This window comes from Corvus moneduloides, chromosome 5 (assembly GCF_009650955.1).
Source record: "Corvus moneduloides isolate bCorMon1 chromosome 5, bCorMon1.pri, whole genome shotgun sequence".
NCBI lineage: Eukaryota > Metazoa > Chordata > Aves > Passeriformes > Corvidae > Corvus > Corvus moneduloides.
Genome location: NC_045480.1, coordinates 71,124,175 through 71,404,686, shown reverse-complemented (window position 1 = coordinate 71,404,686; position 280,512 = coordinate 71,124,175). Strand labels below are relative to the sequence as shown.

The following is a 280,512-nucleotide window of genomic DNA, read 5'->3' as shown; positions in this document are numbered from 1 at the left end:
CACATCCCCAGATGTGGAAAACCCAATTCTGCAGTTCTGTGGTTGGAAACAGAGACTCCTAGAACCATTTAGGTTGGAAAAGACCTTTAAGATTATGAAGTCCGACTATTAACCCAGCACTGCCAAACCTACCACTTAACCATGTTCCTAAATATGATGCAGAGCAAGCAAATCCCTTCAGAAATTAGTGTGTAAATACGCGGTATCCCCCTGGTTCACTCTTCTAGGCTATCTGAAACTTTTCACTGGAATATCTGGATTGGTGTTCTGTTGCTCTTATGTTGAGCTTCTGTTGTGTCTGGCTGCCCCCAGTCTCCCCCCTGTTATTTCCGTGCTCTGATGACACTGGAATAGGCACTCCCTACTTCTCTCAAAAACCCTCTCGCAGCACCAAGGCCATGCTTCAAAATCGACTGCAATGCATAGAACCATTTCTTTCAGCTAAAGACACATTTATGGTCTTTACTGAAAGAAAGATGGCTTTTGACACTGAAGTTCATAATGAGCTTAAAAGAACAAAAAATGACTATTCCTTGAAGAACCAGCTTTTTCTTGAGCTGTGGAGACTCCTTATGAACCTCCCTGTAATTAAACAGCAGTGTCTTATTAGATACACAGAGCAGTTCCTCACATGGTGTAAATTGTCAAAACATCCACTGATTTCAGAGGAACTATGACAACTTATAAGAGTTACAGATTAGTCTTAATTCTCCAGCAGCAAATTGAGATATGCAGAACTTAATTATATTCACATCAAAAGTGCAAGAAACATAAAGGCATACCACAATGTGGTTTGGGTTTCTTTGAGTATTCATATATTTCATTAAGAAAAGTATTTTGTTTTCTTGATATCTCAACAAGTTGTTAGCGTTTCTCATCTGAATATTTTGGCTCTGGCTCAAAACGTGTTAGAGGTTTTACAGAATCAGAAACGTAGGGATGAAATATGAATACACTTGAAGCTGAGTTTCATGCATCAGAACTCAGTTAAGGCATTCATGTCTTCCACTGGCAGTGCCTGCCTTGTCATGGGTTATTCTTATTTCCCAGATGTCAGGGGAGAACATGCTGCTAGTGGTTCACTTAAGCATGAAGTGCTGATTTGCAACAATATCAACAGAAAAAATGCTTCTCAGTCCTAAGTAAAATTAAATTTAAAAATGTAAAAATTAGCTGCATTCCCTGACTGCTGGCTTTCTCCAGGTATACAGTCTCTTTTTCAGCTTCTATTATCCCTTCTTTATGTCTGGACACACTCGTATGGATGATAAAGGCAAATCAGCGCATACCAGTTCTGTAATGACCTTTATCTTATACTTTTATTCCTTTGTAAGATAACTTTGATATCCTAGTGTGGCTTTGTTCCTGTAAAGCTTTGGATGTATTAGTTTCAGAGAGTGTGCTGATACAAACTAATGGGGAAATATCTGTTAAACCGACATACATTCATTTACATCACGCATTAGAGCTGCTCCATGTATCTGTAATTACATTACCGTTTTATGTCTTAAGTGCTTACTCAACTATAAAAATATAAACTGCAGTCTTTTAAGTACTCTTATTGAGATACCATCACAGCAAAAAATGAGTTTGTGCTTAATCCACAGCTGATCTTTGTCACCACTTCCCATGTGACGCTGAGACAAGGGTTCAGGATGCGTGAGAGAGGGAAGGATGTCTTTGTGTACCCATAAAGCCTTTCAGGCTCTGGCCCAGAGTTTTCCTTATGGAAAACTTCCCAGGTTCTGCTTTGGCCTGAAGTAGCAGAAAGCTCCTGGGGAGAAAAAGGGGCTAGGACTGGAGCTTAGAGAGAGAAGAGCTTTATCCCAGTCCACACTTCAATGTAGCAGGAGAGACTGAAGCAGCAGAGCAGATTTAATCTCGGCTCGGCCCCCCTATTATTTGTTGTTTGCACCTGTAACATGGTTCACTGTATACGAGCTGCGTCCCCTTTGGTCTGTTTCATGATGACTCTTGTGACCTTCCTGCTGATAAGCAAGTCACTCTAGTTCTGTAAATCCTTGCAAAAACAAGACTAAAAAGCAGTTGCAGGTCCCATTCATTTGACTGCCTCACCCAGAAAAACTGGCTCCTGCCCCCACTGCACTGCACATTGTCATAAATCCAGATCCAGGGACTTTGGCTGTGCCCCCATTTCCTCTTTCTGTGAAAGCACAGAGAATCACTTGCTGTAGCTCTTTCTCCTGTGTGACTCACAAAGGTTGTGCTTCATCAGAGACCATCAGAGGGTTTCTCTGGTCCCCAGTACTGCAGACACAAGTGCGGTCACCCTGTTGTGTGTCTGCTCCCAGCCTAAGTTCAGACTGGGCAAGGGACTGACTTAAATGGTAACACATTTTGTACAGCACTGCTTTACAGCACCTGCAGGGACTCCTTACAGGACTGGCTCTGCTATTCCCTGCATGAACTTTAGCAGACCCATTTACAAGCTCCTGATGATCTCCAGCCAACCCACCACCAAAATGCTGACTGATGATTTCCATAAATTGGAACAATTATCTGTGCGTAACAGCAGCATTCTGCTGTCATGTCAGCTGCATGTCTGAGCTGTAGCAGGGCTGCTAAGATGTGCAGAGGAAAGGGGCTTCTAATAAAGAGCAATGCCGACCAGCTGCTGGCAAAGCAATTATCATAAAGGGTATCATCCATAAAAAGAAGTGATAGCTTACAAATCTCCAACCCAAGCATTTCTTCTTTGATTATTAAAAACAAAGAAGCTTGAACTTTGCTTCTCAAAGAAGCTTGGTTTAATGTATTAAGTGATTTTTTTAAAAAGAAATTTTGAGTTAGTCAAACTGGAATGATTCATAAAGTAGCTTAATTAGACCAGAGCTCCAGTGGGAGTCCCCTTTAACATGTCTACAGAGGCTCTTTTAATACTCTAATCCACTTCTGAATAAAAGGTGAAACCAGAAATGGTAGTTTCAAAGCAGGAACTATAAAGAACATTTATCTTTCTTTTACTCTTCTGTCCTTGCAATCTAGATATCAAGCTTCCATTGCATTCTAAGGATGACCTTTTTCTAGGTTAGCTCTCACAAGCAGAGCTTTTTATATACCGTAATTTAAAACTTAAAAAATCCTGAAAGTGAAAAATCTGTTACTGAAGCACTCCCAAACTGGTATTCTAGAATTACTGTAATAAATGGATCCTGTTGTACAGTGTTTTGTTTCACCTCCTAGCAGTTTTTAAAAATTTTAGGTCATCCTGTTATCATTTGTTTTCTGCTTCATCTGGTGCTACAGGAGGAGGCCTCATGCTAATGCTCCAGTAGGATGGGAAATCCTGAAATGGGAAATGGAAGTATGCCCTAAGGTCTATTTTTAGACTGATGTGACTAGGCTGTGCTTCAAAATAAAGTTAAAAAAAACCCACACAGACCTGGGTTCAGCAAAAGGGAGGCCAAAGACTTGAAAATGCTGTAGTCTGACAGAGGAAATCAAGATCATGATGTTGTATTTTCTTTGAACTGGCCTTCTTTAGAGATGTGAAATCTCTCTGCAACATCTGCTAGAACAGAGTTAATAAGCTGAAGAAATGCTTTTAATGTCTAACTGCTATTGATTCCCTTTTCTTGAGGTAGGAATTGTTTACAGGGTTTCAGCACTAACCTTAAAATATCAGGATGGCAGCAGAAAGAATGGTTGGTTTTTTGTTTTGAATACGTAATACAGTTCAATGTGAACAATGCCGGTGATCATTGTTCTCCAATCATGTTTGGACTGAGGTTTCTTTTTGAAATACATTTTTCTCATGGGAAGAAAACAAAGGTGACTTAATAAAAATGATCAAAGAAAAACATGGATGGAGTAATCAAGAGAGCACTCCAAGCGAGTAAGATCTTGATACTTATCCATTGTACTTGTTTATCGTGCTCACTCCTACTTAACTCATGGCACTAACGTTCAGCTGGTTACATTTGAAAATATCTGCAATAATCTTTTAGAATTGTATCTTTGCTCTTTAAAGACTTTGGGGCACTTTAGAAATAATATTCCAAATGTTGTTTGCCTATTCATACCAGTGATGCGGCTACTGTGTTGTGTGCACTTTGGTTTGAGTTTTGTTTATTCGTTGTTTTTAAGCATGACAGAAATGCTGACACACTTGGAGCAGGGGCTCTGTGAACTGAAATTATCACATAAAAGCTAAACACCAGTAATAGATATATTGGTTACAGTTTAAAGTGTAGGCTTGAAAGAAATAGATGAAACGATGAGAGGATAGTAGGTTGATTTTTCCTGGTGGTATAAAGCTTTTATGTTAAAGAGAAGTGTTTTAAGAAAGTAGATACTACACTAAAAAATATTAATAGGACCAAAGAGCGGCAGCATGTGTATTTCAAATCTGTTACATCTTGGGCTCCCATAGAGGGCAATATTGTATAAAAGATAGTTTTAAGCCACGTATTAGGGGTCTGCCAATTCATCTGTGTTGATATACCTTACGGAAAATTGCTGTTACAGTAAATTTGATGGTGCATTTCCCTTCCGTCAGGCTGTGACTAATACACATAATAATGCACGCCAAACCACATAACAGAGCCTCGTTAAATGTGAAGGAAATTAATTTTGTAGATTACCTAATTGTAGGTTGTAGGGGGAAAAAGTCACATTTTAGCTTACGATGTTCTGTTCAGTAACCGAGTCCCAGCAAGTGCCCTCCTTTAGTACAGCTGCTTGAACAAACCCATAAGAAAAAGGACCCAAGTTTGTGTTGTCTGTCATGGAAACAGGGTTTGTAGAGAGATATGTCCGGGGCACATGAAATCCTCCGCATTTCTGATTGTATCCCATGTTTCTTTCCTGTGGGACACATGGGCAAAGTTATCATAATGTGTTCCTTTACTTTTGTAAAGGCTTTTCTGGTTTTGTTGTGTTAGCACAAGGCTCTGACTTCCACCTCTCTCAACCCCCTGGGTAGTTGGAACACTGAAAGATCCATGCTCCTTTAAAATAAGTGCATATCCTAAATTTCTCTCTTATTTACTGCCTGAAATCTCTCCCATATTATCTTGCCTAAGTTGTGGAAGTACAGAGATGGTTAAATTATTTTTTTAAAAATCTCTATTCCAGTAGTGACACTAATGACAAGCCCCACTGTAAATGTTGTACTCAACCTTGGAGCTCAGTCAGTGAGGCTTAAATCCATGGCACTCCTTGTTTCACTGACTGTTTCACAACAGAAGTGATCCAGGGAGGCTTACAGCAGTTTCTTTTTGCTGGCATCTTGGAATTCTTCATGGATTAGGAAAGAAAAGTAACCAACAGGAGCAGAAACCAGAGATACAATAAGGAGTAGGGAAAGAACCCCTTTGTCCAGGACTTGAATATGGGCTGTCAAATATTTTGGTGTATGAGTAGATTTGGTTGGTTTTTGTTTTTTTTTTTTTTACTCTGAATTAAATTTTCCATCCAGGTCTCGTACCTGAAGCCAGGTCCCCTCCTGGGAGTCCAGATGCATCCCTAGGGGTTCTCCTGTTGCTGATGTGGAAGTATGTGCTGGAAGCCAGCGCCTGCTCTCTGGAGCCATATGTCTCATTTTCTGCCTCCACTACTTCAGGAATTTGCAAAGAGTGGGAAAGAGCAGGTTGTGGCGAGCTGTACTAGGCAGGGTCCCAAAACAGGTAGCTTCAATGAAAGAGAAGAATTACAGGAAACTCGCAGTTAATGTTAGGGTCTGTGCTCTGTAAATGACAATTTTCAGCTCTTAACTAATGTGATATTTGGCAGAGTGGGTTTTTCTGCACTTCTGCGGAGTTCGCGTCTCATTAATTTGCACATTCAGTGGTTATTTAAAAGTGAGTTAATGACACCTCATTGCATTTATATCTATCAATCTGTATGATCCTTATTTAACGTGGAGCACACAGTGGAGTGTTTCTCCACAACCATTTCTTGGATTTGAATATTTGTATGTTCTCAACGGACATATTGTTTAACACTGGTTAAATAATTAAACATTTCCAGCTTCTATAAACACAGTAGGGAAAATAAACACTTCCCAACACCCCTCTACATTGGTAAATACAAGAATACATACATTAGATCCAAAAGAACAGTTAGGAAGGAACTCCGATAAATTTATTTGAGGCTTTCTAGAATGACATGAACACTTGACATTTTCAATAACACGTTTTCCAATAATCAATAATTATCCAACACAGCTGTTCTTTGTATTGCTGCTATTTTGCTGCTAATAAGTCATTGGCAATGACATTCCAATGCAAAACGTTTATGGAAAATGAAGATGTGTCAGTAGCATGTACTGACAAATGATGTGAGTCATAAATAAGAGTACCTATTATGGCAGCGGATCTATCTTCCATCAAACAGGAACGAAGTGTGGAGTAAGGACATTAGCATGTTCTTCAGAGTTCTGCTCTGCATAACTACAGCCAATTTGCATAACCTCTGGGGTTTGGACAATCCCCCTGTAACCTGGATGTAAGAATTTTAGGTTCACTGTAAAGCTCCATAATTTGAGAGGCTTTGCACAGGTTGGTGAGAAGAATTACAACACTACTTCTAGAGCTACTGAAATGCTGTCAACACAATTATTGTTGGAAGAGGAAAACTTAAAGTTTTGGTTAGAAGTGGAAAGCTACATAGTAAAGTGTGAGCTAGGAGTTTAGTCATTGAAAAGATTGACTGAAGTTTTGAGGTTTTATCTCTAAGTAGTAGCAGCTTGCTGCTGCTCAGTGGTGGGGTAAAAATTTCTTCAAGAACTTCTCATTTTGACTTTTTGTGGAAAACTGGGTATGGTACAAGTGGAGAGGATGTTAATCTTTGCAGGTATGGTGTAAGAGTATGGAATTATTTTCATTCTGCACAAGCCTGGTGGTGCAAGCTCGTTTGAGGGCACTCCAGATGCTCTCCATCCTGCCTCGTGGCCCTGCCACAAGAAAGCCACCTGTCCTGGTGCTCTGCTGGCACAGGGGCTGTGGGTGTGTGAGAACCCCAGGGGGCCCTGGGCACCCTTGGCCCCAGCTGGGGCCCTGCAGGTGGTGGGGAAATTGCAGGGGTGAGTGCAGCAAGCTGTCAGCTCTTCAGCCTCTCACACAGCACCAGGGCTGGAAGCCCTCCAGGTCATTCTCAAGCAAAGCCATCACATTAACAACCAGGTCTCCTCAGTCATTTCCTGCCTTTTCATCCCAACCTTTACCTTTCATAGGCTCCAAAACAGGACTAACAGGGATCCAGATTCCCTGGACACGTCTCTTCCGCCTCTTGCGTTCCCACATTAACAAGGATCACACTGCAAAATCTGCAGGGGCGTATTTGGAACTAATTTTGTCTATTAGAGGTTTAGAGGTCTTCTAGTGTATGTCTGTGAGGCTGACTGCTCAGGAGGGAGAACGGGTGAAAATACACCGACCAAAGATCCCTTGCCATTAACTGCACTGGGGGGATAGGGAGATCCCAGTGGGGTAGAAACCTTTTCATTTCAGGATGAATCAAAGCTGGAGGGTGTGCCTGGTGTTATATACATTTATGAGATCTTCTGTATCTGTTGCAGTTAATATATCATCAGGAAAAATTACCCTTGTTAAGAATACAATGGAGAAGGCAAAAGGCTTCAAGACTAACAAAGATTCAAAATAAGAGTTTAAAAGTATTCACTGATTATTATCCACTGTTTTTCCTGCTATGTGGCTACATGTGCATGCAGATATTACCAGCTGGAGATGCTATTTAAATCAGCATTTCACATCTCCTTCTCCAGGCACCAAGAAAACAAAGATGCAAATCCAAGACAAGTCACAGCCTCAAACTCAGTTCAGGTAAACAGGAAAAGTCACCAAAATGCCAAAACACTGAACTCTTGGTCCCTCAGCTGTTCTGACAGAGCTCCTATTATTGTGCAGACAGGGCATATATAACCTCAAAACTGATTTAAAAATCACAGTGGTGAATGTTTGGATTTATTTGATTTTCCTGAGTCAGCAGGAAAATGTAGATTTATTCTCGTGCCCATTGTGGGAATCAATTCTGCTTCATACAAAAAACCACCCTTCTTCTGTTTCAAGGAAATGCTACTTTAATTTAAAAACTAAATTAATTCATCACCATTCACAAATCAATTTTCTGTTTGTCCGTGACCAAAGAATATTCACATAAAACAGGTTCATTTAATTGTGGTTCAGTAATGCCATGCAGCTTTCTGTACTGATAGAATGAAGCCAAGTCAGCTGAAATAGAAACAGGTGTTTCAAACCCAGCAAGAAGATACCAATATGAAAGCTCTGCTATTAGAAAGCTAAAAGCTCATTTTCTCAGTGTTTAAACTTACTTTCTTGTTGTTGCTATGCTACCGTCTCTGCACCTACTTTATGGAGCTTTGAACAATAACAAAAGAGGTCTTTTGAAAATGATAGGCCTGAACTAAACTGAAATCCAATGTGAGACTGTCCTGTAAAGTTTTTATAGTGGATGAAACTTTATATTTAGCAATATTTAAATTGGTTCCTCTGAGGATTCAGCTAGCCTTTTCTTCCCAACCTACTAGACTTCTTTTGTTTTTCCAACAATTTTTACTAAATTTTATCTTTTACTAAGCTTATACTACCAGCATTAACAGTATTTGTTTCAGGACATATGCAAGTTGTGGCTACTGATAACAGCAATAGCTGTTATACTCTTTAATATACATGGAAATGGATCAAACTCTCAGTAAAAAAAAAAAAAAGAAAAAATTGCATAATGGGAAAAACTAGCCTGCATTCAGATGATCCATCACAGGAGTGCTAGTCGAGTACTCTGGTGCTCAGGAGGCAGAAAGGTAATACCAGGCAAATGGTCTAAAGATATTAAAAGACTGTAATATGCGTATTGGTGAGAGAAGAAATATGGCAAAGAGACAGAACCCTTTGGAAAACCAGAAAATGCAGTCAGCTGTGAGCGTCAAATTGTCATGATAGATTTCTTTCAAGATCACATATGCAATAGCCCTTTTAGGGAAAATACAGGTACCATTAAACCAGAAGGAAGGAGAGTCATGTGTGGATGATGAATTCCACGTAAGGGAAATGGTGGTAGATAACTTGGGTGCTGGAGAAGACTTAGAGGGAAAGGGGTTGAAGCTCCCGCTGACCACTAGCAGGTCTCTGGTCCTGGTTCAGCCAGGTAAGGAAGCATGGCATAGCTAAACCTCAGGTCCTAATGCAGGCAAGCAAGGAGAGCCTATTGTTTAAGGTATGAGCAGCCAAATGCAGAAAACATGAGGCATTATTACACAGTGCCTAATGGCAAAGAGGTAGATGGGATCACCTCATACGATTTACTTCACCTCCAGAGTGAGTGTTTCTATGAAGTGGGAATATATAAAATTGCCTACCAAGAGATCTGTCTCACTGCTCTGAAAGCACCTTAGAAGAATCATTCCTCGAGGAGGAATATTAGTCATGCAGCAAATCCCTCTTCTCACTCCTTCCACCTTTGCACACCTGTGTGTGTACACACCTGCTTGCACTTGGGATTGATAATTCCTCTTTATGGCTCTGAAAGGCTCCTGCGTGGTTCCTCAGCTTGGCTGTTTATCATAAGGCTGTCACTTCTGTGCTTCCATCCTGAAGCAGTAAGGGAGGGATGTACTTGTCTATAAATATCTTAACTGTAGTGACAATAAAGATGGTAAGGAATTATTGAGTATTTAAAAGATGTAATGGACTGAAACCAGAAAAAAGAAAATTCTTTTTATGCTTTAGGAGAAAAAGGCATTTTAGAGGGAAGGTCAGTCTTACAGTAACTTAGGTAGAGAAAGTTCGCCATCTCTGTATAGGTGATGATGTGAATATTTGATAAGGTACATGAGAAAAGAGAGAGGTATAGAAAAATAAAGCTGTAGTAAATATGTTGTAGAAAATGTTAATGCACTAATGAGCAGCCAGAGGGGAGAGCCTGGCATTCCTTCCCCATCCTTGGTCTGTTTAAGATTCTGCTCCTGTGACAGCAGCAGCTGTTAATCGCCAGGGGAAGGGAGGCACAACAAGATGATCTAGGAGGCCCCTCTCAGCTTTAACATCCAGGATTCATTCAGCTCCCTCTTGGCACAGGAGTGAACTCACCCTACTCTGATTTATATATCCAAAGTTTTTATTTTAATACCCTTGCACGGAGGGGAAAAATATTACAGCCTGACAGGAACTTTAAAAAGTTACTTGCCATGTGAAGAAGTGCATTCTTGCTGTTGTCACCAGGGATTGCTCATTTTCTGCCCACTGGCCACAAGTGCATTAAAGGCTCAGTAATGGTAACACCAGTAATAAATAATTATCGTAAGCTGCAATATGTGCTGTGCAAAGACTTTTAGCCATCATAAAGATTACTTTCTGTACTGTCAGATTTCTGTACTGTGGAATTACAAGGATTTATTTTGCTTAAAAGAAAAAGCTGTCTGCTGATAAGATCACATATCAAAAATATGCAAAAATGTTCCCTTTACATTTGGCTAAGGCAGAGACTGCATTCTTCTTTTGCATCCTAATTTGGAGACCCAAAAAGTGTAGTGCTAATATAGAGTGTCTCACCAGTCTGTTTTCCCTCTGTTCCACCACACAGGGCCAACATCTAACTCTTCCGTTCATAAGTACAAGGAGAAGGGGGTAGTTGTTATATAGGACCAGAGTGCAATCTCTGTAAGACTGGTGTGCAATCTTGGGTACTTGCTCCTCTCTGGAGCACTGGAACATCAGGCAGGAACTGAACTCTGCCTCTCTTTTCCTGCTAATATGCACAGTGAGCCCAATGCAGCAGAGAGGGAGGTGGCAAACAGGCAGTGCATCCCTCTGCCTTTTCTTGAACAGCTTGAAGTACCTGTTCTAACTCAGATTTCATCAATATAAATGGAGTGGACAATTTCCTTGCCCATCTCTTTCTAAGACTGCCACATCTGGGAAAAGCTGAGCTTTGGTCACCAGGGGAGGCATCTCATCAGATGTTCTAAGTGATCACAGCTTTGTTGAGTACACTTTATGCAAAAGAGGAGTATGCTCTGAGGATTATGATCTCCCCATGCTTTCCTGGCTTTCCCCTAGGATGGTAAACGTCAATTATTTGTCCAGTGCAGACAGATGCATCCAAGATGTTCAATTTCCACCAACTGCAAGGCAGCAGGTGGGGATAAATGTTGTGGTGGTTTTTTTTGGGGGGGTGGTGGTTTTTTGTTTGTTTGGGGTTTTTTGTTGTTTTTTTTTTGTTTCGTTTGGTTTTGGTTTTTTTTTTTTTTTTTTTGTTTGTTTGTTTTATTGCTTGTTTGGGTTTTTAAAAAAGTTTCTTTATTTCAATCTTTATTTTTCCCAGAAGAACCTTCTTTTGTGCTTTGATTTCCTCAGTGATACACAACATTTTGGAAGCTTTATCTGTACAAAACAGAACAGACTCTATCCCACGTGGCAACTTCAGTGTGCTTTTCTTCCCTTTTAAAACTCAGATAGTCAAGAACGCACACAATACAGAGTTTGCGAGGTCCTTGCATAGTGACTTTTGTATCTTATCTCTTCATCCACCCCTCTCTAGTTCTTAAACTCTCTGCTGTTGACTTACTTTACTCCAAGTTCCTCTCAAGTTTATGCAAGTTTCTCAGACTTCTTCCCAAGCATTCTATAGGAAAGCACTACAGCTGAGGCAATTAAATCTCAGCCTTAATTTCTTGCATCACTGACTAAACATTCATACTTGGGACTCTTTTTAAATTTTTGCCTTTTCCCCTGTTTTTGACCCCAGGTTTGAGGGCTGCTGCATTTCAGGTGACCCAGCTGCTTTCTAAACTCCCAGCCCCCACTTTTCAACCTCCTCTTCCAAAGCCCTTAATATTGGTGAATGCAGGTGATCTCATGACATCTGTATATCATTTACCCTGAGGTTTCTCTGGAAACAGGACTACTATTTGTTTGGTGCTCTTGATGACAGCACCTTCCTGCCTAGAGCCATGTACAGGCAATTAATTAGCAGCAGTCTGCTGCCACAGGGAGGGATGCTGCTGTGCTGTGCTGAGGAGGCCACATACAAGCAAGCTCCTTCTCTCTGTCAGCCCTGCTCCTCTCACTTGGTGTTGAAGATTAGAGAAATTTAAGAGCTAGTCAGGAGAAATTGTGAAACACAAATCCCCACACAAATGAGGGATGAATAATGCAAAGGCCAGGTCTGCATTGCAAGAGCAAAAGTAGAGACGCTGTCAGCCTTTTCAGTGAAATACATATTCAAAGGCATGGCAGGTTCAGTGAACTGCTTTTGCAATCTGCTAATTTTACAAGGTTTCAAAAGTCTCGTTTTCTGAACTAATAAAGTTTCAAATGGAGTATCAACACTCCCATTTCACTGCTTTTCCTGTGAATTTGGTTTTGAGACCATCAGCTTTTCTCTCTCCATTGACTATTGTGAGGTACTTCTGCAGAGCTGTGAACGCAACATCTCTGACAAAGCAGCCACGCCACTGAGTAAAACATTGAGTAGAGTCAGCTGCGTTTTACATGATGCTACCACACTCCATTAAGTGGCAGCTGCCGCTTCCAAGCCCATGGGAGAGCAGAGCTAAGGACTGCCATGCTCCCTGTGCAGAGCAGCAGCCCAAGCGCAGCAGCACGGGCAGCAAATTTCCCCCTTGGAAATGCCATCATGCTCCAGAGCCTGTTGAGTGTGTCTTCGGTGTCTGTGTCAGAGAGAGGGCTGAGCTTAGACACAGACTGGATCCAAGTTTTGCAGCTACTTCCTCTCTTAATTCTGAGATTTAGTCAAAATCAAAGGGAGATGGGAACACAAAGATAGGGTGGGAATAACCAGCATTGTAGTTTTCCCAGAAATGAGGAGCAGCCTGGGAACACCCTGTTGCTCCCTTCTTTGCAGAGGGACTGAGCGCTGCTAAGACCTTGCTGCTCTTCCCCGTGTGCTCTGCTGCTGGGCTGCTCTTCCTGGGGCTGGCAAAGTTGGCTCCGATGCCAGCACACATGACAGCTGAAGGCAGCCCACTCCCTCAGACTGAGTGCAGGTCAGGAATCTTGCCAAAATGTCCGCAGCAACATGACGAGGGAGTTGAAGGGAGCAGATATGACAGCTTATACGTACGTGTTCCTTAACTACAGTCACTCTAAGTAGGTGTAAATTGCCTACATTTTAAGAACAACTTTCTTGTGTTCACTGACATGCCAGTGAAGTTCTGGCAGTTTTCTTAAACATGATAATTTTGCATAACAGCCAAAAAGGGCCTTCAAGGGAGCTTGTACAACAAATGCAGCCTACTTTAAAAATCCAGTTGGCCTTTATCACTTTTTGTCCTGTGCCACAATGTGTGGCCTGAGAGCAGTGGCTAAATTAACTGAGCTGCATCCTAGTAAAGGTAACCAATGCCTGATTTAATCCATCCCATACATTGTAATGCTCCTTAATTTTATACCAAGTCCCTCTAGCCTAGCATCTTGTTTGCAAGTTCAAATTCAGATCTGAAATGAGCTTATGCTTCTTTTAAGATCTTTCTTCTGCTCTCTCCTCAAAGCCCTTGTCAGCCTGCCTTCAGCAGTAACACGTATGACAAGGTTTTGATTTTTTATTCTTAGGGCCTACTTTACTTATTCCACATTGCATGAAAGAATCCTAGGCCAGGCCCATAGAGTCAGTAAAATCCTTCTGAATCCTTCTGAATGGGTTTTGTTCCCATTTTCCTTTGTAATATCTTTCAGTCAATTAGATCAAAATTGTCAAATGAAATAAAAATCTTGTCTTCATTATAATGATCTCAGCAAGGAACAGCAAACAAAGAATGAAAAATCTCCAGCACTGTAGGAGCATCCTGCACAACCTGTAGTCTACCCTTTCACAAATACAGAGAGAATGTGAAGTGCTAATGATACATTGGACACAGAAAACATGCCAGCAGGAGAATTTTTTACCTGCATTATTCCAAGTGAGCTTTTGAAAATAATTATGCCTTTTTTATACTATTTCAATAGGTCCTCACACCTACTGTATTACAATTGCACAATTCCAAGTATGAAATCACTAATTAAAATGTATTCACAGCAAGGTTATTTGTTGAAATGAAATAGTTGGGGTGGACACAGAACACTCTTGAGACTAAATTAGCCTTTCACCTATCAATAAAGCACAATGGAGAGAGAGGGGGGAAAAGAATATAAAAATAAAGGATCTTGATTCCAAATTATTACTTCACTTGCATGTTTCAAGAGTGATAGGTGAGAGAAATGTGGTAAATAATTTTGCCATCCAGCAAAATTATTTAATGATATTTCACTTTTCCAGTAGCTAACAGGTGTCCTGTTCATACTGGAAAGGAAATGTCAAAATGAAGGGAAAGGTAGATGGAAAAATGGTGGAAAGAGTGTTGAAAAACTGTGAAGCAGAGAAGCTGCTGCTGCCCCAGACATGAGGCAGAGAAGCTTCCTGTGAAAAAGGACACATCAGTTGGGTACCTTCCGTGACGGAGCAAAACGTGCTCACAAGCGGGAAACAGAGTAACCAGGAAGGTGCAGGAAGCACACTGCAAGTGAGATGAGTCTGTCCTTGGAGCTGTGGGATGTGATTTCCTGTGCCAGCCCTGGTGAATAGGACCCTTGGACTTCTATTGCAGAAACCTGTCATGAAAACTGATGGAGAGACTTTTATGTCCCTCATCCTCCATCAGCAAGTTCTTTTGTATTTGAACCACCTGTGTTAGTTCATCTTCTGGGATTATGAGCATTAGTCAAACCAGAGCCTTTAAAGCAACAATTGCAGAACAGTTACAGCAATTAAATTTGGAATTGTGAATGCAAGCATCAGGGCTCTGATTTTCTAAGAACTTGCATACAATCAAGAAGCAACCTATATTGAGAGCACCAAATGTTCCACCAAAATGTTCTTTGTGTTGAATGCTGGCTGCTCATGAATAATCTGAAGCCAAGAAATTAAACGTTTTATCCAACAAATAAGACAGAATATTAAATATCTAACTTAAAATTGAGCTCCTTGGTATGTCCTGCAAAGAGCCTGGAAATATCAGAGAGCCATGCTGTGTTTTCTCAGTGTGTGACTTAGCACAGCTTACACATGGAGTAAATCAGGGTTTGGTTTTTAGCTAGTTCCTATGTTCTACAGGCTCTCCAAAGCCAGGCTTAGCATACAATATAAGGGGAAAAAACCCAACCTTGTAAAGATTGGAAAAGCTTTTTGTTTGGCATTCCCCGTGACAAACCTGAAGTTTTAAGACAGTTGTGGTTTTGGCTCCTCAGTTTGGAGCATTTTCAAGGTAGCTGGTTTTCGAGAAACGAACGCTCAGCACTTTGGAAAGCCCTCCACAACATCAAAACTTCTGGGACTCAAAGCCATCACTTGCTGCAGACAGTCTCAGTTCCTGCAAAATGAGCTAGGACGTATCACAGCAGTGGGGCAGATGCCGAGTGTCAGTAAGGAGGGTTGCATTTTCATTGTCAGGGTCTCTTTTGTTTGGCTTGGCATTCCTTAGGGAGCTTATTCCTGGATCAGTTAGCTGCAATAGGATGCAGTAAGGTCTGTTACTCTACTCAGCCTATAGGTGTCCTTGCCCTAAAGGCAATTTACTCATCCATTTTTCCCGGAGAAACTGGGGCTGAAGTAAAACTCCTCCGGTGTAGGAGGACCTCCAGCTTTAATTCCAGCTGAGGACACAGCTCCAACTCAGCCAATGCTGTTATTTCACCAGTGTTTTAAAGCAACTTTAGACACAGAGAGCCAGGTGGGAAGGGTTCTTGACGGCTCACAGCTCTAGCAATTAGGCAGATGCTAATCCAAACCTTCAGTGTTTTCTTGGACACATTTTAACACCTTTTACAGCATGCTGTTCTTTTGCTCATGTGTTTTCTGGTGGCAGTCCCTCTCATAATTAGTCTCTTCTGAATAGGACCCTAAAAGTGCATAAAAATTACCTTGGTCATGCTCATAATCTACTATAGGTGATCCACTAATTTTTGACCTTCCATTTCATCTTGTTATAGCTAATAAATTTTTGATGGTCACTATAAAATTGTTTTGGAGACTACAAAAGCATTTCAAGTAACAATAATGTTTTCACAACAGCTGTTACTGACTTTTTTGAGTATGAAAAAGGAGTCACTCTTTCTATGTTACATTCTTTGCTTGTAGGTATTTTGCCAGGCACTTACAACAAAATACCACTTTCCACCTCCAAATCTCATGTGAAACAGAGTGAGATGAAATCTCTCAGATTACATGGGCATCTAAGATACAGCATGTCACACTTCTGGGGAGGCTTGTCCAAAAAAGACTTGAAATCAAATGAGATCAAATGGGGTTGTGCTTTCTTCACATTTTTGTATTTCCATTAACCAAACGTTAATAACCACATGATCCAGCAGTCTCATCCCATGGTAGCAAATCCACATACCCGAATACAAATATTTTGTACATGAGTAAAATTTCACAGCAAGTGTTTTTCAAGACAATTGGGCGACTGTCTTTCTTCATCAGAATTTCTGAGCAGTAACTGTGCTGTTTACGATTAAGGTGTTTTGGCTACCTACAATAATTATTTTTACACTAGAAATTCTGGTCCTTGACCTTAACAAAAGGAAAACTGTAGCCAGTGTCCCACATCTGTTCAGCCTTCTCAAGGCAATTGTGCTTCTGCCCAGCTACACTGTGCTGTTATCAAACATCACCTGAAATGACAGCTGAAAAGCTGCTCCTGGAGAATTTGTATCCACACTTAGGGCTGCACACATCCATTTAGCAGGTAAATGGGCATTTCCACGGATGCCTTAATACCCTATTATTCTGCAAAACTAGATACAACAGCACTTTTATGGGTGAAGCTTGGAGCGGCTGCTTAATTATTTTGCTAGATGCTTACATAAAGTCTTCTAAACTTCAAGAAATATATATAATGTTCAATCATGTGACAGTAATAATGGTGCAGTGCTGACAGAAAAGGCTATTGGTATCCATCTGGGAATGTAATTTTCAGCTTATTTACTGGCACATAGCAAACTATCTTCTTTTCTCTCCTTTTCATTTTCTCTCTCCTGTTTTTGTTTCTTTTTTATGGGCATTAATTTGCTCTCTGGTGCTTGAACCCTTTTTCTGTGCCCACCCTTCTACTGTTTTTGCTGTGAATATGTTCTTAATTAGTGCTCTTAAATGTGCATTTATAAGTATGCCCTAGTAGGTGAGGAGGACTGAGGAAAAAACCAGCACTAAAAGGGCATAATTCTATTCAAAGGAAACAAAAGAAAAAGTGAAACTTCAAATCTTCTCACTTTCCATTAGGTTTTACCATTGATTTCTGCATTAGCTCATTCATAGTGATCCTGAGTTTAAAGTTAAATTATGTTGTCCATTATAAGTAGGGAGCTTTAGATCTCAGTTCAGCAAAACAAGCCTACTTAAATGTTTAAAGCTAAGCATGAGTTAAATTCTGCATTCAGCTAGGATTTTATAGGCTTATAGAATTTACACCTTAGTTTCAGTCCTGTCATGGCTTTCCCTGGCCTGAATCAAAGAGTGTCTTGTCTTGCAAAAAACTAGAAGGAATCAGCAAACAAAACTAAATGCAGCAGTATTTTCCTTTTGGAGCTGGTTCTGGAGTCTTTATACAATTGTGGCTCTATCAGATGAATGAGATAACTCGGTTTGAGTTGGAGAAAAAACGGCATCTGCAATGAAATGGAACAGAAGTAGCAATGGCCTATTGCGAAATGCAAAGAATAGACCCCAGATGGCTGTAGGGGGTGTGTGGTACCTATTTGCTTCCTGAAGTCCAAAGAGCACGGTCTGAACATAACTGGTTACCTGTAGAAAAAGATGAAATCTGATCCCACAGTGTTCTTTGAAAAAGGACACAAAGCCAAAGCAAGAACTAACTATGGCTAAAATCTGGAGGTCACAAACTCAAATGCAAATACTCTTTTGAGACTCCAAGTTATTTATTTTTTTTACTCACTTGGAGAATGATAAAGTAACTCCCTCATTGCTTCATGTCTCTGATTACTTTTGCCAAGGTGCATTTCACTGAAGCTATTGATCTTACTTGCCAAATTAACATGTTATGCAGGGGTTAATGCAATTTTGTTATAATGATTCCTGTTGCTTGTAAATCCATAAACATGGCTGTACTCTAAAGGAAAGCACAGAGTGTTTTTCAGGGATTAGATAAGGTTGCTTCAGTAGAAACTGTGACTATTTGCCAGAAGAAAGGACCCTACCCATATGAAAATGCCCCTTGAACTACGTGTTGTGATGTTTGTGTTCTAGTTGAAATAATGGAAGATTAGAAAAATGCCATCTGTGAGACCTTCTGAGTAAAATTAGAAACAAGAATCACTCTGAAGCATGTGAATAACTTGGAGAGAAAAAAAAATCTGCATTTCTGGAAGTGTGGTTATTGAGTTCAGTCTTACCCAGAAGCTCATAAAACCAGTGTATTTTCCCCTACAAAAAGGCTGTAAGACAGACCAGAGACTGCACGGACATCAGGGAATTTAGCCCTCAGCTGAAACAGTTGTCCTAAGCTCTCCAGTCAATACAACAGGAAAGTCCCAGAGAAAATCCTGTTGAAATTCACATATCCATTTCTAAATTTCACAGGACATGGAAAAGAGTGCAAAAGAGTGCAGTGCTACCAAGGCATTCTAAACTTGTGAAATAAGGGAAAATAAATGCAGCTTAAAGTAATAGCAAAAAAGCACAGCATGTACCAAATTCTGATCTGGATTATGGGAATTTGCTCTGACACAACAAAAAACCAGAAAGATAGAAGCAAAAGAGAAAGTGTCTGTGGTTTACTGGCTGTTCTGCCTAAATATAAAGTTCAGTTAATTTTTAATTTGGTATTTGGAACAGAAATATTCTGAACATTTCACTAAGTAAACCCTACAGGAATCCAGGTGGTAGCTGGATTTCAATATGGATGTGATGAAAGATATAAATTTAGATGTCCAGAGTAGGCTGGAATGGGATGTCTCTCATAAAGAAACATATTGAGTGTGGGTGTTGACAGAAACACTAATACAATTGATGCTGCTAACTTACCTTCCAACAAAAGCAGAAAAATCACAAGGAACAAGCCTGCTGCTTTGACTCAGTCAAAAGAATGAATCTTATTATTACCCGGATAATAAGGCTGAGAGGAAAAAAATAACGTGTGTCTTATTTTAGCTGTCTGGGTCTAAAACTGTTTTTTAAACAATATAACCTTCTACATCGGATGTTTGAGAAAGAAATCCTTGGTTATTTAGTCTCTGGCACAGAAACAAGGCACAGTGTAGAAACTTTCTTCTGTTGTTGAGATGCAAGAGTCAAGTTTCATTCACTTTAGAATCCCAGATGAGTCTTGGCTTTAAAATCGTAAGCAAGGCATAATAACAGTTGTGCTGAACTGGAAAGTATTATCACGTAGTACTTTTCATAACAATTAGTCTATACTAAGTTCTCACCTAACAGGTTCCATAATTTATAGATCTGCAGCATTTAAGGTTATTGACATTGCCAGAAAGAAGGCTTTGACTGGACAATATGGACTATTTAAACTCAAAACCTTGGTCTTTTCAACTCTGGAACTTTGTAGAGCAGCACTGTCCTTGTTCATTAAGAGATAGGGCAATACAATACAATTCTCTGGTGATTTTCTTTTCAGTCGAAGAAACGATTCACTACCACTAAAATTAGATCAGGGCCTCGACTTTAAAAGTTGAATGCAGTCAGAAGTGAGAAATAATATATCAAGTTCTGTAGTTCATGGACTCTTTATGAGAGCAAATCTAAAGACAAAAGAGCACAAAGGAAGATCTACTGCGAACCCACAGACTTTAACTTTTCAGAAGGATTTAGAGCTCATCTTTCTAGTCATGTACATGCTGACAGTGCTGTGTGGATGTAATGGAAGGCAGATCTGATTTCAGGTGACAAAAATTGCAGTGTTTAGAGAAGGTCACATTTTTTTTTCTCCCCTCTCGTAATTTTATTTTGGTGTTCTTGACCAGGAAAACAAAATACATCTTGTTGCAAATACCCAAATGCTTGTAAGTCCTGAAGAGTACTGAACCAGCTCCACCTCCCCTGAAATCTTTGACTCCCTATAAATAGCATGCATCAAATTTTAAGGAAGTCTGATCTTTCCTAACATCTTAAAGGCATATTTAAGGTTTAACTGCAGGAACACAGAGAAATCACAGTGTGAGTTTACCTTGCATTAGGTACTGCCTGTGTGAACGCTCTTGCTCAGGGGTACATTTGAGGTTGTATAGATCATTTTGGAGAACCTTATTGCCTGTGAGATTAAAAGTCTTATATGAAAGCAGAATCATAAAGTATTTATAAAATTTCAGTTAAAAGCAGAACTTAAACCAACAGATTTCCAAAAGCTGTAATTTCTTAATAATGGGAATTCATGAGAAAAAGGTCAAGAATAGTTTCTGTTTATCCATGTAAGTCCCTTGGGAAGGCCACAGAAACACAGAACGGTTTGGGTTGGAAGGCACCATCAAAGGCCACCTAGTGCAGCTCCCCTGCACTGAACAGGGACATCTTCAGCTAGATCAGGGTGCTCAGAACTCTGTCCAACCTTGAATGTCTCCAGGGCTGGGATATCTGCCATCTGCTAGGCAGCCTCTCAGGCAGGCAGGACAAGAGGAGAACACATCTACTTGTTTTAACAATTAGTAGATCCAAAACTGACCTAAATAGAATTTGTAGCTATTTTATTGGGAACTCTTGCCTGAGCTTTGGCTGACAAATGGCTCATTTACACATTCCTGTTGGGAAAAAAACATTGGACTTGTTGATTTTCTGCAGACATTTCTTTTCAGGAACACCTCACATGTACTTTATGACCCTTAATGATTATCTGCGAGAAGTGCATGGACATGGGACAAGTTTGAACAAAGCACAATATTTGTTGTCTTTGGCTTGAAAGTTTGGCTTGTTATTTGCTGGATAAATCTGTGAGGTCATGCAATGCTCAAAATAAACTCTCCCAACAGCATTAAATATAATTGTTATGTGGCTGATATAATATCCTAATCAACATCTTATCTTGGGTTTATGGAAGTGTTGTTATAAACAGGCAGCTTTAACCTTCATTGATTTCAAGGACTCTGTCATTACCCATTTTTCAGGGTGAGGTCTCTAATTACTGAGCATTCTGGTGCTTAATTTCATGTGATAAGCCTGAAACTCATAGATAAAGGGTCTTGCATCATTCTGAGCACAAAATCACTTGTAGAGAAAACACTTTTGAAAGAAATATCTACAAATAATACCTAGAAACATAGATTTTGCATAGCAAAATATGATTTAAGCAAGGCTTGCCTTCTATTAGGCCACCAAGAAGTTTCTTCTGTCTGACTTTTTTGGCACTGTGCTAAAAAAGCTCCACCAAAGGAGGTGATTTTTTCATCCTTTTAGCCAAACATCTAAACACAAGGCACGCTGCACTAACAGGAGGTTCATTATTCATTGAGGTGTTTCCTTTGTGCCCTTGGCTATTTGCTTTGAAGAAAGCACATGGGTTGTAATTTCAAAATGCCATTTCTTTGCAAGAGTACTGTACCTTTGTACTAATGTTAAGCTTTTCTCCTAGTCACACAACGAATACTTCAGGTTTTGCAACTGACATCAAACTTATTTAATACCTCTTTTTTTTTTTTTTTCCAATATTTTTCTGTGGTGTTTTAAGTATATGCTAAGTGGCTTTCTCACCCTGGAAAGATCAGGCAGGGGCAGACATCCCTACAAGTGGGCTCTCAGTGGGGAGATGGGCAAGAAATAAGCCTTCATCTTACTGAAGACACACGCAAACTCTTATTTTTTCCATAACCAAGAAGTTCTTCCAAACATTTATTTATTCCAAGTTCCATTTTGGAGCACATGCACAGCCAGAAAAGCACTCTTGTCCAAATGGGGTTTATGCAACCCCAGTCTGGGTAATTCCCCTCCATCAGTGCCATTACACAGGCAGCCAAGTGTCATGTACTTAGCTCAGGCACTACTTGTTACTCCCAAGTACAGATTTCCAGCAGTGAAAAATAAAGCCAAATGAACAACAATCAAGGCTTTTTTGTGGCACTTATAAAATTCTCCTTTTTTTTTCATTACCCTCTGCCTGTGAGCAGCTATGTTGGAAACAGCTGGTCAGCCTCAGCCCTAAGAGCCTTGGGGGCTGTTTATGCCATTGCTTTTCATTTTTACCACTCAGCAATAGGACTCAATTGCAAACTTGGGGATGCCAAATTAGAAGTAAGTTTCTGTTTTGACCTTTCTCCAAATGTCAGCCCTTAAAAAGTTGCACTTATACCTGATCCACTCCTCAGGTACCTTGTAATCAAGAGTGTGTCACTGATCTCTGTCCCACCCCAGCACATACTGTGTGACATTTCAGAATGCAGAATCTGTAGTGCTATGGAGTAATGGGGGACAAAAGGACACAGGAACACGTCAGAAAATATGAAACAAATAGTTTTGACCTATGAATTATTCACTCAGTTGCGCATGAAGTTAACATAAAAATTATGCAGTCTTACAGGAAAATGCTCTGACACTGCATCAGGCTGAGTAATCTCTTTGCCTAGGAGAAATATCTCCTTAAATGGATTTTGGTTTTGGAAGTGAGGCTTTGTCTATGTATTCACCTGATGTCTTTCCTAAGTCTATCTTTATGAAGATGGTTTCATGGTATATTGCAATGGAATTGTGTAGGTACCTCGGAACTAGTGGAAACCCAGCCTCTTTTAATATCCATAAAAGAATCTCTGATTCTAGAAACAGCAGTCTTGTGTATAGGAACCCCTGGATGGTATACCAACATTTAACCTGCTGATAAAAAATGTATCAGCTGGAAAAAGTCCATAGATATGACAGATATAGATATCATTGAACTGTCTAGATGAATCAAAACCACTTTGAATTCCTTTAGTAAGGACAATAATACACCCTTTCTGACAAGAAAAATCCTGTGATACCAGTGGTTTTTATCCTTCCCTTCTTGTTCTTGCATGCTAGAGAAAACAGAAACTGAAGCCACTATTCTTAAATGCCACAGAGAGTTGTGGTTCTGTTCCTTCCCAGCTATCAAGTGTTTCCTGGATTTTCTGTTTCTTTTCTATTAATGGAGTAGGGCACAGACTTTATGATCAAGATCAGATGTTTTGCTTCAATGAGAGGGGTGGCTGTTATTTCCTGAAAGCTAGCAGAGTTACTGCTGTAGCTTGAGGGGCTCAAAGAGTGACAGATTCTTTCTTCCGTGTGTGTCCCATGACATTCCAGGCATCTATCCAGGGTCCTGCCATTCCTTACAGAAAAAAGCCTACTGTGGAACTGGAAGTGTTGAGTCCCAAAAGCTCAAAAATAACTTGTCTAGGAAATTACGTAATGCTAAGTGTGTTGGTAACAGTCTCCCACTGATGTTCAACCTGTGCCCACAAAGAACAGGAATGCTAACAATGGATCAGTGTGTGAGCTGTTCCTTTAGTGCAGATGTTGGTGGCCAAATGGGTCTTTTTGTTGCTGAAAGTCACACAGGTGATTCCTGCTGAGCCTGGAGCAGGTGTGCGTGCATGCAGCAGCTGCTCACTTTCCTGGACTTACACACATTTTTTTCCACATGCAACTGAAATATGTCTTTGCAGAGGTGCAGTTGATGTTACAGAAATGCAGGACCCTTTCCTCCGTCAGTATGGGAGAGTGGGAGGGGTGTGCCTCAGCAGAATCTCGAGCATGACTTGGATTTGCTATTAATCATTCATCTTTGCATAGAATCTTAAAAAGGCCTTAGGCTCCAGCGTGCCTTGTGTTTGGGTAGCGGGCCCTGGCATTAGCATTCAGAGCCCATGCAGGTTGTCTCGGGTTTCTAGACAGTGCAAGGTTACAGCAAAGCTGTGCCCGTGCTGTGTCTCACAGCGATGTGAGCAGGAGCCAAGCGCTGCATTTGGCTGGCTGCTGGAGGAATTCAGCACAGCCAACACACGAGAGAAGCCCCCTGAAATCAGGCTGGCCAGCGCACGCCCACTGGGAGCTGTCACAAGTACAGGAGATGGTGAGTTTTGTTGTGTTGAAGCTACTCCGCAGTGGAAGTGCCCCCTTCGTTGGTGAGCCTGGAGGTCATCTCCAGAGGGCTGTGAGATGGTTTCACCCAGTTCTTTGTAAAGCACCTCAGCCAAAAGAAGAGGACACATCACAGAACTCTCCCTCTCCTACTCATCTCTTTGCAGTATCTCAGTAACTAAATCACTCAGGCACAGAAAACGTTGAATTATTTTCATTCTCTGCTTGAGGCTTTTAAAACCCTTCCTTGTTCCCCACACTCTGAACTCAAGGGGCTATGGTCAGTGTGGGAAAAATGACCAAATACCTCGTCCCAACTAGTTTTACTTCAAAATTATGATGCAAATAACTGGGACAGAGGCACTCTATGGGCAATGTAGTGTTTAGTGGTTCTGGCAGAATTATCGATGGACTGCAGAGCATTTGGATGAGAGCTCTTTTTATTGACTCTGTGTTGTAATAGGGAGCCATAGATTCAGTAGTACATCCATCCTTTTAAATTAAAAGACACATTACTTCTGAAAATGTGTTATTCTGCTTCCATACATATAGGAAGCAAGTCCTGGATCTGCATTACAAGTCTGACTGAAGTAATTCCTGTGTATAATATTTTTAAGATACACATCCCAGCGTGCACAAAACAGATATCAAAGTACTGGGGGATATTTTAAGAGGAGAGGCACATAATTAATGTATTGCTAGTAAACACTTTGTCTCCTAATGTCATTTGTTCCATGCTCATATTCAAGCCGTGCCTTTCATTTCCCATTGTGATTAAAGCTAGGTGGGTGTTTAGCTACAAAAAGGCACAGTGCTAATGCTCAGCACTGTTTATCAAAACATGCATATGCATTTCATTCCTGCAACGTGCGAGCCAGAGAGTGATCAGAGCTTAAATCCTGAACGCAGGCTCTGGTTTTGATTAGTGGCACTTACACGCTGAGGCACAGACATTTTGTATTACATGATCTACATTTCAACTCCATTTGGCATAAAGGTAAAATCATTTTTCCATGCATAAAAACTGTAAATCAGATAAGAATTGATTGTATTTGTTGGTTTAATGAAGTAAGATAGTGGATTTCTGACTAATGCATTGGAAAGTATTTATATAATAGAGAGTTCTGCCATCATAAATCACTTTGTGGTGAATGCAACAATTTTTTATTGGAGGTCACCAGAGTTAGCAGCAAAATCAATTCAAATCACAGAGCTGCTGTATACATCAGGAGACTGCAAAAGAATTAATACACTTATGTATTTGCTCACCAGGCATGCCTACATTAACTATTAACAGTTTGCATGAGGATGAAGATGCCTTGCATTACAACCAGTTCATGTGCTTTCATCCCATGCAGCCCAGGGACCTGCTCAATAGAGACTGGAGGACTCTACATTTAGAAAATAAGACTACATCCTTTTGGCCAAAGAACACATTGATGGTGTTTTTGCACTGTGCCGACCAGGAGCCAGTTTTGAAAATGTGATGAATTGCTCTCACAGTTAAATTACTTCTTTTGGCAAGGAAAGTTCAGCTCTGAACTTTTAAGCATTTTTTTCCTGTTGTCTAAGTTAATACAGAGCAAAATTGCTGCAGTGGGTGTTGTCAAAGCCATTTCTGCTTCCTCTATAGCTCAAGTTCAGGGTCTGCTATCTCATAATTCTGGTTAATGAGCAAATTCTAAAATACAGGAATATTTTCCTTCTTTAGTGGAACCAGAACCTGGCACAAGCATAAGCTGCATGGAGGCGTAGAATGATTGCTCTTAAACTTCCCCTTCTCAGTAAAAACAGGATCAGTTCTCTGAAACTGAAAAGTCAAACATAGTTGTGAGGCAAAACCTAAAAAAGCCTGTTTCTCCTGATACCCTTTTTTCCATCTGGGAAAAATAAACAGACATTTGCTACTCTGCCCATCCATGAAAAAGGATCATCATGTGTGTTTAGCACAGACTTACACCTAGGTATAGTTGTGCTGCTGAAGATAAGTCCATGGCTGCCAGTACATCCCTTGTCAGACCTTAATTGCTAGTGCATATATCAGCAATACTGCAGACCTGCTAAACCATAGCCTTGTTTAGCAGAAAGGTCTCTGAGCAGGGATCGTTCTGAAGTGCCCTGATCAAAGGAGAAGCTGTAAACTCAATGACAGGAATAATTTTAATGTCAAACAGATTCACAGTAAGTCAGTTCCTGTCCATACAACTGCAGGACATATTTAACAAGTCGGTGATCTAAATTTAAAAGTGCAAACTCCAGTCACACGGCCTAAATTGAAGTCTTTTCCTGGGTGGTGCAATTACATAAATGTAATTAAACAACAGAGTAGTTATTAGGGGAATTAAATAAGGCAGGAATTCAGTCCACTTTTTTCTTTCCCTTACGAGTTAAGCTTCGAGTCATGCACAAGGGGCGTTGGGAACCAAATCTGCTCTTTATTTACACCTGTGTAGCTCCATTTGGCCTTAAGCCTGAAATGCCATGAACAGAACAGAACCACTTTTCCCTGGGCTGTGGCCCCTTGAGCACAGTAACACAATAAAACGGGAAGAAGCTACATAAAATTAGCTGAAGAAAACCTTAAACCAATTCCTGAGACCTATGGACTTGCATGAATTAAACAAAATCACTTTGAGGCATGCTAGATCCTTCCTTGCACTTCACATCACAGGGGATACATGCTGCCATCTACTCATTCCGTAAATAATCTGAGTCAAAGTGGATCAGGCTAATCTATACCCTGAATTTCCAAATTCGTTAGGTACGTGGTAAAAATGTAAATGAACTGTTCGTTTCAGAAGCTAAAACTTCATTATATCATTATATGTTATGAATTATAAATGCATAGACTTTATACACTTTTAAATATAGGCATTAAGTATAGAGCTATATATTATAAATTATAGAGAGGCACACAAATAAGGTTTCAACACTAATGGGTGATTAAAGTGAAACAAATCCACATTTAACAACTACAATGGGTGAACGCTTCCTTCCAATTATTGTTAACCCCTAAACTCCTGCTTTGCTTGCAAATTGTGATGCTCTGAAGGCTGGGAGAAAGCTGTGCTGTTAAAAATTCTGTAACGCAGGGAAAAGGCAGAAGCCTACTGGGAGCTGACTAATGGAGTGTTTCCTTCCACGTCTGAACACCCAGGGCAGCGCAGGCTGAAATCCGACGGTGTTACATTGTACCAACAAAAAGCTGATTCTTAATGCTACAATTAACTTGACTTCTGTGAAACATTCATAACCTGCAATCTCCTGTACTGTGTTTTGCTGGAAAAGCTATGCCTGATGTCTTCTGCTGTAACACATTAAGCTTAATGTGACTGAACTGGATTCTGCAAAGTGGGTAGGCAGTATTTCCTGCGCTAAATTTACCTCTGGCAGAGAGGTTACTCAGACTCAACCAATATAACTCATCATATGATGCATTATTCACAGTAATGGATTTATTCTTAATCCCATCAGCTTTATCACCAAAGAAATGGGATGGGCCTTTTGAGGGAAGCTAATCTTCAAGATGTTCACAAAAACTATGCTGGTAATTGCCATGAAAAGCATCGATTGAAGGTTTGGTAAAGCCTTCCTTCCAAACTGGGCCTAATTTTTCTAATCTTCACATAACGCGTTTCTCTCAGGTTTATTTTGGCCTATTTAATCCTGTTTAGCCTTTCCACTATTGATTTCCAAGATGGAACTTTTGGAAAACTGGTAATAATTTTCCTCTTCGTCAATGTGCAAAGTGCTGCAAGATACTGAGTACAAAACATACCAAGTTTAGCACTGGTGCAAAACCCTTCTAAATTCCCCAAAGTTTCTCTGCTAAAGCTATGAGCCCTTTTGCTGCATAGAGACTTTTTGGATTTTGGAGTGGGTTATCAATTATTTTGCAATTAGTTGCCACTTACCGGACTTTAATTACTCATATTTCCAGGTTATACAGGTGAGGTTACAGGGAGTAAGATTGAGAATATTGTTATTACTAATAACCACATGGTACAATAGTCTAGGAAATACGATTTTAAATATATAGCTGGGATTTAATATAACAGTTTGGTGATATTGCCTGGGATCTACAATTAAGATCTCAAAGACCTAGTGGCAGACTGCCCCCCAAACCAGGTAAGTCACAGAGACAGCACTCTTGGAAAAAAAAAAAACCTGAACGAGCAGCTGGCCAGGGCTGTGCAGCTCCACACCAGGTACGGGCTGTGCAGGTACAGTTCGGCTACGGCCGAAAGCGAGGGGTCAGGGACGCAGCTTCCCCGCCTCCATCGCCGGTCACCGCTGTTGCTTCTGGTCTTTAATCGCTCTCCTTCCCACAACCTCTCTCACTGATTTGCCTACCTGTGCGCTTGAGGGGAGGAGAGCCGGGACCGCCGGGACCGAGGGCGCCTGAGGGGGAGCGGCGGTTCCCGCGCGCGGGCCCCTGAGGGCGGGCAATGGCGGGTCCCGCGCGAGGGGGCCTGAGGGCTGTGGCGAGGGGCGAGCGGGGAGAGCTCTGTTCGTACTATTTACTTGTAAGAGCCTCCAAGGTAAGAAATGGACACAAGGCAGCTTGGGGCAGACAAATATTACAACACCCCAATTAGCTTCGCCAGATCTCAGCGAGCGCCGGCCTTTCGATCAGGAGGCATGAGCGAGGCTGAGGGCGGGGCGAGGTGCGAAGGCGGCGGGACCGAGCGCTGAGGCGGAGCCCCTCGGTGCCGGCACCGTCGAGGGACGGGGGTCTCCCGGACCGGGGAAGGGGAACTGATCAGAGGAGAGACAAGGATGGTTGGAATTTTTTGCAGTGCTGAAGGTACGTGTGTGTGATTAGCGTGGTAGGTGAGTTTTGTCAGTGTTCAGGGAAGGAGGGCGGCCGTGGAGCGGCCATGGTGGCTCCGTGCTGAGGGCGCTGGAGCCTCTCCGGTGGGCTCTGGTGGGTACAGCCTTGCGGTACCGCAGTGCGGGGGCTCTCAGGGCTGCCAGGGCGGCGGGGACAGGACCTCAGGGTCTCTTGGGGCTGTCTGTGCTGGTGTGGTGCTGTCTTCTTCCCTGGGGGCTGAAGTGTTTTTTTTTTGGTTTCGTGCTGAAACTTTGGTCCCCCCTTTCCCACTTGAACATATCTTAACAGCAGAATAACTATGTCAGAAATGTTGCTATGTGTGTATGAGATGTAAAATCTATTGAGGGGATGCCATTAATTCGCATGTTTGAACAGCCTGATTGGTTCTCCTTCCACTGCCCAGTTAACACTGGCTTCTGGTGTGTCTTCCAGCCATGGGGTAGCCTGACATCTCTCCTCCAAAATATCTGTGCTCCCTGGAGTATATGTGTTATGTGTCACTGTATGTGTTAAGTATATTTGAAAACAGTGACAGAAAGCATTATCTATGTTTTGATTTATTTGAAGTCTGCAGTACTATGTAAATTCTGGTATATATGTCCAAGTTTGCCATCTTCAGCTTCAACACTGAAATTCTTGGGCTGCTGTGAAGGCAAGATATGAAATGCCTTTGAGTGCCAACCAGGTGTTTCAGGTGAACCTAAAATAAAAGCACACCGATGTATTCGCTCAGGCTGCCCTTTCCCGCTGGCAGGGCACAGGGCTAATTAAGAATTCCCTTATCCTGGTTTCTTTATTACTGTTGTCTCGGTTCTTATCAGGTAAACTTACACAGTTGTATTGACATCTTTTCTTAGAGAGCCTTTAGTTCCGAAGCTAAAAACCAAAATGTTCTTGAGAGTGGCTTACTATGTAGAATAAATATTGACATTTTAGCTGTATCGCTTTTAAGCTCTTACCTCTCTTTTAGATAATTCTGAAGCAGCATTTTGGGCTTAGTTACTTTTTCAGCTGACTTCAACGTTACTCTGTATAAAACCCATGTTTGTTTTTTCGGCATAAACCTACCAAATTGCATCTATCTTAACTGAGTTATATTTTTGCCTAGTCCTTACTCGTAGGTACAGAACGATCTCTAATTGAGGCACATACTTGTAAGTTCTTTGGGAGGTTCTGTGCCTTCTGTAAAGTGGCAAACATCTGCTTAGAAATACCTTAATTTTGGTGTTGCCTCAAGTAAAGGGATAAGGATTAGGTCCGATGCTTTAACTGCAAAAAATGAGGAGAAAAGGAAATGAAAGGTATAAGTATAGACGAAACTTTGGTGTTGGTAGCAGGAAGACATAGTATTTTGTGTGATGGCTGTGAAACTGTTTTTCTTTCTGAAACAAGTTGTTGATACAGCAGTTAAAGTACAAGGTAACTGCAGGGGGCTGAGTGGCTGGAGTGTGGGGGAAAGGAATGAATGCAAAAATTTACAGCAAGCTTTGAAAGCTTTTGAAGCTTTTCGTACAAGAAATTATTTTCTATGTCGACCAGCCTCTATCTTGGGGCCTTGAAATGTCTGGGCCCCGGGTTTTGTAATGCCATTTCACGTCACATAAAGGGTTACTACTGGCTTTGTAAATACATGTCGGGGACTTTTCAAGTCAGACTTGTAAATCAGTTCAAAAGATGTTGGGGAGGACCTTTTAAGATTTTGGCTGCTCGGGCTCACAGCCTCCCACATGTGAGGGTCTCTCTGAAAGCAGCTTGGCTTCCCCGTGGTCAGATCGTGTTGCAGACCCCACTTTGTGTTCAGTCTCAGATCTGTGCACAGTGGGGACAAGGCCTCGCGTTTGACATAGCAAAATGAATCTTTATCTAGAGAAAGCACATTTCTCCCTTTTGGATACAGTTTTGAGAACCAGAGTACAAAGTATTGACTGAACCCAACCAATCATGGGTGGTGATAAAATGCTCCAAATCCCTGCCTGGGAAAGCTGCTAGAAGAAACTTCTGTCTGCTTCTGACCCTTTCCTTTCTCTCTCATGGTGAAAGGAGATGCTCCAAGCAGACTGCAGCAGAAATATTCCACTGATGGGAACTGACACACTCCCTAAACAATACCCATGGCAGGGAAAGGCATGTCACATAATTTTGAGTATTTCCCATCTTAAACAAGGCTGAAGCTAAGGACTTTTCTTATTTGCCAAAATGACAATGGTTTCTATTGTGCAGGAACATCCACTTCAGAAACTCCTGCACTGGTGTTTGTCAGTGGCTGAATGTGAAAAACTAAATGCATGCAATGCCACACAGAATGTCTGTCATGAGAGCTCTTTCCTGTGACAAGGAGTCTAAAAGCTACAGTAGCTGAAAATTTAATGTCCATTATAGTGTGGAAGACTCACTTTAAATTAAACTAGGTGTAGCACTTAATGGAAAGTTTAAAGGGGGGGGAGAGTTTTCTTCATGACTTTTCTGCCAATGTGTGTGGACTACTTTGCAGTTCTATCAGTGTTCCCAGTTTTTTGCTCTGAGAAGCTGTGGCCGCCCCCATCCCTGGAAATGTTTGAGGCCAAGCTGGATGGAGCTTGAAGCAGTCTGGTCTAGTGGAAGGTGTCCCTGCCCATGGCAGAGGGGTAGACTAGATGGCCTTTAAGGTCCCTTCCAACCCAAACCATTCTGTGATTTCTCTTTTTATGCCACAAAAGAGAAATCTGGCACATTTTTTGGTTGAATATGAAATGTTGGTTGTTCTTTTCCCTTGTGTCAATGTTTTAATGAAATTCTTCAGGTACTCTTAATTCAGTTGCTCTGAGAAAACATAATGAAAATCAGAAATCTTTCTCTTAATTAATGCATGTGTGGACTGCAGAAAAGCCTTCTTTCACAAACCCAGTGTCTGCTTCAGACAGTAGATGTGGAAGAATCAAAAAGCCAGTGCAGTGAGGGAACTTCTACACAGGCTGAACAGAGGTCCAGGAAGAAAACAGTGTTGCTGGCTGTTCGATTTCTAACTTGGATTTCAACTTCTTTACTTTCAGGGACCCTGAAGTTCCTCTATCTTGCGAAAATGGGCAGAGAGACACTAAGGCTGTATGGAGTCACCATGTTCTTAATTATCAGGTGTGGCTGTTCGTGTACTTGGATACAGTGTGGGAGGGTGAAATGAGTGGAGGTGTGAGGGCAGGGAAAGGGAGAGAGAAGAAAGAAATGAGAGGAAAGAGAAACAGAGGTGTGGGCACCCATTGCTCTGCAGCATTACACAGGCTGCAGCCACAGCTGAATTTTTCGTGGACTCCTCAAGTCACACGGATGTTCATCTGGAACACTGATGCATATCTAGGTGGGAGCTATCAGTCTGTGTGTTACCAGTGCAATGTAAATGCAGCTCTGCTTGATTCTGCTGATCATGTGGAAGTTTTTTCTGTAAGACCCTCCCTTATTTCCTGGAAGAATCAATTGCAAATAATGTTGATTAACCTCAAGATGTTGTATGTTGAGTGCACGTGAATTTTTTCAAAAAGCTTAGTGCTTTGGGAAGTCAGTGACGGTAGACTTAAAACTTCTGATCAAACAAACGAAAAAATCACTTGGCTTTGCTGTATATAGGTGAATGCTTATAGACATAAAAACTAGTTGAATGCGTAGCCGCATGACCTTTAGCATACACCATCAGCCTTCAGTGCCTTGAGCTTGTGTATGGAAATCTGTTGATAGCTGAATAAAAATAGCTGTATTTCAGTATGGATGAAACAAAGTCTTCCAGGGTGGGGAGAAAGGCAGAGAAGGTGAAGAGAAAAATATAATGTTTCTTGAAAATGACAGGCTGTTCTAGCAGGAACTTCCAGCTGAAATACTGGCCTGAGGCACTTGTCGAGCATGGACTATTACACTCCAACCAGTTTAGCTTTTGCAAAACTATCATCGACAGCAAGCACTGAGAAGTGTCAGTCAGTATTAGCCACAGGGAGCAGTGAGTGCTCCAGCTGAAACCCTTGCCCTCCCATCCTTGTGTACAGGGATGGTACACCAAACATTCCCCTTCAACAACTCCTTCAGGTGCAGGGCAGAGGTGGAATGGGACAAATTGCTTGGCAGTCCCAAAGGCTGGGGTCATTAAATAAAAACATTTTTTTGTTATTATTATTTTTTATTGCCTATTTTGCTGTCTTTCCTGTGAGGTTTCTTCAGGTTTTCCTATTGATGTCCACAGTTACACATCAGCATAGAGTTTGGAATGAGATTAAATGAGGAACATAGGATTAACCTTATCCCTTGTGCATGGCTGAGAAGCTACTCTTGGTTCAGTGTACAGTGTCTGGTTGATGACATGTATGCAAATTTGCGTGCATATCATGTTTTCCTATGTCATTTTTAGAAGAACAGAAAAGCTGTGTTCTGTGTTTCTGCTTTCGAAGTAAGGTTTTTTGTTTTGTTTCTCGTTTTTCCTGTTTTTGAAGTGAGGTTAAAGGGGTAGGTATCCTGTAGAGCTTTTTTCAATGTGAGGTTCTGAAAGGTGAGTCTTGCTTGTTGAAGACTATCAGTTTTCTCAATAATCTGAAAAGCATTTCAATGTTTTTGCGCTTGGCTTAGCAGAAAAAAAAAAATTGAACATCACATCAGCTTTGAGCACATTCTAACCTTCAGAATTTTTAACAAAGTATTCTTCAGGGCAAACAAAATTCGCTACAGTTGTACAAAAGCTTCCACAGGAGTCACCCATGATTTCAGAGCTTCTATTGTGGCATTTGGAAAATATGAAGACAGTCTGGTTCCATGGATAGAAAAAAAAGGGAAAACGTGAGAAAAGAGAAACTAGATAATTTGGAATAAATAATCCAAATATGGCATAGTAGAAGGAAAACCAAATAAACAAAGAAAAACACACCAAAAAAACCCCAAACCACTAAACAAATTTTCTAAAAAAATACAACAAACTGATCAAAGAAAGAAACAAAGAAACCCCTAAACTTCCTCCAAATCAACTTGTTCAAATGCTTGAACAAGATTAGAGAGCAGCATAAAAGCAGGTACTTTATAGAGACAGTATGTGAAAGAAAGAACAAGAATCAAGAAGAAAATGCTTTAAGCTTTAAGGAGAGACATTTTTTTCAGAAACCTGAGCATGTTTCTCCACCAGTGCAGAACTAGTGAGCATCTTCAGGCAGAAAACTTTGGGCAAATATGCATGCAACATTCTTCAGTGTAGTGAAAATGGAGTATAGAGAGTATTAAAATGTTTAACACAATCATTTCCAGGGATTTATATAGCACTTAGTCTTTTATGAAATGACATACTGATAAAACTACTTCTAACAAGAGTGCTTAATGTGCATTGGTAACTCTTGGGAATGTGATTGCAAGGGTGCAATCCTGCTTATTCTTGGGAAAAAAATCTGTTTTACTTGGTGGGAATAGGATTACATTTCCACAGAGCAACGAGTAGCTGGTATGTACTGAATGAATCTGCAGTACAGTGTAATTATGAAAGAAAATAGTTGATAGAACATCAAAGTTATTCTTCAAGGTTTTTTTTGTTCCTACATCATTTTTCAGTAGAAAAATTTTCACTTCTTTCTGCTCTGAATATACTGTTAACTTTCTGCAAGTCCTGTAAGTTATATAAAGCTTGTTTGCCTCGGAAGTTCTTAGCAAAGAAAATTCTCATCCTGGCTTAAGGCCTAATGTTATCAGGTGAGGAACAGCCTCCAATTTGTTAAAGGTAAGAGTGTGCCTACTCAGACATACAGAAGCCTTCAAGTTAAAACCCATAATGCTTGATATCTCACTGCTATTAATGCTGAAGAAAAACTGAAGGGACCTGTAAATATATTTGAAAATATGGGACTGTTTTTATGTATGTGTATCAATAAGGGTTTTTGACTGGAGGGTGCTTACAGCAGTATTTGGCTGCAGTGGAATTACGAGCTCACCCAGGGAAGAATGAGAAGTTCAGGGGGTTATGTGGGTAGGGCTTTATTCTGTAGTAGTTTGAAAAAGCTCATTTTCTTTAACTGGAGAGAAGCTTTGCTCACAGCAGAAATCAAAAGCAACAGGAAAGCTTTACCTGCAGTGCTGCTCAGCCACTTCCTTCCCCTCCCTCCAACCTGCTCGCTCTCCCTTCCTCTCACCTCGCTTAGGTCTTTCGAGCAGTTCTGTTGTCCCCCTTGGCCTCATACACCTGTTCCTGTATTTTCATTATTTTTTTCTGTTTATTCATTTGCCTCTCTCACTGAGATGATCAAAAGCAGAACAAGAGTTACTGCAACATTCAGCTTCCCTAGAAAATCAGCTGCAGGGGATGGAAAGGGGGTTAGGTGGTGTTCCAGCAGGAGCTCTGCTGTGGTACTTGTAGAAGAGGCAGAGTGTGAAGATTTATGGAGAGAGAGCTCAGGTGAAGAGAAAGGTCTTTGTGCCCTGTAGGGAAGGATTGTTCCTGAATCACTTCTCAGTTTGCAGCTTTGATATTATAGAGACAGGCTTCTAGTTTTTATAGGCAAAGCATTGAGAAACTGTTGTGGAGCCTGCCTGATGTTTCCCTGCCCAGCTCAGAAAATGGTTCAGCAGCCAGAATAGCGCTGGTGGTGATGTAGTGTGTAATTGGGTTCCAGAGCACTGGTAACCTTGGAGCTTTATGACAAAGCTGAAGGAGCTGCTGTAATAAAAGTGACATTCAAGGTCAATATTTTTGCCTTTGTTTCATTTAAAAGAGAAAAGTGTGAGCAGTTCTTTCCCTCAAGTTATTCTAGTGGAAAAACATTGCTTGCTTTAAAGATAGAGTTCATCAGAGTAGATATCCATGGATATTTTGCTACAGAATCATTTTCCTTTGTAATGAAAGAAAGTTATTTAGCCATTATCAGTAAATAGTGCATCTTAGAAAACTTGATGCTTTTCCTGACATTTTAATCTCTTTTTATATCCCAGAAAGCAAATAGCATCATGATTTTTCCCAAAGTATTAGTGAGATTTATTTTAAACCCACACAACCAAGCCATGTAAACAGGTGCTAAGTCCTTCAGTGATGGCTCTAAAGTAATGTTAATTTTTTTTTCTGTCAAAGTGCTTTTCATCTTACACTAGGATTATATGAGTTTGTATGCCTCATATAGGATTAAATTTTTAACTGTCAGAAAGTTTTTTGGAAATTATTTGCACTTTTTGTAGTCAGAGTCCATATGCAACTTGTTCATTAGGTAAAGACCATCTCCCTAACAACTGGCTGGTGCAGGACACATCTTTAATTGTGGACTTTGAAGTGTACTAATTGTAGTACTAATTGTAGGCTGCTTGAGACAGTCTCTTAAAGCATGAAAATATTTAATAGCATTGGACTGCTGTCTTCATTTTAGAGTCTGTTCTATAAGATTGCTGTGCATGACTTAAAATATTAAGGAAATGACAGGAAAATTAACAGTTCTAGGAGTTAGTCAAATGATAGAAAAGTAGCAGTTCCAGTGAAAATGTTAAATATTTTTTTTCATATCATAGCTTGGAAAGACTGATGCCTTTTTTCTGCCCTGTGTAATAGCAAGAGGCATCTGCGTGCTGCTGCTGAGATTGAGACCCTCTGCAGTCTCTTTGCTGGCTGTATTTCATTAACTTTTATAAACCTCTTGCCTTCAATAACAGCAAATGAAACTCCGGCACAATGTCTCCCTCTAGGCCACAGACAACTCCAACTTCCAATAATTCAGCACTGGAGTTGAATAGAAGACAAATTATTCTGTCATCCGTCAGTAGCTGCCATACATCAAGCAGTAATGCAGGGTACTTACTGTGGGAGAAGCAGGGCTATTTTCAATTACTGCCAGCTCCTTAATTACCCGCGGCGCAGGGGCTCTGTGGAGCTGCGCGGCTCCGTTCGTGCTACGAGGCACCGCTTCCTGTTTGGCCTTGAGCCCTGGGCTTCCTGTGCTCGGGCACATGGCACCAGAAACAAAACTTGTGGTGTCAGTGGTTTTTCTGGGGTAGTTCAAGGAGATACAACATGTGATAAACTCAGTTTTACCTTCTGCACAGCGTGTGTTTCTGTACGGCAGAACTGAACCTTAGCGGAGCACAGCAACCACGAGCACTCTTAAACTTTTACTTTCTTAAGAGCAGACTTTATATGAACTTGCTCAAAGCAAAACAACATGTGACCCTTCCAGGCAGCTTGACACAGGAGCTCTGTGATATTCTCCAGCATTTGTGTATGCTCCTCGTAATGGTCTGTTTTGCACGTAGCACATTAGTACTGATTGAGAAGTGAATTCTGGTGGCAAGTCCTGATTAACCCTGCTCTGAGGAGTGACAGAAACAGTGTTCTCACAGCATCCACCCCAGACAGATTTACCTTATTTTACCCTCTTGAAATGATACAGTTTGTTTTGTTTTCTGGCAAATGCTTTGGTTTACTTTGTTGGTTTTATTTTTTTAAAAACTTCCTAAGACTCTGGCACCTCACTACTTTTTCAGTCTGACAAAGAAGGCAGCCTACTGAAAGTCATGTGCAAATTCCAAAAAGAAGCAATGTGTTCATGTACTTGTTTTCATGTTCTCTTTTTCAGACTGCAGAGCATTATTTCTCCCCCACAAAAAAAAAAAAAAATCCCTCAAAATCTGTCATTTTAGGCAGGTGTGAGAGGATTAGTGTAGAAGAATTCAGCAAAAATTCTTGAGTAAAGGAGAGGTTGATTTTCTTTAAACTCTCTCTCTTGTTCTGGGAGGTCTTTGCTATCTATTCCGGTTTCAGAACTGAAACCACCTTGTTTGATAGGTATTGCCGTCATGTGTGTATGGGGTTGTACTGGTTTGGGCTGGATAGAGGGAATTTTCTTTGTGGTAACCTGTATGGTGCCATGTTTTGCTGTGTTTCGGCCTAGGCGCCTACCGTGGTGAAATTCCAGTAGGGGCCATGGCCAGTTCAGAAAAATTGCATGGATCCTGGGAGCTAGAAATTACCTGATTTAATGCTGTCCGTCCTTAAGTTCCAGTTTGCAGAATTGTACAAAAATGCTTCTGTGATTTATTGCACAGCTGGTTATCGGGAAAGGACAAATATATTTCAGGCTTGCCAAGTAATGTATGCATACATGCATACAGCAAGCTGCTTTGTCAATGTCACATTAATTATCCGATAATATTGGACTTAATTCTTGTTGTAAACTTAGATGTGCATTCCCTTGCATCATAATAAATTATGTACTAAGCCATACCTGTTACTGCGAAAATGTTTCTAGTAGAGCTTATCCCCTCCAATTAGGTGAAAAATTAATAGGAAGATATTTCCCCTGTCCTCTTTTTATTTCTTCAGGTATTAGAAATTTATTTCATTCAATTGGTGTGGACAGACTTCGCTGTTTAATAAGCACCAACATAGGATGGTTTTGTTGCAAAAATAACAGTCTGATTAGAAGATTTTTCTCTTTCTGGCCTTAGATTTCAGTAAAGAGGTGAGCTATAATCATTGCATCCAGTTTTCCTGATCTTTATCAGGATTCTCTGCAGCTAACCTTTCAATAATTGTTTCTGTTTTGAAGACCTCTTTGTTCAAATGAATCCTTCAGATTTTAATTCTTATTTGAAAAACACCCTAAACAACAACAACAAATCATAAAAACCAAATCCTGTCTTCTAGGTATTTAGGAACTCAGAGAAAGCATCATGACTTGGTGTTGCTCTGACGGAATAAACTGTGAAAATTATCTTAATCTAGTTTTGGTCTTCGTTTTATGCTTGGTAAATAAAAGAAATAGAACAAAAAGAGATAAGTTACAAGAAATGCTGGCTGTTTTGGGATTTATTTTCTTTTGCAATTGAAAACTAGTAAACCTAGTTACCATCTGACTATTGAAAACCTTTAGTCTGTCAAAATACTGTAGTACAAAATAAGATGGACAAGCCATTGCATCTGATGAATAGGAACAGAGAAAGGAAAATTAGGTTAGCGAAACATAAGAGAAAAAAGGAGGAATACTTTGTTTCCTGGCAACTTTCTCACAGTACTCTGCAATCCGGAGATGCTTCTCCCTAAATTCATTCGATATGACAGTGATGTGAAATTTTACAGCTTGTATTGCAAGCTATCCTTTTTGTTCAGAGAGTCTAAAGCTCTGCTCGTGACAGCACAGAAAAGAAACCCAGGAGGTGATAGGGCTTCACTTCTAATTGGTAATTTTGCATTTGTTGCTGGTGTTAGTGATGAACAACCCAGAGCTATTATTATAGATGCTGGGGTGGCTTCTCTGCTGCACTGTTTCTGCTTCAGTTAGTAGATACAGAGGGACCATCAGGGTACAATTTTTAGCTCTCAGTGTGTCTAGCTCCACCCTTGTTTAAAGTCATCCAAATAATTTCCTAATATCAGCAGGTGCATTTCAGGAATTTGCCAAATAACTTAGGATAGGAAAGACTAGTGCGCAGTGCCTTCTGTCCCTGTGGCTTTAGATGCAATATCTCAGAGTCAGGGAAGTCATAATTCAGATTATTTTTTTGAGGAAAGACAAACAGAAAAAAATCAGCCAGAACACTACACCACCACCCACAAATTAGGCAAAGAGGCTTTAAAAGTACGCTGTGTTCACTATAGAATACCTCTCTTTTAAAAATACTTTCTAGTGACCTCTTGACTTTCTGTCTCTACAGAAAAACCTGCCAAGAGTAACCAGCTGACCACCTGATCCTGCTTTACAGAGGAAAACTTACTCCTCAGAACAATTCCTTTTCCAGGAAGTCCTTGAGCGGTGATCGCACAATGTCCTCTGCAAGTACTCTTTCTGAGGTAAGCCCACATGAAAGGACAATGATTGGAGGCCTATGTTGTGTCCTGACAGAAGTCCTACTCCCAGAGATCCTGGAAAATGATTCATCAGATTAAGGCAAGTATTGTTTGCTTTCTCTGACTTTATCTGTGGTGTGATGGTCATTGCACACTGTGCCCTGTGGACCAGTTCTCTCAGAGCTGACAACGTCTTGTGTACACCTTTCCTTCTCCTGGGGAAGCCCACACAACTGAAGAATCCAGATTGTTTGACCCTGTGTGTGCATTATTGTCATGTGCTTCTCTTCTTCGTCATGGCACTCACACAGCGTGAGACAGGATTTGATTAATGAGCAGACAGATTATGTTTTAGGAATAGCTGAGATACTTCATGTCCCCCGGTTATCGTACAAGGAAATCATCCCAGCAGATCTGGCAGGACATGCTTCATTCATCTCTTAAGGCTTATTATCTGAACAAGCTTACAGAAACATGCCAGGGAATGCCTTAAGACTATGACAGCTCATTAATCACGTAGTCCTACAATAAAAATAGACATCAAGTGCATTAATTACTCCTCAAACAGTTCCATTTGTTGGGACTTTCTCTTAGCTAGTGTTGAAAGATGGCTAACTTCCCAGAAATAACACTCACTTTGCTTCATTATTTCTAAATAATCATTAAAGTTTTAACAGAAAAATATCTTGAAAAACAGTGTGTGTAAACATAGATTCATGTGCTTGAAATTCTAAGTCAAATTCTGTGCTAAAGTAATTATTCCTTTAAAACTGAGGTAGTTAAAGGTGGTTTGCCTCCAGTTTTATTACATAATATTGCTCTTAGCTAAAGGAAAGTCAGAGGGAATAAAAGATACATAATGCAGATCATGAGGTGGAAAATGAGGAATACATGCTGGGCCACTGGCTCTTCTTTTGAGGTACCTTTATGAAAAAAAAAATCTTTCAAGCTTTTCCTTGGATGCTAATTTACCTCTAATAACTCACACAGGAAGAGTAAACAAGGTTTGGGAAAGGTAGTGATGGGGGCTTGTGCCCTTAAAGCACTGTGTGATTTTTTTCCCCCCTTGTCAATCTACAAGCCTTATGGCCAAGCAAAAGTTAGTCTCCTTTGGAAATGCAGTCTGTAAGGTAATAACTCAATAGACCACACTGGTGTGCACCAGAGAAAGTTTAAAAGCCCATATGTCAAGGAAAGAACATGCTGTGGACTGATAAGCTTTTGAGTACTTTTTCTTAAATGGTTGAGGGATTTTGGTGAGTCGCTGGGGGCAAAGCTTGGTGTAATTTCTGCATAGGTTTTATTTTTTAGCTAGACTTTAAAAAATTGAAGAAAAATAAAATCAAATGTATATAGATAAATTATGGAATCAATATAGAGAAAAGTAAAATTAATATTAAATGCAGAAGTCTATTAAGAATGTAGGCTTGAAGACATTAGACAGTCATCACTGTGCCCGTCACATATAAATCCCTCGCCCAGGTCTTAATTGTCATTGCTGCTCTGTGCAGACATCATTTCACATCATGAAGTTTGTAATCCTTTTGCCTGTGGCTTGAATGAAATGCAGGATTCATTCTTTTGGCTCTTACTGTCTTTATGGGATTTCTTTCAGTAGCATATTCTATGTTTAATGAGGCTCTGAGGTGCAAAATTTAAAGTGACACCCTGTCTTCATGCAAATTACTAGCAAATGGCCAAAAGTACCAGGAATTTACCTAAACTTCTGAGAACCAGCCTGGAACTGGAGAACAGGAGAGTGATTCAGGCAGAGGTTTGGTTTTTTGGAACTTGTAGATGACACTGTTGGCACCTCACCCTGAAAATCATGGAGTCATCAGTGCCATTGGAGCCTGAAGTCTGGCTTGGCAGTCAAGTTGGCATTGCTTGCAAAGGAAGATATCATTCAGTGTGAAGAAGCGAACTGTATAATAGCACTAAAATGAGCAGGAGTGAGATGCACTGTCATCATAATGAAATCAGGACTAATAAATTATTGGCAAAATGCTGCAACTCATTTATAATGGAGTTGATACAAACTTTCCCATTTATATTTTTTCTCACGAACCTAGAGAAACATTTCTCTTCATTTGCTGCTTTTGATGATTTATCACTTGTGTTTTTGAATCCAGGTGTTTTGATAATACTGGAAAACTCTGAAATAGGTGATCCTGGCTCCTGCCTGATAAGAGAAGCTGTTTGCTGGACTGCAGTACAAATATGTATGAGTTTAGGGAAGAAAAACAAAGGGAAATGTGGGTGCATTGATGTTTCCCTCTGGCTTTTTCTCCCATATTCTTTGAAAATAATATCTTTCATTGCCAGAACTGTGGAGGGGTCAAAAGGACCGGGGCAGTATCAACTATGAGAGCAAAGGATAAAGAAATAAAAATGAAGTGATTGAAAGATTAATCGGATTTATTTTATTTTAAATCACTCTGCCTTGATGGTGTAACATGAAAGGCCCAACAGAAAAACAGAAGCAAGAGCAATGGGCAGAGCATAGCACCAGGAATTAGCCAGCATTACGCCCCGTTAGTGGGGGTGTGTGTAAATCTAGATCTGGTGTTCCTGCCTAGGCTGTGGTCCCTTGTATTCACCACTGGTTCCTGCTGGGAAGGAAGGAGACTTGTGCTCTATCCCTCTGAATACCTGTCATGAGCCATTTGGATATCTCATAGTTACAGGACAATGTACTATGCACATTAAAGTTTATTTTATGAACTCATTAAGAAATCTGACAAGACAAGGGTTCAAAATTCAAGTCTTGCATAAATGTGTCTAGCAGTGACTGCACAGAACTGTTGCTGTGATGGTCCCTGTTTGCTTTAAGCAGCAGGACATAATGAATTCAGACATAGAAAAAATGTATTAATCCACTAGGAACAAAATTAGATACTTCATGGAACTTCAGGGAAATCAGTGGGAGCTGGAGATGTATTCCCATCATACTGCCTTTATCAAGTTCCTGTGTAAATAACCTGTATTTTTTTTAGATTCAGATGGTGTTGAACATGACCCAGTTTTGCTACATAGTTTTTACTGTTTCACGATAGAAGCCTGGATATTTGATAGTATTTTCCTCTACACTCTGAAATAGTATCCTAATTTTTTATGATAGTATACTGTAAATTGGTGTATATTCCTCAGGCAGAAATGGCTGCAGATACTCAGCACTTGGTTAGTCTTATCAATAGGATATGAAAGCACTGTATGATTGCTGGAGGTGAGGAATGTGTTTGTTTTATGAGGCAGTAATGCCTGTCAGTTCCAGCCTATTGAAAGATTCTAACTCTGTGCTGCTACTTTCAAGCTTAGGTGAAAGTTTTCTGTGCTTTGAAGTTGATTAATACCTAATTTTCATAGACTCTGAATTCATAGTAATTTCATTTTGTAATAGGCATCATGCAAGTTGAAGGAGACTGATTTATTTCTTTTATTATTTGTTTTCCTTGTGCAAAATGCAAAGAATTCTGAAAAGCAGAGATAATCACTGTACATTTGTATGTTAATGTTACCAGGTAATCATCTTGAAAGACTGAATATGATTAACACCTTGAATCATAAACTAGGGAAAATGTACAACTCTTGACAGGGAGTGAAACATCTAATACAATGTGAAAACATCTGGCCCGGAAATTGTTTTCCAAACACTGAAAATTATAAGCAATTATCGAGTATTTTACCTGACTGTACTCATAACTCTGTTTTAGTGACACTTTAACTGATATTGTGCTTCATTTCTCAGCAGTCTGATTTTTGGATAATCACTCTAGATCTGTGTTTTGCACTCTTCCATCTTCCTGCTTGATGTGCATAGCAAGTACTTCCCTGGTGTACTTTAAGGGGGCAATCAAGGCTGCAGATGAAATAAGGCACTCGTGACAATTGAAGGGAAGAGCTTAATTTGGCCATTCTCATCAGCAAGGGAGCTGACAGGGATATCCAGGTGGCCCTAAATCAGCTTGAGCTAAACTCCTAGAGAAGTGAGACTGCATATGCCAATTTTCTTAGTATAAGCTGGGTGTTTGGGTCAAGAACTTTGCTTGGGGTGAATGGATGGACTTTGGGGTGTGAGAAATTGCCAGATCATGGTGGTAGCTGTACTGGCTGATAATAATTAACGACGACACTTTTCTGTGATGTAGATGCCCATCCGCAAACCCTACATGAAAAGGAAGGGCAACTCCAGCCTTTCCATACCCATTTATGCATTTTATTTCTGTTACGTATTTTCCCAGAAGAAAAAGTAGTGTGATAGGGACAGAGTCAAAGGGTGCTGGATTTCCTTTGACTCCAAGAACATTTATAGCTCATAAATCTGGATGCTGTTTCTGACTTTGGAATATGGTGGTGAACCATTCATGATTTTTATTGTGCTAATAACCCTTTTCCTTTAGCTGGCCTTGGACACTCAGTAGAAAACTGCCTTTTCATCTCAGAAAAGGTGCTTCCTGTCTCAAATCATTCCAGGACATGCCATAAAACTGACATCCCTAGTGGTTGTTTCCTCATCTCAGAGATGAAAGTTGCAGTAAGAAAAAATGGCGCTCTGTCCCTCAGCGAGCTGGTTCAGAGTAGGTCAGATCTTGACATCTTACACAGCTCCAGGAAAAAAAAAAGATGTAGATCAGGTTGGTTTGTTAAGGAAATGAGGTGAATTTTCACCTCAGCTGGTGACAGTGCTTCACTGGCATCTGCCCTTAAGCTATGTGAGGTCAAACCCTATAGTAGAGCTCCTCACATCATTTTATCCAGCAGTGCTTTTTGGGTGAACCTCCTAACCTGACACGACATGAGGGGCCATTCGATATTGAAGATCACACATGAACACAAAATGTTATTGGCTTCTACTTTAACTTCATGACCTCATGGGAGGGCTGTACCTTCCTAATCTGGTGTTTTCATCATGCTGGAAAACCACGTAGGTTTTATTTTGAAATGGTTTGTTTCTACACTGTTTCTTTGATTTTTTGCAGGTTGAGGGAATATCCTTGCTTTTTCCCCAGTGATAATTTTCTTATTTCATGGGCTGGAAAAATAACAGGGAAATTTTCAAGCAATTTAGTGTTTTCAGTCTGAAGCATAGTGAAAAATCAAAGTTTCAAAATATTTCAAGGAAAGGCTCAAATAATCAAATGAACTTTGGAAAACATTATTTTTCACTGCAATTGAATAATTCATATCAACGCATACAAGAGGATTAAAGATAAATGGAACAAGGGAATTTGAAATGAGGAAAAGGAAAGCTTAAAATGAGATAGTAAAAGTCTGAGTTCTGCATTTTGATTTTTCCTTTTTGTAAAAAAAGAATTCGTTTCAATCAGCATATTCTGGTATTCTGGTACTACTATAACAACATTTTCTGCAGATGACCTGCTGGAAAATTATTTTTTGCAACTTTATGACATATTTGAAATACAGAAATTTCTGCTGGAATTCTGTCATATTTTTTGACAGCTGATTTCAGACCTTATTTTCCTTAGATGATCCATATTTGCCCTGGAGCTTGCTTCTTTTAAATTGTCTCAGGAGTTCAAAGATCTCCAAGCCATAGCTAAATGTGTTTTAGAAAGTACAATGCGATAGTCATGACAGAAGTGGACTTGATGAGTATTGGAGCCTTAAAGATCATCCAGTTCCAGCCACCGATGTAATTGTTAAATTTATAGAGGAAGCTGTAACCAAGCTAATTCATGAAGAGTTCTGTGTCCAAAGGAAAAAAAAACCTGTTAATCTAATTAAAAATTTGCAAATGAGAAGGCTGGTTTTAAATTCAAGCAGTGAGTGAAAAATGAATGCTCTGAGGGCCTGGCCTGCTTATGCTTTAAGTGACATTTCCAGTCAGATTTGAGAGGGTCAGGGTAAGTGCAGGGAACTGGAAAGGTGGTGTGCTTCTGAATATTCAAAACAAGCAAAAACCAAGAGGAATAAAGAGTGTTGCTTTAAATGAAATCAGGTGTTTTCAAGAGATGATTAAGAGTATGCATCATTGTGTTCAATATGCATTCAGTTACAAACTCAATTTCTTCAGCTAGGTCTCTGCCTAACTGTGAGCACAAAAATTCACCTGCCATTTTTTCCATCTCTCAAGAGTTTAAAATCACTGCTTCATATTACATGTTCAAAATGTTTTAGTTATTCCATTTAATTCACATGCTCCATTTAATCTGAAAGTTACATGAGTCAAAGCTGACTCCTTTAATCTCTCTGAAACCACAAACATACCTGAGGTACATCCAGTGTATGAAGAAGGTGGCAAGTAGAGCACTCCATTGGACCTCTGGAGACCTGATTTTGTTTTTGTCTGTCACTGACGGGGTGGATCTGGAGAGGCCACATTGCTCTGCTACAGCCTTGGTTTATCTCTCAGGAGGGAAAAGATAGTATCACTGACCTTTAGAAAGCACTTGAGATCTAATTATTTATAGATTAGGGAGCATTACAGGATAGGTTTGCATTTTTTCAGTGTAAAAACTTGCTTGTTTTTTGACTGGGAACAGAGCTTTTTTTCCTCTCAACTATTTATAGATTAAATCACAACTTAATGGTCAGTCCAAAGCAAGTGGTGTTTTGAAGAGGAGGTTGAAGGCAAAAGATGACTCAGGCCATTGGAAAAGTACATTTCTTTTACAATAGTGTTAAACAGTATTACATTTATTAAATGTAATGATCTAGTAATCATGGAAAGATAAAAATCTCTCTTAGCTTTTCATTGAATGACATTGTAAAAAGTAGCTCCAAAGGCTCTTCATTGTAATTTGATCCAAGTGAATGTCTTCTACTCACATTCTACCTTCTCAAATACTTTAATATGGAGATTTCAGGGGGGTTGACATATTTATAGTACTGAGCACTCTGAAGAGATTAGCAGGTTATGCGAGTTCTCTTTTTCAGTAAGTCAAAGTAAGCGGTATCTGTATTTTTGTACAGCACAGCCCTATTGCTCTTTTAAACAATGTGCTGACAAAACAATTTCACTATAATTGAAACAGCTCACTGCCACTGCTCTAGAGAAAATAAAACTGAATTTGATGCCCTGGTTGTTACTGACAAGACATTTGATCATGAATACAGTTAAAGTTCCATTTAAGTAATTAGACTAGGTTATAAACAGCAAAGTATGTAATATCTGAGTTTTCTTAGTTGGTCTTAGTGTGAACTTCGTGTTGCCCAGTGAATATTGATGCAAACAACAGCAATCTGCAGAACTCTGAAGCATTGGCTTTATTGATAATCTTTGACCATAACATTTGTACTAATTGAGCCTTTCTAGTCAGCTGCCTGCTATGTTGGTTGTAAACTGGAAACATTGCTGCCTAAAACCAGAAACACAAATATTTGGGTATATCCAGCCAAGCAAGGTATTTCTCTAGGTTAGCAGTCTAGCTGGTTCAACAGTGGAAATTATGAAAAGCAAATATGCAGCAAAATAGAATAAATCTTGGTATTATCTTGTACTCTTGAAGGTTCCACCTTCAGTCATGCAGTGTGGATAAAGCCTGGCAGAGAAACCAACTTGGTCTGTGTGGGCTTCCTTATGTTAAGTATTTGCACAGGAAACACACTTAGGAAATCTTGTCTGTGTGTTCAGCTAAAGCATTTACCTTGCTGAAACCTGTGTTTGACTGCTTACTTACCTAACTAAATAACTTTGGAAAAATTCAAACAAACTCACTGAAATTTCCTAAAAATCACTACCACAAACATGTGAATGTGAAGAACTGGATTTTTAAAAAAAGGCAAAAATGAAACAAAAAAACCCACCCCAGAAAAAACCCAGCAACGCCCAAAGGAAAAAAACCAGCCATCAACCCAACCCCAAGCACTGTAAGAATTATGTTTCACCTGTACACTTTGAGTACTTGTCTGCCTGATACTTTAGCAGAGATCAGAGCCTTCTTCCTGTTGTCATCCAGTGATAAAGCTGGAGGAAAATAAAAAGCGAAAGGGATGCTTCCAGCTGAGATGGGAACAAAATCCGGTGAGAAAGAATTTATGGGTGTTCTTAGGGACAAACAGGCTACATATTGTGATTTGCTTTGTGTTTTTTTTTAAGCTTTGACGCTGGGAAATACTAGAAGGGAATATTATTCCTGTGACTTAGGGTAGTTTCTGCATGTGTGGTGTCATGCCTTCGTACAAGGAGAGTGTGTGGTTTTCTGGTGCTTCTGTTGAGCAATGATATAAACGTTATATATTTGGAAATAGACTTGAGGAGAACATTCTATTGGCTGTAAGCTTTGCCTAAAATCATCACAGATCTTCAAGGTTAAAACCCAAACATGTTCAAACATACAGGCGAGGTTTGTGCAACGGTTTCAGAGTACAGGAAATTAAACAAGAAAACAGATCACCATAATCAACACTGTGGTTATCAGGATGGCTTGAGTTCTTGAAAATATATCCTTGAGAATCTTGAACTTTCTGAGTGAAGGGTATTTGTGCTGGTTTGACATCCATGTGAAAACACAGCTTCTGAGCTCAGTAGAAAGCTTTCAAGGCTTGTGCAGAATGTTGTATTTTAGGCGAAACTACCACAGTCTGCAGAGTGTGTTTGGTGTTTACCAAATCTGAACAATAAAGAAGACCTGGTGCCATTGTGGGCTGTAGCTCTGGGAGCGTATTTTATGTAGAGGGCCTAGAAATTAGATGTCCATGTCCTTCCTTCCTTGGTGCTGTCATAGCCAGAGACGTATATGAGGAGTATGAGCCATCTGAAAAGGAAATGCAGTGCTCAGATCATTTCAGTCTCTCAAAATGTCATGTTTTGTAGGCAGGTGTTGGTGCCTGTGAACGGAGTTAGAATCGTAGCTCTGGGAAAACCTTAAAGAATTGCTGTGAATATGTGGACATAATTCCCTTTGTGTGAACACCCCTTGGATACAGCTCTCTTTCAGAATTGTTTTCTCTCTGATCTAACATCTCGATCTGTCCACCCCACTGCCCATCCCTTTGCCATTAAATCCAGAATGACTAGGATTTCTGCCCTTTTCTCTGAGGGATACTGTCACTGCCTGCCTTCTCTCATGCTCTGTCTGTGATTCCATTATCAGGTTTTCTTGAGTTGCTTTGACTTAGTCTTTTCAGGTGCCTCTAACCATTACAGATTCTTTCTCCAAAGCATCTTTAAGATGTTGTTCTGCTCTATTGCTCCCTGAACAGACTTTCAAAGCTTAATGTCCCAATTTTTGTAGGAAATTCATGTTTGATTTGAGAATACTGCCAAAAGATTGTGTACTGCTGGTGGTTCTGATAATTTTTAACTTTGCTTTTTATTCCTCTGCAGGCTTGCAATTTTCTTTCCTATCTAACATTTGAACTTGACCTTCAGAGGACCTTGCTTCCCTTTCCGCTTTTCATATTGTCCTTTACCCAGAGGTTGGATTCTGCCTAGGTCCATTTTCGTTAAATACACTTCTGTATACTTTTTCACCATCTTGGCCCCACATTGTATGTGACAAAAATTTCTAGAAACGAGTACATCGTCCTTTCAAACACCTTTTTAAGCTGTACTAATCCTGGCAGTGACTCTCCTGCGTACATGTCAGCTGTCCATCACGATGATCTGTGTCCCTCTTTATTTCCCAGTGCCACTCCAGTTCGTCCCTATTAATCAGCCCTGTCTGGTTCTGCCTTTCACTAATGGCTGTTCTGCAGTGAGCCTGTAACCTGTGCTTTGCTGGCAAGGGGCTGCTGCAGCGAAATTCTGGACAACGCTGTTTGCTGTGTGGAAAGGGGTTTGACAGGAGGGGGTTTCTGTTCCCGTTGGTAGCCCTTCACTGTAAAGGCTGACTGCTCAAAGTGAGAAATCTATTCTCTACCTTTGTCCAAGGCAACACAGGGCAATTCACAAAAAATTCCCTGTGCAGAAACGGATTGAGCTAATAGTTCCTGATGGTTCATTCTCCATTAGCATTTGTTCAGAATTATTTGGTACTTTGAGAACAGAATTTCACCCATATAGTTGAACTTGGCTGAGGTTCATAATATTTATGGTTTATATTGAATTTTTTTGTACTTCACTCTCATTTTATGCCATAAAAACTTAGACAAGGATATGATGTTTCCTTGACACTTCTAGCACTGATATTAAAAAAAAATTGTTAACACGGCATTAGACAAATTGATCACACCCTGCACACTCTGAGGGGTCAAACTACTGTATCAAGTAGATGTTTTTCAGTTTTGGTCGAAGAGAGATGGAAAAAGAATTTCCTGGAAATTTAAATGTTAAAAAGTACATTTTTGCTCTGCTCTGTTTACGTGCATTGTTAGCAAAATGTCTCACTGGATTGCCAAAAATTAAACATAATCCACAGAAGTTGTTAAGCACTGATTCACTTCCAATGCTTTGAGGCTGAAGTCCAGAGCATATTGCTTCAGTTTCATATCTAATTTTTAGTGCTTATTTTCCTCTTTGTTTTTTTTTAAGTGCTCTTCCATAGTTAATTTTTGTGTCCTTTAACAAATGTTGTAGACTCTAAACAATGACAATGTTCTCTCAAATTTTTATCCCTCTTCTTCAATTCTAGCTCTGATTAATTTAGCTGCTGTATTTCAGTGGATTAAGTGATTGTTATGCATGAAGTCAGACAAACGTTTTAAGCTCTTTTGGGATAAAAATTACAGGTGATATATATTGCAGTCGGACTAGATGATTCTTGTGGGTCTCTTCCAACTGAAATATTTTGTTCTCTGAAATATTCTGTTATTGCCAAGTCTTGTGGAAAAGTTCTACCTGTCTTGACATGCTTCAGATTATCAAACAGTTTACATTTGGTCAGTGCCATTAATATCTTTTTTATGAGTTTATTAACCTGTTTGGAGGCATATGTTACTTTCCTTGCACCATAAACTTTAATGAAGCCTAACCTGATCAATTTTTTTTTTTTTTCAAATCCATGTTTAACACGGTCTTAAATTTCTTCTGATATTTTATGGTAGAAGGATAAATTTAACTGTTCTGATAACCTGCGAAAAGACAAGCCAGAAAAGAGTTAACATTATGTATCAAGAATGTTAATTCAAATAAGTAACTTATTTTTCTACCACAGAGAAGTTGAAGGCAAACTAAAACTAGAGCTTTCCAAAATGTTTTAATGACACTGATAGTATGCTGGTGGGGTATAAGAAATGCTGCTTTTTAATTTAAAATAAATCCAACTTCTGCCTAATGTGTGTGGTGGGCAATTTGCAGTTATGATCTTCATGATGAGATTCCTCCATGAAATGAGAGGTGTATTATAATTTAAATAGAGTTGTAGATCTGGTTGATTTTAATTTGTGACCCCGGGGTCAGTAGTTACTGGGTGTAATAACCCTGCATTAATGTGACTCTTCAAGGCACATTTGTATAATGAGAAATCATAACTAGTTATAGGAAGCATGATGATTTTTTTGCCTTTCCCATTCAGGTATGTTGCTCTCTCAGTCTCCATTTTATATGCTTAAAACTCCTGTTAGCATGGTTTTTTTGCTATAAAAACCTCTGAAGCTGTTGGCAGCATCTGATTTACTACAGGGGTTTACACATTTCTATTGTTTCAGCATGCAGCCATAGCTCATTGTTTGCTCTTTCCTGGAAATTCAGCCTCTCTTGTCAGTGGTGTTGCCAGTAGCTGGGATTTTGGTGCACTTCAGCTTTTTGCCACTGTTCCACATTCCTGTGATTTGGCTGATTAGTTGATGGCGGTTTTATTACCTGAAATGAAATGACAGAATTCATGTATGTGTTTTTAACTACCAGGAGACAGTTTGGACATGCAAGAGATAAAGAGCTATTTGGTGTCTTCTCCTAAGCATTTAAGTATGTCTTGTGCTAAGACATCAGAAGTGACTTAATGTTTTCTGTTGAGTACTCATGCATCTGTCAGGGGTAAGAGGAATAACAGCACTACCTTCATGTCCTTGCACGTGTCAGAGGAAGTGCAGTTGTCTTCAGTTCCAGCAGTAATGACTCTGCAAGGCTTTACAAAGTCTGACAGTGTTCTTGGACTCTGGACTGAATCCAGTGTGTGCACATTGCCTTTCAGAGCAAACTTCTTCAGACCTGGGGAAGGAGGGAAGGCCCTCCTTACATTGCTATGCTTTGACATATCAGCTTGATAAAATAAGCAGTACCTGTTGGAAAATTAACGAGCCTGCTTCATTAGAGTTAATAGAGGAAACAGAAATGATTATCAAATTAAATTTTAGAATTACAAGATGCTTCACAGATGACATGCAGCTGGTGTCTTGAGAATGCTAAGTGCAAAGTAGGCAAAGGATGCATTTAGCCAGGCTTTCTGCAATATGTCTTTATGAAGAAATATTCATGGAGTAAGCCCTGATAGTGGTGTTGGTTCTCATTTTACCTCAGTTTGTCACTTAGACACTTCACTCAGGCACACTAAGAATTTGTCTGTACCTCCTTCCCGCTGAGCATCCTACCTTCTATTTGGGCAGTCTTGAGTGCTTTACTCTGCTGTCTGACAGTCAATATTGAACTGGTTCCAGTTTAAAAGGGTAGCCCGAGTGCAGAAGCAAGCCCAACCTCCCTTTCATGCTGTGTCTGCAGGGAGTGAGCAGGGAACTGAAATTCCCTCAAGGAGGAACAATACAAATGTACACTTTGATATGATGGATGGTTTTGCCTGTGTGCTGTTGGACAGGGTGCAGAGAGGAATGGGGGATGATGGCAGAGGAAAAAGAAAACCTCCTTCACTTTTGATTTATAATGGCTTAATACAACGTGTCTGGATGCCATGGACAGGCAGAGAGGGACTGTGAAAGGAGAATAATCCTGGATTGAGAGCATGACTGCAGAAATCAGAGAGGTCTCAGTAAACTGTGGGAGCTTACTGAAAAACCCTTATGTGCTGAAGAACTTTGAGGAAGTGGCTGGGGAGAGACAGGCTTTGAAGGTCTAATTTTTGAACTTGGGCACCTATGGGAAGAGCTAAATGGCAATAAAATAGTTCTGCTTGTACCTCTTTTCTCTCATTCTAAATCTGGAGTGTTCTCTGCACTGAGACAAGAGCATTTGTATTCTTAGAAATGTAATATAGTGTTGCAAGTGTCCATTCCAGGATGTGCAGTCCAGAAATGTTATGTCTGAGCTCGTGAGGCCAGGTTTTTTATCTGGCTTCTTTGTCTGCGTTTCCCTCTCAATAACAGGCGCCTTGTTTTTGAGTTTAAGAGGACTTTTAAAGGAGTTCTTGAGTTGTCCGTAAGTAAAAAGCAACAGTACAAGCAGTGTGCATTTCCTGGGATTACTATGTTTGTATTAGAAAGGTATATCAATAGTCATTTATATTTGAAAAAGTGTTGCCAACCTGCTGTGTATCGACACTTGAAACCTTTTTCTTAACCAATCTTTACTTCAGAAATTTCTGGATAATTCTAGGTAATGCAGTAAAAGCACATTTTTTTTTATATGGGAAAGTCTTCACAGCGAAGTTTCTGGATTAATTTACTTCTTATGTGTTAGAAGTTATTTATATGCATTTCATGTATTTCAAGTTGTGAGATAAATCTCTTGCTTTAATATAGATAGCACTGAGGTGGAGCTTTTTCAGACCCAAGGCAGTGGTAGAAAGGGCTTGGGAATTCCTCAGGAGAATGATTGATAATGCAGACTCATCACCTCAGAGTAGCAAAGGGAGTCATTTGAAGGGGCTGCTTTAAATAATATGTATTTGAAATGTATATTGCATTGCGTACCTGTAAAAGGTGTATGGTTGAAGAGTCTTGAGGAATCACTCTGGGACCAGCTACTTGATCTGCTTCATTCAGTGTTTGTTCCAGGTGTCTCTGGATCGTATAATGTTAGTCTCAAGTGCACAGTTTTCCAGTCAAACTTTGACATGATAACAGTGGCTAAATGACATTATGGAACCCCATATAGAATATTTATAACCACTGCCTCAACTCAGTGACTGCTTTCAGTCCCCGAAACAGCTCAGCCTCCCTCTCCTTAGCAGCGGTTCCTTGGAGGAACTGCTTGTCTCTCTGCTCAGAGGGGTTGCTCTGGGATTCCTGTTTTATCCAGCTCTGGCTGTGCAGTGCTTGTCTGAGAGACCTCCTTAGCACACCCTCAAGCCTCCCACCTAGAAACAGCAGCAGCTCTGTACTGCTCCTCCTCATGTGTCCAGCTCACTGAGTGTGATCTATCCCCTGCTGGGCACCACGGGGTTTGTAACGAGGGACTCACACCAGAGACCCATGATACTGTCACTGAGGAAAGGACAGTGTCCTAAAACACCTTGGATTTGTCTTATCCTTAATAAAGTTCATACCTTCACGCCTGTGAGCAGGTTTGCTCTGATTTTTCTGGTAAATGCAGAATCAGCAGCTTGAAAAAGCTGTTCTTTGCTAATGCTACTCACAGATTTCGGTGCTAAATGCAAATCTTATTATGCCATTATTTGTTTAGCATTTTGAAACCTCATTGCCAACCATTTAGTCTGTTTGGTTACTCTCTCTGTTAATACAAGCATCTTTTCAGTTAAATGTAGCAAAGGTCACTATTTCTTTCTTCACGACTCATTTCTTTTAAAAGTCCTACAATAACCTGAAAGGTTTTTCTATGTTGCTCGTGACAAACTTCTCCAGCACTCAACAGCAAATATATATTTATTGTCCTTGAAAATGTGAGCTCTGAATTATATTGAAGTAGCTATATTTTTCTGGGATGCATTCAGTATCCTGATGCATTTTGGGGCTGAGAGTTCTCCTTTGCGTTGATTCAGGATTGAAATGCTACAAAATTTGTTTGCCTTAGGCTTCCTTGAGGAAGAAAAAAACCACATGCTTCCTTGGACAAGAAAAACAATGAAATGATCCAAATTGATTTTCCCCCACAATTTATTTAATTGTAAACATGCAAACTCTGCATTCTGCAGTCCCTCAAGAGCCCTTCTGGGGGAACAAGGCTCCAGATATGGACACGTTCCTGCAGCTGAGCTGGTCAGGAGAGTCTCCTTTACCAATTACACATTGGAATGTGTCCTAAGATAAATGGACCTTTTGCTTCCATGGAATTAAAGCTGAGGAAGTTACTTAAAACTTTCTTAAAACGCAATGATGGGGAAATTATGCCTCTAAAAAAAGTACTTTTTAAAAAATGATATATTATTCCTTGATTAAGAGAAGAAAGCCTGAGCAAAGAATCTTAAATTAGATATCTATTATGCTCCAGGCAAGCAGACTTTCCAAGCAGAAGGAAGTATTGATCCCATGTCTGGCTTTATAGCATACGAGTAAGGAGTGCAATCCATTATCAAGTGAAGGCAAAGCCATTAGCCTCCTCAAGCATTCAATTAGACTATTACTTTATCTGCCTTAATTGATGCTGCTAATAGTATCATATTTAATTATTTCATAGAGGTGGAAAACGGGCTTGTTGGTGAGTCTCAGCTCATTCACAGAGCGACATTTAAGCAATAGCAGCAGAGCTGGGGGTGGGTTCCTGATCAGCTGTGACCTCTCTCCTTAGACTTTCCCTGGGATGCTCTGAACTGGTTTGTGTTCACTTCAGCGGGGCTCTCAGAGTTTGCTTTCAAAGAGATGGTGCTTTATCGAAGAATGTCCCTTGAATTGTGGGAATTATTCAGGAAGTGGCTGCTAATGCTGTTTTCTCATGTCCCACTCTCTCTTCTCAACTCTTTTGATAATAATCTATTTTAGCTATTGATCCAGTGAAATTTTTCTGCTTAGAACTTCATTATAAAGATGCATGTGTGTATGTGTAACAACATATTAAAAATATATATTTTTATATATACATATGCAAATAAATGTATGCATTTGTGCATGTGTAATATACATATATACACATGTATCTATATATTTGTATCATGGCTAGGAGGAGATCTGTGGCTTGGATCCCGAAATACTGCATTGGCAATAAAATATCTTCTTTCAAAACTGTCTCATCTTACACTTCTGCAAGGATGTATCTAACAAATTGAAACCGAGTCCAAGTGTGGTAACAGAAGCCTACTGAAATTTGATTGACCTAAAAGGAGACAATGGAGCACATGACAAAAAAAAGAAAATGTGACATGACAGTAATTGCAAACTCTTTTAGCCATTCTGTATAAATGTTTGGTTCATCTCTACTAGCAGCCTGCTCTTCTTCTCCACAAATATTTGTATACATCTTTCTTGCCTGAATCCTGTGTTCTGAGATTTTGCTTAGAGACTCTACATTTTCCTTTCAGCTGAAGAAAAGAAGCTGTACTAGAATTTCTAGATTGCCTATGATGATATACAATGTGGGCCTCATCTTTCTAGTATTTAAAAACTGTATTGATTTTTTTCTTCTTCCTGGAAGCTCCTTTGAAAACTGGTGAAGGCTTTGCCAGCTTCAAAGTTCAGGTTCATCTTTCTTGAGTAGCTATTCTATGGAAGCGTCGCAGAACAGCTCAGGTCTGGATTACTTTATAGGCCCTTACTGTTCCAGGAACTTCTTACTGATGTTGGAAATAGGTTTTTATTTTTCTGACATGAAAGACTGGCTTGTGCTGCGCTTTGGTTGTGGGTATGAGGGCTTTGCCTTTTTTGGCTGCAGTAATGGAAATCCCATGGAGAATATCTGCCAGCTGCTCCCTGCTTGTAGAGGAGTGCAGCATCCCCCTGATCACATTGGTCTAACTGGGTGTGCATAGGCTCAAGAATGGACATCAAAATGTATTGCATCAGCTTAATATACAATACACATGTCAGCTTGAAATGGCTGAAGAATTGGGTGGCTAATGAAAGGCCCAGAATACTTTAAATAGTGTTTTCCTAATGCCAGGGTGCCACTGGTGTAATGAATTCTCCTGTTCTGACAACCTTCATTTGAGTCTCTCAGAAGGTGATGTGATTAGGTTAAACTCTTACTCAAAATGAGAACAATAGCTAAAATTTTAAATTTTATTTATGTTTTTCCACCTTTTTAATTGCCTGGATAGCTGGTGAGAGATGATATTTCTTCTGCTTATGGGACTGTATGTCTCTACAATGTAAAGGACAGTAATTATTTAAAATGAACTTGATAAAATAACAGTGTAGAATTTTACAGCTGGTTTAATTAAAACGAAGAAGCAAACAAAAAAAAAAAAAGCCACACCAACAACCTGCCTCCCAAAGAAAAAAAAAAACCCAAACCACTAAATAACATCATCCTACTATTTGTTAGCTTTTTTGGAAAGTTAAAAGTAAAGGCTAGGACATGATCCTCGTTAAAATGACTTGCTGCTGATGTTTAGAGAGCGGAGCTGTCTTCGGCGAGTATTCTTTGTGAGAATGAAACAAAATAATTTATATATTTTTGTGAAGTGGAACTGTTGAAATGTCTATTACCAGTCTGAAAGGTTAAGTTTTCAATGTGAGTCTCTCAGTCAGGAGTAACCAGGGAATGTTCACCTTGGACCTCGGACAGCTTCATGTTCAAAGCTTTGTCAAAATTGATGTATTTCTGAGGAGTTCTGCTTTTGAAACAAAACATTTCAGCAAAGATGGATCTTGCACTGCTTGGAGATGTATTTTTCTGTGTCTGTTTATCCATAATGTTTACAAAGGATAAAATTTAAAACTCTTTATGATATATTAATCATTTTGTAGCAGATGACACTGACTACATGAGCCATATACAGTATAGGTTTTGTGCTTATTTACAATTAAGTAAATGAAAATTAGGTCACAAATTTCCTTTTTCTTTATGTGTATATTTATTTTAACGTGTGGACTTTTTTTATTTTTGTGTGCATGCTATTTCTTTCTCCACTTAAACCAGTGCCATTTTTTCTAGTACACAAACACATGTAAATATATAAACATATTGGTTTGTTTATATATTTATAAAAAGGCAGTTACAGGAAAATACTACAATAAAATGCATGAAGTTACATAATTTGCATTTTAAAAATTGTCAAAACTTTCTCTCAGAGGTCCACGTATTTTGTCCAATATTACTGTCAATTTGTACTGCTGAAAACTTGTGAACAGTCAACTGCTTTTTACTGACTATAAGTTTTAAAGTAGGATTATGTTACTTGACTGGAAAATAACCGAAGAACAAATTGGAAAAGAAAAGTCTCTTTATTTTCCAGCTCAATAAGATCTTTAACTGTAACATAAATTCTAAACTATACAGCATGTAATATTTGAAAAGCACTTTTGACTTGCGCACAAGATAAGTGTTTTTGTTCTCATATTGCATCAGTTTTGAAAGTCTAAAGGACATTTCAAATAATCAAATGGCAGCACTAAACCATGAGAATGTAATTATCTTTCTACAGCTATTCTTAGCTTCACTTTGAACAGTTTGATAATTGAATAAGTCTTCTAACAATTTAAAGTCAGATTCACAGTCTACATCACTGTGTAATGGCCTTTATAATTTCTTTCTCTGAGTTATTTTGTTTAGCATCTGGGCTTTTTTCTTCCCCATATTCTTTCAAACCAATTAAAAAAACCCAAAGCAATCCTCCAGTGATTGATTTAATTCAATTGCATTGCTTATTTTTTTACGAAGTTATTATTATTGCTAGGTGAACTAGCATTGCAACAACTTGTAACAACATAACATTTGAATAACAGAACAGAAATTCTGTGGTTGGATAAGTGGCTTCTATTGCACCATTATAAAACCCTTGCAGAAGGGAAGTGCTGTCATCAAATGTCACAATAGTGATAAAGTCTGGTTTAGAGCTGAATAATGGCATAGTGGTTTCTGTTAATACTACAGGCAGTTCAAAACAAATGTACCAAGCTTTTAATTGTCACAAACACTTTTTGTTAGCAGGCTGTCCTTGTCCCTAATTGCTGTTATGAGAGGAAGTTGGGTAATGAGGCCTCTCTAGCAGTGGTGTGAGTGCCCATCCTCACTGGTGGCTGTGCCTGGTGGATCTGTTCACTGGCTGCCTCTGTAAGCAGGCAGAGGTGCTTGTGTATTACAGTGTGGTTCACCAGGCAGCTCGACCAACCTTTTATGACCTCAGCTTTCCTCAGGGGCATCTTTTGTTGTTTCAGCTGTCTGAGTGAAGGTCTTGATGTTTCCTGCAATGAGGTCTTTGCTCCTATGTGTGCCACTTGTAACAGGCTAGTATTTTATTTATGACGTGTCTTTGTCAGGTAGGAACATTGCTTGTATTTCACACAGAAGTTAAAATGATATTTGGGTTTTTGGGCTTCTCTGATAACAAACATACATCATAAAAAGCTGTGAATGCCCTGACCTATTGTGCTGGTGAATGTGTAACATTTGACATATGCCAGTTATAGCAATATACTGCTCATGCTGTGGCTTGTGCCTGGTTTAGGTGTGTTAAAACGCGTTTTCAGTTACTAATTGTGTTCATATCTGAAGAATCCTCGACTGAAGTCAGAAGTCACTTTGCCAATGGGATTGCTAGCTCATGGAGCCCACACTGCACTCAGTAATAGTTTTACTCTTTGTAGCACCATGTTCTGGTTGACAGGGAAACTGTGCCCATGTGTAGCTCCTTGGGTCGCTTCTCTCCGGTGTATTTTCGAGTCTGTCACTTTGACTGAGGTCTTTGCTTTCAATTACTGTTGCTCTCTTATACTGAGCGTGATTATGCCAGTTTGTGCATTTGCTGAGTATTGTCTCAAGTGTTGCTAAAAGTATTCCTTTAATTTCCTTTGTTAGCACATCCATACCTGAAAATCTGTTACTTGCAGAACATCTTTCAGTTGTGTGGAAGGAATTGATCTTTAACCTAGAAATGGCCATCGTAGATAAAACATCCAGAACAGCAAAGTCCCACAGAAATCTAATCCCCATCCTGTCAACTCCCCTGAAGACACAGGATTTATCTCCTCTTTCCAAGTGCTACCATGTGTGTACCTAGGGAGAAACTATTTACTCCGAGAAATAAAAAAGAGTGGAAAAGGTGTATTCAACCTGCCTTCTACCTTAAATCTCTTATGTAAGGAGAGGTTATGCTTTGAGTTTTTAGTCATATCTGTAGCTTTTTTTGATGCCTTTATTACTGTTGTGCAACTCTTGCACTTGTTCTCAAAGTGAGGTTGAGATTAATCAGGGCTTTCTTCAGGCTGGGCTCTGGAGATGTGACAATAATTTTGCAAGTAGTGCTCTGCACATTCTGTGTTCTAACAGAAGCGAGCACTGGTGGTAATTAGGCACTACCTAGTTTATACCAGTGTGAAGGGCATAATACCACCTAACAAATGGTAAAACTATTGCTGCAGGTGTGGAGAACTCTTTTAATTATTGTCAATGATCCCATTTTAATACATGCTCCATCTTGCATAACTTGTGTTTGTAGTTGTTAGTTTTTACATATGTAGTTACAGATACTTACTTTTTAAAGTAACTGACACTGTTATCATCTTAGAATTTATTGACAATGGCTTTGCTTGTCTAGAACAGTATCAAAAAGTGAATAATGACTGATGTAGTAAAAATAAAGTTGACTGGGAATCTTTCAGCTCTATGTATTAGATACTGTTTTCCAAGATATTTAATGTAAGGTTTCCACATAAAAATATTTAGAGTTTTCACCTGTAGTGACATGTAATGGCTGTTTCCTCTTGAAATTCCAGCATTTTTTTCTATTCACTCTGCCTACTTGTCCCGTATGTACCTTTCAAGCTTTCTTGAAAAAGAAAGCTCCTGTCTGAAACACTTTTATAGATTAACTGTTTCTAAGCTTTTCTAAATCTCCTTTTCAAAATCACCTCTCCTGACTCTCTTGGGAAGAAAAGGCGTGATGTTGGCCACCTAAGCAGCCCTATACATACCTTGTTAAATCATATTGAAGTTGATCTGTGTAGCATTTGGATGGAAGTGTTTCACCACCCTCTTCTTTCTCTGCCTTTCCCTGCCACCATTCCCAGCTGCTTTCATTAACTACATCATAATTTACATCACCAACTGTTATTTGTCAGGAACAAATATTTAATCCCTGTACATATCAGCCATAATAAAGTACATGCCACTCTCTTACATATGAAGTAGCAATGTAGGATGGATTTTATGAAAAATGTGATTAAAAAAAAAATCGTTTTGTTCCCTTCCTTGGATTTCTGACAGATTACAGTAAGAGAGAACTTACCGGAAACAAACGAAATTCTACCTTTCTCTTCATTGGTTAAACTGCGCTCTACTTAACTGCCACATGTGTAGTGATTTACACCAAAACCTAATGAACACACTGCTAAATATTTTGAAAACCTCATGCTCTGTGTATCTGGTTTGTAACACGGTTCTCGGTTTGGTTTAACACTATTGAAACATTTGAGACAGTTTGTCTCTTCTGCTGGCCAGTTGCGGCCATGGGATACAGCCTGGGAAAAAGGAAATCTAAATCCCTGTTTTCCAAAACATTTAATGAAATGTTTTTCTGGTTGTGTGTTTTCATGAGATGTGTGTTTAGCAGTAAGAAGTTTTATGAGTAAATGCCATCTTTCCTTGTTACAGTATCGGATTCCCTGTAGTCACCTTTCCTAAAAGCACTTTCCTAAAAAGCACTCCCTTGCCCCATCCTACTGAACACAGAAAGTCTGGTAAGAGTGGGTCCTGGTGTGGCTTATGTGTGTTCTTGTTCTTGCACACCCTGCAGTGCAGCCCTCCTTGGAAATGAAGAACAATTCTCTTATCAGTATCATAACAAAGCATGAAATCCTCCAGAACAGACTGGAGTCAGATACTTGATTAGTTTAGTCCAGAATGTGACTGATTGCCTTGTTCTTGAAAGAGAGGGGGAAAAAGCAACTTCAGCCTGCACAAGGAAGCCTTTGGCTTTCAGGTACTTACTTCACCATAATTTTTGACAGATGGGTAAACGACTGCTGGGGAGGGATGTGAGTATAGGTACTAAATAAAATGACAGGTCACCAGCTCGTTATTTTTGGTTACGACTATTTTATGTTATTTTCACATCCAAGAAAAGCATAGAGGAAATGTTTTCTGCGTCAGAGACGCGTATTGCTACGCCATAACAAAAGGTGATGCGAAGGTCAAGCTCGGGGTCTCCTGGGAGAGCGGAGGCCAGTGGGTGATGTGGGGGTGCTGGAGTTCCAAAGGGAGAGGGATTCTGGCTTCTCCTCTTCCCTGGCTGAGGAGATGCTGATTAGACAAGGGAGTCATTTTTAATGTCAGCAGCAGCACTAACTGAAGAAAGGGTGTCAAGGTAAAGGGAGGAAGAAAGGAGAGCATGGCTGTAAAATTATTCCCAGTTTGTTGTAAGGAAAGATTTGAATCTGCTATACCTGTCAGCAAAGCCGTAAAAGAAAAGATGAACCACCTTATTGTAGATTATATAGCTCTCCGAGTTTTTATGATTTCACTGACAGCCAAACACCAAATGAAGATTTTTTTTTCCACTCCTCCAATGTACATGAGATGGTTTATAGTCTAGCCCTCTTTCCCTCCCTTGTGCTTTTATCCCTCCATACTCATTATGTCCTCCCCAAAGCTCTCCCTTTTCCCTCTCTGCTTCCATGTAAATGAGTCAGCAACATTTTCTGCTAAATATCCTAATAATTTGCCTACTCTGTCTCTCTTTTTTACAAAAAAAAAAAAAAAGGAAAAATGGTGCTCTTTTGAAGTAGGTGTATGTAGGCTGGTGAGAGGTTTGAGCTGGGGAACAGCTCTACCTGCCACCACAGCTTGTAGAAAAACAGAAAGAAATTATTATTTCTTTGCTGCCACTAGTCATGGGGCCTCATCTGTGTACTCTTCTTATGGATGAACTCTTTGGTAGTAAATACATCACTTTGACAAGGTCATCTCACCCTAACAGGAACATTTTGCAGTTCACCAGCAAAGGGACAAAAAAGGAAGAGACTGTGCCTGTCAGAGCTTTTGCATCCTGCTGCTTTTCTGTACAGAGACTTCCCAGCTTTAATTGACAATTTCCACGTGCATCTACAGCTTCCATCAGCCTTTCTTCCCTGCAGATCTTAATGGTGATTAGGGGTAAATCACTTTATGCAAGACAACATCTGTCCTCTCTGGCAGGAAAAACGCACCCTCAGAGTTGGAAAGATGATTCTAGGGCACTTCCAGGTGTATGGTGGCAGCCCTACTGCTTCCATCCATGCTTCACCTTCTTAGAAGGGAATGCTGATTGTCCCATAGCATAAGTGGGAGCAGAGGATCCTCAGCTGTGCTGTGCCATTGGCAACTGGCCACTTGGAGACATATGTCCTGGAACAGTGACAGGAATTGCCTGTGATTCCACCCCCCGACATCTGTGCCACTGATTGTGAGCTCCACAAATGCCACTTGAAATTCAGGGACAGCTGTTGAGCTCTGCTGCTGACCCTTGCCGAGGGTGTTCTGCTGCGATAGGCAGGAGCACTTCCCTTTTGATGACAGATAGGAATCGTGGTGCTAGCTAAATTAAAAATAACTGTATTTTTTTTTAAAGTGCCAAGTAGTAGAATATTAGGAAGTTATTATATCAGAACTACCTGTAAAGTCACTTAATACAAGTAAATTTGAAATACAAATACTAACGTATTGGAAGTTGGGGCCTGTGTGTCTGAAGTCTGCGATTCTTTACTCAGAGGAACTTACTTGGAGCTGGAGAGTTAGTACTTTTTAAAAAGTGTACCTGGGTGCTTTTATCATATGGGGGCTAAGCGTGGGAACCTAATTTCTACATTCTTAAAATCAAAATATTAATATGTAATAAACTCAAAGGACTTGGAGGTATTTAAGTAATTAAAAAAATAATAAAAAGCTGTAGAATATATATTGAGAAATAGCACTGAAACTGCTTCCAGCCTGCTGTATGAGGTACCCAGATATAGATGTGCTTCAGGAACATAGGTGAACATTACACTTTGATTTATGGCAGCAGATAGGATTATCTTTATGAAAATTTTAATACCAATCGCTTTCAGAAATGTACATTGAAAGTTTTTTCATTAGTGTTCACATCTTAGAGATTTTAATTTTGCTTCTTGTTTTCCTCTGGTTGCTACTCCTACTCTCTTCTCTCCTTTAATACATCAGTACCAGCCAGGCTGCTGAGATCACAATTAATATAAAGAATTCCAGCATCTTTCTTTTCTTTTGCTCCAGCATGGAGGATGACTCTGTGACAAACTCACCAGCTGGTAGAGGTGATAAAATAGCAGGTTACAATTTTATAAATAATGTTAAAATATACGTATATGTATATATGTTGTGTTCTGACAGATAAATTGAACCCATTTGAAGTAGCAGTCCATCAGCTTTCCAAGGTGGAAAAGCTGATGCATCCATTCTCAAGTCTCTGTTTCAATGACAGCTGTCACTACAAAGCAAATGCAGCTGCTTGTTTTTGAGGGGAGAGAATAAGGTGTGCTGCAATGTGTGGACTGGAAAATACCTCTGGGTTTGTTCAAGGGGGTCATGGTTAAAGAATACTTCCCAAAACTGGATTCCTTGCCAATTAGCTCCTTAGCAGGCAGTGCTATCACTCCTTCATTGCCCACAGCGCTCCTCCAGGGCCCCTCTGCAAAGCCAGGGATGCACTTCAGGGTTCAGACATTATCAAAAGCAGCTCTTAGCCATGACACCTGGGCACTTCCTTTTGGATTGTCATTGATAATGGTGCTGTCCCTGGCTGAAAGTGCAGCCTGCCTGGAAAAGCAGGGAAGAACACATCCAATTAAAACTTGTGGGGTTTGTGCATTTGTTCTTATTTTTCTTGTATGAACTGCTCAAATAACCACTCTGCTGCTTAATTAAGCTTTCAATTGGGACAGAGCGACCAAGATCAAGCATCAATTTATCTTTTTTCTGGCCTTTTAATTTTCTTCTCTTTCCATCTTTGTTGTTGTGCTCTGGGTACCCTGTCATTAGACTGGAAGGAACTTCTTTTCATCACCACAGCAGGACTGTTGAGTACCGGTGTAGCAAAGAGTACTTAGTGGCAAAGTAATGCATCAGTTGCATCTTATTTTCACTCCATCTGTATCTAGGATTATGTGCTGTTCAAGAGAGTTGTTTGCAAATTAGAATTGTTTGTTCATTTTACTAATGAAATGCTAATTAAAAGACAGAAATATAGTTACCACTGGCAGAAGGGCCTTGGTACCAAACAGCCTTTTGATCATGGAAAGGACCAGGGCTATTAAGGGTAACCTTAATTTTTTTTTCTTTAGATACATGTATTAACCATTCAAATGAATATGTCTTAACTGCTAAGTAATTATGATAGGTAGCTGCAATGTTCTCTCTGCACCTGCAATGATTAGAATTAATACCTGTTCTGTATCAAACTGCAAACCTTTCTGTTGTACTTATCAAAACATCTGTCTCACTTCTCAATTTCCAAAACTCCCTGTACAGTAGCTACAGCAGCACCAGGTCCACAAAGTCATCTCATGCACAGCGGTCAGTCGTTTCATTTGCCTTTTTCTACTTTTTCTTTCATCATTCTCTTTGTAGTTGAATCAGCCTCTGCTCCTGGAACCTGGGGTCAGAGGGATTTTGTAATACCGTGTGTTAAACCATTCCAGCTCTGATTCTGAACTCTGGGTTAGATGTGCCTTCTTATCCTCACTTCCCTCTCTTATGATTTCCCTGTTCCTGAGCACCGAGCTCCTTGGGAGGTTTCACACTGATGTTCGTTGTAGCCTCGTATGTTTTAGAAACCAGCTCTGGCAGGACTGCTTTGCTGGGGAATCCTGAAAATCCAGCATGAGCTTTATGGGAAGGGAAGTACCTGCAACGCGCAGCACTGAAAACCAAAGGGGAAATCAAGTTTGGAACCATAAAAATAAAAACCTCATGGATCTATTTGAATAATTAAATGGTGCATTCAGCAGCAAGGAGCATGTTATCCTGACTGCCTGAGATCTGCCATAGCCTCCTTAGGCTAAGGGATTGCAGCCTCCTTGGCCTTTGCCCCTTGGTGAGAGCTACTTAGTGCTTGTTGTGGTCATGGCTTTTTACAGCTTGGGTTCTGGCCGGCTGGAAATTTCCTGAGACCACAAATCCATTTCGCTTAGGCCAGTGGACATCCATCAAATGCTAACAATGTATGCTGCATGCTCTCATTTGTTCCATCCAGTTGCTGTTTGTGGAGACATTTGGATAGGGAAGGGCAAGGGCCTGGGCAGGCTCTACGTAACATAAACGATCTAATGTGTTTATATATATATATATATATATATATATATATATATGACACCTATAACCTCTCCCTCAGGCTGAGTGTTTGTCAGACAGGACAGTTGAATTGCCGTGAGTATTCATGCATATCAGAATCCTCAGTAAATGCTTAACATGTGGTTTATTGAAAGCGCTGTTAACTTAAGGGCGGGGCCTTATTTCTGAGTTGTCAGGAGGTACAGATACCTGCTGGTGGGAAAGTAATTATTGGCTCGTCCCTCTATTTATCTGGTCCCCATTACTGCTTCATGAACATGACAAGAAAAATACAGATTTCCCACTCTGCCATGAGCGGAGGTGGGAGAAAGCCAACATAAGGTGAGACAGATCATCATTTTAAACATGCCTTAAGAGGCAAACGAATATCAGAGGATGTGTTACCAAAAATCCCTATGTGAAGCCATTGCCGATTTTCACTGAAGTTCAGTGATGTATCTGCTCTGAATAATTAATCTCTGAATGCTTCCTTTTATTGATGGCACGAAAGTACAGGGGTTCGTAGGTGTGGGGTTTTTTTGGGAGACGATTGTGAACTCCTGTCCTTGTCCTTAGAGTGGTACAGCCTACTTTTATCACTAATCAAAAGGTCTAAATCCCCGAAAAAGATCATTATTTGTTGTGCTGATCCGCAGAGGATCTGTGCAGTAGGGAGAAAATTGTTTGTGAGTTTCCTTCCATTTTAAAAAATGTGGCTAAAGAGGCTGACTGGTGCTCCCTTTGTCATGCAAAAGCAGTCACTGACTTCACCAGTACAGCTTGTGTGAAAAACCAGGGATTTGCATAAACAACTTCAGGGCAATTGACAGATTTCTACCTGCAAACTGAAATCCCACTGACTAATCTGAATTTCCGATTACTGGGAATGTGAAACACCCTTTGCTCAGGGGTGGCCTGTGGAAAACTCAGCTGTGAAGCTCAGTGTGAAGTCTTTCCTGGGAAAGCTGAAAAGGACAAAAAGCAAATGCAGACTGTCTGGGTGCTTGGTATGTTTTGATTTAATTCGAAGTTTTATGGTTTCCTGCCTGTAGCCAGGGGAGATTAAGCTGCAGGTCGTTTCCCAGATGAACAGGTGAGGGCTGCTCCAAGTTCCATCACCTGCAATCCTCAGGAAGTGTCTGCTGAAAGACACCAGTGCAGATCTCGAGTGGGGACATTGTTCCTTATTCAAGCAAACCACATTGAAATAACTCGGTTTAAAACTCCTAATTTTACTATTTCATAATATGCTTCTACATGTAGACAACATTAGTCATAAACTTGCGTTATAAATAAAGGAATGCTGCTTTTTAGACCTCTCTAAGAGCCTGAGCTGGGCCCAAGTGAGGCCCGCAAACTGCTGGCTGAATAGTACAGGTTCTGTAACATTAATAATATCTCATACTTGTGCCTCATTCACATCTTCTGGGCTGCATATTTTAAGGAAATTCTAGCTGCACGGTTTTGTACAAGGATAGTTCCTCCACGTGAAATTACAGAATTCTTATGGGGTTGCACTGAATCATAGATCAAGTGCAGGGGATTGTGGGAAGTGAAAAAATAATAGTAAACAAATTTTTAAATGAATGAAATTGCCGTTCTTTGATTTGTTCTTCTCTAACAACATCTTTTAATCTCTGTAAATAATGCAAGAAGACAGGGCGTTTTCTGCAGGAAAGATGGACTTTTGAAAAGATTTTTCAGTGCTACATTTCTGACAAGGTGTTAATGCAAATTTTTAGGGAGACCGGTAGGACTTGTAAATACGGCTGACAAGGATATTTTCCAGTTTGTTGCCACCTTTGTCTTTTTCTGTATGACACAGTTCTGTGTATCTCTGCAGGTCCTTACAAATGTGGATTAAGTGGCAGAAAATCCCAGGGAACAAGGTGTGATGTCCCTGTCCCTCTTTTTAAAAACAAGTCAAAAGCAATGGGAAACTTCACTTTTATACTGACTCTTTTAAAAATTTAGAAAAGATAAGTTTTTCCTATTGGGAATAAGTTGCTTAAATTATTTCAAAATATTTAAGCTGAGACTGAAGAACAATAGGGAAAAATGTGATGGAGTGGGAGATTCAGGGAGTTTTAATCAACCAAATAAAGATACTTTATAATGACAGTCAATCCCAACAAAAACTGTCACTGTAATTCACCTATAATGACTCTCCACAGAGAGAGCTGTCAATACCAATCTAGTTTAATAACAGCCTCCTACCAAACAAGAAATGTTTGTACTGAGTATGTTTTATAGAGCAGGTGAATGGTTTTTGTAATGTTCTGTGTAAATCAGTGTATTTCCATTATTATCTTGGAGTTTTCTTCAGGCCAGTGCCTCTACCCATCTCTGGATTTTAAAGTTAGAAATTAATTGGCATTTAAATTATTTCAGATAAGGGTTTTGTTTGTCTTTGTGGTACCATGTATTTGTACAAAAGGTGGGAGGCCACTCATTATTTGAGTAGCAGAAATTTTACTGCGACACGGGTATTTCTTATTAAATTACTTCTTGAAGATAAACTCTATTCCATTTCTTTTAAGCCTGAGTAAAATATATCCAAGGGGAGCTGGAACTGATATAATTCAATCCAAATAGGAACTGTTGTTTTGCAGTAAACTTTCTAAGTGACATCTCATTGTTTTGATTTATTACAAGATACATATATTAAATAATAAACATAGGTATTATAGACACACAAAATTTTAGTTATCATTTTTCATTTTCCTTGTAAATGTATTTGGGGCTCAAATGATGTGCCCAAGCACTCTCATAATCACTGTAGCTGACAAATCCCTTTTAGATAAGTCTTCTCTTCCTCATCCTCCTCTTTCAGAAGTTTATCTACTGTTGAAGAAAAGGGAAAAATCAAAAGTATTTCCAACAATCCTCTGGTAATCTGCCATAGGGAATATTTATTTTGTAAGTGGTGAATGGAAGACTTAGGACTTTGTCAGGGTTAAAATTGCACCCAGTGTACAAAAAAAAAAAGGTTAGGGCTGCATTATCCAGTGCTAGCAGGAAATGAAATGGAATTTTGCATTTTAGGGTAATAAATGGTATTTAATGGTACCCATTTTTATTACCGTTAGTAATAAGTCCCATGTTTACCCTAAGATCTTGTGGAATTTTGCTCACTTAAGGATCCTAAAAACACTCCTTCACAAACCCAGTGGTTTGCAATTTAAAGAACCCCACAATGTTTCACTGCAATTCTGAGTTTAAGAGTTATTTGCTATTTTGCATGTAGAAAATCAAATCTGGCAGCAGCAAACTGTCCTAACTCCTGTTAAATATTGGCCTTTGCTTGGAGTAATCGCTGGAATATTTCCAGAAAATGGTTTTAGGTTGCCAAATAATCACAGTGAAATTTTAGGTAGAAGTAGCTAGGTTGTGATTCTCAGTTGACTTTGCCCAAAAGTTTCTATTTATAAACCCCAAGTTACTAATTAAACACCACAAGCCCTGGTATGACTTGAAGGAGAGGACCATGTGGTGTTTCTGTAGTAAGTCTTTATCAGGATTTTGGAGAGAGCTAAAGGACTTTCTACCCATTTATCATTACTAATAACAGCCATGCCCTTGTCCCATGCTGTTGACAAATGATTTTGTTTCAACACCTGTATTGGCATTTTGGCAACCTTTCAAATGCACTGAAGCACTGCCTTCATTAGTGTAATGAGAAATACATTTACATTTCATGCTGAAGAAGACAACTAGCTGAGAGCTATATTTATGTAACATAAGGTTGCTCAAGTATTTTAAAAATATGAGCATATGCAATAAGTTATTTGTTCAAGCTGAAAATACCGTTCAGTGTGTGTCCTAATGAATTTCAGGTGTTGTAGCTAAATGTACCTTTGGTACTAATAATCTGAAAATGTGTCCTTGCTGCATTATGGCAGAAACACATTTTCAGTTTTTCTTTTTAGGTAAAATGACCCTTTGAATAACTTCTCAAGAGTATTTTAATAGGACTGGCAATTCTTGTTACTAAAAGTAAATATTTAACCTGTTCTCAAGCACCTTGAGTAGTAAAAATTGGAGAAGGTGCATTTCAGACAAATAATCTTTATTTTAAAGAACTGGGGCCAGCTGGATTTGGCAGCACATGTAAAGTGAATGGAGCCTTTTAAGTAAAATGATGCAACTGAACCAAAGGCTTCTGGTAATTAGGGAACAAATCCAGGGCTTGTAGTTAAGTGAGTCTTATACTGACATCAGTGAAGATGACTTAAGGCTGAAGATAATAAGAAAAGCTTAACCAGATAGAAAGTGTCTCTCCCAGCTGTACTTCAAACTGCATGAAAACCTGTGTAATAAATAAGAACAATTAATAAAGAAAGAAACAAGGTCTAAGCCTTTCACTACTTTATGTATCGGAGTAATGAGTTTAGTGAGTGTCAGGAATTAACACAACATCCTCTTTACATTGGGTTTAGAAGGTTTAGAGAAACTCTGCCAGTTTAGGAACAAAGATCAGTATTTTCTGTTTCAGGACTGAGGCAGTAATCTCAGAAATCTAAAGCAAAATGCTTTAGGTACTAAGAAAAAGAGAGAAAATCTTGCAAGGAACCTAAGAGATAGGTCATAGTTCAGAAACAATATGCAGTGCCTCATAGATCACATTATATTTCCAAGCAGTGATTCTAACTGATGAGGCAGCCCAAAGAGCTTTTCGATGGAAGTGAATTCAGCAGCTTGAATTGTAAGTGGTAAAGTAATAAAATCTAGGTTTGTGCTGCAGGACTTAAAAGTAGACTAATATAAAGTGGCCAATACTAGGACCACACCATTAGAAAGACAAATATACCATACATTTGTATTTATTGTCCAGATAAATATCTCATCAAATTTGTCAAACGGTTTATTTTTCACCAAGAACTGTATCGATAGATCTCTGTTCTTCCACTTCATTTGTAAGTAGTCACTTAACAATGCAACATTTCAAAACTGAAAATCCCATCACAATCAGTGAAACAGTTGTGAAATTTTTCAAGACTAAGCTCCACTTTTGCTCCTCCTCATCACATCAATACTTGTGAAAAGATAAGAGCCATCAGTCCTCAAGGCCCTATAAATTTGACAGGCACTTCTCAGGCTTGAAATAATAAGTGATACTGAAAGTTGTAATAACTTGGAAACTAGAACAAAATTTGGGCAGAAGTATCTCCGTGGTCCTGTTTCCTAATTCTCCTCTGAGCAGTTTGGAAACTCAGAGGGAACATGCCTTTTGTTCGCTTTATTTTTGCACTTTTTTCTCATTTTTACATGTTTTTTTCTTACCCTTTGTCTCCTGGTCGTGTAGATCACCCTGATGGATCACAGCTGGTGCCCTGCTGGTGTTCAAGCCCCACAGAAATGTGCAAATAATTCACTGGCAGAGAAAATAATTCTCCATGGTGGGGTTTTTCCTTCTGAACTCCCAGTTCTCAGAATTTATTGTAAGGTTTTGCACATTCAAATACCTTTTTCCTAGCTAGAAAATTAAATTACAGAAATGGAACTATTATTATAGTTCTGTACAGGAGTGTTAATAATATCAAATATATAGTTCTTAGGGGGAAAATTAAAATATAGTAGGTGATTAGAGTGGTATTACTGGTTGGCAATCGAAAAGTCACTGTAAGCTGAACAGCAGGATGTAAGGATATTGTGGTGAATTATAAAAACATTTGGCACATTGCTAGAGTTCCTCTCTATGGTGTTGTGTTATCTCATTTCAAATGTTGTAATTAAAACTGAACAAACTTTGAATTAATGTAGCTGAGACTTACCTTCCCAAATGCACTCTTAAAATTTTCCTCTGTCCTTATTTTGCATAAAAGAGATTGGGAATAGAGAATTGTCCTAAGGTCCTGGAATCTCTGCAAGCTGAGTTCAGAATCAGTGTTGTTGCTCAGGCCTTTATCAAATGTTTACCACGCATAATGAGGCTGGGAAAGAGATTGTGGATTTGTTAATTTTGAATATTTCAAAGTGGATGAGAAATACACTTGATGTCAAAGCCTAAGGAGGAGAACTGTAAAGGAACTGCATATCTACTTCATACTTTTTCGATAAAAGAAACAAAACAATGTTTGTAATACAGTTTGAGCAGTAGGTGCAGCCATTTGAAACCTTGGAAGAGGTGAAATAAGAGGGAATTCCTGGAACCTGCTTGTTCAGTTTGTTATTGCTATGGAAGGCTTAGCTGAGGAAACTCAGTTTGTCACTCCTGGAAGATGGTAAAGGAATGCTGTTCATATAATGAGTCTCCAAAGTAAGCACCTGGAAATCAAAACCAGCAGGACATTTCTTTGAAAGCTTCTCTTCTACTAAAGTTTTTTCTTCCTATGCAAGATCTGCAAAGTCAGGCATGAGTCTGGTTCTTTCTGCAGTGCCTTCCATCCAGCTATAATCTATTTTTTTTTAAAAATACACATCTTGAGTAAGTGCTGGTGAAGGCCTGGGTCCTTGGTAGCAGTCAGCAGGTGATTAACTGAGTCTCCCTGACACTTTAAAGGGTAGATGATTATTTCAGCTTCTCCAGCTGCACCATGATCAAATGGAGTTCCCAAACTGTCCAGTATTGACTGACAAAAAGTTGATTTCCCCAAGGCTGCTCTGACTAAATTGATGGCACAGCTCTGACAGAAAGGAGTTTGTATTTGTATTTAATTTATGTTTGTGTTAGCTTCCTTTCTTCTGTTGCCTTGGGACGAACCAAAACAGTCAGTTTCGTTAACAGGGCCAGTGGAGGTTTTTCCCCATCTGCTGCTTTTTTTTAATGTCTGTTGATCCTCTTGAGGAAGGACAAAATCTGAGTAAACTTAGGCACATGGTGACACTGCCAAGTGTTCCATTTTTCTGATCCTTCCTTAATACTGAATGTTATTTCCTATATTTGGATTATTCAGTTGTATCCTTAAGCATATGAGTTCATCGGGAAAAATGAGTATCCTTCAGATGAGCTAAAGATAATTACAGGACCTCTACAAATTCAGTAATGCATACAAGTAGTCTGGTACTAATATAGTGCTATTTGAATTTTTAAACACTTAGAAGCATATTCATACGCTAGACAGCAAAAAAGGAGAACAAAGACATCTCTTATTCAGTTCTGCCTCAAAGAATTTTGTATCAAAGCTTTGTGCCTATTCCAGGTTGTATCTTTATAACTTGAGATCAGTTTTTCCCACAGAATATTGGTTTCTTCATTCCTGGTGAATAATTTTGGCTAGCCGAAGTTGGTTCGTGTCTTTCCTGGGTTTCATGTAAAATTTTAGAAAGGAATTGGTACTGTTTTATACTGAAATTCAAACTGTGAAGTACTTTCAGAAGACATTGACATTTGAGTGGAGTACACAGTACAAATGCACATTGTATTGTTACCTGTTTCTCCCAGCTTTTCCTGTGGTACTTCCCTTTTTTTTTTTTTTTTTTTTTTTTTTTAGATGAAATATCACTACCCTGGATAACTTAATCTACAGTCAATAGCAGTAGGGCAAACGTTCCTATGTTCTCTGTTGATGATATTTTAACAGCCCCCTGTGTTTCCTGTTTATTCAGGTTAGAATTGCAATTGTGCCCTGTCCTGGCCATATAGCTCTTAGCTTATTGTGTCGTTGTGTGGAAACTGGGGCTGTCTCATGTCATGTGTAAGCTTGTGTTGAAAGTCATGGAAGAAACAAGAATTTTTGGGTTTAAGGCATGAACTAATACAACAAACTCATAGGGAGCCCTCAGTGACTCTTTAGTGGAATGCCAGTGCCTTCCTGATTCCTGCTTGTTGCTCCTTTCCCTCCTGAGCCCTCAGGTTTCATTTCCCCACATAATCCCGAAGCTCGGAGGGGTCCACCCGCTGTTCCCTTGGCTCCTGCTGGGGACCTGAGCCCTCAGTGTGCCATTGCAGCTCCTGACTTATAGTTCAGCCCTGATTTACGGTTCAGCTGCCTTCAGTGTCTGCACTCTGCCATCAATTCACATTGTAATTGCTCCCAACTCCAGCTGCATTGTGATGCAAATGAAGGCATTTGTTTACTGTTTCCAAAATAGCCAACATCATTAGAGATTTTTCTAGAGGACACGAGAAGAGATGAAGGAACAACCTCACTTAATCAGCTTACACCAAGATTAGACTGGAGGGGCTGCTGACCCTGTAACTTGCTGCCATGTGCCTCCTGAGACGCTGGATCTCTCCGCAGCCGTGTGCCAGCAGTGGCACACACCAGAGACCAGCCCTTCCACAGCTAATCTTCTAGGAGGCCTTCTGAAGGCAGGAGCAGACTTCCTGTTTTTAATGGATCTGGATCTTTCAGGAGCAGGGTTTCCTCCACTGGACTTCGTGGTGATTCACCTTCTGTGTTTGTGAACATGTCTGATATGTACCAATAAATAGGAGTTCATTAATAGCTTGTAAGATCAAGCACAACAACCATAAAAACTCCAAACCTCTGGGTGGATAGCATGTCTGAGTTGGTTAGTTCCCATGTCCTTTATCCTGAAGATACTGGCAGTAGATATAATTAGGAAATCTGAACCTCTATCCCATTATCTACCATTGGTGTTTCCAATTAATCATTTAGCCTTTTCATCCAGCTAGAACATCTTTGCGACTGCTGTGATAATAATATTCAACACTGGAATCTGTATTAGTGTTTTGAGTTAGGAGTGAGTTGAAAATGTGGATAATGCAGACCTACCAGCACTTGAAAAAATAACACCTAATTTCATCATTTGGAACAGAGCTGCAACTATTTTGTAACATCTGATCTCACAGAAAGGGCTTTTTTTTCAGAGAAGATCATCACTAAAGTGCATGGAATTGATTCCCCTTTCAGCAGTTCAGTGGTGGGCAGAGTGCCCAGGCTAAATGAGCTTTTAAGGCCCCGCACTTAGTGATGCATTTTGTCTTTTTTTCTTTTTTTCTTTTTTTAATGCTTGATTTATTTGATTATATTTATCAAATTAACAGAAATTGATTAGAAGTCCTCCATTTCAGGGACCTGACAGAAAATAGCTGTATTAGTGGGAAGGGAAAATTCTTAGTTGTCCAGTCAGAAAGGAATAAATGACTTTGTGATTACCAAGAGAGACAGGGGGAAGTCTCAACTTGTGTTCCTACTCAGATTGGTTTAAGTACGTGCTGAACTTGCTGAACTACTAAACTGCTTTATTAGCCAAATTTACCTAGGGACAAATTGGTTCAGCCACTGCAGGTACTCAGAACTATTAAAGAAAACTCATTTTACACTGGTGCAGAGAGGGGACTGTTGCCCCTGAAAACAGGCAGCCAGTTTAGGGAGGGAAGCTGAGGAGCCTGATGAATGCCAGGCATCCACCTTCAGAGGGAACAGAGGAACAGGGTTGTCTGAAGGTAAAAGGCTGTCTTTTCTGCAGCTTGCCCAGAGCACCTTTCTGTTTAGGCAGAACTCCTTGGTTTCCAGGAGCTTGGTGCAGTCTGCAGTGCTGGGACCCCTGTCCTACTCATGGGGTTAGTGAATAATGAGGGCATGAAAAACAGCAAGGTGGCTAAAATCCTGTGTAAAGAGTGTAATGGAAATAGGTATCCATTTTCAGATATCCTCCAGAGAGTACTGCAGCCCAAAAACCTGGAGGATGTAATTTTCCTGTCCTTGCTGGGAAAGGACATGGTAATAGGAAGAAGAAAATTGTATGGTTGTCTGCAGGACAAGCTAGGAGTTTTCACTCTTGAAACAGATTTTTCTCCCCATATTTCTTAAATAGACCTTGGGTGTCTGCATTCAAAGACAGAAGCATAAAAACAATCAAGTAATTATTTTAATAACTGGCAGTGTACTTAGAATATCAGGTCATGTAGTAGTAATCTGGTCATGTTGTTATTCAGGAACTCTCTCTGGACTGAGTTTCTTATGAAAACAATTTCTAATTTAGATAATTGTAAACATCTCTCATCTTTTATCTCCTAAAAGGACTGTAGATTCTCTAGGCCTCTTCCACAGATGAGCTGTTTTGCTGCTGCACTTCGTAACTCACTCTCTCACTTTGTAACTCTCACCTGGTTTTCTCTTCAGGCTCCTTTTGATAATTCTGCACTGTTCCATGTCTGTGATGTGTTAGCATTAATTTTCTTCATTGGGTTAAAATACTAAATTAAACCAAGCCTATCAAAATTGGCACAGTACTCCTAATGTGTTTTATTCTTACTTGGAGACATATGTGATAAAGAATATTTAAACTGCTGGATTTAGCAGAAAATTAGCAAATATGGATAAAATAGAAGAGGAAAAAAGTCATAAGAAGGTATGTATCACGCAAAGATAGCCATCATAGTTCACTGCAAATCATTTCCTTTATTTCATGTCCAATCTTTTCTTACTAGTTTTTTCCAGTTACAGAGGAAAAGGCAAAAAGGTTGATTTTAAATGATGCCTGACATAGCCACCTAACAACAGAGACTAGACAAGAGTAAGGGAATAAAGATAGGTATTTATTTGAGGGGCCTTCAAAGGTACACCCTGGGCAGTCAAAAAGGCTACACGCAAGATGGACCCTGGGTCATGAGTTCTTCACACTTTTATAAGTTTGGTTCATTTACATATCAGGGTTAATTGTCCAGTTATAATCTCAGTTCATGATGTAATTACCCCAGGTGTGCCCCCTTCAGAGGATTTTAGTTTACACATTTTGGGGCCTGGTGTCCTTGATATGGAAACCTAGAGAGGTTTGTTATGTCTAACCAGCATGAGAGAGCAGCAGCTAACAGGCCACAAGAAACTTCCGAGTTACATGCTAGGCAGTACAGGATTTGAAAAATAGAAAAGTTAAAACCTAAGGTATCGTAAACTTTCAGAAAACCTATAACACAATCTATTGGGATATTGGAGCTTTTTCGCACAGCTGCTTTTGGTTTTTTAACCTTAGTCATTTCTTTGCTACCAACAGAAATGATGCCTTTAAACTCCAGATAAACCCACAAATGGGTCATATTTTTGCTGTAATTCTGTAAAAATAGCTGACAATTCAGATAAATGACATTGGAGGAGCATAGCAGCAAGCACTTTAATTAAAAAGAGTGATGCACTAAGAGTTTCTTGCATTTGATTTTTTAAAATTGTATTTCCAGGTCAATAATGTGATTATTGATTGTTATTGTCAAAATGAACATTTGACCCTCATTTTTATTGATCTGTCTTTTCTAAATATTGACGGCTGGTATGGGAAAAGAGCACCAAGAGTTGGAGTCAGGCGAGACAGGGCAATTGCAAAGTTCTTTTTCTATACTTCTCCCATTCCACAGAATTAGCGTTTTCCCTTCGGTACTCAGGAGTGGCCACTTGCTGGCATAAATGGACGTTTTTGTGTGTGGTTCTGAAAGTAGGATCTAGTTTTTTGTATGTAAAGGTTGTATAGCTTTGGGGAATAAAAGGATTTTTGTCTCTCTCGTAGTGCACAAATGGCTGCCTCCCTCCCTAAGGTGTCTGGGATGCAGGAGAGAAGGCCGAGGGGAGGATTGCAGGGCAGGTACATTCCCTGTGAAGTAGTGGAGGGGCAGTGCTCTGTGCACACCACGTGGGGATCCCTCAGACACGAGACCTTCCTGTTCTGTTTCTGTGCTCAGGACACAACACCTGGGATTTCACCCGCTCCTTGCTGCATGTAAGCAGAGCCTAACAGGTTCCGTGATCTCGGAAGGTCTTCTGGGCTACTTGTGGCTAAACTTCATTTTAAACATTTTGAAAAGCAGAAGAACATTCGGGTCTTACCTACAGTAAAAAGGCAGGAAATATGATAATATTTCATCCATGTAGTTGAAATCCTAAGGGCATCTTTTTAATGAAATGTTTTACAAAACTTAGAGAGGTCTGGAAAATACATCTTTTTTTTTTTTTTTTGTAAATGTGCTGTAGCTGAAGATCTGGAATGTGATTTCCCCTCCTCCTTTACAATAGACTTGTAATTCAAATGCTTTAGAGTGGAATTACTGTCAATATAATGAATTTTTTCTTCATACACCTAACATGATCTTGAATTAATTTTGATGTAAATGACAGCCTAAGTCCAGGTGCTGCCACTAAGCTGCAGTTATGGATCCCTGGAATGGTTACTGTGTGAGTCAAACTGTCTGAGACAGTGCAGTTAACATCAGGAGAGGGGCTGTGTGAAGCAACCAAAATTAGCATAGACAAATTGAAACGTATGAGGTTGCAATTACCGTAACATCATAACTGGGAGACACTGCAATTGATATTGTAATGGCTTAGATGGCAATGGAATAAGTCAGTGAAACAACTTCAAATAAATGAATAAAGAATTTTAATGGCATCATATTGCTTGGCTCCAGAATGATAATATTTTAGGGGTGCTGAATCCACAGTTAGCTATTAAAGATGCTATAAAGTATGGCTGCAGTGCATAGCTGCTGTTTCTCAGTGTGTTGGATGTTGTCAGCTTTTTCTTTTTAGAATGTTAACAAAGGAAAATTATTTTAAGGATTGGCACACAGTAAGCTTTCTATTTCTGATTCAAGTTCTTAACTCTGAAATGTTTTGACCCAGTGAAACTAAAAGTATAATGAAATATATTATCAGAATAATCTCATCCACCAGCTTAGATCTCCCCAAAAGTTGCTAAGTCAGAGAAAGTCACACCTGTCCAGAAGAACAACCCCACCAACCCTGTGTTTGACAGTGAGAGTGCCAGGAGGAGGACCTTGGGAGACAGATGGAAAGTTCTGATGTGACACCAGTGTACTCAGTATTTTTCAATAGTTGCCAGCACAGTGGTTTCAGAAAGGGTTGTCTTTCCTGACCTGCCCAGGCCTGCTGCAGGGGGAGAAAAAAAGCTAAAAAATGGAAGATAGAGGCTTCGTAGGGTTGTATGCAAATGCATTCAAAAGGTAGCAGCATGTACTTGCATTTCATCAAGGTGCTGCTAAACTTTCCACCCCAAAGGAGCTGTGTTTCGCATTTTTAAATTTAATAGAATTCATCTCGGATTTCTAAGAAGCTCAGGGAAGTCTCCATCAGCTGACATTAAATTTTAATGTGAGTTGTAACAAAGCAAAAGCTTAGAAACTCTAGAAACAAGACAGCAAGTAGAACAAAACCGGCTACTTATAGATTGGTTATGTTGCATTTATTCTTAACAGAAGAGTAAAAGCCTCATGAGGAAATGAATATTGAAAGACCTAAGGATAGCAGTGTAATCAATAACAGGAAATCTCGGAAATGATTCTGTGCTTGCTTAGTAAAGTTACCTCCACGAAATAATAGAATTAGATTTCATAAAGGTATTGTCAGTATCAGATGGCATTTCACTAATAAAAAAGTACAAAACAGTATAATTAAAGCTTATGTTAAATGAATTAAGAATAAGCTGTTTGTCAGACTTCATGAAGTGCAAGTCAATGGCAAAACATTACTGAGTTCCAAAGGGAGAGAGATTATGCCTGGTGCTCAACATTCCCATCATCCATCTCCAAGTACATTGTATCATCTCTGATAACATAAAAGGGGTGAAGGCCAGACCTGTAGAACAAAGGGAAATGTCTGGAAAAGCAGACTAGCTCTGGAAGAGATCTGAAACACCGACTGGGAATGGGCACCCCCAGGTCAGACCTAGGGAGCAGCTGGAGAAACGGGTCCTTTCATCACTGCCTCTGAGTGTGACTCTGCTGATACTCATGTGGCAGTGCTGTATTCCGGCCTTTCAGGAGGCCACTGTTTAAAAGTGACTCATAAAAACCCAGAGACAGTGCAAAAAGAAAGGCCTCAGACTAAGCAGCCTAATCTCTTTAACTGCCAAATTAGTAAATGAGAGTTGGCTGCCTTGGAGTGTAAAAGAGAAATAATGGCAGATAGTAGAAAACTCTTTAGTTGTTATTACTTAAGAATCAATATTTAAGAGTTAGAGCACACCTGTTCCAGATGGAGAAAGACAGCTTGTTAAGACTGGCGGTTAATGCCTGAAACTGGGAGGGGGAAGAAAAACTACCTGATAAAGCAGAAGTGTTCTGCCTTTGCTGTCTTGACAAGTCTTGGCTTCCTTTCTGAGGCATTAATTATTTTAATAGAAGGTATTTGATTTCATTAAATTTTCTTGTGATATTTAAGATGCTGTGGTCTGTAGGAGACCAGACAGCAAATAATCCAAAAATGCTGCCAGCTCTGGAAGTCTCTGAAGCTGTGAAAGTTCTAGTGGTTATTGCACTCTCTCAGTCACCTGCTGATGAATTTCAGGTGTATGTAGGTATGGACACCACCTGATCTACTGGAAAGAGTGACAAAATACTGGCAGTATCTTCTTCTGTAGTGATACTTACCTCCTTTTTTGTTTTCCCCAAACCTGAACTAAGGAGTTGGAATATGCTTATTCTTTCTTTTCCTCTGTTCCCTTTGTCCAGGATGTAGAAGTGTCATGTGAGGGGAATACTCTTCTGTCAGAAAGCTGAGCACAGCACCTACTGCTTGTTTGGGTCAAGGCATGAATTTTGTCCAAAAGAGAACAATTTGTGTTTATTTCTAAGTCTTCGTGTGCCAGATTCTTAGACATTTGCAGTTTGGTTTGTTGGAAATCCAGACAAGCTGAGTGCCTAAGTGAGCCTAACACACGTGCTTTATTCAGATATTTCCAGCAGCCGTCCTTATCCTTACCTGCTGCAGACCTTCCCCAATTCACAGCAAAACAAAGGCGATACCTTAATGGCAGAGTAATTCTGTCCATGCTGTTGTGCTTTGATCTGGTTCAGCACTGCACAGTGCTGGGTGATTCCCAGCCAAACAGCTGAGCCATCCTTTCACAAAACACATCAGCAGCACAGGATCAGAAGTCTTAAAATTTCTCATAACTCCAGGCTTCTGCCTAAATCTCAAGCCAAAATTTTTGTTATAACACATATATCGTACAAACGTGGGAACGCTTTGACTTTCTAAAAATAAAAATCCTGATTGTTCAGGTTAATGTAAGGGACAAATAATGCATGGAAAGTGGAGGGAAGAAATTTTACTTTTGGAAACTGAACAGAATTTTCTAAAGGATTTATTTGAATAGCACTGAGTGGATCAACATCATTATAATTTCAACCATTCTATTTTGAAACTCTTTGCTCATTTGCAATTCTGTACTTGCTTTGCAATTATCATGGTTTGCAATTCTGAGCTTTTAGTGACAGGCCTGAAACTGTGCATATAACATAGCCATAAAATTATGACCCAGTGATGTTTTAATACTCTAATATCAAATGGATGGATTTTTAAAAAAAATTTTTCCGTGCGAACACATTATTCAGAGCAAACGGAGAAAAACCAAATGAAGTTGAAATTTATTGTAATAAGAGCAGAGTGTTCATACTTTAGTAATGAAGAAATACACAAAGCCAAGTGGTTAACACTGAGCTAAGCCATGCCCATCTTTAATTTTTCTCAGCACTGTTAATCCCATTTTCACATGGAGCCACTTCCATTGCATTTTTCTTGCATAGAACAAGTATTGAGACAGACTTTAGGAAGTCACCTCTGTCTTTTCTGGTCTTCTTTTTCTTTAGGAGACAAGGGCCAGAGGCAAAGAGATGGAAAGTGCTCACCAGGTGTTAGTTTGGCCAATACTTTGAGAAAGGATCTGTGACTTTACATATTACCCATAAATCCCACCCCTATGAGCATTGCAGAAGCCCTGGAATCCTTGCTCCTCTTCCCCTGTCTGCTGTAGCTCATTGATTGGCAAATGGGGCAGGAGAGGCTTTAATAAAACTCATATGCGATGCCTGTGCTTTAAATTAGTGCCAAATGGCTGGGCTCAAGGTGTTGTGTAAATTTCTTAAGCATGTCGAAATCTGTTCCTCAAGCTAAACCAAGGGCAGAGAAGCATCAATCTCAATAAATACTGTACACACCTTTTTACAAATGGACACTGATAAGGAAGTTAGAAATTCTCAGGCTTTCCCTCATTGTCTGACAAAGTGAGAATGTCTCATTCTGCAGGAAGTGAGTGTGTGCCAGGTTTACTTCTGCTTGGAAAATTACCAAGTCTGGGAATATATTCTGATCTTTCTTTCTCTTATGGGAATGATCAGACAGCAATTTCACCCCTCCAAAGTTATATTAAATTGGATGTGAATCTAAGGTCAGATTTTGAACCCACTGCTGCAAATGTCTCTGCCAGCCTAAGTAAATTCTGCTTGATCTGACCTTCTTTTCCTTTCTAATTTGTTTTGCACTAAACATAAGAATACAGTTTTCATTTGCTGCAAATTGAAGCAGAGTCAAGTGCAAGAGCAAAAATAATTTGTCCAACATAGAAACTATAGCTCAAATGGGATTAAACTATTCTAGTTATTAGCCTGTATTACTGTCGTAAGAGTGCTCTCTATACTCCTTAAAAAAAAAAAAAATCAAACAAACTCCCCTCACTATGGATCCTCAACTAGTGAAGTTTTCCAAGAATAGGAAGAAACCCAGCTAAACTCTTGGGAGCCACATATAGAAGAACATTTTTTTAAAATAGCAAAATTTGAAATTGGAAAACAGGAATTTTACAGCTGAAAAAAGCCTCTGCCATTAGAATTTGAAAATACAAATTTAAGTTGCATTCTGCAATAGCTAGCAGAAGGGAACCATACATCTTAATCTCCCTGCTGTTGGTCATAATAAATTGTGCAATGTTGAATAGTTTTCTTTACGTAGTATTTAAAATAACAAACTGCCATTTCAGTGCAGAATTTGTATTCTGAAAATATGTTAAGATTTCTTTTCCATAATATTTGTGAGTATTTTCATAAGTTTTTTCAGTATTTAATTAATCTGGAAACAACGTTTTTCCTTTGTAAGTAAGTTCTTCCCACCATATGTCTAATACTTTTTCTGTTGAAAGGCTTTGATTCTTCCCCTGCAGCTTCACCCTAAAAGCAAAAGGAGAACTGGGATAGTTGGAACTACGCAGTGATATTGCTCATTGCTGCAGTCAGGTTCAGAGATCTTTTCCTATCCCTGTAGGGCCTTTTGTATTGGTTGCGCCACTGCGGAGTAAAAGCAGCGCAGGCTACGGGGCAGCTGAACATCCACCCAGGAGAGTGATCAAGGGCTCAGTTCAGGATTACCTGAGAAAAGGAGGGAGTAGAGGTTGTCAACGAACAGTGAAAATACAAGGAAAGAGATGAAATGGAGGAATCCTACAGTGGACGTGTTTCATTTTTTGATATGACAGGGTGCCAGCATCAGGGGAAAGATGAATTCCAAGTCAGCGTGGTTTAAGTATTACTTCTATTATGAGTTGTTTGGTATCATTGGTAGGGGAAGATGGAAAACAGGGATAAAAATGTATTTAAGTAGTTTTATATAGCGAATTAACTTATCTGTCACTTCCCCCCCTCTTCCTGAAAGCTGAGCATAAAATTTTTGTTGTGTGTGTTTCCTAGAACAGAATTATCATTTTAAATTGTGGCGTGGAATGTGGACAGAGCTAAGGCTTCGGGTTTTTTTCTTAATTTTAAAATGTACTCGTTTTCTATTTATCTGTCTGTCTAGTCTGGGTCTTGAGCAAATTTTTTTTGGAGGACCACAAAAAGAATGCAAATTCCCCCCCATCAGAAACAGGTGTCTCCAAGAAGCCTTATTTCTGTTGTGGTTGTTTTCTTTACATTGTTTACTCCTTTGGGTGTCACTTTAAGGTCTGACCTTCACAGAGATCAGCATCGAACTCCTCCTTTTCTAGATTAACAATAATAACCCAAGTTTTACAGAACCTCCTCCTCCTTTCTGCACTGGCCTGCGTCTCTCTATATAGACATCTCGTTACAGAGCATGTGCCACAGAGATCAGGTTGGTTTTCAGCTGATTGCATTATACTAATTTCTAACAATGTTGTTGTGTTTTGATTCTGCCTCTCTAATCAAGGAAGGAGGTTTTCAGGGAAAAAAACTGCTGATCTATACATAGAATTTACCAAAAATTACAAAGTAGAGGGGATTAGAAAACTTTGACAGGCATTTTCTTTTGGGAAATGCAAATGTTGTCAAAACAGGAACATTTTAATGAAGATTCTCTTGGAAATATCCACTTCGAAATGAAAAAGAAATACATATAAATACATTAATTCTATTCAAGCTGTTTTAATTCAGCAATTCAGAGGACTTATAGCATTTTTTTGTTAGGAATAACATCAGAATCAAGTTTTTTCAACATCCCTTGAAATGAGAGTACAATTCAGCAGGGCTCAAATGAGCCTCTTCTGTCCATGCATTGCATTTACTGGGGTGTTGGTTTATAGTAAATTTGGGATTTATTCTAGAATCAGAAACAATTAACATATGATGAATTATCCTGGTTGATTCAGGTGTTAATACATTGGAAGGAGCTGACCTTAACTCCTGCATGAGCTTCACCATCAGAACCAAGGATGGAAGCTGATTTAAAGATGCTGGTCTTGAAAATGTCCCAAGTCAAAAATTACATGATTTAGCTTTTGGCCATTGGGTGTAGTTTGCCATTGTTCCCACCATGCAGTTCCCTGATATTCCCCTCCCCAAAGAAATAAAGTCTTTTTGCTAACACTCTGGATATGTACTTTCACATCCAGAAAAACAGTTTTGGCCACAGCACCATGGTTAACTTCTAACTTAGAACATTTCTAGAGGTGACAAAATCCTGGTAGCTTTATTTCCTTGGTGTAGTCACCAATCTTTACCAAGAGAATGGTGCTTGAGCTGCAATTAAAAGCTTGAGTGTTTTTAGTTATTATTTCCAGACTCTCTGTAGGACATTTCTTCTTAAATACAGTAGTTTTTTCCTGCAGCAGTTGTATTTTCTGTTAACCCCAGGTGAGGAAAGGATTTTTTTTGGTGCTAAGCACTGCATCAGCACAGTATGAAAGATGTGACTCTGCTGGAGTCCATGTAAGATATTTTCCTTGAAATTCAATGGAGTTTAGACTGTATCAATAGTGAGAGACAGTGATGCAAAGCACTTTGAATCTGAAAGGACAGGGGTTGAGGAGAAAGAGGATTAACTGATGTGCACAGAACAGGAACACACCAGTGACAGCCAGGGTTTGTGACCCAGTTCTTTCAGATTTGGAGCCAGAGCCCCTCACAGCTAGAGCCTGATGCCTTCCAAAGTTGCCAAAATGGGCACAACAGAGGGGACGCTGAATGGTTTGGACAACTGCATTTGACTGATGGCACAGTTCTGCTCTGTCAGCCTTCAGAGTCATTCCTTACAACAAGTAAACAGGGCTGTAATTCCTAACTCCAGCAGAAAGGATGCAGGAAAAGCTGCTGCTGGAAGTGACAACACATAGTAAGGGATTCTGCTGATGAGGACATCAAAGGGCCAGCTTTTTGTTGTCAGTACAAAAAGACAGAGAAAATGGAAAAAAATGGATGATAATAATGGGTAGTGCACAATGAGTCCATTTATTTTGTATTACATAATATGTCAATATGAAAAAGCCCTTGGGAATCATTCTTACCCAACTTTCCAGTTCAATTTTGTGCCTGGTTAATTACAGTTAGTCAAAATAGACAAACCCTTTCACAATTCATAAATTTATCACCATGCATCTGATACTACTGTTGATAAAATTTGATACTATGCTCGGAGCATAGTTCTACTGCAGCTGCTGGAATTTTGGGGGGATGTGGTGGGGTGAAGCTGGAGAGAATGCTCTGTACACCCACAGTTGAACAGCTCCAACTTTCAACAGCCTTTCATTTCAGTGTGGTTCACATCCAAATTTGGGTTATGGCATCTTTGTAGTCACTGCTTTGGCATGGCTGAGACACTGAAAATCTGTTTTCACTTGTGACCTCTCCAATTTTCTATAAAATTTCACATCATGTTGTGGAGAATCTTGTTGTGAGGGTATCTGAGTACCTTTGTGAATGCCGTTTTTGTTATTTCTTCCTCAGCATGACAGTTATTTATATTACAGTGATAAAAGACTAAACTTGGTTCCCTGACAGGAGAGGGCATCTTGATTGATGGATTTTGCAGCATAAGTCAATCAGTCAGTTCATTTTGGAATTTTTTTTTTCTTGCAAGAGAGAACAAAGTTCTACAAAGAAATCCACTGTACGAAAAGGTGATTTGAAAAATCAGTTGAAAATGGAATTATTTTTTGATTGAACCAAAATATGCAAATTCTAGCAAAGCATACATTTTTTCACAGTTGTTTTGGGAATTTTTTTGTCTCTGAATGCTTTTGCGCTGGAAGAAATTAAAATTGGCAGCTATAATTATCTGGTAAACCAGAAGCATCTTTGAATTAAGATTTGTACTTTCTTCCTGGGTGTGATAAGTTTTTAATGACTTTCTGAACTAGCTCTTGATGGCAGTATCCTTTTTTCTGCTGTTGTAACTCAAAAGCAATTTGCTAAAATATTTGAATGACTATAAAAAGCATTATTTTTAATGATAGAAAGGAAGAAGAATAGCCTATGAATCTTATTAGTCTTTTTCATGATAGTTGTGGACAGTTAGCGTAAAAATTTGGTGTAGATGATGGCCAGAAAGAGAATTGCCACCCAGGTGGGTGAATGCCAAATTTGCTAATGCTGGTGTTCAGAAACACTGAAAGCAGCAAACTCCATTTAATTAAGATTTACTACAGCACAAACAAGAAAAAATTTGGAAAATTCCAAGTGAAATCAGGGTGTGTGGGATCTTCAGTAACATTATTCCTATAGCTGTTTTTAACTAATAGCAGCATATTCATACATTACTGTATGTACTTGTAGTGGTAAATATTGTAGGAATTCTCTGGTGCTTGAAATGGAGTGAGTGGTTCTACAGTACCAAAGAATGTCATCTGCTTTTCTGTAAGCCACTGTTTGGCACTTGTTATAAAGAAAACTTTATAAATTGGATTGATTTCTCAGAGTCCTTAATAGAGCTGTCGTATTTTAGCTTTTTACCCTAAGTAATAAGGTTCCATGGGTATGTAAATAATATTTTTTAAATAATGTGATCTAGTCAGACCTCATTTTTACTGGGTTTGGGAGGGAAAAAATGGAGAGGTCTTCCTATTTTGCTGCCTTCTATCTGCTAAAGTGCTCTGTAAACTCGAAATTATTGAACTGCATTTGCTGACACTGAAGTAGATCCTATGAATTGTAAATGGTCAACATATTTCAGGACTGGGCTCCCATTCCTTAACAACCTCTAGTTTATTTCTGTTCTTTCCTTAAATTCTTTTTGTACAGAAATCTATCATCTAAAACAGTTCCATAAGTCTTCTATATTCTTATTGAACAAAACCTCCTGATTTCCAGTAATTTAAATTGATTTTTTTTAACTTTAAATGCTTTAGTTTTCATCTACCTTCTTAAACTTACTTAAACCATTATTCATGAGACAGCTTTAGTGTAACCATAAATACAATTGTAGATGGCCAGATTTTGATTTCCGTAGCCAGAACCACTCAAGCTTTTAGGGAGTACCTTAGGAATGGAAAAGCAGGGGTCACAGTTTTGTTTTTATTGACTAAAATGAGAGGTGAAAATGTGTACGAGATGAGGATCCTCTCGGCATCGCTCAGCCGAGTCCTTGCTGCCACCTTCTGGTGTTCGTTCCTTGCTCGGCACAGGCTGGAGGGAAGGGAGATGCCAATGGATGTGTAGCTGACCTGTGTGCTTGCAGGATTCCCAGTTTTCAGCAGGTCCGAGGTGAAGGGGGGGAATAAGCTCCCCACTCATAGTAAATGGTTGCCAAAATGATACTAACCCAACAGTCTTTCTTACTTCATAGAGTGGAAAGGGTCCTCTTGGAGCTGCAGCCAAAATCAAATGGACATGTAATAAAATTTTACCAGATATTATTATTGATTGTGATTTTCCAATAGCTTTTTATATCTTCTCTGTATCTTGCATGTAAGTACGTAATGCAAAAGCTCCTTTTTTTATTTCAGCAGTTTGTCTGCTTGATCGATAACCACCAGTATAACAATCCTGCCCATTCAAATAGCCAGTTTGTTCCTCAGTAGGTTTGAGGGGTATTTTTGTGGATTTATTTGGGGTTTTTGTTGTTGTTGTTGGGTTGGTTTTTTAATCTTTCCAAACACAAAAAAAAAAAAAAGTTCTAAGATGTAATCTGCATCCCACTGAAGTAGTCAGCAAGTTGCCATTGCCTTGAGTAGGGTGGTGTTTGTTGCTTTGCCTGCAGCTTTTGCACGGACAGAAATTATCTTACTATATTTCTTTTGTGATGAAACTATGAAGTGGGAAGTTCCTGGGCAGCAGATATCCTGGGAGATGATCCATGCCCTTGGTACTGAGTGGTGATGAAAGACTTGGCTGTCCCAGCTTGGGCCGCAGGATCCAAGCTCTCTGCTGGGAAAAAGCAGGTGCGGCACTGAGCATCAGTCCCAGCTCCTTCCCAGAGAACAGATGGGCCATCACCTTGCCTTGTTTACCCTCTCCATCATTTTCTGAATCACCAGGCTGCAATTTCTGGACCTGCTTTAGTTGTACAGGGAATCTTGAATTCCCTCCAAAGGTACAACACACGTTTTGAGGTAAGGGAGGCGGCAGGAGGGCTCAGAGGTTGATGTAACATGAGAAACTCACTGAAACCTGCATTCATTTATACCCACAGAAAATACTACCTATGATTAGGCCAGACTTTGAGTCAGGATTTGACTCCTTGCTGGTATTAGGGCGATTCTTTTCAGGGATTAAAGTTTTCATACATCTCACTCGTGTCAAGCCAGAGGATCAGGGTGCAGGGATCTCTGAGGGCATCAGTTCTTACCAGCAGGACTTTAAATACGAACTTCAGCCAATACCTGTGCAGCAAGCTTTTTGGGGAAAAAAGAAATGGAGTAAAAATTTAAGGTATGTGTCTGTCATCCTGCCTTACTCCTTTATAGCCAATAATTTGCTGATTTGTCAGTGGTTGGCACACGCTTAGAAGCATAAATGGATGTTCTGGTGGTCAGGTAGTTCAGTAACTGAATCTGAGTTTTCCATTAGAAGTGGAAATCAAATGTTCCAGTATTATTATGTTGGAAACATCCAGTACTGGGTCAAAGATTAGTCTTACAGGGCATATAAAATGAGTTAGTAGCATCTGCTCCTTATATCTCAACCTCTTAGGTGGGCAAGGGGAGGATTGTGCAGAGATGGAGACTCTGCACTTGGCTTTTAGAACTCTCTGGGAGAAGGACAGGGTGGATCAATGTATTAAAACAGTTTGCAAAGGCATACTCTGTCATGGAACCAAATGGTTTCTCTGCTCTTCCTCAGGACCTCTCAACAACAAGAAAGATGGTTAGGAGGTAATTCCAAATTTCTTTGGCTCCTGCTTCCCAAAATGAAGCTTCTGATGCTTTGCAGAGGAGCGTGGTTTCCTCAGACATAGCCAGAAGTTCCCTGTGTGCTTTTGTCTTGTGGAGCACTTGCAGTGTGGTTTGGATTTCTTGGGAATGACCTTGTCTGACTGAAGAAATAAACGTTCTGATGTCATGTCTCCGTTTTTCTTTGTCCTTTGTCGCCCATTATGTGACAAATAGGAAAAATAAGATTTATCTTGTTTCTACATCATGATTCCTGAATTAATCTTTATATTTCAACTGTGTTTATATGACTCTTAATGAAACAGGATCTCTTCTTGCATTATCTCGATGATTAATGGTTGTTGTTGAAAAAAGCAGATGTGACTTAATGTTAGAAGTGCAAATGATTTCCAGATTGCAATTATAGTGAATTAGTTTAACCATTAATATCTTCCAAATTGAATTATGCTATATATGAGGTCACTCATGGTAGTGGCTGCAACTAATACCTGACCATATGTGTCTGTCTATTATTTTAACCTGCTCATTGTTGTGTCCAAAGACATAATTGATGTCACAAAACGGGGTTTTTTACGCTTTATTAACTCCTATTAATTATTGGGATCATTGGACACCTGACTGCTCCACCCCTGTGTGTGCAGCTGCTTGGGAAACATCCTCTAAGGCTGGGAGCAACCGAGCAGTTCAGACCCAGGGTTTTGCTCTTTCTGGCATGGTAATGAATATTGTGGTTTCTTTCCTAAAATTCAGTCATTCCTTTGAATACACCTTAAAATCTTATTATATGTTGCAAGCAAATACAAAGAAAACCACAGCAGAGAAGTAAATTCCCTGGATTCGCTTTATCTCCGTTTTTATTATTGCTGCTAATTATGGAGCACTTCAGGCAGGAAATTCCATGTAGTTGAACTTAATGGCTTATTTGAACCGGGTAGGCATATTCTACTGAAAATATTCTGCTCACTAAATGAAATTTGTTCATTAAAAGAAATATGCCATTTGTTACAATTGGTAGCATTTCATACTCAGAAATTTAAGCAATTTTGTAATGGTGACGATAATGGTATTAGCTTATAAATTTCTGGTTTGTAGAAGAGCTTAAGGTAATTTTAGAAAGTAAAGACTCCATCTTAACCATCACATTGAAAAATGCAGTAGGAATACATTTAAACTTTGTGGATTTTATTATTTTAGTGTTTAGTATGTGACTATATTGGTGTGAACAGAGCTGCATCATAGAGCTCTACACCCCACAGGAGCAATTTATGAATTTGTGCCTCTAGGCCTGGTTTTTGTCCTTCTTTAAGATGAAAAGTAATAAGTAGCTTTGCCCTCCACATAACGTTTTGTATTTTTAAAGAGAAACAGTTACACTGTTTTCATTAACATTCCTGTTAATGAAAACAATTGGGAAAAGCAACATCTGCTTTACTTAGAACAGCTCCAAGTTCTGTAAAGTGTACAAAGGGTTGTGAGTAAATACAAACAAGTGAAGGCCTTGCCAGGGTGATGCATTAATGTGTTCGGAAGAAAGACAGCAGCTAAAAATTTGCTTAAATACTTGAATAAGCATAATCAGAAAGGTGATATTTGCACAAGCAATTCCACCTTCCAAAATATCCCCACCGATTTCATGAATCTGTTTTGGGCCAACAAGGTTTGTCTGATCAACTCTTAAGGGAAACTTTCACCAACAGATAGTAAAAAATAAAAGAAGAAATATGGTTCAATTTAAACAAAGAACTGACTGGTTTAGAGACATTCTCTTTTTAATTTCCACTGTGTGCCTCTTCTTTTTTGCTCTATTGCTTTGAAAGGCAAGGTCTCATGACTTTTATCCTTCCTAAAATACCTCAGGGCAGCAAGCCAGCATAAAATATATCTTCCTGCTTGTGTGTGCACTCAGTCTTCAGGTCCATTTCGGCACAGTTACTAAAGGAATAATAAATAATTTAATTATCTGATAGTAATTAGTGTTGCTCACAGAGAACCCTGTGAATAGCAGTCTGTGGACTAGAATGGTTTCTTTACGGATAGTGTGGTGTATTTTCCTTAGGATATTTCCAGATTTTGGCTGCCTGTCGCAGTATAACTGAAACATCAATGAAATGAAGAATTGCCTGCAGTGTCTAGAAGCCAGTTGTCTAAGATCCATGGGGTTTTGAGAATTAGTTATAACTTAGCTTTGAGATAGCAGGTTCCTAGCCTGCAAATTTAATGAATAATCAAGAGGTATTATTATTTCATGCCAAATGTCCCTGCTAGGAAGGGATTTACAGTTCAATTTTTATTTTGAATGGCTATGCATGTCAAGAGAAAACAATTACTTCATTGTTACGTAGAGGCATCATTCACTCACATTTTAAAAGAAAAACCACCCAGGAATAGGTATAAGTAGAAACTGACATCTGGCTCTCTTGTTTTTATTCTGGGGCTCCAAAAATATGATGTCTGGCCTCCAAAGTGTTTGTATGCAGACTTCAAAGGCCTTTTGTAGCTGTCACCATGGAAAGGAGCTGGAAGGGAACTTGCCTAATTCAGAGCATGGCAGTGCCAGTAGAAATGAGAGAGCAAAGGACCGCCCAGAGGATGGTGATAAAGAGCATCCAAGGCCTGCTGGATATGCGGGTACTGATGACTAGGCAGGACCTGGGAATTTCAGGAGCCAGGTCCTTTGATCTGTAGATGTACTCTGTTGAAGTGATGGGAGCCTGAGTGTGTGGGTTATCCTTCAAATAGATGACCTATTCATGGATAGGAAAATAGAGCTGAGCCTGGCTGGGAAGGCAAAATATGATTCTAATAGAAGCTCACACCGCAATGGGAGACAGGAGATCTATTTCCTTCTCAGTTGCATGTCTGCTATAGCCCTGGGTAAACCACTTAATGGAATTGATGATGTACTGATCCAGCCAGGAAACAGATGTTTCACTTCCCCACTTCACAGAGCATTATGAAGATGGAACCATCTGATCAGTCAGGGATGGTGCGGTGACAAGGGTGACATCAATTCTGGAGATGAAGATGTGTGGGGTGAGAATCCAACTCTGCAGAATCCAAAATACTGGAACCAGAGAAGATTCATCAGTGGTTTCACATGATGGTTGTGGCATGCAGACGTGTGCAGACTATTTGAACATGAAATAGTAAATTAATGGATATAAGGAAATAAACTATTTTATGTTCTCAGATATTATAAGTCTTAAGGGAGTTACTCATTAGAACTACAGAGGGCATGTGGTGCATGAATGCCCTGCAGAGTCAGTGCCTAAGGGATTAAGCTCTTCTAGGTTTGCTAAACCACCACTCACGAAGTAAGAGCCAGAACTGCTTCCAGGTCTGCTGATGGAATGAAAACCCCCATCATCTCCCAGTCCTCCAAGACGGATTCTCTGAGTGCGGGATATATTTGCTATTGCAACACAACATATGGCTGTACCTGGCACCATTTCTTCCAAGACATCCCATATGCTTGCAGTCTGGAAGTTGTTTGCAAAGAGCTTTACTGACTCATCCCAAGTATGTAATCAGCTGGGAATAATAATAAAGAAGTGATCTAAATTTATTACAGGTTAGGTTTTTATTTCTGTGGACTGAATTTCATCAGAACAAAGTATCATTTTTCTAACAGATGAGGAAGCAAGTATGCTGAGTACCTGGGTGTCACAGCCAGGCAAGTCACAAAATTAATTATCTGTCAAATTTTACTTCAGAAATGGTGGTATTTGTTGGGGAAAGTATTAAGCAGATGCAGACTTTTTTCTGCATGTTGAAAGGCATTTTGCAGACATTATTCAGTTTTTTGAACCTCCCCAATGGATGTTTGTTGGTGTTTTCCATTCCTAAGGAAGCGGGATACAGGAGGAATGAGTTCATATTTTAGCAATCAGTGCTAGATCTGTTGATAGTAACCTCAGCTTTCTCCCATGATATGGGAGAAGGGGGAAAACTGTTTTTTCTACACTCTGGAAATTAATTGAAAAAAAAAAAAATTACTGGGCCTTATGAAACTTTTAGAAGTCCAGAGGTAAGACCTTGACGCAAATGCTCTCATCTTTTCACAGACACACCAAATTATTTTGCTCTCTTGAGATTCCAGTGGAATTCTAGTCAAGATCTATGGTGGAATTTTGTAATGGAATGCTCTCAGAAGTTCTGTGTTGGGGGGGTGAATAGATCTAATATTCAGATCAGCTGCAGGCAATCTGTAGGGTTTTACTGTGTGTCTGTGAGCACACCATGCACTACGGTGACAAATGATGGAGATAATTATGAAAAAGAGGATTTGGAAATCCTGGCTCAGGCTGGAGTATTTTAATATAGCTTAAAAACACCAGCTTTTATAAAGCAAGCTTGCTCCTAAAACTTCTCTTCCTTCCTCATAATTTGTGATCCTGGGGATGAGAAAGCCTTTTCCAGCACAAGACCTGACTCTGGCAGGATCGGGAATGCCTTTGGCCCCCGGGAGCGGGATTGGGGTGGCTGTGAGCTCCTCTGGCACTTGATCCCATCCCGACACCACCACAGAATTTGGCTCCCACTCACTGTAGCTCATGCATTGCTGCAGCTGAAGGACAGATATTAATTCAATTGCATGAGCAACTTGGGAGGCCATTAGAGGCTGCTGCTCTTCTGCTGTCAGAATGAGGAAGGTTTTTGCTGGGAATTTAGCATTTTCCAGGTTGCGTATATGAGAACAGCTAAATCACAGCAAAGACTCTGCAGGAAATGTGCATCTACGTAATGCTGAAGGTTGCAAGGATAAGCAGCAAAGGTTTTCATCAAAAGCAAACCAACAACCTGAGGAGTCAAGGATTTTCTCTCTTCCATGAATTTAGTGAAGCACGGACTGAACCCAAGCTCACCTGGGGTGTTTCAAGTGGCCCTTCAAAAGGGACCATATTCAATGCCCAGCCGTGTAAAGATTCTAACAAAATGTTAATTGCAGAAAAAGATGAGCACACGAGAAGGAAATCTTTGCATGCCTCAGCTTTGGGGCAGAAATGTGGATTGCTGCTTGGCATTGGACAAAGTGCTTATGTTTTTCAGAACTCAAGTTGATATCAGTGTATTAGATGCTGGCTCCTATCTCAACATGCATGGCTTTATATGCAGAAAAACACATGTTCTTGTTCTTTTCGGTGGCTTCCACCTACAGTTTTTCTTGCAGTGGAACCTGACCATCTGTCTGCTTCTATTGTGTGTAAGATGCAGTAGTGTGGTGGTGGATTCTGGCTCTGAAGTGAAAAGAATAAACAAGTCCTGGCTAAGGAAGTGCAAAGTGCTCATAGAGGCACTTTAAGTTGGAAAAGCAGATTATGTGATTCAGAGCAAGTTATTAGAAACGTGCAAATATGTGACTGTGGGTAATGTGGATGTGTTTGAATAAAAATCTTCTTTTTGGAATAATAACCTCCTTTGTGGAAGAGAGCAAGTAGTCACAGCTGTCCTCGTGGTGTTCTTGCACTGAACTTCTTTTGGAGACCAAGAAAATTATGTATCTGCATGACATGATTAGAATTGTGTTCACAAAGCATGGCATCTGACCTTACAAAAAGGAAAATCAATGCAGAACAAGTTCTGATTAGATTTTTTTGCCAACATTGCACTTTTTAAACTCAAATGGATGTGCAAGGTGAAGCACAGTGTGTAAGCTACAGGCTTATGGTTTCGCTCTGAGAGGATGAATAAACAAAGAATTTGCAATTCATTTTATCTTGCAAAGTCACATTTTACCTCCTCTCATGTAAATAGATTGTAATCATTTTGTTAGTGCTTGGAAGGGAATTTTGGCAAGTTAAATGTCTGGAAGAAAGGTTTAGATCCACATTTGGAAAAGTTCATGGATGAGGCAGTAAGTTTTTGTTCCAAGGAAGAGCAGAGTTTGCCCTTTCCTGTTTACATACAGGGGTGCTGCTTTGCCTTTTGGAAGCAGAATGTGAATGACTTGTTAGTGAACCACATTTAGTTTGCTTGTTTTCCTGTCCAAAACAACAAGTAAATAATTTATATGCAAATGTTCATTCAGTTTGTTTTAAAGAATTTGGTTTTTTCCAAAGAGGATATAAGTGATGCACATAATAAAAATTCAGAACTTCTCAAAGTTTGTTGCTGATATCTCAGACCTGCTTAATGCACTTAAACACTTAAGTTTTTTCGCTAATTAAGCTGTAGATAACTAATTATGCCTCTGGGTGCTGCTCGGTGCCATTTTGATTTTAAGTGGCTTCTTTAACTAGCTTTTTTGAGATGCAAAACTACATGGTTCATATTTACCTGATCCATGAGCTGTTCTTGTGGCACATCCCAACCCTCCAGGTATCACATGGAGCACATTAAGTTGTGCTCAGTGAACCAACAGGAAAGAGGCAGTGAAGAAATGACATTAAAGTAATGACATTATTGCAGAGTGAGGAAATGTTGGAGTTGACCAGTTTAGCCAGTCAGTGTCTACAACTAGGATTGTTTCCTACACCATGATGTATAATTTCCTGTTTGACAAATGTGCAGCCTTTCTGAGTTCATGGGGTAGTTATAATTAGGATAGCAGTTATAGCCTGGTGCATTTAACTCTTCTGACAGCTTCACATGCCTGTGAAGATGTGTAAGACTGACAAAAAAGAAAAGTGAAATGCAGCTATTTGGTGGAAGCAGTGAAGTTTCACGAACTGTTCCTTTCAGCTTTTCAGGATGCTAGCGGTGAGTGATGTGGCTTCACTCCTTCATCTAGAATTGAGCAAGAAAATGTGTGAAACCACCCATTCCCTGCCTGTAATTGATATTCTATAACCATGTAGTGTAGAATAAGACTTATCTTTCCAGGAGTACTAATCGTTGTCAATCAGTAATACTAATCAGTAATGACTTTCCATAAATCTCCTCAAGAGCAATCGGACCACTCCAGCTTGGGACCTGCTATAAAAAATTGCCTGGGCTATCTAATCTCTGTGCTAGACAGAGCTGAAAATTCTAGCTCAAATTAGTTTGTGATAGAGGCAGATAGTTCCATTTTGACATGCCTGAGCTTGAAAAGATCTCCTTTAGCAGAAAATTGGGGAAAAGCTTAGTATGTCTTAATCCCAAATTTGAGATTTCATTTAAAAGTTTATAAGGACGATTTCTATATTTACATTTAATTTTATCTAAAGCTGCAGGAGCTCTATGATTGTGGAGCTGAGCTTTACTCTTCTCTCTCCCTATTGTTCTGCTAAGGAGCATCTCAAACTTGACCGAAAAAGAAAGTCCAGGCTGGGCCATTCCCATTGATCTGCTGTGCTGGTTTTTGTGTTGGCTGAGGACCCTGAATGGACAGGACTCCATCAAATCATGTGCTCTGTGTCCATCTGTGCCACTGGCGTTCTTCCAGCTGGATAAGCTTTCTTCAGACCATTTAAAAGTGATGGAAGTGACAAAACTTTCGCATTTTCCTCTGTGAAACTCTTTTATGCAGTTTTCCTGATGTTGGGCTTACATTTTTCTTTAGCCTGCTGTCAGGCCATTGCTGTGGTGTACAGCCCTTGTTTCCCTTGGCACTTTGTCTTGTTTGTCTCTTTATATGGCTCAACTCCACCTGAGCAGCAGCATTATTCTCACTCTTCATTGCCTTTAATAATCTTCTGTAAAAGTCATTAGCTCCAAAGTGGTATTTGGTTTTTGTCTTGTTTGAATCCTTCTAAACCAGCTGATATCTTTCTAGAACTGAGATGTTGAGAGCAGTATGCTCATGTAGCATTTTGACTATTAATTTTGGTTCTTCAAACTGCTTTAAAACACCTCCCTTTAAACACAGGCATGGTTGGCTTTCCCTATAACGTTTGACTGTATGGCTTCTCAGGGATGATCCTGATACTAAATTATCTCCAGCTAGTGTAGGATGACTATCACTGTGTGTATAACATCTGTTTTACAGTTCCTGTGTAAAATAGCCAACTGCTCCTTGGCTTCTCTCTGTAAGGATCAAACTCTTGGAGACTGCCTAATGCTGCATTGGTACTTGATCTGTCCTTTCTAGAACTGATTCTTCTCCCTGAGCTGTTTCAAGGAGGTGTTTATTCCCTGTAATCAAATCTTCTGGATTTTAACTTTACTGGGACGTTTTGTTCATTACTCACTTATGTTAATTTTGTTTTGTAACTCCTTCCCTATCACCCTCATAGTTACATCAAGAGCATCTCTGAATATTCATTTGTATTTTTAGCACAGGATTTTTAAATCCCTTCCTCTGGAGAGGAGCTTTAATCTGTATTGTTTTAACTAGAGCAGTAAGGAAAATTTAGAAGTCACTTTGTTGTCTTGTGATTTAGGTATCCAAAAGGACTTTTCTGTATTCCTTGCCTGCTTCTCCCTAAATTTTCTACCAAAATAAGCTTCATCTACTGTCACCTATATAATACAGCACTTGCATTACTATTTCATTTGTCTGAATCAAGGCTGTTTACTGGGCTTAAATGTCAGTGGTTTCTAGTCTCAGAGAAGTAATGTTTCCCTATAAATGAAAGTAATGGACATTTTCTCTCTGCTGCCATTATGACAGCAAGAGTGATTCAAGTGACAGCAAGAAGGAAACCCTAAACATGAGCAATGAACAATGGATCTCAGGGCCCTGCTCTGCGAGCAGTGTTAAAAGTACAAATGAGCAATTGCAGAAGGGAAACCTAATCTAATACACGGAGTGGATTAGTGCCTCGGGCCCGTGGTGCATTTTCACAGCAACACAATCATAGGTTTTATGACACTATGCTTCATAACAAGATTAGAAAAAAACCCTATTTGTTACCGTCCAGAAATTGAGAAAGGCTGGCAAGATGAGTGTGCAGTTAACCTCCTGTATTTAAGAACCCAACCTATGGAAAACATCGTGGTTTTGGCAGAAGAATTCTGAATACCCAAATGTGATTTATATGTAGCTGGTTTATGGGGAAAGTACAGTTACTAGGAGAGAATTGTTGTGAACATGTGTAGTGATACAACAGTGGTGTTGCTGTAGGCAGTGTCTTCTGAACCTGTAATGGGGAAATCTACGGGTGCAGTTAAAGTCAAAGGGAAGCTGACAAGGCAGGAGACCAGCTTTGGTGTTTGGAGCCCTTCATCTGGTTTAACAGTGAGCAACTAAACAGTACAGGCTAGAATTAGATAGTATATTTTAAATGATTTATGCTAAACAGACCACCTAAAAGGTAAGGGTGTCTGGACTCTCTGGATCTGAGTTAGCAAATAGCTCTGAGTTCAGCAAAAGGGAGAGATGAGGTCTGGTGCAGACATTGGAATAGATACACAAGCGTGTGGTTATCAAGGGCCAGCAATTGTGAAAAAAGATTGCGTGCTTTGTCGAGGATAAGATGTGAAAATGGCTGATGGTCAACCATTATATAACCTAACAATGCCTTTTAAAGCTATGCAGTATTTTCTTTTTATAGTTTTCTTCCTCCTGGTAGGTGAAAAGGAATTATCTAAATTTATTTCATGTCTCCTAGCAGCTTCCTTATCTGTCCTACGGACTTGCTTTTGAGTTCTGCTAAATCTCTTAAACTCTGAAATCTTTTACCTCTGATGAAATCTGTTCTGCTGGCTGTTTAGGGAAATGGCTTTAGCTGTCGTCCTGCCATAACTCCTGACTTCAAATACCATCTGCCTCTCTGCTTCCTGAGCGCGGTAGCTGCCCTGGAGCTGTCATCCAGGACCTGATACTGAGAGAATGAGGGGTAATACTGAAGGCTTCACAAAGCCAGGGAGCACACAATGCCTGCCTCACACCAGGAGGAGATGATCCCTTGGAAAAACGGGAGGAGGGAAGAGCAGGGCAGTGTCTGGTGGGCAGGAGTTGAAGGCACCCCACTGTGGGACGTGCTCTGGGCACAGAGCTGGCTTCCAGCCCTCAGCAGCTGACACTGCCCAGCACAGGTGCCTCACCTGTGCCTTACCTGCACAGCTCCACAGCTCAGTGCCAAGAACATGCTGCTCATGTCGGCCAGAGCAGCAGGGAAGAGGCATCTGATTCACAGTTGTAAACTTTGCTTCCCTTCTATAGTTTTTGGTGGTTTTTTTTTTTTCCCTCCACCTCCTGCTATGTGTAGTTTAAATGTGGCAAATGCTGTTAGGCAGGAAAGGACTAAACTCCTGTGCCTCCTCAAAAAGCTGAAAATACTGCCAACTGTGCATAAGCACAAGTTACCCCAAATAAAGATGAAGGTGTCCTGCATTGTTGAGATTTGTGCAGAAAGAAACAAGGAGTTCCTGGCTGCTGAGAAGCAAATAGGGAAAAATCAGACATCAGCCCTGTTAGTTTTATTGCAGGAGAGAGAAATAACCTTTTGGGACTACATACCATCTATGCAGGGTATCTAGCTGAAATTCAGTTAGTATTTGTGTGGTTCTCTGCTTGATGTTAACAGGACTTTTGTGTGTGTGTGTGTGAGAGACGCAGCTCAAACAGAACATATTCATGCTGTTCGCAAGGCGGACACTCCTCTCCCTCTCCCTGAGAATGCAAGAGGGAACAGTCATATCAGGAAAAAGTCAGGAGCTGGGACACGTAAAAATTGGTGTGTGCTGCGAAGTGGAGCATCCTGAAATCTGCAAATCATGTTATGACTAAGACGTACAAGAAAAGACTTACGTGTGAACAGGGGAACAAGCATGGATATTGTGACAGTTCGTTCACCACAGTGCTCACAACAAACATTTTTCTTGATAGCTGTGAAACGTTATCCTCATGGAAAAATAGAATATTCAGCTCCATGGGAAATATGCCTCAATAAAACTAAAACATCGATGTGTCTTGTTACACATTTTACTGGGGGATGTAATTTTAACTCTAGTTCTGAAGGCACAAGATTACCAGATAAAACAGTGTGTTAAAGTATCTTGACTGCTGTGCCAGTGTGGAGTGGTAGAAATACTGTGAGTTCTTAATAGCCAATATGAACATTGAAGTGTTCAAAATGCATCTGTTGGGGTTAAGTAATGTGAATTGACTTTGTGCTGTTCTTCTAAGGGTTCACACATAAATAATTGATTTCTACTTAAGAATAAGCATCCTTTAAAATAAAAAAAGTCCAAACTAATGGAGAGTTCTTAGTTGAACTAGAATAGTTGTGAAAGAGTTTGCCAGCAAAGACGACGCAAAATGGTCTTTTCACACATCTACCCTCACTTCTCTTAACAGCTATGGATTGTAGCAGGAAAGGGAATTTTACTCAGTAAATTAAAAAAGAAAATCAACTAGGTTTATAAATATGGAGCTTCAGAGAAAGATACTGCAATAGTGGTTTCCAAAAGCAGGTAGAAGTTGCAGTGATGAAACTATGTATTTTTAACCTTCTGTCAACAGGGTATAAAATAAGTGAAAGGGCGAGAGAGAAGGGTGCTGGTGGTTAAGGTTCTTGCCAGGATGCCCCGTTGTGGTTCAGGAGAAAGAAGCAGCTGAAATACCTCTCCCATATCTCAAAGGGTTACTTAAATCGCCAGACTGTGTTGCTCTCTGATGCCATCTCTTGTTTCTCTGTGTCCTTTTCCACAGAAAGGGCTTCCTGGACATGTCAAGGTTTCCTTTTTTTTTTTTTAAGGATTTCATTGAGACTGGAGTGTTTCTTGTGAAGATGAGCTGTTCTCAGTGAAGCAGGACCTCATTCATCAGTTGTTAGATTATGCATGTGTTGCCAGATAACAGGGTACTCTCCAAATCTGAAGCTGTGCATTTTACAATTTCCTTTTTATTTTGAGTGTTCAGAGAGGCTCAGAGAAGTTCACCAGGGCAGGGAATTGCTGGCTGTGAGCACTGCTGAACTTCTGAGCATTTGTACACCAGTCAGCAGGGATTGTTCCCTTCAAGTCTCTCTGTGTACATCAAGTTTATAAGCTTAAGATGTTCGGGCAGCTCTGTCTCCCAGGAACTAGTGAAGGATGTGAGTAATAGCAGAATTTTTGCTGTTGTTGCTGCATTTACTTAGGTCTTATTTCACTTCTGGAGGCATCCTCAACCATGGCAAGTAAACCTTAACCAGCAGGCTTTTTGTCTTTGTTTTTTAACTTCTTATTTTAAGGGAAAGGGTGACACTGCACAATTAAGAGATTATACAGGGGAGAGTTTTAAGCTACGTTTCAAAAGCAGTAGTGAAATAGGAGTAATCTCCCCCGTTTGCCCGTTCCCTCAACAGCCTCTTACAAATGGGGTCTAACTGCAGGGTTAAACGGGATCTGTTTTGTCTCTAGCCAGTGCTGCTGTACTCGCTACTCTATTCTCTTCCATGTCATGCAAGTCTGAATCCCTTTTGGGAATTTGAGTGTGTTTCTGTGGTGCATCAGAGACAGGCCCAGATTTTTGAGGCATTTGGGTGAAAAGCTGGCTGAAGAAGCCATGACAAGACATGCTGGTTTTAGGCTTTAATATCTGTATCTCTGGCTGGCTATGAAAAATGGAGTGCATGCCCTGCAAGAATTCTGAGTTTGGCTTTCAGATTCACACAGTTCTTTAAAAAAATACGGTGTCTGAATCTCAGGCTGTATCCCTGTAGTTCTCTTGCTTTTTCTCCCCACCATGATTTGTCAAAAAATAAATTCAGTCCTTTTGCTAATAATAAACCTCACTAGGATTTGCAGTTTGACTTCATATACAGCACACACTCATCTGTTCTTTACAGGTTGGGAAAAGCTCTCGCCCACCTTCCCACACCTCCCCAAAATCTGGTTACATCCCACTTTATGCTCTATCTGTATATAAATTACTTATATTTTGTCACAATGGATGTTTACAGCTTGTTAATGAGCTATTAATGTTCTGCACATAAGAATAAAGCAGAAACAAAAAAGGGGTTGATGTAACAACTAAGTCCTTAAATCCGAGCAAACTGAGGAAGGAATTACTGATGCCCTCAGTCAGTAAAAGCACAGCATGTTTTATATGGACAAACTACGATTTTGGATGGTTTGAAGTCACCCAGCAAATAAGTTTGTACTCTGAGCATTTTAAAGTGGGGCTGTTTTCAGTCTTCTCCCCATCCTTGCTTCCTCAGGAGTAAACACATGATTTTGTAAGCACATGTTAATTTATGGTGGCAATCGGGATATGGGGATGGTGTCAGGATGGGAGTGAATCACACAGGAAAACTGCATCTAGTAGCTCAGCATTGCTCACCCTTTAGTTCTATGACTCAATAGAAAAACTCTCTGAACGTAAAGAATAGCCAGACACTGCATCACTGATGAAAATTAAAATGTGAAATGATTGGACTGAGTCACTTAACAAGTAAATAAATGGTAAATGAACTGTGTAATTTACTTTAGCTCAGATGTATTGCCTCAAAAGAGATAAGTCCTCCTCAGCTGCACGGGGTGTGTGGTTCCAGCAGCGGTGGGTAATGCTTTATTGAGAGGCAGGAGATTGGGAAAGGAGTAGGGCAGGAATGTAATGATCTAAGACAGAAGCCAGATCTGACAATAGTTGGGATTCCTGATTAATGATTTCCCTGGTATTTAGCTGTCTTATTGCCATGTCGATGCTTCCCTAATCAGAAAATCAAAGTACCAAGTGATGAACATTGATGATGCCTGGAGCATTGCTGGTGGTAACCTTGAAAGTATAATATATGAAAAGTTCTACTTCAGGCTCTGGTAGTTTTAAATGTAGGGGCTGAAAAAGACAGTATGCCCACAAAACCATAATTCCTTGGCAAGGGAAATCATGTTTGTTAGATTTTTCTGTCCTTAAGGTGAAAAACTGGTAACACTCAGAACTGCTACCAGCAGATTCTGGTAATCATCAGAGTCATGTCACCCTTACAGGTGGCAAGAGTTTGGGAAGACCAGGGGAGAAGTCCAAAATACAGTGCTGGAAGCTTCCTGCTAGGCTAAGCTCAAATATAATCTTCTTTTCCTAAGTCTCCTACTGAAGTGCTGAGAGTGGAATTGGCTATCCAGAGAGCATTCACATTCTGAAAACGAGTATCAGCGTACGTCCTGCTGTCAAATTGAGATCCTTTCCAAATGCCTGGGGATTGATTGTCCACTGCACCAACCTGGAATAGAAATGCAGTTTTAAATGGAAATATATACATAGAAGTAATGTGACAGAGGAGGGAGCTAATAGCATACTGCTGGGGTTTGCCCTCACCTCAAGCATGTGTTTAACATCATCCTCTGCAATCAGCTCTGTTGGAAGGACAGCTCGTAATTACAGCAGCTCTCACAAGGGAAATTCCACCTTAGTATGGTACCCACTTACAATTTATTATTTTTAAAGTTATAATCTTTACAGAGCAAATGGTACCCCAAAATAAAATCATTGTGAATTGGTAATTCTCCTCCTTGAAATTCTTCTTAAAAGGATATGCAGCTTTTAAATTGAGGCCTTACAGAATAGTCCTGATTCAGGATGGGAATCTATGTGAAAAGGAAAACAGCTGCACATCTTGTGGATGGAGAATGTATAGCTAGGACTAGGGTGAGTTGTCTGGTCTTTCATGGCTTTATTTCCTTTGATGTTTATCAAAACCAAAACCCTGTAAGTTTTTCCTTCTTGCAGGGCAGATTTTTCTATGCCTTCCATCCAGTCTCTCTGTTCACTGCTGATTTTTGTCCAACATATGTGTCTACAGCTGAGAAACTCTGATGTAGGCAGTTGCTTGTCCAGGTTTGTTTTAGAAGAACCACCTTTCCCAAGCCCACTTTCCCTCCCCAATCTGTGTTTTCCACCGTGTCACATTAGAAGGACATGGCTTTTTGAGGAGATCTGTATTTTGCATTACAACTGGCAAATCCACCCTCGCAGGAAACAAATCTCATCTGTGTTTGGTTGTACCAAGTAAAGCAGCACAAATTTGTGCTAGGAAACAGCCTAATCTGACTGGAGCATATGTATTGAAACTGTGCTCAAAAGAGCATTGATAATTGTGAATTCCTTTATTTTGCTTCTGAAGAAGAAACAGACTGTTTATTTTCTTCATACACTTTGCTCTTCTGCAGCCTTTCAGGTTCTCTCCTTTCCCCCTGGGCAGAAAGATTAATGTGAACCCATGTCTGGGGAAAGCTCAGGTTTTCCTGCTTGCACTTAGTTTCTCGGCACCTGCCCTCTCTCTCTTTCCCTTTGTACATCTGATCAAAATAAATAACGCTTTATGGTGGGAAGAGTTCACGAGGAAAGCTTGTCCAGCCAAAGGGGTAGTAAGACTTGTCCTGGAAGGGGAAAAAACTGTGGACCAGCCTCAGAAGTGTGATACAAGAGAGAGGACATTTTTCAAGCATCTGGCCAGTTGATTTTCTTCGGCTTAATTAAGGGATTTACTCTAAGAGACCAAACCTCAAACTCACTAAATTTTTTCATTATATTTCCAAAGATCTGCTTGGAACTGACAAAACATGTTACGCTCTATACCAATTTTGTATGTTGGTGTTAAAAAATCTACTTAATTCTTATGTGTTTTTTTAAACATCTTCCCATAGGATATGGATACTTCTGCTTGACTAACAGAATATCACACAAGGTTATCATTGCCTATATATCATTAAGTTAGCTGAGTGGACCAGCTCTGTGGGCTCTTAATAAATAGGTACTGCAGTAACAGGAGATCAAAAGTGAGACTAATGTGCTATTTTTATAACATTTTGTTTTCTTAAGCTTAGAAACTGTTGTGCTGTCCTATGATCTGTTCAGTTTCTTCTCAGGGAAGAAAACCACACCATTATTTTTCTCCCAAGTACGTCAGCGTGCTCTCTGTAAGAGCATTCCTCACTGCAGGACAGTGTCTGGCATGGAGGGCAGGGAAGGTGTGTTTCGGCGGAAAGGAATACTTAATAACAGAAAAGTTGTAGTCCGGCAAACCCAGCCTCTGACCTGAGGGTGAAGGGCGCAGCTGAGGAAATGGAACATGTGGCATTATCACCACAAAAGGTGATGCCAGCACAGATCAGTAAATATATATATATATATATCTGCACACACACATATAAGCTAACAGTTGTGTGAAAATGCAGCTTTCTCAAACACAATCCCATTGCCTGCCAATCCTTGCAAATCTGTCATCATGCATGGGTTGGCATGCTTTGCCCTTTTGGGGCTGTGGTACAAAAAGTCAGTGCTGATGAGACATATTTATGCCAGGAAATACAAGAAATTAATTTCCTGCATTGATCAGTGGAAGGTGTCCAGGCTGATTTCAATAGTGAAAAATAACCCCCAAGCACTGCAGCGCTAAAGCTTGCAGTTCACTTTCTGACAACGCTACCTGCAGCAATCCAAGCTTCTGGAACAATTTCATGGAAAATTAGGGGAATAGGTTCTAAAAGTTCAGCTGCAAATCATCATTTCACTAGATAAGACTAGTGGTGCAGGGGAGAAGCATTGTACTGCACTAGTCTCTGTGAAAATAATGTTCTATTTCATCTCTGCAGCAGCAACCTGGGTGATAGAAAATATATCCCAGGAATCTGAGACCAGTTTTTTGTCCCTCTTTGGAAAGGCACTTCATCAGGCTCGGCAGCAAACCACTGTGTGAGATCTGACTGGATCCTGCCTACTGAAGCAGTCCTGAATTATTTTTCTGTTACTTAAACTGACAGCAAATCAAAAGGAAATGGGGTCTTTTGGAAATTCTGAGCAGAGTTGATGAGGAAATTTTTAAAATTTTGACTGGAAAGGAATTAGGTATTAGGGAAATGTTTAATGGTAGAGGTTCTTTTTAGAAGCTTGTTGTAACACAAATACACACGTTCTCCTCTCCCTCTCCTGTGAATTGATGCTATGCTGTTGTCTACCATTGCTACTGAGGCGTGCAAACAAAACACCATTTCCCCACAAACACCTTAGATGACATTTTTCTCTGCACTCGATATGATTTTGGTCACACCATGTGCCTGAAGATTTGCTAATTAACTTTGGGTTGTCTGGGCTATGCGTATCTCTCCAAACCCTAAAAATACCTTGCAATTTGCAAGGAGAAAGAGTTTCCATCACATCAGTGTTATCAGTGGAGGTAAAAGCAGTCGCAAGCTGAGGAATGTAAAAGCTTGTCCATTTTTAATCAGCTCCCCTGGAGCGTTGGAAGTGCTCTCTGAGTCTGGACTAATGAGGAGCAAAAGTGAATATGTCATCTGAGCATTCAGGTGAGGAGGAATAAAGTTTCTCCTGACCCTGATAGCACTGTGTTGTCACTTCCACGGGAGGCAAAATGCACTCGGCTCCTCGGTGGAGTGGGGCATAAAATCCTAAGTGGCATTTAAAGAAATAGCAACAAAGCCTCAACCTGTGCATCTTGTGTTTCAAACCCAGTGATTGAATACAAAATGCCTCTTTAGGAACAAACAAGCATCCAGAAAGCAGAAGATTTGATGGGTATTTTATTTTGAGACCCTTTTTTATGATTATGTATCTTACAATTATACTGCTGACTGTTTGTATCTGTCAGCAAGATGGCAAAGCAGCCCAGGTGTCAGCAGGCTGTGCCATCTGCCATATTAGATTGTGCACAGTGCTAGTTAGAACAATGCTATCATCTTAATATTCCAGATACCTTAATGAGTTTCTCAGACTAATTAAATGTGCAGCTTGCAGAGATCATTGGATGCCAGATTGTGGTGGCTGGGAAAAAGCTCCTCATTGTTCACAAGCTGCTTTATGATGGTACATCATACCATCATATGATGTATTTCAGATACACAATCGAAAAAACAAGGTGATACTTGATTTTAGATTAAAGAAATTAATAAGCATGTGGAAATATGTTTTTCTGAGGCTGGCTTCATATGCCTTCGCAGTTTACTCTGCACTCACTGAATGCAGAGTATCTATCTAGGAAGTAGCAAGCTTTAAGAACTCTTACTTGATTTAATGTTTGCAAAGAATAAGAAAATGGAACAAGTTTCTAACTGCGATTGCCAAACAGGCATTTAAACTGGATGTTTTCTTTCTTAAATTTTTGACTGGTATTTTGGCTTTGGATTTCTCATTTTGCTTCATCAGTCACACGAGAAGAAGGGGAAAGGGAAATAAGGTAAAAGTTGTCTTTTGACAATAAGATCTGTAATGAAGTCCAACTGTCACCGTATGAACTGTAGCAAATCAGAGGAAAACTGATCTGATTTTGTGCTCTGAGGGGTCATGGGTACAGGACTCAAATGTTTCCCCAAGAAATGAGAATCCTGGCTGTAGGATTCAATGTGTTTGAAGGCAATTAATCAGGACAAATGTCAACACATAATGGATTTCAGCTTAGTAGGACTTCTGTTCTCAATATTTGATTCAGAAATTCATTTTGGTGTGCGGTTTGCATTTTGCTTAAATATTTATTCCTAGATGGTACACGTGCACTGTTTAGTTAGGTAGGCTAAGTTCTCACAATAGTAATTGGAAAAATCAACTTCCGACGGGAATTTTAGTGTAACTTTCTGAGTAAGACATTTGGTCCAGATTCGTAGAAGAGAGGCACAGCTGGCATTTTCCACCCTGGCTTTTGCCCTTCACTTTTCTCTCTCTAAGCCTGAGTTTACCTGGAAAGTTTTGACTTTCCTTTACTTTCAGGTAAAGGAGCCATTTCCTTTGTTCCCTTATGTCAGAGATGTCACTCATCTGTTTTTGCTGCCTCTTTCCCAGAGTCCCATGACATTTCCACTGTACTTTGGGAGCATACTAATGGCACAGCACTAATGTGTGCCTCCTTTCACTCGCTGGCAAGGCCTGGCCTAATAGCTTGCTATTGATAGAAATGAACTCTTGGGAAAGATCAATTAATTTGTGGCCTCTCTCTGCAGTGAATGGAACTATTTTGTTTGCAAGAGTGGGGAGAGGGAAAAATATAAACAATTTGCTTGTAAGATGAAGCCAGTCTGGAGCCTCAGTTTCAGTTGAGGGTTTTGTGTGGATCTTGGGTGCCTTCCTCCAAGCACTGAGCACCTGGCAGTGACCCATCCCACAGTGCAGTACTGGGAACAGCTGGGTTAGTAGGAAGGGAAGCAGCACCAGCCTTCTCACTGGTTTGCTTTCAATGAACAGCTCATACTTTCTAGTTTAACTGCTCTACTGAAATGGAGAAAGGAGAGAAGTGAATTATTCCCGCAGCAGCTGGAGTCAATATAGCATAATAGATGGCCACATTACACAGAGAGTGATGCTGACCTTTAGGAAATTCTTTGAGTTCATGGAAATAAAGGTTGGCTTGCTTTGAGTGGAAGAAATAAACACTGCCTGTTGATCTGTGTTGTTATGCAGAGGGGCTGTCCTTGTAATCCCTGGCAGTTTTTAAAACTTAAGTGTCAAAACTGTTGCTGGGAAGGCAGGAAGAAACCTCATAGCTCTTAAAAGCAAATTTCTGATCCAATTAGAAACTTTCAGATGTCCCAGCTTTTCCTTATGAGAAAAGCACGAACAATAAAAATGGCACGTATGGGGAAATTAGGAGGGCAGGTTTTTTCTGAAAGCAGATGGCAGATACCAAGAGCCAGTCTCGCTATCAGGAAAGCAAACTGGTGAGAATTGCATTTGGGATTACAGAGGAGCTTTTGGCTGATCAGTTTTGTTTGCTTTTAATCAAGTGTCATTACATTACCATTATAAAAAAAACCAACCAAAAACCCCAAAGTACATATTGCGGAAAAGTAAAGTGAAATGCTCTAACCTGAAAAAAGCCACAAGTAGCTTAACTGTTGATTCTTGTACATGCAGACAAAGAAGACATTCCCTTTATACGTGTTTGATACATGACTCTTAATTGTGCAGCCTGCAGAATATATGGAAGAAAGGGTAGAATGAATATTTACATATCCACCATTCACTGTCCATTAAAATGGTAGATCACACTGTAGCTCCTGCAAATGTTTTATAACTGTGAAAAGCATTGTCTTTTGTACATAGAACGGAGGCTTTCATTTTATTCAGGGGGAGACAGCGCTAAATTTACAAAGTGAAATGAATTACCTGTAGCTTAGCAGGCAAAAAAAATTCAGAGAACTGTGGAGAGGTCAGTAGGTTGTCAGAGTGAAATGGTAATTAAAAAAAGGAGACATTCAACTGAAAATTTTCCAAAGGCATTTGGAGCGTGAAACAATAACTGCATCACTGTTGAGTTCATTGTTGTCATTCTAATTTTTCTGAATCACCTCTAATTTTCTTTCAGGTTAATTTCCTTGCTGTTTTTTTTCCCCTGGTAAGGATTATTCTTTTGGGTGTACAAACTTTTTTTCAAACCTGGTTTTAAACAAAAGAGTGTTGATTATATCTTGCCTTCCCTGAGAAGGTCCTCCATCATCTGCCAGATACTAAGTTCACTTAGTAAAAGGAAATCTCTCCTTAGGTCTAATTTGCACTGAGTAAAGCCCAAGTGTTTAAAAATATAGGTAAACTAATATGTTGTTTTCCTTGCATGCTATGGCAGAGCTAAATACACACATTTAGGTTTCTGCATAGTTCCTGTGAAGTCATTAGAGTCAGCCCGTGCCTACTTCTAAATCACATTTGTTTTATACGTAAATTACAATAAATCTCTCCTCTCCTAGCTTTGTTGTCCTGGGAAAAATGTCTCAAGTAACTTTTAGTTCTCAATGGTTTCCCAACATTTGTTTAAGGGTTAAGAGAAAAAAACCTTTGTGTGATGGTCAATGCCTTAAACAATGAGGCAACAATCAACCTGCCACACTTGCTTTGATTTTGTTACAGGATCTGGCAGACAGACCTTAGGATATTTATGTATCCTTAAAAGAAAACTCCCAAAAAGCTTAGGTAATAAATATCAGCATCTTCTGTGCTGTAGTTCGTTCGTAAGTTAGGCCCGGTGCCAACATCTTGTTTTTCTTTGCCCCAAATAAATCCTTCCAGGTGTGTGAGAGGGAGCCCCTTCCACAGCCTACAGCTGCTTCTCAGCCCATTTATTGATTTCCAGAGTTGAGTGAGATGAAAAATAACGTGCCAGAAGCAGAATATTTATATGCAAGGTGGCTTTAATAATTAAGATAACATTTTCTGTGTTGATTTATACTGAAATTTCTTTATTAAATTCCATGGGAAGGAGCATTGACATGCCATCTTGTATTGATAAATCTGACATTTCATATCTGAAGCCCCTACAAAGCCAGGAAGTTAGAGAAGCTTGTAAATGAGAAACAATTGCTTCTCTTATCCAAAGTGGCTTATTCTGATTATTTCTTGACAGATCTTTATGTTCTTCCATGTTACCACAAGAAACAGTAAACAATCACTCTTTTATTACCTGTACTAACTCTCACATTATACAGTTGTACAGCCACGTGCTAAATTCACGTTTCAGATATTCTCTGTCTGGTTAATCAATGATATTTACTGCTGGTGTACATATTGGAAGGACGTAGAGAAAATACCTCTCTCAATACAACAAAACAACCCTCTTGATAAGGGTTGACTGAGATCTCTTACTGAATACATTTTTAGGGGCATTGCTTAGTAAATGTGCTCTTAATTATCAACAAATTAGAGTAAATATAAAGTCAACTATTCTGGAAAACTAGATCCATCAAAAATCTAGTATTTTGTGACAAAACATCCAAGCTAGTGTCTTCTAATTCAAAATTAACATTTCTTATTTCAGCAAGAAAAACCCCAGTCCATATCATGCTTGACTTTAGTGCTTTCCACATTCAAGCCCCAGGACTGATTTCCCAGCTTGGGGAGGCAGACACAGAAAACGGCAATTTTGTAATAACAGTATTTACCTGCTGCTGAAAAGTCTGTGGAATTAGGATGCTATTATTCCTTCTGTACACACAACACAGGGAGCTTCAGGCCTTCTGTAAATATTTGCTCTTTACTGCAAATTTGCTAAGTTATTTTAATTACAGCAAAGCAAACAGGGAGAGCAGAGCTTTTGACATAATCTGCTTTATGTGCCTGTTGTATGTGCCCCGTAGTAAAAGCTGGGGAGTGACACCACTGCTCCGAAATAAATGGTTGAGATGAGTTATTGAGTCTTCAGCTGGTTATGAGAACTATAAATGAGGCATTATTACAAGGAAATGTTAATTCTAAGAGGGGCAAACTGTTGACACACACACGCACATATATATATATGTATATGTGAAAGAAAATTTTATATTAACTTCTGAATACAGCTGAAATGGGTATTTAAAGTTTTCAAAATGTTGAGACTTTTTCCAAGGATGTTTTAAACCTAATTTTATGTCATTGGAATTGTAATTGTAAGGTACAAGTTTAGCTTTTAATGAATGGAAAGGCTTTTATTGTCTTAACGGAAATTATTTTGGAATTTTAGCTTTCACTTATTTATTTTTTTTTTAACTTCTTTTGTGCTATTATGCATTGAAGGGGAGCAGAATATCTATAAAAATTTTTCTCCAATAGAAACAAAAATTGACTCTTCTTCTGTGAAAAGTTAGTGATCCTGAGTAGGCAAAGACTTTCCAGAAAACATGAATGTTTGATTTGGAAAAATAAATTAGTGCTCCATTTTAGAAGGTCCTTGTGGGCAGAGATATTAGCACACAGCAGTGCCACATCACCTATGGCCTTTGGTATTAGATGTTCACTTTCATGAACTTTTTAAAAAAAGACCACCGCAGCTGCCTTGTTTTAAAAACCAAAATCTCACTCTTGACAGTTAATCAATAAGCAACAAATGAAAAGTAATAATGCACGACTTGAGAATATTGCTGTGATTTGCAGCCTGAGAATGGGGCTTGCCAATCTGTTCAGATCAATCCATCTTCCCCTGGATTGAACTGGCATCCACATGCCCGTGGTGCACAGGGGCAGTGGGGGAGGATGCCATTTTCCTGGATCTCCCTAGGTGTGGAGAAAGGCAGAAGGAGAGAGAAAACCTGGAGTAGAGGTCGGAAATATCTGAGGGAGGCAATAGTTTTCCTGGTAAGGAAAGTGCAAGTGCTCTGAATGTGCTCTTGCTTCAGCCCAGTGCTAAATCTTCCCATGCAGAGGCAGAATGATGAACAAATGAGCAAACACCCTAAATCCTGCTCAGAGGGATTCTGCTACATGGGAAAAATGGATGGGCTTGGCGTTGGGAAGAGGCATCTTTGGTACAGCGTCATTGACTTGTCACAGGGAATAAGGAAAAAGAAACATGCTTTTGTGAGGGTCATTTTTCCTTTGTCACAGGACAGGGAGAAGGAGCAACAGAACTTTTAAAGTGACATTTAAGAAATGATGAAGTTAGCAGGCAAACAAGTTGTGCAGGCACTATATTGCAAATACCTTCGAGCACCTTTCCCCAGGTATATAACTAAATTGCTTTTCATGGCCCTGCCCTTTATCAGCTCTTCCTGAGCTTTCTGTGTGTAGTCTCACTCCTGCAACTAATCTCAGTAGCTAAAATTAATTAGGATATAAACACACCTAGAAAGCCTGTAAAACTTCATTTATGCCTGCAGTATAAGGCAGAACATTTGGCAATGTTAATTGAAATGATAAAAAGCTTTGTAAGGCATCAAGAACTCTTCAAGTCAGTCCTCCCTACCTTGGTTTAATGACATAGTAAATGCTTGCTTTTCTGGATATGATTATAGTTTTAAACACTAAAGAGTGAGAAAATTCCATTATCTTGTGTCAGGGAACCCTCCAGAGAAGATAAAAAGGCAGTTAATAAACAAGATTACTTTCCAATGGCAATTGCTCCATAATAGAAAATTCTCTTTCTAACCTTCTACTTTAGGATGCTAATCAGTTAATCAGCTCAGTCCCATCGGAGTTGCTGGCAGCAGTTTTTCCTCCCATTGGGAAAAAGTAAATGCAAGGTTTCTGCTGAGGTAAAAGAAGGAAGGAAGCAAATAGTAAAACTGCCTGGTTTCGTTTGGAAGTGATGGCTTTAGGCAATTATGCACCTGCAGCACGGACCCTGGTAACAAGCAGCATAGACTACAGTAGGTCTGTTGAGCCTTTTTTTTTTTTTTTTTTCTTTAAATGAAGTTGAAATACTGTATTTGTATGTATACACCAAAGCAGGGAATAATATCCATGTTCAGTGGCTGGCACGATTCCCATGCACCTCTGCCTTTGGCAAGGTATTAATCTGTGACAGGCTCTGGTGTTGTCTGGCATCAATCACCCCTGAAGCAATACACATTTAGGACAACATTCAAAGGTCTTATTTTACTATTTAATAATAAATGAAATACAGCTGTAGTATTTTCCCATAATTTCCTATTATGCACGGTCAATATTATTTTTCCTCAGAACTGGCGTTTTCTGGATGCACTCTCCTCAAAGTCAATATTCAGTGTATATGGCTTTTTTCCCAAAGCATAAGAATATTCTATTAACGGTGATTTTTCTGTTGGTAATTACTTTGTTTATTATTTATAATTGTTACTGTGATATTTGCGTACTTTGCTGCTATATAAAAGTGGATATCGAAAGTAATTGTTTCCCCTCGTGATCTCCAGAAATACACACTTTTGCCCTGTATTTATCTTCCCTTCTTCTTAGCTGTGTAATATTCCTAGATGCCTTGAAAGCAGGCTTGATCTGACATTCAAGCCTGGCTGTATTAGCACATCCCAGCTTTTTCTTTCACCCCTTTTGCCCAAGATTAAATGCCTTTAAGAAAGGAGATTATTTATAGTAGCCCAGAGCAAGTTATTTGGGAAAAAACCCACCATGCTTCCACTGTGCCTGTGAGAGAAATCTAAGAGCATGATCATCAATGAAATTTAATTCAGTATAAAGAACAAAACTTACAGGTTGTCAAAGGAACTTTGTGTTTTTGGACATCACGGTTGTAGCTGGAAACTGTGGCAATATGTTTAGGTGTCTGTCAAGTCTTTGAACTTGTATTACCCTGTATTCTTTGTAAATAGCATGAAGCCAAGTTGTATATTGAGTTGATTAAAAGCAAGTCTAACAGATACCCCGTCACTAATTACAGTGGCATTTCATCAACAATGGGGAATTGTCTGCAGTTTGGAAGAGATCTATCCAGGATGTCCTGGCAGAGTTTATTGTATTTGTGCCTGGCTTGGAAGGCACCTGATTGGCTGACACCTTTGTTTCTATTGCTTTTGAGAATTCTTTTCAAAGACTGAGTTTTAAGGCTTAATTTGCATATCTACTTAGAATGCACTAATACACAAAAGACCGATCTCTAAAAGTGCAGTTGCAAAATACTCAGATTTATTACTTTGCCTATGTGCTAAAAGTTGTATTAGACCACAGATCAGATGGCCAATTTTGAAACTTTGTCTTAAGCTACACAATCAGAAGACACATCATCTTGACATTTTGGATCTACTAACTCTGCTCCTTTGCTTGTGCTTCTGACTTCACAACTGCACTTCGCTGCACAGGTGGTGTTAAACACTGCTGTTGGGAATGTTGTGCTTCTGTTTTATTTCCATCAGATTTAAAGCTTGCACCTTAATTTATTAATCCTCGTATGTTGAGGAAACCAACACTGTTCTTTTGTGTTTCCATCACATGCTTTCCTCTTCTTTCTACAAAACTATTTAGCTGGCATTAGACAAGCTCCTTTCAGTATTTGAAATAAAAGCTGACCTGCTGACAGGCATGTAAGAGACTTTGCAGAAAAAAAACCCGTGGAAGACTGAGTGCTAGCAATTATGTGGAGCTGCTTGTCATACAGCAGATAGTACAATCCATTCTGATGTTCTCATACAGAGCATTTGCTGTCGTGTTCTAAGGTTCTTAATACAAAAATCATCCTAATCCAGAGGTAGAAACTCCAGCTTCAGGGAAGCACCGCACACAGCCTTGCTGTACTGCTTAAGGCTCAGTCTCTCCTGCAGAGGCAGGGATCTGGGAACAGGCCGGAGAGATTTTCACAACTAGCTCCCAAGGTATTAAGGCAAGTCTGAGCCTGGAGGGCAAATCTTTCTGTAATAGGGACATCAGCTGATGCCTGGGAGTTTCTCTATCCATTTTCCTGTTCGACTGGCCCTTTCCATTGGACACTGGAGGGCTTGCTTCAAACTACAGGCTGGATTTTTTTCATTACAAGGTCTGGAGGACAGTAGTGTCTCTGTACTTCACACAGGGTCCTGTCCCTCTGTGTTGTGGTGATAGAAAGGATAAAAGCTAATGTGCATTATTATTTTTAGTTTCATCAGCCTTTCCTAGAAGGCACATTCTTGCTCAGGTGGTTTGGTTTGTCATCCTACTGTACCTAATGCTTTAGTTCCCTGGAATGAAGTAATTTCTGCTGTGTAGAGCAGAAACTGAAAATGCCCCCAAAATAGACGTTATTTCCAGCCAGGAATTCAGTACTGGACTTGATAAACCTTTTTGAGGACCTCTACCAGCTGTGTATGTTCTGGAGGCCAAAATGGCACCTCAGCAAGTGCTTGCAGTTCTTTCTGTGTTCTCAGCAACACCTGGTCACATCTGTAGTGCACTGGAGGCTGTGGATAAAGCAGAAGGTGCACTTATACAGAATCATTCACAGTGGTGCTGCTTCTGCAGGACTAGGAGTGCAGAAATCAGTAAAAAACCTCTTCTGAGTGAGCAGACGCCTCTTTGTAGTCAACAACAGAGTGTGGCTATATTTAGAGTGTTCTTTCAAGTTACAACCCACTGTATTGATATATTTTAAACAAATGCTTTCAATTAAGCCAATGCATTTTGCCTTCACCTCCCACTTTCCCCAGAGTTAGACTGATTTGTATGACACACCGTTACTTTTATTAGCAGATCATAAAACAAGCACTCTCTCCAAGGAAAAGCTTTGCCTCTTCTCCACAGGTACTTAAGTGCCCTATAAACAAAACAGAGACGGGGTCTTGGTCATCACTAAAATTACGCTGCCTGAGGAATGTTAAACATTCCCATGTAAGGTGCATGATTAACTACCCCAAAATGAGGAATTCTTGTGAAGATCTGAGCTCCTCTGAAGCTGCAGCCATGTAAGGATTATGCTGCAGTTTGCTTTCTATTCCAACTTATATCAGCTTTTGTGAGCTAATTCCCAGATCACTTAGGCACTCAGGCTTAGAGAATAAAATGTAACTACTGTTGTATGTGAGATCCAGCCAATTACACAAAAATGTGAACAAAAGCAGCACAAGAACACAAAAGTGTTCAAGCATCCATTATAAAGAGTTCCAATATCCTTTCTAAATGTCAAGTACAAAATCTATATTTCACATGCAAATAACAGTGGAGTGTTGTTGCTAATATACTCCTGAAATTACATTTTCTTAGCATGACCTTTCTTGCTAACAATAACTTACATTTTAATTAAATCTCTGGCCATTTTCATTTCATGCCAAATATCCCCATGCTGTGTATTACTGAATTTTCATGTCAGAGAAGGAAGTTTAAAGGTCACAGACCTAAATTCTTCCTCGAGTTAAACTTTTTAAATAATACATGAAAGAAAGGACATGTGTGTACTATCCCTACAGGTTTGTAGATACACAGAAACACTCTTGCTTTCGCTAAACTCTTCATGTCAGGATGGGAGGGAAGGATTTGACAGGGTTTTAACTTCAGTGAAATACCCATGGAGCATAAAGAACAAAGATGTAGTTTAGAATTAGGTCTTGGCAGCTCAGCCTCCCTGCTGGAGCTGCAGCATTGCTTAAAGGCTTTCTAATCCTTCAGGTTAGCTCCTGCCTGGAAAACAGGGGGCTTGAACCTTGCCTTTGGAGTGGACATGGTCCCAGAGCCAGAAACTCTGCTTCAGGCATTCTGTCACTTGTCTTCTGGCACCAAGACCTTTGCAAGCTGTGAAATTCTGTGTTGGTGTTTGCAGAGACTTGGGAAGAAAATACATGTAGTTCTGGCTCTAAAGAGCCACAAAATCACACAGATCTAGACTTTTGCTAGGCTGATTATTGTATGCTTGGGAAACTCTTCGGAAAGGATTTCTTGACACTGACTTCTGAGATCAGAGATTGGAGGGGAGAATGGAACTAATTCCCACAGGCAGAGGATCTTTGCCGTAATTACTTCATTGTTTATTGGCCTTTTAACAGTACATTGACAGTGATGGTTGTCTTGTACCAAGTCGAAATGCTGCCTGCTGGTAGCAGAGTGACAAATCAAGAAAGAAGTAGAAATAATTGATCACTTCTTGCAAGAATAAAAGTCATCCTCGAGGTTTTAAAGAGCTGTGAAGCTTAGATGGAGAGTTCTTTTACATATTGAGTGAGTTTATTATATAGCTGAATTTCACACCTCCTTACAGGGTCTTGGCTATTAAAAGTGTAGTTTTATAAATATTTTATATCAATGACTTCGGTGACGGGTGGCCTGAGGGCAGGTAACTTCCAATGCAATCTCCTGCTGTGTCTTCAATAGGAAGAGAAGCTGCATTTACAACTCATGTTCTGGAGCAAATCCTTTTTGTGAAGGAAATGTCTTCCTTAAACACTAGCAATAGAAGGTGCTGTAGTTTCCTGTTACGATAGGATGTCCAGAACTTTTTTTGAGGACTCACAAGGAATTCACTTGAGGAATTAATTACTTTAAATATTATCTAAAAAAAAACCCACCTTACCAAGTTTTTCTTACTTGTCAGACACCAGGCACTAGAATGTGTGTGTGTTTGTTCCTGAATTTTCAGGGTCTGAGGGGCTTTTGTTGTTGTGGATGTCCTCTTTTATCATAAATTATATAATGACGACAAGAGATAGACAAAAATAAATAACAACAAGAAAAAAGCAGTGACATAACCACAGCTATTCCTCTGCTTATCATAGGGGAATCATCAGCCAGGGGAAGAAGGCAAGCAATGAAGTGTGTACCACTGAGCTCTGGATAACTAGAAGCAATTTCTGATCAGACTAAGCCCTTGCTTCACATCAGTGCATCTCTAAATAAAAAAGAAACAACCCCATGGCACTGTGTTTATAAAAAGAAAAATATGGAGGGGGAAAAAAATAAGCAACCCAAGAGCGTTATCCTGCAGTTGCACCCAGTGATGTGAATAGAAGCTTAACGGTTTAATTAAGCTTGTTTAGGCTCTCTTGGTTTTCAGGAGCTTTGAAGAAGGGCTCCCATAACTTGCTGTTGGGGCCAACTGGAAAATGTTCAGGAGAAGTTTGGCTTCTGGCTCAGGACTCTGATGAATCTCTTCAAACGTCTGCAACAGTGCACCAGGAGCAATGCCTGCACAAGAGGAAATTGAAAATTCCTCTAGTCACTGAAAGCTGGCAGTGAGTGGAGAGTTGCCAGGGAAGTAACACTTCCCTCAGAGTTGGCAGGATCGGGACACAGGGAGGGGACACAGCACTGTCTTGGGCAGCTCCCGTGTTCCCAGGTGAGGCAGCTATGTCCCATTTTTGGAGGAGAAATGAAGGAGCAGGAGGAGGTTTAACTTGATTCTCCTCTATTGAAGTGGCAGCTGGAGAATAAATCAAGTGGAGCATCCTGCATAAGCACTCATTCTAAAGAATAGCACAAGTTTATTAAGGAATAATGTATGTGAAATGCCTCCACTCATCTAAAACCTCAGAGCGGCCGACAGCCAGAACCCCATAAAACATTCACTTGTGCAAGTGAGAATTTGCCTGGCAAGAAATGGCTGTACTAATTAGGTTTTGAAAGGGGCTGTCAGCCTTTTCACCTGATTAGAAAATAGTGAGGATCTGAATCCCCAGCTTCACGCTGTTGTAAACTCCACCACTTCTGTTTAGATGAAGTGATGTGGCAGAATAGGGAAATGAGGGAGAAAATGTTGCCAAGGTATTTGGCAAAAAAAATTTGTATTCTTGAAACTAGCAGGAGAATTTCTCAGTGTAGACACTTCATTCTCAACAACACCATCTTGTGTGCTGTCCTTCCTCTTGGTGTGATGCTCAAGAAAGAAGAGTAGTGAATAGATCAAGGCTCCAGTTAACAGCTACAATATGACACAGAAAAGGTGAATTTTGTGTCTTGTTAAGTGAGGGGAGGATTGTGGAGGTCACACTCCATAAAGATTGCTAGAAATTAAGCAGCTCTGACAGGAGCAGGGGGGAAAAGAGTGTAATTGCCTGTTTGTGTTATTCCTCTCCAGTGTCTGTGTGGTGATGCTGGACTCTGCTGGCTCCTTTCACCTTGGGTTGAGAAGACAGGTCACCCAAAGCAGCTGTTCCTGGCAATCCTTGTTGTCTTCCTGAAAGAGACAGCAAGAAAGGTGTGGCTCTAAGAAGTGCCCAGTGCCACCTGGCTGGAAAAGGTAACTAACAAGTTTTACAAACTCTGAGATGTTGAGCAATTAAGCAGGATCCTTAGAAATTACTATAAGCTTTGTAATTTTACACAAGTGAATGTTTCAGTGATTTTTGTGTGGTTGTGGTCTTGGGTTTTTTGTTCTTCATTATTCTCTAGGGTTAGAACTGACTCTGAATAACCTAAAAGATTGGGCACTCTATTTTCTTAAGATGAAAAAGCTTTTTGTAAGGATTGGGTGGAAAATCTTTGGGGCATCTAGCATATAAACTACACATTTCCCAGGACTCTGTGTGGGAACTGAAGGACCTTAATTTTAAGTGCATTTCTCACAAAACCAAAGTTTATATTAGTTCTGGCCAGGCTACAAGGCACCATTTTTCCATGTTTCCTCAAAACTGTAATTATTTTAGTTATTTTTAAAAAAATAAATATATTGCCAAAACAGTTGATTATGTCCTTCAGTCTAAAAATCCACAATGGAGCCAGACCCAGAAATCAGTTTAATTACCAGCTATCACTAATGCCTTAGAGTCACGGGGTCAGAACATTACATCCTAGTGTTTCCAAGTGTATGAGTTCAGATTCTCCTAGCAATTCCAACCTCCTTGCTGGAGAGCAAACCTGGAATTCAGCCAGCTTTAACTCACCCCAGGCTAAGTTTGGAACTTCCAAAATTTTGGGTCTTAGTCCAATGGACTAAGTCCAGTCCTCCTGGACTTGTGAGGTTTAGAAAGCTCATAAAGCCAGGCCTGCTGTGTGGTGCTGGAGTCCTGGTTTGATGTGAGGGATTTCTGGTGTGACTCAATAGACTGAAATAAAACAAAACAAACACCCAATCAAAAGCTGTGCATTACTTTCCCTTCTCCCCACTGGTTTTTCCCATTTTATAAATGTAATTCCCATTTATAAATGCAACTATTACAATTCCAATAAAAAACAACAGGCCGTCTGACATTGTATCCTTACTCCAACAGGAATTAAAGCCCAGTGTTCCCTAGGAAGGTGAAGGAAGCTGGTGTGGCATGTGGGAAATCTGTCCTGTCTTTAATGGTGATGGCTCCTTTAGCCTCTGACCTTTTTCAGGCAAGAATATCTGCACGTGCCCTGAAGCAGAGAGAACATTTCTGGATCTGCATAAACGCACAGTAACAACAGCCAGTGCCTGTAGCCATGAGATTTGACAGACTTTATAATTTAATCTGAACTAGTGCACTGTGTCTGGAGATAATACTCCTTTTGCATATGCACAATCCTACTACTTGCCACAAAATATCATGCTGTAGTGGTTTTAGTATCCTTCAAATGTAGAAACAGGGCAAGAGTCACCTTTCCATGCAAATAACTATTCTGGTTGCTATAAAGCCAAGAGTAGGGAGAAATAAGGACAACTGCAGTTTTATATCATTAGGGAAAAACCCAGCTCCAGGATATTTAATCTCTTGGAAAGTGGACACGTCTGGTCTGCTAGAAAAAGTTAAACATGTAAAATTCTTTTAATGTGGTACTTGTGATGTTTCTGAGTGGTTTTCAGACCCATCATCATGGTACTTCAGCATATGCTTAATTTTAAATGTGAGAGTATCATTGGCTTCAATAGCATTACTGAAGTGCTTCAAGTTATGGAAATGCTGAAGCACCTCAGCAAATTGGAGTGGGAAATACTGATAAGATAGGTATGATATTGTCTGAGGAGACATATCTTAGATTGACAGCAACTGTATTTTAATTGTCCCCAATTTCCATGGCGTATTTCTGTGGCAAGGTCATGTTACAATACCCTGCTAATGAGTTGTAGCCTAACAATTATCCACTGCCCCAACAGCAAAAATGATCCAAATGTATTGCTATTTGAATGTAATCCTAAACCACGATCAGCAGAGTCACTCATGACTGTCCTCTAACCAGGACTGAAGATAAGCCAGAACCCGAGCCTTCATTGGCATCCTTCTGTAGATCTGCCATGCCAGTAATTCAATTAGGGGAACATAGATGTGCTGCAGTGATTAGCACTGCTCCTGTTACAGCTAGGAGTAAGGAATGTTTACAAATGTCCTTGAGGTAAAAGGACCCCTAAGTAATTACTGTAATTGCACAAGAATTGCTTATAATTGCTGGACTTGCCAGAAAGGCCTTTCAGAGGAAATCTGTAGAGCCAGTTGCATTGCTGCCTCCTCAGATCAATGTGAGATTAGTCCCAATGCACGGGGCAAAGGAGCAGACAATTAGCATTTCATTAGCAACAGCCCAGCTGCAGGACTCAAATCAAATCAGGGCAGGACACACCTTCAGATGTTTATGAATAACTAATAATCACCTCCTCTGCTTATTTTTTTTCCCTTCATTTTCTTCACTGTCTTTCAAACAAAATCTTGCCATAATAGTCAGATTTCCATGCATTAAACCCTCCCATTAATAATAGAGTATGTGCATCAGCAGCATAATTGTTTTCAGTGTATTTTTCTAATCAGTTTTAATATAAATAGGTAAAAAAATCAAACCCAACACCTGCATCTTACATCCAGACTGTCTTTTTTTCCTCTTTCTGCCAAAACAGGCAGAATTCCTGCTAGTTAGTGGCAGCTTATATGTGAAACATTTCTTCGGCACTGTTGAGCTGCAGTTTGTTTGCCTGGGTTTTCCATAAGCTCTGCTATCTGTCAGAGGCAGACTTAAGGTCTTCCCAACTAATTGAAAATGTAGCATCTTTTCAACAATCCGTGAATTCCTATGTCTGTAACAGAGAGGGAAAGAGGAAGCCAGAACATCAGTAACATGATCTTGCTGAAGAACCAGAAGTAATAAGGAGCCACTGGTTTAAAAAACGTATGTATGTATGTTTATATGTATTACCATCTAATTATTTAATAAATCTAGCAGATGCCCTGAAGATCCATCAGTCTTTTAAAGCAAAATGAAAATAAGCCAAAAATTTAAAAATTAGACTCAACTGCCAGAATTAGAACTCCAAATTTTGCTCTTTTGCCTGTGTTTAAGCATTTAAGTGTTCAGTTTTAGCTTGGACAGAGCCATGTACATCCAGCACTTTCTATTGACTTGAGGTTATTATTTACTCAAGAAATTATCTAGGACTTGAGGTTTTAAATTTTAGGCTTCTCTCCTTCTAAAGGCTAAGACACTTGAGAAATTCTGATAGAATGAGTACTTTTTAAGGTTTTTTGCAGAAGAAATAATTTATTTAAACCAAAATCAGAATTTAAATGAATATTCCCTTTTGAAGAATTAATTAAAATTAATTCTTTTTTTTTCTGCAAAGCAGCATGTGCATAAAATCTTTTTAATTTTTACCATCTTTGCTCATCCTGAATAATTCTTAGTGCCCTTGTGGCATCAAGATGGAAAGGCTAATGATCCTGCTGAGGCTACAACTTTGGGCTTCTCTCTCTTTTTATCTTGATCTGGAAAGAACTATTCAGTGCATTCAGCATTCTGTCATTTTGTCTGATCTGTCACCCTGTGAGATTCATTCAAATATATCACATTTATCACTGGTCACCACAGGCATCAGCCTCTCTCTGTTGTACTGCCACTGCGGGGGATAGGATCAGAAGCCAGCAATTAGGGAAGGGTTAAAGAGACCTAAGGATACTGGTGAAGGTGACAGGAAAATTAATTTTGTACTTGAGTTCTGGTTTTGTCTGCTGAGATCTTCCGGAAATGTTCAACATGTCATCTCAGCAATTTACAAGTTTTTTTGATGTGATTTATCATTACCCATTTACAGCAGAGTTCCTGCTGTTCACTTTATAGTTTTGTTTTTCGTTGTTTTGGTGAGATATGACATTAATTTGCCTTCACATCTTTTATTCATTTCAACTATGCAAAAATTCCCTAATATGTATTACCACATGGACTCTGGAAAATACAACATATGATTGTAGTCAAGATTGGAGAAATACATGCACATATATTACGAAGAAACACAAAATTCTCTCTTGCAAGAGGTTGTGACAATGTTTGTGTATTTGGAAGAGAACTATAAACCCTCTTACTGAAGGCACCCAGTCCATTTCTGTAATTATCCTTGTGGTATTAAACAAGCCCAGAGCAACAGACAGGAGTGGAGTTTATTTACTGTTTCTTGCACTAAGCTTGTATACGAGTGATAATTTTGTTTTACACTTTCCCAAGCCAATAGAAAACAGTTGAGCACAACCTTTTTTAAGTGGTTTTCTGTCATTCTATTTTCATTAACTTCAGAAGAAAGATGGGATTGCGCTGGCTCACAAATACTTGCTTGTTAGGGAAAACAGTTCAGGTGTCAAGGTTTGTGGCAGGTGTAAATTGAGTGATTCCATATGGTCTTAAAAATTATTCAACCTCAGCATCAAATCCCATGTTAAAAGATTCAGGAAAATGCAGAACAACCTAATTTAGCACCTATCAGTTTAGGAACCTCTCTACCTTTTCACTAAGATGGATGAACGGAGGAACCATGGCAGATCTGTCATATCCATGAGACTTTCTCTGGAAAGCTATTAAACTCCTAGAAATCATCCTAGGGCCTCTCATTACTCAAAAAGCAGAATCTCTGTGAGATAAGATAGACTTTAGGTGCTTCTTCCAGGGTTTAGTTCTCCTAGGCACTGGCAATTTTCCAAACTAAGTTGACCTAATAATTATTAAATCTGCTTCGTTCAGACCTGGTACTGTTAAAGACAATGGTACTGTTTCTTAATTTCAAAAAATAAAATAAAAATTATGGCTGACTCACATGTTCCAGCTCTGTCCCCCTCTCTGCTATTGAAGTATTCCTGCCCTGCCTACCTCTGGCAACAACACTGAACTTAGCTGGAAGTGCTATTTTTATTTCCTTATTTAGGAGGTAGGTATCCTATGTCCTTCTATGAACATATCCAGAATGGAGCCATAAGGCAACCCATAAATCGAATTGATAATGTTTCCAGGGTGTGATTGTATGAAATCACTGGCTTTTATGGATTATATTTAAAATCATGATCAAATTCTCCTCATGAATATGGTATCTTCCAAAAAATTTAGAAGCTTTAGCTCTGGGTTCTAATTTTCCTCTAAAAAAGGGAAGTAGGATCTTGCAATGTGCGGAGAAGTGCCAGTGTGCCACAGGCCTGGGCAATTGCTTCCCTCAGCAGTGAGAGAGGAAAATGGGACAGGCAGTCATTTTTACCTCATGCTTTGTTTCAATCTAACACCGTTGCTTGGTAATTATTCCTCCAAAATACAAATAAATGTCACGTTGATGAGAACATTGTCAAGCAGTAGTAGAGAATGGTTTGGGTTTTAGCATAAAATATATTTTAATGGAAGTTTATCAGGCCTCGTTAGGTTGCAGGAAAAAGCAGTTGGGAGCCTTTTGGTTGTTCCAGATCACCAAAGTCTCCTTACTGGGTTTTAAGGGGGGTAAAAAGGAGATTGTTCGTATTCCATATGCAGTGTGTCAAAATAAATATATGCAAGAGCCAGTGACAGGAATGGTAATTGATAGGATGCTGGGAGTGATGTCATATCAAGTGCTAATCAGACTGCTTTTCCACTTATCAGCAGTACCACTCAATAACTGACAACTTCGAGGTTCTCTGGAGCCTGTTGGAAATCTGCTGGGCTTTCCACATGACTTGGGCAGCTGTGCTCTGCACAGAATCCAGGGAACTCAAGCAGTGCCTTTCCACGTGGCTGACAGGGGCTGTACCATTTTTAATTTAGCAGAATAAGAATTGCACAGTAAACCTATATGGAATATTACAGCTGTTTTGGTAAGTAATGATGTTTAGATTTGGTCAGGTAATGACACATGCCGTTGTGTAGTTTGCCAAGCCTGGTTCTGCACAGTCAGCACCTAGATTTTGTTAATACTTAGAAAGATGAGAAACTCTGAAATGTAACTCTTAAAAAAAAAAGAAAAAGCTATATTAAAAAAGCCAACACGTCAAAACTTTCCAGCTGTCAAATTTCATGGTTCCACTACGGATCTTGGATCTTGGCTTATTGTCTTGGGTTTGTAGTTTTTTAATTAGACTTTGAATTCTAGCAAGATGAAGATATGTTTTCCTTTTTTTTTTTTTAACAGAAATTAGTTTTCAGTCCATTAGCATATTTATATAAGTAATATTGAAAGCGACCCTTAGTTAAAAATTCACAGTAAATTAACTTTTCCCTTAATAAAAATGATATTTTAGAGCAACTTTAATTATCCATAATAGAACACAACACTAGTCTGACAGAAATTCTCACAGGAAAAATATGGTATATTTATATCTATAAATTTAGCTGTGTCAATTTGACTTTAAAGGAGCACTTAAGCCTAGAATTCGGTTCACACAAAGTTTGAGCATTTAACTCACATCAGGCGACTGGAAGAATATTAAACAAAAGTGGAATATCTTTTCCCTGTATAGGCAGATTTTGAGAATTTATAAATGTTTCCAATATCTTCATGGTTAGATATATAAAGCTTTATTTTAATTAGGTAGGCATATGTTAGGATACATTAGCAAACAAAATATAACCAATGTATATTTCAATATGCTGTTCTGCAAGCACTGAGATAATAATTCGAAAAAATAATTTATTTCAACTACAAATGGTACATCATAATGTCAGAGAAATGAATACAAATGCTGACGTTTCCAAGAATTAAGTAGGATTTTAGCTTTAGCTCTCCATCTCTTTCCCCACTAACCAAAATGAATATGTAATGCCTCAAAGAAAGTAGTTTCATATTGTAATCTTTGATACCAGCATGATTAAAAAAAGCATTAAGAAAGGTTGATTTGTACACAGTGCTGAAAAATCAGTGCTGCCTGGGAGAATGATAAATAGTGGAAGCTGCTATTAAAATAGAAGTAATTGCTGATACATCTGTATATATTTTAGCACTATTTTTAATTTGGGTTTTCTTATATCATTGCACACCATAAAAATTCTAGATAAAGAATTAGTATTAGGAAAATTTTAGAAGACTAACCATTGAGAACAGTCACAGCTGGGCCTAACTCAGAAATATTTTTTGTATTTAAAAAAAAAGCTGTTTTGTATTCAGCCCTTTGCCTGCTGACCCAGATTGTTGCTCAGATGGCGTTGTGGTGTGAGAAGAAAAACCATTCCATGTTCCTTGGGTGTGTACTGGAGTAGGACCATAAGCTGGAGGCAGTTTCTGGGTTCAGACTTGTGTATCTGGGTTGCTTAACGACCTGGGAAACTGTTTAATCTTGGAAAGGAACATGTTATGGATTGTGTTTCCATGTATACTAACACAAGGATTAAATGCTACATGAGTCTGTGCTAAGGCCTGAGCAGATCAACTTGTTTGATCTTTGCAGGGTGAAGGAATAACTACTGGAGCTGCAGGAATTCAAGGTGACAGAAAAACAACATTTGGGAGGCATTTAAATTTGTCAGCCTTGCTGTGTGCAAGTGATTTCCTTACTTTACAGGAAGATTTCATCCCTGCATGTATAGCAAAAGAGGACAAGAAATTATTTTCCCAGGTAATCTTTATTTTTGGAGGCATTAAAAGTTTCTCAATTTGTCTAAGGATGAAATGAAGCTTTTCTGAAGTTTATCACCTAATAATTTGGGCATTGAGTTTACCTGAAGTTTGGTTCCTGGACCCTGACAGTTGCCCTGTCCTGAGCAGGGATGAACAAGTAACTAGAGGAGAAGAGGGAGAAAAGGGTAGCAAAAACTGGATAAGTATTTAGGATGAAAATGCAAAAAGTCACATTTCAAGTAAAGAAAAACTTTATGGAAAAGGTTCATTTGAGAAAGTGTTTTAAACATGCTTCTGATGAAGGATTTGATAAAAGCACAAATAAAGTAAAAAAAAATTAAATATTTGCTGCATGGTTAAGAACACTCATTTTTTAAATCACAGAAACTTAAGTTTTTGCTTAACAAACTCAAATAGGATGGCAGTGCCACTGCACTGTTAAGGCCAGCTTGTTTAAGAAATATGAAACTTGGGCTCAATTCCTCCATCAGCCTGAGGGCATTTGAGTCCTGCCCAGGAACTTGCTCAAATCATGATGAAGTATCTCATTTTAAAAATTCGTATTTTTCCATGAAACATTACTTAGCCTTTTTCTCATTGTGGAACATAGTGCAGGGAATCTGTAATTTTTTTCTGGTTCACAGAATTTACCATCTTCTTTTTCCAGGAGAAATCACTATATTTTAATACTAAACAAAAATCTTGACTTAATAATCTCCCTGTGTATTAAGCTCGTTAAGAAGTATCAGGCTCTCCAATCCATTAATTTAATATGAGTAGTATCGCCTACAGTAACGCTGCTGAATTTATTGCCCAAAGATAACATTTGGATAACGAGACCATTCCTTTACAAATGACTTCTGAAAAAAATCACTGCCCTTATAGAACCTAATTTAATTAATCTTCTAGATGAAGGCAATAGTCAGTAGGAAGAATTTGATGTTTAGTCCCACTCTTATGAATATTAATATTTAATAAAATAATTCTTCGGTTCATGAGTACTATAAATGAGCATTCAGAGCTCCAGCCCGAAAAGTTACCAGTAGTTATTTTTGTTCCTCTGTTCTTGTAAACAAAGACTCTCACTTTCCTGCATTTACACAAAAGTTTAGCAATAGAAATATGGTGGAACTCTTGTTTAAGGGAGAAAAGCAGTAATGGGTGTGGACCGTGCCTGCCCTGAGCTGCCCTTGGAGAACTCCACTGTGTGTCTGCATGTATGATTTGAGAATTAACATTAACAGCACCTGACATTTTAAATTGTATAATTATGCTAAGATACATAAATAGAAGTACAGTTTTTAGGTTCTTGTGCGAAAAGAATCTGATTTCACTCTAAAAATGATGTAAGAAGCCTTTTTCTTTAAAAGACCAGAATGAACCAACCTTTATCTTTTCGCACATGCTGAATTAACACAAGCAAATCATTAAATCTGTCTCCCGCATTTCAGGGGCTCCCTTATGACACACTGAATTTCTAAATCTCATGGTATTCAGCATTAGGCAGCTTCAGCTCCCATGGGGGGCTGTACACTGAAGCTGGACTCAGCATCTGCCACACAAACAATTTGCCGTTTCTGTGCAAGATTTACACCTTGGGGTCCAGCAAGAATTACAGGAAATATATTCGCAAGCAGTGTGGTGTTTGTGCTCTCTTAATTTTTGAAAAAAAATTAATTAATTCTGCTCAAATCACATTAATAAATACCAGAAAGAAATGGGGCATTCATGTGACCCTCATAAAGGGCAATATCCCTCAAGCAAGATTTCATTAGCTTTTTGAGACTTAATTCAGTGTTTCCTGGAAATGTAGAGAGATCAAGTATTCATTGACCAGCATTTTCCTCCTTTCACTAGTAAAGTGCTTTGTAAAATAAATTAAAATTGAAACAGTTATTTTGCTTGAAAGTGCCCTCAAAAGGCATAAAGATATCTAAAGCTGGATCTGAAATGGTTCTTGGAAGGAAAGGGAAAAAAAGCTGAGAGAGTTTGCACTCAAATCTAAATGTTCACTGCAGTTTTATCTTCTCTGTGCTATTCTCAAAGAGCAGCTTTTACTCAAAATTGCACATTTTCCTTCAAGAGGGATGTGCTTTGTTGTGCTTTGGTTGTGCAAGAGTTCTACAGGTAACTGTGAGTCTGCTATGGGCTGGATCTCCACCTGCTTCCAGGTGCTGTGGCGTTTCAGGATATTTGGCTGAGTATTTTTATCTTCTGTAATAATTCAGGTAAGTCATGTTTTAGACAAATTTCTGTTCTTTAGACTTCGTTGTTGCAGTGTGGATGAGCAAAGGGAATTCACTTGCTCACTTTGCTAATTTGTGACAGCAAATTGATACCAAAGGCTCTACAATCACTCCCTTGGTAACACTGGAGTAGGAATAAAGGGGGGAAGTGTTACTGGGCTAATACGACAGATACAGCACTGAACAACCATTCGTAACCCTCTGGAGATAATTACTTCAAGCTCAATAAAGTACATGTCCTCTTCACTGTTGCAGCAATATCTCAGATGATTTTGTGTTTTGTTATGGATTTAATTCCACCCCCCCATCCCCCCCCCCCCAGAAATGCTGTATAATATTGTGCCTACATATGGAATAATAGGATATTTTTAGAGTAAAATGTATGTTGATCTGCTTCGTTTAAACAATTGATTATTGGAGGAGGCAATGCCATTTTTTGCAGTACCCTGTTTATGTATGAGAATTCTCTGAAGCTCGGCAAGTTAGTAATTCGTGCCAGCAAGCGTGTAACCGAGCTCTAACATTTCTAGAAGGATGTAAGTTTAAATATTGCGTCTTCTAGAAACACACTTCTGCTCTTGTTACCATGACTGAGCTAGATGCAGCATGTGAAGGCAAGATGGAGAAAGGGAGAGTCTGAATCTGAATTTCTGAGATAATGTAGGAGTGAAAATCAGTCCTATCTCTGTTTTCAAGATGGTGTATCCTGTTACGCTGTCGTATCAGAGAATGTTTGTACCGAAGTGTGGTTTTCATTCCTGAGTTAGCTATTTCAGGTACTGTGAAGAATTCCCCCAAGCCTGATGAGGGTGAGTTGTGGGAGGTGATTTTTAAATGTTGTTACACCTGCAGGGAACAAGACACTTCCCTTCTCCTGCCATGCACTGCACAGGGCAGGCTGTATCTTCCACTTGGATATATTGGAAGATGGAACCATTGTGCCGTGGGTGTAGCAGGCACATGTGTTTCTGTGTTGCTGATTAATACAAAAAATGTGGGGCCTGACCTAGAATAATGCTGCATTTGTAATTCAGTGTTTGTAGAGATGATGGTTTTTATGTCCAGACACTGAGGCATTCATGTGACGTGGATGTTTTGCAAAAGCTAAGAAATAATGAAATAGTATTTTACTGACCTATGACAACTGTTACAGCAGTGCAACAGCTGCTGATCTGCAGTTCAGTGAGAGATGAACAAAACTGGTCGATTCACCTGCAGAGCACCGATAAAAATTAGTAAGAAAGCAGGAAGTTAAATAATGAATGAACACCCAAAGGTGAGAAGGTGAAAGATGAGCAGTAACACATTCTGGTGCTGGAAGTTAAGTTAGAAATTCTAATCAGTCATTAAAATAAAGGGTAAAGATGGAGGAGTTTGCTCAGAGCAAAGGGTTAGTAAAACTTGAGCACAACTTCAAATGCTAACAGAGGAACTGAATCCCTACACTTCCCAGGTATGTTGCTTGCAGACTCACTTCGGAGTACAACTATTTGCAGATGAAAGCTATTCTAAAGTAGCAGCATGGAAATATAGACTGTAAATTTAGCTTTTAGAAAGGAGTTGTACACATTTAGGCAAACAGGGATGGAATGAAGCACAAATGCTTGTAGCCAGATACAAAAGCAGGATTCTGCTGTTCACCTGAAGTTTTCCAGAGCAACCAGCTTCCACAGAAACCCAGAGCTGACCACAGCAATTACGCAGATAAGCTCCCGCTTCAAACCACAGCCCACAGTGCTGATAAAACACACACCAGGAAAATAAGTATTTTTTCCAAAGTTATTGGTGGTTACTTTCTCTCGGATGGGAATCTCAAAGAACACTTGTGTTGCTTGTCATGTGGGAGTTTTACATCTTGGACTCCAGTGAATTCTCCTGCCCTGAACAGGCCTGTGTAGAGCCCAGAGGGTCAGCTGGGGCAATTGATATTGTCCCTGCTGGAGCCACACTGTCTTGTCCTACACTGTGTTATCCTACTGCAAAGGCTGTCAGGGCAAACATGGTTCATCGTTAGCCAAGGTGGTCTCTTTTGGTAGAAAATGAGTGCGTTATTTCTGGGAAAATGCTGGGATCCAGCGTGCTCTGAGCTGTATTTAAATCCAGGGCAGGGAGACCTTGGCACATGGGCCGTGTCCTTCATTCTGCTCTGCTCCCCTGGGGCTCACCAGGCATGGTTGTGCTTTGATGGTCCCTGTGGGGCCCACACGGACAGATGGCACCATTTTGGGTGAGGGGGCCAGTCTGACATGCTGGGTAAGGGCAGGGGTCGGGGTATCAATCTGCCATTTTGGGTAAGGGTGTGGGGGAAATCCACTCCACTGTTTTGTGTCAGGCTGTGGGGTCCCGCCACCATTTTGTGTGAGGCCACGGTGTCACTCTGCCATGTTGTGTCAGGCTGTGGGTCACTCCGCCATTTTGTGTCAGCCCATGGGATCACTCTGCCATGTTGTGTCAGGCTGTGGGTCACTCCGCCATTTTGTGTCAGCCCATGGGATCACTCCGCCATGTTGTGTCAGGCTGTGGGTCACTCCGCCATTTTGTGTCAGCCCATGGGATCACTCTGCCATGTTGTGTCAGGCTGTGGGTCACTCCGCCATTTTGTGTCAGCCCATGGGGTCACTCTGCCATGTTGTGTCAGGCTGTGGGTCACTCCGCCATTTTGTGTGAGGCCTCAGGGTCACTCTGCCATTTTGTGTCAGTGTGTGGGGTCACTCCTCCATTTTGTGTCAGGCCCTGGGTTTGGCCACCTTTGTTTGTGTGTGGACTGAGGCTGACTGAGGCTCAGCGGGTGGGGGTGGAGCAGTGATGTCCCACCTATGCAGATCTCGCCCTGTTCTCCCCACACTTCCCACCTGGTTGTTTGGAGCCACTGAACCATCCCTCTGGTCTTCTACAGGGACAAAGGGGAAGTATTAACTACTCTGTATTTAATATGCAAAACAATTAAAATAGCATACGCCATATGGTTCTGCTTTCCTTACAAGAAGTTAAGTGGTGAACTGAGGAGGAAGCGCAGATTTGCCAATTTTTCAAGATGTGAGATGATCAGATTTTAATTCTTCCCTATCCAAAACTTCAGTACAAGGCAAATGTACTGACATAAATGCCTTCTAAGGTGCTGAGAAGGTCACATTTGTCATTCACAAAGCTTTCTGGGCCTGAGCTGAGGTCCCTGCAGTGGTGCCAGGATGCTCATCCCATGCTGTAAATTCTCAGTGGAAAAACCTGGGATGAAAATGCACTGTGCACATGTTTTTCAAGGGTTCTGTCTCTGCTTGTGTTTTCTCAAGGGGTAGGTCACTTCTGACTTCCCATCTGGATTGTGTATCCTTAAAAGCAGTCATTTATTTATCAGTTGATAAAAGTGCAAGACTTCCATTTCATAGATAAATAGTGTTTTATTTGGTCATAGGTGATTATTTGTATTAACATGTAAGATAGCATTCTTAAAAGAGCCACTATTTTCTGACTGAAAACTTTCCCATTAAATTTACTTTGCAGAGAGAACTGCACAAAGACTGGATTTATTACTCAACAGATGCTTATCACATTGCTCAATGCTCTATTTCATGGTCCATATTCATCATCCTTTTTGATTCTTAAATCTACACCCAATTCCTTTTGAACATCTGGTGTTCTTTCTCTTCTGTGTTTGTAAGAGAATGATTTGTTTGGGCAAAGTGTTTGTTCTTGTAATGCTCTTAATCCCCATGGGTGATTGAATCATAGGCAGGAGAGCTGGACTTCTGTGGTTAAATGGAAAGAGGTTTGCAAGATTGTTTCATTTTCTGATAAATATATATTTATTCCTTCAATGACTTCATCTCTTGGCAGCCTTTGACATAAATCTGCTGATGCTGAGAACTGTCCTTGCTAAGGAAGTAGTCCTGTGAACCATTGATCTGTATGCAGATTTCAAGGTAAATTAAAAAAAACCCCAACCAAACAAACACAGATTTCTCTTTAGAGCGGGCATTAAACTGAAGAATATAGTTTATTGCAAATTTAAAAACTGATCAACATATTTTTGCATTAGGTGTTCGCCATCTGCCAAAGTATGTTGATTTGATTTTTGATGAGCACATGGGACTGTGGGCATAATGTCATCTGAAGAGCTCATGCAGCAGCACTGAAAATGCAGCTTGTATTCTTGACATCTCAGTAGAAAACTTGAAAATCTTTCTTCCTTTTTTAAGTCATAGATATTTTCTGATACTTTTGAATTATGTTATTTTTTAATTTTTTTACTGTCATATTTGATGAAGTATCAGAAGTCTGGGAACAGTGAAGCCTTTTTACAACTTTTCATCTTGCTAGTGCCTTGTCAGCCTGATATACGTAAAGATTTATGTGTATTTTCCCAAGAGATTGCCATTTCTCAGACAAGTGTTGAAATAGTAGTTGACATCTTTAATAAGAAAATGGAGCCAGGGAACAGAATGAGTAAATTAAAACAGCCATTAATTTGATTCTAGATTTGATCTTAAAAAAAAGTCTAGACATGAATTAGTATTGAAAGAACTGCCATGATTATAGAATTAATCCTTGCCAGGAATCAGATATTAGAGATTACTTATGATCAGCCAGCACAAATTCAGAGTCCCACAGCTAATAGTTGACATAAATAACTGGAAATTGAGAAGTGAATAAAATAGCTAAATGGGAGATGCACTGGTTTATGAAACAATTTCAGGGTACAGTTGTTTTTCCCTCTACAGAGAATGGGTAATCTTTTTTATAAATAAAATAAGATTTGACTTTAAAGTATTTTTCATTTTTTCCAAGTTGATATTTTTATATGCTTCTTAAGTGGGTTAACTTTAATAATTGCTTATTGATTGTTCATAAGCAGTGGCTCATATGCAGTGTTCATATTCTTTGATTGTTCATACTTTCTGCCTTGTTAGATCACTATGGATTTATTCAGAATCTTTTCCACTCTTGAGCTACCTGAAAAAATTTGGGTCATCTGTAAATTTTGTCTATTTGTATAAAATACCTGAAAAAAGTAATGCAAACATCATTTATTCAGGTTGTTTGGCATTCAAATTTTCACTTGCTAAACATCATCGTTAAGTGGATTTAAAGTATCTATGTAGGTTTTATCTGTGTGACATAGGCCATTTTCCCAAGAAATTATGTTTTAAAATGGGAAAATGGTCAGCTGTAATGATTCATCTACTAACACTGAGAAATGGGAAAATGTATTGGCAATTTGTAAATATTTCTATATTCTTTTTGTGCTCCTATTGCCTCTCAGTTGTTCTGTGCCTAAAACGGAGAAGATGATGCAGCTTTTCCTCACAGCTGTAATAAAAAAGGTTTGTGTTTGGAGAAGGTGAATGTGGCTGACATTATGCTTTTTCTCAATATTTTTATTGGAAAATCTAGTCCTTGTGAATTCAGAGAAGTTTGGAAGAGCTAGAACCTGTTCAGCAAAACAGAAGTTTGTCCTCCCCAGTATGATTTCTGGAGGTCCAGCTGCTAACTCTGGGTGTATGGGATTGCCAAAATTTGGAAGTGTCATTGAGGGATTTTATTTCCTTCCAGGATAGGTCTCTTAACCCTGCTGTGGAGAGAAATAAAGGAGGCCTTTTTTTGTGTGATTGGATTCTAAAAGTTTGCAAAATAGAGAATAAGTCTGAGACATGAGTAACATGTGGAATAAGTGATGTCTAAACGATGACTTCAGTGACAACTGGACACTGTCATCCCCTAATTTCTGGTACTCAGTGCTTCAGAGTCTTTGTACACTATCAGACAAGTTTCTAGGAAAATTCTGAAAGCAGTCAGGGTTTTGGAACTGCAGCTAGTGGATGCTATAACTCACTGCATTTAGTTTTTAACTGGTGCAAGCTAAGTAAGTGTCTAACAATGTTTTTGAATGAAAAATGGAACCATAACTCGGCACACTTCCAAGAGATCACTGAGGGGCAGCATTTATATCACTGAGCAACTTTATTTAATTGCAGTTTTTAATTCTGTTGAAGATTACTTTGCATTTTTAATCTCTGATGTCCTTACTCTGATCCAATCCTTTTGTTCTTAAGTTATCACTGAACAGTACATTTTAGTAATAACAGTACAAACAACAGCTAACATTTTTTTCATTGTTGAGATTTGCTCAGCCATTCTGTGTCCAGCTCTTGTAGGTTTTTCAAGTCAGTTTGGAAGAATACAGGGATCACGTCTACATTTTTATTGTTTGTGAGCAAGTCTGTAAAGAGAAAAAGTAGGGAGTGTGTGGTTTTTGCAGCAGGAATTAATTTCAATTTATCTGTAAAATAAGGACTTGAGTAAGATGTTGGTTTCAAAGCCACGTGCTGTGGTGACAGCATTAATTTATGGGATTTTTTCACATGAAGTTTTCTTCTTCTTTCTTCTTTTGGTCTTCCATTAAAGCATATGTGCTGTTTCTGCCTCCTTACACCGGTGTGACCACACCAGCTGCAAGACATGATCTAGTAATGACTGAATATCTGCCTGACCCTGCTGGTGCAGCTGACTTTTGCTGAATCTGCCTTTTCAGGTCACTGTTCTTTGTGCAAAAGTCAAGCAAAAGAAGAAATCAGGAGGTCTCTGACACTACCAGCACAGGTATAATTTTAAATTGAAATTGTGAATCTTTTCACTGGCGTGGCCTTGGGGCATAGATGATCTTGGTTTTGCTTAACTGTTCCTTGTTCCACTGGATGCAAATTATTAAAACTCAGATTGTTCTGAGAATATTAATTTTGCTCAGAACATCAGACTTTGCTTTTTCTTCCTTTTCTCCATTCTTTTTGGTGAAAATTTGTAGCCAGATTGGGATATGTCATTTGATATGGAATATTGAGAAATGTCACATAATTTGATCCAAAGCATTTCCTTGAGCTAAAGGTATGTAAACTTAACCAAAATATGCGAGTGAGGGATCTGCTAGGATGCTTTGTATCAGATCCAACTTGGCCCTGCTCTAAAACAGTAACCATAAAGGTGAAAAACAAGACTGCTTAGGCATCGGGAAATGAAATCTAACAGATTGAGGCTAAAAATCTTTAATGTTTACAAAACCACTGAAATTTATAAAATGGTCTTTCAGATGGCACAGCACAAATATTGTTTAGAAGCCATAATAAATTTTCTCTCCAATGAGTTTCAAATATTCGAGTCCTATATTAGCATATTTATCCCTCCATGTAAAACTGCATCCCAAAAAGTCAACCTGGTGAGACAGTTGTGAAACGTAGCTTTTTATTTCTGTTTATTATGTGATACATTATAGTAGAGTCTCAGGGAATAGTTATAAACTAATTCCTAATACTGTTTGCCTGAATTATTCATTTGCTGTGTTGCTACCATGATTTTGGGGCAAAGGTGATAATGCTTAGCTATATTTCTAGCAGTTCTTAAAAATAATTGGATTAGAAATCATGCACTGAGAACCTACTTATTATTCTTAACGGTTCAAGACTTATGTAAGTGTTTTAATCAAGCAGTAAATGATGTATATCTCAGACTACTTTCTTTCCTGGGTTTTGAATTGCAATTTTGTAAGCACTTGAGCACAAGCCTTTTCATTTGGCACAACAAATTTTGGTAGCATTTTGCCTTTCTCATTCCTCACAGTAGGAAATAAACCCCAGCCGTTAATGTTAGAGGCAAGCCACACTGTGCTGTCTAAATAAATACACAAAATTAGCACATCAGTGAACTAATGCGACCAGAATTAATCTAATACACCTGCAGAATGTCTTATCCAAATCACCCCTAATTGATTGTCATTGGTATTTGTCTGGCTTGCTAATGGAACTCCAGTTTTTAGCGAGGCAAACAGTCTGGTGTGTGTTTCATTAGAGCTGCCATGCCTGCATTGTGCTGCACCTGCCTGCTCCCCAAATGCTTGTTAGAGCTGTCATATACTTTTATGAGGACAGGAGCAATGTTCTGGCAAGCCAACTTGACTCAAATTGTGCTGGGACATAAAACATGAAGACCCACTTGTGATTGCAAAGGCAGTAAGTCTAATTTGATTAGGGCTCTGGTGATGTGCCGGATTACGGACACCGTTTGTCATTCCTCAGGAGTGCTCCTGGAAGGATCATGTGGAGAGGAGGCGCGATTGGAGCCCACGAGCACGGCTGGCACCTTCCGTGCTCAGCGGAGGAGCAGGGAAATGCCAGGAGATCATGAGCAGTATTGGCTTTAAAATAAAAAGGAAGGGGAAAGGCAGCAAGCAGGAATTCCTGCCTTCTGAAATGAGGGAAAAATTTTCAGTGGGAGCATGATTTTCTCCTTAGGATTTATGTTACTGAGTCTCAGCTATTAAAAACACCACAATTTCAAACGTCAAAACTCTGTTGTTGAATGACAGGGCCTTATTTTTCAAAAATATTCTAAAAAAAGCGTCTGTGGGTTGCTAAGCAACTGGGCTTGGACAAAAAGGCCAGATCCTCAGTTTATGTATTTCTAGGTGTATGCTGGAATATAATATGCCCCATTCTTCATAGCTGTGGGTCAGGGTAGTGCCTATCAGGCAGATTTGGTGCTGTGTACAGAGAATTCAGCTGATGAAATGGTTTTACAGAGATGGCAAACATTAAATCTTCTGTCAGTGTCAGTACGATAACAAAAATACCTCCTTGTGGAAAATTGCAAGGGTTTTAAATTTTTCCATCTCAAGCATCCCGCTGGAATATGTGTTTGAAATTTTGTTTTCTGCCTTTTCGTTTTTAAGTGTCTTAGTGTATAAACATTGCTGAAAGGCTTCACTAGAAGGCTCTGAGTACTGCGAGAAGGAGCAGGGTGGGAAGAGGCCTCTTTTCCTCTTTTTTTGGTTTCTTTGTTTCTGGAAATGTTCTCCCTCTCGACATCAAAATATCATTGGGATCACTACTGAAATAGCTGGAATTTCTGCTACAGGATTTCCATGAAAATATGCAAGTTTCAGAGAAATTTAGGATTTTCATAATAATGTAAAATAATTTAAACCGTTAAAAATATATAATGTATTAATATATTTTTTTTCATCATTTATGGTAAAAATGGACACTGCTATTTAGATTCCTGTATTTTAGAACAGCTTAGAAATGAAATGTATACAGTGAGGTCCTTTTATTCTTTTTTTTAAATGTTTTTCATGTATTTTTTTCCCTAGAAAATACTTTGACACAAGTAACTTGGCTTACAGACAACTGTTTAGAAATGCCAAAAAGAAGTGCTCACCAGATGTGGCAGCTACAAACTGGATGAAGAACTCTGTTAGTGGAGGGAATAAGAAAAGGTCTGTAGTCTTTTTCAGTATAATAACTATTTATTGTTTGGCGATTTTCCCCTAGAAGCAATATATATCATGGGATAATACACAGTGCTGATGGATTAGAGAAATAATTTGCTTTGAGAAATAAGGGTACATGAACGGAAAGATGAAAATGTGGTATTTAGTGCTTGGGAAAGCACACAATATTTGAGATAGCAGCAGATTGGTGTTGCCTCTCTAAGAGCTCTGCTCAGTCTGTTCTGTTGGCATCCATACTGTCCTGCTTCCATGAGGTCCCTTGCAAGGATCATGCTTAAAAGTTAAGGGCACAAGCAGAGTTAGGTGAAAAAAAAGCAGAAACCAGTATCATCAATACAATGTAGATACTCAGTTCATCTTCCAGTGTCTACAGGTAGAGAAATAACCTTAATTCTTCAAAAACCAAGTGAGGTCTGCTCTTATAGAATAAGAATTTTGGCGGGGTGGAGGGAGGTAGAGCTTGGGGTTTTTTGATAAATAAATTATACTGGATATTTTCAGCAGATTATTACAGTTTTTGAAGCCTTGTGAGGTGCATTTTAATTATCACTTACCATCCAGTGCATTGAATGTTTTTAAGCTTGTTCAATGCATTAAAGCAGCAACTGTGTTAATAAATTCTTGTCACTGATTGATATTAAATGACATGTAGCAAACAGTCCATCTGTCTCTGTTCTGTCGTCCCATGCCTTCTTTCATGTTTCCATTACAGAGTCTGTAATAAATAGTCTGATCATTTTGAGTGACATTTGGGATCTTTATTGGACAAGACATTTCAAGTACATCTGTCTTCTGACTGGTTTATAGCTGACAGCTCTAACAACAGCTATTACCTTCCAGAAAGGCTGCATTCAAAGTGTTCTCCATGTTCCCCTTCCTGATTTCATCTCTGTTTTTCAGAGTGCCTGTTGCTGAGATTTCTTGATTGTGTATTTTTCAAATCCAAACACTTCTTTTCCTCTATGATGATGAAGATGATTTTATCACTGTTATGCTGAGTCCAGCTATATCTGCCACTCACTCCAAAGTTAATCATGGTCTCTTTTGTCTAATCCTGTTGCTGTCCTCTGTTAGCCTTATCAGTTTTGCCACTTTGTATCTTGGTGGGTGTAGCTTCCTCAGTGCTCAGATTTTACAACTTGTGTAAAATGCAAAGTCCCTGGAAGGCTAGAGCAGAACAACTAAAGCTACCAACTCAGCAATAGTGTTGGTGTGTCTAATCCACGACCTATTACTGAGAGCCACACGATGCTCTAGCTGCTCCTATCTCAACTTGCCATGAAATTTCTGTGTGATTATTGTCCAATCTGATGGCTAAACTACAAAGTTGGTAGGAGGTTGTTGCTTTTTATCCATTCAGTTCATATTATGCAAGAAGCTGAAGACAGAAACTCTCCTTCCCTCAGGTACCCTGCTTACCATCCCACTGTTGGATTTAGCTCTTCTCTATTTTTAGTCACCCATTTTTTGGGTGGCCACAACAGTTGTCCTTGTCTTATCTCCTCATTCCCTGGTGCTGGGAGGTGGCAACTTGTGAGGAGTCATGCTGTTGAGATAAGCCTGACGCACAAAATTATTTAAATTGAGAATAATCCTCTCTTGTGTGCAAACCAAGCCTTAATACTGCTGCTGAGGATGTGCTGGATTAATTTCCTCTCTCTGCATGAGCAGAGGCAGCGGCCTGTGCACAGCAAAGCCAGGGAAATGCCTCCAGCTCCAGTGCCTCGAACCAGGGCTCTGTGCTGTGCCACTCCCTCTGGGGCTTCTGCCATGTAAACCATGACATTCCGAGCTAAGAGATAATGGATACAGTGACAGGGTATCTCTTGAAATCCCCTGAATGCCACAATAAATACAGCAGCACCTGAACATCTTCCTGAAGCATCCAGGCCTCCTTTCTTTCTTACTTTATTATGAAAGTTTTTTTAAATATAACTGAACTTGATTTAAATTATAAACAGATTTTGCACTTACGGTTAGCAGTAACTGTTAAAAAGACAGCCATTGTCATAAACAAACGAAACTTTATTAAAATTAGTTTTATTTTAGATATGTGGAAGTAAAAATAGTCTTCACCTGGTTCCCTTTGTTACATCAGCACATTTAGTCCACAAGTGCAGAGCAGTTATTGCTGGTGACTAAACTGTAGTATGATGTATTGTGTTCTGAGGTTGTACTTCTCTACTTTAAATATTAATATTTCATTATTATAACACTTCATTTCCAACTCTTGTGGAGAACGCAGCATCATACATTTTTAATTTTTCAGGCAGACACGTTCCGTGCACACAGGAGTTTTAATGGCGTGTTTCCCTGTTCCAGAGGAACCCCGGCCTGGAGGATTGGGTGGCTCAAGGGGCCAAGCAGAGCTTTCCACTTGATCCCAGCTCTGCTGGAAGCCGTCGCTGCCTCAGGCTGGCAGAGCCGTGACTCCAGGTCAGTGCAAGCAAACAATATGTTTTCTGGTCTCTCCCCTCACACACAGTCGTGTCATATACACACTTAGGTGGGTATAAAGTGACTTGCAGTGGCACCAATAGCATTTTGTAGCTGTTGTTGTTCTAAAACGTGAACCATCTTCAGTCAGAACAACGCATTTCTTTAAAAATGCAGCCGTGGGCCATGGAGATTTCTCACAGTGGCTCACCACTTTATGGAATAAACACGTCAGCAGAATTGTGAGGCTCCTACTGCATTGTATAAGAGGCTTTGACTACCTTAAGTGTGTGCAGGCACCTCCGTGAGATTGTGAAAGCATTAAAAGAAAAATCAGGCCAAAATGTCTGTGGCCCACCTCAAAATGGATGACAGAAAGTGCTGTAAGTTTTCGGCTTTAATCGCAACATGTCCCTTTTACACTCTCCCTCAAAAGACAAGACACATGGTGAGAAGTCAAAATATATGCCTAATTAAATAAAATATAGAATAGGGCTGAATCAAGTTACACTTTAAATCCAAGGAGCTCTGGTTCAAGGTCGCATCATTTACTCAATTTTAGCCACAAATCTCCAGATCAATAACAGAGGTTGAAGCTGATAAGAAATATTTGATCTTTGGCAAACACCTCTATCTGTTTTGTATAGACCTTGAAAACACGAAATCCCAGCTCTGTGTGTTCGCAGTCACGTGTGCCTACAGTTTTTACCCATGGAAGGAACAGAAATGATGTTTATGTTGGGCAAAATGTAAAAGATGCAATGAACATATATGCCAAAGTACTCCGTTACTCAAAATTCTGTCTTTATTTGTGTGCTCTTACAACTCACAGCTAGGATTTAGAATATATATATACACAAAGATGTTTTTAAACAGAAATGTATATACTTGTATTTTAAAGTATATACAAAAAGAAACTAATCAAGATGGTTGACATTGGTGAATTAAGGGCAACATATCATTTCTTTTGCTGCTGTTCTGTGTTCCTCAGAAGTGATTTATCTCTTTGGCTGCTAAGTTCAAAACTTAAAGTATTTTAATTGAGGATGACTCAGAGAGAGTGGTTTTAGTTATTATTTTCCATTACACTGAAGGAAAAGATAAGGCTTAATAATTTTTTTCCTAGTTTTCTTTATTTTTTGTTTCACTAAATTAAAACACAAACCTTCACTAAAATTATTTTGCAATCTAGCATGTTACTGTTTTTGGTCTGACTGAAATGTTCTGCCAAAAAAAAAAAAAGTTGAAGAAATAAAGTGGCCAACTTCCCAAAGTTTTGCAGGAGCCAATTGCTATTGCTATCACTCTTGAGCTAAGAACTTCAGGATACTGATGTACGTTCAGTGGATATTAAAGTTGGGAAGAAGAAGTAAAAATGCTCCAGTGTGATGCCTGAGAATACCACAGGTCTGAAGTGTCAGACTTCAGAGTCTTTCACCTACTTCGGAGTCAGGTGAAAGAAAGATGGCAGGTGGAAATACAGGCTGAGAGCTGCAGTTCAGGTTTCTGATGGGTTGGGCATTGAGTGCTTTGATCACAGAGCAGAATGACAAGTAGCAGCCACAGCATTGCAGTTTTCACCTTTGCCTTTGGAAGTTTTTCAGAACAAAAAGGATTGAGGAATTAGTCCTGACTTAGCAAATTGTATTATAATGATAGATGTAAATAAGAATCACAATAAAGCTGTAGAGCAGCCACTTCAAGTGGAGAAAACATTTGGATGAGTAAATCAGAAATATCAGCAAAAACTCAGAGGTGGAAATGGGAGGAGGGGACATGACCCCCATGAGGACTTGCTTTTAATTTCTGGCTTTGGTGGTATGGGGGTATGGCCCTGTCCCTAGAAGAGTGTTCAGCACTGCAGGAAGAGACCATTCAGGCATCATGTCCTGAAATTTAGACACAGTTAAGGTAAATTCAGACAAGAGAAGATTAGGACTGGGAAATACAAAGTAAAGTGTACAAAGTAAGCATGTTTATCCCTTCCTAAAGCTTCCAGGGGAAGAGAAAAGAAAGCAACATTATACCAATCATAAACTGTTTTTTTATTTCCATGAAAGTATGGAAAATTGCAAAGAAGTCCTCTGTAGACTAACGCAAAAAGTGTGTTGCCTATTCATGTGTGACTCTCACCTTTTATATCTTCGAGAATCTGGACGTTAGGAATTCATTTTTGGCATCTTTAGTGAGACTACTTTCAGGCCAATGAAGCCTCACTGAGTTCAACTTGAGAAAAACAACCTTCTGGTGTGGCATGAGCGAGAAAAGCAGCTACTTAGGATCTTAGTGTCCCAAGGAGGAAAGCCGTAAAGACTCTGGCTCTCATCTATCATGTCCAAGCAGGCAGGACTCACTCTGGGCACGGATGCCTGTTTAATAGCTTGGGAAGTGGCATTAACACAGGTGCAAAGTGGGCAGGAATGTGAAATTGCTTGTTACTGCAAAGCCTTGGCAGTACCATGTAAAATGTGCTGCTACCTCTATCCACCCCGGATGGTACCACATTTGTGTGGGCAACAGCAGGAGCCACCATACCCTCACACATATCCCATTAATTTTTAAAGTGGGAAGGCAATTAAGTGATTCAGTGGGAAAGCTAAAAATCATTTTCTGCAAGCAACTTATTGCTTAGGAACTTGGAACAACAAAGGTCATGAATGCATTCCCTCATTTATGATACCTTCATCCCTCAGTAGTGCAGGATCTTCAGAGTCTCTCAAGGTCCTACTGAACATCATTGTGCGAGGCTCTGAGAGCGAGCTGATGAACTGAAAAAGAAACAGAAATAGAGAAAATTTTGATTCTTAGAACTGATTGACTATCAGAAGAAACTCAATTTAGGCAATGCTTTGGAAAAAAAAGAGCCCCTCTTCTGAAAATCAGTTAGAAATTAAGGTAAACTGTCTTTCACTATGATCACACAGGTATCTAAAGGGAAAAAGCCAGAGCACATCAAATGCAGTTTGCAGCATATCCTGGGTACAGCTTGTTCTGCCATCCACTGCAATCAATAAGAGACTTTCACTGATGTTAATGGCTTGGGATCGAGGCCTCAAAGTGAACAGCTCTATCCTGATGATGCAGTTGTGCACTGTTTCTCCAAGCCTGGCAGATATTTTGAGGTGAAACAGAAAAAGGTAGCAAACAACTGATTTGCAAAAACAGTAGAACAGCAGAAATCAGTTTGGAAAGCTGTAGCTTCTTTGAGATTGTTATTTGATCGTGGAAGATCAATTTGAAAATATGTATTTCTCAAGTCTAAAAACTATGTTTGTGATAAGTATGTTATGCCATGAGTCATGCAGGACTTTGTGTAGGTGGATTAGAATCAATACTTAAAGGAATTCAGTGAAATAAACCCATCTACTTGCCTTAGAAAATTCTTGCAAAAATTTATGTTGGATAAAAAGCACCCATTTTTTCTAACTAATGTTTAAAATTTTGACCTAAGTATTTGGTACAAACCCATAATTCTCTCGAGCAAATAATAATAATTAAAAAGGTGGATAATGCCCTGTTTACTTAAAATTTCTCAAGAGGGATATGGACATGTTTGTGAAATATTCTTTCCCACTATCTACAACCTCAGCTTTTTCTGGCATGTCCTGAGTTACACATCTTGAACACTCTCAAAATTGACATATCAGTTAAGTTACTACAAGCAAAGATTTCTTTGGAAACAGTTTTTTACAGAGACCTTTGTGACTGTCTTCATAGATAAGAATGGCAAAATTATTTTTAGCCTAATATAAGAAGAAGGAAATAAACCCACAATATTTGGGGTTTTTTTACTTTAGGAAAATATGCAGGTCACTCAGTTACTGACCGGCCAAGTGCTGAGCTGTTGTAAAGGGTCCAGAATGCCAGAGCTTCAGCAGTGGCTGCTGAAGGAGAAGGACCTGTCAATAAAGAAATACTCCTACAGCTTCTATTAAACGTCTCTTTTCACTGCTAAGCACCTGTTTTATGTAAGCTCATGAAAAATTTCAGTCGTGACTTACCTGTATGTCTGTTCTTTTTCATTCACTTGAGGTTCACGGGAAGCAATGATTGAGGAAAGAAGCTATCAAAGTATTTATGAAAAATGGAGCCTAGTGCTTGTCAGATGCCATTTCAGAACTCTTGGAGGCACCAGTGAGAGGGCACACTGTGCAGGCTTCTCGAAGAAGGTGCTTATGCTGATGCCAAATGGTTTAGCTGATTGTGGAGCTCCCCAAATAAATCAAATTCATCTCAGTGCATCTCTTGCTGGTTGCTCAGCAGATTCTTTCTCTTGCTCTGAGTGCATATTTTAGAGATCTGTGGGCTAACAATTTGCTTTCTGGCAATACAGCAACAGTAGACAGTAGCAATATCAAAACTTTGTAGGAATTGTATGTTCTAATGTCTAATTACACTTTCCTTGGTTTGTCACTCTCTAAATTCAGTTACTCCTTACAAAGGGGCAGGAGCAGGATATAGAACTTAAAATAATTGTATTGTTTCCGTCTTTGAATGTTCATCACTAACTTTTGAAACTTTGTTTTCTTTTCACAACAGGAAAAGTAGTAAGCACTGAAATAAAACTTATTTAGTGGGTTGTGAAATAAAGCAGCCTAACACACTCCAGTTGAATAATGGGTTATCATGGACTATATAATATTTTTTAAGATGCTTCCATTTCTACATACTCAATTCAGAGTAATTTAGGACTTCCTTTACAGAAGTTACGTCATTAATATTGATATTAATCTTAAAATCAGTGTCAAAAACTGTGTCAGTCAAAAACCATAGATCCTTTATAAAAATTTTCCAGTATTCATGTCAGTTTCTGTTTTTTTAAAGAAGTTTTTTAGCAAAACTTCAGTAAGTCTCTCAACAGCTGAAACACATACAGGACTCAGAAGGGTAATTTTATTTATTGTCTTTTCTGTGTGTGTGAAGAATATTTGTACTGATGACTGTTTTGTCAGTAATCATTTGCAAATGCTCACAGAATATTTTAGATAGTTCTGTGATTTCTGCTTTTGCTGTATCAGTAGCTTTTTGTTTTAAGTGGCTGTTAATTTATATGCTGACATTTGTAAAAACTGGAAAACTGGTGACTTTCATATACTTTTTGTGAACTACTGAGTTTGCCTAAATGTTATCCCTTGGAAAACTCTAATGTCAATATTAATTATAAAACACAACCAAACCCAGAATGTTTTAACGAAATTTAAAGCTTCTGGTGTAGAGCTACTGGAATGGTTCTCCATTGTGCTGTTACTGTAAAACATCGATAATATAAAAATCTTAAAATTGACACTATAAAACTCTAAAACATTGATAAGGATTTAGGTACATATGTATTTATACTCTCATATGTCTGTGCACACAGTTTGTTTTTGCTTTACATTTAGTGAAATACCCAAATTGTACAATGTAATTGGCCAAGTAAATACTAAATACAGCCTATAAAAATTATTTCTTTCAGAAATTTGCCTGATATTGTAGAAATCCATGCTAGTAAAATGTATTCACCGTGAGGCTGTAATCTGTTCTCAGTGATATGCCCTCAGTACCTCAAGGAATGAGTATTTTTATCACTGATGATATGTTTTTTTCACTGATTAGTGGAGATTTGATGTTACCATAAGTATCAAAATAACATCTTGATGCACTCTGTTATAAATATCTATATTTCAGAAATAGAAAATATTGACAAGGTTAAGGATTAAAAAGTGTATAAACACCTTTTGTGCAGCTAGGTATGAGCTGAAATGCTTTTAGTATTTGCTGTTCAACACCACAACAGCTGCTTGCAAATCCACGATGTGCTTGAAAGAGTTCCTGGTCAGAACTTTTCATTGGAGCACTTTGTGGTTTCTTCCTTATGTTTATATCAATCCTTGGCAGTTTTGAAAGTATTCTTTGGCTTTCTACCATTCTTGTGTCTGGTGACTTCTTAGAATATTCTTATTCCTCTGCTAAATCAGTCTGTAGCAGAAAAATGCAAATGAACTTGCATGAAAGAGTGTTTGGCAGAGAACTTGCAAATTAAATAGTAATATTGAAAAATTAGATGGCAAAGCTTGCTTTTACAAACCTCTCCTGATTTCTAGAATTTCTTGCCAAAATGCTACTGGAGCCAGGATTTTGCAGCATGTGTTTGCCCTGTGGAACCAGGGAGGAGTTCCCAGGCATGGTCTGACTCCATGCTGGAACAACATCAAGGTCGGGAAGTCAGATTCCCCTGAAACCAGGGTGCACAATTGTTTCAGAAAGAACCTGGTCTAAAGTTAAGGTAAGAGCTGCTTCAGCAATGTTTTCTGTTGGCTCATGAGCAGCTTGGGAGGTAACAATGGTCCTTTTAAACTATGCAAAACACAGTAATATGTAGTGTGCCTAAAGAGTTCCAGTCACTTCGGGGTAAATTGGTAATGGAACTGTTTGCATGACTGGACTTTGGCTCTTCCACCTACCATGATACTTCTCCCTTGAAGGATCAGTTGCAGTGGTACTTCCACGCATAAAACCCACGTGTCAGAATATCTGAACCCCTTTGACATGTTCCAGTGCTTTAAAACAAGTCTCTGTATAACCTGGGCTCTGAGATAACCCAAACTCAGAGGAAGGAAGGGTGATGAAGGTAGAAGGGATTAGGGGCAGAGTAGTGAGATGGAAATGAGAAAAGAAAGTCACGAAGAAAGCAGCAGCTCTGGAAGAATCTCACTGTTGAAGCACAACTTGCTAAAGAGAAGTTTGGGGTCTTTTAGGGTTAATCCTCTGTATTTTGAGAACACAATACTCCTAAGATGCTTAGACAAGGAGCCCTGTAATTTTGACTTCTCATGAAACACTTATTACACAATCTACAGTATCATTACATGAAATTTCCTCCTGACTGGAAGAAATCTTGTGTGCTAGGGTGCCATTACATGCATTATTTTACTTTAGAAATACTTGTACTGGGAAGGAGGTGTGAGGGTAGTGATAGGAAACCTGCTTTTACTCAGTAATAAATTCAGTAGTTATTTGAAGATACATTCGGTGTCTGGATTCAACATTTGCTTGGCTCACCAGCAGGAGAAAGGGCTGCCTGCATAAAGAAGCACAACACATGGAAGTGATCTGGAAGTCACAAAATATGCAGTTAGCCTTTCTTAGTGTAAAAAGTTAGTTAAGCTTTAACCTCTCCAGAAAACTCGCTTACAGGACTGGTGTGCATTAACACCCCAATAGTAGTTCAGCTGTCACATCTCTAATTTACTCTGCTCCAGTATTTGTGATCTGTGAATTCAGCAGAAGTGCTTGAATGCTAGTCAGAACATTTAATAGCCCTTGATTTTTATGCAAATTTCTTTTTTTGTGGGCTACCACAGACCAATTCATTTAAAATATCAAAGTCCCTACCAGGTGACAGAGATATGAAGAGTCTAAGCAGATGGATTTCTGAAGGCCTCATAGTAAGTTTTGTTGTTTTTTCACTGGTTTGTTTTGGTTCTTTAATCAAAAATCAGACTGCATGAGATGCTGCTGCTGCAGCTTTTTTTTCCCCCCCTGAAAAGTGGAGAATTATGTTGTTTGGTTGAGCTTGTTTTATTGATGCCATCTATTTACTGTGCTGACAGTCCCAGAGGCAGCTGGACCAGTTTTTCGTGACAGAGGGTTCACATATAAATTTATGTGACATTAAAATGGGGTTATTTATTATTTTTTAAAAATATAATGAGGTTTTGAAATAGGAGGATGTAAGCTCTCAGGTACCATTTGAGATACTAATATTGTCATTATATAATCCTGGTAGGCTTCCAACATGGAAAAAGCTGAAAATGGATCTAAGAGTGGGAACAAGAGGAAAGGCACAATGGTGCTTCCCAAAGTAATTGGTCAGGGGAGAATTATTGCAAACCCAGCTCCTTAATGGGAAGAAACTGCACAGGAGGCAGAAATGACTGAAATGACCTGGAGATGACAGTGGCTGTAAAATCATGGTGATCCCTAACGTGCAGCACAGGGGGAAATGCAAACACGTCGCATTAAGGCCCAGCTACCAGACAGAGCCCGTTTGTGGCACCACTGAGGCCAGCCCAATGTGCCCTCTTGGCAGGTACCAGTGCTAAAGGGAAAGGGAGTAGCACAGAATGCACAGAAGAGGAAAAAAGCCCCAGGAAATGGAATTAAATTGTTAGAACAGTTATTTTTCCTTTTGGTAATAGTGTTTAAAAACTTTCCGCTTGTAGAATGCACTGGATCAGGTATTTTGAACGAAAAATACTATAAATTGTTTTGGAAGTTCAGACTATATTCAGAGAGAAAACACTAAGGGATTTTCTTTTTTTTTTTAGCTTTGACTATTTCTTTTCAGATTTTTTTTTCATTCAAAATACTTTAATCCAAAAATTATATTTTTAACCCAAGATGAATCTTTAAAAACTCACATAAATATATGTGTGAGTGCGTGTGAAGTTATTTTTAATGGTTTTTTTCCTAGCTGCTAAATTACTGATGTGCTGTAATCAACAGTGACTCAGGAAGAAGGGGAGACTGGCTCGTGGATCTGATTCAAGTAGCAATGTTTGCCAAGACTTTTGGGAAGGAATTTCTTTCATACAGTCTCACTGCAAACTTACGATTTACTTACCCAGGTTCTGTGCTCAGTTTTCATAGCAGGTTTCAAAGATCCATCCCTACTGCCTGGTCTGAGATGATGAAGTGAACTGCAGACAAAGAAATGGATTTAGTGTGATTCAATCTGGATGTTAGAGCAGATTCAGAGTCACCTGGAGAAGTTTGAAATCATTCTGTCCAAGGAAGGGCTGTGTCCCACGCCTTACACTAAAAGCTCTTGCAAAGGCAGCACTGTCAAGCGCACTCTCGTGACAAATACTGGAATGCAGCTGAATGTCACTGGGGAGCAAGATATTCTATATTAGACCTACATAATGAATGCAAATTGTTTTTTTAGGATCCAAATGGGAAAGCATAAAAGGCTACAAAAGCCTTAATTTATGATTTGTTCATTTAAAGCTTCAGACCATTAAGTAGCCATTAAATCACTATTTTATATTCTGCTAAGTGCATTTCTATCATCAGAATAAAAAGATTGATTTAATTCACCCTGTATCAAATAAAACATTTTAATTGAAAGCATTTGTGATAACAAATTGACTGGAATTGGAAAGTAAATTAATGCTGAGCTCTGACAACAGAACATCTTTGTGATTTTGCTTTTAGTGTCTTGTATGTGCATTAACAGTTACATTACACATATGTTTATTTGTATTTAGATTTCAATTACAAAGATTCTACCCCAAGTAAAACTTTCATTGCACTGATAGGGTTCCCCAGATTCATGTCTGTCATTTTCCTGTGGAGCCCAAGTTAGAACTTTTTAACTGTTTTACCCTTAGCCTCACTGCTAAGGGCCACCATTATTGAGGCTGTGTCCTAACATGGGGCATAGACACAAGCAGATGAGAGGAAATTGCACGTTGCAACCCCTTGGATATTTCAGTGGGTTTTTTTATTTCCAGAGAAGACAAAATTTTAAAATCTGCCTTCAGTGCATGGAGATTTCAAAGAACATTGATTTGGAAACATATTTTGACATAATTTGTTCTGGCATTTTTGACTGCACTTAAGCACTGCAAGTGATCTGGTTCCTTTTCTTTCAGTTTTGAGCCTTCCTGTGGCCATTATTGCCTGGCCTCGAGTTTTCTCTGTGAGGCTGATAAACACCTCTCCCAGGATGAAATAATTGGAATATGTGTAGCCAGATAATGACGTGCACAACTCTGCAGCAAGTTGGAGTTCTTGTGCTAAAAACATTCCCAGAAAGAAGTATTCTAAGAAAACACAGTTGACAATCATTGTTTTTCAAGTAGAATGTCTTGTCCAGTTTAATATAATATATTGTTTCAATGTGGTTAAAGCAGACCCCAGTACTCAATTTTCTGAAGAAAACTTTGTCGTTAGGAAAATACTTTGAGATGTAATTTTTATGCAAAATTATGTGTTAATAGTTCATAAATTGAATTCCATGTCAATATATCCATCTGGAAAGGTCGCCCTGTGTCCCCCAGGAACTTCTGGCTTGCTCCTGAAATGGCTATTTTCTCATTAACAGGGAGGTTCTCAGCATGAGGAGTAGAGGCTGAAAAGCAGAAGGGCTGAGGAGAGGATACCTGGAGCACTGTGCAGCTGGGAAAGACAAGGAAAGGACAATCCTGCGGATTCTGGCTCACACACACTCCCAGGTAAGCAATTATATTACCTTGGGCTTGTCTGCCAGCCCATCTGGCCTTGCCTTAACTTCGGCAGGTTTTCTGTCTGTAGCTCCTCCACCTTCCCCAGAGTTACTTCCCATCACATGTTTCTGCCTTCTGGCTCTGCCTTTCCCCCAGCTTCTCCCAATTATTGGTCAAACAACAGCAATCACCAAGAGCTGCTACACAAGATCGTGCATTTTAATGTCTGTTTTATGTGATTATTCAGTACGCTGTTAAAGTCTGCCTTTAAAATATATTTAATTTTAATCTGGTTTTAGTGGCCCTCCTGCTTACCCATATGTGAATAATTCCTCCAACAGTTTTCAAATTCGGTACCTTAAAATGTTTTTCAACCTAATTCAGAGTGTGAGGCAAATGTATGCTCTCGCTGGGAATTTAAAGAACAATTACGGTGCGTAGTGTGAAAGGGTATTTTCAAGGAAACATTTGCTCATTCCATTAAGATACTCTATTATTCTTTTTCTGAGGATTCCATTAATCTGTATTTGTCATTTATACAGACAAGAAACGACTCTGAAAGTGAAGGCTTTTATCTGTTTATCTCTTGATGGAAAATCACCCAGCACAGTACTTCAGTTTGCCTCAATTTTTTTATTGAACTTGGAGATTTAGTTGAGATCCACTTTATGAAACTATGAATATTGGAAAGCAGAGAGAGGAATATTGTTATTAAAATGATAAATTGTAGTTTAAATAGATTTTAAATGTAAATTTTTGTAATATTAAATAAAGGGATTTACTGATGGGTGTTTAATTCTTTTACAACAGATTCTAAAATTTCAATGACTGAAAAACAGATTTATTCATATTTTTCAAGTATCATAGAAAAGACTCTGGGTTGGGGATTTTTTGTTTGTTTTAAGGGATTTGGATTTTTTATTTCCTTTTCTTTCTTTCCTCATTAGCAGACCTTTTGTTTCTGCACATGAAAAATCAATCTCATGTGATGCATTGGGAAACCCTCTCTCTTAACACTCCCCGCCTTTCACTTTGGGTTATCCTCTGAGCCAAATCCTGCAAGATTATAATTGATTTTAAAAGTCAGCAGCAAAAGTATTTGATCTTTAGGTGACAAACAGTCAAAGAGGAGCCTTCAGGATCAGTGTTAAATGTCAATGAAATTACATTCATGCTAGGATAGGCAAGTTACAAAAATTTAAATCCTGCTGTAATAGTGACAGTAATAAATGGAAATTCAGCAAAATGAAGCTATTAGGGAACAACGTGTAGCGTTATAAACTTGAACAAATGATTGCAGAGCAGCTCAGGCCTGAATTAAAACCAAGCAAGCTGAAACAAGCAATATCATTGAGATGGATAAATAAATTTATCCGAGTGGATATAATGACGCTTACATTAGAATAAAAGCCAGCGTTTTAGCTGATGTGTTTAATGTAATCTGGGCATCATCACTCAGAATGGACGTCAGCACCTGCATGCACTGCTGCTTGTACCAGGATTTCGAATGTTGGACCCTGTGGTTGGGTTTTTCTCCTCTTGTGGTGCTTTAAAGAATCCATATCGAAAATTGTAGAGAGCTTCACAATGTTCTCTTGGAAATATGCAATTAATTTAGCATCAAGAGCACCTAAACCAATGCTGGTGTGCAGAATGGCAAGGCAGCCCTAGCAAAGAGCAAGGCTGAATTAAACTGACCTGGCACGAAAGAGCAGAAAGCAGCCCGGAAGCAGTTGGCCACAGGAAGGGGCTATAGGACGCTTCAGCCTCATGACACAACCTCAGAGAAAGCAACCAGAAAACTGCTTCCAGGAAGACAACCTTTCACTGCACCTAACCTGCTTCCTGAGCCCTGAGAAATACAAATAATGAGAGAAAAAATCTGGTTTCTGGGTAAACAATTAAATAAATAGTCCAGCACATGGTGTTGTGTTGTACTCTTACATGTGGCTTGTTTCCAAACAATGCAAGACAGTGATGAGGGATTTTAATGATAACTCTACTGATGCTATAGAAAGCTGCAATTTTTCTGGTATGGTCAAGTGTTCAAAATTGCACCTTGAACACCTTCAGCAAATGAAGCAGAGGGTACAATGCTGATTTTTCTGCAGCAGGGATGTTAAGTGAAAGTATTGGAATAGTCCAGCTATAATATATGAATAGATAAAGAGATACTTAATGCTGAAACAAAAATTTCAAAGTATGCATAAAATGAAGGCTACCACTGAAGTCACATGAAGCTTTACTATTTTGGCACCTATGTTAGAAAATCTTGTGTTTTCTGCTTTCTTGCAGGTCTACAACATCAGATGACTCTTAGCAGATGCAAGATGCTTCTGGAAGCCGAACAGTGGTTGTGTTTGATTCATCATACCCTTTGGACCACCCTGTTGTAAGTTGCAAATCCTTGTTAGAATAGAGTATATATTATTTCTTTGTAATCTGTGAACCTCTGAACATCTTGCTTCTTCCGTTTGCCTATTCTTTTCTATGAAACTCAACGTAGTGTGTTTGATGTGTAGCTGTATAATAGAGGAGTAGAAAATCAAGTGTGGATTTAATTTTCATTCCAGGCCCAAATATTTAATAATCTCAGATAAAAAGTAGTGCACTCCATTTAGTCCACTCATGTGCTTCACTCAGTGGGTGTCTGTGAGGTACTTGATCTCCACTCTGGGTGTTGAAGGCTTCTGCCTTCCTCTACAAAGCAGCATCAGTCCAATTCCAAGTCCTTCATTAACAGTCTTTTTTGCAGTCTGAGAGAGCATGAAATTTGAGAAGTCAATAGTCATGACTGCAGCTCACATTATTCACATTCATGGAGAGCCTTTTACTACTGCTCACAAGGAGAGGATTTTAAATCTTTCATTAATGCTCTGAAGTCTAGGCCTGCTCAGCCCTCGTCAAAGCCAGTGGAAGATGTTTTATTGACTCGAGGAAAGCTGGCTGGAATCAATGGCTTGAAGGTCTGTCTGCCCTCACTCCTCCTTACCTTTCCTCCTTCCATTTTCATTTCTGTGGTGGCTTTCCTATCTGTATCTCCAGGTGACACAGGGAGATAGGCACTCAGACACAAATGACAAGCCAAAATAAACTAAACGATTCCCATCCTCTTATCTAGCATTTTCAAGCTTGTGAGATGTTTCAGAGAGCACTTGGGTAACTTTGAGCCAGCTGGTGCCCTTGTAGCATTCTGACTTGGCCAAGTTTTCCTCCTATTTCCAAGGGCTTTCTGGTTTGGTTTTTTTCCTTTGGTTGTGCTAAAAGCTGCTTGTTGCCTTGACAAATATTTGTTTCCAATTTTGTGTATGTAAACATCTAACATAAAATTGTCTCAGGATTCAGTATGCACATGACTGCTGCACCACTGTTTACCAGAGTTCAAAACCTGGGCAAACAGCAATTTGTTTGGGCTGAATAAGTAATACCTTATTTTGGAGGGCACAAATAGCCATGTAATTATTTTGAATTAAGAAATTACCATATCATTTCAGGCTCATTACATGGGTATTTATTCTCAGCAGATTATGTGCAGGCTGTTACAATAGTAACTAGTGTAACTTTTGTTTGGAAAGGGAAACAGGGCAGTAATGAGAGGAGGAAAATGCCTGTGGTGAGCTTACAGTCCTTGGAATGGGAATGTCACCCCAGAAGTGTGGAGCTCCATTTTCAAGTGGAAAAGACCTATAATTCTTGCATAGCATTTTATTGAACTAGCAATAATGCACTATTTATTTTTATTTTTATATTTCACACAAGGTAACCGGGGAGCTTTAGGACCTGTAACTCAGCTTTTGACCCATTATCAAAGTACTGCAATACCATAAATTAAAAAAATAGCCAAACTGGGTAACAATGCATATGACTTGTGTATTCCTAGTAGACAATAGGTGGTTGTAATTCCCTGAGAAACAGTCTTGACATCAGACATCCATGCCTTTAGCACTCTCTCATAGAGCAGCTAACTGGCTTGTTAATGCTAATTCCCTTCATTTTCTCAGTGTCCATCACGCTTCTGTGCCACGCTGCACTGCAGTGGTGTTCTCATCCAGGAGAGCCTGGCCATGGACAACAGGATCAACAAGCTTTGAAGAGCCTGATCCAGGGGACACAGGGAGCCTTCAGGTCTCCGTTACCTTCCAGTTCCCCGCTGCCCCAGTTCAGCTGCCTCCAACAAGAGTAAGATATCTCTGGTTTCCCTTCATGATTATAAATGCTTGTTTAATCTGTCTGATGTTCTTAGCACCAGCACACAAAAACCTGAGAAACATTTGTTGTGAGGTAGAAATTCACCTCGTCATGAAATAATTGCTTCTAAAGTGTTAGTCATTCATGGCATGGCTCTAGTTGCATTATACTTAGGGGATCGTAACACAGCAGACTTCCGAATTTACCTTGGAGGGCTTGTTTTGCAGTATTGGGTTGGAAAGCTGTGATTTGAGTAAATGAAATGAGTAACCGAAGACAGACTCTGCCTCTCCCCAATATGTCTCATTTAAAAAAAAAAAAAAGAAGAATTGCATAAGTAATTAGCAAGATGCTGACATAGTGCAGGAAGTGTGCAGTGGATATTTTGTATCTCATCTGAGAACAAATTAATAAAGCAGATTTCTGTTTAGACAAGGTAAGCTCATTTTCAGAAGGGAAGAATTCTTATTTTTGCAAGATCAGAGGTAAAAGACACAGTGAGAGAAGAAATGTTCATGAAAGCCAGGCAGTAGCCTTGTTGTTTATTTGAGAAAGGGAAAGGCATAACATTGAAAAAGCCCTTAGGTCTATTATACAGCTGTCAGACCCTGGGTCTTAGACTGGAGGAGATAATGACTGTTTGCTGCTCAGCACCAGGGAAACCAAAAGAAGGATTGAGGGATGGCAGTATTTTGCTGGGATACACAGCAACAAGAAATTACTAAATGCTACCTTGGCCCCTTCCCTGCTTTCTCCTCCACTCCCATGAGGTCACTCTGCCAGAGCTGCTTTCCTCAAGTTCACAATTTGCTCCCTGTCACATAGTCAGGGCTTTGCTGGAAGCCACAACTCATTTTTTATTCCAATTCAGTGCATCTCCTGCTTTGGTCTCATCCCTTTGAAAAACTGGCTTAATTTCAGTTAATTAATTCAGGTCAGTGCATTCCTTCCACAGATGGTTGGAAATAGGCTCTTGTCCAAAGGCTTGGAGGATTTTCATGTCCGGTGAGGTTGGGCTGATGTTAAAGAGCTGAACATTGACCAACTCATCTAAATATGAGCTAATGAGGAAAACACAGCTACACATCTCAGACTGGTTTTTAGAGAAGTCATTTAGTGACAGATCACCCCTATATGTGTGGATATTACCCTCCTTGTTGGAAAATGTACCTCTAAAACAAAATCTGCACATGCCTTTACCCCACCCTCAGACTACTCCTGATATTTTCTTCCAGTTCCAAATCCCTGCTTTTCACTGCTGGGAAGGAGAAGCATTCTTTCAGTGTCCTTTTCTCACCCCTGATATTTTACAGTCCTCTAAGAAAAGGTACAGGGAAGATGTGCACTTTCACAGTGACCCTTCACAATATATATCAATAGATGGCAGTAGCTGAATCTCATTGGAAAGAACATCCCTGGCAAAATATCATAATTGACTTTTTCCATAAGACAAAAATGAATGCACTCTTTATGGGTTAAAAAGAGTGCAAGTTATTTCATAAATCAGGGTCAAAGAACAATTTCCCTTTTTCATTCTCAAAAGTATTGATATCCAAAGTTGCTTAGAACAGCACCAAGTTTGCTTAAAGCTGTACATTGAAAGACTCCACGGGTTCAAAACCGGGATCAGAAGCAGGGATCAGTTCAAGTCTATGAATCTTTCACTAGAACCTGGTTGGAGACTTGTTACTGATGACCTGGCCATGACATTCGCCTACAGACAGACAATCAAATCCCGCACTATAATGTAGAGTCAGGAAGTCCTGCATCCCAGGTAGACCTGGGAATTTCCCCAAATGTTTTCCTAATGCCAATGCAAATATTTTACTGCAGTCTTGTAAATACAACCTGATTTCATTTATTCAGAGTAACATGTATTTGAGCATGTCTATTTTAATATCTCCAGCTTATATGGAAACAGAGTTTCAGAATACTCTGTAATCACCGTTGTTTTTATGGAGTAGGTCCAAAAAAACTAGTCTGTGAAATCAGTAACTCAAGAATTTCGTTATTTCTTATAAAAAGCATAAAACTAAAGAAATTTGTAATGGGAAGTTTTCTCAACAGATCATTTATTTCATTCCCTTTCAGTGAGGCAGAATCAGGAACATGCATATCCGGTCCCTACATGCTGACCAAAAGCAATAATGTTGCCTGGCCAGTGGAAAAGATAATTGTCTAACAACAGTGAAGGTCTTCCATGACCCCAAGCCCCAGTCTCCTTCAGTGGCAATTTATTCTTCTCCTTTCACGGTTCCTGCTTATTTTCCTGTTGTTACTATATTGCTGGAGAAGTTTTCACAAAATCAAAATCTGTTTGCACATATGTATTATACATTTTAAGTGAAAACTCATTTTGAAACATCACATAGATTTTTAGATCACTTAGATTTTTCTTATCAGAAGCAAAATGTCACTGAAATGAGCATAAACCAGTAAATTAAAGCATATGGCTGCTGCTGGATCAAAACTTCTTGAAGGGGAAAACATAGCCCTCTGGCAGAACATTTCTGAGCACTTTATCATCACAATTCCTGGGTCTATGGAAATATTTTGTGCTTATTTACAAGCACCGTTTTCTGAATCTTGATCGTGATTATTCAAATTCTTTTGTTTATAATTCAAAGTTTTCCTGCTTTTCCCTTTCTGCAAGTGTTTACATGATGCTCCAGTGAGAAACATTCAGAACTGATACATTTTTGTGACACTTAATCTGTGAGCAGTCAGGGGAAATGCCCTGCCTGGTAATTGGCAAACCAGTATTTTCACATCTCTAGTTAAGTTCAGAGTATGGCAGAATGCTGGAAGCTCTCACTCAGTAAGTCCTGTGAACCTTGAATTAGGAGAAGGGTGTTGCAGCCCGAAAGACCCCATTTTCCCATGAGATTTAAAGTGCATTTTCCCTGGATAGAAATGAATTAGGGTAATTATTTTTGTGTGCTCTTACGAAATGGCTTTCTTGTTGCTGTATCCTTTTCCAGTGGTCATTTAATAATGGGTTGGTATTATTAATTTAGGCTTGGGAAGTATGAAGCCTTCCAGACACCACTGGGTTACAGACTGCCCACACCCAGAACTACAGTATAACCCCAGCTTCCCAAAGTCCCGGTTTAATGCAAGTCTAGGAAAGGCACCACCAACAGACAGAGGTGAGAAGGTAAGGAACTGATCTCTGCTGATTGGTCTGATTGGTGTTATCCCAAGAGAATCATTGAAATGCAAGATACTTAGGCTGGGTATACTGATAAGATCTTTAGGAGGCAACACAGATAGCCGTCTCCTGGTGGAAGGAGGTTCAAGAGCCTGTGTTCTTGCCTCCCCCAGTCTCCAGGAAAGCCAGAATGCATCTGTATTGCACACACATCTACCCATACCATGATTCTGCACTCCTCATTCTGGTCCCTCTGTCTTTCACAAGCTAAAGCTACTAAGATAGATGACTTCATGCCTCTGCATGCAAGCTAAAGAGTTGTATTCTTAATCCAAAAGTGAATTTTACTTGCATAGCTACAAGATTATATGGTGCACTCAGTTTGCATGAAATACATTTTTAATGAGGAAAAAACACCTTAAGTAAATGGGTGAAGAATGTTATCCATCATTTTCCCCAAATCATGATCCGTGATTTCACTCAAACATCTGTCAGCCACACAGCAGTTCATTTTCCCAAATCAAATGCTAGAGACAGCTAAAGAACAAAACATTGCTCAAAGAAAATTAAGCACCCGCTGGGCAAATAATATTGCTATTTTCAGCAGCATGGAAGTCTTAAATTTCTCCAGCTGTTTCCAGAGGTGTGTCCTGGTGCCCCATCCTCTGCTCACACAGTGGCACAGGCCACGGTTTGTATTCCCAGATCAAAAAGAGGTTTGAATGGGCATGTGTGTTTTTCTCAGTGCTTTTAAAGTCCGAAGCTCAGATACGATCTTTCCTGAAATCACATTCAACCTGTCCCAGACTCCAAGGGCAGATATGAAAGGATTTAGCTTAATAAGATTCATCCTTATCTGCTTAAGGTATCTCTCTAGAGCAGAACCCAAGTCTGTAAGCTGCACCCAGAACTTCATTCCCATTTTTCAGAGCAGTGTAGAGTCGCTCTATGGACGTCTGTGCTCAAAGATCTGCTGTGAAGAATTAAGCAGGATTTTTCTTTCCACAGGCTTTTTATATAAGTAAGAAAATCTATCCTTACTTAATATAAGGAGAAAAAAAGCTCCAAGCTGCTAGAGGAGAAGGTGGATTTCCAAGGATTAAAAAAAACCCAAACACACTTCATAATGGTTGAGCTTTAAAGAAAATTGCCTGATCCTTTTTTCCAAGATAACTGTTTTTTTCAGTAACGAGGTTTTAGAACCATTTTCCTATAGTAAGAAATTCTCATCCATAGATGGGACCTTTCTGAAAAAAGCATATTGTATTTTCCTGGTCTGAATTTCTTTGTTATTGCCAGTAAAAATAGAGTTTCCTTTTCATCAGATGGATAATATTAATTGTACAGACTAAGACTATGGGATGTAATGTTATATGCAGGTTCCTAAAAATAAAAAACTACCATTTCATTCCAAAATGCTTGTTATTTCACATCATCAGGATAAGAAAGATTGCTTCTTTAAATGTAAATGCACTTGTATGCAGTTCAGTGAGATGAAGGTGGTGCTGGTATAGACACAGCAACAATGATGCTGTACCTTTTATAAAAATTTAAAGTTTAGCTGAAAAAAACCCAACCAGAATAAATGACAATCTGTTTCTATCTTTTCTTTAGTCACTTAACCCCTGGAAAATTAAATAGAGAAAGAAAAGGGGGTAAACCTATAATACCATGAGTTCTCTTTACTTCCTATCATTTATTTCCCATCCTGCTATTCCTTTAGCTCCAGAGTTACAGATGGTGGTTGCACTGTGGAGCTCCTGAAGGCACCATGTAGGTTTGTTTAAGCACCAGACCGTCAGAATCCCAGCTGCTACCTAACAATCAAGTATTGATTTCACTTAAGCTGATTTTTCCTTCTTCCTAATTATTTTTCCTTCCACTAGAGTGGAATCAAGTTTAAAAAAAAAATTTAAAGAGTATAAAAATGTAGATGAAACATAGTTTCATGTTACTACCAACATTTTATTCTTCTCCTTAACCTCCCAGTCTGCAGAAGATTCACAGCCTCTGTTTGGTGAGGATTATTGGGATGATGAATAAAACTGTAAAGTTTATTTCACAGTCTTGAAGTCTTCTATCAAAGCCTTTGGATTTGCAAACTTTCACAGTACTTTGGCAGCAGTGCTTGATATTTTTCTCAGATACCTTTCCACAGAAGCATTACTTAAGTATTTCCCTACACTCACTCACTCACTTGTCATGAGGACAAAAATCTTAACAGGATCTATTGAGTTTGACCTGATCCTCGTGGTGCATTATTTGGCTCATGAGAACTTTTTTGGTTCCAACCAAAGGATGAAAAATAGCCGTTCTTGTACTTTCATTTCTGTCAAACCACCTGAGGACTGAGTTTTTCCCCATCTTTCTTCCTCAGGATGAAGTGGTCCGCAGGAACTGTCCCTGCTCCCCGTGGGTACTTCTGCACCAGCAAACTCCAGAGGGCCCCTGAGTCCAGAGATCTCAAGTGCAACCAGCTCTTTGTAAGGTGAGATCTCCTTTCCTCTCACTTCCCAGAAGTCCTTGGAAAGGAGATAGCAAATCCAAGTATGCTTCAAGCAGATGCCTGGTGTGGGGGGAGAATCCCGGACCATGCAGTGGGGGCTCTGCCAGTCAAGTGTTGATGTCTCTCTTATCTTCTCTAGAATAAATTACACCATTGGCTCAGAGATGACTTCCAGCAGTGCTTTAACAAATTTTAGTGGGACAGGTGATGGGAATATGGATTATTTACTTATGTTTTCTCCAGCTCAGTTTTTTGACCTGTCCCCAGACTGACCCACTGTCATGTTTAATAACATCAACATGCTTATTTTGCCTTCTGAAAATACACTTTCTTTGTAACTACAAATTGCCAGAGGTCCTGTTTTAGTAGTGAGAGAGTTTTGCTGTAGTGCAAGTTGTGTGCTGGAGTACCCAGAGGCTGTGGAAGCAGTTCTAATATTATTGTTTCAATCCAAATAAATATGATGAAGACATACAGAAACCCATTAGCCAAGAACCTTGAAAACGCATCCCTGTACATGCTTTCTGCTAGAGCCATGAAGCTGCAGCAAATCCAAAAAATCTTACCAAGTGATAATTTTATATTGTGATTAGCTCAAATACCAGAAGAAACCTGTGGCTTTTCAGCCCTTAATTAAACCATAGGTGCTTCTTTGTTTCCCCTTCCTGCATATGTTTTGCTTTTATCAAGGATGGCAAGCCTGGAATGCTTCAGGGTTGTGCTTTGTCTCAGAAATGGCCATGACCTGGCACTCTGAGGCTGATGGCAAGCCCGTGGTTTGCTGGGAATGAGCTTAGTGCTCTGGCTGGGATTGGGAGTCATGGACTGGAACTAAGGCGATAGACCATTCCCAGGTCTAATCCTGTCAGCTTCAGGGAGCCTCCTGCAAAGTGCTTGCTTTTAGTGCATTTTGGAGGACTTCAAAGAGCACGAGGAAGACTCAATTTTCTAGCAGTACCCCTTGTACATTTTTTTAGGCAAGGAAAGGATCTGTTTTCTGCTTCAGCTTTTAAAATCTGTTATGGAAGAGGAACTACATTTCTTTTCTCAGGCTGCAAGAGTAAATACTGTATATTACATCTAACTACTATTTATGCAGTCTCATGGCATGAATTTGCTTGATTCACCAGTATATTTAAAATATAAAAATAATTATTTCTGAGATTAATTTTAAAAAATATTTTTTTAAAAAGCATCTTGGAAGAATTTTTTGGGGCACAAGTTCTCTCCCTTGCATTTCAGGCATGGACACTTCCTGGAGCTTCCTCCCACGTGGAACCTTCCCAGACTTACAGTTGGTTTGTTCTCAGTTTTAGTCATTTTTTTTTCCTTATCTGTTACAAACTCATGTAAAGCCCAGGCTAATTTAGAGTGTAACATGATCGAGGATTTTGCTTATTCATAACAATTTATTAAGCTGTGCAAAGATAGTGCTATTTTAAAAGTTTTTAGATTGTATCTGTTATCTTCCTAAAGAGCAGAAAATGCAAATGGCTCATACAATCAGCTGTATCGGCCTAGAATTGCTAAATCATAAAGAGTCATGGTACAAAACAATGCGGCAACACTCTAAATTTATGGTACAGTGATGCCAGATGACAAAGGAACTGCAAAGGAAGTGCTTAGTATATCAGAAATTAATACCTAGTGGGTCCATTTTTGTATGGTGATGATTATAAGTATCACTCTGTGTGTGAGCATAATCCCTTCAGAACAGCAGTTTACTAAATGTTCTGGAGATTATCGAACAAAATACAAGTTGAGGTCACGTTTGGGTTTTCATTGGGCAAACCACTATCATTTTCTTCTCAATCCAAACTAAAATTGCAGCGTTGCAGGAGGCACTCGGGTTCAGTGCACACAAATGGGAGGTTGATACCTGTGCTCGGAGCAATTTAGAGCTATGCAGAGGAAAATCAGCACGCCACGCTGCACTTCTCTTAGTTATGAGAACAAGTTATGAGAACAAATGCATTATTTGACCTCAGGAGCTGTTTCTGAAATATTAAATCACTGACTGAATGGCAAGGAGGTGGCAATGCCACTGAGTGCCACACAGGGATGGACAGCTGCAGCAGTATAAATACACACTGACATATGAGGGTGAGAAATAGAGAGGGATATTTGCAATATTCCTTTAAGTAGAAGTTTCACAACCTCCATTTTATAATCCATTTGTTATATTATCTACCTATTTTATTTTAAGCAACAAACCAGTCATAAACATTTATTTTTAGCAGTGCATTATACTTCTGGGCACACTTAACCAGAGCTCGTATGTGGTGTGTCCAGTAATCTGTGTGCAGCTCTTTGCATCAGATGAGAAATGTACAGCCTAATCATTTGTAACCGTAGCTATATACCAGGAGGGCTGTTTGATCCTAAAGCTGAAGAAATCCTACTAACTTTATTTGTTTATTATTTCCAACTTAACAGTCTCATGCAAAATGCAAGAGTTTATTTGAGTGGCAATCATAAAAATGAATTATTTGTTTCTAGACGTAGTCTTTGCTAATTTGTGCTGCAGTCCATTTTTTTTTAGTCAATTCTGTGTCTTTAGCCACAGCCCCTCGTACGCATTTCCAAACAGACCCAGACAAACAGCTGTTAGAACTGGAAAAGCAGCAGCAGAGTTGCTGGTGTTGTGCAGTGTGTCTGACTAATTAGGCCAGCACTTACCATGGTTAAAGTGCAACTTACTCAAAGTGCACTCAAAGTTACTCAAGGGAATTATAGAGAGGGTCACTAACTCTGTGTGTGTTAAACTATGAATTTCATCTCTCACTTTTGCCCTCTCTGATGTGGAATTTCTCCTGCCTGTGTAACTCAGGAGATAATGTAAATGCAGCGTAGGGACATTAATGAGACCAGCCCCTTTGAGTTTTAAGGTTTGATTTTTTCCCCCCCAGCCTCCTGTTAATGATGTGACAGTTTGTTGCTACAGGAAAGAGAGAGAGCTGCGTCTCTGGTAACTAAAGGTCAGATGCCCTGGGCTGCACAGGCTGCTGTGCTCATCACCCCCGGGGAGAAAAGAGAAGGCTCGTGGTTTCTCGGTGTTAAGAGTGGCCTCACAAAAGAAATGTATTTGAAATAACAATGGTTTGAAGCAGCATGTTACTAACCTCCAGTTCTGGATTAAAAAAAAAAATAAAAATCCCAAGTCCTTGAATATTTAATGATGGCTGAACAAACTTGGAATGACCCGAGGAAGATGGAAAGTCACAGAAGTTAATGCTCCCAAAATGCAGCAGAGCTCAGTAGTCCTTAAAAGCAATTAAAGAGCTTTTACCATCTGTTAAGTAATTACCTATCATCATTAGTTATTAGAAGTAGGAAATGATGTAAAGGGCACAAACATGATAGAAAAAGAACAGCCAGCTTCTTGTGGGCTTCTTGAATGAGGTCATAAAAACAGGGTTATTAATACTGAAATAAAAATGACAAACATTTACAGGCGGTATTGTAGCTGCTCTGCTTCAAAAAGAAAAGCATTACATTTTTCCTAACAGTAAATATTTAGCTCAACTCTTGAGCTTGTTACCAGTATGAAATGAAATTTATTATAGTATTCATCTCCAAAAAACAACATAAGATGAAGAAGATTTAAGGTTTCTAAATTCAATGCAGTATAGCTCAGCTAAAACCAATTATAGAAAACCCAATTTGAGGACCATGACTTGGAAAAGATTAAAACCAAGTAACCAAAAACCCCCAAAGCTGTGTGTGCTTTTAAGCTGCATGATTTTACATGCAAACATGCACACATTTTTACTTACATATCAGTATGGGCTTCCATGTCCCTAATTCTAATTTCTTTTTTTCCCACTTCTTAGTCAAAATAGATTCCATAAAATGCATTTCTTTCAAGGTATTAGCTGCATATCTTTAAACATTCTGCAAGAATTTAAGTCTGTAGGTCTGAGATTGTGCAGGGATCCTTAGGTATATATTTTGCCATTTTTAGTCTTATGTCCTTCAGCAAGTTGATACATCTCACTGCAAGTTCATAATACACATTAGAGTTACACAAGCAGCCTGTCCTGGCTGTGTGCTTTGAGACAGCAGCGTGAGAGGGTACTGATACCCAAATAGTGCCCAAGCAGGTGGCCTATCCTGGCCACAAAGTGGCACAAACAGAACAGAAATAAAGGAAACTGCAGGAACCATCTAGAAATCAAAGAGAAAGTCCAAGCTCTCCAGGCTAATAGTAATTTGTGGCTGCAATAACAAAATAACAGTGTGAGAAGTGGAGAAATCTTACAAATAAAAAAACGGGGACTCAGGAAACCGCTGATGATCGAGAAAAGCGTCCAATAAATACCGAAAAAGGGGAATTAGAATGGCAAAACCAGGGCCACTGGGGTAAGACAACACAGGGTAAGGTGTGTAATGGGGAGACAAGGTAATAAAAGGAATAAAAACTGGTGCTCTTCCAGGCTCCTTGCAAGCAGCTCCATGCCTGATCCACGCAGTTGTTCCCACCATAACCCTGACTTGCTTTTCCATGCAGGAGGGAGGTGTTCTGCATTCCCTGGCCTCGGGGGATCCCCACGAGCTCACCCCAGCACTGACCATGGTAGGAGCACTTGGGGACTGCCCTACACCCTGTGCCCTTCAGGACCCTCTGTATGAGGCTGGGGCTCTGTGCTGCAGGCATTGGAGGACTGCAATGTCTGCACATGTACGTATGGCCTTCTTTCTTTCTGGGGGTTCTTGGCAAAAGCTAGTGAATAATATTGAAGTATTTTGTTTAATTAGAGTAATTCTTCCCTGTGTCATTTTTTTTTTTATATGAAAAGTGTACTCTATATAAAATGTGCCACGTATTTAAAACAAAAACAATTTTATTTTGGTTTTGCCTGCTGCAAGTCTAAACATTTAGGTAAAGAACAGAAGCATTGGGTTTGTGTTGCCAACATCTTGCTTGTAAGTTACTTTTTCCCATTATTTTTTCCATCTGTTTTGTCTCTTAGAGATTATTGCAGCAGCTTAAGAGTTTGATGTATTTCCAGCAAGGCATAGGGAGAGAATGTGCGGAGAGACTGCTTAAAGCCACAGTCTTAACTGCTGAAATATTCTATTTATGAAAATACTGTCTGAATTTATGTTCAAAATCCTCTGCCTGATTTGCTGAATGAGGAGGAAGAGAGAGCAGGGGAATTTTCTCTGTCAGGTCTCCACAAGTACAGCTGTGTTGAATATTTAAAAATGGCATTTGCAGTCAGTGCATAATGTGATACACTTTTTTCCTGGGGAACAACAGTCTGTGAGAGATTATGATTGCTTTTTTATGAGACTAAAAACAAAGGATCAAACAAGCAGTGAATTATATTTTAATGTGAGTTGATGTTATTTTCTATTTTAATCAAAAGCTGTTTGTGAGAATCTCTTCCCTTTGTTGCTTCAAAGCCCAGCAGCAACTTGGGTAGGTGTGTTAAGGGTAGTGTGTTGTCTGGATGATGGCGGTGGCAAAGGAGCCTACAACAAAGACATTTGCCAAAGTGAGCGCCTTTTAATCAGTGTTCTGACACCTAACTAAAAGCTGGGCTGCACAGTCCTTGAGTGCCCAAGGCCCTCTTGTTGAAGCAGCTTCATTCTGCAGAATTGCTGTGTCTACATGGACAGGTTCATCTGCTCTCCGCCTCGCCCTGCACCTGAAACGTGTCTCCAATCCATAATTAAGTGTCCTGCTGGCACAGAGCCTCAGTCCTGGGAGCTGATTTATGGACCTTCAGGAAGAGCGGGTCAGCCCTCGAGGCCGCAGACTCACCCCTCCATATTTTAATATCCAGGAGGGTGTAAGCGTGGTGAGGCTGAAATGCTGACCTTCTCACGTACTGTGACATCCCATACGTCAGTGCAATTGTTGGGTTGTACCAGGAGATCAGCCTCTGGTACATGGTTTACTATGAATTAAGCAGAAGCGTGGCATGTCCAGAATGGAAAGGGAGCTCAGGAACCACGTGTTGTTACCATCTCTGTGCACTTAAAAGTCCCTTTGATGTGAAAAAATGTGCAAAAATAATTAGGTTTTTGGTTTGGTCTGTCTGGAGACTTATTCAAGAAAAATGGACTTAGGCTACCTGAGCAATAGTTGAGGAGAGCACTGTAACCAGGGCATCTCAATGGCATTTGAAGGTAAGAAAATGACTGTGGAGTGAATCTGTCTATCAGTACCAGCACCAAATCCCTTGATACATTCTCAGTAAGTTTGAAATGTAAGTTCTCAGAATGTTGAAAGCAGTGATAAAGAAGGTGTGACAGTTAAAAAGCAAATATCAAAAATAAAGCAAAATAAATCTTTGAACAAGCTGAACTCTAAATATTTGAAACTCACAAAAAGTGTAAGAAGTGAAGCAGAAATAATTGTTGGTGCTAATATCTAAAAGCCTGCATGTGTCCAGGAACCACTTTTTTCCGAAGATGTCAGATTGCACATGACAGAAAATTGTCACCCCCAGAGTGGTATTTTTGGAACTGCTCAGTGTCTAATCAGTTAGTGACAGCAGTTAACAATTGCAAGCCTGATGCCTGGAAATCAAGTAAATGTGAGTGCTCCTGCGTCCTGTGGTGGGCTGGAGCAGAATGGTGGTGGGAGGTGATGGCACCTTGGGTGCCCAGCAGCTGTCCTCTTCACCCACTCCAATAAGCTCTTAACCACACCCTGAACTGTTTCCTTCTATCCCTACTAGCAGGCATTTGGATGGGTCCATGGGAACACAGGATCCCAAACAGTAAGTGCTCCCCTGGATTTTAACCCGGAGGCGCAACAGCCATGTAACTATAAATCTGTAAATATTGCTACAAGTCTGCTTTTGTAACGTTGCTTTACATTTTTGTGTTCTCTGGAAAAGCTTTTTTTTTTAATCTTGCAAAAGTAGGAAGAAAGCATTGGGTTAAGATGATGATGTAGCCAACAGTGGGGATTTGTGGAGGAACGAGGGAGAGCAGCGGCGCTCTGTGACAGCAGAAATAAAAGCACAAGCAGGGAAACAAATTGCGGTCCTGATCCACCAGAAACAACTTGGAATCAGCAGCTGCCCCGTGCAGACTCCAGGGCTGCCACCCGTGGAGGGAGAGAGCCCAGAGCAACACGGGGGCTCAGCTCTGGAGGGCGAGCTGGGGGAGTCCTGCTGGGTTTCTGAGGGGAGGAGAGGTGGGCAAGCAGGGCGTGAAGTTTCAGAGTTTTCTGTTGCTGTGGTGCTTTTCTGTCGAGTCAGTGAGTTGAAGCAGCCCCAGCAGGATCAGACGGGAGGTACAGATATCCTAGAGAGGGCATCCAGGGGCAAGGAGGACATGGGAGAGTTATAAAGAGGGACCACGGAATGGGAGGAGCTTTAAGGTTGGTTTGTCGCAGCATGTGCAACTCCATCCTGAGCCTGGTGGTGCAGAGGCTGCATTGGTGGCCTTGGAGTTGAGGCCTCAAGGTCCTGCTCTGGGTGTCAATGATGTCCAAAGCTGTCAGAAGTGGGCAGGGCAGGTTCAGTTGGCATCTACAGCTCCCATCCCAAGTAAATGTCCATGTACAGTTCCCAACCACTGTTAAGGGAGGGCCAGTGGAAATACGGTGTGCAATGTTTGCCATGATTGCAGTGGCTGCTCTGGTGGCCGTGTGTTTTCCTGCCTGTTAATCCCTGCTCTCCTGTGTGGGTTTAAATACCTTTCTGTGACATTCGGAGACTAACGGAGCATGCCAGCCCAGAAGGAGCTCGGAAAGGTTGTTGGATATGATCTGCATTAATCAGAGCCCATTCACTCTGGCATATGATCCCTTGCCTGTGCAGACACGGCTTCTGTGGCAAAAAATAGAGATAAGTAGCAAAAGCTGCTCAAGGAGCAGCCTTCCTGTGCATGTTCCGACAGGCAGGAGAGGGATTCATCCTGGCAGCGGTTCCCTTGTATCTGCTCCAGCGGGCGATGTGCAGTGACAATGGCAGCTGCTCCTTTCCACGGCGCTGCAGAGGGAACGGTACCTGTGTGTTCCTTCTGAGGGGCATCATCTCCAGCTCCCGTGGCTGATCCAACTACGGGTGACAAACAGCTCAGTGCCACCACACACACCTAACACCTGATTAACTCACATTTTCAAGAGCCTTCTCTGCAGAAAGGGAAAGGCTGCAAGTGTCAGGGTCTCCCTGAAAGCAGCACAAACATGTCCCCTCCCGCATTCATGGGATCAACAGCCTTTCCTGGAGTTAAGCCCTTTCCTTATACCTTTTTTTTCATAATCTGCCGAGAAAGAGCGAGGCTTTTTTCCTGCCTCGCTGAGTGTGTTGCTTTAGTACTTGTGTGTAGTTTAGCTAAGGCAAAGAGAGCTCCTTTCATTCACAACGGCACTTGAATTGTTGGGCTACTCAAGGAAAAAGTATTTCTCAATCACTTCTTTTGAATCTGCTGTATTTGACATAGAAGTGCTAAACATAAGTGGAATGAGTGGGAGAGAATAAAGAGCTTTGATTTCTTAAGGCTGGTGATGAATGGTGGTGGTGATGGGAACTCTGGGCTAATTGTATCTCTTTTTTCCCTTCCCTTTTTTCCTCTTTATTTCTTTCATCCCATAATTGAACAAGCTGCTAAAGGAACCTTAGGATTAAATACTGAACAGAATGGTTCCCGAGTGAGTGTCGCAGCTGATGCACTAGAGAGTTGTGCTAGTTCTTTTTACACTTCTGGTGTTTAGAGAATGCTCTTGATATGGCTTTGCCTCTCTCTGTAAACACAGAGCTCTCAGCAAACAGGAGGAAGGATGGAGAGGCACTTTGCCTGTACACCAAGCTGGTAACCGTTTCTGGATTGTACAGATCCACTCAAGAGGATCGAGTGAAGCTGTTTAGTTCACTCTGCAGAGGGGCTTCCCAGGGAACAGACAGCCTTGCCTACAGAATTCGCTGCCTAAAGCTGACTTTCCATCAACAAAGACTAACAGAGGAAAAGAAACAGAATAAGTAATCTGAAGAGATAGCCATGCTGTGATGGAAAAAGCCTTTAGAAGTAATTACATAAAAAGCGTGAGCTTCTATGCAGAGTTAGGGTTCCTGAACGGATTAATTAAAAACAAAGATGTATTTTCTGTCAGAAATCTATCAAAAGTAAAATCAAAATGCAATCAGATTCAGCTTTTAGATGGAAACTGACTGTGCACCAATAAACAATTTCCCTTTTTTAATTTCACAGAATAACTAAAAGAAGGCAGATAACAAACACCGCCACTTCCCCTCGCTGTCATCAGCACTGAAGTACTTTGCTGAAGCAAAATGTTAACAAAGAAGCTGGGACTGGACATTTAGAGACTTAAAGTTACTGAATTTTCTCCCCAACTTGATGCTGTGTAACCATTCTCTCATTCCCTGCAGAATGGGAAGCATCTGAACAGGGGAAGAAGCAGAACAGCTGAAGTGCTTCAGTCACAGCCTGTGTTGCTTCAGCTATTGCCAGCAGAAGGCGTTTGGCTCATCAGAGTAGTTTGTATGTAAATCGAGTGAGGTTATTTGTGTTTCAGTGTTACTTAGAAGTCAAACAGCCCTTGTAGAAGGAAATTTTAGTCAAATCAACACATGCATTCCACCCTCCTCCTAATGGGAAAGCATTAGAAAAGCAAGGAGAGTATTCCCAAACAGCACTGCTTAGCAAAACATGTTTGGATGGTTTGCTTGCTATTTTTTTTTTTTTTTAATCTAATGATAATACTGATTTGATGCCTCTTTTGTCTTTGTACTTCACTGCCTCGTGGTTTAAGCATAGGTAATCATGTATGAATCTTCTGTTTTGTACCAGATCATTAGAGTGTTGCTAATATAATTTTTTTCTTGTTGCATAGTGAGAAACGATGTAGAAGATAATGCTTGTGTTTTAGGTATTCTCAAGAGCTCAATAAGAGATAAAAAGCTCCAGAAATACAAATCTAAAATTGTAAGCATTGCTTAGCAGGACCTTTCCTAGCTCACATTCTGGATGTAGGTAGGCAATCCAATCTGATTACACTTTCAAGGTGGGGGTTGGCAGTTATCCAGTCAGAAATGTTGCATTTTGTTAATTTAGTCAGACCGTGTTCTGCGTGGATACAGCAATGCCTGGATGAAATTCTGTGGCTCATGTTATGCAGGAAGGCAGGAGAGCAGCTCTTAGGGGTTCACTAAGCTCTCGAGATGCATTTTTGAGGATCTGTCAGTCAGACTGGGATCAGGCTCCCAGAGGATGAGAAGCACACAAATAGTTGTCTTTTTTTATTTCTTTTCGTAATATGTAATTTAGCGTCATGTGAAAGATCTGTTGCAGACCATGAATCTTACTCTCCAGGGCAGCTGTGATTGTCTCTCTTCAGTTTTCTCTTCTATGCACTTTGGAGCTCTTCTTTGTAAGAGGCGAGCACATTTAGCTGACAGTGGTTCTTATGAAGGAAATTAACTTTCATCCATGATTGATATTCCAGTGAAGCACCACCTATGAGAAGAAGAGAAAGGAAGAGAGTAAAGGGAGCTTACACTATACACAGAAAGATACTCCACAGCTCTAACGAAACTGTAAAAATACTGTCTGCCTTGCTCTCTGAGGTGGTTTAAAAAATTACTGTGTAAGTCAAAAGAGTCACTCCTGCAATTTTAGTTGAGATTTTCAGAGGGATTCTTATTTAATGTCTTTGTATGATGTGGAATTGTCGTGTGACAGTAACTGAATTTATTATCAAATTAGCCACCATGGGTGTTATGCTGTCCATCACTTCAGCATCACCTTTTCTCTCCAGTTCCCCCAAAAAATGCTGTTACCTAATGCCCCCTTTTCTCATCACTAGATTGGAGAAGTTCAGTGCCCAGTTCTGCAGTATTGCCTTGGAAATGCCTCCTTTTGACTTTTGTTCCTTGTTTCTTGGGGAGCCTATCAAGAGAGTGGATTTAACTTGGTAAGTACCTTTGGCTGTCACTGTTACTAACATGCTCAAACTTGGATAATTTAATTTCTGTCCTTTTGTAAAAACAGGTTTGTTTTTCAGACCTTTTCCCCCTTGAGAGCACAATGATGTAAATGCTAGCAGAGCTCTGTGCATTTATGCATGCACGTGTCCCAGAGCGTAGAAGCACAGTTTCCCGTAAACATTTCCAAGCTGGGAACAAAAGCAGGTTTTCACATTAAAAGCACCTTTTTATGTTTGCAAGAAAACTCTGTCTGAGCTGGCTTTGCTTGGGCAAGTGCACTTCATTAGGTAATTCTGCTCTCAGCTGTGTGTTCACGAACCATTCCCATTTAACCTTGGAGAAGGATGTGTGTGTGTGAAGTCAATGAGCTCTTGCAGCCCTAGGAGTCATCCTTTTGGAAACTATTAACAGCTACAATAATAATATTTTTAAAGCTGCTTCCTGAGGTTAACGGCTAAAGGCCATTTGAGATCCCTGCTCCATTTTCCAGTATGTAATGCTTAAAGGGGTAGTGTGGCATCCAGCCCCCATGGAGAGGTGTATGCCAGCCACAACAACCAGAGCTGCTGAGTTTGTCAGGGGGCTGAAAGGCACCACACAGGCACCCAGTGTAGGTGAGTTTGTAGTCAGAACAGCGCAATAATAAACCAGCAGCAAAGTCCTTGTTGTTCCTCTTCCACAGGGGTAATTCTCTGAGCTTCCCTCCCAGTCTGGTGTTTTGTGGAGCTAGGCTGGGCTAATGGTTTATAGCAAATAGTAGTAAGCTTCTAGACCAAGGTGAAAAACGCAGCAGGTAGGATGTGTGTACAGAACTTTGGTTTGGCTGGTGGCATTGGAAACAGGGTCACTGATGCAGGGTGGCCAGCCAGTACCAGAGCTTCTGCTTTTATCTTTATATTCTGGTGGCATTGGAGACCCATTTACAGTGCCATTTACAGTGATTTGGCTTTGGTCTGTTTAAAAGATGGCTGAAGACTCAAGAACAACCAATTCCAGTGACCTTTTAAAACTGTAGGTATCCTTAGCCTGCTGAAAAGAAGTCCATACTTTTAAAATCCAGAGCTATTGTCTTCACACAGAACAGAAAACATGAAAGCATAAAAAGTCCAGCCCCATATTTCTCATCTTATCCTGTGGGAGTTATTCTTGATCATGCAAGACCCCACACATTATTCCTATGGGTGCTTATATCTGACAGTCTCTTTTGTAATATGTCTGCTGTTACAAATCTCCTTTTTTTAATAATGACCTGAAATAGTTGGGCTGCAGTGGCCCAGTCTATTTTAGATAACAAAGACTGTGCTTTTTGAAGCTGAATGGTGTGAATGCTTTTTAAGCCTTTCTTTTTAAAAAAGAAATCTGATATTCTCAAACACGTTAGGTTGCACATTTGCTGTAACAAACCACATGCTGCTGATATGCTGGGTTTTTGGACTTTTTTTAATAAATTGTTTTCCAAATAAATGGTGAAATTCCCCATGGACACGAAGGTATCAGCAGTAGTGCTAAACATCTGGCTTGTCTCTGTAGACTGCACCATGTGGAACCCAGAATATCTGGTTCAGTGCCGTGCCTGTCTCCCAATTATATTCAAAACATCAGCTTTTCTTGGAGAACATTTGGTGAAAGCTTCCTTCATTGCTTTAAGCCAATTCCCATGAGGATATTACTGCTTCGGATTGATGTGAAATTATTCAGATTAGAGAAAAACAAAGTTGTCAGCATTTGTGTACAGAACAAAATACTGCACTGCAATTACAAGTATGGGACAAGGAAAATTCCAACAGCATGGAATACATTGTAATTCTAATTTTCCCCCCAACATTTCCAGCTTTAATAGAATATTCTCTGGTCCGGAAGACTAATTTTTTTTAGAAGAAAAATTATTAATGTTACTAAATTCCATCAACAGTTCTCTCTTACCTAAGCAGAAAAATGCCTGTCATGTAAGTACAAAACACAGCCAATACAACCAACATCTTGATTTTTGTCCCATTTCAACAGCTGTACGTCAGTATGATGTGGTAAAGAAAAGTGAGAGAACAGATTTCCTCATGATAAGGTTAAGGAGTTATTTAGGGAAAAAAGCCAAGTCCAACAACTACCGTTTTTCTGATGTTAGCAAGTTCTATAGAAAACATGTCCGCCTTAAATTGTAAACCCAACAGCCAGAATTATCTGCAGCAACAGGATCTTTCAAAATCTTCTCAAAGAGACTCACTGAATTACAGATTCTCTGCAGTTGCATTGTCTTCTGATTCAATTGCACAGATGAATGTGATCCATTGCTCTTCTATGCTTCAGTTTTACTGCGTTACGTGTATGTCATGAACATGGTTTGTGGTTGAAAAGGGAATTGTACTGCCACAAGATGAGAGTGAAAAAGCATAATTAAGAGACAAGTCATGAACATCCTTTATTATGGTCTAACAGCCATGCTAATAGTCTCCCTTCACATTTATACGTAAAAGGCTCTTTAAGAGGCAGTGTCTTAGGAAATAAATTTAATTTTGACATTCGGATGCTGTTATAACATACACAGCCTGTAGATGACATAAAATGGTTGTCTGCCATATACCTCAGCTGAGAGACACAAACAGAATCTTGACTGGGGGGAGCATCAATAACCAGGGCTTTTAGTGCTGGCCTAACTTTTTGTACCCAGAGAAACAATATTCTTCCATTTAAAGAGCTTTTCACCTTTGTTTGCAGTTATTTTTGTTATTAATATACTTTGTTATTAATATATAAATGGTGACAAGAGGTTTTCACCCAGATTTTACATGCGCAAAAATCCATACATGAAGCTGTCTCCTGGAAATGTGGCCCAGGAGAAGGCAAAGAACCCATGTAGATATGAACCTCACACCTGCACTTCAGAAAAGCACCTTCTACCTGTCCTTCCGCCCATCTCTTCCTCACTCAAGGAATTCTTTTTTTGTTCTGTTTCCAGTGTCTACAGAAACAGAAGAACTAAAGAAAGGTGAATAACTTCTGTGTGAAATTTCCCTCCAGGGAACTAACTGCAAATTGCAGTGGTTATTAATACTTGTAACTCAAGTCTAATCAGGGAAAATTAAGAGCAAACATTTACTTTGCATCCTACAACCTATGATGGGGCTAGAAAACAAGAACTCTTACTCTTTTTGGCACTGGTTTTCATTTTCTTGATTTTGTTGTTTGTTTAAGGAAAATAAGGGAAAAAGGAAAGCCATCTCGGGAAAAGAGCAAAGCTCTCTTGTCACCTGGGATATGGAGAATCAAAGGTGAAGTCCAGGGTGAAAAATGGGCAGAGAGAGGATTCCCATGCCTGAGATGGGAGCCTCTGTAGGGTATGAGTGTGGTGTGGGCTGTTGCCTTCTCAGGTTTGTAGCTGGGAATTCCCCTTGTTGGTAGAGCTTTACCCCTGACCGCTCATGATTCCGAATGTTCAGTGTCAAATTGGCCTGTCTATTCCATTTCCTAAATTAATGTGGGATTCCTCTTTATTTAAATCATGCCTTATGCCAGTTGACTGTAAAAGTGGGAGAAACGCCGTACACAGTTTTGACACAGAAGTCATCCATTTCCCCCATCCAAAATGGTTTTGGCCAATGGGGCTCAGCGCTTTCATTTAAGCAGCAATTTTACGTTACAGATGGAAAACAAAATGGTGGAAGTACAAATTCCAGTAGGATTCTACCGAACTTTGAACATGAATGAGAGGACAAATTGTGATAATCTTATTCTTGCCAAAAGTTACCTTGCTCCACACTATAAGATGCTATTTAATGCAAGCAAAAGCTTCGTGTTCTGGTCCAGCACTGATTGACATGCTCTGTCTGAAAGTCAGATGGAGAAAACCTGGGTACTGATCCTCCCATGAAACAGTTAACTACCTTGTAGTAAAGAACGTATTCCCTGTTGTTGTCTGTAGAATAGAAATATATTTTAAGTAGCATTCGCCTTCAGCTTTTATTTTGCTATTTTTTTATACTTCTGTGTTTCATACACCATTCTTATTGACTGAGCAAGATTAGCAGTGCAGATATTTAGCAAGCTTCCCTTCCAACAGTGTTTTATTTTTATTTAGGAGTTTTTATTTTGTAACCAGTCAGTCTGTAATTCTGATGAGCTGCGTCAAAGGCTCACCATGCCAGATCTTGTCTTCGTGACATTTTTGGAACTCCAGGAATAATAGTGAGGAGTTAAAATTGCAATCCAACAAGACAGTGGAACAGGCAGCTACCTAGAGAGACTGCAGGAAGTAATAGCATTTATTAAATTTGAGAAAAACTAGCCGCTGCCTGTACTTTGTGTTTAATGCAAGCAGTTATGTATATTATTTTGATAGAACAGCTTTGACAAGCCACTGAGATGGTTTAAACAGCATCGTTATACGCACATCTGACTCGGTTACTGTTAAGGGGCTCAGTTGATTTATTAGTGCAGTATTGCCTTACACTGGCTTTATTCTTTGGACATGTTTCCAGAGGGTTTAGTTTCACAGTCTCTTGGGCATCGCATTTTGTTGACTAGCCATCATCTAAACTTGGCCAAGAGCAATCAGACGAGCTTTCCGCCTAAGCTCTATAAGCTACATCTGTTCTCAGTAATTGACAACGCAGAAATCCTCCCCCAAAACTCCTCCTTGGGGCACGCTGTATCCTCACTTGCCCTGCACATCCATCACTTAGTTGGCTCTGCACATTGGTCACCTGCCTTGGATACACTGTTTCAGCAAAACTTCCAGTGCTGGAGAAGAGGAGATGTGGTTTGAGGGAGAGAGGTGGCATCACGAACAGTGGGAAAGGAAGGCTGAATTCAGGGAGCATTTGGCAGTACTCAGAGGATGCATTTTGGGTAGCACAGGCCCACAGCAGTTGCCCTGTTTCTCCCATGAAACTCAAGGCATTTGGATTTCAGCTGGTCACGTTTTCTGTCCAGTGTTTGTGCCATCATGGAGTTCCCGTCCCTGAAGAGAGCATTAGATGAAACTGCAGAGATTCAACCACATTTTCTGTTTTCTACCACCATGAGAATTAACCTAAGGAAAACAGAAGGAGGTGGGCCACAGGGGAGCAGAAAAGGCTGTGGCTTTGTGTGAGCACTACCCAGCAACAATGAAAACATCCCCAAATTATCCTGTTTCCGACACAAATCCAAAACACAGCCCCATACCAGCTACTGGGAAGACAATGAACTGCCCCAGCCCAAAGCAGCGCACTGAGGTGTTTGCATTGTTGCCTTCTGCTTTTATTAATGGATTTTTATGTGAGAGTGTGATGGCTGAAAAGCAACCTGCTGTGGTGGCTACGTAAATTTGGAAAACTCTTCTTGAAATCTCTGGTATGACCTGTGTACTATTGTGTGTCCAAATGGATTTAGTGTATCATAACACTCCTAGAAAAACAGAAGGACAAAGAAGATGGGATTGCTAAGGGAGACATTAGATTTCATTTCACACTGGTAATAGTTTAGAGATGTGTGCTGAGCAAAATGGGATCCAATCTGTGGCACTTTTCTTTTTTATTGCTGCTAAGTGATTTCAATATCCAGTCTAAAGTGATACTGAGAGCGCTCGATGGAACGGGGATGAAATCAGGGAGTGCTGGAGGCTCAGAGGAGGCCACAAATCTCCGGCTGACTGGCGGGAGCCTTTCGGAGCCATCCCAGCTGACCTTAGCGGGTGTTATTTAACCTGGAGGCTGCTGGTAAGTACCTTGCAATGTAAGGTGTTGTTGGGTGTTAAAGGGAATGACGTGCCCAGATTGCATTTTGGACATCAATTGATGTTACTTGGTTATGGCCGTGAACTTCCTGCTCTCAGGAACATTTATGGCTAAAAGTTTATTGCCCATCTGTTGCTGCCTGATAGACATATCATAACTGGGAAATGGTTTAAGCCCTCTAACCTTTCAATTTATGGCTGTTGGAAGCAGATGAGGATTGCTACACAAACAAGGAGGCATACCTGCAGTCCACAAGGCGATGGTCACAAATACTCTGTTTGGGGGCCACTTCTTGTGAGTGTATATCCTGCTTCTGATGAGCATGCAGCTACAGAAGGTGAGTATTATTGTTGTTCTACATATTCTACATTATTATGATCAGAGTCATTTCTCAGTTTCTTGAGCTTTGACTCAAGTGTTCATAAATTGGTTTGTTTAACAGTGTACAGTGTAGGATCCTAAATCAGATGATGATAGGAGGAGCCTGAGGGGCACAGGTGGAACTGTTGAGACTCTGTGTTTTGGCTTCTGCAGATTTTGGGCAAAGAACTGAGGAAGTGTGAAATGAGGGCAATGCAGAAAAATACATCAGACAAAGGCAGTGGCTCAGTAGGCGCACACATTAGTGAGGGTTTCAGAAATCTGTTTTTGTTTTCTATGTAACAGGGTTACAATAGAAAAACAAGTTTCAGTTCTGCAAGAAGAGGCTCAGGAGCTGCACTGTATTGTCCTCGCTGTGCTTTTGGAATCCTTTATATTTCCAGGCATCATCTCATTTTCTCTAACAAAATACTGAGTTGCTGATAAAGTGCCGTGAAATTTAAAAAAACAAAACAAAAACAACCAACCTTTGAGAGGATTTTAAATTCATGTCTTGCAGTTTAACAACCTCAGCTTTTTTCTGGAACCAAATGGCTCCTAACTTACTTTAGCATAGAGTATTTTGTACAGTTTCTGGGGAATTCTTTGAGAGCAAACTTCTGGTTTTGGTCTTACTTAGCTGCATAATATTTTGGTTTAAAACTGGTTTGAGTAAATAACATAGAAAATCGGCCATGGTTTGGTCGAACCTTCCCGTGGCTTTATTTACTCCGTGTGCTGTGTTTCCATTTGAGTGCACAAATGGTGCTGTCACTTGGCGCGATGTGCGAGGGCGGTGTGAGGAGGAAAACTGAGCTCTCAGCACTGTGCCCATTAGAAATGCCCTCAGCAGCACAGTGCAGTTGTGGCCAGGCAGCCATTTAGCTCCCACCAAGTTTACTTTGAAGAGCCCTGACAGAGGAGGCAGAGGGGCACCTGTGTCAGGGCTGGCAGGGGAGCATGGCAGAGTGCCCAGCGTTCCCACCTCTCCTGCCTCTGCCACTGAGCAGTTCCCGGCTCCGAGGGGCTCCAGACATTCCTATGGCTTTCCCCGCTAGGCCTTTATGTGAAGTGACAGCTCTGGCAGCAGACATGACTTTTGCAGAGTCATCAATGATTGCTTCTAAAGCTTCATTAGCGGTGCAGAGCGCACCGGCAGTGCTGTGCTCAGATTTGAAGTGGCACTGTTTCATTTTTCTATATGTGAGCAGATAATTTGCTTTGTGCTGAGATACTTTGCCTGTGTAATAATTTATTGGCTTCTATAGCACCCAGGGACCTTATTTTTTGAGAAACACAGCGCGTTTGTGAAATGTGTGTTCCTGGTATTATTATTTTTAATTTTCTCTTGGCAACTGAATTTTCTTCTCTGCTGCAGAGAATAATGAAACAAGATACATTTGCTGGATTCCAGTTCAGTTTAAGAAATCACAATGGCAATTTACATATGTTTTACCCTTACATCAAGATTTTCACTATTTACCATAACTGGATTAGATTCTAGTTATGTGCAGAACTGACTGGAAAATAAACTGGCATCCTGATTTGCATTCATTCTGCGCCAGTGGTTCCCCTGTCAAATTTGCTCAGTGTGGAAGATTTGGCCAAGAGCTGGGTTTGTGTATTACCTGTTACTGCAGGCAAAAGCTTCAAGTATGTGTTGGCCCAATCCCCTGACATATATGAGGAATGACATATTGTTACCAGGGAATAGGAATATTGGAATTACAATGCACTTAGTGCTCGGTGTAGAAGAGGGCTAGGGGAAGGTTTGTGCCAGATAGCCAGGAGCCCTCGTTTACAGAGTGTGAAAATAGCTGCTGAATGCAAGGTGATTGCAGCATGTGACTTCCAGGTAGCTTCCTGCTCCCATTCGTGCCCTCTGAGGTTTGGGCGGTGTGCTGAGCAGGCAGCAAAAGAGCTTGCTGCTAGCAGCATGTGGGTGTTCTAAAATCTTCCCTTCCAACTAAAGGTGTGTGATTTCCGGGGGCAAACATGTCAATTTTTCTGTCTTTTTACACTGTTTCCTCCTCATGGATTTTGTTTATAGGTGTAGCTAACTATGGACAACTGTGACCAGTGAAAGTTAAGAAACAAATGCTGGTGTGTGCTTATAAAATATGCATGAATACTCAAATGGTCTGTGCTAAGAAAAGATTATTTTCATGCAAAAAAGGAAAAATTAGGCCTAATGCCAGACTCCCATTCTGGAGTACTTTTTATTCCTTGTTGATTCCTAAGCAGAACCCAGTCTTGTTTAATACAGGAAATGGATTTTCCTCATGTGCTGAGTTAAGTATTTGTTTCACCAGCCCTTGTTCACTCTAGTGTCAGACAAATTTTTAGTAGGGAAGTTTAAATCACCCTTTACTCTGCTGTTCTCTGTGGCTATCCCCAAGCTGTTGCAATCAAACCCCATGTCCTGATGTACAGGCCAACACCATCATGTCACCAGCAGATTGGAGTTGATATTACTGCAAATTTGTAGTTGTAATTATTCCTCTTTCCATCTAAGAGAGGAAGGGATTCTTAGGTGGATTTAGTACAAAATGTTTCAGCCTGAGCTAGGCAGATTTGTTAAAAGCCAGAATTAATAAAATTGGATATAAGGCTGTGCTAACACAAATAGAAACATTTTGAAGCCTCTAGGATAGCAGCTACCTCCCTTTGCAGCCTTGTGCTTCTTGGATGCACATTCACACCCCTAAAGTGTGGCCTCTCTGGACGGAAACAGAGAACTTTGAGCCATATCCTGATGTCCCACTCCTCATCATCTCCTGGTGCAGTCTGCTCATTGGTAGTGAGTTGTGTAATCTCGGAGATCCTGTGTGAATGAGACTTGTCAGTAAAATCTGTGAGACATCAACTGGTGCAAGAGGGACTGTGCCCTTCTCCCCAGGGAAGAAAAGCCCTGGACTGTCTTTGGCCTCTTGCACATGGATTTCAACAGCAGACAGACACACCTCCTGTCCTCATTCTCCAGCTTTCCTTCACCAAAATCAGGTAAATATAAATTGAGGAAAAGTGAGTGTCTTGGGGTGACCTTATGATGTGTATCCCATATCGCTGCCTATGCCCAGAAATTAATTATTGGCCTTTCTATGCCTCTGAACTGAGCCTGAGAGGGGGAAGAAAAAACTGAGCAAAACTTTCTCAAAGCAGTTTGAAACTTGTTCAAGGTCACATAAAGATAGCAGGTTTTTTTTTTTCAGCTGGGGCAGGGGGGAGCGAGGAAGCACCCGGCTGGCAGCTTTTCCAGTCAGCTTTTGGCCAGTTTTTTTGCAGTTCCTTGTTCTCTGGAGAGAGGCTGAGAGCTGAACTTTTCCTTCTCTGGAATTTCGGATTTTCTCCTTTTTCTACTGGACTGCCTGATTGCTGTAACATCAGAGCACATCGGGAGGACTTTTCACCGGGCACAGAGGGCCTGGCCCCGGCCCAAGCCCCAGCTCCGAGGAGACCAAAGGGAGGACTCGAACACTTTCTCAGGTTTTTCCTCTACAGCGAAAGATTTTACCATTTAACATTATTTTCCTTTCCCGTGTGCTTGTTAAATAAATAGTTTTATCTTCTTCACTTTCCTTCGAGGAAAATTTATTTTTTTTCCCGAACCTGGTGGGGGGAGGGGTGGTTGTGCCTTCTCTCAGAGTATATATATATATTTCTAAATTTGGCCAAACCGGAACAAATTTAGTGGCGCCCAACTGTGTGGCTCGAAGGACAGTGAAAAAACTTGTGCTAATTACATTTTGGGTTGAATTTACTTATTCTGTGTTGGAGTAAAGTAGTCACCATGCTGGCTGAGTTCATAATGTCACTCTGGCTCGATGTACTCATGTCTTTCTGGTCCTTAGGCTTCATTGAGGTACTAGTGCTTTTTTGGTCCCTAGGGTTGTTTGCCTATCCACAACTTGCTCCAATCTTGTCCTTGATATGTAAATTTTACAGAGAAGGGAGACGAATCAGGATTTCTATTTTGCTGTGCTCAGTGATAATGATTTATAAGAAGTTGATAGAGGTACAGGCAACTGTTCGACGTGTGTATGATAAGTGGTTTCTCCGTCCTAACCCCAGTCCTAGCTTCAGTAGCCTGTTTTGGGAATTTATTAGTAATTGTACCCAGATTGTTAGAGGAGGAGGAGATGGGGTTTCCCTTGCCTTTAAATTTGATAGGTTATCTTTTGAGAATGTTCAGTATCCCCTGGATGTTAAAGAGACCACCCTCCTGGTATTTAATCTGGTAAGCTTCCTCTATGTGCTCTGTATGTCTCGCAGCTTGTCTAGAATAAGAGCTCAGATTTCCAGGGTGACTGCTGAGACACCTGACCCAGAGGTGGAAAATCCTGAGTGGTGTGGGGAATGGGAGGACATCGGCCAAACCCTAAAGAAATTCTCTGACCCGATAGTTTGGGATTTCCCATCTGAACAAATTCAGAAACCAGCTGAGGTGGGAAAATATCTGAAAGAGAGATACAATGACAATTCTAATGAGAACAAGCTCCTTGCAATATGTTGGGCTTTGGCATATGCCTATCGCACACTGCAGCAGCAAGTAAAGGTAGAGAGGCAAGAAGATCAATCAGCAAAGCCTGCAGACACCCCAGTCACTCAGGCTGCAGATAAACCAGACAGCCAGCCCAAAACAGATGGAGAGTCTAAGCCACTGACAGTGGCTCCTGTCACGAGGAAAAAGCACACAACCAAAACTGATCGCCCAGTGAAAGATGATGATGATGCAGGGGAAGGAACCTCAAAAGATACAGGGGAAGGAACCTCAAAACCACCAGCGGACTCAGGCACAGAAACCATTACTGAGTCCATGTCCATAAAGGACCTTCACAGCCTAAGAAAGGATTACACCCGACGGTCCGATGAATCCATAATAAGTTGGATGGTCCGTATTTGGGATGCGGCAGGTGATGATGTGATGCTGGACGGTGCTGAAGCGAGGCATTTGGGATCCCTGTCACAAGATCCAGTGATCGACCAAGAGATGAAAAGGGAGGCTAACTCTACCAGTCTCTGGAGGCGAGTTTTGACAGGCGTGATGGAAAGATATATGTGTGGAGATGATCTCTACATGCAGCAAACCCCGTGGAAGACCATAGAACAAGGGATCCAGCGCCTGAGAGAACTAGGGGTGGTAGAGGTTGTCTTCACACATGACCCAGGATTGAGGAGTCCAGACCGGGCCAGAGTTATTCCATACATGTGGCGAAAACTCATACAGCTTGGGCCACCAGAATACGCTTCTGCTTTAGCAATAATGAAACCAGACTACGGTGCAAATGAGACTGTGAAAGATATGGCAGTGAAGCTCCGAGCATATGCAGACTCTGTGCATGGCCCAACACATGCAAGAATTGCAGCTGTGGAAACACGTATGCAGAAATTGGAAGATAAGATGGAAAGGAATCACCAGGAGATTAAAGAGTGCCTTCTCCGCGGACGTTCCCCAGAGAGAAGGTACATCCCACGAAGTGAGCTGTGGAATTTCCTGTGTGACAGTGGGGAAAACATGAGGAAGTGGGGTGGACAACCCACTTCTGCTCTGGCAGCACGAGTGAGTGAATTGAAGGAGCGCAAGTCTCAGAAAGGAGGATCTACCAAAAAGGAAGTAGCTCCAGTTGCCTGTAGCCAAATTGCCGGAAATGATGGAAAAGACGACGGCATGTCCAATTCCCATGAAGGAACTTCTAAGATACAGGCCCAGGGAAAGAAGGATAACCAGGCATAGAGGGGCCCTGCCTCTAGCCAGGTAGAGGTCAGGGAAAACCGTGTTTTTTGGACTGTGTGGATTCGTTGGCCTGGTACATCAGAACCACAAAAATATGATGCCTTGGTTGACACTGGTGCGCAGTGTACAATAATTCCATCGCAGCATGTGGGGGTAGAATCTGTTTCTATTTCTGGTGTAACAGGTGGATCACAAAATTTGACCTTGGTGGAAGCTGAGGTGAGCCTGACTGGAAATGAGTGGAAGAGACATCTCATTGTGACTGGCCCAGAGGCCCCGTGCATTTTGGGCATAGACTTCCTCCGGAACGGGTATTTTAGAGACCCAAAGGGACTCAGGTGGGCTTTTGGAATAGCTGCTGTGGAGACAGAGGGAATTAAGCAATTGAACACTTTGCCTGGGCTATCAGAGAACCCGTCTGCAGTCGGCCTTCTGAAGGTGGAAGAACAAAGAGTACCAATTGCTACCTCGACAGTGCATCGCCGACAGTACCGGACAACTCGAGATGCTGTGATTCCCATCCACAAGATGATCCGTGAGCTGGAGACCCAAGGGGTGGTCAGCAAGACCCACTCACCCTTCAACAGCCCCATCTGGCCTGTGCGCAAATCGGAAGGAGAATGGAGATTGACTGTGGACTATCGTGCCCTGAATGAAGTGACTCCACCGCTGAGCGCTGCTGTGCCGGACATGTTGGAGCTCCAGTATGAGCTGGAGTCCAAAGCAGCGAAGTGGTACGCCACTATTGACATTGCCAATGCATTTTTCTCCATTCCTCTGGCAGCAGAGTGCAGGCCTCAGTTTGCCTTCACCTGGAGGGGCGTGCAGTACACCTGGAACCGACTGCCTCAGGGGTGGAAGCACAGTCCCACCATCTGCCATGGACTGATCCAGACTGCACTAGAAAAGGGTGAGGCTCCAGAACATTTGCAGTACATTGATGACATCATTGTGTGGGGGAACACTGCAACAGAAGTGTTTGAGAAAGGAGAGGAAGTTATCCGGATTCTCCTGGAAGCTGGTTTCGCCATTAAGAAGAGCAAAGTCAAGGGACCTGCCCGAGAGATCCAGTTCCTAGGAGTGAAATGGCAAGATGGACGGTGTCAGATTCCCACTGAGGTCATCAATAAGATCACAGTAATGTCTCCACCAACCAACAAGAAGGAAACACAAGCTTTCCTAGGCGCTATAGGTTTCTGGAGGATGCACATTCCCGAGTACAGCCAGATTGTGAGTCCTCTTTACCTGGTTACCCGCAAGAAGAACGATTTCCACTGGGGCCCTGAACAGCAACAAGCTTTTGCCCAAATCAAGCAGGAAATCGCTCATGCGGTAGCCCTTGGCCCAGTTAGGACAGGACCCGAAGTGAAGAACGTGCTCTATTCTGCAGCCGGAAGCCATGGCCTGTCCTGGAGCCTCTGGCAGAAGGTGCCTGGTGAGACTCGAGGTCGACCACTGGGATTCTGGAGCCGAAGCTACAGAGGGTCTGAGGCCAACTACACCCCAACAGAAAAGGAGATCTTGGCAGCCTATGAAGGAATCCAAGCTGTCTCAGAGGTAATTGGCACTGAGGCACAACTCCTCCTGGCACCCCGACTACCGGTGCTGGGGTGGATGTTCAAAGCAGAGGTTCCCTCTACCCACCATGCCACCAATGCCACATGGAGCAAATGGATTGCTCTCATCACACAGCGCGCCCGAATTGGAAAACTGAATCGCCCTGGGATTTTGGAAATAATTACCAACTGGCCTGAAGGTGAAAACTTTGGTCTTGCTGATGAAGAACAAGTGACACGCGCTGAAGAAGCTCCACCGTACAACCAACTGCCATCAGAAGACACACGCTACGCTCTTTTCACCGATGGTTCTTGTCGCATCGTAGGGATGAAACGAAAGTGGAAAGCAGCCGTATGGAGCCCCACACGACGGGTTGCAGAAGCTACTGAAGGAGAAGGTGGATCAAGCCAACTCGCTGAACTCAAAGCTGTTCAACTAGCCCTGGACATTGCTGAAAGGGAGAAGTGGCCAAAGCTCTACCTCTACACTGATTCATGGATGGTAGCCAATGCTCTGTGGGGATGGCTGGAAAAGTGGGAAAAAGCTAATTGGCAGCGTAGGGGAAAACCAATCTGGGCTGCTGCAGAGTGGAAAAACATCGCTGCCCGAGTAAGAAAGCTGGTTGTGAGAGTCCGCCATGTAGATGCTCACGTCCCCAAGAGTAGGGCTAATGAGGAACACCAAAACAACAAGCAGGTAGATCAGGCTGCAAAGATAGAAGTGTCACAGGTAGACTTGGACTGGAAACACAAGGGAGAGTTGTTCCTAGCTCGATGGGCCCATGATGCCTCAGGCCATCAGGGCAGAGATGCCACCTATAAGTGGGCACGAGACCGAGGGGTGGATCTAACCATGGACAGTATCTCCCAGGTTATCCATGACTGTGAGACATGCGCTGCGATCAAGCAGGCCAAGCGGGTGAAGCCTCTGTGGTACGGTGGGCGATGGTCCAAATACAAGTATGGGGAGGCCTGGCAGATTGATTACATCACACTGCCTCAAACCCGCCAAGGCAAGCGCTATGTGCTCACAATGGTAGAAGCCACCACTGGATGGATGGAGACCTATCCTGTGCCTCACGCTACTGCCCGGAACACCATCCTGGGCCTGGAAAAGCAAGTCCTTTGGAGGCATGGCACCCCTGAGAGAATTGAGTCTGACAATGGGACTCATTTTAAGAATAGCCTTATTAATACCTGGGCTAGAGAACATGGCATTGAGTGGGTGTACCACATCCCTTACCATGCACCAGCTGCAGGCAAAGTGGAACGGTGCAATGGATTGTTGAAAACCACTTTGAAGGCACTGGGTGGGGGAACTTTCAAAAATTGGGAACAGAATCTAGCAAAGGCCACCTGGTTAGTTAACACCCGAGGTTCCACCAATAGAGCTGGTCCAGCCCAGTCTGAATCCCTGCATACAGTAGATGGAGATAAGGTCCCAGTAGTGCATGTCAGAGGTCTGTTAGGAAAGACTGTTTGGATTAATTCTGCCTCGAGTACAGACAAACCCATCCGTGGGGTTGTCTTTGCTCAGGGACCTGGTTGCACATGGTGGGTAATGCAGAAAGATGGAACAACACGTTGTGTACCACAGGGAGATCTGATTGTTGTGTGAAAACCACCTGTAGTGTGAAATGCCAGTATACCCCTGCTTGCTGATTGTCACTGTCACTGTTTATACATAGCTGCATATATATATTTACATATGTATTAATGTGTGTGGAGAATTAGAATATCTTAGTTTGGACATTGAGCCAACAATATGGGATAAGGGGTGGAATGTCTTGGGGTGACCTTATGATGTGTATCCCATATCGCTGCCTATGCCCAGAAATTAATTATTGGCCTTTCTATGCCTCTGAACTGAGCCTGAGAGGGGGAAGAAAAAACTGAGCAAAACTTTCTCAAAGCAGTTTGAAACTTGTTCAAGGTCACATAAAGATAGCAGGTTTTTTTTTTTCAGCTGGGGCAGGGGGGAGCGAGGAAGCACCCGGCTGGCAGCTTTTCCAGTCAGCTTTTGGCCAGTTTTTTTGCAGTTCCTTGTTCTCTGGAGAGAGGCTGAGAGCTGAACTTTTCCTTCTCTGGAATTTCGGATTTTCTCCTTTTTCTACTGGACTGCCTGATTGCTGTAACATCAGAGCACATCGGGAGGACTTTTCACCGGGCACAGAGGGCCTGGCCCCGGCCCAAGCCCCAGCTCCGAGGAGACCAAAGGGAGGACTCGAACACTTTCTCAGGTTTTTCCTCTACAGCGAAAGATTTTACCATTTAACATTATTTTCCTTTCCCGTGTGCTTGTTAAATAAATAGTTTTATCTTCTTCACTTTCCTTCGAGGAAAATTTATTTTTTTTCCCGAACCTGGTGGGGGGAGGGGTGGTTGTGCCTTCTCTCAGAGTATATATATATATTTCTAAATTTGGCCAAACCGGAACAGTGAGAAATCAGGTAAATATAAAAGTGACCTGCTCTGGGCTGGTGAGCTGAAGGGGCAGATACAGGAGGCTTTGCTTCCCTGCAGGTGTATGCAAAAGTTACAAATTTTAGGAAAAGAGAGATGTGAAGGAGGCTGTTTGGGATGACAACACTGCTCTGTGAATTAGCAGTCAGCTCTGTCTACATCACATTGAAAGTCCAGCCCCTGTACTCCTTTCACCAGGGGAAGGTTTCCAAGACCTCACACCAAGGTTCCAGCTCTGTTGTGTGTCCGTGGGTGGTGATGTGCATCAGTAGCTTGGTTTGTGCCGTTGCCACATTCCTCAAGGAAAATTGTGGCTTTGTTATATTCAGTTATAGATTTGGTCTAAACCTGCTTGTATCAGTGCTCTGAGACACAGGACACAACTCAGGGCTGATTCCAAATAATAATTTGTCTCCATCCCTACAGAGTTTTCACAGGCATTAGGGACAGAGAGGTGCTCATTAAACTCTAGAGGTTGCCCAGGTTTTCACCTGTTCATCTATCTTGTGTTTGGTAGAAGGGGTTGAAATATACTTAAGCTGGTCATTCAGAAAGATCTTCCACCAGGAGGCAAAAAAGATCTCCATTACTTTTAAAATTCAGCTTGTTATGTTTCATCTCCTAGAAGCTGCCAGTGAACTGTTGTTGGCATACATCCCTGAGCAGTTGCACATCTCTTTACCGTGGTGTTTAATTATCATTTGTACAGGAGCTCTTGGCCCTCTCCATGCAGATGCAAAGTGGTATTAATTGTGTAGGGAGCACATAGGCAGGATGTGATGTCATTAGCAATAAAATGAACATGTCTCAGGAGCTGAACAGGTTGGTAAAAACTAAAAAAAACCAAAAACCAAACTGATAAATATTATGGTAATGCTGTTTTGATATTATTTGATAGCCAAGTGACTGCTTTAAGAGATCCCAAAGATCTCAGTTCCTAATTGACAGTGACATCTTGGTGCTAATACAGTATTGACGATGCCACTGGAAAATGAATTGATGGGGGACACACAAAACCAGGGACATGCAAAAGGACACCAGGAAGGACTTCCTTAAGTAGTAGGGTACTTCAGTGAGTGGAAAAAATGCCTCTCATTGTTCTTATTTCTGCTCTTTGGGGTTTAGTTTTGTGTGTTTTTTAAATATATGGTAATTCTTTTATCCCTTTTATGTTTTATTTAATCTCACAGTATCAGTGTTCCAGCTGCTTTAAACAGAGAATGTTCCTGTGACCTGTTTCAGAGAGAAAGTGTTTTAAATTTTCTAAGCCTTTCCTATTATAAAATTTCCTGTTAAATACCTGACATATGTAGATAACCTGTACCCAGCTTAGTCTGGTATCAGGGCTCTTTTGTTGCTACTGCTTTTATAAAATACTGTGCATGAGCAAAATTTTACTTAGTCATGCTGATCCTCCTAATATTTCAGCACAGCAGAATCTTGCAATGAAATAAAACTGAAAAATGGCTAATTTCACTAGACTGTGCCTATACTTGAGGGTAACTACCACCATATAACCTTCCTGGCTCTGTACCATTGCCAGGAGGTAACAAATGTACAAAATGAAGGCTGTTGCAAAGGTGTGCTCATGGTCTAGAAGTCCGGTCTAGTTTTCTCTAGATACAATACAATTTCATGTTTCTGTAATTATATTTCAGTCACATGTATAAAATCAATCCTGCAGACTTGAAATGACTTGCTGCTTTTGATTCATCACATAGGGGCACATTTTAATTCTCCAAGAAGGTTAATAGCTTCATGCATTCATTGTTTAAGTAATTTCTTAAATCCTCAATGCTTACATGAGCAGCTTTACTGGCTTATATTTTCTTTTATTGAAATATATTACAGGAAGTACCTTAGAGCCTACTTCATTAAGTTCCATTGTAAAATGCTGTGTGCCTCAGAAAGAAAGAATACCAATCTGTAATACTTGCTCTTTAAGGGAGACCTCAACTTCCTCCGTGAGAAACTGAAGGAAGTATCTCTCAACTTCATTTGAGACACCAGTAGGTGCTCCTGTTCTGCTGCTGCTGAAGCCAGTGAAAAAAGGTTTCCTTCCTCAAGGATCCGTGTAATACCAGGATTAGAATTAAGTTAGTTAAGAAATTGTTGACTCATCAGTATTTCCACCTCAGGTTAAGATAATGCTACTTATAGCCTGGGTAAGACAAAACTCCCCTTTTTTTCCCCAGGAATTAGAATGTTTTATTATTATTTTGAGTATACAGAGATAGAAGTGCCGAATGATAGAGCTGAGATCCAAATGGGACTCCAAGGAGTGGCATTTGGAGTTTGCGAAAAGCTGTGCTGTTTGAAATGGCCCTGTGTGTTCATAATGAATATAATTGCTTTCTGTGTTGGTGCTTGGGTTTGATTCCTTTTGCAACAGCTGGTTTAGTAGAATTCATTTGATGAAGATGCTGGGTGATCTACCTCAGTGAAAATGTATTGATTTTCTGAAGAGTCCATTTTTGGAAATGCTCTTACACTGTGTTTTTACATACATTTGCTCATAGCTTAATTGCTATGTCTATAAGCTGCTGCACATCCTGCTGGTGTAGCTTAAAGAGACACAAAAAGCTGTGAAAAAGGTTCAAGAGATCTTTCTGGAGTAAAGAAGGAATTAAGGTTTTTTAAAAGTTACATTCCACAGGATTTATGTCAGCTTGTTGCCTATACACTGTTGACACCTCATCTAAAGTATCTGTTGACTTCATATTTAAGGGTTTATGCCACTAAATGACTGAGCTCAGTAGGTCAAATCGTGCATATTCAGGAGATTTAAGGACTTTCACAGCTGAAGAAAAAACCACAAGAAAGAGCAGCTTAATGCCTGTTTTAAAACTGTTAAACCTGCAGAAATTCCTCAAGTATAAAATGGAAAACATCACTGCTTGCTGTGCTTGGTGTGCACCTAAGGGAAGCTGTGTGATGGAACGTTTCCAAGGAGGAAGGGAAGGGACAGTCTGAGCAGAGGAGAACACAGAGAACGGCACTGATGGCTGTTGTGTGAAAGATGATTAAAGCAACTGCTAATGCACTCTGTGCCTCCTGGGTATTTGAATGGAAATATTTCCCATTGATTCTCCAGACAGTGGCACTCAGAAGCACTGCTGAGAACCTCCCTTTTCATGGAGTTTATTTCAATCTCATTATTTATTTCACTTTTGAAAATAGACTTTATATTTTACTGCTTAAAGAAATTAAAGAGTGTAATAAAAAGCTGGGGTTGAACAGCAGTGGCTTCCTCTGCTGAAGAAAGAGCTGTGGAAACTGGGTATTGGCCAAACCTCTTTAGCAATAGGGGCAGGTAGATCAATTTTTAAAAGGCTGGCAATGAGCACTCCATATCATTAAATCTTGTCTGATTATTTGCTGTAAGACTTTATTTCAATTCTCAGCTTACAGGGTAATAAACAAGGCATATGGACATTGATGCTCCATTCATCCCTGAGGATTAAGATTTAAACCACATGAAGTTATTTTGTTTATTTGTATTTTTAATCTTCATTGGGTACTACTATTGGTACTCAGATTTGTTTATTTTCTTTGTGGGTTTGTTTGTTTGTTTTCTAGTGCCTTTAATATATCACACTTGATATATTGTTGAACCCCTCCATAGTTCATTAGCATAGCACAGCTCCCAGATGGATTGGGATGAGCTTGCTGAGTCAGCTGACAGAAGGAAGAGAGGAATCATATCTGGCAGCAGCACAGAGTTATTTTGGCTTAAGGTGGGAATGACCTAACATTTGTCATCTGTTGTTTATTCTCTTGTCCTCTGCTGTTCGAGGAGATCCAGTTGGGGCTGGCTGGATTGGAGCTTTTATTGTCAGTGTCACTGTGTATTTATGGATTTGTTTTGCACTTTGTGGGGAAGGTGCAGAGGTTTATGCAGTGATCCTTGGAGATGTTGTGTCTTCAGCGAGGAAGGTTTTTCACAGGAGTACGTGCCCAGGTGCTCTGCAGCACACAGACTGAGTTCAGGTCTTGGGATGAACATCACTGTTTTACTGGTCATGGAACATGGACCAAGTCAAGACAGGCCAATAACTACATACAGGCACCTCAGGGTGATATTTAAGGATGGAATTGGTTTTGCAGATATTCTGTGGGAAACAGGTCACTGCTCAATACCAAACTGACAAAGGATTGCTTCAGACCATAAGGTAGGAGTGAAACTCCTGTTGAAGCAGCAGTAATGGTTTTGGTTGACAGTACAAAACAAGATAAATACCACATTAACTTTTGGGTCACTGCCTGTGTAGTCCCTGTCAGGACTGTAACATTTATGCATACTGCACCATTGAGGATCATATGGCTTTTTTTTTTTGCTTTTTTTTCCTTAACCTTGCTGTTCAAGATAAATGTAGTGAAATGGGATAGCATTTTGATTGCTGTAATCAGACCTACCACACTTAAATGTTCTGAAGTGTTTTTCATCTCCTAATTTTCAGCTATCAGTAGCATTTATGACCCACTTTTCTTCCTCTTGAAATCGCAGCTTCTGAAACACAGCACCATAAGAGGCTGTCAGCCGCCTTTCCAACACTGAACTCCTGTTGCTCAGCACCTCAATAATCCCAGGAAGCTCTTTTGGATCATGACTGCTCCTTGTTCTTTCCTGATGATGCTAAAATTTCAAGGGTAACGTTAAAAAAAGCCCTAGAAAATTATTGGGCTGATTCCCTCCTTAGTTTATTGGGCTCTAACTACTAACTGCCTTTGAAAAACCTAGCCTAAACTATTAATTTTTTAAAATCTCCTCCTTTATTTTATCAACAAATTTAATTAAACTGACCACAAAAGAGCCCAAAAATATAAGTACAAAAGATACTGTATTTTTTGACAGATATGAATGTGCTAATTAGCCTTCAATTCAGCCATGTTAAAAAAATGAAGTCTTTAGTACACATCTCTACTGCTTTTTATTAAAAGTAAAGAATTAGAAAAGTACCACATGTCAAAGAGTAAATAATAAAGCTTTCAGTATATTGAGACAATATTGGTAAATCTTACTGATACGCTGTTTATAAAAAAAAATACAGTGCTTAAATTCTAATGAGATTCTGCACTGTTGACTCTTCCTCCAGTTCTGAGAACAAGGCAATTTATACTCTTTCCTAGAGCAATTTAAATTGTTTCTTTTATGTTGTATGGTTTTGCACTAATGTTTTTTTTCAAGTTCTGCTTTTGTGGGCCTCCTTTCTCCTTGCTTCTTATTGAAGTGCTGAGGATCATTTGAGTCAAATCCATTAACTTTCCCATGGTTTTCAATCAAGAGCTTTGCAAAATGCCCAGCTCCACAATGGCTTTAATGGAAAATATAGATTGCTTCATATTTGATTTAGACCTCACCCCTGTGCTTGTTTGCTTTTTTCTCCCTCAGGTTATCAAGCTTCACATGATTTTTCTCAGCCTTTTCTTAGCATAAGCTAAGTTGTAAGTTGGACAATTGCTCTGCCTCTAATTATTTTTGCACTACACTGAAAGTCATTAATGTTATTTCTGGTGATTGCAGCTGATATCCTGAGAATGAAAACATTCAGTGGGAAATCCAGGATCTGCTGGAGTTAAGGAAAACTTCCCCTTGAGTGAACATTTTTTCCTACCCATCTGGGCATGCAGGTCTAAATATAATTAATAATTAGATCCTGGTTTGTCTCCAGCCCATCTTTATTAGAAATATTGATAACCTTGAATGGAAATAGTAACCGTAGTTACACTGTGAGAGTATACAGTGTATGAGCAAGGGACAGGATGGTTTGGAAGGGTAAGGTGGGCTTTTCCTGCAGAAGAGGCAGTTTCTGTTTGTGTCTCTTGCAGGTGTTTCCCTGCTGGACGGACGGATACACAGGATGAAGAGGCAGGGAAGTGGCTGTGTAGCCACGATTGTTCTCCTGAAGCGATTTTGTTTTTCTTGCGGGCTGCAGGTGGAAGGAAGCGGTGCTCTTTTCCAATCACCTGAAAGCATCTGGAAAGGTGAAGGTAATGGACTTGAGGTTTTTTCAAAGGCTTGTGCAGAGTATGACAAATACATGAGACTGCGTCACTGAGGCCTTTTATGATAAATGGAAACAATGTAATTTGTTTCACAGTCGTGCTCTATTTCCAAGCAGCCCTACACAGTAATGGGCAGAGCTCCTGATGGGGGAGTGATCCACTAATCTGTTTCCCCTGTTGTGAGATTTTGGAATGTAGTATTTGTGTGTGATTTATATGTTTGGCTTTTACTCACAATAAATGTGCCTCCCAGCTTCAGCAGGTCTAACACACAGTTGCACTTCCCAGTCTGCCTGCATCCAAACACAGAGTTTGCACCTTGCAGAGATTCAAAGAATGGGGATAAGAATTACTGTCTACTATAAGAGAATTAAAGAAGAAAAAAAGAGAAAAATAATCTAATATGGCACATGGGTCCCTCATGTTTTACAGAAGGCTTCTTCCATAGGCTCTCTTTGTGATTCTTTTGCTTCATTTTGTCCTCCTGTTTTTGTCAGTCACCTTTTGAATTTTGGCCTGAGAGCATCTTCAGTGCAAAATTGATAAAGCCATGCTCAGAAGAGTGGTAACTGGAGACAGTCTCAGTAGAAAAGCCCTAATTCCATCACTTCCCAGTTTGTACTGGATGGGGATTTAATTTTATTTTTCTTTTCATTCATACCATATTTCAGAGGACATGGCCAGCTTGGCTTCTTGGGTTTTCAGTAGTGCGGGTTGTTGGTTTTGTTGGGGTTTTTTCGTTTTCCCCAGTGAAGAATCTGATGTCACCAATGCACTCAGAGTGTACACAAACCTTGACAAAAAAGAGCAGATTTGTTTATTGAAAAACATCCCCGTGTTACTTCTAGTGGCAGGGAAAGTGTAAAGGCAGAAAATGATTCAAACCCCATGTGTCCTGACTGCAAAGTGAATTTTTAGGAATATGGAACACAATAAGCCAATAGACTCATTAGATGGCTTGCTTTATTTCCCCCCCCCCCTCCCCGGTTAATTTAATCATTTCCATTTGACCCTGTTTCCAAGACACAGGTCTCTCCAGCTTCTCCAAAGTGAGCATATGGGCAGTATATGGATATCACAACTATGTCTTAATATCCAGCTGCTGTTTGTGTGCCAGTGGGGAATGGCGGCACGGCTGGCTGGAGTACCCTGGGTGAACCTGCTGCTTACATAAAAATATTTCTGAATAATTGTAGCCAATGGCCATTTAATTTGGGCAGTTGCTGATCCTTGGCATAGATTGTTGAGAAGTTAGGATAGCAGAGAGAAAGCAGATTGAATTAATGGAAATATGGAAACTGTTTCGAGGGGAGAAAAGGGAGTTCACTGTTTCTTCACTGCCTTTATAGATAGAGGATTGGGGTCACAAAAGCTCCATGTGGGTTTAACATCCTTGAAAATGCCAGGAACAGAGTAATTGGATGACTGGAACAGACTCTGGATGCAGCTCTTTCGTCACTGCCCTCGGTGAATGAAATTCTTTTCACTCTGAATTCAAATCTAACAGAGACTTTTCGCTTTCAGCGTGGATGGTTTCACCTCTGAGCCAGGCAGCAGCCCCAGTGGTAAGGTAGAGATAATTGTAGCAAATCACTCCAAACCCTCCTGAAAGCACTGCATTATGCATGCACCAGCTTTAAAAATGGACAATTAGAAAGACACCTCTTTCGAAAAGTGCTTTTGTAGTGAGTAGAACAAAATTATTTCTTCAGCTTCCAGTGCAAAATGGGTGGGTACAAAGCATGTGCATAGATTTCTGGAGATACAGTACAAAGGGGATGATAATAATAACCTTGTTCTGTCACCAGAGAGTCTGCAGAAAGATTCCATCAGTATTTTGCACACTATGATAAAAAATGTGTGAAATCCTCAGCATCAATGAAAGTTCAAAGTGAAACAGCATCAAGCAGGATAAGGTGTCCATAAAGAAAAGAAATAGCTAAATGATATTAAGGAAGCCAAGATAACTGAAAAAAATAACAGCACAATAGCTTATAGAGTCTGCTTCTGCTAACAAAGGCAATGTTTAGCACCCAACGTTTCCATTCAGTCTGAAGACACAGTTACATTCTGGCATGAACAAAATAGGCAAAGCATGAGTTTACAATGGTGTTTTGAAATTTGAGGTTAAGATACTTGAACTCTGACCTCTCCGTAAAAAGAGAGGCTTCCTGTCTCTGCCAGCATCCTAGTGTTGAATGATGCCTGGCTGCCTGTGGCACAGAGCGAGCCATCAGGATATGTACTGTCTGTGGGAAGGCATGAAGGGATTTCCTGGAAAGGCTCCCCCTTTAGGGAGCCTGGAATCCTGCAGTAGCTGGCCCTGACGAAGTTAAGATTGCTGAGATGCTTCCCTATCCATAAGGGACAAAAACCACAGGCCCGAAGCCTTCCCAAACCTACTCAGTCCAAAATGGAGTGGCGGATGAAGTGTGTCTTTAGCCTAAAATATCCATGAATCTCTAAAATCAAACCCCAAAGGTTTTGTGTTCAGCTCTTGCACCTCCACAGAACTATATTCTGGAGACCTTTTCCCATGGAAGTCTCCTGCCTTGTATCTGAGGCTGGAACCAGCTGAGACAGAAGTATCTGGGGGGCTGTTTTTTGTTTTTTTACCATTTACAGCTACATATTTGTCTTCAAAAGCAAAGGTCAGAAGGTTGTGTTAATTAGAAATATTTCAAAAATGTGTATCTCAGAGCTCTTCAAAAGCCAGAATAATAAAAAACAGAATTGCAGAAAAGGAGGCTAGGGAAGATGAGAAAAAAATTAATATATTTGGTTTTAGACTTGTTTTTGTGATCCACATCTCTTACGTACACTGAAGTTTTAAATCAAGCAAATTAAACCTTACCACAGTTCACCTTTGAGCACAGGGCAGAGGCAGACACAGCTCCAGAGGTCACTGTGCTACTGCAGCAGCCCAGCAAGAGCCAGTGTAATTTTGTTTAAATTCAGAACACGTTCTGACAACACATGCCCATCTGCTAACCCTCTGGCTGCGAGTCAGGTCTGCAAAAGTAATATGAAGATGCAACTCCTGTTCTAGTCTGAGTTTTTTGCCCCTTCAGATGCCTTCAAGAGCTGCCCCATTCATCTGCCCATAATAAGTTCCTAACAGTATAAGGAAATGGGCAATGAGTGTAGAGGGGCAGAGAGGCAGGTTACAAGAAAGAGGGAAAAAGCCAATAGTTTGTTGTTGAAAAATAGATGGTGGGTGGATGGATGGATGAAGGCTCTTGTGGAAAGGCCAGGATGTTACTGAGCCGGGGGTGGAAAGGCAGTGATACTGATTATTGTATCAATATCTCATTAGAGCCATTCAGATATTCTGATGGACCTTCAAATGTTTTTAGCAGTTCTGTGGTGTTTGCATCTGTCATGAGGAAAACCCACTCATTCCTCGGAGCTGGTCCATGAGCCAAAAAACCAGGCAGTCTCCTTCATTTATCCTTGTTTTGTGCAGGTTGGAACTCACATTGCAATATGATGAATTAATTGTGTCTTACAGTGCTACAGGTTGCCTGCACCAAATTGGCTGAGTGTAAAAGATTTCAGTGCAGTAATTACCACAGCTTTGTTCAAAAAGGCTTTTCTGCATATGATATGATGTATAGATGACCATAAGTAAAGAAGAAAAAAGGATGTTAATACATTATTTTTAAGGAGGGAAAACCCACATGGGAAGCAGGGTAACAGTTCTGATCAATAATGGACAGAGAAAATGTGGGACAAACAATAGCCAAAAGTCAGTGCTGGGAAGTGAGAGAGGCAGAGACAACATAGCAAAGGCCTTACAGGCATTCAGATGTGGATGTTGAAAACTGAACCAGTGAAGAAATAAACAAGTGTGGGTGTAAATATGCAAATTTTGAATGTGAAGCAATCAAGAGTTTTGAGTTAAAGCTCAATCTCACCACGGAACATGTGGCAGGAATTGGTGTGCATATGAGTTCAGCCTTGCATGGAGAGAAGCGGGGAATAAAGAGGACTGTGTCTCTTTGAAGCATTTGGGATGTACGTAGTGGTGTTGGAGAATAGAAATAAGGAATTTCAAAGTATCATCATGATTAAATGAATGGAAGCAGTATGATAGGGTTTTAATTTGCAGCCTAATTTTAAAAATGAAACAACAAATACGAAACTACAGAGGCGGGGGAAGCTGTTTGTAGGTTTTTTGTTTGCTTTAGAAAGGATATTTTCTTTTCCACAGTTTGGGCTACAGATGGGTCTCATGGGATTTGCGTTCCAACATAAGGGAGATATTCAGGCTTTCAGATTTCATTACCACTTTCTTCATTATTGTGCCTCGAGGAGCTACAAATAACACATGGCTAATTTGTGAATACAGCACGTTCCAGGGAATGTGTGTATTTTAATCAGGGCACCTTCTGACATTTGGTAATTGGTTTACAGATTTGTTATATAATTTCATGAGTATTAAGTTGCTAAGAGGAAAAAATCTAAATTTATGTGATCTGAAATCTGCCCTCACTGGACCCTTACAGCAGCTGTGCTCCTTCCAGGTCTGAGGACAGATTTTAAGTCAACAAGTAAATAAATGAGCAGCTATTTTTTTCATTTCTTATAGTTTTAGTAAACTAGTAGTTACATTCTTCACAGCTTTCTTTCTCTGTGTGTGTGTATATATCACTAAACAGCTCTTAAGATGTAGGCAGATTTTGTTTGGTGAGAAATCAGGTTTTATGTTGGAAGGTGCATGTTTGTTCTTGGTGTATTTTTTTGGCATGTTTGTTAGGACAAGTCACATGCCACTGGCATATCTCCATCTGTGCACTGAGAACATCTGCAAGCAGATGCTCACATACTTCCTTTCCTTAGCTCACCATCCCAAATTAGCTTTATTTCCAAAACCAGTTTGGTTCTCAGGCTGTCTTGTGTAATCCTGCTGTCCTGAAGCCTGGGCATCCAAGGCCTTGGAAATGGGGTGGGGAGTGAGGCTTTCTGTAAGAACAACCTGTCTGAAGTACCAGATGTATGACATGGAGTAATAAGGAATATTATCTTCCATTTTTTTATTGTTGCAATCAAAAGTACAGAGAAACTAAAATCTCCCTGCTTTTAAATTTTAGTTGTTATTTGTTTTCTCTCTTGCACAAAAGAAGATGCACCTGTCTGCATTTCTGAAGTTACCTCGCTTCTCTGGCTGTACCTGTTGCCACATGATGTTTAGGGAAGCTGCTAATTGGGGAATGTTTCAGCTGCAGATGACTGAGCTGTGGCTGTTCATTTATATTATTTATTACTCACTGGATACAGGCAGCATGTGCCAAACAGCAGGATCGGGCGGGAACATCTGCTAGGGAGCAGCCAGAGGCACAAGAGCAGCTCTTGGCAAGAAACCCATGCCTTTAATTTACCTAATTACCAAAAATGGGCCCTGTTTTGGAGCAGGCCATTTTGTGTCAGGCTGTGGGGTCACTCTGCCATTTTGTGTGTGAATACAGGCTGACTAATGCTCAGGGGGTGAGGTGTCTTGTAAGGGTCAGAACATCCTAGAGATGCTTCTCCAGTTTCCTTCAGCACACACACACCATGTTTCTGCTTCCAAAGTAATCTCTAACATTACTTACAAGCGGGGTGTTCTACAGTTTCCATTACTTTTGGACTTGAATCCTGATATGTGAACAGCAAATAACATGGCCTAGAAACTGAAGCAAGGGCCATAAGCTACTGGGAAGCTGCATAGGGATGTGTGGGCACTGGGGAATTGCACCTTCCATGCCGTGAGCTGTGGATAATGGGTAAGAACACACAACTGGGGGGAGGGAGGGTTAAGAAGACCAGCCTGGATCTGGAATTCTGAAAATTTCTATGCTTGTGTTACATTTTTCAAATTCTTCTACTTAACCAATGCAGTATTAGCATCTTTTTAACTGATGCTGAGTAAAACAAAATTATGGTAGAAGTCCACTAAAACCTTGCAATTTCTTCTTCCTAATTTGACTCTGGTTTTGTTGCTGCAAGGATCCTATCAGCCACAGCGCTGGGTACAAAGGTGAGATTTGTCTGCCTGGCCAAATGTCCCCGCTGTCTGTGCATGGCTCTGGCTGCCACATGTTGCTGAACAGCACAGCCACCTGTGGCTCGTTTTGACATTAAAAATACCAAGCACCTTCCACAGCTGATGCCATCTGTCACTGCAGCACAGACTGAGGCAGCTTGGGTTGTAGTAGGCTGGCTCAGACCAGGCAAGGTACCAACAATTTTGCCTTTCCTTTCCAGAGCTTCACCTCTGTTGGCATGTTGAAGACCTTCAAAGGCTCCAGCTTATATTTGCCTTCTGCAGCCTGCTGCTGGAATTTTAGGACGTTATATATCAGTGTATCTATCACTGAGCCAGGAGGAGTGATGAGGGTGCCTGGAATACTCGTGTTGCTGCGGGGACAAGGACACAGAAGGGGCTCTCTCATTCCCACAAGGAAGGTGAGTGACTGCACTGCTGTGCAATATTGCCCAGGAAAAGTCGCAATTACTTTCATGTTGCTAGGTGGAGATCCTTGAATGTGTTTGGAGCCCGTGGCTTGGGGACAAATAATATTTCTGCAGGGTCTGATGGGGTAACAGCTCTCCTGCTGAGCCAAGCTCCTGGCTTCTCCTGTTAAATTCTGGAGCCAGTCCCTGCTCCCTTGGACTGGAGTGTGGTACAGCCCTGCCAGCAGTGTGTGAGGCCATCAGCTCTCCCATATCCTGGTACATATGGGTGCATGGGTCTCTTCCCAGAGGATGCTTCTCCTATGCCAGGCAGCACAGGGATTCACTCAGGCTCTTCATGATGAGGTTCTCACCTTGGAGAGGGCACCTCCTTCAGAAGGTGCTTCATCTGGAGTGCAGACAGGCCTTTTTTGAGCATATTGTTGTTATACTGGCACTTTGTTCCTGCTCACAGTGTTGTGGTAGGTTTTTTAATGAGTCCAAAGAAATTCCATTAAAAATATCACTGGGGGGTTTTTTGAGGAAAAGGCAATATTGATAACAATACTTTGCAAGCAAATACTCTTGCAATACAAAAGTTTTGTCAGTTTTTGTGATCTTGGAAGATGTCCAAGCAGTCACTGATGGGTTATACTGGGCTGGCTTCAGCTGTGTAATGCTGTAACTTGAAATACTGGGGTTATTTTTTTTTTTTTTTTTACTGCATATGGCCATAAAATAGAGACTTTCCCATAAAGTAGATTAAGGAAGATCTTTGATGCTTTCATTCAAAGAACAGCTCTTCCAGAAGGTGAGCATTAACAAGATGGTAGTGTCACATTTTCATGACAAGGTTCAGACTGAGCAGATCATTAGAAAGAAAAGGATCAAAGCCACTTCCCCATATTACATTTCAGGTGGACGTGAGTGTGTCACTGGCAAAAAAAAAGCTCAAGTAGCAAACTTCACAGGAGGGGAAGCTCACTCCTCCTGTCTTTCTTTCCATCGCAATTTCCTTCCAGAGAGTCACAAACTTCTGGAGTTTCAAAGGAGTTATGTTTTAATCCAACTAGTAGGGCTGATATAGCTCTGATGAGAGACTTGGACATCAGAAGAGATGTTGGCTCTCCTTCATTACTAGTGAGCGATCCAAATACCACGTTAAACAATTGTTTAATTCTCACTGGCTTTCCAGTAATCCTCTTGGTCTGGAATTACCTTTGTTTTTTAGTAAGGGTTACTTATCTAACAAAAAAAAAAGAATAAATTGACCAAACACAGAACAGATGTTTTTAGCCAGTGCAGTAAATGAGAAAATTTTACTTTGTGAATTTTACTAAAGTAGATTTGTAATTTGTTTAACTCTAATTTATTCACTTAATTAAAAATTCTAAATTTTACCAAATTATAAAGCTGATGTAATGTGTAAGCCTCCTGTGCTCTATGTCTACTGGTAGGACGTTCTGTGCTGTCTTCCATGGACACAGAATATATAACCTAGAGCCTGAGGGCACAGGGAGCTGTTAGATCCTAATCTCAGGGTGTTCTGCAGGCAAAAAGGGCCCTTCCACGGCTTGATGAAATCTGCTGAACTTGTTGGATTGCCATTAATCACATTCATCTCCAAGTGGGAGCCGGCTCCTTGTGCAGCTCAAAGAAAGCAAGAGCTGCACCCAAATTAAACGTTATACAATAGCATCGTAAGGCATGTATCCAAAGTGCTTCTCAAACTTTTTACAGACACTCCAGCACATTTGAAGCGTTTGACAGAAAAGAATAGGCAAGGGCAACAATGATTGATCCATGTTTTTAAGAAAAAAATTGAAGCCATATTTCCACCAGGGGCTTCAGACGGACATTGATGTATTTATCAAGAACGAGCCCGCAAGCGCCAACCTCTGCATCACTAAGAATGTAGCCTGCTGCAAGAATTTACAGCTGTGATGGAAGATTCATAGCTGCTCTCTTTATTTATTGGAAACATCTCTTGCAACTGAGTAAAGACATAAATATGAAATTAAATCACAAAAACTACTTTGAAGTAGTGCTAAGGGTAGTTTTTAAACCTAGGGGCCAGGACAACTTAAAACTAATGTTGAAACACAATTGAGATGAACGGTATTTACTGATCCATTATTCCATCACTTTACAGCTAATATGTAAAAGCCCAGATTATTGGAGAGCATTTGCTATATTCTTATACGTAATGCTCACCAGGAGGACTCAAGGGCAGCACGTTAGATAAAGGTGCATCCATGAATTTCTGTCTTTGTGATTTATAGTTTTCATGTCACTGTAAAATTATTTTTATAGTTTATTTTACCAGCGTGTGGCGTGAAAGAACTTTATATGCTCTTGAAAAATAGCTTCATAAACAACAACAGGCTGTGATATGAGTTCTTTGAGTGCATAGATAGGGGTGTGAATGCCAGTATTAGGTTAATATTCTTTGTCCTTTTAGGTCACTGCAGATATTTTAAGTGGCCGCAGCTCCGTGGGCCAGGGAGCGTGGGAGAGCAGAGCAGCCAGGAGAAAGGGGGCGAAACACAACCCACCCCCAGCAGCAATTAGTGTTAATGTGTTATTCTGGATAATGATGATCCATAGTTTCTACATAGTGAGTTTTCATCTGTACATCTTGTAGCTCCTTATCTCAATTTTGCAGGTTGCAAAACTGATTAATTACACCAGCAGCATTAGTTTAATTAGTGCTGATTATTCTTTGAGCTTTTTCTTCTTTAATCATCTGTTTAATTGGAACTAAATCCCCGTTTATCAAATGGTGTAGGTTTTAGCATCTGAAGACAGTGCATTTTGTTTAAGTCTTTCCACCTTGAACTCAGGCGTTGTTGTAAAAGCTTTGGGAATATGTCTGGGATTATACTGATTATAACTGGATCAGGATTTGGCATTTTTTAGTATCTGGTAATTTTGTCAAATATTTTGATGTTATAGCTAGCACTTTCTTTAAAAATTTAGGAAAAAGAGGTGAAGAATAACAGACTGGAGACTCTTACAAATGACCTGCCATATTTACACTGTTACTCCATAGCAGAATCTAAGTGAAATGATGAGGGAGAATACTTTGTTGACCAGCCTGGAGAAGTTTGAATTATCTTTAATCAGGAGATGTCAGGATAAAAGAAAATACATGGAAGCAATATGTGACTGTTTTTCAAAACATAAATGCAACAAAATCTGAAGAAATAAGGGCTGTACCATACTTGTACATGAGCTGCTCTCTGTATTATCAAAGCATGGTTATGTTGATGGATCGTGCAGTGACAGGACAGCAGATAAAAAAAAGTAAAACCTGGAGCAGTGGTGGAATGATGTAAGAAAGGGAAGCAAGTCACACTTGCTTCACCTAGAATCTTTCAGTAGGTCTGGAGCTGGTAGTTCTTACTCTTCATTCAGCTTCTGCTGCAGCCTTTTGCTTCCCTCCCCTCTCCTGCCCCCCCAACTGCTGTGAAAATAGTTACTAATGATGATGAATAGGGTTTTTTTCTGTTTTAAGTTCCCTCAATATGAAGGTCTTTCTCCTTCTGTCATTCTCTAACTACTTCAAAAGTCAGTGTAATTCTCTGTAATTCACAAGCTCTGGGCATTTTGCCCTTTAGGATCTTTTTTCCTTCATCGTTTTGGTAGCTGCAGCACCTCTTCTCTAAGTGAAAAGGAGCATAAGGGAGAAGAGTCACCTCTTGATCCCATCCCAACCCGCTGCTTAGGTCAGCGACTTGCTGCAGATCTTTAGTAGTTTGTCACACTCATTGGAAGAGGAAGTATTTGGGCTCTGCCAGGAACATTTCCGTAGCTGTAACCCCCAGTGTCTCCACAAGCTTCTGCAAACAGCGATGCTGCGCAGCACCTCACACTCACCCCTGCGTGTAAAGGGTGACCCAGGCCCTTTGCAGGCAGTTCTTCACCCACTGGCCCTGTCCTGTTCAGCTGTGCGTCTCAAATGTATTTGGGCTGCATTTAAACTGGGTGGTTAAGTTATTCTCATGATTCTACCGCTGAAGATGGGCATAATCTTTCCTCTGTGTGGAAAAAAACTCATTTTTTGTATGATGACTCATCTTGATTTAACATTACCATACACTGTTGATTGCTTTATTCAATTTAAAATGTTGAAGTTTGGTTTCACTGACATTATTGAGTAGGGGTGGTGCATTATTTGTCATATATGTTTAACTGCACTCACTGCAGATTTAGCATGTATTAATTTTTACTAGAGGAGAAATACTTGCCTGATGAACAAGTTTATAGTGAGAAAGAAGTGTTCATTTTCTAGTCATGATCTTGTGCTCTTTTCCTTCTTATTTTCCGTGACTGTAAAGCTTCGTTCTTTGGTGCAACTGCAAACTAAAAACCCAAGCTGTGATTCCGTCCCATTGCAATCCTGACTGTGAAGTTTGAGTTCACTTTTCAGGCTGATGGTCTCTCATCAGGTCACTGCAGAGAAAACAGAAAGCAGTGAGATGGGAAAACAAACAGGAGATGCTACACGTGTTGCTTTTTTTTTTCTCCTGACCTTTCAAATCTATGATGCTGGTGTATTTTAAAGGACAAACTGTGAGAGGCACCTAAAATGACATCATATATCCTATTAGCCTTTTATATAATTTTTCTAGTATTTCTAACCTTTCCAATTGCAGTAAATTTACCCGGGCTTTGTTGTGTTTTGAGGTTTTCTATTAGATTTTACGTAAAACCGTATTAACTTCTTTAGTTCTATTTGTTCCTGATACAAATACCATTTCATGGTCACCTGTTTTACTCATTCCCACAGCATGTGAAACACAGGCAATACCCTAAAACACCTTCATCCCTACAGGTGCGTTAAAATGCTGGAGAAAGAGAGTATAATTTGTAGTAGAGTCATTTCATTTTTCCACAGTTGCTGATACTTTCTAATTTAAGTTTTGAAAGGCCTTATGGCTATAGTAGTGAGGAATGCTTGGCAGGATGTGGGTTACGGATAACTGGGCAGGTATTTGTTCCTGTCATGTGTAAAATGGCACCAAACATGGAGAAAATGCAAAAATGAGAGTACTGAGCTGTCTTCATGGCTCTGGGTGTGCACTCTGCCTGTCTGTGCACTGAATGCAGGCTGTGGGTTACAGCTGGAGGCAGGCACGTGGTATCCCTGTATCGATTTCCACTGCGCAGTGGCACTCAGTGGGAACCTAAATTCAAAGGGAAACAGGGTGTGCTTCAGCATCAGCTGGGAAGTCGAAGCACAGGTGGAAGAAAAAAGTGGTATCAATCTATCAGCCTAGGAAAGGCAAAAGTAAGAAAAGTATTGATTTTTTTAAACATCGTTAAGAGTCAGTAATGCATCACTTCCTTGTGAGAAATGACCCGTCCTCCTCCTTTCCAATCCTGTTACTTTTGTAATGAGTTTTTATTAGGTAACCTATTTTCTGTAAATTATACCCCAGATTTCTCAACAGACATCAAACATCTTCTCAGTAAGAATACTTGTTTAATTATTTATTTCTACTTGGAAAAAATGCATTTTGCAGTAAAGTAAGAGTTGTAAGGGAAGGGATAGTTAAAATAGAATTATGGATATAAAAATGTTACTTGCAGTCCTTGGTTAGGTTTTCTTCCTTGCCATACAGACTGTTCAACCTATTCTTAAATCTTTCCCATTTAGGAGTTAATGGCAAAGTCCACTGGTGAGGTGAGGTAAAGACACATTATTAGGTTTAATTCTGTCTCTGAAGCTGATGGGCTTTAGCTGCCTGTGATTAAGTCTCTGAATTCCTTTGCATCTTCCTATGATTTTACAGTTTAGATCATCAGATTTCTCATTGGGGGTGGAGGTTGTTACATTTAATACCTTTGACTATTTTTGTTCTGCCTTGTCAAATACTTCACTCAACCTCTGTTTTCTAGTCCTTTTTGGGTAGCCATCAGAGTACTGTGAACTATTCTGCTCAAAATACCAGCATTAACAATAGCCAAGGGAAGGACAACTTCTGAAAGAGTGACATCAGATGGATTTGTTCTCAGCCTAGAGCTTTGAAATAATTTTTACTGTTCTCCAAATAATTCTGGCATTATACATAAAAATGATCACAAAGCATGTGGTGTTTTATCAAAGGTACAGGATCTTTTTATTATATTAATGTACAGTTTAATGAGGGAACCCTGAAATAGGATCAGTCCCATTAATTTTCCAAGCTGTATTCTGTAAATTGTCGGCTCTGGAAGAAAAGTAGAACAGGTTTAGAGCTAATCTTTCACCTCTATACCAGATCCCTTCTTATGCTTAGTTCTGGTATAAATGACAAAGGTTTGGGGGCTTTTAGGTATTGTTTTCAGTCAACTATTTAAAATACCCTGATTACAAGGAATATTTGGAATTTCATATAAACCTACCACCTTCTCTCAATGCTTCACAGCTTCACATTTAATTAAACAGTTAAAAAACTGTTCTTATTATATATGCAAGGAGAATCATACAAATGATGAGTTCAACTTTGATCCATATTGGCTATGGCATCAAAATCTCCTTCCCTCAAGCTACTGAAAATGTTTATTCTTTAGCAGAGCAGAGTAACCAAAACACTCTGAGTAGCATGCCCAGTTTGCTTTGTACCTTTGCCCTGGGCTCAGATTTTTTGTGCTGCATTAATGGTGTTAAAACACTTTCTTTATCTGATGGGATTCCTGTAGGATATCCTGCAGGATAATAATTAGGCTGGACAATTCAATCCAAACACTGGAAGGCTAAAGAGGAAGATAAGAGGATGCAATTACTGAGCAAGGGTGTTCATCCTGGGCAATGTTTGTGGATGATTCCAGTAGCATGGTAGGATTCAAGGGCCCACAGTAGCAAAAAATGAAGCATGCCACTTAACTCTTATTCCAGGTTTCTGTAGGATTTTGGCACAGCTTTAATGTTTTTACTGAAAGGAGACCATAATTGTGACACAGGAAACTGCTGGTGCTGAATTGTTGTATTATCCACAGGGTGCCAACAAGGGATATTGAACAGATACAGTGTTCTTGGAGTAGATGAACTAAGAGAAAGAAAGAAACTTTATTAAATGAAGGACCTAAAATATTTTGTATAACGAACAGAGTTGTGTGCAGTTAGAAAGTCCCAGCCTCTAGTCCCCACTACAAAGAAGCTGAAAAATAATTACCAGTTGACCAGCAAATTCTCAATATGAGAGAAATTCCTGGGTTTGTGTAGTTGGACTCTACTCCTGTGGCCTCTCTTATCAGATGTAGAAATCATCATTCAGTAAAGGGGTCTGGTCCTGCTCTCTCCTCCCCTGTACTGTCCTGTCCTCTTTAGTGGAGTAGCTGTCACTTAAACGATGCCTAAGTGGATTTGATCCTAAGGATCATTCATGCCTAAGAGCCAGGGAGAGGAGAGTTCCAGACTTGAATGAAGTCATGAGTAAACAACTGTGCAGGAGGACACTCTGTCATGATTGTAAAAGAAAACAGGATTGTTGAATGTGAACTTTACAAAATGGACACGGAGGATCAAATTAAGGGGAAGCTGCAAAGGGCAGTGCAGCCCAAAGGGTGACCCCGGCCCATGGCTGAGGGAGACGTCAGGCAAGAGCTTGGTGAGCAAGTGGGGAGAACGTGATGTCAGAAGATGAGAAAGGTCAAAATAATACATATTATAAATAATACATAACTTCAGTTCATGGCTGCTCATGCTGAAAGAATAAAGCCTGGTCACATGACCATGGATATTCATGGCATGGATTGGTGCAGCTCTTGGGAGAAACTGGGATTGACCAGCTTGCTCTGCCTCACCGGAGGGCTGGTCCTCATACAGCTTCCCAGGCTGGCTCCAAGCTGATACCTAAGGGCTGGAGTACTGTCCCCTGCAATCTAAGAGGTTAAGAACAGCAAACAATCCCAGTATGTACCTCCTTGGGGTCAGTATCCACTGATCCCCCGGACACATAAAGACAGGCTTTGCTACCAGCTCTGCCACTGGAATTTTCCTGAAAAAGCTGCAAATAGGTCCGAATTCTTCACTGGAAAGTGAATGCAATGTAATTCAACTGGTTTGCTACTCTATAGTTTTGGTTAAACACCACGTTTTTATGTCCCGTCCTAACAAGATAAAAGGTATGGATGAGCAAAGAAAACAACATAGAGGGTTTTACATAGGAGTTGTTAAAATTAGTTGCTTCTACTTCACAGAAATTTGTAACAACAATCTTCAGTGTGTTCCTTATTACATCTTTTTTCCCCTCTCTTTTGTATGCCACATAGCAACAAACGCTCCCTCTCTCTCTTGGCATTTATGTTTTTCTCTTTCTTTTTCTTAAGGGATAGAAGAGAAAATGCAAAAAAGAAATATGAAAAGCGAAACATCCTTTGAACATCGTGCATTCCATTAAACCCAGCAGAACAGAACCAGAAAAAAATCCAAAAAATTTTCAGTTCTTAGGTATCACCCCGTCTTCCTTTTTGAATTAAAAGATCTATCTACACCTACCATCTCTCCTTTTAGCAAAGCTGAAACTTAGGAGAATATGTTTGGAACCATTAATTCTCAAGGAAATCTATAGTTTTCAAAGCTCTCATCTCATGACACAGTTTAGTCTTATTTTTGCAAAAGGACTTCAGAAATTTTAGATTATAAGCTTGATGATTTATATCCTGATATTTTTTTTCCAAACAGCATCAATTGCTTGAAGTCTCTGAACCTGACAGAGCAACTGAGTAATTTATTTTTAAACATAAATAGGGAGAAGCTGTTTTTTAACATTTCTATTTTCTTGTCCAAAAGGCATGTGAAATCAACACATCTGCAGAAATGCAAATAATTTACATGTGAGGACAAGCTGAAATTTAGCCTTCTCAGGCAGATGACATTTATCCATCAGCATTCACATACTGGCTCATCAACACATGTAGACACTTCTGCTGTTGAAAAGCTTCATTTATCACTTGTTGAATGTTTGAAGCTGAACTGCTTTTTGTCAAAAAATTGTTTCTTAGATTGACAGATTCTGATGATAACTAAAAAAAAAAGTCATCAAAAACCCCTCAGGTTTCTGTGCCTGCTGTGCAAGGAGTCCCACATCTGAAAATGGCCTAGAACCAGCAGAGTGGTGCATTTCAAATATTCAAAGTTTATATCGGTTGTTAGATACTGAAGTTGCATATGAAGTACATTAAAAATTAGTATTGAAAGTTTCTTGTTTAGCAAAAATTGTATAAACAGACACAGTTTGTTTCCTGTTGGTTTTATAATTAGCTGGCTTGTTCCTGAGAATAATTTAGTCTTCTTTATTTTCACAAGTTCGTATATCTTCTTTAATCAGCCAACACACATATTTGTCTTACAGACAAATGCATTATATGCTACATATTTCATCACTGAGTGGCTGCCAGAAATGCATTTCCATATCTACTCTTCATGAATCAGCAGAACACCACTATAAATCTTCACTCCCTATACAACTTTTTTTAATAGAGGTGTAGCCTCATTCTGATGTTCTGTAATCAGCTTTGTCAGAGACACTGGGTCCTCTTTCCTTAAAATATTAGCTTAGTAAAGATTTAAACCACTGTTTATAAGCAAGAGAGAGAGAATCCCCATATCCTATCTAAAATCATTAAAAGATTGATGAGCGTTCGTAGCTGGAAAATTCTGGCAGAAGAATAATTTCTTTGCAGCAGCCTGTGTAATTAAAGAGAGGATGAATATTGGTAAAAACATTACTCCTTACTCTCCTCTTCTGCTCACTGGAGATGGATCACATCTTGCAAAACTGTATTTCCCCCTCCTGTGATGGCACAGACAGGTAGGTGAGTTATAAGAAATCAGAACCACAGGGCTCAAACAGTCAAACCAGGTACTAGGACACAGTACCTGTGAGAGTTATAGTTAGCCAAGGAATGGATGGCTGGATGGAGCAATCCCAGCCACTTCAATGCGTGTTGTGGGACAGCAAGAAGGAGGTGGACAGAATGGGAAAGGCATCACCTCTGTGGTGGGAGGGATGATATGGATCTTCTATGGGCATTAATGTTTCTGTAATTCACTGTTGCACGTACACGAAGAACGTTTGTGTGGCCATCATTCCCTCCAGCAAACAGCTAAACCAGTTTAAGAATCGCTGTTCAAACAAGTCTTAGTGTTGTTTTCAGCAAGAGGTTATGGTATCTGCTCCAAAGTAGACATGCCTTTAGGTTCCTTCTTTAAGTACACTTACTGGCATATGGAATAATAAAAGAAACACTCGATAGCTCAGGGCAAGGGCAGCATCCCAAATAGACTTTAAATGGCAAACAAATTAGAGTCGACACTTCTGTCCACATGAGCCTAACGGTACTTACCTTTGACAGTAAATGCACAAAATTACATCAGGCTGAGAAAGTCCCTCTGGGCTGGAAGTAATTGGCAGGTGGAATAGGACTCAGAGGAGCCCCTCTGGTCTCACTTGTCCTTTGATGTCTGCTTGTGCCCAGTGCAGGAGAGAATACTGGGATCTCAGATCAGGTGCTGCCAGTTGTATATTTTTAGGTTATTTTCAAGGCGTGGTATCATCTGTTACCTTCTGCCATTCTTCTCCTTGAGTCACTTCAGGGGCCATTCTGAAATAATAGTAATGCCAATTCTGGGTTAAATCAAGTAGAAATGCTTTAAGTGTCTGCATTTGCCATGCTCATTTTACCTCAACTTTCTGTGGCTCTTTTCCAAGCATGTCCCACGCTTCCCTACCTCTGTTTAGTCTGGGAAAGGTATAAGAAAAATAGCTGAAGGTCATGTGGCTGCTATCCATGCATAACTAATCCTTTATTGGAACAGATGTGAGTTGCAAAGAAAGTTAATGTCTAACTTTCCAAAAGGTTTGATGGAAATCTGTCTGGGAACAGCCAGACCTGAGTACAATATCTACAGTGAATCTTTGCTTACTTTATTGAGGACTGGTGGAAATACCATGTGCCAATAACATTATTCAAATCAACATGGATTTAAAATCAGATGTCTGGGTGTGATCAGCCCTTTTTGTCTGGAGCCTAAGGAGCTTAATGCAACTTTCCTTTGTCTAAAGCTGGCACAATCCAAACCAGCTGTACTGGGATTATATTTCTATATAATAGAAACATAATTTCATAGGTGTGATAAATAGTGCTGACAATTTGCTGTAGTAAGCCTGAAGAGTTTAAACCATGTAACTAATCCAAATCGTAGAATTTCTTTGGTTTACACTAATTGTAGATGTCAGGTCTGGTGGTGACTGGATACTGTGTTGATGGGTCCTTCAGAAGTGCTGAGAGATAGATAAAGTTGGGCTGAACTGATGTATTTCATATTATGAGCAGCTGGATGAGCCCTGAACACCATACCCAAGTGATTCATTTCTGAATGGTGGTGAAAAGAGAGGGGGGTGCTTAAATAAATCAATGGTGATTTTAATAAACTGGGAGCTTCTCACTACTAAATCTGTCTGCATCTGATCTGAATTGCAATTACCTGTCAAAAATTCATCCATCATTGCAAGTTCCAGACAAACTTTCTGGCAGCAGATGTTTCAGGGAAGCTATTTCATGTGGGAAATATATCGTTTGGTGTATAGCATTCCCAAGAACAAAAGCCAAAGCAGAAAACATTTCCCGAGTAACAGCAATAACTTCTGTGTCATACCTAAGCTGAGTTTATTGGTGAATATAATTTGTAAATGTGAATTTCCAACATAAATCAGTCCATGAAATACTACCCGTAATTCAGCCCATCTCAAAGAGATGTAGTAATTCAATACTTGTGTACTTGTGAACGCAATGGTATTTCTAATAACTTTAAATTCAGCATTATTAAGCCTCCTCTCTGAGGCTACAGCACTGGTGACTGCCAAACAGAAGTGGTGTGTTCCAGCTGTGAGAAGAGCCCTTAAGAGATTGCCTAAAGAAATGTGTCTCACTCCCTCAGATCTGTATTCAGCAGGTGTGGGGCCACCCATGCAATCCATGTCTCTCTCACACCAAAACCCAGAAGAAACTGGGGGGAAAAAAAAGTTTTCCTGCCACTTAATATCGGTTCATTGACTTCCTGTCATAAGAGAAAGGGCTGAGTGTGGACTGTGTTGAAGGATTTAAATTCAGAATACCTGAACTCCGGTTTTTCATTGACAGCCTTCCCACCATCTGATACATGGCTGATCCCTTCTGTGGCAAGAAGACAACGTAATGAACATTTCTTTGCAGCCATCAGAAAATTGTCATATAACACTGCTATTTCTCATCTGAACATGTACCGTGAAAATGACCTCTGAAGACAGGCTGGACATATGATGAGAAGATTGCTATCCCAGCCAAATAATACCCCAAAAGCTGTTCTACTGTCACCTCTATCAAAACCCTCCATTCTCTTTGCCAATTATAATAGCAGAATCTATCAGTCTTTTCAATTTTCATTATATCAGGAATTTACTTTGCACGTTTCCTTCCTCTCTGTAGTACTTTAAAATCATGTTTCATTAAAAGCTGTTCCTAGCATAATTGGGAGCAATTCACTTATAAAGTAACTGCTGACAGATGGATCCATTTATATCTTAGACATGATGTGCTGGGCTTCTTATCTTGTCACCTCTGCCTGGTGTTTGAGGATTCATCCTGTTGTGTTGGTGGTTCTGAAAGCCCCAGCCTCATACACTGCACCAAGTGTGTCATTCTGAGCTCTGGAGAACTGATGGCTGCCAAAGGTTTGGAGAAAACATCCTGGTTTGCCCTACTTCTCTCATTCATCAGTGCACAGTGTCATTGGGGTAACACTTCCTGCAGAAATCAGAAAATATTTACATATTGCATGTCCGCTCTTCTCATTTATTTCCCTATTATTTATTTCCTTCTATTATGTAGCTTGGAAGGGCTGTGGGTACTTTGTGCAAATCACTTCTCAGGCCTGTGACAAGAGATTGTGTCCCCTCCAAGGGGTTTATTGCCTCAGCACTGGCTCCCAGGACCATCTGTCCATTCCCCTGTGCCAAAGGCACCGAGGAGAACCAAAGGACAGGAAATAAATGGTTGGCTGCGTGTCCCAGGGTGCTGTAGGGGTGCACGGGTCCTTCCCTGGGTAGTACATGAGAGGTAGTAAGTAGGGAGTGCATTATACTGCACCTTTAGAATGAGAATAGGTAACTTTTACCTAACACAGGAGAGAAGCTGGAGCTGGCAAAGGGAAAAGAGAAGAAGTGAATGGCACGGAAAATGATGCTGGCAGGAAACTTTATAATGAGCAGAGGGAAAGACAATTTCTATCAGGACCTGGGCACAGCAGGCACTGCAAGTGAAGGGTGTGAACCTAAACCTGACCCTCTCCTCTCTTTACCTCTGTGAAAGGCTGCATTTTAGGAATATGAAGAGGAAAATGAACTTTTAGCCTTAGCAGTAGCTGGAGGAGCAGGTGCCTCGGGCTGAAGGTGGTGTGGGTTGCACACATCCTTGTGCTCACAGTCAGGGTGCGATCCCGTCCCATATGGCTGGGGGCTGGAGCTGTGTTTCTCTGGGATGTGTGATGAAGCCTTGGGAGACAATTCATTGCTCTGGAGAGTGCTTACCCTGGGGAGCACAAGGTGCCAGCACCAGTCAAACAGTGTCAAGTTTCGTGATTAGAAGCAAATTGGTGGAAGCTGGAATTGTTCCTGATGGGTGTTTTTAATTTCATTTTCTTGTGGAAAGATTATTGAAAAAGCTGTTCCAGGTACTTGGATCATGCATTCCAACAACTTTAAAATTTAAACTTCTTCTAAGGGAAGATCACGTGTGTTTCAGGCCTATATGCATAATATATTTTAATATTGCTAAGGCATCTGTGACCTCAGCACAGAAATGTCATGAGAGGGAATGGCAGAAGAAGGACAGGGGGTAAAGCTTTAAAACACCCTCATTAAAATGTATTTTTCTCGGTTTGAAAAAATTAATGAAAACCACCCCTTGATCCATTTTCCTGAAAGCAGTGATCAAATGCTTTAGAGGCCAGTTTCATTCTTATGAATAATTTTTTTATTAAGAAGGATGAAAACTATCTAATGTGATAACTATGAAGGAATGCAGAGTCATTTTCATTATGACCATGAGCATTTATTTGTGGCATAAAATTACCCTTAGGCAGAAAAGTCCTCTACTATTGCACACACGCACCCGGTTCTTCCAGCCACTGCTTCATGTCCTGCTGTGGTGAAATACCTCCTTGAGGTGCATAAATAAACAAGTCAGAACACCACAGAGCCAGTGCCACGTGAGCGTATTTCTGTCATTTTCCATTGGAAACTCGAAGCTGCCTTTCATTAAAGACAGCAAACGTGTCCTTGAGTCATGGCGAGGAACCGCAGCCCCACCACCTCCTAAAGGCTGTATTGGCGTCTCCAGAAGCAATTTAATCCATCTCTTCTTCCCACCCCACACGATGAAAAGACAAAAATCGCCGTTTGAATTACATTTGCCTTCAGGTCTTCCTAAAGATAAATAATGCTGCCTGCAGGTTTGCATTAGGGATGAAGTGTCTGCATTGTGGATAACTCTGGAAATAAATTAAATGAAGAGAGGCACAGCCTTTAGCTCTTTTTCTGGGGCTTTGTTTCAGACTGTGATTTTCACACAGCACTTTTGTTTCACCTGTGTTTAAGCACAAAATGTACAACGTTTTCAGAAAGTATCTTCCCTTGCCCTTCCCTTTGCCATTTGCTTAATATAAACGTGGATCTTTTTTTTTCAGCTCTCAGAATGGTGAGGCTGACGAGTGATATTCCACATGGACTTGACTGCTTTGTGGCTCACCTTGGGCTTCTTAGCTCTCCACAGGAGATCCATCACCTCTTCCGCAGTGAGACACCTAATTGGGGCAACACTCGGTGAGTGACTCCTGCAGTGCAGAATGGTCCGCTCCAACCTTGGAAAAACATTTCAAGGATGAATTGTCAGTTCTGTGTCCAAGGTATAAATGTTCATGTCTAAGTGTAGAGGTCTGAAGATCCAGCAAAAGTATTCCCATTTTTCTTACACAAAAGACTGACTGAACACGTGCATGAAAAAGCTGCATTTATTTTTGGGACAGTAGTGCAGGTTCTACTTTTAAAGCTGTCTGAACCAGCAGGTCACCATGTGGTCTTTCCAGATCTCCAGACTTTATCAGTGGAAAGGAAGGCACACTGTGAAGCAAGGAAATGTTTCCTTCCATACTGCTTAATTAGAGCAAGCAGCCTTTTTTTTTGTTTACATATGGGATATTTTTACCCTTGTATTCTTGTGTCCTCTCCAAAAATCAGGAAGGCTAAGGACTGATTTCAAATATTTCACTCCCTGTTGCCTTTGGCGTGTTTTGGTTTTTCTCTTACCCTCCGGCTTTCCTTGGGGTTTAGATGTTTGGTTTGAATTATCCCTGTTTTGCTTCACATTATGACTAAGCAGGCTTTTAATATAAACATCTGAGCACAAAAAAATCAAGATTAAGAAACTGTTCCACTTGACTTAAAGCATTATCTCTCCTGAAATGGGATACCTGAGGTCTGGGATACCTCAGCTGTAGAAGTCAGGTTCTGATAATTACAAATCCTATAGGAGTTTTCAAAATTAATTGTGTTTCTTCTCAGTGAGGGCTGTGTAGAGTTTGACTCTGCCTGTTTCATTGAGCTTAGGCTGCTCTTAGGGCCCATGAGCCATACAAAAAAAGGAACAGCAGCTAAAAAACAGTTAAAAGAGTAATTTGTGTGATTTAGCAGCCTCCTTGGAAACAGAAAGCAGAATACTGTTTGGCTTTACGGCACAGGAAGAGAGTTGCTTTCTTGGTCTTTGAAAATATATTTAGCTCTGACTTAGTATCCAAGGTAATAACCAGCCCTGACTGTAGAAAAGAGTATTTGCAGGGTATCTTCTCCTGGCTTTTTAAAATTGAAACGGAGTCACTTCCACTGGAAGATTTTTCCTTATCTAGCCTGCAACTGTCTTTCTTCTTTGCCTGTTTCAAGTTCACAGGCAAGAACCAGCAATGCTGCATCTGTGTCTCTGCCAGGAGGGGCTGACACCAGGAGAAAGGGAAAGGGCACCAGTTCCTGTTCCCTTCCCACATTTGCAGCGCTCGTTGGCGCACGGGCCCGGCGCTTCTCTTTGGCTCAGGCATCGATTCCTTTCCTTCCACAGCAGAGCTACCGCCGTGGATTTCTGCCCGAAGCAGATGAACGCGGACTCGGACGCTCCTTCTCCAAACCAACCCCCCCTCCAGAGGAGCTGGGGGAAGCTTTCCCTGCGGGAAAAGGGCAGTGAGGAGCAGCAGGGGCTGGTGCAGCCTCAGCAGAGGCTCGTGCTGGCACTTCTACAGGTGCACTGCTGTCCAGCAGGGAGTGGGAACAGCTGCTGCTCCTCTGGGCGTCGCGGTGAATTCCTGAGAGCGCCGCGGGCTCGGTTTGCCGGCCTGCATGGAAAAGGGACTGCTCTGCAGGCTCAGAAGGAGCATCTCCTTAGACTTCTCCCTTCAGGTTTGACAATGGCAGCATGCTGAGGGAGAACAGAAGGACTGGATAATGCCGAAACCAGTTTGGCACATCTGGGAAAACGCCTGTGTGTTTCTTTCCCTAAATGCTGCAAACAGGTGGGAACTGCAGCTGTCTGAAAAACTTCATCTTATTTCTATAAAGAATTTTGGTTGGTTTTTTTTCAGATCATCCCCAAAGCGAGATTTTTGAGGTGGTTCTGATTTGCAACAAATGCTGTTTAAAAGACAGAGACAGACACTATAAAGGGTAAAAAACTCCATGCGAACAGAATTTGCTTAAAAAACCCCAGAATTAAGATGGGGAAATCTTACCATACCCTGACAGAGAGAGCCTTCCAGCAATACTTTCCAACATCTCCTTTGGCTGATGTGCCACAGGAACTGGAAGCTGTCACATCAAGTGAGACTTTCACCCTTTACTTGGGAGGCCACAGTAACTTCAATGCTCATGGTTTTAATGGGATCAAGAGGGAACTGTCACCTGTCACCTCACAGGTGGTGGCCCGTCCTGGGGCTGGAGCTACGTGAGGATCTCTGTTCTGTCCTTGTAACCACAAACTGTGGATTAATCTTGAAATAAGTCTTAAAATTCTTAGAGCAATGCACCCATATGGAGATAAATAACTTCAAATGCACCTTGAAGCAATTGTGGCAATTTCTATGCTAAGAGCTCATTAGTATGAAATTGTTCTTCATATGAAATTGTGATAAAGCTCTGAACATAAAGTGGAATTCAAAACCCATGGCTTTTGGCTGCCTTTCAGGAAAGGCATTTTATTTTCACCCTGTGCTTGGTAACGCAAAATGAAAATCTAAGTGAGATCGAAGGGTAACTGCCACGTGCCATGTTGCATTGATTGTGGAAGTTATTTTACATCGTCCTGGGAATGCACAAGTTGCCACAACCTTTTCATGCTCTCATTTATAAAAATCTTGCCCAATGAGGTGGCTGTGGGTAGATACTGAGACTAATGCAGGAGGCAGCTGCTCACCTCGTACGGGCAGGAACACAAGCTGCATGGGTAGGGCTGTTTGGCACTGCTGGTGTCCTCGTGTGGGTTTGCCACTTCTCCCTCAGTTCTGCCTTCATCCCCTCTCCTTGAACTGTCTGACTTCGGGAAGCCTCTGCTTTTGCTGCTTGTCCAAAGAGCACCTTGCAAACCTACAGGGAGAAAGAATACCATTAGTTATTAATTGCTTAATCAGTTACCTTGTAGTTCTTGGCCTTAGGATTGACTCTTGGTTTGGGCATAAGCCAGCCCCGAAGCTGGCACTAGAAGTGCTTCCCTCTGAGCCTTCCGTGAGGTGTCACACGCGGGCCATCCTCCTAAGCAGGCCTGTCTCTCACGTGCTGCGTGCCCCCTGTCAGTGGAAATGAATATTAAAATCAAATACTGAACCAAGCGCACGTAGGTCCGTGGGGGAAGCCACCACTTCTCATATTCCTGTGGTATGCAAGTGAGCTTTTGTCTTTGAGCTTCCTGGGCTGAGGATAAATGGATGATTCTTTCCCTTCCTTGATTTTTCTCCAAAGAACAACAAAAAAATTGCTCCCTCGAATTCCAGTTCAAATTAATGCAAGTCTGGGGGAGAAGAAACAGACAAACAAACAAGGAAGTGTTTTATATTTGGGCTTCTCTTTCCATCTCGAGGCAGATGGGTTTGGTGTGTTTTACAGCCACCTTCTGAAATCAGTCTGTTATTTTGCCATTCCTTTGCAAGAGAGTAGCAGTGCTGAATCTTTATCGTATCGATCGTTCCTAGGCTTTCATCTGGGGCCTAGGATAATACATAGCATTGTTATTGCATTATTATTTTTCATTTGTATCCTATTGATTTGCTGCCAGGGACTTACAGGTCAATTTGCAAAAAGATGGGCTATGATTTATTTTTTTTCTAGAAGATTATGCCACGATGGGAATGCTTTTATAAGGCTGTCAGGTCTTTCGGTTTGTTTTTTCTCCTCTCAGGAGTGCAGCACATTCATAGATCAGTGGCACGGTTCCACCTGGATTTACACCCGGAGTATCCATGACTTTCACGTAATTCATATGGATAAGTGGCTGTACCCAAGCCTACACTTAAATTGGAATTTTACTCCTGGGGAATGGGTCTTCTCTCACTCCTCCCCGTACGACTCAGAAACAACAAAGTCGATACAGTTACACTGATGCAGAAGAGAGGGGAGGAGGGAGGGCACGCTTTCTACGTCTGATCACAACAAGCCACCAAAGTTTAGCATCCCCAGGTGACAGGTGCTAAAAACAGACATGAAAAGTTATTTTTGGTAGCACGTTTTTTGTTTGCCAACAGTTTACTACCAAGTAGTAGCAGTCCAATTCCTAACAACTTTGTACACAGAAGGCCCACTTTTGAAACAAAATAAGGATTCAAATTTTCCTTGTTTTTCTTTGACTTACTGTTATTAGATCGTAGCTACTGGGAAAGCAAGGATTATACAAGTATGTGGAATTGCACTTTAATTCCTTCAGTACAAAACTCCTGCTACATAATTTACGAGGGGGTCGTTTTTAATTACTCCATGCAAAAGTGTTAAGTGCAGTGGGCTGATGTATCCATGCACCGTGTTGTGTACTATTATTTTTCCCTGGAACTCAGCCAGGTAAATCAAACCTGCAGTGAGGGACTTCAGTTCATGTTCTATTTACACTGTATTGAATTTTCCTGGCATCCTTTCAGCAGGAGCAATTTGACAAGGGAATTTTTTTATAGCACAGAACACCTTTTCCTGCCAGTGAAGATCTTCAGTTTGGGGATTGGTGTGGTGTTTCAGACTCCTGGTTTGTGGCACGGAATTGGACGTTGATGTTAAACCATGCTCTCACCAGCACAGGTCGCTGGAATTACCTGCCCCGTTTGGGAAATTTTATTCTGAATTATTCACAGAGCTCAAAGTAAGACACAGCCCAAATAAATGCCTCACTCATAATGTCTCCCATGGCAAGATAATTATCAAGCAGCTGAACTGCTGCCCTTATCTTCCAGGAGTTATTTCAGAGAATGTTTTCATTTGTCTTCTTTTCCTGCCTGTCCAAGTTTTGCTTTGCATTTTGGCACCATTAGGATAGAACTGTATTAGACAGGAGCGAGGCCGAATGAGATTTCCTGCTTTCAGTGCAGGTGTGAAGTCACAAGATGTGCAGTGTCTGGCTGCTAAGTGCCTGTTCAGTGTAGCACAGCAGCATATATATATTTATAGCTAAATACTTCAGAATGTAGTTCTTTTAGTATCTGAGGACAAAAGATTGCCATGTTCCAAGACTGCTGGAAATGTGCTGTAATGGCACAAAGGTGCTATTTACAGACACCAAAAGAAATTCCTTTTTGATAGTACTCATGACTGTCTAAGTTGAGCTGAGATTTTTTTTTTTTTTAAATTGGAGAATTGATGAAAAATGCCAAATCCTTTCAGTGATTATAAGGAATATTTGTTTTTTACATCTTTTTATACAGAAATGTTTCTGAATATTAGATTTAGAGCATCTTAAGTTGTCGTTTCAAAATCTGTTGTCCTTTATAAGCATCGAAGGCGTTACAAAATGGTCAAAATCTTCTGTTTCAGCTGAGCTCAGTCAGAGCTTTTCTGTCTGGCAGCTCAACAAACACAAGGAGTTTCATGTTCTGCTTTAATATTAAATATTGCTTTATAAATCACAGTAACTGTTTTCCACCAAACCTGACTTCTGCTTTATTTCAGAGACCTGCCAAAGGAAAGCCTTGCATCTGTCAATAACCTGTGAAAAGTGCTTCCTCATTTCTGTGATACCTACCAAGAATGGGAGATTTAGCGGGAGTTTCTAAGTTCCTCAGACATTTAGAGAAGACCCCAAGCCCTTTCTACGATGGTGAGTACGGATATTTATTTCTCAGCTCGGATTTACTGATGGACTGAGACAATCTGACTGCTACAATGACACTTGTAGAAGCTGGGATATTTGTAGGGAATCAGTGAGCAGAGCCCTGAACTGAACTTGCTGCTGATACGCTGCTGCAATCTGTGAGCAAACACGTGCACAAAAGCCAGCACTTCAGAGCTTCTCTTTTACATCTGGCAGCTAAACCAGATTTCTGTTTGCTTCACTCTTTGTGAAAAAGCTAAAAAGCAATGAAATACTAGTTACCTTTGTGTTTGTCTGTAAAATTCTTCCTGGGTGATAAAAAATTAATTGCATTAATTACTGCTTTTTCCCAGCACTGCTCTGCAGTGCCTGAGTTAAGAGGTGGTTCCTGTCATAGCTGCTGAGCTGTTCTTGGGGAAGTGCTCTGTTTAAGGCAGCGTTTGTGCTTCGGGAGAGCCCTGGCCAGTGTCAGGTGGGTCAGCTCCTGTCAGGGCTGGGGCATCCTTGCCCAGCCAGCAGGTCACTGAAGGGTTACTGCTGCACCATCTGTTGACTTGGCTCTTGGAATGGGAATGATTTGTGGCAGGAGCCCAAATGATGAATAAACGCTCAGCCCTGTGTTAGGGATAAACATACTTATGACGCTTCAGTGAAGTTACTTCATGGTAGTTCCCAGCTATGAGGAGATCTTTTGGGCACTTCTGTCTGTACAGCCCTCCTTTCTTTTTGCTAACTTACAGAAGTACATTCCAGAGCTCTGGCAAGCCCCCACCTTTGCACAGTGCTGTTCCAGGAGAACTGCCCAAGCAAATCCAGTTATCCGTGTGCTCACCAGAGCCTCGGTGATCCGAGCTGTGCTCTCACATGCAGCAGCAAACACAACTTAACATTACAATAACCTCTCATCTCACCTGAGGTGCTGTTGCAGAACAGGGTGAAACGTACACCTACAAATGGGCTTTCTGGTGCAGAGAAGCCAAAATTCCATGCTAGATCAAATCAAGTAGATTAAATGTCAACAGCCATAACCTTCAAGTGGGACTTGGAAACTCAATCACTGGATTATGCTGGACCATTCTAATTCTTCATCAATCTCTGCATGTCTTTTGATATCAGTAATGAAGGTATAGGGTAATAAATTATTGTGTGAGAATATAAATATTTTTAAAGTACCCCAAATTAATCTTTTTAATATAATCTCTATTAGGAAGCAAGTGCTTCCTTAATATGAAAATCCATTGTCACAGCCTAGAAGTGATGAACGGATGCATTCCTGTGAGGAGGAATTAGAGAGGCACCTTCTGCCTGTTGGGTTGAGTTTGAGTTCAAACTGAGATTCAGCAGCATCAGGGTATTTGCAGCTGGGGCATCCTCAGGCTGTGCAGTCCCACAGTGTAGGAGGCTGCCTGTACAAATTGCTCTCACTTGATATTTCAGGTTCCCAAATTGTTGCTCTTCCACGTTGATCTGAAATACGTTCACAAAATACGTGTATAATCCACGTGCAGGATTTTACATTGCAAGGTTTGGGGGTTTTTCCTTAACAAAAGACAAACTCTGCTGCAAGTCTGCATAAAGACTTTACTTCTACACAGTAGATTTTATCCAGCTGATTCAACTGCTGCAGTTGCAGCTGGACGTAGTGGCCAAGTCCATTCTGTCAGTGTCTGGTCCGGAATGCACAATCTCTTATTTTTTCCCCCCAGAACATTCCCTACTCTCTTGCTATTGCTCCTTTTATACAGTCATACTTCTCTTAAAACTTAGAGTAGCCATTCAGGAAAATCCCTTTTCTTTTCCCCTCTCTTTTGGCAGGATGAATTCCCAAGGACGATGTGTCACCACTTGAAGACCGATCTCACAAAGGACAGATCAATTCTGAAGTGAGTCCTAGCGCTCCTTTTAACAATTAGCGTTCCTGTTTCCCGTGGCTCTTCCTTCACAATAAGGTCTAAACACGTCAAGTCATTTCTGCATGTTCCCTGCAGTATTTTACTGTCTAAAGACAGGCAAAGGGATCTTCTGAGCTTTCTGAATTAGTTCACCCAAACACCACAGCAAAGGCAGTGTCTGATTTCCCATTTCTGAGTGGCTCTCGAGCAGGACTCGGTGCCTCGTTGCACCCGTTTAACACAAGGTACCGGCCGGACTCCAGGGCCCCGCAGCGGGGTTATTTACCATGTGCCACACAGGTGCTGAGTCTGAATGATCTGATGATCTCACACCCAGAAAATCTCTTACTCTGCGTAATCCTCGTGACCTCTTCCTCCGTCACTCATTTATCTACACTTGGGAGAGGCTGGCACGTGGCCGATTTTACGGATGGCGTGCTGCATGTCCTGGGATCAGCCTTCATGTGCCGTAATTCTTTACACAGTCATTAAAGCACTATTAGGGACCTCAGTCTGGGACTGGATATGGTCATTGGAGGAGTTCCACAGAGGTTATTCTTGTGTTCCTCTGTCTCCACCTGCTCAGCAAGCGCGAGGCAGCAATTACAGGAAGGGCCCCTTAGCATCCAACCCGTACACAGGGAGGTGGGGAGAGAGACTTCAGAGACATCATCCCCCATTCACCAGAGCACAATAAAACACCTTCTTTATTTCGGATTTTATTGGTTCTGTCTGCTCTCATCTGGTGCCTGAACATTTTATCTGTTCACGCTGCTTTTTTCTAATGCAATAAAAAGAGCAGACAGGATTTTGCCCTTTATTTAAAATGTTTTGCCACATTTAGAGGTAATTCACAGCCGCTTTTCTGTGTTGTGTATTTTCAGACTTATCAGAGAGAGAAATGTTTTGATAGCAAGCGTGCTCTGCAGGGTCCAACTGTGGTCAGATAGGAATAGTCTCTTCCTACCACCTTCCTTCTCTTTGCTCTGCTATAAACCTGTCCCTCTCTCCACATCTCTGGGAGTCAGGCACCCATGTTCCTTCATGCATAATGAAGGAAAAAAGGAGAGGAAAGATCTGGCTCCCAGTCCCTCCACAAACAGAGTTTGAGTCATTCACATGAGGAATTCAGCGAGCAGACATCTTTACTCTCAAGCAGATCTGTCTTTTCAGAAACAAGCTGACACTCTGGGCACCAAAACAGATCAGAGGAACTACAACAAAAAGCAGTGTTCTGCCAAAGCTGCAGGCAGGAGTCTGTCAGGGAGAATGATGGAGCAAGAAGAGTGGTGTTCTAACAGGCAAAGGGGGAAGAAAGAAAGAGTGAAAAGTGTAAGAAAGTGGAAAGAGACTTCAAGGGGCACAACGCTGTTCAATGGGGCAGAAACTGAGGAACAAGTGAACTACAGTGCAGGGTGATTTGCATTTTCCAAGACAATTTGTAAAAGGTGAAAAGCTGTAGATGAAATGCTTTGATTTGCCTTTATCGCACTCTGCCTGTGCACCTGTGTCATTCATTTCATGTAATAACCTCTGCTAAACAGTCAGAGGCTGCAGCATAATTGTGTTGACCTTAAATTAAGGCAAAAAGCTGCAATTCTGGAATTTGAAGCTTGTAGTACCTTGCTGGCTAAAGGGCAAAATAAAGAAGTAAAGATGAATGACAACTTTTCACGTCACGTGAAAAATCAAGGCTTATGCACCAGAGAACTTCACAACAATTGATTCGTATCCTTTCAGCCTATGTCTCAATCCTAAAACTGCATTAAAATTAAACTCTCTGTTTCTAATTCTCATCCAGTGGAGCTTAGATGAACCTCAGATTTTAGATGGGGGTTATGTTATGGGAATTGTTTTCTTCGCAACATAAAGCACCAAGAATGGGAAACAGTAGCACTTTGGGGGGATTCTTTCTAATTTCTTTCCTTCTTATTCCTTTCTATCCCACACAGCAGAAATGCAATCTAATTGAGTAGCAGGAAGACAACCTACATTAAGTTAACAAGTGAAGAAAAAAAGTCAATCTTTCTGGCTTTGAAGGAATTTATACCAGGAGAAAAACTGTGCCTGCAATACAAAGCCAAAAGATATCAACTATCCTGAGAGAAGTTTTCACAACAAAGAACATAAACTAGCAAAAAAAAAAAAGGCATTGCTCTGGTCGGTGTCCCTGAGATGAGAAACCGAAAGCCGCGAGTGTAAAGCAGCTATGAGATGGTTGTCAGTGGAATGTCAGCTTCCAGCAGAACAGGAATAACTCAGAAGTCTCAGGACGAGTCTCTGCTTCCTCGCACACTGTACAGTGTTTTAATCAAAGCCCGGAATGAGCAGTTTCCAGCCAGCCACAAAACGCCACGTCAGGCCCTGCAGAAAGAGGATTGCAGCAGAAATGGGGCTTCCCCAGATCTATCTAAGGTCTACAACTGCTGCTAGACAGGGCTCAGCTTGAGTCATTTTCTTAGTTCCTCCCTTTGCCCTTTCACCCCAAATGTGTTTATCTTGTATTTTGCTTCTGCGTGCTTCTGTAAGTGCTCAGAGGATCCATCTTGGAAGCACTTCCAGGGTGGAAATGCTCTGACCTTTATGTATTGACAGACGAGATGCCTATTCTCATGTTCTATATTATTGACAATAATAGCAGTTCTTCCATTTCTTTTGTGAATAGCTTAATTTTTACAATTTGTATGACTTCCTTATACAGTTACCCTCCTATAAAATGTACTATGTATGTCAGTTCTCTTATTCCAGGGAGGGAAATGTGGTACCACATACTGATAAACACACGATACCATTTGAACCAGGATCTGCACCGCCACTCAGCAGAAATGAGGAAGGCACAGTGCTCTGCAGCACGAGGCCGCTGACTTACCCACAGAGGCAGCACCGCCCGCACGGCGTGACTGGTGAGGCAGCTCCTGTCTCCTGGGCCCAGAGGTAATTCCTTTTCCAGGTCTGCTCTGTGCTGGACCTTGCCTTTGCAGATGTTGTGGCTGGCGCCAGATGATGCGCAGCAGCTTTGTAACGGGGAGTATCCTCTCCTGGGGATTGCACAGCCCTACCGAAGTCATGTCAAGGAGCACTTTGATGAAATGGAGAGCTGAACTGCAGGGGTAGGAACCAGTTCTTCTTTATTTCATTGTTTGGAATTTTTTCCTGAGAGTGCGGTCAGGGAAGGATGGGAGATAGAAGACCTTCTTACCTTTCTGGTTTTGTCTCTTTCCATGCTACATTGCATCCATGCCTTCCACAGCTGCACTAGTAGGTCTGTACTTCCTGAGAGGAATCCAACAGAAAAATGTTCAGTCTTTAGGCCCCCCAGAAGCAGCACTGGTCTTTGCAGCAATCCTTCTGAAAATATTTCCGTAAAGTTCTTCTTTTAATTCCTGATCCTGCTCAGACACATTAGACTGATACAAAACCCCGTAAGTAACTTCACCAGCCTCAGTGGAATGGCTAAGCTCTCTGAACTCCACCTTTGCATTATCACACCATTTAATTACATAAAAATTATAAATATAATTATGGCAGGTTCTAGGTCATTGGCTCTGCATCTTCCTGGTTAGGGCTGACCATAGCATTTGTCTGGATTTTCTTGTCACAGAATGGACTGATCACTCCATGCTTCCTAAGGGACCAAGTGCTTGTTCTCCACAGCTCCTTGGAGCTGAAGGTGCTTGCCCACACTGAGCGACGAGTGAGACTGTGCTATGTTTCTATGAGCAGAGCTGCTGTGATGGAAATTTCTGTTCCAACACACTTCCAAACAGAGAGAAATAAAGGGGAAACAAAAGAAAAAGGAGTTACATGCCAGAAGGCAGCATTTAAATGCTAGTGTGGCAACCAGAGAGGTAAGGGAATGAAACACCGACAGAGGGAGGCGAGGAAGGTCACTGTCCCCAGGGGCAGCAACACCAGATGGCCACAAGCACAAATCAAGAATTCTGCAGATAGGAGTTTTACCCTCGCCCTTTGATTTACTTAAGCATAATTTGCACTTTAGTTTATTTTCATGGCCATTGGGAGGTTGGTAAAGGGCCAGATTGCTCCAAAGGGAGAACATTTTAATGTGTACGTACAGTGGGATGTTCAGAGACGCTGTCAGCATTAAACCTCCTCAGTTCTCTTTATTGGGATGACAGCAGCAATAAAAGAGCCACCTGAGGGTCTCTTCCACCCTCTCCCTTTCCTTGTGCAATCCTAAAGCTTGCACATAGATTTCCTAGATGGGGGTTGGACACTGCTTCCACTTGGATTTACCTGCATTTCTGGGCTGGGCCAAAACTTCCAGTGGCAAAGTGAGAACATTTTGGCTTTGAATAAGAAGAGACATTTCTTAGTGACTGTGCCGAGCTGCTTCAGACACAAAACAAACATTGACTGCACATCTATCCTGGCAAAAAACAAAAGAACTGACCTTAGCAGCGATTACCAGGGAATAGGCCCAGATTTGCATTTGAGACACTTGCATTTCCAGCCCCTCGTGCCTCCATAGGGAAAAGCTGATGTTGCACAAAGAACAGTCAGGTAAACTGCTGTTCCTGCTCGTGTGAGTTCTACACAACTGAACCACCAGTATTCCAGATTCTGTTTAACTTCACAGCCTTTGGAGCTTTGCTTCCACTGTATTGCATTTATTTTCTGGACATACTCAATTTTGCTGGCACGGGAGATAAAAATAATAAAAGAAAGCTTATGATAGAAGAGTAGGAAACAAATGACACTTGTGCATTTGTCATTGATCCCTGAAAAATTAGATGAGCCCTAGACTTACTTTTGGATTTATCTCTGCTGGTTGTGCTAATGCATTAGGGTGTTCCCAAAGAACCCGAGAGAAACAAATTCCCTGTTTTGCCTCCTATTCGTGGCAGGGGAAGAACAAGATCAAATATCAGGTTCAATTGCTTAAAAAACTGTTAAACCTGTAGGAGAAAGATTAAAAAAAAAACCCCACGACCTTAGTAGCCTTTGCCAGAAATGACAGAAATGAGACAGACACAGTAATCTTGCACAGTTATTCCTTCAGTCTTTCTAAACTCCGAAGACAACCAAATTAACACGGAAATCGGAGCCCTCACACACCCTACAGCCAACAGCTCCCAAAATTATGAAAACCCTTATTGATTCAGTTTATTGCTGTCCTGAAGCAGAAAAAGTGCCTCTGCACTTATTTAGTCCTTTTACCTTTGACTGAGGTTTGGTTTTGCCTTGTATGGTGCCACTGAAGAGCAGTGGGGAGCAGTAACAAGGCTTCCTTAATGCTGGAATCATGAAAGCTCGTTCCTTGGGAGAAGAGACCAATCCCCGCTGGCTGCAGCCGCCTGGCAGGTACAGGGTACGGAGCAACCGGGGCTCCCCTGAGTCTCACTCAGTACTTTGGTTATGCCAAACATTTGGGCTCATTCAGTTTGCTGATAAGAAGACATAAAGGTGACACATCCTGGGCACTGTCCCCTCCTCCCCCTTAAGTGTCCCCCCAGGATGGCCTGCGGCTCATAAAGTAACATCTGTGGAATCAGGCACCTCTGAACGTGCTTCTAACAACTCATTCCATCACTTCTTGCCTCTTTTTATTCAGTGCAAGCACGAAAATTTCTGTGATGGACAATGAAAAGCAATAGAGAAAATCCCAGACAAATGATCATAAATGGCCCAGCTGAGAAAGCAGATCCCATGTAATTGAATAGAGGTGGAAGGTCATTCCTAACACGTTAAATGTAGCAGCCAAAGCAGATCCTTATGTCACCGTGATACTGACATGGAAAGATCACGTGCTTAAAATTATTTAAAAGGAAAAGAAGCAGGAGGACAAGTGGGGAGGTGTGTCGTTAACTTCGCTGAACACAGTTTAAAATAAACCAAAACACAGCAGTTATTAAGCAGATATTTGAGGAGACACAACCAGAGGTATCTGCAGAACATTTACAAAGTGCTCGGCAAATGGAAAGCCGCATCTTTTTCGGCAAGTGCCACGGGTGCTGTGCACCCAGACCTGGAGCACCGGAGTCATCCATGCCCCTCAGGAGTCCTGCCTTCACGCTTGGAGCGTGCGTCCTTTCATCCTGGAGTGCACACCAGCGCTTCAGATCGAGACAAAGACAGCATTTAATGGGGGGAAAGAATGGGAGCTACCGCCCCATTAAATACTGGCACTACCGTCCCACATATTCCCTTGAAGATGAGCACCAAGAGGTTACAACAAACTCACCCCTGTACAGAACAGAAACCAAGTCTCTTCTGCTGCTCTGGGCAGTCCTTAAGCACAAGAAGGAGCCGTAGTTCTTCTCCATTGCTGGTAGCGCAGCTAAAGAAATTCCATAAGCCTTCCCTGTTCTCCTTAGTTGTCTCTGATTTTCATCCCCTAAAAATGGGCATCTGTGGTGCTACAAGACGTAGCAGCATATTCCTTGGAAAGCAGCCGGAAAAGAACCAGAGCGGGTCCCAGACTGGGGGCTGCCCCTTGCAGGGGATTATGTGTCAGCTCTGTTAGAATTCCTAATTATTTAGGCACCTAGTTGGCTTTGAGGAGTTCGACAATGTGCCTGGGAGAGCATCGATGAGCGGGTCCCGAGGGATGGAAGTCCAGCCGCTGCACCCAGCCCCCCGCGCACCGTGTGCTCCCCTGGAGCCCGGGTGTTCCCCTCAGAACAGATCCCTGGGACGCAGGCTCCGCTCCCCTGCCGCCCTGCAGCCTTGGCACAGACCCTCTTTCCCTCTGTTTCCCCCAGGATGGAGGTTTAAGTGACAGTGGGGAAGATGTGGTCCAGATGCTGCATGTGTCTGCAGAGGAAAGGAGAGCTGGGACCAAGGACCAGGCAAAGAGTGGTTTCTCCAGTGGAGAGCCGGCACAGAGGCGTGTGCCTGTGTGCAGCTGGGAAGACTGGGAGCCGTTCTATGGCAGGAGCTCATTTCCCACACCCTGCCCCACTCTCTGCTCCCAAAGGGCACCGGGAGCTCACCCAAGGCACAGGGCAGGAGGGCCCAGCAGGGCTGCCCCACCTGGGCTGAGGGGCAGGAGGGGCTTCTGCAGGACTTTTGTCCTGGTCTGATTCCAGCAACTCGGACTGGCTCCTCCTGCATCCAGCGGGCTTGGGGGGCGGGGGGGGGATTTGGTTGGGGGTTTTTGTTTATTGGTTTGGTTTTTTATTTATTTAGACAGTGCTCTGAGGGTCAGTTTTGCTGCTTCATCAGCTTTACCCCCTGCCCAGCTGCCTCCTGGGTGCGTGGATGGGTTCAATCTGCATTTTGCTTCTTTTGCATTGCTACTTTATATTGTAGGCTCTTCATTTTTTCTCTTCCTTCTCTTTTTTTCCTTTTCCTTCCCTTTCTTTCCCCTTCTTTTTCAAATATTTCTTTTCTGTTCTAGGGTTTTTTCCCTTCTCTCACCCCCACTGCTTTCCTGTCTTTTTAAAAATTTTTCTTTTTCCCGTATTTTTTTCTCCTCCTGACCAGAAGCACCTGGGGCAGCTCCACAGCTGGGGCAGCTCTACAGCTGGAGCCACTCCTGGCTGTTACTGATGCCAGGGAGCTGACTGCTCTACAGGATGTGTTTGTTCCTGGGTTTGGGGCTCTCAGTCATAATGTTTTAGCGAATAAAGGTTGTGTGGCATGCCTGGGTTTGATGATGGTGTTGTATGGAATGGGCCCAACCCAGATTCCCCGGGAAGCAGCAGTATGGGTTTCCCTGTGCCTTTGGACAGCCCCAGAGCCAGGCAGCAGAGAGAGAAGTGACTCCTAAGCCACTTCCGATGATATAATCAAGTTTAAATGACAATAAATTAGAAGTTCTGACTGAAACCGATGTGAAAGCAGGTTCTGCTTGGTTTTCAGACCCTCCTGCTTTGTATGTTCTGCCTTAGGAGCCAGGAAAACGGCTCTGATTCCCCTCCCGATCCTGCTGCTGGTGCGGAGCTGCCGGCTGGGGTTCAGCCACCCCCGGGTGCTTGCGGGGGCTCGCAGAGGCCCAGCGCTGCCTTTGGGAGCTCAGCATCAGACTCACTTGATCAATTTTTGGGCTCACAAAGAGAGGCTGAGTGCTGGGTTTGGAGGGCTTAAGTAAAGCCCAAATCCCGTGTTCTGGTGTTCAAACCGGGCTCAGCGTGAGTCTCTGCTCTCAGCTCTAAGGCCTGCCTTTGGCACAGCCCAATCCCGGGCTCACCCGGCCACACGGAGAGCTCAGAACCAGCGACTCGGACCTGCCTTTGGGGCTGGAGGCGGAGCCCCAGTGCCGTGCTTTGGGGCTCAGCCCGGGCTCCCGGGACGGTTTTAGGGCTCAGAGCAGAGCAGAGCCCAAACCCCGCGTTTGGGGGCACGGGCAGAGCCCAGCCCCGCGCGTCGGGCTCAGCACGGGATGCCGGGGTCTGCCCCGGCACCGGCAGAGCCCCGGCTCCCCGCGGCCGGAGCGGGCCCGTGCCCGGGGAGCCGAGCCGGGCGCAGCCAGAGCAGGACACCGGCAGGAGCCGGGAGCGAATCTCCGGCCCTGCCGCAGCTCCGCCGGGAGCGGCCCCCGGGCCGGGGCTCGCACAGCGCCGAGCGAGGGTCCCGAGCGAGGGTCCCGGGCCCGGAGCGGCCCCGCACGGGGCGGGCCAAGGGCGGGCCAAGGGCGGGGCGGGCCAGGGCCGGCTCAGGTGCTCGGGATGGGGCGGGACCGGCTCAGGTGCTCGGGATGGGGCGGGACCGGCTCAGGTGCTCGGGATGGGGCGGGGCCGGCTCAGGTGCTCGGGATGGGGCGGGACCGGCTCAGGTGCTCGGGCCGGGCGGGGCCGGGCAGGTGCGCGGGGCCCCAGGGCGGCTGCGCGGGGCGGGGCCGAGGTGATTTGAGCCCCAGGAATCGCCCCCGGCGCCATTTGCTCCTTCAGAGCGCGGTGGGGCCGGACGCGGCCGGTCCGGGCTCCCCCGGCGGGGCCCAGGTGAGGTCTCCCCCCTCTGTCTCTCTTTTCTCCCCCTCGTACCCCTTACCCCGCTCCCTCTCCGCTCCTGAACACCCCCTTTCCTCCTCTCCTTGCTCTCCTACACACCCCGACCCCCTACACTGCCCTTCCATTCCTCCCCCTCCTACCCGTGACCCGGCTCCCTCTCCCCTCCTGTATCTCTCCTTCCCTCCCTTCAGTGCCCGCTTCCGTCCTCTCGCTGCACACCCCGACCCTCCGCTCTACCCCTCCTTCTTTCTCCTCCTTACCCCGCTCCTTCTCCCCTCCTGAAACCCCCTTCCCTCCTCTCCCTGTTTCCTTGTACATCCCGAGCTCCCAGTCTACCCCTCCTTCCTCCCCTCTCCTTTCCCCGGGCACCCAGCCCGACCACCGCCCCCATTCCCCCTCTACCTCTCTTACCTACACCCCCCGCACCCGGCCTCCCCATAACCCCCCCCCCCCCGCTTCCCTACAAACTCCGATCCCGCTTCTGTTCCTCTTTCTCATTCTCCGTCCGCCCTCTCTGCCCCTCCTGACCCGGCCTCCGACCTCCCCTCTACCCTCTCTATTCCCCCCTTCCCTCTCTGCCCCGCTTGTCCCCCCTCTCTCTCCCTTATTCCCCTTCCCTGTTTCCCCGCAGCCGCGGCGTTCGGGGCGCCGGATAATAAAGCCCAGAGGGCCGGAGCCCGGCGCCCCTCGCTTGAGCCCCCACACGGGGCCGGGCCCGCTGTGCGGGTCCCCCCATGCAGTTCACACACACCGCCCGACACCGCCGGGGCTCCGGCTGTCCCCACATCACACTGGGGGCTCCCGGGGGGGTCGGGGGGTTTAGGATGGGCCCCCTCCTCAGGAGGGGGTCCGGGGGGGTTTAGGATGGGCCCCTCCTCAGGAGGGGGTCCGGGGGGGTTTAGGATGGGCCCCTCCTCAGGAGGGGGTCCGGGGGGGTTTAGGATGGGCCCCCTCCTCCGGAGGGGGCCCTGGGGTGGGGTGGGGAGGGTTGGGGGGGAGGGAGGGAGGGGAGGGAGGGCCCCCTCCGGAGGGGGGGGTCCTGGGAAGGGGTGGGGGTGGGCCCCCTCCGGAGGAGGGGGTCCATCCCGACCCCCTCCCTGGGACCCCCTCCTCCGGACAGGGGCCCGGGGGGAGGGAGGGGTGGGTGGGTGGGGGGGACAGGGGAGGGGGAGGCTGCTCTTGCGGAGAACATTTTATATTTATGGTGCAGAGTGACGTGACCCCCTCTGCTACCCACCCCACCCGCCCCTCCCTCCCCCCCGGGCCCCTCTCCGGAGGAGGGGGTCCCAGGGAGGGGGTCGGGATGGACCCCGTCCGGAGGAGAGGGTCCGGGGTGGGAGGGGCCAGGAGGGGGCGGACCCCCCTCGACCCCTCCCACCCCGGACCCCCTCCTCCGGAGGGGGCCCGCCCCAACCCCCTCCCCAGGACCCCCCCCTCCGGAGGGGGCCCTCCCTCCCCGTCCTCCCTCCCCTCCCCCCCCCCAACCCTCCCCATCCCATCCCACCCCAGGACCCCCTCCTGAGGAGGGGCCCATCCTAAACCCCCCCGGACCCCCTCCTGAGGAGGGGCCCATCCTAAACCCCCCCGGACCCCCTCCTGAGGAGGGGGCCCATCCTAAACCCCCCCGGACCCCCTCCTGAGGAGGGGCCCATCCTAAACCCCCCGACCCCCCGGGAGCCCCCAGTGTGATGGGGACAGCCGGAGCCCCGGCGGTGTCGGGCGGTGTGTGTGAACCGCATGGGGGGACCCGCACAGCGGGCCCGGCCCCGTGTGGGGACTTCAAGCGAGGGGCGCCGGGCTCCGGCCCTCTGGGCTTTATTCTCCGGCGCCCCGAACCCCGCGGCTGCGGGGAAACAGGGAAGGGGAATAAGGGAGAGAGAGAAGGAGTAAAGGAGAGAGAAAGGAGATGAGGGGGAAAGAGCGGAGGATAAGGGGGACAGGAGCGGACATAGGGGGAGGTCGGGTCGGGATGGGCAAGGAGCGTGGAGAGAGGAGGGGAAGAAGGTGTGAGAGCAGGGGGCGGCCGGAGGAGAGCAGGGGGCGGCCGGAGGGGAGCAGGGGGCGGCCGGAGGGGTGCAAGGGGCGGCCGGAGGGGTGCAGGGCGCATAGAGGGCAGGGATAGCGGGGAAGAACGGGGCAGGAAGAGAGGGAGGGTCGGGATGCGTAGGAGGGCAGGGAGCGGGGACAGGGGGAGAGCAGGTGCGAGGGAGGAAGGGGAGAGCTGCGGGGGAGCGGAATTGGGGGTTTGCGGGGGGCAGGGAGGAGGAGAAGATAAGGGGGAGAAAGGAAAGGGAACAGAAGGGACAGAGAGAAGCAGCGGTGGGAGGCCGAGGCTCCCGCGCCTCACCTGGGCCCGGCAGGGGAGCGCGGCCCGGCCGCTGCCGACCCCACCGAGCGCCGGGCTGGAAATGGCGCCGGGGGCGACTTCCGGGGTTTAAATGCCCTCGGCCCCGCCCCGCGCAGCCGCCCTGGGGCCCCGCGCACCTGCCGGGCCCCGCCGCGCGCACCTGGGCCGGCCCCGCCCGCCGGTGCCGCCCCGCCCCGCCCCTGAGGCAGCGCCGCGCCCGCCCCGCCCCGCGCGGGGCCGCTCCCGGCCCGGGGCCGCCGCTCGGGACCCTCGGCCCGGGGCCGCCCCCGGCTGCGGGTGGGGCCGGGGCGGGGCTCGCAGGTGGGCGGCGGTGGCGCGGGGGCCGTGGCCGGTGCCGCTTCTCCCCGCGCCCCCCGGGGCTCTGTCGCGCCCCGAGCCCCGTCCCGGTGTCACCCTCCCCGTCCCGGCGCCGCGGGCAGGAGGAGCGGGCGGGGAGCGGGAGCCGGCGGCCCCAGACCCTCGTTCCCGTCCCGCTCCGTCGGGCCCGGGGTCGCTGAACGGGCGCGGCGGCTCCGCGCAGGCACCGAATAAAGGCTGGGAAGCCCCGGCCGGGGCCGCCCCCGCACCGTGCGCCCGGTCCCGCAGCGCCCGCGCCGGGGTCCCCGAGCAGCGGCCGGGGAACCGCCCGGGAACGCCGCGGCTCCCGAACCGCCTCCTGCCCCCGGCACCTCCCTGCCCGCCCCGGCAGCAGCCGTGGGGCCTCCCGGACCCGGAACCGCGGCGCGGGCTGGTCCCGAGTCCCCAGACACCGGCCCCACGAGCCTCGCAACGCGGCGCTCCCGGCTCGTCCTCCGCCACCACATCCGCACCGGGGAGAGGCCCCACCCGTGTCCCGGGTGTGGGAAGGGCTTCAGCCAGAGCTCTGCCTCTGCTGCGGAGCCCCAGCATGGACGGCTTGAGCGGTGCTCTCAGCCCTGAACCCGCCCCGATGAGCCCGGGGCCGAGCCCGGACAGCGCTGGGCCGGGGCTCCGTGTTCCAAGCACTCGCACACGGGATTTGGGTCTGTTGCTGGGCCCCGAAATGCAGGATTTGGGCTCTGTGCTCAAGGCTTTGCACTCTCAAAACACAGGACTGAAGTCACTGTTTCACAGCCCTGGGCCAGGCCAGATGGGACTGGTTCCAAGTGCCAACAGTGCAGGACTTTGTCCCTGAGCCCTCCACACCCTCACCCCCACCAAAAAAAAAAAAAAAAACCAAACAAACAAACAAAAAAAAAAAAACCCCAGGACTTAAGACTCCGATTCTGAGACCAGAAAAACGCCCAGTTTATTAGTCTCAGTTCACAGGGTCGTGGAATTGACCGTGGACATCCCCACAGATGGTGACAGGGAATGGACCTCTCACACATTTGAGTCTGTTGTGAGAGCTGCTTTAGTGTAGCAAAAAACCACACGTGGGATAAAAGGGTAGGAAGCCTCCCCCGAAATGAAGGCATAAAATGCAGCCTATCTGCATTCTCTTATTATCCTAAAAAGGTAATGTCCTATTATCCGAACACCAGGCTGGTTGTGCCGCCTCCAGCTCACCGACTGATGCCGCCCATGGCTCCAGGCGCTCCTGAGGCACGGGAACACCCACAGCTCTGCTCGGCCGGATGGAACTGAAGGGCTGGAAGATCCCCAGGCCTGAGCAGTCACCAGCAGGTGACGATCCAGGTATTCCTCCCCTTGTCCTGAGCTCGGGATGAGGTAGCTCCCACCTGCCGCTGCCAGGAAGGAGCAGCTCCCCAAGGACGACTGTGCTCCCGTGCGATGCCGGCTGCCCTGCCTCTCTTAGGGAAAGCGGCTGCTCTGGAAGAGGAACTCAAATCCCAGCAGTCGGGGCTCGGCAGCAGCCAGCGAGCCCCTTGCACTGCGCAGGGCCAGAGGGCCGTGCCCCGAGCCCGGGAGCCGCATCGGGCGCAGGGACTCGGTGACGTGGGGTCCCTGCCCAGGCTCTGCCAGGAGGAGGAGATGGACGGGAGTGCCCGGGTGGAGCCTGGCACCGGCGGCCAGCGGGGCCCTTCCTGAGGGGAGAACTTGCTCTGTGTTCCGTGAGCAGGATTAAGAGCTGGCCAGAAGCATTTAATATTCATTTTATAGACTATCACATGAACTGATACCAGTGTGCATTATGCAAAATAGCCACAATCTCTGCAGGCTTCAGAACAAAGATAAACAACGTTGTTTTCCTTTCCTTCTTTTAGGCAATTATATATAGGTAAGATTAATAATGCCTGATGACATTTTCTTCCTTAAAACTCTGCCCAAGACCATGCTACTAACTAGGTTTCAAAAGCAGAAAGAGATGAAAGTGATAAATTAAACCTGATGCTCAATCTTTGCCTATTTAGCTTTCCATTTCAGAAATCCCTGGATGGATCCACATGCTCCTCTGCTCATATTATCTTATATTTTGTCTCCCTCTAATCTCATTAGCATACCCTAAATCCAACCTGTTCTGCTTCTCACACCAAAGCCTGCTGTCATCTCTGCTCATGACATTTGCATGGCACACGTTGTTGTCACACAGATAATGGCAAAACAAATTGCATCGTGTTCTTCCTGCAATAAACAGTATAATTTGGGGAGCTGGGGCTGTGAAACGAGGTGATTCAATTCCTGAGTAGCTCTCAACACGATGAACACTGGCTCGGAGGTTGCCTGTGGCTCCAAACACATGAGTTTTCAGAATCCATGGTCACTAAATGGCTGTCTCCTTTACCAACATTTATTTTGTCAGTACTTCTGTTTTTGTGAGCCAACATTGCAGCTAGTGAGGGTCAAAAAAACCAGACCTCATGTTTGATGTGCTTTCTCATTGATGGAGTCCAACTACTCTTGTTAAGGCAAAGTCCCGTTATAGCAGGGGAATGAGGGGAAAAACAACCTTTATCCATGTAAAGATCAATTGATTATTAAGTATTTTTTTCAATTTCTAGACCTTCTGCCATCCATAAATGACTGATGACCCTTGCACTGGGTATTCTGCACAGTCCCAGCAGGGTCACTCTTAGGAATTCCAGAAGCTGGAAAAGCCCCAGAGTTTCCCCAGTGTCCAGACTTATCCTGACCACTTGTTTCAGCCTTGCTGTGGCTCAGCTGTGCCAGGTTCTGATTATCCAGCAGCACTGGGAGGCACTTCCAGGCCTGAACACTTCCCTCAGTCCACAATAAAAACCAGCTGAGCACCTGCCCCGAGCCCTGTGAGGTCAGTGCAAGGCTCTGATTGTGCCTGACTGGGATCAGGAGCCTGCTCCTGCCTGGCTCCAGCTGGCTCCTGCTGCACTGAGGAAGGGCTCCTCTGGCAGCCCGGGTGTGGCTCCCAAACCTTCCACAGGAGCTGCAATATTTCCCCATTTTCCATCCGCAGTGTTGGTAACTGCTCTGGTTTGGCCCAAGACCTTTCAAGTACTCCAGCATGAGGACAGAAAAGCCCAGGGACAAACAAAGGCCTCTTGGAAGGCAAAGTATTTATTTCATGACTAACAGGCAAATGAAAGACTCCTTTTCTCATCAGGGTTTATGCTGTCTTTTGCTTGCTTGGACTTTTGCTTTCTGTCCTTTGCGAGTCTCGGCACATTCACCTTTCAGTATTTCCATCCTCTGCCTTGCCCAGGCTGCCTCTGTTCAGCTCCCTCAGCAGTTGTTGGTGTGAGCCTGATCTTTTTTACTTCAGCTCGTGTCCCTTTCCACTGGCCCTCGTTCCCAGCTGCTACACCCGGGGAATTCCGCCTGTGAACAAGCAGGGATTCCTTACCCTGGCCGAGGGAAGCCATCACCCCTGCCCACATTCCCAAGGGTCAGCTGGGCTGGTACGAACCTGTGGTGTCCCAGAGCTCACAGACCACTCCCAGTGCAGCATCTGGGGAGCTGGAAGCCCGTCCTAAGGATCGGGACTGATGCACGTGGTGACTGGAAATCATCCACGAATACTGGATCCAGTTGTTACGAACGGGTGCAGCCAGGGCAGCCCCTTTCCTGCTCACTGAGATATCACCAACACTTCAGTCTGGTAACGTGGATACACAAATATCTGCTCCGGTGCACAACAGTACCTTCGTGGGCATTCATGAGAGTGCAAATATAATGATCGTGGCTCTCAGTTTTGAGGCTGTGATCGAGATTCATTTTCAGTAATTTTAAACAATTATTTCACCTCGTTGCTTAATTCTTTCCACAGCTGGGACTCCAGTAAGAGGAGAAAGGAGACAGTTTATTGGAACCCCTTTCCTGCTGAACACTGAGGCTCATCCAGGTCCTGGGAGAAAGCACAGGCAGGGAGAGCTGCCCCTGCTCTGCTGGGATTGCATTCACGAGGGAGAAACGTCTTTGTGAAAATTGGTCTCATTATTTTTATGCCTCATAGTTCCCACTACAATTGTTTTGACCAGAACTGGGACTGCTGAGCGTCACTGAGCAGCAAAGGAGACACTCAGCCATCCCCATGACCTGGCAGAAATGATTGCTGGTGATGGCCTGAGCCCTGGGGTGAGAGTTATTAACAGCAGTAACAGCAACACTGATATTCCCCAGAAATATGAGGAACTGCTTCTTCCCTTTGTTGGGAAAATGTCTATTGTGCATCTCCAAGTTACACCCTCAGCACTCACTTGGCTTCTCAGCTATTAATCCCTTATACATTCCTCACAAGGCATCTCCACCAGTTCCCTCTTCCACCTGTTGGGCGATGCTCCCTCCTTATTTCAAAGGTGAGAGCGAGGAGCTTTGCACTTGCCCTTCACTGAGCTCCTCTCGCATCATCTCTCACTCCTTTCATTTCCTTACCAGCAAGGAGAAAGATGAAAGGGGAAAAAAGAAGTGTGTTATGATCTGTGCAAGGCCAGAAAGTGGCCTGAAGAGACGCATTTTGGATTAACTCTGGCTGTATAAAACCAAAGTCAATTAGGATTTCCTCAAAAAAGAAAGTAAAATGAAAGGAGGAGATAATTAAAGCTATTTATAGAGTCAGATTAAGGTCTGCTCCTCGAGGTTTTAGCTTTGGCACTTCTCTAAGCAACACGAAACACAGACTATGAGTAACTGTGAGAGACTGCACAGAAGAGGACTCGGAGGAGGAATTCATTCCCCCATCCAAATCCACTGGAATTGACTTGGACAAGGACAGGAATTGCCCCTGGACTGCCAGTGCTGCCCAGTTATTGGGAGGGTGGCTGGCACTGCCACCATTCGCACCTCTGGTGTTTAGTGGGCGCCTGCTGAGGGGCTGTTGGACCACGCTGAGCTCACTCCTTTTACGTGAAACTTGGTGCAGTTGCTAAGCAGGTGCCCTTCCCTATTTTCCATTTGTCTCCTCCCCAGAGAACACCCTGCCGTTCCCCCAGGTCCCCTGCCTGTCGCTCCGAGCCAGCAGAGCACAGGCCTCGCTCCCGCCGTGGGACTTCCCGTTCCCGCTGCCGGGACGTCGCAGCCCAGGGGCTGAACAGGGAGTGGCACGGGGGGAATGCACTGCTCAGGTGTCCCTGCAGCCTCCAGCACAGCTCTGCTGCCAGGGAAGGGGAGCCCGGTCACAGGTGGCTTTCACACTGCTGGAATTCATTGTCTTGGGAGCCCGTTGGTGTCACCTTAACATCAAAGGGCCTCTATAAACCACACTCGGCACCTGGAGAGCCTCTGCTCTGAGGGCTTTGGGCAGCAGCAGAGCACAGCTCTGACAGGAACTCTGGGAATGCATTTGTAAAGGAAGTCATTTCGATTTATGGTTTGCTTGCTTCAGCATTATTTATCAGTAATGGCCCAGTTAATTTTCTCTGTGTATCAGTTTTAGATTGAGCCTTTACAGAGTTAGATTAATTTGTCTTTACAGGATGATGTGTCACATCACTCCTGAGCTTTGAACAGCCTCAAGTGCACAGCACTGCCAAGAGCCAAGGCAGAAATTTCTTTGTGGGCAGCCCAAAGCCCATTTAATGTTTCATGATTGGACCCAGTGATCTTAAGGGTTTTTTCCGACCTAAATGATTCTATGATTCCATATTCCCAAATTCAGAGGAGCCCAGACAAACAGACATACTGTAGAGGAAGTACCTATTTGGGGTGTTTATGTAAATTACAATTATTTTTTCCCCCAACAGATGGACTATTTCCTACTCAGTATAAAAGGCATGTGTTTTTCTACACAAAAGCTGTAATTTACCTGACATCTTCTACCATCCTACACCGGAGCAGTAAAATGCAGCCACAAGAAGCAAGGAAAAACACACAGCCACACCACTGGCTCTGCCCAACCCAGGGATGAATCCAGAACTGGCCCCTAAGAGGGGTCTGGAGAGTTTAAGGCTAAAACCACCTGACTGTGAGGACTGGCCTGGTCTCTCCCAGGCTACAGTCCCCTTTTTATTGGGAATTTACTGGGCCATGGCAGAAAATTCTGTTTAGCAAGTATTGACTTCTTTTTCTCCCCCGCCCGTGAATGTCTGATTGATTGTTTTTTGAATTCCTGAGAGCTTCCTGCATCAGCAGCAGTCTGTGGTGCCCCGTTCAGTGGGTTAAGGACCTCTCATTTTTCACACTGTCACATGATAACTTCAGCTGCTGACCCCAAGTTCTTGAACTGAAGGAAATGGGAAACAGGTAACCATGGATCCTGGAGATCTTCCTCACCAAGGGTTCTGGGCCACTTATTCTTCCTGTTCCTTATCCCAATCAACCTTGTTCTCAATTTTTGTATCCATATTAATTTTACTATGCCAAACACTCCAGCTAAAGCTGCAGTGCCACTCTGGACATACACTGAGTCGGTTCAGGGTTTGTTCAAAATATTTGAAAATTCCTTTGTCTATTTCTCAGCTCCAGAAACACTTATTAGAAAAACACAATGTACCTTTTTTGGAGCTCTTTTGACAGTAAGGTCCTGTAAAACCTGTTCTGTCTGGAGGGCACCTTTGCAGATTTAGTTATGCAGTCAGGTTCACTGATAGAGTAATCCTAAGTGACTGGGAAAACTTGGCATCTGCCTTGATCCCCCAATATTTCTCAGATATGACATCGATCAGTTTTAGTCTGTTTCAGCGGAAGCTTAAGTTGAGCTTTTGAGAGACTCAGAAATGCTTATGGTGAATCTCCCCAATCCCTTCTCAAGAGCATCCTCTCAGGTTCCGTTGATAAAGAGCAGATTAACCTGTTATGGATGTCATTTTTCTCCAACACCGATATTCTCATTTGTCAGATGTCGCTGGCAAGGAGCAGGTTTGACCTTTAAGGCAGGAATATGTAAGGTGTTGTCAAAATGAATCAGAAACTCACAACAGATGTGAAACAGCATTTCCAAGGCTGGGGAGAGGGAGTTCACTCCTTATGCCCCCCCAGAAGACCCCATTCTCTAGAAACAGCAAACACCAACAAGTCCCTGCTTTGCTTAAATACATTCTGGTGAATTTTACTGTGCTGGCAAGGAGGGGTGGACAACAAAACAATGAGCGGTGCAGACAAAGCTCTCTCCAGGGGCAGCGTGGCCTGACCTTCTGCAGCTTTGCCACTTCAGCCTTGGAAGATGCCAGCCCTGGCACTGAGGATTGCTGTGTGCCTTGGGGAGTTTGTTAGGTAAGTTACATGCACTGACAAGGAAAAGCTCTGCTTGCTGAGGATATCACCAAGGTAAACACACACTCGGGTTTCTGAGGACAGAATCCATTTCTCCTGGAACGGAAAGATGGAGCCTCTCATTTTATACATGATACAGCACTCGCTATTACCTCATTATGTGGTGCTTGGTAAGTGCATGGGTTTGAAAACTGTCTAGAAAAGAATATACCAGTGGTGAGCTTTTATTTCGTATCATCACCCCATGATCAAATGGATCAAGGCCTGGCTTTGCTGAATGATCTTTTACTGTTTCCTACTTTGGATGATCAAGTATTTTATTGATGAAGCTCATACAGAACTGGTTCAGAATCATAGAGAAATTCAATGTCAAATCTGAAAATTGAATAGATGCCCCACAAACAACAATCACATACCTCCTTATCCAACCAAACCATGCCCCCAAGACAATCCTCTACCCAGGAATAAAAAAGGAGCCCCAGTCCTGGAGAGGGTCAGCCCTCAGCCCAGGGCTAGCTGTGAATTCCTGTAATGGAACACAAAACCACAGGGACTAATTTTCACCTACACCCAAATTCATAGCTCTTGGGAGGGCCTGAGCTACTGACAAAAAATTTCAACTTCTGGCACTGATTATGCTTCTTAGTGAACACTGTATCACAAAAGTGCACAACCACCCCCATTTTTCTGCCTGCTAACACTCCTCTGACACTGGGCCGAGCACAGAAGATGGAGGATGCAGTTTTCTGAGCGGGAAACACCCATCAACCAGAGGATGTCCCTGCATCCTCCGTGTGTCACAGTGGTGAGATGGAAATCATCACTGCAGCATTGTGGCACTTATTTAGAGACAGGTCACCCTTGCCTGGTCAAACTGCTTCGGTCACAGCACCACTCATGTTTGCTCCAAGCCTGGCACCAGAGCTCACAAGAGCTCAAGAACAACCTGCCCATTTCCTGTCTACCTGGATTCCTCCCACGAACCACTGCACCAGCAGGTCCTAGGCCGCTGCTTTTTGAATCTTTGGTAACTGCAGCTTCTTCAAAAATAGAGCACAGCATTATTGTCCTTTCAAATCTGTAGCTACAAAGTATTTCTTCTGTAGGAGGCAGTGGCACCAAACAAAAACACTGAGCCAGCAGCCGCTGGAGCTAAGGGGAAAGTTATGACAACAGGAAGGAAAAATGAGCATCAAGGTTTTTTAAAGACAACGTCTCCAAGTTTCATCCTTCAAACTTCTGCCCTGGCTTAGGCCATGGTACTGAACACACCCACACTCCCAGAGGTACGGGGAAGGATCAGTGGGAGCGCCGTCGAATCCTCGGCTCCCAGCCGGTGTTCCCGGGGGCCGCACGTGCCGGGAGTTGTGGTGCTTCCCTCGGCAGAGCGCAGAGAGCAGCGCCCGGCCCTCCCTGCCCGTGCCCGGGCCTTCCTCCACGCTGTGTTTGCCCACTGCTCCCTGCTCGGTGCTACCAGGGCCCGCCCCCAGGCAGAGCAATCGGCCTGACCACCACGAGCTACAGACTGAAACCTCCGTGCTCTGATTTCTCTCCTCTGTGCCCGAGCACATTCTGCTCTTGGCAACAACACAAGGCCTGAAGGCATCGCACCCCTTTCTGTTCACCTCTTCATTACTCAGTCAGAAAAAAGACCATTTATGATTGCAGTTTTCAAATCAGTTTCCTTCTTCAAGTTATTTCTTCAGATTTGGCACAAAACCCCTCAATATAACAAATAATTCTAATTGCCTTACTAACAGAGGATTTTTTCCTAAGAAATCCAAACAGTTTCAGTAGAACATGTTCACAGACATTTCTCTTTTCTATCCCTTGCTTCGTGACTTGCCTCTTCACTTTATTATACTCAATTTTTTATTTCAGATTTTAAGCTGAAGAAAAATCCTTCTCTCTGAAGAAGATTTTCTCATCAAGTGAGCCATATATATATATCTTTAATAGGGATATCAAACCCAGCCTGACGGAACAAACACCTTGAGACACCTGGGCATGAATGTCTCTTTAAAAATATTAAAGCTCTAAAGGTTGAATTGTTTGCAGGTTTAACTGAACTGACAGAACAAGAGACACTGCAATAGCACAAAATGATGACTCAGGTCTCTAGCACACAATCACTTTTACAGGATTTCTCCAGCAGCCCCTGTCCACAGGGGTTGCACCCCCATACACCCATTTAACATAGAAAATATGTACACTTAAAGAAGGGTTACCAAAGTGTTGCCCTTTCTTTAACCTCTTAACAAATGTTACATGAGATACTTGGGAAAATCCTAACGCAAAGAAACATTTTGAGTTTAGCATTTTACTATTGAATAAGCTCTTCTTTTCTTAGCCAGATTTTGCATGCATCACTTCCTGTGTGGAATCTGGCCTTTAATAGATATTTTTAACACTAATATTGTGCAGTGGGACCAGAGCACCTTTGTTTCCAGCTGCCTATGCTGGTTTCTGCTGACCCGATACTGACACCAAATGCACACGGTGCTGGCTTTACATATAAATTAATGCAGTAGAAAGATAAGTGTTATTTCTTCAGAAAGAATCCCCTACAACAACATAAAATTTCTTCTCAGGCCAAGGGGAGTTTATTTCACCTCTGGTGATTTTATTGTGTGTGTGCTAGGTGGAAACCCAGAACTGTGAAAAGGCTCATTTTAGCAGGGATAACAGCTGACAGAAGTCCTTCTGAGAACTGGGCTGGAATGAATCACATTCCTACATGTGTGTGCTGGCTGGCAGCAATCAATGCTTCCTCTTAGCAGGGACACTCTGGGAGATGGAGAAATCAGAGCTGTGAAAAACCCAGCAAATTCTGCCTGACGGCTTTTCCAGGCAAACCGCCCTGCTGGGGCACTGGGAGCACTGGGATGTCGGGCCCTGTGCTGGCGGGAGCAGCCATTCCTTCCACAGGGGCTCCTTTGGGATCCCTGGGGATCCCACAACCCACTGCCCTCCCTGGCCCCAGTCCACCGACGGGGCTGGGAAGCTGGGAAGCAGTGCAGATGTGGGGATGGCATGGAGCTGGGAAGCACTGGAGACACTGGGGTGACAGAGAGCAGGAGTCCAGAGGAGGATGAGGTACAGGTGCTGCACAAACAGGCTGGCACTGTCCAACACAAACCCGAAAATGGGGAGGCCAAGAGAAGTGAATTTGAAGGGAAGAAAAACAAAGCCTGGTGTTCCAAGAGGAACAAAACCCACTCGCCAGTGCCCCATCCTATTAAGATTTCTCTCTGTGGCTCAGTTCAGCACTGCTCCTTACTCGATGCCAGTGCTGCTGCAGGTATTCCCTGCAGTCTCCCCACCACTGAGCAGGTGGAATGTGTGCAGGTGGAATGTGTGCAGGTGGAATGTGTGCAGGCCGAGGGAGCCCAGTTAGTGGTGGTGTTTAATGGGCCCAGTGCCCATTTAGCAGTGCCCTGCTGAACAACAATCCTGCCCCAAGTGGTGACTATTCCTGCAGGCCTGAGCCACAAAATGTGGCCATTGCATCTCCAGCCTTCAGTAGCCCCTGGGGAGCAGGTGAGAATTCCCATTTCCGTCTGGGAAATGTTCTCTCCAGGAAGGGGAAAAGCAGCATTTCCTTGCCCATCACCGACCATCACAGCCCTGCCCCTCTGTCTGTCAGCACTGACACTGGCGCTGCTGTGGCTCGGCAAGGAGCAGAGGAGAGGATGGAAGGAGCTGCACCCGTGTGGTGCCCACAGCTCCTGAACTGCCTCTGGTCCTTCTCAGGAGAAGTTATGGCACCTAAATGTCAGCGCCTGATGCGGCCCCATCCGACTTCCCGGGACTGCAGCACCTTGAGCAAACGAAGGGGAAATCGCTGCAGTGTGAGGGTTGCCAGGCTAATACCAGCAGGAAGGCAAGAACTCAATGAAGTTGAAAAATTACATATTTAACCACTAGCTGGATGGTAATAATTGTTTTAGGCCAACACTGAATTCTGTCTGGGGCCATTAATTACATGATCAGGTTGCTGATCTGAGTGGGAGTGAGGGGTTTGCAAACCACAGCCAGGACAGAAAGGATTCCTCCCATCAGCAGCCTGTTCAGTGCCCTTGTAGGGTGTTTGCACAGAAAATCCACTGCAGAACAAGGCTGAAGGCAGCAGGGAACCACCCAGCTTTTATCCAGGGAGCCTCCTCTATTGTCTGTGCTGTGGAGCAGGAGGCAACACTGCTTTATGTTAAAAGACAAAAAAGAGCAACCTAAGGACAGGGAGTTGCAGAAACACGAGGAAACCCACACTTCCAAAGGCAACCTTGCCTTGTTTTCACTCCTCAGAATAGAAGGGCAAGTCTGGGTTTGCTTCATCCCCCTCAGAAAAGGGGCTCGGGCTCTGCTGAGCAGGATCCAGCCAGTGCTGATTCTGCTCTGGGAACAGCAGAGCTGAACATCAGATGGGTGACACGCACCCAAAACAAGGAGCGATAATGAAGCTGGAATAGCAAAGCTGAGCCCTAAGCGAGGTTCGATTCCTACCATGAAATCACCAGGCTTTATGAGCCCAGAGGCTCAGAGCTCTCCATTATCTGACAGAAGAGTTCACAGAAAGCCCCAGAGCTGAAGGAGCCATGGAGGTACCTCAGCTCCAGGTGGCTGCACTGCCAGGCTGCTCATGCCTGGGGCACTCTGATGTCACAGAGGAGTTTGGGAAGGGCTCCAACACTTCCTGCCGCTGCCAATCCCACAGCAAGAGCATCCCTGCATCCCACCAATGCCCAGCCTGCTTTTTAGAGAAGATTCTGGAATTAAACAGCGTGGTGAGGACAGTGACCAAGCTGCCTGGGGCTGTGCCTGCCCACACTGTGTCACACCCAGATGTGGCTCTCATCAGGACCAGTCACTGCTCAAAGGATGGCAGCAGTGGCAGCCCAGCTTTGGGCTGTGTCCCTCTGCTGCTCAGCTACTGGGACAGCTTTAATTTGATGCCTCCGAGGTTCATGTAACAAAAGGCAGAGAAAAAGTAGGCCTGGTTACATTTCTATGGCACATGCAGAACTCCAGAAATCCATTACAGCCCTTCTGCCCCCACCACTCCTACACATCTCCCACTCATCCCTTTTCGAAGGGGTAAAAAGTTCTAATGTATTTAGTCTTTGCTCACACAGAAGTTATGTGTACTTTTGGGTACTCTTGCCACACCTCTCTACACCTTCTTTCCTCAAAATGGTAAAGCTGGAAGATCAGAACTGAACACAGAGCTCATTATATCATTTAGCAGCACCAGTTTTGTCTGCTGGTTTCCCACTCTTCCTGCCTCCTTCAGGCAGGTGAGGACAGTTTAAGTGGTTTAAATGATCACATCCATGTCTCCAAAATACTTATTGCTGCTGAAGTCTAAACCTGTGGATATTGGATAGGATCCCACATGACACTTCCTTCTCCTTGCTAGAGGAATCATTAGAAACCCAGCTGATGAGTGAATTCCATCATGGATAACTCTTTACTCTAAAGCCCAGGTGCTGGGCTGCAGCAAAGCCGTGAGAGCTGCACTCCCTGCAGGCACCGATGTGTTCATCTGCCCTCTGCAGGCGGTGCCCCGCTCACGGTGACTCTCAGCTACCCGTGCGCAGAGATGTGCGCCGCCCGCACCTCGGGATGCGCACAGGGAATTGCTCAGCCAAAGCACAGCACGAGGCCACGCATTCCACGAGTTCCTGACACCCAGGGACACTCGGGGCTCTTCCCAGCACTGGGAGAGCTCAGCTGGGGAGTGCTCCTGACAGGAAGCATCACTCGGCTTCTTGCAGAAGAGCTTAGGTGCTTCCCCAGAAACTGGAATGACTTTCTCCACAAAACACATCAGCCATAGAATTCTTCCATGTTCTCGTGGCTTGAGTCAGTAGTTGAAGCCAAGGCCTTGGGGCTGCTCACAATGAGGCCAATGAATATTTTGCCCCTGGATTGGGAGAAGATGGAGCCCTGTTTCCTGTACTTTTCTCTACAGAGTGAATCAAACCAATGCTTTTCCTGGAACACACGTAATCCCTTTCCCAGAGGAATCCCATGAGACACTCCCCATGGATCACTCCCTGCGCAAGGCACTCGGGAAGGCTCTGCAGCTCCAGCCTGTCCTCACTGCCGTGTCCTGGTTTGCTCCTGGAATTCCCAGCCCAGAAACGTCTCCGTGCCCCTCCACTGCCATCCCCACTGCCAGGGCAGGCTTGGGAGGGTATCCCTGCCTGGGACTTTCACTGCCTCTCATATTCCAGGTTTCCTGGTTCTTCCTTTTTGCCACTCCTGTGTGCTGACCAGCAATCAGTCAGTATTTGCAATAAAAAATTAACAAAAGTCCTTTTCCATGTTGCTAAATGCAGCTTGACACCACTCAGTGACCCTGTTAGCCAAGCTCAGTCCTTGAAAACACATCCCTCAGTAACGCTGTAGACAAATCACAGCAAACACCAGCAGCTTTGAACTGTGCACTCACCATAATCCACAGTCATCAGGATGTGAAAGGAATAAATGAAGCCGGACTGAGTGATGATCTCTGGCCAGGCTCCAGAAAGCAGCACCAACAGTTATCAAAAGGAATCAGAAATGAGGCTGAGGAAAATACTGGGCAGCTGAACTTACGTTCCTTGTGGGGTTTGTGATACAGAGATTGTTATTATTCATTCACCATCGTGTTGATGAGTGCCTCCAAACTGCACGTGGAATTTCCACCAGGATTTCCATGGTGCAACTTTGCTCTCTAGCCCGTGCTCAGGGTTCTGCTGGATCCACTGAGAAGCTGGGAAGGAAGGAGGAGGCCCTGGAGCTTCCTTCTGCTGAAGAAGCCTGGAGGCTCAAGAGAGACTTTGAAATGGTGAATAAAGAGAGAAAATGGACTTTGTTAGAAGCACTGTACGGAACGCACAGGGCATTGAGGTATTGCTGCAGTTGGGGTCAGGCAAGAAAAGGCCAGAGAGTTCTTCAGAAACCATAACATCATAACACATAAATAAATCTCTTGGAAGTACAGAAAGAGATAGACCTTAAACACATCATGGTTTAACCCCAGCCAGCAACTAAGCCTCACACAGCCCCTCGTTCATTCCCCCTCAGTGGGATGGGGGAAAGAATTAGAAAAGTAAAAGTGAGTGCGCTGCTCAGCAATAACAAAATCACCCCTGATTCTGATTCCATCGACACTGTTTTCAGCACAGATCCAAACCACAGCCCTGTGCCAGCTACTACGAAGAAAGTGAACTCTTTCCCAGCCAAAACCAGCACACATATGAAAAGCATTTTCACTTAGAATAGCAGATTTGGTGTATCCAGACCAAGTATTTTGATTTTATGTTGACTTACAGAAATATACCCAAGAAATAGCCCAAGAAATCTTTGGCTTCGCAAATATCCCTTCCCTCACCTCCCTATGAAGGGAAATGTATTAGATGTGAATTTACCTATAAATATTTTAATTGTTAGGATTTTAGTTCCTGCTGCAGCTCTTGCTGTAATGCTAACTTTAGCATAAAACTTCAGCTTCAATGGATTTTTCAAAACAAAGGAAGTCCTCTTAACACAAGGTTTACTATGAGGAGTGACTTTTGAATTATTTGTACACTCTGCAAATTCTTGTCAAAAGTCAAATTGTCTGATGAAATGTGTGTTCCTGGCCCTGAAATGTCCACATGGAGTTGTAGGGGAGAAATGAATTACTGCACCACACTTAGTGCTGGATACATGAAACTCACTGGAATGATTACATACAAAGAACAGGAAAATTGTGGACAACTCCTGCAAGTTACTGCAAGCATCAGAAATATCGCTAGATTTTCACAATCTCCTTATGAAGGATGTGCACACATCCCAGCAGGGTTTTCCACCTCTGGGTCATTGACTGCAGGTGAACAAGGACCAGTTGTCTCAGTACTCTACCTCTCCTAGTTTCTTTTGTGCCTTTAAACCAGGAACACAGTGTCCTAAACATCACATACCTGAAAAATCTGGGGAGGAGGGTGGGGGGATGGATGTGGTGGTGGTGTTAATTTTTCTGTGTACTCAGCTCGCAGGCCATAAAGCACACCCCGGTTGTGCTTCACAGTTTCTCTCCAGAAGCCAGTCAGCCCTTCCTCATAAACAAAACCAACCAAAACATTGAAACATTCCACAATCTTTGTCTTTCTCACAAATCCCTCGATTTCTCACCTTTATCCACAATTTCTCCCCCTCATTTTCCAGCTTACTGCCTGGATTCAAATCCCCTTCCAGAAAACGTGAATAAATGAGTGACAGCTATTTCAGAATAAACATTTACTGTCACGTCCCTTCAAAGCCTTCTCTGAGTTTCTGCCCCATCCTGTACCATGCCACCAACATCTGCAGAATTCCTTGCAGACCTTCCAAGCTGTGATCCTTATCTATCCTCTCCAACCAGTATCCCATTTAACTGCTGTGGTCCCACCACCCAAGGGGGAATGACAGCGTCTCTGGTGACACTCAAGACCCATCTTGCCATTTCTGTAAGCATGGCCAAGCTGCAGAGGAGTAATTCACAAGGATGAAAATGTTCTCTATTGCAAATGCCAAAGATGCATCAGTCTGGGCTGCTTTTCACTTTGCATTTCCCAGGGAAGCACTCACACACAAGATGAGGCAACTGCGAAACGCTGCCCCTGCTCTGTTGGTGAGGGGCCGCCCACCCTTCACAGGTACAGTCCCTGTCTGCTTCCATTCCCTGCCAGAGCCAGCCCGGATCGCTCCCGGTTTGCAGCACTGCCTGCAACGCCAGACTAAGGAAACGCCTTTCCCACTCTCCTCCTGGAACAGGCTCCAGCTGGCACCCACGGAAAGCACCCGGCAATGCCTCCTACTTGCCAGTACTTAAATGCCACATCTTTATTTAAGAGGAAAAACCCACCAACCTCATCCCCCAGAATGTTACATCCAGACATCTTTCAAACACAGCAAAACCACGGGCACCTTCCTCTGAGAAGGTCATGGCTATTACTGTTGAAAAATGTTTTCTAATTTCCCAGAATTTATTTGGGAAGGAGGAGCTACTCTCCCTTTTTTAGCCCATTTCTGTGCACTGTGCACGAGGCCTTCTCACCTTCTCAGCCACCTTGCTGACCCTGGAAATGTCCCTGCTGCTGCCCCCTTGGCAGAGCTGCTATTTGGCAACAGAACCAGTTCAGGATTGCCTTTAATCAAAATGCCATGAAATGGATTAAAGTTCGTACTAAGAAGATTCTGTCCCTCAGTTGTGTATCTAAAATTTTCAATTGATGACATATTTAAGAAGATGACATGAGAAGAGAGTGCAGTCAGAAGCAATCACCGTTTGTGTTTCAGAACTCTCAGGTTCTCCACCACTTTCCATCACTTTGGTAAATTCCACTCCTCACTACCTGTCAAGCACTTGGCATCTTTTGAAAACCAGGCAAATTATTAAGGAGCCTTAACAAGGTCTTCAGGCCGTACCTGTCAGTCTCCTTTTTTCTTTTAAATATCAGGTGCTGTTTTAATTCACTGCATTTTTCATGTAGGTGGCAGTTTTCCTCTCAGTTACACCAGGCAAAATCCCAAACTTCCCTGAACTGCAGAGTAAATTGTGTTAAAAGTGCCTCAGCACCACATGTTACAAAGTTTAGGATATGGGAAGGTGAGCGTGTAAAGCTTATTGAAAAAAATACAGATACTGAGATTTTCTTGAGTCACTGCAGTGTAACTGGAAACTCTCACATTTAGGAGAACTTACATCTGAATTTTCCAGTTAGCTTTCAAGTCATTAAAAATAAAAATTTTTTAATAATTGCAGTTTGATGCTCTAATAATTCCAAACATAGGGAAAGTTTGCCAGCTGGACAGACCCTCCACATTAACTGCAAGCCCTTGGGCAATATCTTTCCTCATAATTTTAATGGATTTTAATTAAAGACATTTCTAAGAGCACAGCTTAAAGGAAGGAACCATCAAGAAGCCGGATCCTTCATGCCAGATGAAAGGCCTGGTTTGAGCCCTGCTCTGCGGACAGAGCTGTGGACAAGGCGGCTGCTGTGCCAACAGCGTTCCTGAAGGAACTGCCTTTGGTCTCCTCTGGAAGAAAGTTACCCTAAATTACATCTTTAAACTATTTAAGGAAAGAAAGTACAAGACCTAAACACACTTAGAGAATAACCTTTAAAACCTGCTTCTGCCTTTGCAGCTCACACAATAGGAGTATTAAAGAGCATAAATGTATTAAGTACTTTTTGCTGCAAATCAGTAACTCCTGGGTATAACCCATGGAAGTAACTCCCTTCCCAGGGACAACGCCCCGCAGATTAAGGGTACTCCTACACCTAAGGAACACTCATGATTTATTAAACATGCAAAAGTGCAAGAAGGAAAATTGGTGAATACAAACTAGTAAGGGCAGAAGGACCTGGTGAAAAACCCGAGAGTTGCACTGTGGGTAAAAATAAAGTTCCTTCCAAGACAGCAGAATAAATTCTAAGGGATAATGCAGCAATACATTTTGCTCTGACAGGCATCCCCCTGCCCTGGTAATGTGCACATCTGGCTAAAGGAACAGAATTCACAATCCTAAGGAATTTACAAAATGGAAACATGGATTACACTAAAAAATGTATTAATGACAAACTGCACCTGCATCATTTTATTAATTAATGTTTAATGTCCAACAGAATGTAGTTTTGGAACTGATAGATTGCTGGATTGTTATCTCCCTTGATTTATTTTCAATAAATTAAACCCCACCAATCTGCTATAGACACCCTTATAGGTTCAGGGAAGGCATTTGATTTATAATGTTTCTAAATAGATGGCACTGTGATGAATTACCACTTCACAAGATTAGGAGATTATTACGTTGTGGGCTCTATTTTCTACTTCTTCACTTTTAAAGCTATGATTCCCACAAGAAAATCCTTGTGGATGTTGCCAATTTTACAACAAAGGTGATGTGTGGTGATACTGAAAATCATGGCTTTTTTTTTCTAGGCATGGGCAAAATAGGAGTATTTTGGCAGCCTGCACGGGAACCTGGGGAGAAGCAATGCCAGGTACAAGATGCAGAGCAGTCCTTAACCCAGACCAGTACCTTGTGTTTATGGCAAGGCAGGGGGTGGATTTTAACATGAGCATAGTGCAGGGAGACGAGAAAGGAGAGGGGATGAGGAGATGTGTGGCACTGACATTCATTTCCAAAAACCCACTGAAGACGTTTGCCTGTATGTGCAGAAATGTGTGGACATGGCTTTGTGTATTGGGAAAAAATAGGTGGAAAGGACCTTAACCATCAACCTGGGTGCTTCATCTTTAGAAACCTCATCCATTCCCACAGTTCGTGTCACTATGCTCAATAAGAGATTTCAAAGCTTTTTTAAGGAGACATTCCAGTGCTTGTGTGCACAAGTATGTGCTAACACAAAGATGTTATCTTCAAGTTTGCTGGAAATAAGTACTTCAAATCTGGAATGTGTTATTTAAAACTGCTCTGTTAAAAGAGTATTAATTAATTATTAATTAATTACAATTAATTAAAATTAAAAGACGGAATGCCATTTTTCAAGCTGCCAGTACTGTTCAGAAATGAATTTTTAATATCTCTAATAGCATGTTTTCCTATGGATTACTAAAACCATAACCAAGGGGAACTGTTATTATCAACATGAGTCCAGGGCACCAGACTGCTAATTAATAGGAGATCACTCTTCTCCCAATTCCATGTTTTTTTAAATGTGAAGATCTCCATAATTGAATGTCATGCAAAATATTATGCAAAGCATCCAGCTTTTCTCCAAGATCAGCAGGAGCTGAGTGCCATTGGAAAGGATGTGCCAGTACAGAGTTGGAGGAGCTCTAATGTTTACTCATCGAAAGGCTACAAATGCAAATCACAGTAGGATTCAGAACGGAGCCTGGGGGAATCCGAGAATAACTGAAGCCCAGCTGGAATGAAAAATCCTCTGGAGCAACAAATTCAATATGCCAGGAAAAAAAAATTAAGACTGAATTGAATAAAGTCTTGCAAGCAGACTGGCAAACACAGCAGCAAAAGTTATGCTCAGAGATGGAAACCAAAATAAAAAGGGGGGTTACCATGATGGGAATGGAGACCTAAACCACATTCATTAATTGCATTTTCCCAAATTAAAACAAGGACACTGCCATCCCTAAACGTCTGAAAGGAACCAAGTGCCTCAGCCTTCTGTTGTCCATGCCCAACCAAGCTTTCTCCATGTCTTCCTAATGAAATATGTGTAATATCCAATTACCAATCAGTTGCAAATTAAAACACTATTTCCCAATAATATGATCCTGCTAACTGAATTTCCATGCAGCCCTTGGCATCCTGCTTTATGAGCAGTTCTGCCATCCATCAGTTCTTGTGCTGTCAGGTCTAGGGATGTGCCGAGCAGATGGCCAAGGATGCTGCCTGAATTCCAACTGCTGGTTTCCACACAGGCTGAGGTGGGGAGGGGGGGACAAATATTTCCATGTGGAACACAATTAAAATTAACCCACAAGGTGTCACTGTTGCTCCAGAGAAATTCAGCAACGGGCGGATTTTCCCGGGCATAACCTGGGACTGGGGGACTGACTCCGGTGCACCACCAGGAGCTCTGGTTACTGTCCCTCCCTTTCCCAAACTCTACCCATGCCCACACCTTTAAAGAGAAATCCAACAGCACCACCTACCCAAATGCCACCAGTTGCTCCTTCCTTCTGCCAGTTACTCCCTGCTTGCTGTCCTGCTGCCTCTTGACAAATCCCCATGTTGGATGGAATCAGGCTCTGCCATTGCTCCAGCTGGTGGAGCTGGCAAAATGAAGGCAGCTGGTCCCAGGAGCTTTTAAACCCCAATTTCAGCTGCCTCAGGGAACCAGAGAGCAAAGCTAATAGGAAATAAATCCACTGCTGATCACAGCACACAACAATGACCGTGGGCTCCCTTGGGCCTGGCTGCTTTATTCCAATGAAATATTTACAGCAAAAATAAATACTTCAGTAAAACCTTCCAGAACATGTAATTTCAGAGCATGATTGGCTGTATTTAAGAATACATATTCCCAATTTTAACCAAAAAAACAGACAAAAAAAGGGTTCATAGCATTTACCCTGTATGGAAGCACACCGACTGCAAATATTCCAACATTCGTAGGAGCGAAGACTCAGACTAAGCAAAAGCACATCCTCACAGTATCAGTGTCAGGCTTCCCTAAACAGCTGTCTACGGATTAACTGTGCCAGTTTGTTTTTCCCAAGCTCTAAGAGAAGAGAGGTCAGCGGCTCCTCTGTGTGTGTGATGACTCCACTGGAACTGCTCGGCACCGCTGCTGCAGGTGGATGTCCAGCTGCGTCCATCAGCGCTGCGTGTGCGGCGTGACAAGAGAAATAACTGTTCCTCGGGAGCCCTGAGCTTCCCTTTAGATGAAGACACTGGCATTCTTGAAAGGAAAAGTTCCTAATTTTCTTGTTAAGCCAGTCTCAAAAGAAACCCCATCTGCACCATTTTCCACTTTTCACCCTTCAGGACCCCTCAGGATAACGGGTTTGTTGGAAATAGAAATGCCAAGGCTTTGTGATTTCCAACACCCCCAAAGACCAGTCACACTCTCTTTTGCTATGGAAATGATCCCTTTGCTATGGAACTGCCAAGCATTTTGAAGAACTGGAAACACAGTGAACAGGAACCTGTTCTCTCTGCTGAGGCCCCTTGTGACACTGGCTGGATCTCTGCTGTTTTGGAACGGAGAGGATGGCCTAAGCACCTCTGTGTTAGAGGGTTCCCACATAAAGGGGTGTTGCTGCTGTGTGGCTGAAAGAATCAGACGCAGCTTTGGTAGCCCCAGAAGGAAGCCAAATTTCCAGCCCAGAGCTCTCCTAGCTGGTATTTCTTTGAGTAAGACCTTCACAGAGCTAATACAGAGAACCACAACCTGCAGAAACACTGGGGTTTAGGCCATGTGCTGCAAAGGCACCCCTGGGTTTGCTGTAAGCCCCCAAATCACACCAAAACTGCAGAATAAATGGACAACGCTGTGTAAGGTAGAGCAGTTTCAGTGTGCCCTGAACTCTCACTCTGTTTTAATCTGAATGCATTAAAAGCTCTCCAGAACCAAGTCAGTGTCTGTGCCCAGATATTTGTGCATTTATGGGGCACACGAGACTTCCACTACATAAATTCTGGGATCTCTTCTGGGCTCAGGAATCCCTGCAGCTCATTCCCACGCTGCCCATAGATCATGGCTCCATGAGCAGGGAGCTGGAGCACAGACTGCCAGGACTCATTCACTGGGTGTGGACGTGGAGATAAAGCTGCCCACTGATGCCTGCCAAGCATCCCAGTCACGTCCCATGCTGGGAATTCTGTTTCCCTACAGCAGTTACAGCTTCCATCCATCGTCCCTCCCCTGTGCCTGCAGGGGTGGCCTGAGGCTGCAGGTGCTGTGCTCAGCCAGGCCTTGAGTGCCCCTGCCACTTTGGACAGGCAAGGAAAGGAGGAAAGGAGGAGCCAGTGCAGGAGTTATGTTTGGAGCTTGCCTGGACAGATGGATTAGTGCTTGCCTGATCACTGGCTCCAGTTCCCTGAGCTGTTAATAGCCTCAGCCTCTCCCAGTGTTAGTCACAGAAATACTGCTCAAAAAAGGGGCCATTTCCTTTGCTGAGCTGGGAAAAACAGCCCCTCTAGACTGGGAACACCTTTCTCCTGTCTGATTGTCTCAGAGTTGTCCGAACACAGTAAATACGGCTTTGGAACACAACTCTGGCCTCTGAACTGAATAGTGACATACCTAATACTAATTAATTTTACTTTAAAGACTACCCAGCTATTGCTCTACATTTGCCAGCACTTCCTACAGATATTCCTAACACTAGATTAGTATGGAAAAATGTGTAAAAATTGGGTTGCTCCACTTGAATATGTTAGGTTATCTTTTCTGTAGACAAAAGACCCACTAAATAGTGAGCTTTCCTGGAAATTGACCTGCTGTATTAAAAAACACAAAAGCCACTCAAGTTACCTCAAAGACATGGGAACCTTCTCTTTTCTAAAGGGAAGAATGACCCATGGATACTGAGCAGGAATTGCTCTTCTCCTGTTTGTTATCCAGGGGAGGTCTTCACCTATCACATTACAGAATCATTCCATACTATTTCAGAGTTCATTTTCCCCCAGGTGCTCTCCACCCTGCCTGATAGTAATTATTTGTGATAGTTAACATTTACTGAACAGTACTGTAATATCCCTCCCAGCCATGGGGAAAGGGAGCCAATACCTCAGGTAAGCACAAAGGGGTTTTCCCTATGGAAAACCAGCTGTGCAATGTGTGAATCACTGATTTCAGCAAGGGCTGGCTGCTCCACACCAGCACTGACCCAGGCACAGCTGCCTGTGGAAGGCTCTGAAAGGAGCACAAGCCATCACCTCCCTCAGGCTGGGCTGACATCTGACACAAGGAGCCAGCACAAAGCACTCAGTCACACTCTTCATTGCCTTCTCCTATCATCCTCCCGCTGTCAAAGAGGTCACAAATCATCTCAAATCCTAAATATTTCTATTACGTCCAACTCGTAGCAATGTAACTGAAACACACCTCTGAGTCAGGCCTTCCCTGACAGCAGCGATGGCCTCGTGCACAAATAAACAAAAATCATGAAATTGCAGGCTCTATTTTTTCAGTACCCCTCACATTTACTCATTTTTCCTCAAAGCTTTTTCCAGCCCCTTATATTCCTTGTGTTTCTGTTGGGATCACTGCTGCAGATCGGAGAGGGGCTTGGACATGAAAGCAGCAGAGCTCTTGCCCCTGTGAGTTTAGGAATGGCTATCCTAAATCACAGCAAAAATCTGCCCAGGACACTGTCTCTGGAGACAGGTAGTAGCCAGGTAAAAGGGACACAGATCAAGCACAGAGACAGATTTTTCTTCTGTGCCCACCCAGCTTCCAGCAGCTAAGAGATTTCACAGTGCAAAGATGTGATCTTTGAATCTAGGAGACGAGGAAATGGCTATTCCCTTCAGGTATTTGTGTCATCTCTTTGTCACCCTTATGAAACAATGGAGGGAAACAAACTGGACACGGAGCTCCCACTTCAGCAGGAGGGAAGAGCCAGAGCTGTGGTGGTGCAGTTTCCTGGGCCCAGGCACTGAGTAGGGACAAGAGCACAGGCAGGAGCCAGGGATGGAGGAAATGGCTGTCAGCTCCAAGCCATCACCTCATTTGTCACTTTTCTTATTCTACTGGTGGTAGATAGAATGAACCGAAGTTAATTACTCCAGTGGTACAGGTTAAAAAGAGTAATGGACAGCTGTTTGTAACCAATCCCCTCAGCTGACCAACATTTGCTGATATCAATTTTAAAGAAGTTCATTACAACTTGATTTCTAAGTTGTTACTAATGACCCACAATGTCTTTATGTGAGAGCACTGGTTATTCATAGTGCAAGCAGAATTTAATCACAGGTATGAAATGATAATTGATGAGCAAGTAAGTCCTAGGGGTATAAAATCACAATTCATCCTGGATTGACCATCATGAACTACCTGAGAACAGGTCACTGCCATGTTTTTTAAAGACATAATACTCTTTGAATTTTCTTTACTGCACTTTTCTGAATTGAAAAACACACTTCCTTGTCATCCTGCCAGTGCCTCCCAATATTTAAGTACCTGAAAAATAAGTTACCTAAACTTAAATAACTTCAACCTACTTACACACTTATTTCCTTTCACAATAAATATATTTCCTAAAATACTCTAACAGTGATATCATTTCATAAGGAATTTTCCTGTCCTTCCCTTCAGGCGGCAGGGGATCTGTTATTGCGTGCAGTAAAGCCAGCCCCAGTTGTTCTGTGCTTTCCCAGGAATCAAATCATCTGTCTTGATTTGCTTTCTGGACCCAAGCAGGTTTTGGTGGGATGGCATTTATTTTGCTTAAACAGTGAGCAAACACAGTTCAGAAATGAAAGTATCTCAAATTATTCACAAATAACTGTGTCACTGCACAGGAGCTCAATAACCAGTTAAAACAGCATTTCCATTCCCAGTTCCTTGTATGTGCTATCCACAAAGACATTACAAATTTGCAGCACAAAATCCTGACCGGCAGCAGGAACTAATGATTCCCAGTGACCTTCTCTGCCCAGAAATCTTAAAAGCAGATTCTTGAAAACAAACAAGTGGGAGTTAAGTGCACTCAAGTGTACATGACATTGCTCGTGACTTGGTTAAAACACACACACACAGAAATAGGAAAAGACCCCTGTCAATAAGACAGTTCTGAGCTGTCCCAGCTGATTAAAAAAGCCCGGCCCAGTTGTCACATCAACATTCAGGTTTCCTACTTGCTGCCATACTTGTCATAAAGGGCTGTCAGTGGGAAGTCTTTCCGTTGCATTTGCCATAAAGGTGGGTGGGTGGGTGGGAACAGGTATTTAACCACATCCTTTATTTGAGCAGAGAGCCTGCATGTCTCTCTAACGTGGAACTGTGTTTAAATTTGGGCTGCTCGTAGCAATCTAAACCCAGAGAAGTGTCAGGAACGCCAAAATCCATCCGAATTTCAGCTTTAGTCTGGAACAGCAGCAGCAAGGGCCCTGCCGTTCATCTCGCTACAATTCCAGAGTTCCAGCACTTGCTAAGTGTTTTACTTGGGATGCACCTAAACAATCTGAAGCCTCAAATAACACCATTACCTAGGCAATAAAATGGAATTTCTGTAGATTGCTTAGGATCTCCAGAGAATACACGGCAGGGGGAGGGAGAGTGAAGCCTCATGAATGGAAATACAAAGTGAAATTGGAATTGAGGCATTTTGGGAACACTGCTGAGCTGAATGGCCGTTCAAAGAACCCTCCTAAGTGATGGATAAAAGCTCCAAAACAGCTTTATTTTAGGCTTGGCTGCACAGAGAAGTGCGTGCTAATAAACTGAATCACCAAAAATAAGTTGTTTCCATGTTCATTTCTTTAGAATTAATACCTGTAACCAGGGTTTTGTCACATTCATCACACAGAACAAGCTTGTGATCTGATGTTGCACAGGACAACAGGTTTTGAGGAACTGTACTCTGTAGAATTGGGCTACTTGGGTTTTCTACAGTGGAAGATTTTTCTTTCCCAGAACAGCAGGTATCCACAGTGACGGTTTTTAATTAGGGACAACTTTATGTACAGTGCTCAGTATTTAAGCTGCAGGGGAAAAATTCTGGGAGGACACTGAGGAATCCAGGCACGTAATGCCATTAGCTGAAATACTGAAGGACATCGCTGAATTCCTTTACAAGGAACCAAAATTTACTGGCTCATGGTACTTGCACTTCAGTAACTGGTAGAGGATCCAAGTAAGCCAAAGTCCTGTTTAAGTAGCCGTCCTACAGCAGAAGAGAGGGGGAAAGGTGAACATCACAAATGTGAAGATACTTCAGCATCATCTGTATGTGCAACCTGGAGTTGAGTTGCTGCTCTCATGAGATGGGACTGAGAGGAAGGTACCTTCCTCCTCCCTCCTATCCATAACCCTAACCCTGGCCCCACAGAACACACCTTGCAAAGAAAACTGTGAGAGTCAGATATGGCAAGGCTGTGTTGGCTTTATGGCTCCATCTGCCTCAGCTCACAGAATCCAAATTACAGGTGCAGATCATGAACTTGGCCAGGGCCATACATTTTTTTTGGTCAAGGACAGTTATAAGCAACTTTTAGTTAGCATTTCATAGCATATTAAACAAGGGACAGCTCACAAACAAAACCAAGCATACCATACTTAAGGCTGTAATGCTGCCCATCCAACCCCATCCCTGGGACCCAAGCATGCCTGTGCCTGGAAGTGCTGATGAGGGAAACAAACTGCACACATGTGCACAAATGGTCCACTGGGGCAGTGCAACATTAGACTTGGCTGCACTGGAACAAAGCCCTTCATTACACTGTGATGATAAATATCTCCCTTGCACTGCTGCAATTATCAACAGGCTTGATTAAGGGACTGATTTGAATGCAAACAGCATAATTGACCCATGAGGAAAGAGGAATGGATATGGCCAATGCAGCCTTTCAGTGCATTACAAATAGATGGTAGCACAGGGAAATGCCACTAGTCACAACTTATTATTTTGCCATTTTCCTTCAAATGAAAACAAAAAGAGGAGATTTGCTTTTGTTGTATACAGAGTTTATACAATTTTCCAACATATGTGAGGGCCTTTTGAATAGCCTTCTAAAAGTCTGAAATCGGTCATTTTATTTAGTGCATCCATGAAGTCATGATCTATATTGGGACATGAAAAAAAATGGTAATGAACATTTATCCAGACACCCTTTTCTAAACAACAACAAACAAGAAGATTATTGGAATAATACTTCAGTTTGTTGTCACTTCCTAGTGAGTGGAGATAAAAATGAAACGAAGAGCTGGAACTTTTTGAACTACTGAGATCTGATTTCTGGAGCACTCAAAGGATATTAAACTTTACACAGAGTGTATATATCAAATATCTGAGACATCTCTCCTTTATTTACTACAGTTTCATCCCTGTATTGACTTCAATCAATAGCAATTAGCATGTCTTTAGTGCATTTCATCTTCAAATTGCCCTATGCATAGCACCTAACACATCTTCCCAAGCCCTTGAGAGATGGGTAAGTGAGGGCATTTCATTACCCCTCACCTTCAAGGTGGAGAAACTGAAAAGTGAGGCAAGCAATTCTGAATTTTTAAGCTCATGTTAAAGAAGTTTCAGAATTGGGTCTAGCTTCAGCTAGCATTACTGAACATTGCATGGGCAGCTTAAAAATATGTCCTGTCCTTAACTATTTACCTCTGTGCATTGGAGGGCTTGGGAGGGAATAAAAATTGCCTCTAGAAGCGCACAGTAAGGAGTTAATAAACAAAAGGAAACAGCATCTCTCATGTTTCATTGTGAGTGCACCTTACAAAGGGCAGTCCCTAACCTACTCCTGCTAGCAAACTAACTATGAATTGGGTTAATGTCCAGACAAATAACAAAGCTAATACAATTACTGAAGTGGCAGCTAACTTGCATGCTGGAATTGCTGATGAAGGATGAGTGACACTCTTTGAAAGGTATGAATATTAACAGTGTTGCCTGAATCTGTTCTGGAGCACTAGGGGAGTCTGCTAATTCCCCGCCATTACACCCTACACCATTAAATTGTTCTTATCTCAAACTTAAATAGCTCCTGAAACCACAAAGCAAACAATTCTGGGGGACACTTACATTGGCTTGAAGATGATCAAGAGGCATGAAAAATACATACTCATGGCACTGCATCCTGGCTGTTCAGTTTGTACTGGTGCCATTTCCAGTTCTGCTGCTACAAGCCACACCTTTAGCATCACTTAACCCATTTCCTTTACATTCTGACAAATAAATCTCTAAACCACCATCATTTTAGGTCTGTAGCTAAAAAAACTGACATACAGTGTTGAAAGTGAAAAGCCCACAAAACGAAGACTCCGCAATTATTAACCAATAATTTAGGTATTCTGGAAGTCTCGAGCCCTTTGTGGCAATTCCAATTAGAGAATCAGAAAGAGAAACACAAGCTAAAACCACATCAATCTCATCATAACATGAAAGGACAGGAAAAGCCTTTTTGCACTATGAAATGGCTACTTCAGGGCCATGCTGGAAAATCTTCAGGCTATTTAGAAACTAAATTATGGCCACTGAAGTAATGTAAGCCTTCAGCTGAACAGAACACAGCTCTCCAGATATATTTATTACATATTTTTAAAAAGGCTACAGAGATAGAAAGGTTTTTTTTAAATGTCTCATCTGAAATTTCATACAAACATGTGAGTTACAGAAATGTGGTAGAACGGCACAAGCAGTCTTCATGCATCCCAAGACAGCAGCAATCGTGATGCATGCTTTGAATATCTGAATTTCTGTCCATACTTCAAAAAGCAGTTAAAGAGATGTGAGTTGGCCATACAGCAAAAAAAATTAAGCTTATGACAAAATATATTTTTCCTTTATAGAACTGCCTGAGGAATTCTGGCATCTCTAGAACTGAAATGCAGAAACAACTCCATTCTGAAGAGTTGAAAAAGATATACTTACTCAAAATTCATCAAGTCCAGTGAGTTGCTGGCCTCCAAGGAGGACACAGTGAATGTCAGCACATAATTCACTTGATCAGACTTTTAAAAACTGCCTTGTCCCACGAGTCCCCAGTTTCCAGAAACAACCTTTGCCAGCTAGACATAGCTACTGATGTGTAAATCAAGTGTACAGACAGCCAAGGCGGCTCCTGGTGAGCAACCACTGCAAATAAACACTCCCTTAACATACTCAGTGATGAGAGGGAGGCACAGCATAGCACTAACATGGTCTCTAATAACTCAGCTGAAAGAAATGCATCAGTATTTTCTACTTTACAATACAGTTAACTATTAATTGAAGTGGCAACTGGAATCCAGATCTTTCCCTTGTCTCAGCAGATCTCTTTGACTGCAGGCATTCATTCCCACTATCCTAATAAATATTCACTTATTTTATATAACCAGGTTATTTTATATAACCTGGGCTGGACTCACTGAAAACAGAGCCAAACAACCCTTTGAAAACCTATCCACTTATTTCTGACAGGGATTCCCATCTCCAAAGGTGTTAAGACCAACATGCTGAGGACAAAAGAGACAACTGTGCACCCACATCCCGACAGAGAGCTCTAACTGCAAATTTTTGAGTTCAAACAATGTCATTATTACCTGCAGTCAGCAATGTCTCAGCAAAGGCTTGCTTGATTTGCTGTAAGAAAACCCCCAAGCATTAAAAGAAGCTGATTTGTGCTCTGGGTTTTGTGACTGTGCAATACTCAGGTTGATTTAATCAATCAATAACCAAACCAGAAAGTCAGTAGTTAGTGACTATCTCCCAGCTTGCAAATGAATTCTGGGACAACACTGAACTGTGAAGAGCAACTGGGTCCTAATGTGATAGGAGGGGACAGAAAAGATGAGACCAAATCAAACTCACCGCTTGTATGACATAGAGGGCCTGAAATCCTGCTGCCCAAATAAATGAACCAGCAAAATAATAAGTAGAGGAGCCCTTAATTGGCTTAGTTAACCAGCCATTTAAAAAGAAATCCAGCTTGATGGACTTCATGTTGATTTTTCAAGCCAGAACCCTCGATTGTTATGATTAATACAACTCTAGCCAGGTTTCCCAGGCCATTTACTACCATGTAGCAGGGATAAAATTGAGCAAGGAGAACAAATTATAGTGGTAAGAACCCTCTACAGCATAAAGCTTTGCACATAGAGGTCAACTCCCCACCCTTCATGCAACATCTAACAGCAGTGGCAACGCATCAGCTCAGCTCCCAGCAGCAGCTGAAAAATGCAGATACCCCAAACAATTCCACTGCCTTGAGCTAAGCCACGTGAAATCCAGTACACTTCAAACAACAAGGAGATGAGAAAGTCTGAAACTCTGATAGTTGCATTTTGGGGTTTAACTCAGCCTGAAAAGATACACAAGAACGCCTTGTCACCATCTGTCCCCAGTCATGCTGGTACCAGGACACAGCACAAGCATCCTCAACCGGAGGATGTTTCTGCTCTCTTCATGTGGGGTTGGTGCAATGAATGGATGGATTGGATGCACCTTTCCTTCTCTTTCGATGGACGCTTCTTTGCTCGCTTTCTTAACCTTTTTCTCCTCCTTTTGCCTGCTTTAATCGCTTGAAGGTTCAAGAGTTTAAACTATAAAATATTTGTTACGTGCACATTCAGAAGAATAAAGATGCTTTGGGGCTAGAGATGCTGGTAACTCTTGAAAAACTTGAGTCATGTTTTTAAGGGGAACACTTCAGGTATGGCAGCAGCCACCAATACCCAGGTGCTCTGCTCCTGCTGGTGTTTTCTCTCATTCTGATCTCCAGTTGCCCTAAACACGCTTATTTTACCTTACGTTCCCCTTCATCTGCTTCATTTGCAAAAGTGTTTCAGATGAATAAATAACAGAGAGGATGAGGTAATGCACACAGGCAAAGTTGAGAGCTGTCAAGCTTCCACCACCACAGTAATGTTCTACATCTCTTCATCCATCTTTTTAATCTGTTAATGACGTTTGTACTGAATGTGTCAAGCACAGATGTGAAAAGGCCACTTCAGAGAAGACAAAGAAATATTCAAATGCTAAGCAACTGTGTAAAACCTGAATATTCTATGTTCTATATTCAACTTAGGCTTCAATTAAAAAGAAAGAGAGGAAAAAAATTCAAAACTGAGAATCCAAAATACACTAGCAGGGCTTGCTAAGCTCATAGCTGAAACACTGGCCTAATCCTGTCATTAACAATGTGAGTGATGTTTGTTAGAATAGTGATAAAGTCATTTAATTACTAAGGAGAGCATTGGAAATATGTGAGCTGCCTTGAAAAGATGTGGCATTTGATGACAGGCTGCTCTCACCACAGGGTTGTAGATGCAGCTGGATGGTTCAGAAACCCAGATTTGGATCTGGAGATCCTCAATCAGACTTTAAACTTATTTAACAATGTAAGAAATATTCAGAGAGGTAGACTAGGCTAACTTAAAAATAGATTACACACTTCTAGGGCTCTGTGTGTGAAGATGTACTGTTACTAATATATTGAGTTTTCTCTGCCTCTCTGTCCATCACAAACACTCGTCTGTGTCACACACACTCAAAGGGAACAGCTGAGAAGTTCAAATGCACCACGGATCAGGCAAGCAAGGAGGACGCAGGTACCCTGCAAACACACAGTTTACTGAGGCAGAATTTACAATTGCTCTCGCGCTGTCTGGTTTCAGACACCTTCGCTGCGCCAAAGCGGGCACTGACACCACTGGGACAGCTGCTGCTGGAGGCTCAGACCCTGCTGCAGAACTGCATTCACCAATGCATTCTTTCTACCTCTCTTTCCATTGCTTTTTGAGGAAGAAAAGCAGGGAAAACGTTGAGGCAAATGGGTGAATTGCAAAGAGAAATTTAAAAAATAGCTGGACAGGTCCAGAGAAAGATTCCTGAACATCTCTCCACACATACTAACCGTGTATCAAATATCACCCTTCCTGAAGGCTCAGAGGAAGCATTTGTCAATGAAGCTCTTCCTATTCATATGTTTTTCCAATGTTTATGGCACTTTCACTTGCACTGGACATGACATGATGTCAGTGTAGCATTTTCCCTCCTGATGTCTTTGTGATATTATCAATGACAAGAAGCAAGGTGTGCTGTGTGCATAGTAACAGCTTTTCAAAGGCAAATAACCCAGCTGCTGGGCCTGATTTTTATTTCATAAAGGGCATCAGTTAGTGATTAATTATAAAATAAAAATAATGAAAGACAACCCAAGGTATCTGCCTTTGAAAAAGCTGCTTTGGCGTAGGCAAAACGTCCATCTTCCCAGTGGGAATTGTGTAAAGCAGACACAAAGTGGGGACTACCTCTTCAAAGGAACAACGTACTTAAGGTCATGGCTGACTTCCCCAGTCCTCCAAATCCTCCCCATATTCTCCACTTAAACCTCTGGAAGCTGCAACTCTATAAACCACCCCCAGTCTCCTAAAGCTGTAGCTTCTTTTTTAATTCATGTAAAGACTTTTGGAACTATTATGAGCTTTAGGTACACAAATGTGTCTCCACAAGTCTCGGGTTCCAGAACTGAGGCTTTTCAGCAATCAAACACCCACACACCTACAAATCACCTCTACACACCTGTCCTGTCTCTCTGCCCCCCCTTGCCAGCCCTCACACAGCTGCCTTTAAGTGAGATGAAACTTTTCACTGGTAAAATCGCAAAAATCTGCCCTAAGTTTTTGACAGAGATTTTTCAATGGTTTCAGTCAATTCACCTCTCCACTTATTTGGCTTCCCCACCTAAGAGCCTGGAATGAGGAGGCCTGGAGAGCCGGTACGAAAGCAGCTATAGCCAAAAGCATTTTGAAATCCTACAGCTGGAAACGGGATGAAAGAAGAAGGTTTTATCTTATCAAATCTCTTCCGATTTATTCTGTTAACCCAGCAGATTAATACACTAACAAGTGCCAGCCCTATTTTAACACAAGGTGCTACTGTACCATGCCTTAAGCTGCCACATAACATAAGCTTAAAAGGTGATTCATGTATATTGCAAAGGTCATTTCTGATAGACCAGGTGGACCATATTAATTAATCTAGGAAAAAAAAAAAAAGAAGAGAGAGGGGAAAAATAATACATCTAGCTCAGTGGTGAATGGCATAAGGAAGCAGCTGCATCCCAAAGAAAATCTGATGGAAAGAAGATAAGCTCATGCCACACTTCAGATTGGAAGCAGAGCAGTGTTTCATGAAAACAGCAGAAACGAAGCAATGCACTGAGATTCACCTTGAGTCATGGGGATTAGCTACCATCACCAAACAGTTTCATGTAAACAATTCAATACAGAATCAACTTGCTGTATTTTGATTTTTCAGCTGACTGTGTAAACACCTTGAAATAATCAAGTGCAGAAATTTCTGCAGAGTATTCACTGACTGTATGATTCCTACGGGAATCCCAGGCAGTTATTGCAGTGAAAATGCTTCTTTAGTACAACCTAATACTGGCCATTAACCTGATATTCAGAGGAGACTAACTGGGTTCATTTCTTTTGGCTCCACCAGGGCAGGAGGCGGCCACCAGCTCCGAGTGGCACAGTCCCTGAGGGTATCCATAGTCCATCATCTCCTGGCAGCAGCCCACTGATGGACTGCAGAGCATCTTCCCTGGTGCCTGGATTTGGGCACCTAATCCAGCCCTCCATCTTTCCCACACCACTGAAGCAACCATCCAGCACCTTTCTTATCATCTCACCAGCTATCTGGAAGCTATTTCAGAGTTTGGAAAGCCAGAATCTTTTTTTAGCCATCTTATTCTGTTGTTTCCTCTTTTAATTCCTGATCTAAAGTCCATAGGAATCACTGCAAGGGTGGTGAGCTTTTTTGGTGTGCTCAGACCTAGTTATATTTTCTCTAATGAAATGTTATTTGCCAGTGTCACTGTGAGTTAAGTACATACCAAAATCAATCCCAAGCTCTTTAACTTCCCAAAGGTTATCCTTTTTGCTTCTATTCTCAAGGCAGTTTTCATCTAACTACTGCAGTGTATTACTGAAGCTAATGGTTTAGCAGGCTGCAAGGATGAATGGGATCTATCTACAGATAATAAGAGCCTCCAGTGTTAACTCTTGACTATCATTAAACAGCTTTAGAAAGAATATAAAACCTCATACTACAGAACTGGAGTTTCTAGGTAACAAGGGTTTGAAAGAAATTCATCCTCTTGAAAGGTGAATCTGTAATTGCCTACTGCAGGATTTCTGTAGCTCTTCCCAAACAATCTAATTCTGGTCATCACCAGTGATCTTGTAGCCTGAACCCATCTTCTTGCTCACATACTTCCTTCTGTTGAATTCACAGCCTGCTTTTTTTTTTTTGGTCTGCTGATGTGCAGGTTCACTCTTCAAATTTTATTTGAAAGTTTTCTGAAGAGCAAACTTCCTTATTTCATAATTGTTAAAATTAGATACAAATATAAGCTTTAGTCCAGAGCAATACAAGTTAAAGGAGTCATTTCCCCTGTAATTTAGTCAGGTCTTTCTCAAAGTGTGGCTATAGTAATTAACTAATAGGTCAGAATATTTTGATATAGATATCATATTTTAAAGAGTTAGTCTTGTGGTTTTGCTTCTGACTTCATTTTTTTCCTTTATCTGAATTTTCAGGAGCTGTAAATATTTCTTAATTACGATGATGTTCCCTCCCCAGTCTTTGCTTTTCACTTTGAATCACCAGTGACTATAGCAGAGATTGAATGTGACTTAGCATTTTAAAGACAAAACCAGAATCTGTAAACCCTGCGAGTTTCTCCCCCAAAGTTCAGTAGATTCCAGAAAAACTGGGTCAACATTTGAAGTGGTCTTCCAAACAAAATTGCAGTTCTTTTCAGATGCATTAATATTGCACAGACTTGCAAAAATGGTTAGTGATGCTCTTCCCTTTTATGTGCCTGTGATTTTACTGCGCAGCTTGAGTAACAGAGCAGCAGCTTGCTCTGTCTCTCTTTGCTGTCACACTGGAGTCAAAAGTGCTGGCTACAGGATGACATATCCTAGACAAAGGGAAGGAAAGGTGGGATTTGCAGCAGCTCCACAGGTCCCTGACAAAAGAGGAACTAGGAGGAAACGTGGGAGGAATGAGCAGTGAGTGATGTCCACATTCTGGCATGGCTAGGAAGGGGGAAAGGGCATGGCCAAAGGGATCCTGGAGCTGAGCAAAAACGAAAGCACAAACAGCTTTAAACATGGATGAGAGAAGACAACTCGAGAAGAGGAAAAACACCAGCTCAGACACAGCCCCGAGCAGCCCTGGCTCCAGGAGCACAAGGCTGTGCTCCTGGGGGTCAGGCCACCTGCAGCTGCCCTGTCTCGTGGTCTCAGTGTTACTGAGGCTGTGAACACCACCAGGGCACCACGCAAAGGCACGTTTGCAAAGCTCTTCTTTGGGCCCCTCGCATCACAGAGCTCTCTCACAGCGAACACGAAAATGTTACCCATTCCCAGAAGTTTGCCAAGTGTCTCACAAAACTAGTAAGCCCTATTTCCCTCTCCAAATTCAGCTTTCAGGAAGTTGAACATAATGTGGCATGTCAGTGGGGTCCCACTTCTTAATTTAAAAACAGAATAAAACTTACGGGTAGCCAGCCAGGAGGTACTCCTGAGGTTCTCCTGCCCTGCCTACCATGCTGAACGTAGCTGCAATTCATATTCGTTATTTCCTTATTTAACCGGAGAAATAAGCAGCTATCATATGTCCTTCCATGGACACATCCAGAATGGAGCCATAATGCAGTCCGTAAATAAAAACAGCAATACTTCACCAGCATCATAGTTTGACATTCCACAAATGAAGAAAAAAGGACAAACAACCTAAAAAGGTTGTTTGATTATTTACAAAGTATAATTAATTACATGTGTAACAGGATTAGCAACAGCAACAGCTCTGGACAAGCAATTAGACAGCCAATCATAGGAAAAATGCAACTGAAGGCTCCAACAGATGACCACCCTTCTGCTCCCCATCCCAGGTGTTCAGGCACTGTCAGGGCTGTTCGTTCAGCTTTCTAAAAAACATCTGCTCGTGCAACTCGGACACAGCCACGAAATCCAATACACGGAAGTACAAAGAAGCTCGGCTCTCCCACAAACAGTTCCCTTTTCCTTGGTCCTGCCACTGCTGTCAGCCCAATGAACAGTTCTTGTACCCACCAAAGCACAGAAACTTACACGGGAGGTCTGCTCCCTTTCTCCCATTATGAAACCACTTTCCTGTTGGGAAAAAAAGTGGTATGATCCTTTACATGAGAATGTGCCCTTTTTTTCCTGGAATACTGCAGTTATTTTAAAATCTGCTGCTTTACCTCACTAAATACAGTATTTGGGAAGGGATTTTTTCAGTAATTTATTCCCTTGAGAGAAGTTTACAGCAACTAAATTAATTAGGCATGAATCTAAGTAAACATGAAAATGCTGATATGCTTCCAAGTGCCTGCACCTACTTAATTAGGTTTTGTTTTATATTTATCTTCCAGCCTGGATGAAAGTCTCCCATGTGACACAAGCACTTTATTTCCTTCCCATGTTCAGTGCCATCTCACCTTCCACAGCTCCTGTCTCAGTTAGGAGGGGAGAGCTTGCCCCCACCTCTGCCCCAACAAACAAAGACAAAAAGGATGTGGACTGAGAACAAACAATGTCTGTGTAACTGCTTCCAACCCAGTTCTGGTTAAATCACTCCAGCAGCTAAAACACTTTAATAATGGGGGTTATCCAACACAGCTCAGTTCAGCACAACTGGCCTGCGGAGAGACTCCAAACGCAGTTCCACTGACAGATCTGAGAGCTGACTCCAGGGAAGGGGTGGGGAACAGCTGAAGATGAGGTGTGGAGCAGCAGGAAACCTTTGACACAAGCTGACTGAATCCAAAATGGCAGCCTGACAGCAGCGTGACTGCGCTCTCCCAGCTTTACACTCCAGAGAGAGGCACAGCGAACATCTGGTGAACATCAGCCCTCGCCAGCTGGCTCTCTCCTGCACCTCACTTTCCTCTCCAGGCCTCAGAACAGGAGCAGGTACAGCACTGCAGGACACAGTGACAGCCCTGCCAGGGACAGGCAACAAACTCGCTCGCAGCGATGGCGGGAGAGGCTCACGGAGCTCCCTCCTGCTGCCCTCAGACACACGGGGCTCAGCGGGAGGGTCGGAACTGAGGAACACTTTGTGATCTGCTTTGTCCCAGAGCAGCTCCAGGGAGCTTTCCAAGGCACCCTCAGCTGGCTCAAGGCCTGGGTTAATCAGAATGGAAAAGCATGGCTGGGGTGGTTGGAAGCAGCAGCCCTTACACGTGTGTGACAGGGCAGAGCCCATCAATGCATTTCCATCATAACCAGGAATATTCTTCCCTTCCTCTGCTGTGCCAGCTCAGTGCACCTGCCCAGGGCTCTCCGTCCTCCCTCGGCTTTGGAAACACCTTCCCACCTCCTCCAGGGGCCCGGGAACCACCTTACAAAGCCACTTAGGAACTCCTCCCTCCCCCTCATCTTTTTATCTCTCTTCTCTCACAGCTCACTGCCAGCCCAGGTTCTGAGGAATGCCAGAGCTCAGGACACTGGGGGCTCCTGGCTCCTGTACCCACAGACAGTTCTAAATTTGGCTGTATCCGATGGCTCCGTTAACAGGATCCACAACTACATCCCTAATTTTTCCTTTTCTTTCATTTTAAGAAAATGCCACAAAGTTCTCTGTATCAACAAGTGAAACTGGAGTTCTGTAACTCAGAAATCTCACCTCTGCTACTTCACACATTTTAGAGTTTTGCAGACAAACAGAACAAAGCTCAGCTGAATACCTCTAAACAGCTCCTTTATAAAGATATAGAACACAAAGTCAAGAAACGCAGCAGCAAAAAAAAAAAAAGAATATTTTTGTTGGTTATTTTCCTTTCAACTGTATTGAAAAGCACACAAAGGTGTTCCTGAGGACATGAAAACACTGGATTTCTCACCTGAAAGATGTGCAGAGTCACAAATTAGGTGCCTTCCTCCTTTTCAAAGTCCTCCTTGATACTTAGATTCTTTGACAGCTTTCCAGTTCATTTTAAATAAAGCTACTTACCTGTGTTCACCTCTTTTTAACAACTATTTGCTGGTACCACTGTATATAACATTAATTCCCAAAGGCTAAGATTTCACTCTGTAAGTCTGATTTCTTCAGAGGAAAATGATTTCTCCTTTTTTCCACCTTCTTACCATGTTCTCAGAACTATACCTAAATACCAATCATTTTCATAAGTGAATTACATATTTTTCCATCCTGTGATTCTCAGCCTTGCCATGAGAGATGGTGGCTCATAACCACTGCTCTCAGCAAGGGACCACTGTTTGCAAAATAGTGACACGCTAAGGGCTGAGCAAGAATTTACAAAATAAGGCTTAATTTAAAATCTTCCCTTCTCAAAATATAAATATTATCTGGAAACAATTGGTATAAAGATTAACACCCATTCTAGGGGGAAAAAAAATCTCGATATTTTCAAAAGGAGAATGTTATTTCTTAGTCAGGCTCTTTTAAACTGTAGTCTACACTGGCTGCTTGTTGGAGATTTAGGGCTGGGAGACAATTTGGCAATTAAAGCCTGAGACATTTTCTAGCTACCCAGGACATGAAGTTCACATTTCATGAATTAGAAAAAACTTAGAGGAATAGTTGCTGAGAGGATCTGATGGCTGCAAGTTACCATCAGCTTCAGCCCCCCTCAAACCCTCCCATACTGAGTGGGAGACATTTATAATAACAGAACACTTTCATATAAACTTTTTTCCCCCCCTGCAAAATAGTCATCATACAAATCACACAAAAACATTAGAATTATTACAGGTCAGAGAAATTCCAACAGAATTTTATAGTTCATGCATTTTTATAATTGCATTTTTTCTCGGTTTTGTCCATCTATAATTAAACGCTCTAAAAAGAAAATATCTTTTAAAAACGTAGCACATACCTGGTCGTGCTGTCACAGCTTCAGTGGAAGAGACAGAGGCAGTGGATGAGGAATGCTGGTGTGGGACACATCCGAAGAGTCTGCGTGGGATATTATTGGTCCTTTGCACCCCTTGTGTCTAGCCAAAGCATTTTTATCAGCTTCCAGCCACGTTTCAGAGACAAATACAAATAATAGAAAATAACAAACACTACAAAGTCAGTGTGATTTCAGGAACAGTCCCCAGCCGGGGCTCCTGCCTCCCCCCTCACACACACATTGTGCGTGTGTAACACTTGCTGATGATTCAGGCAGAACTCATTGAGTCAATTCACATTTAATGACTTCTTCAAGGGTAGTTTTACCACTTTCCGAGCTATAAACTCAATTGTAAATTTTTTTTCTCCACACTTCACGAGGAAATTTCCACTCTGGAGCCGGGACTGTAACATTTCACCACAGCTGATGAGGCTGTGGTAATGGCGGCAATCCTGAGGCAGGGCCAGACGGGCTCACTCGCAACTGAAACAGCAGCCAGGGTTTTCACAGAATCCCGGGATTCCCCAAATCCGTAGGAATTAGATTTTCTTGGGAGGCAGCCGGCGAGCAGAGCTGCCAGGGACCGCAGCTCCCTCAAGTCGATCCCATTTTCATACGGACACCAGGAGGCGCTTTTGCCCTTGAGGCTGAGGCGGCTCTGACCCGGCCTGGGGGCTCCAATTCCTTCCAGCCCGAGGCGGCTCTGACCCGGCCTGGGGGTTCCAATTCCTTCCGGCCCGAGGCGGCTCTGACCCGGCCTGGGGGTTCCAATTCCTTCCGGCCCGAGGCGGCTCTGACCCGGCCTGGGGGTTCCAATTCCTTCCGGCCCGAGGCGGCTCTGACCCGGCCTGGGGGTTCCAATTCCTTCCAGCCCGAGGCGGCTCTGACCCGGCCTGGGGGTTCCAATTCCTTCCAGCCACACCAGCTCCCACCACCTCAGAATCCAAGCTTTCAGCAAACAAGACTGAAATATGCTGGGGTTTTTGAAACTTCCTCCATCGAGACTATCAAGTTTTAAGTGGAAAACACGGGATTATGAGCAGTGTCACAGATCCACCTCTCCACCTACTGCCCTCAGCCCTCAGTGACGCCATCTGGCCCCAGAGCCACTCAGGCCTTCGAACAGCAGAACCAGCTCTTTTTATGTCCCTGAAACAAGTTTTTTAAAGTTCTTTTTGTCCAAAAATAGGCATTTTATGTTCCTGATCATCCTGGAGTGTGGGCCTCCCCATATACCAGCATTGCTCACTGTGTTTGGACTGACATTTTCAGTGTTCTTTTTCTTTTTTTTCTTAAAACAAAAATCCTAATTGAAAGCCCCACAGAGAAGCTGTAAAGTTAAATTTAGGACAAAGGTAGCTGCTTCTGCAGGTCGGTTTTCAAATCCATGGCTTGAAATGTGACCGACAGACTGACACATCCTGACAGGAAAAGAGCTCCTTTGGAAGGACTTCTAAAAATCAGTGGTTTTATAATTGATCTGAGCTTCAGGAAATGGGAAGACAAAGATGCTTTGCTGGTTTTCCACACATTTACAGGCCATGTTTCTGAAAATTAGTTTGTCATGAAAATTTCTCCTAAGGGCAGCATTTAGGGATAAGTTTAAGTCCCACAGAGATTTCAGCAATACTGAAGGCTGAGTACAGATTTAAATGCTGCTAAAAGGGTTGGTTTTTCTGACAGGCTTTCAAAATCCACTGTTCGGGGAATATGCATTTCAAAAGGGGTTCACACCCCTAGGCTGTCCCAATGTCGCCAGCGATAATAAAGTGCTGCTATGCAGGCATTTCCAAACCACAAATTTCCTGAATTTTTTCTTAGCTGAAGTTTTGCTCATGTCTTTTTGTCTGAAATCTTCTTTCCAATACTCATTTTAACTGAAGTTAGTAGATTAGCATATTTTATCAACTACTGGAGCTCCACCTTTGACTGCAATTAGGTTTGGATCAGGTCCTGAAAAAAAAAGGACAGGCTATTTCAATAACTTAATTTTTTTGTGTCTTAAAAGTAATACGTAACAGTGATTTAAATGTATATTCAACCACCTTTTTATATTATTATTCTAAACAGAAAACCTGTTTTTCTTTGTTTTCAAGAGAAATCACTAAGTCTGAAGAATTTGCTTAAAGAAATCAAAATTGCCCTTAAAAACAATGTCCTTGTATCTGGGGATTATTTTATTGTCTTTTTTTTTCCCTTCGGCATTTCTTTCAACACTGACTGAAAACCCACCTCTACTTTCAAAACTTTTATTTTCAAAAGTTCCCCCATTTAATCAACACGTATGTTTTCTCCAAAGCCTTTCAGAAAACTCTGTAACAACTGGAACTTGAATTCAAAATGAAATACAAAAGCTATGCAGGAAAGGGGAGAACAGGTGGGGAAGAAAATAAGCCCTGACAAAATGCAAGTTCTTTCAGCTGCTGCTTTAACACAACAAACAAGGCGTTACTTTTCCCAGTGCCCAAAGGAATGTTTCAGGACTGCTGCAGCCTCAAGCACACCCTGCTGCTGCTGGAGAACTGTTTTTAAATCCTGGTGCATTGTTGGAGGGTCGTAGCAGTACCACAGCCATGCTGAATGTGTTCAACAAACGTGACTGTTCCAGATGCAGCAAGGTGCATAGTGCACTCTATTTTTGATAGTTTAACAGAGGGGAAAAGCCACAAGGAACGGCAGCAACAAAAGGTGACATCACTGTACCCGTGTTACCAGGAGTATGCTTGAGCCCGTGGATCACTGAGAATGGTGATCACCTTGGCCTTGGGGGCAAGAGGATGTGCTCATTTGGGAGCTTTCCCAGAGCAGAAATAACTGGCCCTTTTCTCCAAGATGAAATGCCTTGCTGCATCGACTGGAATGGCAAAAAATTCCAGGGACCTGGACAAGTGTGAAAGAGAAATATGGATTAAAAAGCAGAGCTATTCTAATCCCCAAACTATTAACTATAAATATTTTATTTATTATATGTAGGCTATATCTCCAGGATGTATTTATATGCCTGTAAATGATGAACGTAACTGAAATTAGGTGTAAGGATATAAAGCCACCAGGGCTGTGTTTATAGATAAAGCTTCAGTCAAATATAAGTTACTGGTGGTGTGACTATTTTATAGCACAGTAAGGTGAAAAGTAGATATCCAGGTTTCCACTCCAGTGCTAGGCTTCCTCCCAGAAGAGCCCAAAGTAATCAATTTATTTATCAGAGAAAAAAATACCTGAAATTTTACTATTTCCTTCATATTGATTCCTGCTCACTGATGAGCCTTACAGGGCCCTGATTTACACCACATTCAGTTAATATTATCAATTCATTTATGGCCTACACCCAGAGCAGCTCATGACTTCCCATATGGACAGTGACAGAAGCAGTGATAAAGTGAGATATTTATGAAGCTCTGGTACTAATTATTGGAGACTTGGCTGGCTCAAAGATGCCTTTTATCTGCAGGGTAGTGCAAAAAGACAAGTCTAATCAGTGAAGCTTCAAAACTCAAGGTAGGGGTTCCAATCACAATCTAAGTCTGCTTTTCCCAGACCAAAAAAAAGGGGGAAAAAAAGAAATATAGGTACATGAAGGCCTGCTGTTCCTAAGTAAGAAGCATCTTTGGATGCTGCAATGGTTTGCTTTGTTTACTTAGGAATTCCTCCTTCCTGCTTGACTTCTGACAAGAAACTGCTGTTGAGGCGCTTCCTTTGATTGGAATTCTCAAGCTAATCCCAGCTCCATTTTGTCTTATGTTTGTCATGAAATAAACACTACTGATATCTGAAACAGAGCCACAGACGGCTGTGCTAATTATACTAAACCAGCACCTTTATTTAATCACCCTTTTTATCATTATTAGCTAAACAGTAAATTGAGTATTTACACAACATATTAAAAAAATGCAGATTACACATATCTCAAAAAAATCTGTACCTGTCTGGAAACTATTTCAACCTATGAAGTGTGCAGCTGATAAAAAAATGCAGTTAAGGTAGCCTGATGGTCTGAATGGACCATCTATGTCAAAATTCTGCTCCTAATTAACATGGATAAAATCTTAAGTTTCTAATTTGTATCTTTATCTCATTTACAGGAGTGGAATATTTTAATCTTGGAAGTACTGAACTGGGTGTTGAATATCATACATTATCTAAGAGAGGCTTTATCACAACATAAGTTTTAGAGTAAATTTGGCTTATTCTTACCAAAACATGCACACTACTGAAGAAATTCCTCGTCCAGTAATCCAAAAAAGGCTGATAACTTTGTATTTCCATGTCTTTGGTACACCTTGTGTAAAAAGGGGGTAAGAATGCTTCCCAGGGACATTTCTGTTGTCACCTAATCAGACACACGAGGCACGTTTCCAGAAGGGTTTCCTTGATGTGATAATAATAAGGGAAATCAGGGGTTATAATGCATTGCATCTCACTATTGTTCATTTTATTGCGTCCCATTTAATGGCTTTATTTCTCTTCACACTGTTATCTTAGTGCTTCACTAAGATACAGTATGAACTCTGGATTTAATGAATAATTTAATTAATATTCCCTTTGCCTTTTCACCGGATTGTTAAGAGAAATATAAATACAAGATCTAGGAGTTGATCTTGAGATACCAGAACGAGGCCACTTCCTGAGCAAAGCATTCCTCATTGCCTTTTGTTTTATTCTTTTGCTCGTTTAATTAGTTGCACTCCCTTTTGTGCATTTCAACCTCCCGTAAAATTACTGTACACTTAGGATGTTTTCTCCAGAATAAATTAACATTGCCAAAATCCAAGCGGGGATAAATTAAGTACGCCCTCGAACTGCTAATATCAGCTATTTCCTGATTTTTGAGGCACTGACTGTTGATACGGGTTTAATTGAATCCATTTGGATAATATGTATGTTCTTGTACATAGACACACTTTTCTCAAGTATCTTAATATGTGTTATACCAACTATGACTATGTCTGCAGGGAATATGTATTACTAAAGTTGTTATTTAATAATTAATCAGATATTAATCACAGTTTTTTGTGTTTCCAGCCAGCTCAGGCATTAATGTTTTTTCAATATTTACCAAGAAATTACATTTTTATGTAGAAATTATTTTTTTTTCCAGTAGAAGAAGGTGTTGAAAATGTATACAGACACAAGGCCTTTATTTCACACCATTCTACTCAGTAATTCTCTCTTCTTCTTTATTTTTGCATTGCATAAAATCTGTTGGTTTGGATGAGCACTTTCAAGAACATATATATGTATGTGTGTATATATATATATATATATATATGGCTTAGAACATACAACTTTCATCCTCAAAATCTATCTATGTTTTCATTTCAGAGTACAATTCACATTTGCTATTTTAAATGGCAGCTTCTATTTTTAGGCATCCAATTTGCTTTAAATCACTTTAACCCCCCTACCTTAGAAGTGGGTTTTTTTCCCCTGTTCTTCCTCTCTTCACCATAAGTTTTAGAATTTCTTTGCTTTCACCAGACCCAGCTTGTCTAGACAGCTACAGTAAATGCTGACTTGGTTATCCTGGTGCTGTGCCTCACTGAAAATAGGCATACTTAGTGAACTGGAATGGGAGGAGATCAATAAAACACCTCTCTGTGTTGGTAGCTAAGTACCCCATATCCTGTGCTTGTGTGCTGCACAAAAAGCAGCACTGTAAAAGCTGGAAATAACCTTCCAATTGTCTCAAACAGACATTAATCACTTGTTTAATATTATCATTTGTACTTGATATAAGACCAGCCAAGACCCAGCGCACAGCCAAGAAACAGAGAAAGATGGATGCACATTATAAATATTAGCTAACACATTTTTAGGCTATAAACTCACTTTGTATCCCTCTCTTCCTGAAGGATTTATTCTCCAACTTAATAACTGTATGCATCCTGTCCCATAATGGTTCTCCTTTCAGACAGCTACTTTCTCACCTCATGATATCTCTTCCCAAGCTTCTTCCCGTAGGACACCAAGCTGAATCTCATCCAGAACAATGCTATGTGCCCATAATGGCAACAGTATTTCACACTATTTTTGAAAGTCCACTGAAACAGCTAATTAATCTCTTTTTTTTTTCCTGAAAATTTCAGGGGCATACAAAATGATGTGGTGAAATAGGGATCACAGTGAAAACCACGGTGAAAACAGGTATTGTGTCTGGAGCTGACCTTTTTGGTAAATAAATTACAAGGAAACAATCATGCTTCCAAGGCTGGTGGCATTACACTGCTGTTCCCATATGCCCCTGCATAGTCAGCTTTTTGCACAGTAGGAACGAGAAGGAACAAGAATACCTAAGATTTTTTTTATCCTTTTCAACCTGAGTTTTCATTTTGCTTTGCCCCTTTCTGTTTACTTCTTTGTTTCTTCATTTGCAATTCTCACATTTTAGCATGTATCTGAATTCTCCAAAGGCCTTCCATAGGACACGAAGGAAGTCAAGCCTAAATTCTCCTTCTCTAAATAACAGAAAGCTCTTGATGATTTCTGTTCCCAAACCTTAGCACCATTGGAGAACAATTTTATTCGTAAACAATAGAACCTTTTCTTCCTAAGTACATGGGATCGACCAAAACTGTTACTTTGTTTACATTTTACCTTCATTGCTTCTCAGTACAACATAAAATAAATTTTCCTGAATCTTGTAATCAGAGAATTTAATACATCTGCATTAAAAATTTATAAAGGAGTACATTCATTCACGAGTTTCACATGGTCTTCTTCTGTCTCCCTTGATCTTCTGATACACGAGAAGTATACGAGTATGAACTCCAGAAACTGAGAAACAGCTGTCCCTTTACACGTAACAAATGCTATCTAATGCTTCTCAGGTTCCTAAATGAGAAACTTGGTTTGGAGTTTCTCAGTAAGATCAAATACACGTCTCTGTCACGTCCAGACTTCAAGCAGGCAGGAGATTTTCTCATTTGGACTTTTCTCATCACATTTGGAAGCGTATGCTCTGCTGAAAATGGATGAGGTTTAAGATCCCAAGCCAGTTCTAGTCTGAAGGTCACTGCCCACATTTATCACCTCTTAAAGGCCTTCCCAGAATCCATAAAAGAAAGGCTTTTCTAGATGCTTCCTGAGAGGAACCCAGTAAATTAAAACTTGGTACAAGTCAGCAGCTTCCCAGATGGCTTATCATCATATTTAAATCATTGCAGCAAGCCTCTCTTTCCCCTCGGAAGGCAAAACAGTGGAATGGAACAGGATGAAGAATCTAAGTATATGTTGAAATTTTTTGGGTGTGTGTGTTGAGATTTTACTAAGAAACAAACATTTAACTTGACTCATAATTGGGGAACTTGCTGAAGTGTGCTATTAATCATCTTCTCCTGCTAAGACTGCTTTCCTGAAGCACGGCCTGAGGACAAACCACAAACCCCTTAGACAAAACACTGGGAGTGCAAAAGAACTGCTCCAAATGAATCATTCAAATAAATATCCAGCTTGAGAGCTAAATTTGAAAGCTCACTTATATCCTGTAAATATATGCATTTTCAGATGTAACAGAGGTGTCTTTTCAAACAAGAGGTGTGTGCATAAAGCAGTAACTGCAGAGCACAGCGCACTAATACACTCTATGAAGTCAAAGCTAACAAGTTATAAAGAGACTGAAACTTCTTATTCTCTATCCCACAAGCCCGAAGGAATAAGATGCATTCAGTTTACTTTATTAAGAAAGGATATTAAACCAATCAATCCAGGAACTAGCACGTCTGTGAATCAAAAATAAGCATTGCTTCTGCATGTTGCAACACTCTAGATGTCCTTTAAATTAACTTCTAAATCACAGAAGTACCCTATCTTGAATCTGGTCTCCAGAGCACAGCTGTATGAAACACTCGAAGTAGCTTTTAAGTAAAACTTGCACATAAGGAAGAACAAATGGTATCCAACTGTATTTTGACACAAGCCACTTTCTGTGCATCAGGTTTGCTCTGAAGAATCACAGTGGAGCACAAAAGGATGCATCACAAACTCCCAGCACACTGACTGACTGGAAACTACATTTTGAAAGACTGGCCACTATATCCACTAAACTTTCCTTACTCCTACCTGGACTTCTTTAATTTCCTGAGGTTTTCTTTTAGAAGAATGATAGTCTTCAGAGAGAACAGACTACAAAGGTATGTGAAAGGAGCAGGGCTACAATAAATCCCGAGGAGAAATTTCCTGTGGAAGAGCACTAAGCAGTAGGACATGAAAGATGGGCAGCTTCTCAGATGCTGCACAAACCTGGAATTTTTTAGACCAGACAAAACACCCACAAAAATGGATTAGATGAGAAGTAATAAAGGCAGAGATAATACAGATGCAAAAACATGGCTATTAAGCCTCTTTTGCTCTGAATCACTGGCAAAGAAGAACTTGTTTGTGGTATTCTGGTTTTGACTTCTCTTGAGACACTTCCCATTCGTTAATTCAGAAATCTCACAGCTGTCACCAGGAGGGACAAGTGTGCCTCTCCATGTGACACAGAGACACCGTGCCACCCAGACAAGCTGTGCTGAGGGTCTCAGCACCTGCTTTGCCTTCCGTGGAAGCTGGGCCTCTGCTGGAGCTCACCGAGCTGTGCTTCTGTGGGTATCCTGTTACAGCCATCCTGGGCAGGAGGGTTAAACAGAGCTTCAGCAGGG

At 41.6% G+C, this 280,512-nt stretch overlaps 4 long non-coding RNA genes across 13 annotated transcripts in view; 3 read left to right on the top strand and 1 right to left on the bottom strand.

Annotated features, from left to right (window-relative positions):
- The first annotated feature begins 39,499 nt into the window (after positions 1-39,499).
- On the top strand, positions 39,500-122,213 carry LOC116444686. The gene is made up of 3 exons (XR_004240445.1): positions 39,500-39,629; positions 118,914-119,075; positions 121,812-122,213. It is a non-coding gene; the product is annotated as an uncharacterized LOC116444686 (long non-coding RNA).
- A 3,795-nt stretch (positions 122,214-126,008) lies between these two features.
- On the top strand, positions 126,009-199,576 carry LOC116444072. Of its 8 annotated transcripts, none has more exons than XR_004240197.1 (16): positions 126,011-129,612; positions 132,638-132,723; positions 135,333-135,400; positions 137,940-138,065; positions 140,403-140,516; positions 150,607-150,736; positions 153,023-153,119; positions 154,729-154,906; positions 157,933-158,072; positions 160,444-160,554; positions 161,815-161,870; positions 165,083-165,253; positions 171,362-171,469; positions 177,005-177,175; positions 193,136-193,297; positions 199,559-199,576. It is a non-coding gene; the product is annotated as an uncharacterized LOC116444072 (long non-coding RNA). The 8 variants fall into 8 exon arrangements; XR_004240203.1 differs by having other exon boundaries at positions 193,243-193,297; positions 199,559-199,571; XR_004240200.1 differs by lacking the exon at positions 199,559-199,576 and adding an exon at positions 199,301-199,331.
- Positions 199,577-215,534: 15,958 nt separating this feature from the next.
- Positions 215,535-228,797, top strand: LOC116444074. 2 transcript variants are annotated; one of them, XR_004240205.1, is made up of 5 exons: positions 215,535-216,329; positions 219,952-220,099; positions 221,909-221,976; positions 223,145-224,919; positions 228,711-228,797. It is a non-coding gene; the product is annotated as an uncharacterized LOC116444074 (long non-coding RNA). The 2 variants fall into 2 exon arrangements; XR_004240204.1 differs by having other exon boundaries at positions 215,537-216,329; positions 223,145-225,095.
- Positions 228,798-273,723: 44,926 nt separating this feature from the next.
- The window catches only part of LOC116444192, a 10,183-nt gene continuing 3,394 nt past the window's right edge, over positions 273,724-280,512 (bottom strand). Inside the window, exons 1-3 of one of the 2 annotated variants that reach the window (XR_004240230.1) lie at positions 276,068-276,267; positions 274,577-274,753; positions 273,724-273,826 (exon numbers count right to left, since the gene is read on the bottom strand). This is a non-coding gene — a long non-coding RNA (uncharacterized LOC116444192). Of the gene's footprint in view, positions 273,827-274,576; positions 274,754-276,067; positions 276,268-280,512 lie in introns of those variants that run through there. The other variant, XR_004240231.1, reaches the window with a different exon arrangement.